The sequence below is a fragment of the Esox lucius genome, chromosome 3 (genome assembly GCF_011004845.1).
Source record: "Esox lucius isolate fEsoLuc1 chromosome 3, fEsoLuc1.pri, whole genome shotgun sequence".
In the NCBI taxonomy this organism is placed as follows: Eukaryota; Metazoa; Chordata; class Actinopteri; order Esociformes; family Esocidae; genus Esox; species Esox lucius.
This window is the reverse complement of record NC_047571.1, coordinates 34,247,315-34,497,911: the sequence shown is the minus strand read 5'-3', so window position 1 is coordinate 34,497,911 and position 250,597 is coordinate 34,247,315. Positions and strand designations below refer to the sequence as shown.

The 250,597-nt window shown below is 44.5% G+C and overlaps 17 protein-coding genes and 1 non-coding gene across 38 annotated transcripts in view; 9 read left to right on the top strand and 9 right to left on the bottom strand.

Moving 5' to 3' along the window:
* The window catches only part of ak5 (adenylate kinase 5), a 78,564-nt gene extending 75,943 nt beyond the window's left edge, over positions 1–2,621 (top strand). Inside the window, exons 12-14 of the mRNA XM_034290812.1 lie at positions 409–525; positions 1,887–2,102; positions 2,289–2,621. Coding sequence (XP_034146703.1) covers positions 409–525; positions 1,887–2,102; positions 2,289–2,354 — 399 coding nt within the window. The 3' untranslated portion in view covers positions 2,355–2,621. The remainder of the gene's footprint in view (positions 1–408; positions 526–1,886; positions 2,103–2,288) is intronic.
* Positions 2,622–8,122: 5,501 nt separating this feature from the next.
* Positions 8,123–28,535, bottom strand: zzz3 (zinc finger, ZZ-type containing 3). 2 transcript variants are annotated; one of them, XM_034290753.1, is made up of 12 exons: positions 28,350–28,535; positions 20,269–22,096; positions 18,680–18,818; positions 17,825–17,972; positions 17,477–17,592; positions 15,827–15,898; positions 15,423–15,524; positions 15,198–15,293; positions 14,911–15,057; positions 13,100–13,234; positions 11,428–11,528; positions 8,123–10,318 (listed from the first exon to the last, which is right to left on the bottom strand). In XM_034290753.1, exons 2-12 carry the CDS (start codon positions 22,032–22,034, stop codon positions 10,177–10,179), a joined length of 2,964 nt encoding a protein of 987 aa, XP_034146644.1. In that variant the 5' UTR covers positions 22,035–22,096; positions 28,350–28,535; the 3' UTR covers positions 8,123–10,176. The 2 variants fall into 2 exon arrangements, with proteins under 2 accessions (XP_034146644.1, XP_028974422.2); XM_029118589.2 differs by lacking the exon at positions 28,350–28,535 and adding an exon at positions 27,271–27,862.
* Positions 28,536–28,894: 359 nt separating this feature from the next.
* usp33 (ubiquitin specific peptidase 33) lies at positions 28,895–60,296 on the bottom strand. Of its 2 annotated transcripts, none has more exons than XM_013133405.3 (23): positions 60,137–60,296; positions 53,938–54,101; positions 51,079–51,132; positions 50,864–50,926; positions 50,548–50,688; positions 49,682–49,787; positions 49,266–49,335; positions 44,699–44,812; positions 44,088–44,166; positions 43,559–43,985; positions 43,152–43,295; positions 42,221–42,333; positions 38,655–38,827; positions 37,195–37,299; positions 37,041–37,086; positions 36,443–36,623; positions 36,093–36,219; positions 35,114–35,283; positions 34,840–34,921; positions 34,172–34,280; positions 31,650–31,752; positions 30,747–30,815; positions 28,895–30,576 (listed from the first exon to the last, which is right to left on the bottom strand). In XM_013133405.3, exons 2-23 carry the CDS (start codon positions 54,019–54,021, stop codon positions 30,416–30,418), a joined length of 2,721 nt encoding a protein of 906 aa, XP_012988859.1. In that variant the 5' UTR covers positions 54,022–54,101; positions 60,137–60,296; the 3' UTR covers positions 28,895–30,415. The 2 variants fall into 2 exon arrangements, with proteins under 2 accessions (XP_012988859.1, XP_019901131.1); XM_020045572.2 differs by having other exon boundaries at positions 53,938–54,033.
* Positions 60,297–62,147: 1,851 nt separating this feature from the next.
* Positions 62,148–72,269, top strand: miga1 (mitoguardin 1). 4 transcript variants are annotated; one of them, XM_010905543.4, is made up of 17 exons: positions 62,149–62,296; positions 62,700–62,737; positions 64,870–65,071; positions 65,683–65,863; positions 66,086–66,201; positions 66,593–66,725; positions 66,815–66,954; positions 67,508–67,640; positions 68,192–68,295; positions 69,289–69,404; positions 69,926–69,998; positions 70,203–70,289; positions 70,419–70,517; positions 70,624–70,758; positions 70,851–70,904; positions 71,023–71,139; positions 71,468–72,269. In XM_010905543.4, exons 3-17 carry the CDS (start codon positions 64,979–64,981, stop codon positions 71,672–71,674), a joined length of 1,788 nt encoding a protein of 595 aa, XP_010903845.2. In that variant the 5' UTR covers positions 62,149–62,296; positions 62,700–62,737; positions 64,870–64,978; the 3' UTR covers positions 71,675–72,269. The 4 variants fall into 4 exon arrangements, with proteins under 4 accessions (XP_010903846.2, XP_010903845.2, XP_019897129.2 ...); XM_010905544.4 differs by lacking the exon at positions 62,700–62,737 and having other exon boundaries at positions 62,148–62,296; XM_020041570.3 differs by lacking the exons at positions 62,149–62,296; positions 62,700–62,737 and adding an exon at positions 64,309–64,335.
* Positions 63,606–64,742, bottom strand: LOC117594269 (repetitive proline-rich cell wall protein 1-like). Its single transcript, XM_034291563.1, has 2 exons — positions 64,661–64,742; positions 63,606–64,300 (listed from the first exon to the last, which is right to left on the bottom strand). The coding sequence occupies exons 1-2, from the start codon at positions 64,740–64,742 to the stop codon at positions 63,606–63,608; spliced, it is 777 nt and encodes a 258-aa protein (XP_034147454.1).
* Positions 72,270–77,769: 5,500 nt separating the features above from the next.
* On the bottom strand, positions 77,770–88,961 carry fubp1 (far upstream element (FUSE) binding protein 1). Of its 4 annotated transcripts, XM_020045377.2 has the most exons (19): positions 88,787–88,961; positions 87,664–87,757; positions 86,819–86,881; positions 86,308–86,343; positions 85,411–85,497; positions 84,840–84,911; positions 84,651–84,708; positions 84,133–84,406; positions 83,940–84,044; positions 83,586–83,688; positions 82,960–83,208; positions 81,973–82,133; positions 81,608–81,756; positions 81,291–81,367; positions 81,016–81,141; positions 80,598–80,672; positions 80,161–80,220; positions 78,216–78,379; positions 77,770–77,847 (listed from the first exon to the last, which is right to left on the bottom strand). In XM_020045377.2, exons 1-19 carry the CDS (start codon positions 88,874–88,876, stop codon positions 77,839–77,841), a joined length of 2,052 nt encoding a protein of 683 aa, XP_019900936.1. In that variant the 5' UTR covers positions 88,877–88,961; the 3' UTR covers positions 77,770–77,838. The 4 variants fall into 4 exon arrangements, with proteins under 4 accessions (XP_019900936.1, XP_010903847.1, XP_019900937.1 ...); XM_010905545.3 differs by lacking the exon at positions 80,598–80,672 and having other exon boundaries at positions 88,787–88,960; XM_020045378.2 differs by lacking the exon at positions 86,819–86,881 and having other exon boundaries at positions 88,787–88,960.
* LOC114838869 lies at positions 83,447–83,511 on the bottom strand. Its single transcript, XR_003781675.1, has one exon. It is a non-coding gene; the product is annotated as a small nucleolar RNA SNORD37 (small nucleolar RNA).
* Positions 88,962–89,254: 293 nt separating the features above from the next.
* Positions 89,255–97,904, bottom strand: slc25a24l (solute carrier family 25 member 24, like). Its single transcript, XM_013133399.4, has 12 exons — positions 97,720–97,904; positions 97,272–97,444; positions 96,964–97,055; positions 96,686–96,812; positions 95,776–95,863; positions 94,506–94,617; positions 92,664–92,825; positions 92,376–92,513; positions 91,004–91,114; positions 90,422–90,586; positions 90,082–90,220; positions 89,255–89,680 (listed from the first exon to the last, which is right to left on the bottom strand). Exons 1-12 carry the CDS (start codon positions 97,722–97,724, stop codon positions 89,511–89,513), a joined length of 1,482 nt encoding a protein of 493 aa, XP_012988853.2. The 5' UTR covers positions 97,725–97,904; the 3' UTR covers positions 89,255–89,510.
* A 588-nt stretch (positions 97,905–98,492) lies between these two features.
* Positions 98,493–103,921, top strand: dnajb4 (DnaJ heat shock protein family (Hsp40) member B4). The gene is made up of 3 exons (XM_010905547.3): positions 98,493–98,958; positions 101,492–102,090; positions 102,986–103,921. The coding sequence occupies exons 1-3, from the start codon at positions 98,748–98,750 to the stop codon at positions 103,217–103,219; spliced, it is 1,044 nt and encodes a 347-aa protein (XP_010903849.1). The 5' UTR covers positions 98,493–98,747; the 3' UTR covers positions 103,220–103,921.
* A 1,629-nt stretch (positions 103,922–105,550) lies between these two features.
* On the top strand, positions 105,551–129,861 carry gipc2 (GIPC PDZ domain containing family, member 2). Of its 2 annotated transcripts, none has more exons than XM_010905548.5 (6): positions 105,551–106,203; positions 122,732–122,917; positions 125,974–126,154; positions 126,382–126,494; positions 127,209–127,290; positions 128,354–129,861. In XM_010905548.5, exons 1-6 carry the CDS (start codon positions 105,931–105,933, stop codon positions 128,503–128,505), a joined length of 987 nt encoding a protein of 328 aa, XP_010903850.2. In that variant the 5' UTR covers positions 105,551–105,930; the 3' UTR covers positions 128,506–129,861. The 2 variants fall into 2 exon arrangements, with proteins under 2 accessions (XP_010903850.2, XP_012988856.2); XM_013133402.4 differs by lacking the exon at positions 105,551–106,203 and adding an exon at positions 119,604–120,543.
* Positions 129,862–130,736: 875 nt separating this feature from the next.
* On the bottom strand, positions 130,737–136,286 carry txndc12 (thioredoxin domain containing 12 (endoplasmic reticulum)). 2 transcript variants are annotated; one of them, XM_010905550.5, is made up of 8 exons: positions 136,258–136,286; positions 133,846–133,988; positions 133,125–133,185; positions 132,755–132,807; positions 132,565–132,638; positions 132,403–132,472; positions 132,226–132,309; positions 130,737–132,129 (listed from the first exon to the last, which is right to left on the bottom strand). In XM_010905550.5, exons 1-8 carry the CDS (start codon positions 136,269–136,271, stop codon positions 132,053–132,055), a joined length of 576 nt encoding a protein of 191 aa, XP_010903852.2. In that variant the 5' UTR covers positions 136,272–136,286; the 3' UTR covers positions 130,737–132,052. The 2 variants fall into 2 exon arrangements, with proteins under 2 accessions (XP_010903852.2, XP_034146761.1); XM_034290870.1 differs by lacking the exon at positions 136,258–136,286 and having other exon boundaries at positions 133,846–134,059.
* On the top strand, positions 134,591–137,604 carry LOC105031233 (transcription factor BTF3 homolog 4). Of its 2 annotated transcripts, XM_010905551.5 has the most exons (6): positions 134,611–134,743; positions 135,492–135,553; positions 136,520–136,633; positions 136,779–136,980; positions 137,167–137,229; positions 137,520–137,604. In XM_010905551.5, exons 2-6 carry the CDS (start codon positions 135,500–135,502, stop codon positions 137,564–137,566), a joined length of 480 nt encoding a protein of 159 aa, XP_010903853.1. In that variant the 5' UTR covers positions 134,611–134,743; positions 135,492–135,499; the 3' UTR covers positions 137,567–137,604. The 2 variants fall into 2 exon arrangements, with proteins under 2 accessions (XP_010903854.1, XP_010903853.1); XM_010905552.5 differs by lacking the exon at positions 135,492–135,553 and having other exon boundaries at positions 134,591–134,743.
* A 3,042-nt stretch (positions 137,605–140,646) lies between these two features.
* On the top strand, positions 140,647–174,632 carry zfyve9a (zinc finger, FYVE domain containing 9a). 6 transcript variants are annotated; one of them, XM_029118869.2, is made up of 19 exons: positions 140,647–140,881; positions 150,248–150,354; positions 151,177–151,284; positions 155,531–157,194; positions 158,294–158,393; positions 159,991–160,143; positions 160,553–160,725; positions 161,367–161,499; positions 162,221–162,343; positions 163,090–163,245; positions 164,668–164,892; positions 165,911–165,993; positions 166,102–166,206; positions 167,179–167,329; positions 167,704–167,784; positions 169,634–169,796; positions 169,976–170,081; positions 170,307–170,489; positions 170,916–174,632. In XM_029118869.2, the coding sequence occupies exons 3-19, from the start codon at positions 151,215–151,217 to the stop codon at positions 171,075–171,077; spliced, it is 3,831 nt and encodes a 1,276-aa protein (XP_028974702.1). In that variant the 5' UTR covers positions 140,647–140,881; positions 150,248–150,354; positions 151,177–151,214; the 3' UTR covers positions 171,078–174,632. The 6 variants fall into 6 exon arrangements, with proteins under 6 accessions (XP_028974702.1, XP_028974701.1, XP_028974704.1 ...); XM_029118868.2 differs by having other exon boundaries at positions 140,870–140,950; XM_029118870.2 differs by lacking the exon at positions 140,647–140,881 and adding an exon at positions 141,780–142,228 and having other exon boundaries at positions 161,367–161,478.
* On the bottom strand, positions 174,526–193,210 carry cc2d1b (coiled-coil and C2 domain containing 1B). 3 transcript variants are annotated; one of them, XM_029118872.2, is made up of 24 exons: positions 192,979–193,210; positions 192,357–192,471; positions 191,989–192,133; positions 191,418–191,524; positions 191,191–191,292; positions 190,119–190,259; positions 188,069–188,414; positions 187,711–187,829; positions 186,477–186,555; positions 185,903–185,989; positions 185,186–185,340; positions 184,962–185,034; positions 184,178–184,308; positions 183,158–183,287; positions 182,801–182,973; positions 181,928–182,053; positions 181,205–181,263; positions 180,050–180,166; positions 178,909–178,982; positions 178,547–178,605; positions 178,279–178,430; positions 177,372–177,579; positions 177,043–177,089; positions 174,526–176,644 (listed from the first exon to the last, which is right to left on the bottom strand). In XM_029118872.2, exons 2-23 carry the CDS (start codon positions 192,417–192,419, stop codon positions 177,081–177,083), a joined length of 2,655 nt encoding a protein of 884 aa, XP_028974705.2. In that variant the 5' UTR covers positions 192,420–192,471; positions 192,979–193,210; the 3' UTR covers positions 174,526–176,644; positions 177,043–177,080. The 3 variants fall into 3 exon arrangements, with proteins under 3 accessions (XP_028974705.2, XP_028974707.2, XP_028974706.2); XM_029118874.2 differs by having other exon boundaries at positions 187,711–187,826; XM_029118873.2 differs by having other exon boundaries at positions 193,035–193,210.
* A 2,433-nt stretch (positions 193,211–195,643) lies between these two features.
* LOC105031235 (protein FAM111A) lies at positions 195,644–202,186 on the top strand. The gene is made up of 5 exons (XM_020042379.2): positions 195,644–195,801; positions 198,156–198,219; positions 198,308–198,376; positions 199,406–199,477; positions 199,878–202,186. Exons 2-5 carry the CDS (start codon positions 198,160–198,162, stop codon positions 201,807–201,809), a joined length of 2,133 nt encoding a protein of 710 aa, XP_019897938.1. The 5' UTR covers positions 195,644–195,801; positions 198,156–198,159; the 3' UTR covers positions 201,810–202,186.
* Positions 202,187–203,496: 1,310 nt separating this feature from the next.
* Positions 203,497–212,428, bottom strand: LOC105031237 (poly(U)-specific endoribonuclease-C). 3 transcript variants are annotated; one of them, XM_013133389.3, is made up of 9 exons: positions 212,151–212,428; positions 211,870–212,023; positions 209,921–210,020; positions 209,117–209,228; positions 207,526–207,647; positions 207,084–207,196; positions 206,796–206,949; positions 204,971–205,111; positions 203,497–203,932 (listed from the first exon to the last, which is right to left on the bottom strand). In XM_013133389.3, exons 2-9 carry the CDS (start codon positions 211,878–211,880, stop codon positions 203,813–203,815), a joined length of 873 nt encoding a protein of 290 aa, XP_012988843.2. In that variant the 5' UTR covers positions 211,881–212,023; positions 212,151–212,428; the 3' UTR covers positions 203,497–203,812. The 3 variants fall into 3 exon arrangements, with proteins under 3 accessions (XP_012988843.2, XP_019897209.2, XP_028971186.2); XM_020041650.2 differs by having other exon boundaries at positions 212,177–212,428; XM_029115353.2 differs by having other exon boundaries at positions 211,870–212,428.
* Positions 212,429–215,388: 2,960 nt separating this feature from the next.
* On the top strand, positions 215,389–219,140 carry pak1ip1 (PAK1 interacting protein 1). Its single transcript, XM_010905560.3, has 10 exons — positions 215,389–215,710; positions 216,137–216,299; positions 216,542–216,662; positions 216,851–216,925; positions 217,050–217,102; positions 217,253–217,398; positions 217,641–217,738; positions 218,049–218,145; positions 218,647–218,776; positions 218,994–219,140. Exons 1-10 carry the CDS (start codon positions 215,633–215,635, stop codon positions 219,119–219,121), a joined length of 1,089 nt encoding a protein of 362 aa, XP_010903862.1. The 5' UTR covers positions 215,389–215,632; the 3' UTR covers positions 219,122–219,140.
* A 2,512-nt stretch (positions 219,141–221,652) lies between these two features.
* On the top strand, positions 221,653–225,054 carry LOC105031239 (transmembrane protein 14C). The gene is made up of 4 exons (XM_010905561.4): positions 221,653–221,874; positions 222,148–222,249; positions 223,408–223,495; positions 224,065–225,054. The coding sequence occupies exons 1-4, from the start codon at positions 221,799–221,801 to the stop codon at positions 224,120–224,122; spliced, it is 324 nt and encodes a 107-aa protein (XP_010903863.1). The 5' UTR covers positions 221,653–221,798; the 3' UTR covers positions 224,123–225,054.
* The last annotated feature ends 25,543 nt before the right edge of the window (positions 225,055–250,597 follow it).

Sequence of the window (250,597 nt, the reverse complement as noted above, 5' to 3'; positions counted from 1 at the left end):
ACGACACACCTCATCCAGTCTGACAAAGCTTGACAGGATCAATGAGTATCCAGGTGTGCAAACCTAGTGGAGGCCAAAAAGACGTTAACCCTGTGACTGCTGGCAAAGGCACTTCTACAGAGTACTGAATAAAGCATCTGAATACTTCAGTTTTATCAATAAATTGGTGCACATTTCTAAAACCTTTTTTAAGCTTTGCCACACACATATACAGGTACACAAACACTACACTTACATCCCAAGTACACACGCTCACACACACACGCATGCAGATACACACATAAAAACACAAACACAAAACAAGGATGTTGACTTGATCAAATGTTACAGAACAGTTGCCTAGCAACACAGTGCTAGCTACCTGAAAACTCTGAACTACTAAGACAACTGACTTGAGTGTTTTTCCAGGACACACTGCTGGAGCTGTTATGTGAGTCTGTTGTGTTATCTCTGCAACATGGGAGGGGCGTGCTGGTCATCAACTTCCCCCGGGACATAAGGCAAGCTGAGGAGTACGAAGCCAAGGTACTGGGGGGGGAGGGAGGGAGATGGTGAGAGGCGGAGGAGGGAGAGGGAAGGAGATGGTGAGGGAGGGAGAGGCGGAGGAGGGAGAGGGAAAGAGGAAGGAGAGAGATGGAGGAGTGTATAGGGTACCTGCTAGCCTAGTGATTATAACGTGTCCAAAAGGATACTAAGTTGAATCCCTGAGCAGTCAGAAAATGATACTAGGTTGAATCCCTGAGCAGTCAGAAAAGGATACTAGGTTGAATCCCTGAGCAGTCAGAAAAGGATACTAGGTTGAATCCCTGAGCAGTCAGAAAAGGATACTAGGTTGAATCCCTGAGCAGTCAGAAAAGGATACTAGGTTGAATCCCTGAGCAGTCAGAAAATGATCCTAGGTTGAATCCCTGAGCAGTCAGAAAAGGATACTAGGTTGAATCCCTGAGCAGTCAGAAAAGGATACCTGGTTGAATCCCTGAGCAGTCAGAAAATGATCCTAGGTTGAATCCCTGAGCAGTCAGAAAAGGATACTAGGTTGAATCCCTGAGCAGTCAGAAAAGGATACTAGGTTGAATCCCTGAGCAGTCAGAAAAGGATACTAGGTTGAATCCCTGAGCAGTCAGAAAAGGATACTAGGTTGAATCCCTGAGCAGTCAGAAAAGGATACTAGGTTGAATCCCTGAGCAGTCAGAAAAGGATACTAGGTTGAATCCCTGAGCAGTCAGAAAAGGATACTAGGTTGAATCCCTGAGCAGTCAGAACTATTCTTGCTCCAGTTTGAAGGGGTTTGAAGTTTTAGGCAGAAGTAACATCTTGGCTGGACGTTGTGTGCAATCAATGACTTGTAATGTAATCAAAAGGAATTGTAATAATGACCAAAGTTTTCTATAATGTATTATGTTGAAATGTAGATGGGCATAGTACAGGATGGAGGGGTGAGGGATGGAGGGATAGAGGAATGGAGGGATGGGGGATGGAGGGGTGAGGGATGGAGGGATGGGGATGGAGGGATGGGGGATGGAGGGATGGAGGGATGGAGGGATGGGGGATGGAGGGATGGGGGGATGGGGGATGGAGGGATGGAGGGATGGAGGGATAGAGGAATGGAGGGATGGAGGGAGGAGGGATGGAGGGATAGAGGAATGGAGGGATGGGGGATGGAGGGATAGAGGAATGGAGGAATGGAGGGATGGGGGATGGAGGGAGGAGGGATGGAGGGATGGGGGATGGAGGGAGGAGTGGTGACGAGTAGAGGGGGAGAAGGAGAGAGGGGGGAGAGTGAGGAGAGGTCAGGGGCAGGATGTGCAGAGAGGATGAAGCATCATGTACTGACAGCAGTTCCGTCTGTGTGTGTGTCTGTGTGTGTCTGTGTGTGTGTGTGTCAGATGGGGCAGCCCAGTGCTGTGGTGATGTTAGACTGTTCCCCTGACACCATGTCCCTGAGGCTGCAGAGTCGAGCGCTGTCTCGCCCCGCCCCCCACGGCACTGCAGCTGCTCCACCCCCAGACCTGGACAGCGCATCCTACAGGAGGGTGGAGGATTTTTCCAGTGTCTGCCATGCGGTGACATCTCACTATGAGCGCAGGAGGCTCCTCCACAAGGTGAGACGATTGACTCTGCGTGTGCAGGGTTTCGTTCCAGCCCTGCTTATACAGGCATCCATGACTAAGCCATTGCCAGCTGCATCCACAGCCGTTCTCCACCAGGTGTGTAGGGCCAGCAGACGTAGCTGAGCTGGGGGTGTTCTCTGCATCCTGTAGTTAGTGACAACGCTTTGTTTCCCCCAGATCGATGCTGAGACGTCTCCTGAAGAGGTGTTCGCTCAGATCTGCAGGGTCATGGACTCCTGTTAGAGGAACTCACCAACTCCAGAACTACAACTACTGCTATGCTACTACTATTACTACTACTGCTACTATTACTACTACTATTACTACTAATACTTCTGCTATGCTACTAATACTACTACTAATACTACCACCCTGTAGTTCCAAAGGGGCACTGAACTATCTGCACCTCGAATATTCTCTATATAGTACACTACTTTAAACCAGAGACCTATTCCCTGTATAATACACTACTTTATATCAGACCTATTCCCTATATAGTACACTACTTTAGACCAGAGACCTATTCCATATATAGTACACTACTTTACACCAAATGCCTATTCCTTATATAGTACACTACTTTAGACCAGAGACCTATTCCCTATACAGTACACTACTTTAAACCAGAAACCTATTCCCTATATAATACACTACTTTAGACCAGAGATATATTCCCTTTAAAGTACACTACTTTATACCAGAGACTTATTCCCTTTATAGTACACTACTTTATACCAGAGACCTATTCCCTTTATAGTACACTACTTTAAACCAGAAACCTATTCCCTATATAATACACTACTTTAGACCAGAGATATATTCCCTTTAAAGTACACTACTTTATACCAGAGACTTATTCCCTTTATAGTACACTACTTTAGACCAGAGATCTATTCCCTTTATAGTACACTAATTTAGACCAGAGCCCCTATTCCCTTTATAGTACACTACTTCAGGATAGGGTGCTATTTGAGATTCCTATGAAGAGACCTGGTCACAAGACCCCCACTAGTTCATAGCTGCCATCACCGTGTCCGTGGTCCTGACGTTCTCCTGATCTCCATCTCCTTCACCGTGTCCTTGGTCCTGACGTTCTCCTGATCTCCATCACTGTGTCCTTGGTCCTGACGTTCTCCTGATCTCCATCACTGTGTCCTTGGTCCTGACGTTCTCCTGATCTCCATCACCGTGTCCTTGGTCCTGACGTTCTCCTGATCTCCATCACTGTGTCCTTGGTCCTGACGTTCTCCTGATCTCCATCACCGTGTCCTTGGTCCTGATGTTCTCCTGATCTCCATCACTGTGTCCTTGGTCCTGACGTTCTCCTGATCTCCATCTCCATCACCTTGTCCTTGGTCCTGATGTTCTCCTGATCTCCATCACTGTGTCCTTGGTCCTGACGTTCTCCTGATCTTGACCTATGCTGGTTTACACTGTTTACAGTTTGATAACAAGACGCATCTTTTAATTGTCTTCAAATGAGAACACAGGCAGAATGCGTCTTAGATCAGGACAAGGCTGTCGGCCAGATATGAACAAGGCTTCTGCCACTGACACACAGACTCGTGAACACACACACTTAGAGAAATATCATACAATCGCATGTTTTAGTCAATGTCTTTACTATTCTGCAATAGGTAGCTACTCGTCCTTGTAATCAGTGATAAAGTGGTGAAAATAAATGCTAATCGCTGTTGACAGTAAATGAAATAACCCCGCCTATATTTTAAATGCATTCTTCCTGGATTAGTGGGTAAATGCTTTGCTCCAAAATAAAAGTGGTGCGTTAATGACATTGACATGCATTTTACCGTCCAGCTTGTCTGTCTCCACGGAGGTTGTTATGGTAACGCACGCCAAAGTTTCAGTGTATTATGGTTCACTACCTACTCTGACCAGCTGTATAGACCCTGTCACACTCCCTACATGTCTGTATAGACCCTGTCACACTCCCTACATGTCTGTATAGACCCTGTCACACTCCCTACATGTCTATATAGACCCTGTCACACTCCCTACATGTCTATATAGACCCTGTCACACTCCCTACATGTCTGTATAGACCCTGTCACACTCCCTACATGTCTGTATAGACCCTGTCACACTCCCTACATGTCTGTATAGACCCTGTCACACTCCCTACATGTCTATATAGACCCTGTCACACTCCCTACATGTCTATATAGACCCTGTCACACTCCCTACATGTCTATGTAGACCCTGTCACACTCCTTACATGTCTATATAGACTCTGTCACACTCCCTACATGTCTGTATAGACCCTGTCACACTCCCTACATGTCTATATAGACCCTGTCACACTCCCTACATGTCTATATAGACCCTGTCACACTCCCTACATGTCTATATAGACCCTGTCACACTCCCTACATGTCTGTATAGACCCTGTCACACTCCCTACATGTCTGTATAGACCCTGTCACACTCCCTACATGTCTATATAGACCCTGTCACACTCCCTACATGTCTATATAGACCCTGTCACACTCCCTACATGTCTATATAGACCCTGTCACACTCCTTACATGTCTATATAGACTCTGTCACACTCCCTACATGTCTGTATAGACCCTGTCACACTCCCTACATGTCTGTATAGACCCTGTCACACTCCCTACATGTCTGTATAGACCCTGTCACACTACCTACATGTCTATATAGACTCTGTCACACTCCCTACATGTCTGTATAGACCCTGTCACACTCCCTACATGTCTATATAGACCCTGTCACACTCCCTACATGTCTGTATAGACCCTGTCACACTCCCTACATGTCTATATAGACCCTGTCACACTCCCTACATGTCTATATAGACCCTGTCACACTCCTTACATGTCTATATAGACCCTGTCACACTCCCTACATGTCTGTATAGACCCTGTCACACTCCCTACATGTCTGTATAGACCCTGTCACACTCCCTACATGTCTGTATAGACCCTGTCACACTCCCTACATGTCTGTATAGACCCTGTCACACTCCCTACATGTCTATATAGACCCTGTCACACTCCCTACATGTCTGTATAGACCCTGTCACACTCCCTACATGTCTATATAGACCCTGTCACACTCCCTACATGTCTATATAGACCCTGTCACACTCCCTACATGTCTGTATAGACCCTGTCACACTCCCTACATGTCTATATAGACCCTGTCACACTCCCTACATGTCTGTATAGACCCTGTCACACTCCCTACATGTCTATATAGACCCTGTCACACTCCCTACATGTCTATATAGACCCTGTCACACTCCCTACATGTCTATATAGACCCTGTCACACTCCCTACATGTCTATATAGACCCTGTCACACTCCCTACATGTCTATATAGACCCTGTCACACTCCCTACATGTCTATATAGACCCTGTCACACTCCCTACATGTCTATATAGACCCTGTCACACTCCCTACATGTCTGTATAGACCCTGTCACACTCCCTACATGTCTATATAGACCCTGTCACACTCCCTACATGTCTGTATAGACCCTGTCACACTCCCTACATGTCTGTATAGACCCTGTCACACTCCCTACATGTCTATATAGACCCTGTCACACTCCCTACATGTCTGTATAGACCCTGTCACACTCCCTACATGTCTATATAGACCCTGTCACACTCCCTACATGTCTATATAGACCCTGTCACACTCCCTACATGTCTGTATAGACCCTGTCACACTCCCTACATGTCTATATAGACCCTGTCACACTCCCTACATGTCTATATAGACCCTGTCACACTCCCTACATGTCTATATAGACCCTGTCACACTCCCTACATGTCTATATAGACCCTGTCACACTCCCTACATGTTTATATAGACCCTGTCACACTCCCTACATGTCTATATAGACCCTGTCACACTCCCTACATGTCTGTATAGACCCTGTCACACTCCCTACATGTCTGTATAGACCCTGTCACACTCCCTACATGTGTGTCTTTGTGTGTGTGTCTGTGTGTGTGTGTCTGTCTGCGCGTGTGTGTCTGTGTGTGTGTGTCTGTCTGCGTGTGTGTGTCTGTGTGTGCTGTACCCATGGAGAGAGAGAATTTCAGAAGGTTCATCCTCTGTTGTGCGTGTAGATGTGTGTTTTCTCCACTCGGGTCCTGCAGGGTGTGGTAGTGTGTTTCTGTTTGTCTGTGTGTGTGTGTGTGTGTGTGTGTGTGTGTGTGTGTGGCAGGCACGTGGCGGACGTCCTCCTAAGTTCAGTAACCCACAGCAAATCTACCAAATGAGAGGACATTTTGTCAGTCCTCACTAGTAAAAATATAGCCCTAATTAGGCACGGTGTTAAGGCTAGGTTTTGGGCTATAATTAGGTTTAGGGCAAGAGTTAGGGTTAGGGCTGGGAATTAGTGGTTGGGTTAGGTTTAGGTTTTGGGGTTAGTTTTAGGGGTAGGCAGTAGGTACAATACCATTTTTAATGGGAGTATATTTTGGTGCCAAAAAACTATAGTAGTGTGGTCCACGTTAATGTGTATATTCTGACTAGGGTTAGGCATTGGGGCTGGGTCAAGTTCTGGGTCAGGGTTAGGCATTGGGGCTGGGTTAAGTTCTGGGTCAGGGTTAGGCATTGGGGCTGGATTAAGTTCTGGGTCAGGGTTAGGCATTGGGGCTGGGTTAAGTTCTGGGTCAGGGTTAGGCATTGGGGCTGGGTTAAGTTCTGGGTCAGGGTTAGGCATTGGGGCTGGGTTAAGTTCTGGGTCAGGGTTAGGCATTGGGGCTGGGTTAAGTTCTGGGTCAGGGTTAGGCATTGGGGCTGGGTTAAGTTCTGGGTCAGGGTTAGGTCTCAAGTCTCCACAAGGACACAAAGACAAATGTGAGTGTGTGTGTGTGTACAAATGAATGTGTGTGTACGTGTGTGTACTCTAAGTAGTCAGCAATGATCAGAACTTTAGCTTATTGCTTTTTGTGTATTAAATGACAGAAAACACAAAAAACTAGTATTGTATACATTTTCTGTAAGGCTGTTTGCAGGCTTCTTCTCACAAGAGACAATGTCACAGCTCGTGCTTGTTGAGCCAAATCTAATAAAAACAAATAATTTGCTAAACCTGGACTCATGAAATTATTGTTTTGCCCTTCGATCTTTTCTATAAAACTTCAACCTGCAGTGTGTAGACCAGGCAGTAAACATTGTACATGCAGATCCAACATGCCAACCAGTCAAAGCCAAAACCACAGCGCCACCTGCTGGTGGATAACATTAAACACGGTACACACCATAGAGAATGATAGAGAACACAGTTTTAGCCACCATGGAGGACCATAGACAGGGAAGAAAGAGCTCCTCAGGACATCCATAGTGTCTTCTATCATCGACAGTCATATGAGGTCCATTTATCAAGCCACCCATTTTAGTGTATTATCTATTACAGTAAACATGGAGCTGTGCCTTCATACCCGTTCAAACACCACAATAAATATCTAACTTTATATCTGTTTAAGCGCTTTACAACACAGTAACAGATCGTTAAGTCCTTTCTCTATGACACAGTAGCAGATCATTAAGTCCTTTCTCTGACACAGTAGCAGATCATTAAGTCCTTTCTCTGACACAGTAGCAGATCATTAAGTCCTTTCTCTGACACAGTAGCAGATCATTAAGTCATTTCTCTATGACACAGTAGCAGATCATTAAGGCCTTTATGTTTTCCCAAATGGTCTTCCATGGAAACTGAATCCACAACCATTGGTATTTATGAGCCCTAAGCTCTCATCTAGTGAGTTACAGGTAACTCAAGGTGAGATGACCACATCACAAGGATATTTGTTTTCAGCTAGTCACCCCACCTAATGTATTCCAACCTACCTGACTAATGTATTCCCATGTAGTCACTCCACCTGACCAACTAATAATGTCCCAGCTATTCAGTGTAGCGTCATCTGTTTGTTAATGACTGGGTCATAAAGGCCTTGATGGTGAATACCCAAGCACTGATACCGCAAATAATGAAACAAGACTCAGGATGTAGAAATACTATTTTCACAGACTTTTATTTCCATTGATTTCCTGTAGCACTTAAACATTATTTAAGAACATACTGTTATACACAGATTAAAGCAGGGAAGTGTGGGGAGGGGCAACAAAACATCATCCTTACAAAATGGGGTCTACTCATCAAGCACAACAAAACCTATGTTTATAAAATAACTTGGTGGGTGGAGGGTTCCACTGAGGCAACATCAATTATTCACCTCTTCCGTGATTGTTCTCTGGTTCTGTTTTTAAATAGATTAATAAAAATATAATCTTTTAATGGACCTTTAAGCAGATGGGCTAAATTATAGAACCGGACCCTAGAGGCTTGACGACGATCGGGCAGTTTCATAGAGGTCAGAGGTTAGGGATTAAAGGTTTCTATAGGTCAAGTTTCGAGGCCAAAAGGTTCAGAGGTGGAATTCTCCAAACAAAAAATGTCACACAGACTAGGTGTCTAACTTCAGGTTTTCCTTGTGTTACCACTGGGCTACTGTTCACTATCAGTGTGTTTCTGTTTATATGGTCACACAACAGCATCAAACACATCCAGAAGAAAAACTATCAACAATGTCTACAACCGTTCATTTTAAACGTTTACATTTCACAAGTCTTCCTGTCTTATGTGCTCTGTGCTGTAGTGCTTCTCGTTTGGAAACTGAACGGATTTTAAAACAGAGAGCGAGGCGGTGACCGGATGACTGACAGTGTTATCTCCGTGGAGATGTGAGGAGCTTTATCAGGTGTCTGTTACCATAGAGATGTGAGCCTGGGGTTTATCAGGAGTCTGTTAGCATGGCTTTATTCAACAACACCCCAGTGTCAGTTACATCAGCAAGATTCTATCCCTTGATTGGTTTAAAAACCTGACTGAAATCAAAGACAGGCCTCTCATCTGCACCAAGATCCTCCCCCAATCCACAACAGGCTCCACCCACTGGTAGATGCTTGGTTCGTTCTAAATACTAAACTACAGACAGGCTCCACCCATAACAACAGGCCCCATCCACTGGCATGTGATTGGTTCATCCTAAACACTAAACTACAGACAACAGGTACCACCCAAAAAACAGGCTCCACCCACTGGAAGATGATTGGTTCATCCTAATATACCGAAGTCCAAGTAGTAGCATTCTCAACCTCTTTCAACCCACTACATTCAACACATCCCTCAGCACTCAGGGCCATATTCATTAGAGCAAAACGTCACAAAACCTTCCTGTTTCGGTCAGTTTTTTTCACTTGTCACCTAATGAACGCCACTCTGAGGATGAACACCACCAACTTTGCCACAACGTTTATACTATCAAGCTTCCGCCATCTTTAGGGACTGGAGCTGCTTCACCCCAGGCTAGAAAGCGGCACATGGAGGTATGGAGTAGAGGAAGAGGAGAGATGAAGGAGTGGTCCTTTGGCCGGTCTTTTGGCGTTCGGGGAATGTCGGTGTGCTGTTTCTCGTTTTCCGTGTGTCAGTTTAAAATAGTGTTTCTCTTTTTGTATTGCAAAGACCATCATGTTCTGTGTGTAGTGAGCCCGCCCTAGTCTGCACCTCCACCCACCACACTCTGAGCCCTGATGACTGTCAGTCTGCTGGGGGGGGTGGGGCAGGCTTGGGGTGTGGGGTGGGGGATGTGGGGTGAGTTGGGGGTGTGGGGTGGGCTGGGCGGGGGGTGTGAGGTGGGTAGCCAGTCGCCGTCTGGAGATCTGACAGATGGAGTAATGAACACATGGCAACCAGCCCGAGGGGGGCTCTACTCTCAGGGGGCCCAGCCTGCGCTAAACCAAGGCAGCGGGGGCTGTTCCTGGATGACTGGAGCCCCTGGTGATGCTGGGCTGGACCCGGAGGCAGGCGGAGACTTGGTTGCTAGGCTCATAAACCTAGAGGCCCCTGGGTTGTGCTGAACCTGCAGCCCCTGGTGGTGCACTGGGCTGGACTGGAGCTGGGAGCCACTGGGTGTAGCTGAAGGTGTGGCCCCGGATGCTAGGGGTGTGTAGCTGTGATCCTGGAGACTGGGTCTAGGGGCGCTGGAGGTCCCGGGGCCCCTGTCATCTGTTAGCGGGGTAATAGTTGGGGTCCAGGTAGTTGTACCCCGGGGTCTGGGCCAGGCAGTAGTCCTTGTCCAGGAAGGTGTGGTGGTAGACGGGCTCCAGATGGTGGCTGGGATGGTGCCTCTCGGTCTGGAACAGGCTGGTGAGGAGCAACACATGTCAGCATGGTGCAACGGGTGGAGAACACCACTTATTAGGTTTTTAAATGTCAACGGGTGGAGAACACCACTTATTAGGTTTTAAAATGTCAACGGGTGGAGAACACCACTTATTAGGTTTTAAAATGTCAACGGGTGGAGAACACCACTTATTAGGTTTTAAAATGTCAACGGGTGGAGAACACCACTTATTAGGTTTTAAAATGTCAACGGGTGGAGAACACCACTTATTAAGGCTTTAAATGTCAACGGGTGGAGAACACCACTTATTAGGTTTTAAAATGTCAACGGGTGGAGAACACCACTTATTAGGTTTTTAAATGTCAACGGGTGGAGAACACCACTTATTAGGTTTTAAAATGTCAACGGGTGGAGAACACCACTTATTAAGGCTTTAAATGTCTGCCAAAAGAGACTTGAAGCTCAGTCATGGAGTGAAATATCAAGCTCAACATCTGATAACCAGCCCGTAGCGTTTAGGAAAAGGGCATCAGAACCAGGTTAGCCTACCGAGAAGATCCCCAGACAAAAGAAAAGCATGTTAACTCCTCGACCAGGGCCGGTTAAACAAAGCAACAAGCAGGGACCTGAGGGGTCAAAAGCACAAAGCACTCTGCGGGGTTCAGCACAGTTTGTAATTGAGACCTAAATTGCCCAGTAAAGGGAGTTCATAATTAACCAGTGGGTAATACAATAAAAAGGGGCAAAAAATTATCAATGTAGGTCACTGGTTAATTACAAAATCTTTTTATCAGGTCATTTCAGTCTTAATTGAGAACTTAAAACTGGTGAATACAACCACATAATTTTACTTTGTACTTTTACATCTCTGGGCCCCAGACAGGCAGCACTCACATGAAGGTTTGAACCCGTTTTCAGAGCCCCAGACAGGCAGCACTCACATGAAGGTTTGAACCCGTTTTCAGAGCCCCAGACAGGCAGCACTCACATGAAGGTTTGAACCCGTTTTCAGAGCCCCAGACAGGCAGCACTCACATGAAGGTTTGAACCCGTTTTCAGAGCCCCAGACAGGCAGCACTCACATGAAGGTTTGAACCCGTTTTCAGAGCCCCAGACAGGCAGCACTCACCAGTCGGAGCAGTTCGAGCAGAAGTCCACAGCGTTGTCTGACGGACAGTCCTGGCAGTGCCAACGCACCCCCTGGATGGGCTCCACGCCACAAACATCACACTGGGGGGGATAATAAACCATGGCTGATATTAACACTGTAGTCCTTCTGGGGGGGTAGATAATAAACCATGTTTGATATTAACACTGTAATCCTTCTGGGGGGGGGGGTAGATAATAAACCATGGCTGATATTAACACTGTAATCCTTCTGGGGGGGGTAGATAATAAACCATGTTTGATATTAACACTGTAATCCTTCTGGGGGGGGGGGGTAGATAATAAACCATGTTTGATATTAACACTGTAATCCTTCTGGGGGGGGTAGATAATAAACCATGTTTGATATTAACACTGTAATCCTTCTGGGGGGGGGGGTAGATAATAAACCATGTTTGATATTAACACTGTAATCCTTCTGGGGGGGGTAGATAATAAACCATGTTTGATATTAACACTGTAATCCTTCTGGGGGGGGGTAGATAATAAACCATGTTTGATATTAACACTGTAATCCTTCTGGGGGGGGGAAAATAAATAAACCATGTTTGATATTAACACTGTAGTCCTTCTGGGGGGGTAGATAATAAACCATGTTTGATATTAACACTGTAATCCTTCTGGGGGGGGTAGATAATAAACCATGTTTGATATTAACACTGTAATCCTTCTGGGGGGGGTAGATAATAAACCATGTTTGATATTAACACTGTAGTCCTTCTGGGGGGGTAGCTAAATAAACCATGTTTGATATTAACACTGTAGTCCTTCTGGGGGGGTAGATAATAAACCATGTTTGATATTAACACTGTAATCCTTCTGGGGGGGGGTAGATAATAAACCATGTTTGATATTAACACTGTAATCCTTCTGGGGGGGTAGATAATAAACCATGTTTGATATTAACACTGTAATCCTTCTGGGGGGGGTAGATAATAAACCATGTTTGATATTAACACTGTAATCCTTCTGGGGGGGGTAGATAATAAACCATGTTTGATATTAACACTGTAATCCTTCTGGGGGGGGGTAGATAATAAACCATGTTTGATATTAACACTGTAATCCTTCTGGGGGGGGGGGTAGATAATAAACCATGTTTGATATTAACACTGTAATCCTTCTGGGGGGGTAGATAATAAACCATGTTTGATATTAACACTGTAATCCTTCTGGGGGGGGGGTAGATAATAAACCATGTTTGATATTAACACTGTAGTCCTTCTGGGGGGGGTAGCTAAATAAACCATGTTTGATATTAACACTGTAATCCTTCTGGGGGGGTAGATAATAAACCATGTTTGATATTAACACTGTAATCCTTCTGGGGGGGGGGGGTAGATAATAAACCATGTTTGATATTAACACTGTAGTCCTTCTGGGGGGGGTAGCTAAATAAACCATGTTTGATATTAACACTGTAGTCCTTCTGGGGGGGTAGATAATAAACCATGTTTGATATTAACACTGTAATCCTTCTGGGGGGGGTAGATAATAAACCATGTTTGATATTAACACTGTAATCCTTCTGGGGGGGGTAGATAATAAACCATGTTTGATATTAACACTGTAATCCTTCTGGGGGGGTAGATAATAAACATGGTTCTTAATAACACTGTGTGAACATGTCTTACCTTGTATCCATGGTGAATGGTCGTGCTGCTCTCTGACTGTATTTCCTGTAGCTTGTGTTTCTTCATCCTCTTCAGCTCCAGCAGCTCCTTGTACTCTGGCAGGTGTCTCAATTCCAATGGTACACCCTCCTCATCCTACAGACACGCCCCCACAGACACGCCCGCACCCCTTAGTTTCTCAGACCAGGAATAACAGTTACACTGAGGGTTTTGACATGCAGACCCTTCGCAGAGTTTCTACCATCTTTACAACTATAACAGTGTGTTTGGTGGGTTGAGGTCACTCCTGGGGTATCAGAGTTTCTACCATCTTTACAACTATAACAGTGTGTTTGGTGGGTTGAGTTCACTCCTGGGGTATCAGAGTTTCTACCATCTTTACAACTATAACAGTGTGTTTGGTGGGTTGAGTTCACTCCTGGGGTATCAGAGTTTCTACCATCTTTACAACTATAACAGTGTGTTTGGTGGGTTGAGTTCACTCCTGGGGTATCAGAGTTTCTACCATCTTTACAACTATAACAGTGTGTTTGGTGGGTTGAGTTCACTCCTGGGGTATCAGAGTTTCTACCATCTTTACAACTATAACAGTGTGTTTGGTGGGTTGAGTTCACTCCTGGGGTATCAGAGTTTCTACCATCTTTACAACTATAACAGTGTGTTTGGTGGGTTGAGTTCACTCCTGGGGTATCAGAGTTTCTACCATCTTTACAACTATAACAGTGTGTTTGGTGGGTTGAGTTCACTCCTGGGGTATCAGAGTTTCTGGACGCCCGTCAGCAGGGAAATGTGACTCTTCAAAGGTTACCCACATCTGAAGCTGAGGTAAAGGTCAGTATTATATAAACTGTGTGTGCATGTTCTTTAATGCACATCTGTGTGTGTGTGGGTGTGTGGTACTGAGTCGTCTCCACTCGGGTCCTGCAGGGTGTGGTAGTGTGTGTGTGTGTGTGTGTGGTAGTGTGTGTGTGAGGTACCGAGTCGTCTCCACTCGGGTCCTGCAGGGTGTGGTAGTGTGTGTGTGTGTGGTAGTGTGTTTGTGTGTGTGGTAGTGTGTGTGTGTGTGGTAGTGTGTTTGTGTGTGTGGTAGTGTGTGTGTGTGAGGTACCGAGTCGTCTCCACTCGGGTCCTGCAGGGTGTGGTAGTGTGTGTGTGTGTGTGTGGTAGTGTGTGTGTGTGTGATAGTGTGTGTGTGTGTGTGGTAGTGTGTTTGTGTGTGGTAGTGTGTTTGTGTGTGGTAGTGTGTTTGTGTGTGGTAGTGTGTTTGTGTGTGTGTGTTAGTGTGTTTGTGTGTTTGTGTGTGTGGTAGTGTGTGTGAGGTACCGAGTCGTCTCCACTCGGGTCCTGCAGGGTGTGGTAGTGTGTGTGTGGTAGTGTGTTTGTGTGTGTGGTAGTGTGTGTGAGGTACAGAGTCATCTCCACTCGGGTCCTGCAGGGTGTGGTAGTGTGTTTGTGTGTGTGGTAGTGTGTTTGTGTGTGTGGTAGTGTGTGTGTGTGTGTGTGTGAGGTACCGAGTCGTCTCCACTCGGGTCCTGCAGGGTGTGGTAGTGTGTTTGTGTGTGTGGTAGTGTGTGTGTGTGAGGTACCGAGTCGTCTCCACTCGGGTCCTGCAGGGTGTGGTAGTGTGTTTGTGTGTGTGGTAGTGTGTGTGTGTGAGGTACCGAGTCGTCTCCACTCGGGTCCTGCAGGGTGTGGTAGTGTGTGTGTGTGTGTGGTAGTGTGTGTGTGTGAGGTACCGAGTCGTCTCCACTCGGGTCCTGCAGGGTGTGGTAGTGTGTGTGTGTGTGTGGTAGTGTGTGTGTGTGAGGTACCGAGTCGTCTCCACTCGGGTCCTGCAGGGTATGGTAGTGGGCCGCTCTCTCATCCTCCTCCATGTAGACTGGAGGCTCATAGGATGTCAGGAAGGTGGAGGGACGATACAGATGTTTGTTGAGGTGGTGCTGCTTCTTATTGGACACCTGAAGACAGACAGACAGACAGGCAGGTTTCCCTTAACACAGTTTTTAGATCTTTTAGGGAAACAATTGATGACATGAGAAACAACTAGAAACAGTTGTGTTGGTGTCTGTAGTATTAGACTGAATAGAGAGTTAGGTACCTTCTTGCTGTACATGCACATGTTTGGAGTCCTTCCAGGAACAGGAATTCCAGCCTTGGTCAGTTTTATGAAGTACTTCTGAACACGACTGGCCACCTAGAGACGCATCGATGGAAAACAGACTTTTACTTCAAATACAATCCATTGTTTTGTATGGATGGGTACTTGCTTGTACAACTGTGCGTGTGTGTGCGTGAGTGTGTGTGCGTGCGTGCGTGAGTGCACCTGTTTAGCGGTCCTGTTGCCCAGGGCATCAGCTATCTTCTGCCAGCGTTTGGACTCCACCTCCTCAGGAGGAAACTTCAGCAACAGCTGCTCGAGCTTTTTCTAGACCCCAAAATGATTGACAGACAGATCGGTTGTGATTCTGTTTAATTACATGGAGTAATGATTGACAGACAGATGGGTTGTGATTCTGTCTAATTACATGGAGTAATGATTGACAGACAGATCGGTTGTGATTCTGTTTAATTACATGGAGTAATGATTGACAGACAGATCGGTTGTGATTCTGTTTAATTACATGGAGTAATGATTGACAGACAGATGGGTTGTGATTCTGTCTAATTACATGGAGTAATGATTGACAGACAGATGACGTACACAAATACACACAAATGCTCCATTACCTGCTCTTCCACGGTCCAGAGCTGGTTGAACGTGTCAGGTTTGTTCTGGTGACACAGCCTTCCACGGATCATCTGGACAGAAAGGCAGGCCCGGTTAGAGAAAGGCAGGCCCGGTTAGAGAAAGGCAGGCCCGGTTAGAGAAAGGCAGGCCCGGTTAGAGAAAGGCAGGCCCGGTGTCTTTTCCAGTGTGTGGTTTGCTTGTTTTTGCAACCTAGATCTTAACTAAAGTAACTCTATACATACAGTGGATATCATACATCTACAGAACCTTATTCAAAATGCAGCTTTTGGTTCCATAAAGGCTGAAATCAAGAAAAATCATGTCAGCCTTTGTTCACACTTAATACAATCTTGCAATCAAAATGGTAAAAAAAGACAAATAGATATATTTCAGTTTTTTTATACTTATTTCTCTTTTTTAAAGAGAAATAAGTCATATTTATAAAAACAATATGAAAGCTTTCTTTCCTTTTTTCCTCTGACTGATAAAGCCTCAAACCAGATTCCCTGGCCGGCCGGTCAGGAATTGACTGGTGCATTGAGCTTGTCAAGTAAAATGAAAACAATGCTTGAAAGACAAAGCACACGAAGCAGCCTGTTAATAAATGCTTTCTGTCCGTCAGAACCCATCCATCCATCTAGACTGACGGGTCTTTTGTAACCAACTGACATGGCTGCTTTATCAAGGAAAACGCCATCTTCTTAGACACTGGTAGGGCTGCCTCTACAAGCTATCTGAAGACGTCTTCACAATGACTAAATCATTATTAAATCCTTTGATTTAATCCTTTTTAACGACATGTAGATGTGAGGATGTGGAAATTAAAGACAAAAAAGGGACTGCTGCGATGGATTTTCAGACGTCGAACGAAATCAGAGAACAAAGCTGTTTTACCAAAGAAAATACTAGAAATTATGAATACATCTATGGATATACTGTTATAATAACTTATAACTTCATTTACCAAGTGCCTTTCTACAAAATGAGGAATGGTCATGGCACTGCAAATGGTAACACGGAAACTCTTTGTTTTAAAAGTCCCACCAAAAATCAGCTACATGGTGGAGAGGAGAGGAGGGATGGATGACATTTAGGAATAAGGTGGATGATTAGGAGGCCATGAAGGGAACAGAGCCAGGTTTGGAATGTGGCCAGCGTTTGGTCTCCCCTCCAGGGACTGACCAGGACCAATCCTGCCCCTCTTCAGGACTCTTCAGGGTGTTATGTTGTCAATAAATGCTGCCTGTCTATCATGAGAGATGTTCACAAAATACAAATAAACAGTGTGGTGGGAGGTGTGTCTGTGTGGTGGGAGGTGTGTCTGTGTGGTGGGAGGTGTGTCTGTGTGGTGTTTGTGTGGTGGGAGGTGTGTCTGTGTGGTGTCTGTGTGGTGGGAGGTGTGTCTGTGTGGTGTTTGTGTGGTGTGGTGTGTCTGTGTGGTGTTTGTGTGGTGTGGTGTGTCTGTGTGGTGTTTGTGTGGTGTGGTGTGTCTGTGTGGTGGGAGGTGTGTCTGTGTGGTGTTTGTGTGGTGTGGTGTGTCTGTGTGGTGTTTGTGTGGTGTGGTGTGTCTGTGTGGTGTTTGTGTGGTGTGGTGTGTCTGTGTGGTGTTTGTGTGGTGTGGTGTGTGTTTGTGTTGGCAGGGCGTCCACCTGTGAGCTGCTGTTGTTCTCTGGAGCGTCACTAGAGGGCAGAGCAGAATACAGGGTTGACGACTCCCCCTCCTTCTTGGGTTCCACAGGGCTTTTGGGTCCAGCTGGTAACCCCACTATTGGACAATAGGTTACAATATACACAATGGATATAATATTCTGACTTAACAGTAATGACAATAAAAATGATAAAGCATTTCCAAAACATGATTCCAACTTTATTCAACTTCAATAAAAGTTGTGTTTTAGTTATATATCACACTTTGTAATTTAGTTTTTCCATGGATAAGCATATCCCATTTGTCTATTAAATTAATGATCCATTAATGTTCGTAACCTCTGACACACCTTTGTCAAATATGAGTTTGAGCCTCCTCGTTTTGCGTTTCTTGTCACAGAACTCCCGTTCAAAGTCACCCAGTCCTGAGGTGTACTGGTCCCACGAGATCCCGGGAAGCTGAACCACTCTCTGGGGTCGCGGCAGGCCCAACTCCACCTGGAGGTCACAAGGGTCAGGGGTCACATGTCAGACACATTGTGCTGAAAATGCTGGTAAAAAAAATGACATACATGTCCGGCAAGAACATGCATCCTAACATTGCTGCTTCCAATCCTCTCAACACAACATTTTAAGACTGCAAATGTCCACATGGGGGAAACTGAGGTCCAAGGTCAACTGAAAGAGACCTCATGAAATTAAGATCATCACAAATGTAGCTGGAAGCTAGTCTTTGTCAGATCACATCAAGGCTTAGAGTCAAGAGGAGCAGATGAACCCGTTCAGAACAGCAGAGGAGGGACAGAAAGCAGCACCACCCCCGCAACTGAATGCAATGTTGGTTTATTAATTACACACAATTTACTTGTAACCATTACATAATATTTATAATTACTTCCACTTCATTGTTAAGTAAACCCTGTAGCTGAACGTAGGACAGTGTACCCTAATCAGAAGATAATTTTAATTGTTATGTTGTGTTAATTTTATTCTCAAAGTGTAATGATAGGAATTACTTTGATTGATAGTTTGATTTGGAAGGAAGGCTTAAATAAAGTAATACAGACACAACCATGATTCTGACATCAGCCCTGTGTTGTACTGGATAAATGCAGAGAGGGGGAGACACAGATGATCACCACGCCATACAGGTTATAAGGCAACATATACCAGTCATAAGAGCGTATAACCAGAAAGCGTTGTACCTGTTTCTGTAGCTGCTCCACAAATGTGATAGGGTCTTGGAGAGCTTCTCTCTGCTGTCTGGCAAGCTGCTCCAGGTCCAGAATAGCCTGGATCCTCTGAGCCTCCAACACTCCTATGGTCTGCAGCAACCTCTGGTAACTGGTGGAGGTGGTGGAGATGGAGGAGAACGGGGGAGGAGAACGAGAGAGGTAGAGAGGTACAGCAGCGAGGACACAAAGGGAGGAGGAGAGTGCATGATTATGGGGAGAGGTGACAGGGAAGAACATGCATCATTCAGTTAGACGGGATCCATGGACCAACCCCCAGAACCCAGACCATTCACAATGAATCAGAACCAGCAGTGTTCGCACAGCCTACATCCCAAACCGGCCTGGTGTTCGCACAGCCTACATCCCAAACCGGCCTGGTGTTCGCACAGCCTACATCCCAAACCGGCCTGGTGTTCGCACAGCCTACATCCCAAACCGGCCTGGTGTTCGCACAGCCTACATCCCAAACCGGCCTGGTGTTCGCACAGCCTACATCCCAAACCGGCCTGGTGTTCGCACAGCCTACATCCCAAACCGGCCTGGTGTTCGCACAGCCTACATCCCAAACCGGCCTGGTGTTCGCACAGCCTACATCCCAAACCGGCCTGGTGTTCGCACAGCCTACATCCCAAACCGGCCTGGTGTTCGCACAGCCTACATCCCAAACCGGCCTGGTGTTCGCACAGCCTACATCCCAAACCGGCCTGGTGTTCGCACAGCCTACATCCCAAACCGGCCTGGTGTTCACACAGCCTACATCCCAAACCGGCCTGGTGTTCACACAGCCTACATCCCAAACCGGCCTGGTGTTCACACAGCCTACATCCCAAACTGTCAAGTCTACTAACATACCAGCGTCACGTCAACTAAATCCAGGTAGTCTTTGATATATAATCTATATGCAATCCCAGGTAGTCTTTGATATATAATCTATATGCAATCCCAGGTAGTCTTTGATATATAATCTATATGCAATCCCAGGTAGTCTTTGATATATAATCTATATGCAATCCCAGGTAGTCTTTGATATATACTCTGTATGCAATCCCAGGTAGTCTTTGATATATAATCTATATGCAATCCCAGGTAGTCTTTGATATATAATCTATATGCAATCCCAGGTAGTCTTTGATATATAATCTATATGCAATCCCAGGTAGTCTTTGATATATAATCTATATGCAATCCCAGGTAGTCTTTGATATATAATCTATATGCAATCCCAGGTAGTCTTTGATATATAATCTATATGCAATCCCAGGTAGTCTTTGATATATAATCTATATGCAATCCCAGGTAGTCTTTGATATATAATCTATATGCAATCCCAGGTAGTCTTTGATATATAATCTATATGCAATCCCAGGTAGTCTTTGATATATACTCTGTATGCAATCCCAGGTAGTCTTTGATATATAATCTATATGCAATCCCAGGTAGTCTTTGATATATAATCTGTATGCAATCCCAGGTAGTCTTTGATATATAATCTGTATGCAATCCCAGGTAGTCTTTGATATATAATCTGTATGTAATCTCAGGTTCTCTTGTATACGTACTCTTTGTTGTGTTTAAGTGTCAGGTGGTCTGACTCAAAGTAATACACATCTGGTTCTTCCTCCTCCTCGTCTTCATCATCCAACTGGCTTCCTCCTACCAGCACCTCCTTACCAGCTTTACTAACCGCGGTGTCCGGGAGGTCCCCGAGACCCCTCCCACCCACCATGTCCCCACTGGCCCCAGTGTTTCCATGTTCCGTGGTGGCCGAGGGGGGGGGGGGCCCTGTGACCAGGGTACTGGAGGGCCCGTCGCAGCCTGAGGAGGGGGTAGGAGCAGGCGGCGCAGCGTCCAGATCCAGTCTCCGACAGGCTGAATCCAGCGCCTCCCTACCTGCCTCCCTCAGAGGGCCGTTGTCCAGAGGAACTTCCCGGGGAGGGGAGCCGGGCTCTGGGGAGGAGGGGGCCCCAGCCAGCCCCCCACCACAAGTCGCCCTCCGGGGCGAGGTCCTCAGGGTGTACCTGTGTTCGTAGGGCTCTGTGAAGGAGGGGGGAGAGGGGGTGCTGAACGGTTCGGAGGCGAGGTTAGATGGGGTGGGAGGGGCCAGCGGGGGCGGAGATTCTCCTGAGAGGCTGTTTACACTGTTGATGATGTTGTTGATGCTGGTGGCCACGGAGTCCTGTCCGTTACCCCCAGGACCACTGATCTCCTCCTCCTCCTCTTCTGTTGCCGTAACCTCTTCCTCCCGACAGACCTCCTCCCCCACTACATCCAGCACCTCCTCCTCCACCTCCTCCTCTCTAACAGACAGGTGGGGGGTGGATGAGTCTTCCTCAAAGGGGACCAGAGGAGGAGCAAGACACTCTAATTCCTGCTCCTCCCCCTGTTCCATCCCCTGCTCCTCCCCTTGCCCAGGGTCAAAGTTTCTAGAAGGCACTATGGGGTCAGGGGTCGAAGGGCAAGGAGACGCTGTTTGGTTGCCGTTGAGCAGCGCTGTAACCGGACCAGGGCATTGGGTGTTGGCGGAAGCAGGAGGCTCCAGGACCAGTGTGTCTGTCTCAGCTTCCTGCCCGAGTCCGTTAGAGGATTTGTGGGAGTTGGAGTTCAGGGACTGGGCAGTGGGATTGTGGGAATTAGAGTTCATGGTCTGCTCAACCTGGCCGTCGCCCTGAACACGGTCAACGACGTCCTCGTCATCCTTCTCTCCTCCCTCCTCGTTGAGGTTGGGCGAAAGAGGAGAAAAGGAGGAAGATGAGACAGCGGTGGAGTTTTGTCTGAGCGGGTCAGCCCGTTCACTGATCTCCTTGGTAGTCACTAAGAGGGCGCCGCCCGAACAGGCGCTGGGGGGTTCAGGAGGAGCAGGTGGGGGCTCATCCTCAGATACCTGGGACTCCTCAGAGCGTGAAAACCGCTTGGCCCTTTTGAGGAGTGGAGAGGCTTCCCTCCCTGCCCCCGTCTTTCCCCTCCCCTCACAGTTCTCAGCCTTCTCCGAGCCCCCGCCAGCCCCATCCGAGCAGGACAGGCCTCTTTTCCGGGGGCTCCTGGGACACGCCCACGTTTCCCCATCTGTCGAGGAGGCCTTGTGTTCAGCCGCCTTCCCCGGGTGACCCCCAGGCTTCTCCGAGGCCTGCTGGACCTGGCCCCCAAGCTGACCGTCCTGTCTCTTCTTGGGGGATCGGGGAGCCCTGCTGCCGGGGAGAGGGGAACTTTGACCCTCCTCCGGCTGAGCAATACTGCGGTTTCGGAGGGTTCGGCCACAGAAGTTCTCGTCCAGTCCATTGAGTCCCACCGATGACCTCGTGACGCGCGAGGAACGAGACGCCGCCATGCTACGGGGAGCTACAGGCGTCTCATCCTGCAGCTCGCTCCTCTTCGGCAGAATGGGGGCAGCTGGGGGCATAGAGCACAGAGAGAAGTTATAGTGCTTCGTAAAGGACACGTTAGGATTCATGAAACAACACAGAGGCAAACGTTTTTCAGTTTAGATTGTGGGGTTTGCAATGCTGCGGTCGTGAGGTTGTGGGCTCCATTCCTAGAGGGGCCTGGATCCGACTGAGTCCATGGGAGGTTCTGCTGAGCAAACAAACCTGTGGTACAACATGGTGCACTATATAAGTTATAGGTGGCCATTTGGTATAAACACCTCTGGACAGAGAACCCTGGTCTGGACAGAGAACCCTGAATACTGGTCTGGACAGAGATCCCTGGCCTGGACAGAGGACCCTGGTCTGGACAGAGGAACCCGGTCTAGACAAAGAACCCTGAATACTGGTCTGGACAGAGAACCCTGGTCTGGACAGACGACAGAGAACCCTGATCTGGAGAAAGGACAGAGAACCCTGGTCTGGACAGAGAACCCCGGTCTAGACAAAGAACCCTGAATACTGGTCTGGACAGAGAACCCTGATCTGGAGAAAGGACAGAGAACCCTGATCTGGAGAAAGGACAGAGAACCCTGATCTGGAGAAAGGACAGAGAACCCTGATCTGGAGAAAGGACAGAGAACCCTGATCTGGAGAAAGGACAGAGAACCCTGATCTGGAGAAAGGACAGAGAACCCTGATCTGGAGAAAGGACAGAGAACCCTGATCTGGAGAAAGGACAGAGAACCCTGATCTGGAGAAAGGACAGAGAACCCTGGTCTAGACAGATAGAACTGGGGGATGAGCTATCTTGCCATGAGTCAACAGTATTTAGGGAATGAGATGTCTTTCAGCCCAAGGAGAATGTGTTTTACTCCCCTCTCTGAAAAACAGATGTTGTTCTGGCTCCCTGATTGCAGCTCTTATCAGAAATAGCCTCTCCCTGGAGGGACATGAAGCCAGGCCTGGCAAATGTAAGGGCCTATAAAATCTAAAAACATTTTTATTTTTCCACCTGATTCCACTCCGTTTCTCCAGTGTTTTCACATAAAATTAACATACATACACTACCAATCAAGTTAGGGGTCACTTAGGAACTTCATTTAAAAGGCAAAGTGATCATTAGAAACCCTTTTGCAATTATGTAACCACAGCTGAAAACTGTTGTGCTGATAAAAGAAGCAATAAAACTAGCCTTCTTTAGACTCATTGAGTAACTGGAGCATCAGCAATTGTGGGTATGATTACAGGCTCAGAAAATGTTCAGAAACAAAGAACATTCTTCTGAAAGACTATTCTTGTTCTGAGAAATTAAGGCTATTCCATGTGAGAAACTGCCAAGAAACTGGAGATCTCATTCAACGATGTGTAGTACTCCATTCACAGAACAGCACAAACTGGCTCCAACCAGAACAGAAAGAGGAGTGGGAGGCCCTGGTGCACAAACTGAACAAGAGGACAAATACATTAGTGTCTAGTTTGAGAAACAGACACCTCACAGGTCCTCAACTGGCAGCTTCATTAAATATACCCACAAAAAAAAACTGTCTCAATGCCAACAGTTGCAAAGAAAAATGGCCATTAAAAAAAAAAGATTAAGATGGGCAAAAGAACAACACAGACACTGGTTAGAGGAAGATTGGAAAAGTGTTAAGGACAGAAATCTAATCACAAAGAACATAAGTGAGACGCAAACTAAATGAAAAGATGCGGGAGGAGTGATTGGAGAACCTAATCCAGGTCAGAAGCATGACCAGATGGACAAGGACAGGGACAACCGGGTGGAGGAGGGGCGGTGATCAGACTGGCAGCTAGAATCGTCAGGTATCGTCTTGATCTGCAACACAACCAGGAGGACTTCATGTCGTTAACTCCTGCCGAGCAGCAAAAGTCCTAAACATGAACAGTTACTCCTGGCAGTTTCAGCAATGTGAGGATAATTGGCAGGTTTAGGCTGAGGGGTTAGGTTTAGGGATGTATGTCACCAGAGCAGACGTCTCACAAGGCATTGTTATTAGAATCCTTCCTTCAGGGTACGGCATAATTCCGTTAAATTAAATTCTAATGTATTTAGCCATTATGACTGACCTAACTAAACTTAATCTGCGAACTGACTAAAGTGTCTCATAAATAATTAGAGGAAGCGCTGTAGACAAATCTATCAGCAAAGTGCTGTTGGTTGCAATGAAGCAGGACAGGGTGAGTTTGGACAATAACTGACATAGAGCTACCAGGTTCCCAAAGGAACCCCATTCCCTATAAAGTACACTACATTTAACCAGGGCCATCAGGATAGCGCTTTACTTACTAGGGGGCCCCTATGAAAATGTCTGCACTCACTGCTGTAAGTCACTCTGGATGAATGACTTCAATATAAACATGTAATACTAACTAGGGATACCAGGGTTAGTCATTCACTTTCAACAAGGGGCCAAAGCCTGTATGGCTCTGCCTGCACGGAACCATTCTGACATCTTTGTAGGAACATTTTGGATAATAACTACAGTTTCTTTGCCACAGACATTTAAATGAGTAATTGACATATGGAGCGAGAGATCAAGGGTATAACAGGAACACTGTTTCCTCCCGGCTTTGAGAGTAGCTTATGCCGAAAAAGTACTTTGTCCCCTATTGTGATTCATTTCAAGGTTTCTACTGTGTTCTACTGTGGTAGAGAGACTCCTCCCATTCCGTGAAGGCACCCCATTTCCTGTTTGGTCTTATTTATTAGCGCTGGTCAAAGGGAGTGCATGGTTCCTAATAATACTTCAAACCCAGGTGTGTGCTTACAAGACAGTCAAATATGAATCCCCTACTACTGGCCTCTGAACTAATACCGGTCTATTAGTTAACTGGGTAAACCAGGTAGACTGTGTTCCGTGGAGTCCAAGAACAGCCATACCCATGATGTGTCAGCCATATACCACACCCACCTAGGACTTACTGTTGAAATAACCTGGACGCAATGTACACACTACACACACACAATCTAGAGCCCCACACACACACACACACACACACACACACACACACACACACCTAGGACTGTGAGCTGATGTGACCATGCAGAAAATATGGGAGGGAACAACAACACAGATCAGACACACAGAGAGTAATATGGAGGTAGTGAAACAGAGAGAGACAGACATGACAGATGCAGAGAGATAGACAGAACAGTGACAGACAGGACCCAGGGGGTAGTGCATCGTTGATCTTGGTTACATCTATTAACAGTCTGATACAAACCACTCATCACCTCAACAACCGTTTCATAAAGTATCACCTCAACAACCGTTTAATACAGTATCACCTTTATCACCTCAACAACTGTTTCATAAAGTATCACCTCAACAACCGTTTAATACAGTATCACCTTTATCACCTCAACAACTGTTTCATAAAGTATCACCTCAACAACCGTTTAATACAGTATCACCTTTATCACCTCAACAACCGTTTCATACAGTATCACCTTTATCACCTCAACAACTGTTTCATAAAGTATCACCTCAACAACCGTTTCATACAGTATCACCTCAACAACCGTTTCATACAGTATCACCTCAACAACCGTTTCATACAGTATCACCTTTATCACCTCAACAACTGTTTCATAAAGTAGCACCTCAACAACCGTTTAATACAGTATCACCTTTATCACCTCAACAACCGTTTCATACAGTATCACCTTTATCACCTCAACAACTGTTTCATAAAGTATCACCTCAACAACCGTTTAATACAGTATCACCTTTATCACCTCAACAACTGTTTCATACAGTATCACCTCAACAACCGTTTCATACAGTATCACCTTCATCACCTCAAAAAACGTTTAATACAGTATCACCTTCATCACCTGAACAACCGTTTAATACAGTATCACCTCAACAACCGTTTCATACAGTATCACCTTTATCACCTCAACAACCGTTTCATACAGTATCACCCTTATCACCTCTACAACCGTTTCATACAGTATCACCTCTACAACCGTTTCATACAGTATCACCTTTATCACCTTCATCACCTCTACAACCGTTTCATACAGTATCACCTTCATCACCTCTACAACCGTTTCATACAGTATCACCTACATCACCTCTACAACCGTTTCATACAGTATCACCTTCATCACCTCTACAACCGTTTCATACAGTATCACCTTCATCACCTCTACAACCGTTTCTATACAGTATCACCTTTATCACCTCTACAACCGTTTCATACACAACGCCCTGGGGCTGGCTGTTAGTAGAGGGACCAGCTCATGTCCGGGACCTGAGCATAAATAATGTTTACAGATGCAACAGAACAGTGTTTCATAATTTCTGAGAGAAAACAGTGTTTCCTCTTTATTCCTTCCCATGGGGAAAAAGTGGGGTGTTTCCTTTGATCCTATTTTCTGATATCAGCAGAGGGTCTTGAATTCTCTCAAACCACTCGGCTGGGCCCCCTGGCCTTTCGTGTATTTGATCTTTTCCCGAGCTTATAGAACACCTGATTTGACTTGTCAACCAATCATGTGTGTCAAATGAACACACAGCAGATCCCAGTACTGGAGCTGAGATTTGACTTGATGCAAGGTTGCATAACATCCCTCACTGCAGTTGGCCAGTTTGGCTGTGCCTGTAATGACAGCATATTTACTGTACCAGGCACTTGTTTTGACCCAGGCCTAAATGCCTACTTTAATGTGAAATGTCCTGTGGTTGGAATTCAGAAACAGACTCATGTTGGCCAAGTTCATCTGGCCTACGTAACGGTCTGGCGACATGTAAACATTACAGGCACCGTCAAGAAAACAACTGGACAAAGGCTACCCAATTTCAGCAAGACTGAAAGTGCTGTTCAACATGTGAAACATAAGTTACTTCCTGGCTGTGGCGCGTGTTCGTTGCATGATATGAACTTTAAATTGACACGTGCTTACGATAGCTAAGCAAGAACTGCTTCATCCTTCCCATCTAGGTGCTTGACAGTGACGACTGTTCTATGTGATAAATACTGGCAGTGTTTTAAAACGTGTAGACAAATGAAATCAATTAAAAAAGTACACCGATAGTGAAACGAACGGGGATAGTGCCCCGGTAGTTAGCTAGCTAGGTTAATTAGAAACTGCGTTGTAGCAAGCACATATGCGACCAAACTTCACAAAATGAAAGAGTAAACATTGAGTATTTGTTTAGATTGTGTTCTCACCCTCCTCGTCACCAAATAACTCCATTCAGTGGGCCTCAGACTACACCAAATCCGCGGATTGGCATGACACTTAAGCCGATAGACAGGAGACACAGTTCAATCCTACTAGTCTGGTAACAAGCGGAGCCCAAAGTTGCAAAAGCAGTCCAACAATCTAGTGCACGTTCAAAAATACGTTAGGCTGCAATAGTGGTTAACCACTATTCCATACTAGTAATGTGTTTACATTATACCACTAGTGCAAGCGAGCTAGCGTTAACTGGCTAATATAAGCTTGTGCGTATAGCCACTGTCGTTAGCCTACATGCTAATCAACCCATAAAAAGGCTGCGCAAAGCGGACAATATGTGCAAGCTTGGTCGCACCCTAGCTATTGCATTATATACTACAAATTGTTCGCTGTTCTTAACTCTCTCATTATTATCTGTTTAAGTTGCAAAGTTTACAAGTTGCCAAGAAACGAAACCCTTAAGCCAACCATTTTAACTAGGTTTGTTTTATTGCATTAAACAAAACTAGCTAAGTTAGCTAGCGAGTGGTTAGCTGCATTGGCGCACCGGATACCTTACTAGCTAACGGACCTATCCTCGCTATCCTGTGCGGGTAGCTATCAAATGTATCAACTAGTTATAATGGTCAAAACTACTAAACGTTAAATAACGGCTACTTACTGAATAATAGTTTGTATGCAAATAAAAGTATATGGCTAGCCAGTCAACAATAAACCAAGACAACGTTAGAATATAAACGGTTAACTAAACCTTACTACTAGTTGACCGACGTTAGCGGTTGGCTAGCAAGTTAGCTGGGGAAGCTTTATACTGTAGTTAGCCAAGTTAGCGGGCTAGCAGGGATAGACACGAAAAGCGAGGTTGCTGCTTGCTAACCGCGGCTAGTAGCCGATTGTTCCATCCAACAACTTTCCCAAAGCTTTCGCATGCATAGCGGCCTTACTCTTTCTCCACTTAATTACAATTCACAGTAGATAGCAAGTTCATGCTTCACATCTGATCACACTTTATGCGACCGATTAATGGTTTATTGAAAAATGGTTTATTAATCTAGAGTATTACACTTACCTCACTTCCGCAAATCGTTAGCTGCACACTCGGCAGCAGCCATATTTTCTATCCAGTCAACTGGTCCGTGTGTGGATGTGTGCGCTCAGGAGTTCCACAACCAACCGCGATCGTGAAAATGCAACATTGTACATTTTTGCTGTAGCATGGACAACCAGAGTGGACATCGGCTGGATGAATGCAAAAGACGTGAAGCTGAAACTCTAACGCCATGTCTAAATTCAGTTTGATTCAGGACAGTAAAATATTGTTGTTACAATTTTGCAATCAGCAAACCAAAAAAGGCCTTCTAATTATATTAGTAGTTTACAAAGATTCATTACTATTTGATAATACATATGTGACAGGAGACACTATACATTTGAAGGTTCAGGTCAATAATCTAAACAATTTCAAATATTTTTAGCAAGTGTTCAGTTATTACAATTAGGTTGGTAGCTAAATACACGGGTGTAGACGCATTATATTTCGGGTGGTTACACTGTTGACCTGTTCTCTTACATCATTATCAGAATCATAGTACTAGAATCATCTCAGCCATCAGATTTGTTTAGTAATCAGGTTGTATTCACCATATGCATCACCTCATGATAAAGTACACATACCAACAGCATTCTTTTACATTGCTTGTTTGGCCTTCAGTGGCCACATATCATAGGCAACATACCCAGTCATACAAGTGAATGCCTTCTTTCATTGGCAAAACTGATCACGATTATTTGACAGCTCACTATGCAATTCTGTACATATACATTTCAAAGATACACAATGAATTGCAAATTCTGTCTAAATATTATGCATTAAGTGAGCAGCTTTTGCAGTTTTACATGCAACTTAATGGTGAGATCAGTGGCCAGTATAGTTTTCGTCAGAGCATGTAAGGGTTCGGGTCTGTTCCATTCCAATTGGATTCCACATTTTTCTCACAGAGAATCATTGAGGAAAATTGGATTTGGAATATCAGTTAAGTGTGAACTGAAATGGGACCGATCCAACCCATGGCTTGTATCAGAGTGGGAGGGGATTCATCTAAAGCATGCAATAACAGACTGAGCCTGGCCACCTCTTATTTTATACAAAAAGTATATTAACATTATAAGCTTACATTCCAAATGGCACCCTATTCACTAGAGTCCTGGCTAAAGTAGTCACTTTATAGGGAATAGGATGCTATTTGGAATGCATAGTTAATCAGTCCCCTGCTCCGGCCAAAGGAAGATAAATAACCAGGAAGTGCTTGGATTCCAGACTCACATTGGTTCTTCTAACAAGGGCTGTATTCATTAGTCCCAGACTGCGGCAAAATGTTTAGCACACAGAATTGTTCATAAGGGAACAAAGACTTTCTATTGGACAGTAGACAGGTTGATCCCTATTTCATTTGCTTCCACCTGGACCGTAATGAAGAGCCCTGAACTGACCAGTACATTCAGACACGGAGCAGACCTTGGCTGAACATGCCCATTATCTCAATGGAATACAGTTCATACAGTGCAAAACATACAAGTCGTTCATGAGACTAGTTCCTGTGGTCTAGTTAGTTACATAGTATCCCTTGTTGATAATCTAAGACTTTTCTTCATCTAAAGAAAATGCTAAGAGCTTGCACTTTTTCTAAACATTCACTTCTTGGACAGTATTTTTTCTTCTTCTTCTTAGGACGTGTTCGAGAACTCTCCGAAGGCCTTCAGAGAGACATGTTGTGATTCATCAGTTCTCTGTCCCACGCAATGTCATGGAGGGATTTCAGCTCAATTTTGGTCAAGACAAAACTAAAACAAACAAGTTTAGCTGCACACTAAATTAATAGATTCTTGGTTCTGGAAACTAAAGTACAGTTTCCATGTATCATTCTACAGTGCTAATAGAATATCATTAGATATTTATACTGCTGTATACAAGTGGTGTCATTTCCAAACATTCCTTCTGCCCACTTGTCAAGGTTGGTCATGTATGGTCTTTAAGGAACAGAAAACCTTGCCTGAATGCTTTTAAATTAAAAAGTCAAGTGCAAAATGAAAGACTTCAGTAGTTTTCCTTATGGGGGTCCTGATAAAGGAATAGTTTTAAAGCGACCGCGTTTCCACCTCAATCTTCTCTTCGGACTGTGAGGAGGCCTCAGGTTCAGCATGAGAAATGTTTGGGCGAACAGTTACAAGCGGACCTCCTCCATGGATGGAGTGGAGGAAGTTCCACGTCTCCTCTGAGATTTGCCCAGAGTCGGCTCCTGCAGGAGGCCAGACAGAGATGGAATAGACAGGATCAATCAAGTTTGTCCACTACAGTTTTTTCAGCCACACACAAATACCAGAAAAATTGTGTACACACTGATGTAACCAGACAGCTTTGATTTATAACAGAGACAGAACAAAGAGTTGACCAGGTCAGTCTTTTAACCTTGTTTGAGTGTTAGATGGCCGTTTTTGTTGACTGCGATCTTGGAGTTATCAATTGTTCCCGGTGGATCTTTAGTGAGAGAGCAAATAAAATATTATTACACATTATATATGTAATATTGCACAATCCATTACCCATACAATAACACAAATGAATGCTGGCAATTATTAATGGTTTCTTCTTTCTAGGACTCAATTAACTCCTTCACTGAAAACGGTTTACCAAACACAACCGAGTTAGGTATACTTACTGCTACTACTGAGTAAGGAATACTTACTGCTACTACTGAGTAAGGAATACTTACTGCTACTACTGAGTAAGGAATACTTACTGCTACTACTGAGTAAGGTATATTTACTACTACTAATACTACTACTAATACTACTACTACTACTGAGTAAGGTATACTTACTACTATGGAGTTGAGTGGTTGTTCCACCCAGCTGTCTTAAAATTCATTCACTATCTCTAAGTTGCTCTGGATAAGAGCATCTGCTAAATGACTAAAATATATAAACATTACATTCATAAAATACAACATTACTTTCCATTTCATTTAATAAAAGCTGAGATTTGATTTGCAATCTGAGAAAAACTTTATGAAAACATCTGAAGAGGAGTTTTTCCTCATAAATGAACTGACTAGCATTAACAGATCTCGTTAGCAACAGAAGCCCACTTCAATGAAGTGAAAGAAAGCACTGACTACTAATCTTCTGAGGTCACTGGGGGCCCCCACTTCTCTACCATTCTCCTTCCCTTTAACTAGTCCCTCCCACTCTCTAAACCAACCACCCACCAATGTCTTTCCCCTTAACTAATCCCTCCCACTCTCTAAACCAACCAATCACCATTGTCCTTCCTCTTAACTAATCCCTCCCACTCTGTAAACCAGCCACTCACCATTGTCCTTCCCCTTGACGAAGGCCTCCCACTCTCTAAACCACTGCATGCTGATGCAGTAAATGACCAGCGGAGACTCCTCCTCCTGGAACGCCTTGTTCAGCTAGCGAGAGAGAGAGAGGGAGGGAGGGAGGGAGGGGGAGGTTTTGTGGAGAAAAAGTGGGAGGGGTAGAGAAAGAATAGGGAGGACGAGGGGGAAGAGAAGACAGGGGGGTAAATGGGGTGTAAGAGAGAAGAGAGGGGGAGGAGTGGAAAAAGGAGAATGAAGGGAGAGGAACAAGAAAGATAGAAGAAAAATACAACATGACAATTACACTTGAGAGCATTCATTTATTCCTTTTCTTCTTTTCACCTGAGTCTCTCTCGGGCTGCCTGTCTCTCTCGGGCTGCCTGTCTCTCTCGGGCTGCCTGTCTCTCTCGGGCTGCCTGTCTCTCTCGGGCTGCCTGTCTCTCTCGGGCTGCCTGTCTCTCTCGGGCTGCCTGTCTCTCTCGGGCTGCCTGTCTCTCTCGGGCTGCCTGTCTCTCTCGGGCTGCCTGTCTCTCTCGGGCTGCCTGTCTCTCTCGGGCTGCCTGTCTCTCTCGGGCTGCCTGTCTTGAGTTTATGTGGGTTGCATTAGCTGACAGCTGGCCTATGTGTGTCCATGCATTAATGATGACCCCCTGTTGTGTCCAACCCAACCCCAGGTCACCAGCAGGAGGTCACAACCCCAGGTCACCAGCAGGAGGTCACAACCCCAGGTCACCAGCAGGAGGTCACAACCCCAGGTCACCAGCAGGAGGTCACAAACCCAGGTCATTCCCCTTGGTCTAACTTCAGCCCAGTGCTAACAGACCGGATTTAGATGATCATGGTTCCTTCAGACTAAAGCTCATGGTTCAGGGGCAGTATCTTTAAGCAATAAGACAAGGCAGTGCGATATATGGCCAATATAACAGGACTAAGAGCTGTTTTTAGACCTGATGCATTGCAGAGGAAGGACAAAATTGTATAAAAGTTGTTCTTAGGCAATGCATTATCCTATTATTCATGAAATATCGGCCAAATAGCACATCCCCTTGTGCCTCACTGCTTTGTGTTAATTTGTATTTATTTTTTACAACATTAATGTTGTAATGTCTTATTTTGAAGTTAAATGCGTTTGACCCAGTCTTGGGTGAAAATTAGAATTGGTTCTCAATCGACTTACAGTTGTTTAAACAACTGTTAATATAAGCCTGAAGAACTGGAACCTCAGTGTCTGTCCCTGGGTTTAGTGTGTCAGTTACAGGCCTTACCCTGACAGACATGTCCCTGGGTTTAGTGTGTCAGTTACAGGCCTTACCCTGACAGACGTCCCTGGGTTTAGACGGGTCAGTTACAGGCCTTACCCTGACAGACGTCCCTGGATTTAGTGTGTCAGTTACAGGCCTTACCCTGACAGACATGTCCCTGGGTTTAGTGTGTCAGTTACAGGCCTTACCCTGACAGACGTCCCTGGGTTTAGACGGGTCAGTTACAGGCCTTACCCTGACAGACGTCCCTGGGTTTAGACGGGTCAGTTACAGGCCTTACCCTGACAGACATGTCCCTGGGTTTAGTGTGTCAGTTACAGGCCTTACCCTGACAGACGTCCCTGGGTTTAGACGGGTCAGTTACAGGCCTTACCCTGACAGACATGTCCCTGGGTTTAGTGTGTCAGTTACAGGCCTTACCCTGACAGACGTCCCTGGGTTTAGACGGGTCAGTTACAGGCCTTACCCTGACAGACATGTCCCTGGGTTTAGTGTGTCAGTTACAGGCCTTACCCTGACAGACGTCCCTGGGTTTAGACGGGTCAGTTACAGGCCTTACCCTGACAGACGTCCCTGGATTTAGTGTGTCAGTTACAGGCCTTACCCTGACAGACATGTCCCTGGGTTTAGTGTGTCAGTTACAGGCCTTACCCTGACAGACGTCCCTGGGTTTAGACGGGTCAGTTACAGGCCTTACCCTGACAGACGTCCCTGGGTTTAGACGGGTCAGTTACAGGCCTTACCCTGACAGACATGTCCCTGGGTTTAGTGTGTCAGTTACAGGCCTTACCCTGACAGACGTCCCTGGGTTTAGACGGGTCAGTTACAGGCCTTACCCTGACAGACGTCCCTGGGTTTAGTGTGTCAGTTACAGGCCTTACCCTGACAGACATGTCCCTGGGTTTAGTGTGTCAGTTACAGGCCTTACCCTGACAGACGTCCCTGGGTTTAGACGGGTCAGTTACAGGCCTTACCCTGACAGACGTCCCTGGGTTTAGTGTGTCAGTTACAGGCCTTACCCTGACAGACATGTCCCTGGGTTTAGTGTGTCAGTTACAGGCCTTACCCTGACAGACGTCCCTGGGTTTAGACGGGTCAGTTACAGGCCTTACCCTGACAGACGTCCCTGGGTTTAGTGTGTCAGTTACAGGCCTTACCCTGACAGACATGTCCCTGGGTTTAGTGTGTCAGTTACAGGCCTTACCCTGACAGACGTCCCTGGGTTTAGACGGGTCAGTTACAGGCCTTACCCTGACAAACATGTCCAGCTCAGTCTTCCGTCTCTTCTCCAGCTTCTCAATTTCCGTCTGGCAGGTGTGACATACATACAGGTGGTTGACAGCAGGCCCGCCTCCATACCTAAACAGACCAATCACAGACTTAGGAACACACCGAAACAGACCAATCAAAGCCTAAGAACACAACTTGACCAAACCAATTACAACTCAGCAACACACTGGGACAAACCATTTGTGTGCTTACTTGGCAAAAATGCAGACACATTTTTATCCCATTCTTTTCAATGTGCACACAGCCCTTGCTTCAGAGGTGGGAGGGGTTTAACATGGTCTTTAATCAACGCAACAAGCTAACTTGCCCATGTCCATTCATGCATGCATTTGCTGCAAACAAACCTATTGGAGAACTTGGTAAATTGAGGACAGGGTCAAACTGGCAGGTTTCATGCTTACAGAAGAATAAAAAGGGTTTAGAAGCAGGAAATTGAAATTGACCACCTAGACCTGGTCAACCCGGCCATGCCCATTCACCACTCCAAAACGTAATGAAAACCCGAGATGTGTCTCTGTTCATTAGAATCCAGCAGCTGACAGCGGGCTCTGAGCTGTCCCTAGAAGGCCATTCTGAAATCAAGGTTGATACCCCAGGTATGGGCCTCCCAGGTGAGAGGAGTGTTTACCTGCTGTAGAGGTGGTCCCAGACGTTCTGAGGAAACATCACTACCAGGTCATCTATGAAGGTTGCCTTGGCAGGAGGGACCCCTGAACACAAGACAGGGAAAAACATAACAGGTCACCACTTCACTCAACTAGAATTATTAAAGACGCCTCAGCATTTTTTCTTTCAGAGCTTAGCAAACCAACAGCAGAAAACAGATTCCTAGACTAACTGACTGATTTATGTTTTTTTGATAAATGAAAAGGAAACGTGACCGACGGTCCAGAGCTCAATACCTCCATGGGAGCAGAGGAAGTCATTGTTGGATATGGGCCCCGGCTCAGCGAAGGTCTTGAACTTATTGAGCCACTGTCGTGACACGTAGAACTGGAGCAGACTGGGCTCCATCATGTTCAACAGACCGCTCACCCTCCTCCGCTCCTTCAACGCCTCCTCGTTACTCTTCCTGTGAGACACACACACACGAAAGAAACAGCGAGTGGATGAAACAACATGGGCGGTAGCTTGGGCCGGGATCACAGCACAGCAACATCCTTTTTAGAGAAAACCAGGTAATCTCCTAAAACCACCAGGTGATAATCTCCTAAAACCACCAGGTGATAATCTCCTAAAACCACCAGGTGATAATCTCCTAAAACCACCAGGTGATAATCTCCTAAAACCACCAGGTGATAATCTCCTAAAACCACCAGGTGATAATCTCCTAAAACCACCAGGTGATAATCTCCTAAAACCACCAGGTGATAATCTCCTAAAACACACAATGACTCCAGAGAGACGCAGGACTTGGCAGATATACATTTACAGGACGTCTGTGAAATGAGGACATCAGGTAATTGCTAGTGTACATGCTTTATGCTGAGATCCAATTCAATACCTGGAAGCAGGTCAGGACATCATATTAAATGTGTAGTGTATCTTGACATCATATTTTTATTGAGGGACACACCTGATTAAAGCACAAATGTATTTGATCAGTTTTCTTTGCTTAGTCTACAACCTGCCAAACTGACACTGCTCTCAAAATACAATGATATTAATTCAGACTGGACTACTATCTCTAGGGGACCTTGAAATAATCTGAACATTTGGGTTTTCCTTCTGGACTAACTAATATTCTATGTTGCAAAAAAACAACCAAAGCTCCCAAAGTAGTGACTGGTACTCGTAATTCCATTTCCTGACTTTCCACATTGAAACAAAAGCAGAAGTGCAAACAGGGCCTGATGTTTGTGGACAAGATGGATGACGTACTTGTAGAAGAGAACATAGGCCTCAGCATTCTGGACACAGGACTCGGACACCTCCATCACGCTCTGGTCATCAAACTCATACCAAAGGTTGTTCAGGTCGTTCCTACAGTAGGCTATGTAGTGACCACCTGGTAGCAGGAGAAGGAGGTGGGGGGAGAGAGGGGAGGAGGAGAGGAAGAGAGAGAGGAGGGAGAAAGAAGAGAGGAGGACAGGAGGGAGAAAGAGGATGGAAGAGAAATGAGGAAGGATAAGAGGTTGAAATAGAGGGGGTTACCCAAGTCCCCAAGCGGCCAGTATGGACCTCAACATGTTAACAGAACGGGGGAGGTGTGGCTCCGAAAAAAGACTCACTGCTGGCAGTGCCATGGTGACAGATGACAGAGAGCAGGTCATATGTGGTGGTGTGGGCGGAGCTATCCTTGGCCAGGAAGGGCTGCAGGTCCAAGCCCTCCAATGGGAAGGAGACGTGAGTCCCGATCTTTGTGGAGAACATCAGCTCATGTCGGAACCGCTTCAGATGGATGCACAGGATCTGGCCAGGGGAGGGGACGAACAAAACGCATTCACAATTATATGGAAGTGGACATTGGATTAAATTTAAGAACACAAACAGTATTTGTGAGAATATGGTATATCCATAAATGAAGGGGCCACTGTGTGACATTATAAAGGTCAACAATTCAAAATGGTTTGACATACACCTCCTTCCAGATCTGTGTGTGTAGTACAAAAACAAAGTTCTAGACATGCAGACAGGAACCGCATAACCAACCAAAATAACTAGAATCTGAATCTACGAGCAAAAATCTGAGCAAAAATAAAAATGTTTTGCCACAGATGGACAAAAGGAAACTGCAAATAATGTAACTGATATAATCATACCGTAATAAGAATAATATTAATTTGATAAAGTAGCTGTGATGTGAACCTCAGGGGACAGACCACTCACCTCCGGAACACTCTGGACTTTGCAGAATTTCACTCCGTTACGTAATCTAGGAAAAATTTAAATAGTGTGCTAATTTAACGAATCAGTAATGTCAGCCACTGAAAGCCTATTGGCTCTGTCAAACACCACTCAATATCCTCGCTGGACAACTTACTTCCTGCATTTCTCACAGCTGTACATGTTGTCCCCCTTGAGCTCGTCCCGCGCGAAGAACGCAGCCAGGCAGTCCTGGAGAGTTACTACTGGACCCCAGAACCAGCTGGGCACAAGGACAATCACAGCTTAGACAGACTGACCAGTAACAGAACAGACTTCACACTCCTCAATGACTGTGCTCCTTTCCATTTCCATCAGAGTCGTTATAGGCAGTGAGACACAATGCTACTTATCTTCACAGCTTTTGATGACAACAGCCAAATGACTGGGACATTTGGTTATTTTAAGATAGAGTCACATGATAAGGTCTTAACGGGTATAGAATACAGTGAGGATGTGTTTTGACCAATCAAATTACCTGTTAAAGAACCAATCAGTAATAATACATAAGAATTGGGCGGCAGACCCAATGTATTGAGAAAGCGTCAGTGTTGGGAGATGCAGCTTTAACCCAGTGTATTGAGAAGGCGTCAGTGTTGGGAGATGCAGCTTTAACCCAGTGTATTGAGAAGGTGTCAGTGTTGGGAGATGCAGCTTTAACCCAGTGTATTGAGAAGGCGTCAGTGTTGGGAGATGCAGCTTTAACCCAGTGTATTGAGAAGGTGTCAGTGTTGGGAGATGCAGCTTTAACCCAGTGTCTTACAGATGCAGTCTGGGACTTCTGCGATTGACAAAACATTTGGTTGATCCTCCCATGTTGGGCCTGGATGTCTAACATGTTATGTAAATAATCTATACGTAGAATCACTACCGTACTTCAGTTAGTCATGAATCTGCCCAGATTAAATTTCTCTGGTATCCATTTTGGCAGCACAACATTTTGTAAAAGTGGCCAAAAATCAGGGACTGCATCTTTAAGGATCTCTAGGGGACTCTGACACAGCCTTGTGACATCCTAGGGACATCCATGGTGTCTGCAGGACCCTGTGACATCCTAGGGACATCCACGGTGTCTGCAGGACCCTGAGACAGCCTTGAGACATCCTGGGGACATCCATGGTGTCTGCAGGACCCTGAGACAGCCTTGAGACATCCTGGGGACATCCATGGTGTCTGCAGGACCCTGAGACAGCCTTGAGACATCCATGGTGTCTGCAGGACCCTGAGACAGCCTTGAGACATCCATGGTGTCTGCAGGACCCTGAGACAGCCTTGAGACATCCTGGGGACATCCATGGTGTCTGCAGGACCCTGAGACAGCCTTGAGACATCCTGGGGACATCCATGGTGTCTGCAGGACCCTGAGACAGCCTTGAGACATCCTGGGGACATCCATGGTGTCTGCAGGACCCTGAGACAGCCTTGAGACATCCTGGGGACATCCATGGTGTCTGCAGGACCCTGAGACAGCCTTGAGACATCCTGGGGACATCCATGGTGTCTGCAGGACCCTGAGACAGCCTTGAGACATCCTGGGGACATCCATGGTGTCTGCAGAGAGAGCAAAGACAGTGGTACCTCTTGATGTACTCCATGACGAAGGCCACCCATCCCTGGGCCGCATAGGCCTCACCACAGGAGCCAGCCTTCACCAGGGACGTCTGGTGAGACGACGAGTGGAGCTTGGCCAGGTCCTCCTTACCGGGGATGGGCAGAGACAGGTCCTGGAAGTTCTCCAGAGTTACTGATACCTGGAGGGAGGACAGAGAGAAAAACAAATACTCAAACAGCAGCTATAGCACTCATTTAATACACAAACACAGCAGCTATAGCACTCATTTAATACACAAACACAGCAGCTATAGCACTCATTTAATACACAAACACAGCAGCTATAGCACTCATTTAATACACAAACACAGCTGCTATAGCACTCATTTAATACACAAACACAGCAGCTATAGCACTCATTTAATACACAAACACAGCTGCTATAGCACTCATTTAATACACAAACACAGCTGCTATAGCACTCATTTAATACACAAACACAGCAGCTATAGCACTCATTTAATACACAAACACAGCTGCTATAGCACTCATTTAATACACAAACACAGCAGCTATAGCACTCGTTTAATACACAAACACAGCAGCTATAGCACTCGTTTAATACACAAACACAGCAGCTATAGCACTCGTTTAATACACAAACACAGCAGCTATAGCACTCGTTTAATACACAAACACAGCTGCTATAGCACTCGTTTAATACACAAACACAGCAGCTATAGCACTCATTTAATACACAAACACAGCAGCTATAGCACTCATTTAATACACAAACACAGCAGCTATAGCACTCATTTAATACACAAACACAGCAGCTATAGCACTCATTTAATACACAAACACAGCTGCTATAGCACTCATTTAATACACAAACACAGCTGCTATAGCACTCATTTAATACACAAACACAGCTGCTATAGCACTCATTTAATACACAAACACAGCAGCTATAGCACTCATTTAATACACAAACACAGCTGCTATAGCACTCATTTAATACACAAACACAGCAGCTATAGCACTCATTTAATACACAAACACAGCAGCTATAGCACTCATTTAATACACAAACACAGCAGCTATAGCACTCATTTAATACACAAACACAGCAGCTATAGCACTCATTTAATACACAAACACAGCTGCTATAGCACTCATTTAATACACAAACACAGCAGCTATAGCACTCATTTAATACACAAACACAGCAGCTATAGCACTCATTTAATACACAAACACAGCTGCAATAGCACTCATTTAATACACAAACACAGCAGCTATAGCACTCATTTAATACACAAACACAGCTGCTATAGCACTCATTTAATACACAAACACAGCTGCTATAGCACTCATTTAATACACAAACACAGCTGCTATAGCACTCATTTAATACACAAACACAGCTGCTATAGCACTCATTTAATACACAAACACAGCTGCTATAGCACTCATTTAATACACAAACACAGCTGCTATAGCACTCACTTAATACACAAACACAGCTGCTATAGCACTCACTTAATACACAAACACAGCTGCTATAGCACTCACTTAATACACAAACACAGCTGCTATAGCACTCATTTAATACACAAACACAGCTGCTATAGCACTCATTTAATACACAAACACAGCAGCTATAGCACTCATTTAATACACAAACACAGCAGCTATAGCACTCATTTAATACACAAACACAGCAGCTATAGCACTCATTTAATACACAAACACAGCAGCTATAGCACTCATTTAATACACAAACACAGCAGCTATAGCACTCATTTAATACACAAACACAGCAGCTATAGCACTCATTTAATACACAAACACAGCAGCTATAGCACTCATTTAATACACAAACACAGCTGCTATAGCACTCATTTAATACACAAACACAGCTGCTATAGCACTCATTTAATACACAAACACAGCAGCTATAGCACTCATTTAATACACAAACACAGCTGCTATAGCACTCATTTGACTGCAGAATGAATCCATCAGGCTGGAGTTCTAAGAATGATTCATGAACCTGAGAGGCTGAAAGCAGTGTGTGGAGTAATCAGAGTCATTAGAATCAGAGTCATTAGAATCAGACATCTCAAGCAATCTTGCTGTAACATGAAGACAGTTAAACATGATTAAACTTGATGCAACAGCCAGTCATAATGAAGACACTGGTCACTCAACCCATCACAGGTCAGACACTGGTCACTCAACCCATCACAGGTCAGACTCTGGCCACTCAACCCATCACAGGTCAGACTCTGGCCACTCAACCCATCACAGGTCAGACTCTGGTCACTCAACCCATCACAGGTCAGACACTGGTCACTCAACCCATCACAGGTCAGACACTGGTCACTCACCCTATCACAGGTCAGACTCTGGTCACTCAACCCATCACAGGTCAGACTCTGGTCACTCAACCCATCACAGGTCAGACTCTGGTCACTCAACCCATCACAGGTCAGACACTGGTCACTCACCCTATCACAGGTCAGACACTGGTCACTCACCCTATCACAGGTCAGACACTGGCCACTCAACCCATCACAGGTCAGACTCTGGCCACTCAACCCATCACAGGTCAGACTCTGGCCACTCAACCCATCACAGGTCAGACTCTGGCCACTCAACCCATCACAGGTCAGACTCTGGCCACTCAACCCATCACAGGTCAGACTCTGGCCACTCAACCCATCACAGGTCAGACTCTGGCCACTCAACCCATCACAGGTCAGACTCTGGCCACTCAACCCATCACAGGTCAGACTCTGGCCACTCAACCCATCACAGGTCAGACTCTGGCCACTCAACCCATCACAGGTCAGACTCTGGCCACTCACCCTATCACAGGTCAGACTCTGGTCACTCAACCCATCACAGGTCAGACTCTGGTCACTCAACCCATCACAGGTCAGACTCTGGTCACTCAACCCATCACAGGTCAGACACTGGTCACTCACCCTATCACAGGTCAGACACTGGCCACTCAACCCATCACAGGTCAGACTCTGGCCACTCAACCCATCACAGGTCAGACTCTGGCCACTCAACCCATCACAGGTCAGACTCTGGCCACTCAACCCATCACAGGTCAGACACTGGCCACTCAACCCATCACAGGTCAGACACTGGCCACTCAACCCATCACAGGTCAGACACTGGCCACTCAACCCATCACAGGTCAGACACTGGCCACTCAACCCATCACAGGTCAGACACTGGCCACTCAACCCATCACAGGTCAGACACTGGCCACTCAACCCATCACAGGTCAGACTCTGGTCACTCAACCCATCACAGGTCAGACTCTGGTCACTCAACCCATCACAGGTCAGACTCTGGTCACTCAACCCATCACAGGTCAGACTCTGGTCACTCAACCCATCACAGGTCAGACTCTGGTCACTCAACCCATCACAGGTCAGACTCTGGTCACTCAACCCATCACAGGTCAGACTCTGGTCACTCACCCTATCACAGGTCAGACACTGGTCACTCAACCCATCACAGGTCAGACACTGGTCACTCACCCTATCACAGGTCAGACACTGGTCACTCACCCTATCACAGGTCAGACACTGCACAGAGCTGATGATGGTCCCATCAAACACGTCTGAAATCACACTGCGGTATTTCTTCTGACTCTTGCTCTTTGGTGGGGAGAATGTCGTCACTGAAGACAGGGAGGCAGAAGACACAGATGAAAAAGAGAATGAGTATAACTTGTAAATCACACATTGTTTTACATGAACAATCTGAAGTCTACCTGGTGTGATCTTGCTGCTAATGGAGTATAACAGAGGGACAGAACACACAAATCTACACAAAATTGACATTATACTGAATGACTGGTGACCATATGATGTGATATAAAGATGAGTATTTAATATGAATGGATTTAAAGCAGAGGTACACATTCACAGTAAAGTAAAATACATCAAGACCCAGGGTTCACAGTTCAGTATTCTACAGCTGTCTAGTTAACAGTTAGGTGTCTTCATGTGGTGAGAAAAATCCCATTAGTCACAGTTACTGAGGGTGACAGCATGCTGGAGTAGAGTAGTTGGTCTTAAATCAGTGCTAGAGTTGTTGGTCTTAAATCAGAGCTAGAGTTGTTGGTCTTAAATCAGAGCTGGAGTAGTTGGTCTTAAATCAGAGCTAGAGTTGTTGGTCTTAAATCAGAGCTAGAGTTGTTGGTCTTAAATCAGAGCTGGAGTAGTTGGTCTTAAATCAGAGCTAGAGTTGTTGGTCTTAAATCAGAGCTGGAGTAGTTGGTCTTAAATCAGAGCTAGAGTTGTTGGTCTTAAATCAGAGCTGGAGTAGTTGGTCTTAAATCAGAGCTGGAGTAGTTGGTCTTAAATCAGAGCTGGAGTAGTTGGTCTTAAATCAGAGCTGGAGTAGTTGGTCTTAAATCAGAGCTGGAGTAGTTGGTCTTAAATCAGAGCTGGAGATTCCAAGGAGAAGTGCTCTATACTAAATAGTATATCATACTTTTCTTATGGTTGGAGGAGATTCCTGGCCAGACAGAGCTGTTCTTGGGGGGACTAGAGGACATCTTGGTGAGGCAGTGTCCCTCCATGGGGACCGGACTCTGGGACCGACTGCTGGAGACAGCCAGCACCTCGGGGGACGAGTCTGGAGCAGGAGAGTAGCAGAGAAGATTTGGGGATGACAAGGAAGGAGGGCAGATTATTCACAACATCCTCCTCGTCAGAACAATCAGGACAAACAACAAGCAAAAACGTGACGCTGAGCATCCTGGGGATCACAGGGTCAGAGGTCAGGTCAGCCTGAAGCCACACTAACAGGCAGGACAGGACCAGACATCACAGCCTCAACTGACTACATTCAATCAGCCCTTGATTCATCCACCCAGTCATCCATTCAGCTGTGCCTACCAGCCGCTCGCCCCTGGATCTGCACCTTCACCGCCCCCTGGCTGCCGACGGTTGCCGCAGTGTCCATGTCTTTATCCAGATCACCCCCCGAGCCCCGGTACAGGTCATTGATCAGATTCTTCTGCCAATCCCGATTGGCCTGGCCGGAGTCGGCCCCGTCAGGGATCAGCATCTCCGCCTCATTAGACTCCTCCCCGGGCGGCGCCGCCCGCCCGCCACCACCCCCGTCCCCGCACCCGTCCCCGCTGCTACCGCACGACTCGCAGGACTGAAAGTCGTTGTCTGACTGGGCAGGGCTGTCGTCGTCAGGGCAGTCGTCCATGGCGATGGCATGGGAGTGCTGGTCGTTGTCGGGCGGTTCGGCCTGCAGCTCCTTCAGCTCCTCGTGGAGTTGGTCCATCAGACAGCGCAGGAACTCCTGAGAGTCCTGCAGGCACAACGCAGGAACAGAGAACGTTTGGGTAACTGGTGGAGCGGAGCGTCTTATAGGGCAGGAGAACGGAGTCATATGAACACACTGAGGAGCTACCTGTTGAGAGTATCCTCTGAACATGGGGTTAACAGCCTTGATGCCCTGGAACAGGTTGGTAGGAACCACATAGGACGGCCTGAAACACCAAAGAACAAAACGGAATAAAATACTTTCTGCTTACTACAAAGACATAACTGTAGACTTCCTGCTTACTACAAAGACATAGCTATAGACTTCCTGCCTACTACAAAGACATAGCTGTAGACTTCCTGCCTACTACAAAGACATAGCTGTAGACCTCCTGCCTACTACAAAGACATAGCTGTAGACTTCCTGCCTACTACAAAGACAGGTAACTGTAGACTTCCTGCCTACTACAAAGACAGGTAACTGTAGACTTCCTGCTTACATCAAAGACACAGCTGTAGACTTCCTGCTTACTTCAAAGACACAGCTGTAGACTTCCTGCTTACTTCAAAGACAGGTAACTGTAGACTTGCTGCTTACTTCAAAGACAGGTAGCTGTAGACTTGCTGCTTACTACAAAGACAGGTAACTGAAGACTTCCTGCTTACTACAAAGACAGGTAACTGTAGACTTCCTGCTTACTACAAAGACAGGTAACTGTAGGCAGTGAAGACAATGATGAACTGACTACAGCACTTTACCTGTTCTTGTGCCAGAGGTCACACACCAGTTTTTGGTAACTTTTACACAGGGCAGGCTTCTTGTCCGTCCTCACCAGACCGCCACACTCCATAAAGAACTGGGTCAGAGGAGGACTGCAGGAGGTGCGGGGGAGGAGGTGGAGGGAGAGCGACAGGGGTTAGCAACCAAACCATTGTTTACATTTACACTGTTGTCTATCGGCAGAGGCTCTGATTCTGGTTGCATATACCATTTCCATAAGTTCTGGTTTGTGAGAATTTGTCCGTAAAGTGAGACTGTGTGTTTGTGCTTGTGTGTATACACAGTTATATATAAGCATTCGGTATACAGCAGACGTATTAAAGGTGTGTAATACCTTAACAATATAACCTCTTGATGAAATAGATAGGGAACTATCTATCAGGGGAATCTGCACTAATGGAAATATTTACCAAAAAACAAATTCATAGAACACATTTCACACAGATTTAGAACAAACAAAGACAGCTCTGCGCGTGTCTGTAGTCAACACAAGCATCTTAATTACAGTAGATAGCATCACTAACAAGTGCTTTAAGACTTCTTTGGGATGCCACAATCCATTTCCATTTTCACAGCACAGTCAATCCAATAATTCAATAATCCAATAATAAGGCTACTCTGAGAGGTTTGAGGCAGAGACCAGAGCATGTTTTCTGGGTTATCATCTGCATATAACATCAGTGTATTTATCATTACCATAGGACATGGACATCTGTAAAATATCCGAACCATATGACATTGTAATTTGGCTAAAGGGAAATTGTGCCAATTTAACAATGTTCTTTCGCCCGGCAGCTACTACACCGCCTGACATCCGGTAGAAGCTTGCATCCGCAACAGGACCATGGCGTTTGCCTTTGGAGCAGCAACAGGACCATGGCGTTTGCCTTTGGAGCAGCAACAGGACCATGGCGTTTGCCTTTGGAGCAGCAACAGGACCATGGCGTTTGCCTTTGGAGCAGCAACAGGACCATGGCGTTTGCCTTTGGAGCAGCGGTGCTTAAACCCCACAACCCTTGCTGTACACTCCGATCTGTCACTTCATGTCTTCTGGCCACTCAACCCTCACGGGTGGGCAGCTCCCGCTCAGCCAAGGCAAGACTCTTCTTTGTCTTGGCACCTCACTGGTGGAACAAACTTTCCCTTGAAGCCAGGACAGCAGAGTCCCTGCCAATCTTCCAAAAACATCATACCCCTCTATGATGAGTATCCCTCAAGACATTTGTCCAGAATCAAATCGGCCCCCTGAGAAGTGTTTCTGAACCACGCCACCCAGTCAGACAATCAGAGTTACATCTGAGAACAACTTCCTCTCCCTCTGAGAAGAACTGTATGAGGGGCTCAGAGCTCAGACACACAATCAGTTCATATAATTGTCAAAATAAATGATCAGAACGACATGCAAATACCTGTGTGTTGAAGTGTAAGTGATGGGATGACCAGTGAGTATTCTGATATTCTTCCATCTTCCATGTACATCTGGTTGACTTGACCAGTGATGTTTCTCTCAGACTGGTTTATAGATGGGGATGATTGGATCCTTCCCATACGTGTCTCCCACAACATCTCTGTCTTATTAGGTTCCTTGTTAAAGCAGGGTAGAACAGCCTCATCTCCTACTGAGTGATGAATATTCAGCCTTTTAATCAGTGCCAATATGTCTTCTGCCATCACCATGTTAGGCTGTAGTTTGCCTTCTTTCATCTGGAGCCACTGGACTCTCACATTGTCACGGCCAACTGCTCCTCCACACTGAAGATCTATTTCTGCTGGACCAGGATACCATTTCCCTGATAACTTTTTGACTGTACAGCAGAGTGAGGAGATGTATTTTTCCCGGATCGCCAACGTGAAAGGCTGTCGTTAACCACTATGCCATGGAGCTGTACATTAGCTGGGTGCCCATCAAAATCCTGTTTTGCCACTGGCCGTTTTAACAGCTAATTGGCCATTCGTGAGTTAAAACTAACGTTTCTTACTAAGTTAACCTCCACCACAAATTGCGGCTATGTATTGCGTTTACCACTGACCGTTTTAACAGCGTATTAACCAGTAATAAGCTTTACCGGTATATAACTTACTGGAAAATTTATTTCATGGCATAAGAAAAAGAAAATCGTTCATGGCAAAACAACATTCTTTTTTCTTTCATTCGTGAATGACATTGATACAATAACTATCAATAAAAGGTGACGATAACTAACTTTTTCATCAAGTGAAAAGACAAAAGAATCGTGGAATCTACCAGAAATAATTAATAAATGTCATTGCTCTCAATAGATTCAAACTCAGGTCTTCCACATGAGAGGCACTGTCTTTAACCACAACGCCACGGCATTACACGGCAGTCCTCCATTTAGGACTGTGTTAAACTGACTAATGTTTCTTATGAAGTTTACCTCCACCACGTCTATGGACTGTATTGCTTTTGCCACTGGCCGTTTTAACAGCTTATTAGCCAGTAATAAGCTTACTAGTATCTACTAACTTCCTAGGAATAATCATAAGAATTGAGCAATTGCTAGCGAGACTGAAGATTAACTATTCCATGCCAGAATCAGTCGCAATATAACTGTATACAGTTTCAGGTTAAAGGCAGTTTTCGTCAATACGGAATAATTCACAATGCGTACTTTGCTTTGCCTGCGAGGAGATGTGAACTCGGGACCTATAGTTCAAAATCCGCTTCTCTAACCACTACGCTATTTAACAAGGGATAGTCAGACACTCAGTCACTCAGTAAGAGACATTCGCTCTTCTTAGCCGGCTACGCTTACGCGGTCCGGCAAAAATGCTTCTGATTAATTTAATATCTTTCTATTTACTTATAGAAAGCTGCATGATATAAAAAATAAAATAAAAAGACATTGAAAATAATCTGTGGAAGGTCAAAAGGCTGATATGCAAGCTGAATAACTGAAGCTAAAATGAGTACCACAGAGTCAACAGTTTTTCACTGCAGGGTTTTTCCTGGCTGAAAATTAATCAAAGGTGGTACCCCCGCTCCCGCTACCCCACACTCTACCCGACACCCCTCTGTGATTTACTTTATATAATACCTGGTCACTTGGAAAAACGATTTTAATGTGAAATCTGCCCTGTTGTCCACTTGAGCAGCTACAATGCAAACAACAATGTCCTCCCTAATAGCAACCAATATACAAACAATAAATCTGCTATTTACATATTAACGTTACAGTTTTTATGTTTTTTTATGTAGAATTTTACCCTCGTGTGTTTTTTTGTTCTCCTCTGCCTCTCCAGGACCAGTAGCTGTAGGCTACTCGGCTTACTTGGCTGTGCTGCTTGCACTCATCTAGCGTCTTCACGGTCATGTCTTTTTATGGTTAGTGACTTAAATATTTTAAATGTATATTTATACACTATATTGCATATAAAATGTTGTTGGGGACAGTAGCCTACATACCCTAATCTATTGTAAAAAAAACTACGATTCTACTAGACATCATCTGAAACGTTAACAAATGTTATGTGGATTGGATGTAGTTTAGGCGTTATTAAGATTTATTTAAATATTTTGACATGCTTGGGTGTGAAAGAAAAAAACAAGCGGAACCAAGTTCCGGTGTAACTAATCCCCACAACGTCAGGGCCGGCAAGGACCTGTATACAAGGTTGCCAGATCATTCACAGTAAACCGTAAAATCCTCACAAATGCTATATCTTCAACCCTTCAACTGTAAATGCTATATCATCAACTGTAAATCGACCCACCCAAGCCCATTAAAAATAGCCCAATTTTGGGGAAACCTACCCATCTGGCAACACCACCAATATGAAAAAAAGTTTCCTCCTAAGGTCACAAGAGGCAGACAAGGATGGAAGACAGGACAAAAGAGAAGAGGAAGACAAGGTTGGAAGAAAGGACAGGACAGAAGAGAAGAAGACGACAGTCTAGTCAGCTCGTGCTGGCATCTAACGCTTAGCGCTTTGTCTTGATGAATCGTTAGACGCCAGCTCTAAGCCAATAAAAAAATAAATAATTTGTAAAACTCAACAAAAGCAAGAAGAGGGTATTTCTTGTGGTGGGCAGAACTGATACGCATCGCTTTATCTAATTAGAACGTTCAGCATTTCCCTAAACCCAGAGTTGGCAGCCCCATTACACACACAAACAATCCAACAAATGACATCCAATCAGTCTGATAGGTGACAGTGACATAACAGCCAGGACAGAGAGAGAAAAAGGAGAGAGAAGTGGAATGAGGAAGGACGGGAATAGAAAAAGAGAAAGATTTAGATTTCCATTAGATCTGAAAGGCCAGGTGGGAAAGGCCCCGTCTCTCTCTAACTCAGTCTCTCTGTCCAGTCCAAGAAGATTCTCTGTAGCACCTCACAGCTCATTCCTTAATTCCCTCCCGCCCTCAATCCCTCCCCTCCACCAGGAAGATGGACATTTCACTGTTAACCAAACCCAGTCAAACAGGAGAAAAGAGAACCTCTAGGTAGACAAGCAGTCCTGTGTAGGCCAGACTCTGTCACATGGGTCATCTTTAGCGTGTGAAGACGATTCAATGTTCTCACCAGTTAGAGAGGGCCTGGAGAGCTGCATTCATGTAGCATGTGTTTCCTATGTTCTTCAGTCCCGTCAAACCTAACAGAGTGACAGATGCACTTATTATTGGGAGAGTTTTGTTGTAGATTATATTGATCATTTAACAAAGTTTTGGTATGACTTTGTAGTTAATTTGATTTAGTTACATGATTATATAACTATAACCACCAAACCAAATATATTATTATTATTAACACAGACACTGGATGCCACCTGTTGACCGGGACATCTACCTCTTGCTCATTTATAATTCTGGAGAAACTAGCCGGAGGCCGGCCTTGGAGAAACAAGCTGGAGGCCGGCCTTGGAGAAACTCAATAATCAATGCCAGGCTATACTGACAGAGCTACAGAGGACCACCATGGAAAATGTAGAGTGCTTGTACCTCTGGCTCGTAGCTCATCCTCCTCCTCTGTTTCCATGCCCAGGTCCTCAGAGCCAGCAGGTGGCAGTCTCAGGGAGGCAGGGCTGCCTGGGGGCCTGCTAGACTCCTGGGGACAGAAAAACATGAACCAATCAAAACTCCCTCCGTATCTCCAGACAATTCACAGGGACTAACGGCTTCACGTTTGTTTGCAGTGTTTTGGGACATCTTTAGGACAAAGCGTTCTGGCTCAACCGATCAGCGACAGGGCACAGTTGTGGTCACTATGTGGCAAGTAACAAGAAGATCACCAACCTAACTGTGCCTCAAAATCCAATAGAGCACTGACTGAAATAGCTGTGATCCATATCTTGCTTCTAAGAATGTTTTGGCAGTACTGCATCCACTGAAATCCTACTGACATACGTTAGTGAGCTCACTAGGTCAACTAGCTAACTCCAGCTCTGACAAATGGCCTGCTTGACTAATATCATTTGTATAAAGCCCCAAAATAAAAACAGCTTATCAGAAATCCATCTGTAGATCTTTCTGTCTCTCGTGTTAGCTAGTTAGGGCTAAATAAACAACAGTAGCTAGCTAGCTATATTTTGGTGAAACATATTCAACTTTCCTATTCTTTACATATAAGGTATGGCTGCCTAGTGTTAGGTTAACTCAGCCTTTAGCTAGCTAGCTAATATTGGAAAGGTGCACGTTTAGTTCTCATCTTGGTCTACTAGCTACGCTAACGCGACCAAACATCGTCTGCCATGACAACAATGACAATATCTCTAACAGCATGGATGTGTATGCCTTCAAAATATAGGTCCCTCTCTGAGATTCAGGCATCAGTTCAGGCCACTCTTGGTCTCGAAGGGCTGCGTTACCTGTGAGTTGGTGGTCGGCGGGCACAGAGCATTCTTGGGACCGGGTGAGCCGAGTTTACGCTCCAGAAACACCTCCTTCCCACAGGCATAACACCACACCCTCAGCGTGGTCAGATTCACCGTCAGGTTGTGACGCGTCACCTGTTATAAAGGGGTTGTACATACGTATGTCAAGACAATCAACGACCAGACAGACAGAGGATATGTAACGCCAACCCCCCCCCCACCGAGAAGAAGAGCTCCCACCAGAACACCTGTGGGAATACTTTAATGATGGATAGATCTCCCCCTCTCTTTTAACCCCCCCATGACAGACCTGTGAGTGAGCAGTGCTGTGATCAGTATGTGACTCTCCACAGCCCACGTAGGCACAGCCGTTCTAAACACACATACAAGGAGAGAAACAAACATTAATCATTACGTGCACATCCCTATTCACTCAAGGGGAGATTACAGTCACATTACATAATGTTTCCCATATTAGCGGCAGCAACAACAAACGGCCCAATCAGAGTGAGAACAGTCACTCACCTCAAGGCAGGCCCAGAGGTTTGGTCCTCCAACATGACAGTCTTGACACTGGCCCTGGGAACAGAAACACACGTTACACACGCTTATTCATGGGGAACACACGTTACACACGCTTATTCAAGGGGAACACGTTACACACGCTTATTCAAGGGGAACACACGTTACACACGCTCATTCAAGGGGAACACACGTTACACACGCTCATTCAAGGGGAACACACGTTACACACGCTCATTCAAGGGGAACACACGTTACACACGCTTATTCAAGGGGAACACACGTTACACACGCTCATTCAAGGGGAACACACGTTACACACGCTCATTCAAGGGGAACACACGTTACACACGCTTATTCAGGGGGAACACACGTTACACACGCTTATTCAGGGGGAACACACGTTACACACGCTCATTCAAGGGGAACACACGTTACACACGCTCATTCAAGGGGAACACACGTTACACACGCTCATTCAAGGGGAACACACGTTACACACGCTCATTCAAGGGGAACACACGTTACACACGCTCATTCAAGGGGAACACACGTTACACACGCTCATTCAAGGGGAACACACGTTACACACGCTTATTCAAGGGGAACACACGTTACACACGGCTATTCAAGTGTGGTTGTCACATTCCGGAACATCTGGACAGATTTATTTTAATTGCGGCGTATTCAAAACCTTTTTGGGACATTTTTGACCCAAAACAACAAAGCAGCATGGCGCTTCATTGTCAAGTTGCAGTTTTTGCACATAATCCACTCACAACCCAAGCATATCGAGAACACGTATTCAGACGAGAGACAATCTGTCTGAGGTAACTGCCATATTAACGCAATTAGCCGATAATGACATGACATGATATATTGATGCATCTCCAGTACAGATGCATGTCATGTCCTGCCTAAGGGACTCTGTTGGCCATCCAGAAGGACGAAGCAGCCGAAGGAACAAAGAAGACTCAGTTTACTGCTGATATACATGCACAGCAACGCAACTCAGGAAGTCCAATTGTTCTGTATGTCAGAGTGGTACGACCTGAGTAGTACACTAGGGGGTTGTGAAGGGTCCCAGCAGTAGACTAGAGGGTTATGAAGGGTCTCAGCAGAAGACTAGAGAGTTATGAAGGGTGTCAGTAGAAGACTAAAGGTTTATGAAGGGTCCCAGCAGCATACTAGAGGGTTATGAAGTGTCTCAGTCAGGGTTTACGTTAGCCGGCGTGAGAGTAAAAAGCTGCACACTCCGGCAGCAACACGACTCTGAAATGTTGAAGGTGAAGCAGACGCCTCGGGGGAATAGAAACACAGCAAGTGATGGTGCAACGGAGGCCAGCAAGACCACAGAAAAGCCTAGTTATTTGAAATAGCCTTCCTAACGTAGTAAAAAGCGTTTCAACATTTAAAATGCAATGGGACAACACATACATACATTTTAATGCACATTATCTAATCAGGAAATATGGTTGGAAATGACACAATTTGACTAACAATATTATACAAAATGCTTAAGCGTTTTTTCCTTTGGTGGATCAGAGTTGCGACAAAAAAGTAACAAACACGTACGTCTATTAAATAATAAATATTGCTAAATTAGGCTACGGTGCATTGCAAAACAATTCTAAACTAGATTTAAACATACTGAAATTGAGAAGCAAACAAGTTTCAGTAAACCATCTATAACTTTCGAAGCTGTCTGACATTCTATGGAAACAGACAGAATTCACGTGGTATTTGTTGAGACGTTTCTAACACTGGCCTCAAAATCCCTTATTCAGTTTGCAAACATGATTTTGGAATCAAAATATTGGTTTATAAAAAACTGGCTCAAATTATTTCGATCAGGCATTTATGTAATAATTGCGACAGCCCTAGTTGTAGCCTATATGCACTGTTGACAAAGATTATGAACAGTTCATTCTGCTGACTAATTTAAATGAAAAACATTTGTTGGATCACAGCGTTTGTGTTTTATTGCTGTTTAAATGTAGGCTATTATATGGCTATTTAAAACATGTCCGGTAGCTGTTCTATATGGACGGATTACTGGAATTTAACCTGTCATATTGGCCATTATAAAAAAAAGTATCGCAAACTCTGGTCTCAGTAGAAGACTAGAGGATTATGAATGGTCTCAGTAGTACAATCAAGGGTTATGAAGGGTCTCAGTAGTACAATAGAGGGTTATGAAGGGTCTCAGTAGTACAATAGAGGGTTATGAAGGGTCTCAGTAGTACAATAGAGGGTTAAGAAGGGTCTCAGTAGTACAATAGAGGGTTAAGAAGGGTCTCAGTAGTACAATAGAAGGTTAGGAAGGGTCTCAGTAGTACAATAGAAGGTTAAGAAGGGTCTCAGTAGTACAATAGAAGGTTAAGAAGGGTCTCAGTAGTACAATAGAAGGTTATGAAGGGTCTCAGTAGTACAATAGAGGGTTAAAGAGGGGTCTCAGTAGTACAATAGAGGGTTAAGAATGGTCTCAGTAGTACAATAGAGGGTTATGAAGGCTCTCAGTAGTACAATAGAGGGTTAAGAATGGTCTCAGTAGTACAATAGAAGGTTATGAAGGCTCTCAGTAGTACAATAGAGGGTTAAGAAGAGTCTCAGTAGTACAATAGAAGGTTATGAAGGCTCTCAGTAGTACAATAGAAGGTTATGAAGGCTCTCAGTAGTACAATAGAGGGTTAAGAAGGGCCTCAGTAGTACAATAGAAGGTTATGAAGGCTCTCAGTAGTACAATAGAAGGTTATGAAGGCTCTCAGTAGTACAATAGAGGGTTAAGAATGGTCTCAGTAGTACAATTGAAGGTTATGAAGGCTCTCAGTAGTACAATAGAGGGTTAAGAAGGGGACTCACATGTGACTTGTGGATGAGCTCTTCCTTTGTAATCTCTCCAACACACTCCAGATCGGGACAGTCACCAGTAGACCGCACAGGCATCGCTCACATCAACTGGAAATTCACCACCCAGTCAGATATGGCACCAGGGGGCAAGCCGAGGAAAGAGTAAACGAGAGAATCTGAGAAAACAAAAACAATCTGACATTTGATGTAGTCATGTTGGAATAACTGACCATACACTAGCACTTTGTGAATTAGTCAAAATACTTCCAGTCCCTAAATTTGAGGACCATTTACAGTTATGACCGGTGCCCCAGTGAACTTCACGAATTGTGATGTTAAGACCAGGTGTAGCCGTGCGCCTGTCAGTTGCTTGGCACATAATCTTTATTTTATTTGGCTTTCAAATCCATTTCATTGTCTTTGGACTCTCTGTCTTTGGTTGTGTTGCAGATCAAGACGATACTTGACGATTTCAGCTGCCACTGTGCTGACACCTCCCCCTCCCCGGTGTTGTCCCTGTCCTTGTCTATCTGGTCATGCTTCTGACCTGGACTAAATTTAAATAGACTCTAGACTCAGCCCACATGCATTTATTAATTATTACAATTGGATTCTTAATATCTCACCCGGGCACAGCCAGAAGAGGACTGGTCACCCCTCTGAGCCTGGGTCCTCTCTAGGTTTCTTCATACATTTCAGCCTTCTTAGGGAGTTTTTCCTAGCCACTGAAATTCAACACTACTATTGTTTGCTCCTTGGGGTTTAAGGCCAGGTCTTTCTGTAAAAGCACTTTGTGACAACCGCTGTTGTAAAATGGGCTTTATAAATACATTTGATTGATTGATTGATTGATTGATCTTACACTGTTGAATAAGAGATGTTGACCCAAAACACCTACGTTCAGAATATTCAAAAACTGTTCAAATAGTGAGCTAAGAGCACCAATAGTAAAGAGAGGAAAAGGAGGGCGCCTGACTCTCTGGTGTCCAGCCTTTAGTTGGGAGTGTGTAATATCCTAGTATTATTATTGGTGATAAGTCTGGCTTTAATAACATTGTGAGACAATGTAAACCAGAGATACAACATTCCAATGTTAGGTGCAGCTTTTGATAACTGAAAGATAAGGTTGAGTGTATTTGTGTGTGTTTGACGACGCAAACAGCACAGAGTAAGGTAACATTTGAATACAGACAGCCTTATGAAATGCTTTAATTAATAAAACTTTTTTAGTTTTTTTACATGACTCCAGTTATCATTTCCTTGCTAGAATACCCTTTTCTTTTCCTTGCACAAGCACATTTGTTATGCCTTTGGTTCTACTGTCAGAACGGCAGAGCATTTAGGCAGTGACTGACTGTGGATCTGAGATGATGAAGAGACCCATATTCATGTCTTTAATTTGCCTCGTCAATATCACCCACAACTACTTACACGCTGTGCATGGATAACTTAGAATAGAACATTCCAAAGGCTTACACCTTTTTAAAATGCGTATTGTTTACTAGGATTTTAGAATTACAATTTTTGTAGATATTATAGCTTTGTTGTTATCCATTTGCATGGTAGCTAACATGCAAATAACGCCCTTTAAATTCAAATAGCATTGATACACAGGAGAGAGACAAAAAGACAGAACCAGAGAGACAGGAATTGAGAGGAGGAGAAAAGAGAGACCAGAGAGGGTGATAGTAGCAGCTACGCTCCAGTTACCTGGAAAGGTGAAAAGTTTTTAGTCTTCCTGGTGGACTGGCATGAGAAAGCAATTGTTTGGTCTATCCCAGCACTTATTCAAAAGGTTTTCTTTATGGGTAGAAGATAAAATCTCTACCTAAAATTGTGTAAAAACAAAACGTGTTGATGACAAAATTGAGATCCTGCTAAGCAATTGGAAATAAGAAGGCTGTAAAAACAACCAAAAATGTGTAAACATTAATTTTCCCTTCGCGTGATGCAGACTCTCACCGAGTCAAGGTTCAGCCCACACACTGATAACAGACACCATTCATCACAGACAACACCAGCAGACATCAATGCATGGATTTACCCTGCTTTACTAAATGTCCACAGATAGATGCACTTGGTGTAGACGTGTGTGTGTGTGTTTTAGGTCTTTCCAAATGTCCACATTTCCACCAGACATCGGATTGGTCCAGAACGACCATAGTTGCTTTGAACTGTAGCATCTCTCTGTCAAACTACCAAAGCAACCCAATCTGACTGTATGTGAGTAGTTTGAACTAATCTCAAAGATAGTTCAGTGTATGTTTTTTTCGGTTGGTGTAGCATACTAACTAGTAAAGTGCATTAAAGTCGCTAAGCGTTGGCTAGTTAAAGCTAGTGCTACTACCAGCTACACTAGTAGGTAACATTAGCTAGCATTAGCTAACAATGTAGAAACCTATACAACCATACACTAAATTGGCTGGATGACAATCACTTAGCCAGTAGCGCTTTGATATGGGGGAAGGCTACATAAAGGTGAGCTCCGTTCTGCACTCCACGTGGATTCATTGCTGTTGGTAACGTCTGAGGCTACGTTGTTGATATAGAGATTTTTTTGTAGAGTTTACAGGCACTTTAGGCAGTGTCTGTCCTAGGACACTGCTTGGGAGACAGACTCTGAATGCCTGTACTGTCTAAGCAGCATTCTGCTGGAAGAGGGGCAGTTGGGTTGCAGAACAGTGCCCAAGACAGTTAAATCCAGCTGTGTGATGATACCATCCCCATCCAAATTTAACCCAAACCGGGATTCTGCTTATCGCCACACCTGTCTGTTTCACACCTGTTAAATCAGCTAGCCAAATCAGCCTGGCCAGCATGCCAATTTAGACGGGAAGTAGAATGGTGGCTCTGTTAGATTTGATAGTGGGTTCTTACAATTGTATTATGATCTTGGACACTGTTGGCCCAGAAAACAACACCCATTTTATGACAAGCTTTTACATAGACAGTGTCCCACCCCAGAAATATGTTGCTGTGACACGAACAAAAAGGAACATAACTACTGAGATTCTGATAGCCAAAGCAATTTGACCATCGTTACATAAATCTAATTCAAAGTTACACTAATTCTTACCTCCAGACAGTTAACAGCATGTTGCTGCCTACAGGCCATTACATTAGGACAGACATACTGTTCATCAGTCCAACAACACATCAGGACAGACATACTGTTCATCAGTCCGACAACACATCAGGACAGACATACTGTTCATCAGTCCGACAACACATCAGGACAGACATACTGTTCATCAGTCCGACAACACATCAGGACAGACATACTGTTCATCAGTCCAACAACACATCAGGACAGACATACTGTTCATCAGTCCGACAACACATCAGGACAGACATACTGTTCATCAGTCCGACAACACATCAGGACAGACATACTGTTCATCAGTCCAACAACACATCAGGACAGACATACTGTTCATCAGTCCGACAACACATCAGGACAGACATACTGTTCATCAGTCCAACAACACATCAGGACAGACATACTGTTCATCAGTCCGACAACACATCAGGACAGACATACTGTTCATCAGTCCAACAACACATCAGGACAGACATACTGTTCATCAGTCCAACAACACATCAGGACAGACATACTGTTCATCAGTCCAACAACACATCAGGACAGACATACTGTTCATCAGTCCGACAACACATCAGGACAGACATACTGTTCATCAGTCCAACAACACATCAGGACAGACTTACTGTTCATCAGTTCAACAGACCAACAACACATCAGGACAGACATACTGTTCATCAGTCCAACAACACATCAGGACAGACATACTGTTCATCAGTCCAACAACACATCAGGACAGACATACTGTTCATCAGTCCAACAGACCAACAACACATCAGGACAGACATACTGTTCATCAGTCCAACAACACATCAGGACAGACATACTGTTCATCAGTCCAACAACACATCAGGACAGACATACTGTTCATCAGTCCAACAACACATCAGGACAGACATACTGTTCATCAGTCCAACAGACCAACAACACATCAGGACAGACATACTGTTCATCAGTCCAACAACACATCAGGACAGACTTACTGTTCATCAGTCCAACAACACATCAGGACAGACATACTGTTCATCAGTCCAACAACACATCAGGACAGACATACTGTTCATCAGTCCGACAACACATCAGGACAGACATACTGTTCATCAGTCCGACAACACATCAGGACAAACATACTGTTCATCAGTCCGACAACACATCAGTCCAACAACACATCAGGACAGACATACTGTTTATCAGTCCAACAGACCAACAACACATCAGGACAGACATACTGTTCATCAGTCCAACAACACATCAGGACAGACATACTGTTCATCAGTCCAACAACACATCAGGACAGACATACTGTTCATCAGTCCAACAACACATCAGGACAGACATACTGTTCATCAGTCCGACAACACATCAGGACAGACATACTGTTCATCAGTCCGACAACACATCAGGACAGACATACTGTTCATCAGTCCAACAGACCAACAACACATCAGGACAGACATACTGTTCATCAGTCCAACAGACCAACAACACATCAGGACAGACATACTGTTCATCAGTCCAACAGACCAACAACACATCAGGACAGACATACTGTTCATCAGTCCAACAGACCAACAACACATCAGGACAGACATACTGTTCATCAGTCCAACAGACCAACAACACATCAGGACAGACATACTGTTCATCAGTCCAACAACACATCAGGACAGACTTACTGTTTATCAGTTCAACAACACATCAGGACAGACATACTGTTCATCAGTCCAACAACACATCAGGACAGACTTACTGTTCATCAGTTCAACAGACCAACAACACATCAGGACAGACTGACTGTTTATCAGTCCAACAGACCAACAACACATCAGAAAATACATTCTGTTCATTAGTCCCACACATCAGGACAGATAAACTGTCCATGAATGAAGCCACTGCCGAAGCAGAAAACTGAAATTACTCAGTCAGTGTGTGGCGTGCACGGCCCTTCCCTAGCCAGAGTACTGGACAGATGTTTAATCGCCCATTCAGCAGTACTAGTCACTGTCTGGGCCTGATCCTTCCAGCCACTGGTGATTTCACTGGAGACTGTAATCACTGTGTCATTTGTTTGTGAAAAAAGATATATCGAGAGGCAGAATATATATATTCAAAAAACCACCACTTCTACTGTTCAGCAGGAGAACCCAATTACAGCCGTGTTATACTAAGCCTATCCTTGGTTTTGGGGCTTCACTGTCAAGCAGGCTGCTACACCCAGGCATTGACTAACTGACATTACATCCTAACGGTCTCAGTGTCACAGCTATGAAAGGGACCTTTTTACTTACCAACTGAAGATAATAGCGAAGTCTATTAGCTATCCCTACTAAACAGGATTATTAACACCTGTTCAAAAATAGATTTACAATCCAGAGTTAACGGACACAGCCAGTCTCCTTCCAACAACCGCAGACAAACATTCTTTCAAAACCCCATTAAAACATCGAGAGAAACGTTAAAATTTGACGTTAAAATACGTAGATTCACTCAAACTCATCCAAACTCCCAAGACTGTCTCAATGCCGTGTCCGGTTTGTTCTTATTTAACCGGGCACTGGACCTCAAGCTGATTCATAACGAAATTAACACCCATTTTAGTCCAGTTAACCTTAAAACTGACATTTCTCTGACTTACTAGCAAAGGTAATAACCAGAATTTTAAATCAGTTGCAAGAAAACGAGAGGCAAAGGGTTACGTTGCGTAACCAGCAAATGGCTATATAACCATCAAAAGGCGCATGGGGCGGACATCGGCTAGCGTTATAAGCTACAGTATATGCAGTTCAGTAAATGTGACAGTGCACTGACAGAGGCTAGCTAGTTATCTACGATAACGCTAATCGCTAAATGCAGTTGGCCCGGTATGCTATAGCTAACATCAGTAACCACCGGTCGAAGTGTTCTGGGTCATATTCAAACCCGATGTGAATCAAGACAATGATTATTAACACGATCCGTGCTAGCTAACAATATCTGCATTGATAGGCGTGGGGAAGATTGACAGGTGGATTGAAATGTCATGGTAGCTAACATTACATTAGCCACCGTTATTAACGTTGGACAACTAACGTCAGCTTAACCACCGACAATAACTAATTTCCTGGCTCTTACCTGCGCGTTTAGAATTTACAGTTGGAAATAACTGCTCCTGCTCTCTTCGAACTCTAAAAAAGCCGTTAAAACATTATTTCCAATGGTGTTTAACAAGAATACGTTAGTCTGCAACGCGCAACTTCCAGGTTGTAGATACGCCTTCTAACAAAACGGTGGTCTTCCGGTTGTCTGGGAACGAGTTTCGCGGTGCCACCTGACGGTGACCAGTGGGATAAAAACGAGCCACAATCCCAGCCCAAGCGCCCCCTAGTGATAAGTAAAGGCAGTGGCGGACTCAGGTTGTCTGAGGGGCAGTGGCGAAAAAATTCAACGGGCACCATCTGCATGTGGTGGGGCACCAACACGCAGAAATGTGTGATGCATTTATGGTGAAACAGTTCCAAACCCTGGTTAAGATTACAATTGAGAATGAGCTGTACAGTTGAAGTCAGACGTTTATATACACTTAGGTTGAAGTTATTGAAACTAATTTTTCAACCATTCCACATATTTCATGTTAACAAACTATAGTTTTGGCAAGTCGGTTAGGACATCTACTTTGAGCATGACCCAAGTAATTTTTGCAACAATTGTTTACAGACAATTAAAATTCACTATATCACAATTCCAGTGGGTCAGAAATGTACATACACTATGTTGACTATGCGTTAGGTTAATTGACATAATTTGAGTCAACTGGAGGTGTACCTTTGGATGTATTTCAAGGCCTACATTCAAACTCAGTGCCTCTTTGCTTGACATCAAGAGAAAATCAAAAGAAATCAGTCAAGACCTCAGAAAAGAAATTGTAGACCTCCACAAGTCTGGTTCATCCTTGGGAGCCATTTCAAAACGCCTGAAGGTACAACGATCATCTGTACAAACCAGAGTACACAAGTATAAACACCATGGGACCATGCAGTCGTTATACCGCTTGGGAAGGAGACGCGTTCTGTCTCCTAGAGATAAACATACTTTGGTGGGAAAAGTGCAAATGAATCCCAGAAGAACAGCAATGGACCTTGTGAAGATGCTGGAGGAAACAGACACAAAAGTATCTGTATCCACAGTAAAATGAGTCCTATATCGACATAACCAGAAAGTCTGCTCAGCAAGGAAGAAGTTGCTGCTCCAAAACCGCAATAAAAAAGCCAGACTGCGGGTTACAACTACACATGTGGACAAAGATCATACTACATGTCTGATGTAACAAAAATGTAACTGTTTGGCCATAATGACCATCGTTATTATGGGAAGGCTTGCAAGCCTAAGAGACAAATGGGGAGGCTTGCAAGCCTAAGATCACCATCCCAAGCATGAAACACAAGGGGTGGCAGCATCATGTTGTGGGGGTGCTGTGATGCAGGAGGAACTGATGCACTCCACAAAATAGATGGCAACATGAGTAAGGAAAATTGTGTGGATATTTCGAAGCAACATCTCAAGACATCCGTCAGGAAGTTAAAGCTTGGTTGCAAATGGGTTTTCCAAATGGACAATGACCCATACCTTCAAAGTTATGTTAAAATGGCTTAAGGACAAAAAAGTCAAGGTATTGGAGTGGCCATCACAAAGCCCTGACCTCAATCCTATAGAACATTTTTGGACAGAACTGAACAGTCGGTTACATCAGTTCTGTCACGATTAGGCCAAAAATCACTCAATTTATTGTGGGAAGCTTGTAGAAGGTTACCTGAAAGGTTTGACCCAAGTTAAACAATTTAAAGGCAATGCTATCAAATACTAATTGAGAGTATGTAGACTTCTGACCCACTGGGAATGGAATGAAATACAATATAAGCTGAAATAAATAATTCTCTCTACCATTATTCTGACATTACGCATTCTTAAAATAAAGTGGTAATCATAATTGACAGGGACATTTTACTAGGAACAATACCAAATACAACAAATGACACATTTAGGATGATATTAGGTTTCAAAAATAATCTCACTCAACATAATTCCAACTTCCCAAACGTCCCATTTGACTTTTATTTTTAAGGAAGCCCCAGTTGCGCCACCGGAACTGCGAGGTTCGTAATCTAATTGTAGCGAATTGAAGATCGTATGTTCATTTTTGTTTTAACCACTGCACGCGCCAGCTGTCGGCAGGGTGCGTGAGCTGCATCTTGGTCAACGAGAGGCTGGTGTAGAGAAACACCAAACATACCACAGGTAACGACTACGAATTTTCCTATATTTGTCAAGGTCTTCGCAGAGCCTTAACTGTATCCACGTGGCTAGAAATGTGTTGTGTGCGTTCTGCTCTTTTACGCATGCAGTGTGTGTGTACATTAGCTAACGATAGCTATCTAGCTAGTTAGTGAATTTCGCTAACTAGAACCCTAGCAATGCATGGTTCTTCGTATATGGCCAGCATCTGGTAGTGTCCACTGCTCTAACTAGAATACCCTCTTAACATTCAACGTTCTGTGTCAATTAACCAATGATATAATCTCCTTGGTTTGACATTGTACCTAAACATTACATTTCCAATAATATCAGTTGTTATGATATTCACATCTTCCAGTCATTTTTCCGATTAATTCATCCAGAGTTATGTTCTGTTCCTTGGTAGGTCTTACTACAACGTCCAGCAGCCGTTTTTTATTGTCGGTAAGTTTCTGTGTAGATGAATTGTCAAAATCAACCTGCTATTTACAGTGACTGACCGTTACTTATTACTTAATTCAACCACAGACCACAAATCATTTGACTGATTGGTCACTCATTTTTTTTCTCCAGTTTTTGGTCTGGGCATCATTTACCTGGACAAACATCTGCATTTTGCATCCAAAGCAACAGCACTGTGTAATTTTATTTTGTTCTCTGTTTGTAAGACATCAGTGGTACCCAGTGCTGTTGTTCAGGTTGTTTGTTAAAATACTACTCTTAATGTTGTGGTTCTCCTCATTGGTAGTCAGATGTTTACATTTGCAAGACCTTGTGAATCCAAAGTTATCCAATTTTCCACTGTAGGCTGGAGAATAAAGATAAAGGAGCTAAAGTAAAGTAACCTCCACTTCATCCAAGAGTGGAGATGTCTTAAAGATGTGGGATGTGTAGTTTTTCTATCCCAGTGAAGTGGGGGAGTAGAACATATGGTGGGATAACCAATTAGGCCACAAGGAGGAGCGAAAGGCCCATGTATGGTTGTCTGGCTGGACTAATTGCATGTTGCGTGTTCTCCCAGGTGCTGCTGAGAGAGTAGTCACGACCCAGTCTGGCCCAGAAATAACAGTGGCCCAAATGGAACCCTACTCTAGTGAATTAGCCACCAGGCTGTGGTCAAAAGTAGTGTGCATGTTATATAATGAACAGGGTGTCGTTGGATTGCTACCAACTAGCCACTGAGAGTAAACCCTCTGATAATGTGGCAACGTGACTGACAAGGAAACTAAAGATAGGACCTCTCCTTTGATTCAGGACAAAGAGGGAGGACGGATTAGAGCACCATTCAGTGTTTACTGTTCATTACCTCCAGTTACTTTATAAGAGGAGGGCGACAGACGTTCTGTTTCCTGAGAGGAGGGCGACAGACGTTCTGTTTCCTGAGAGGAGGGCGACAGACGTTCTGTTTCCTGAGAGGAGGCGGACAGACGTTCTGTTTCCTGAGAGGAGGGCGACAGACGTTCTGCTTCCTGAGAGGAGGGCGACAGACGTTCTGTTTCCTGAGAGGAGGGCGACAGACGTTCTGTTTCCTGAGAGGAGGGCGACAGACGTTCTGTTTCCTGAGAGGAGGGCGACAGACGTTCTGTTTCCTGAGAGGAGGCGGACAGACGTTCTGTTTCCTGAGAGGAGGGCGACAGACGTTCTGTTTCCTGAGAGGAGGCGGACAGACGTTCTGCTTCCTGAGAGGAGGGCGACAGACGTTCTGCTTCCTGAGAGGAGGGCGACAGACGTTCTGCTTCCTGAGAGGAGGGCGACAGACGTTCTGCTTCCTGAGAGGAGGGCGACAGACGTTCTGTTTCCTGAGAGGAGGCGACAGACGTTCTGTTTCCTGAGAGGAGGGCGACAGACGTTCTGCTTCCTGAGAGGAGGGCGACAGACGTTCTGTTTCCTGAGAGGAGGGCGACAGACGTTCTGTTTCCTGAGAGGAGGGCGACAGACGTTCTGTTTCCTGAGAGGAGGGCGACAGACGTTCTGTTTCCTGAGAGGAGGCGACAGACGTTCTGTTTCCTGAGAGGAGGCGGACAGACGTTCTGTTTCATACAGTAAGACAGAGGTGTCAAACCGGTTCCACGGAGGGCCGAGTGTCTGCAGGTTTTTGCTCTCTCCTTGTACTTGATTGGTTAATTAGGTCACTGATTGGTTAGTTTCTACCCTCACCTGGTTGTGTAGGTCTGAACTGGGAACCAATTTAAAGGAAAAACCAAAAACCTGCAGACACTCGGCCCTTTGTGGAACCGGTTTGACACCTGTGCAGTAAGACAACAATGCCCTGAGCATAGTAATGTCAGGTTCATCATATATTTATTATCTGACAAGTTAATTCCACCAACGGCTTTTACTGCCTAGTCTGACGTTAGGCGACACTACTCAGGATGAGGTTTGATGTCATCCTGTCTGGGCTGTTGTTAATGATGGGCTCATCTAGTTGCTGTAGTTTTTGTATGGACATGGTACTGGGGATCTGTTCAATGGGCGTGACAGCCTAATGCAAGGTGCCTGTGTGTTTGTCTGTCCATGTTGGTCCAAAGTTACTCCCAAGTTGAGATTCTCGTTTTATGATGTCTCCTCTTCCACAGCCCAAGGCTCCTCCCACAGATGTGATGTCATCAGGAACAGGGTAGGAGAGAGCTCAGCGGTCCCTACAGGGGGGCGATGGATGGATACGTCAGCCAATAGGAAGCCACCATGACAGACAAAACCCTCACTAGAACCTCCTCCCAGGTCGCGGCCCTGTGTGTGGTTGACCTGCCCCATGCCCTCTACAACTCCCTCTTACAGGTGAAAACTCATTGCCTGGTAGGCTCTGCCCACCCACCTGTCTCATCCTATCACCTGCTGTCTGGAAGGCTCCACCCCCTGCTTCTCCCTGGGGATTATCAGAAAATGTAGCGACAGACACTGGACACAGAGGCAGACAGGAGAAAGGCAGAGCGACATTATGCTGCAGAAAGGGACTGGAAGGGAATGGCACCCAACACTATGTAGTAAGACAGTGAAGAGGTTGCTTTGTTGTGGCAGAAGCTGTATAGACTGGAAGGGAATGGCACCCAACACTGTGTAGTAAGACAGTGAAGAGGTTGCTTTGTTGTGGCAGAAGCTGTATAGACTGGAAGGGAATGGCACCCAACACTGCACTGTAAGACAAACCACTGGTGTGGTGTTGCTGTACCTATTTTAACACCAACCACGCCCCTGGGTCATGATCATTTAGGCCAGTTGTGGAAAATTATTGGTAAGTAGAAAACATAGAGGGATTTCCTGGTTCAATACAAAACCTGTCTCTCCATTTTCTTTCTGTTTGGTACCTGATGAATCTTTGGGCAATTTGTAACCATCTGTTTCTCACGGTCTTTCTCCTTTTTTCATTCTGTCACTCATCCCGCCCCCAGGTGAATGTCAGTACAGGCACTAAGAAGTTAGTGGCGGCTGCGGCCATGGGGGGGGTGTCTCTCCTCCTCTTGGCCCGTCACTTCCAGAGGAGGAGAGGCAAGAAGAAGGGAGGCCAGTCCCCACAGTGGGAGCAGATGGGGGCGTTTGAGTTCTCCGTGCTCCCGGTACTCCAGGGCAAAGGTAAAGATCCAGGCTGCCTCCCAGACAGGTCCAGCTGAGTCCGTTAATAAGATCACTGGTTTTTCAAGCCAGACCTGAAGACTTCCAGATGTTCAGTGAAGTTACCGGTTCTCCAACTGGCACTCCTTAAAACAGTGCTTTGGACGTTCCTGTGGGCATTAGGCAGTGTGTGGTCCGTTCTGTGTGTTCAGTGTGTCTTTGTGTGTTTCTGTTTGTGTGCAGACGCTTTCAGACACCAGACTCTCAGTCCGTCTCTCAACTCCCACAAGGCCGATGGGCCTCTGTCCTGTGGAGGAACTGATTACAGGATGTCTGGCTCTCTACAGAGTCTGACCTCGGTGAGGACATGCAGACACGCACGTGGAGACACAGGCAGGACCAGTCAGTGTAAACTGTCTTGCTCAAGGGCAGGACAACAGATTATCCAGGTCCTGGGACTTTATCTGACAACCTTTCGGTTGCTGGTCAATGCTCTAACCTTTTGGTCTATGCTAAATTATAATTATTTCTATGTAATAAGAAACAATAGTGGCACATATTTAAAATACATTGACAACAAAATACTTGTCAATGTGGTTAATGGATTTTTACAAATTACTTGGTACGTTCCCCTGTGTCAAGGTTTGAACTTGTGGTGGTAAAGAACTAGATGTCCTGTACCTGTAGGTCAATGAGAGAGTTGTAAACCAGGTTTATGTAGTGGTCAACCAGGTGTTTTCTTTACCTCAGGTGAAAAGCATCAACTCGTCATTATCCTGCACCTGTGCCATTGACTCCAGCTGCTGGGACCGACCTGGAGATGAAGACCTGTGTGGTGTTGTCAATATCCCCGTCACCACGCCGGAAAACCTGTACCTCATGGGTGAGAACACGTGACGTTCATGTAACATGTTTTCTAGCCATTATTAGCCATTGTTAAGTGTGTGTGCCTGTGTTTGTGTGGTCCTGTAGGGATGGAGCTTTTTGAAGAGGCGCTGAGGCGCTGGGAGCAGGCCCTGACCTTCAGAGGCCGAACAGGGGACGAGGAGGAGGCCCAGTGGACTTCGGTTAAACTGGGTGCTGGAGACGCCATCGCAGAGGAGGTTGTGGAGGTGAAAACACCCTGGCCTACGCTTCCACACGCTACACCACACCCTGGCCTACGCTTCCACACGCTACACCACACCACACCCTGGCCTACGCTTCCACACGCTACACCACACCACACCCTGGCCTACGCTTCCACACACTACACCACACCACACCCTGGCCTACGCTTCCACACGCTACACCACACCCTGGCCTACGCTTCCACACGCTACACGACACCCTGGCCTACGCTTCCACACGCTACACCACACCCTGGCCTACGCTTCCACACGCTACACCACACCCTGGCCTACACTTCCACACGCTACACCACACCCTGGCCTACGCTTCCACACGCTACACCACACCCTGGCCTACGCTTCCACACGCTACACCACACCCTGGCCTACGCTTCCACACGCTACACCACACCCTGGCCTACGCTTCCACACGCTACACCACACCCTGGCCTACGCTTCCACACTGAAGACAGGGTGTATTCTAATAACACAAGCCAGATATTATCTGCTATATAAACAATATATCAGAATTGTGAGTGTGTCTGTCTGCCTCTAGGACTTGATCAGTCCAGACTTTGTCCATAAGCTGGAGGGTCTTCTCCAGAGGGCGTACCGTCTGCAGGAGGAGTTTGAAGGAGCTCTAGGGATACCTGGGCCTTCTTCTCACAGCAATAGTCTCGGCAGCCATGGTGAGACATCACACCCCCACACTTTGTACTTGTGAGGACTTGTTTGTTACAAATATTTTAAATACTTCTTAAATTTATGACAACATCAATACATTGATAAACATAACACGTGTATTTATGACATAACGTTGATTTTACTACACACTTAAATATTCACATAACAGCAAAAGAAGTAAAAACATTTGCTTTGGAGTTGGTGTTACATTCCACACATCCTGTGAGCCTTGCTGTGTCCATTGATAGTTGAAAAGGCACAGTGCAACAATTTAGTAAATGTATTTTAGTCTGATTTGGTTTGCCGTTTGAATCTTACCATGTTATGTATTCAAGTGTCGGTAAGAAAGACAGACGCAAAAGACAATCGTTAGTGGAACAAACTGGCACAAAGAATTGGGCCTAATGAGTTCATTTGGGGCATGTTGGGCCTCTGAGTGACCTCTGGACCGACTCGTCAGGTTTGAGCTGGAACACACCAGGCCGGGGACAGGGTTGTGTCTCCTAGTGATGATGATGATGATGATTGTGTGTGTGTGTGTGTGTGTGTGTTATAGACCAGGCTTCTGTGATGTGTGGAGATGATCTGGAAGAAGAGGTGTCCTGTCCCAGAGATTCCATGAGCATCGCCTCCAACGACTCATTCGTGTCCGCTGCAGAGGTACAGGGTTTCTAGACTGTATTAAAGGCAGAGGTACAGGGTTTCTGGACCGTATTAAAGGCAGAGGTACCGGGTTTCTAGACTGTATTAAAGAAAGAGGTACAGGGTTTCTAGACTGTATTAAAGGCAGAGGTACAGGGTTTCTGGACTGTATTAAAGGCAGAGGTACCGGGTTTCTAGACTGTATTAAAGGCAGAGGTACCGGGTTTCTAGACTGTATTAAAGGCAGAGGTACCGGGTTTCTAGACTGTATTAAAGGCAGAGGTACCGGGTTTCTAGACTGTATTAAAGGCAGAGGTACCGGGTTTCTAGACTGTATTAAAGGCAGAGGTACCGGGTTTCTAGACTGTATTAAAGGCAGAGGTACCGGGTTTCTAGACTGTATTAAAGGCAGAGGTACAGGGTTTCTAGACTGTATTAAAGGCAGAGGTACAGGGTTTCTAGACTGTATTAAAAGCAGAGGTACAGGGTTTCTGGACTGTATTAAAGGCAGAGGTACAGGGTTTCTAGACCGTGTTAAAGGCAGAGGTACCGGGTTTCTGGACCGTATTAAAGGCAGAGGTACCGGGTTTCTGGACCGTGTTAAAGGCAGAGGTACCGGGTTTCTGGACCGTGTTAAAGGCAGAGGTACCGGGTTTCTGGACCGTGTTAAAGGCAGAGGTACCGGGTTTCTGGACCGTGTTAAAGGCAGAGGTACCGGGTTTCTGGACCGTGTTAAAGGCTGAGGTACCGGGTTTCTGGACTGTGTTAAAGGCAGAGGTACCGGGTTTCTGGACCGTGTTAAAGGCGGAGTGCTTTTAAAAAAATATAATAATAATGTTTTCCCAAACAGGGGGAATTGGAAACCCAGAATGCAAAAAACTGTATTAGACCTAAAACAAAAGGCCTGATTAAGAGAAAATGTTGCTTTTACAAGTGTCGGGTCAGTAAGCTGAATGTTGGGAGGTTTCAGCACCTGGTGTGATGGTCTGTGTTGGATTGTCCCCTTGGCAGTTGGCAGAGCAGCACAGAGACCAGAGTCACATCCAGTCTTCTTTGTGCCGCCACTCGTTCTATGACGAGGCCCTGCGCCTGGCTGAGGAAGGTCAGGTCTCATGCAGAGTTCCTAGGTGAGGCCAACTACACTGAAGTTAAAACACATGGGGGGGTGGGGGACTGAATGTGGCAGTGGCTGTTATGTATGAGGAAAAGCCTGAGAGCAGTCCTTAGCTGTGCGATATTGGTCGTATACCACAAACACTAAATGTGTCTGGCTGCTTTTATAACCTTGTTACTGACATGACTGTAGTTCTAAATCACTATTGTAGCATATATTAAACAAGGTCAAAGCAGGTGTGGTTATAACAAATAATTGTCTACACTGCCTTGAAGATTATTTCCCATTTTGCCATATCTGTACCTTAGTTTCACACAGTTAAATAAGGTATCTACATTACACTGGACATTTAAGATGATTTTTGTCATAACAATATTCTATTTAGAAAACAGATAAAACTGAATCACACCTGAATAAGTTTCCACCCTTATTTGTAATGGCAGTACAAAATGAGTTTAGGTCTTACCCCTCACCTTCACACACCCGTTCCCTGGTCTCCATCTGTATGAAACCAGAGGTTGGTTTCTTCTTCAGGACAGAGCTGTTGGAGTGTCTTGGAGACACCGACTTCCTGGCCAAACTGCACTGCGTTCGACAAGCCTGTCAGGTACGTGTTGAAATGTGTGTGAGCGAAACACAGCGTGGCCCTTTTAACGTGTTTGGCAAACCCTCTGTGACGTGTGGCCCTCTGTGACGTGTGGCCCTCTGTGACGTGTGGCCCTCTGTGACGTGTGGCCCTCTGTGACGTGTGGCCCTCTGTGACGTGTGGCCCTCTGTGACGTGTGGCCCTCTGTGACGTGTAATTTGGCAGCTGATTTTGTGCGAGACGACAACGAGAAAGTTTCTGGCCGAAACGGGAAAGAAAGTCCTGTCTTCCATCATCCTGAAAGCGTGCAAGGTAGGACGGCGTCATTCAGACCCACCATGCACTGCAGAACCCACAGAGCTCTTCTGTCATTGGTTGGATTGCCTGGTGATAGTCACATGGGTTTTATCAGCTGATCGGGGCACTGTGATTGGTCGACAGAGCCCGAAAAGGTTTGAGGAGGTGTTTGAGGAGATGATCGTCTTCCTGGAGCACCAGGAGCATTGGCAGAACACTGAGGTCGAGCTGGCCACCAGAGGGGTGAGATGGTCTTACGACCAGATGTTTGTGCGAAGGTCTTCACAGTTAATATTATAGTAGTAATAAGACAGAGTCTCAACTTCGTTGTTTCGCCTTCTTGTTTCAGGTGAAACACCTGAACTTCTATGACATTGTGTTGGACTTCATCCTGATGGACTCGTTTGAGGACCTGGAAAATCCTCCCATGTCCATCCAGAACGTTGTCAACAACCGCTGGCTGAACGCCTCCTTCAAGGAGACCGTGAGTCTACATCTCCACCAAGCGGCTGAGATATGCTGGGGACGTCACTGACCAGGTCAGAGATGTAACGGCTGTGTGTGTTGTGTTGTCAGGCCGTGGCCTCCAGCTGTTGGTCTGTGCTGAAGCAGAAGAGGCAACACGTGAAGGTACACAAATGTCTGGAAACTATGTCATTCAGCACCATACATCACTGACTACCTGCCATTCTGTGGGCTTCTGCTCTGGTTAGCCTGCATCTTACCCCCGTCCTCGGTCTCCCTCAAGGTGCCTGATGGGTTCATAGCTCACTTCTACTCCATCTGTGAGCAGATCAGCCCTGTGTTGGCCTGGGGCTTTCTTGGACCAAAGACCTCCTTGCACGACTTCTGCTGCTTCTTCAAGGTAATAATCCGACCACTTTCTACAGGGCTACTATTACTCTGATCTATGCACAGGCCTTGTGAGGGCGTAGTGCAACAGGGATTGGTCTCCTCGTCTCATATCTCCATGAGGGGAGGATCCCCAGGGTCAGGTCCCCTCTGACCTTGTTTGGTTTTTGAGGCCAATGACTGCCAGTGGTGTTAGTTCTGAGTGTGTTGACCTAGTGTGAGCTGGGTCACATGAGCCTAAACTAAATATGCAGTCATGCTCTTATTGGACAAATTTAGATGGCGTTTTCTCATTTGAACCCTGGCCCCTTTATCTGATGCTGGTACCGTGTCTTCTGCAGGACCAGGTTCTGTCCTTCCTGAAGGACATCTTTCACCTGGAGAAGGTGTGTTACTACAGTGTGGAGACTCTGGCCGAGGACATACTCCGCCTCCTCCACCACCGCTCTGAGCTGATGCTGGCCTATCTGGGAGCCGACTCCCCCTGCGACGCCTCTCCTCCCTACAGCCTGACTCCCCCTGCGACACCTCTCCTCCCTACAGCCTGACTCCCCCTGCGACGCCTCCCCTCCCTACAGCCTGACTCCCCCTGCGACGCCTCTCCTCCCTACAGCCTGACTCCCCCTGCGACGCCTCCCCTCCCTACAGCCTGACTCCCCCTGCGACACCTCCCCTTCCTACAGCCTGATTCCCCCTGCGACACCTCCCCTACCTACAGCCGGATTCCTCCCGTGGTCATCACCATGGCCCTATCACCTCCCTGAACCTCCCTTCTCAGTTAGACCTCTGCCACCCTGATGGAGGTACACATGCACTGATCCTCCCCGTTTTGAACCTCCGGTCCTAGCCTGCTTATGTTGACCAATCTGGAGTGACCCCACCTCTCTGATCCGATAGGTCTCAGCAACCAGTATCTAGGGGGTGGTTTGTGATTGGACAAGAGACTCCAAGCTAGAGGCGGAGTAATATGACAATGATAGGTGCCTCCTGTGGCCAAAAGGCCATTTGAACAGATGGCACCGTTGGGGTCCTTCATTTTAATGTCAACTGTGTGAGGCTGACAAATGTATTGCCTGTTACTTCCTTGTGACATGATTAGTGGTGTCCAACCAAGTCATTTGCTATTAAATTATCATTGAAGGATATGGAGGCGCTATATACCGAGAAATATACAGGAAGACCTTTGCCATCTCTCGACTCATCCTTAGAGCACCTGGAAAATGTCAGCACTTCCTGTCTTAAATAAACCACACCCCTGCTGCCGTGTCTGTGCCCATGGTTACATCGTTTCCTGGTACGGTGTTATTGTTGAAGGAGCCTTGAATGTTGTTTTGAATTCATTTTTGCTATAAATTCACACAGTACTTGAAACAAACACAAGTAGGGTTAACCACACTGTCCAGGTTGGACTGTAAAGTTGGAAGAGAAAAACAGAATGGCTCAAAGTTACCAGACCTTTGCACCACCAGACAATGGCGAGTTTAGTGAGCTTTAGCAGTTTATATTAGAATGCTATTTTATTGTACTAAAATGACTATGTTGGGTTGAAATATACACGACTGCCAACGTCCTAGAGGGGGAGATCTCTAGTATGTTAATTCACGTTCCTACCGCAACATTTACATGTCTTTTATGGTTCCCAAATGGCACCGTTCGCTATGGTCTAAATCATAAACCAAGTCATCCTGTGTAATGAGCGCTGCAAACAATTACATTTTCTCAGGAAAACTACTGAAAGTGACACCTTGGCAGTAATGAAAAATCCCCCCCAAAAAAATCTAAAGTAACTGTAGAATCCCACTAAGCTCACAGTGTCACAGTGAAACATTTGAAGCCAGTTTCCCTGACACAAAATCGCTGACACTAGAGACATTTTTAAATGCTACCCCACTGAGACCAACTAGACAGTCAGGGAAACTAGAGGAGCTCGAAGATCTCAGGAAACAACTTCATCCACCTGCAGCCTGTCATCCACAACTTCTTTCTGACCTGCATTCTGGTGAGAAGTTGAAGAGGGGAAATTCATCACAAATACCCATGTTGGGTGCTGAGACCCACATTCCTTCATACATGGTAGAGAAGCCTCTCCCCTCTCCACCACTGACAGTACAGTTCCAATGAGGTCTGGTGACCGCGGGTTCTGTTTTGCCTCAGCGAACTGCAACCCCACATGTTGCTGCCCCAAGTCACCTACTGCAATGAAAAGGAGTAGGACTGGCTTCAAGGCCAATATAACATTAGATATGAAGTAGGTAAAATGTTAAGCATTAATAAATACAAACAAGGTTTCACAAAAAAACAGGTCAGAAACAACTGGTCCAATTTTATACAATTTTATTACTGGACATGGCAACAAAGATGCAGAAGTCAAAAACAGTAATTTCAAAAAACTGGAAAAACAAAAATATACATTTGATAATCTGAACAAACATCCAGTAAAACCGTTGTTTACCTAAGGCTCAATATTCCTCCCTCCTGTTTCTCTTTAACACCCCAAAACCCAGCTTTTGACCTCTTCTACACCTCCCCCCCACCACCTTTGACCTCTGCCATGAAACACCTCACTTTTCAAAGGAGAGCACATCACACCCCCCATGAAGAGAAAATTGAAGAATAGCTAGCAAGGTTTTAATACATAGCTTCTGATTAATTAAGAAAGGGGGGAAAGTAGCAAACTCCCATTTCTACTGGTGAAAGAGCCTGATATTTCAAAGTCAGAGTCCCTGGATACTTCACCACAACCTCAAGCATTGGTGGTTCAGGACAACGTACGCAGCAACAACACGCCCTAATTATCACGACAGTCTCCGCGTCTCAAATGGGACTCTATTCCCTACCTAGTGCGCTACTTCCTTTGAGCACGGGGTGTGGCGCTCTGGCTGAAGTGCACTAGGCTGGGAGCAGAGTGCCGTTTCAGTGGCGGCGGGGGGGGGGGGGGGGGGGGGCAAATGAAGGCATTCAAGAGCATCATCATGAGAAGTGTGGGGGTACACAACAAGCCATATCTTCGGTCACAAGACAACTAGCAGAAGAAAAAAAAAAACTACGGCATTTCATTTTCACTTAAAAAGTATTGAAAGAGAGAGACACGAGAAATCCTGTGCTGAAGAACACATCCCTAACTAGCAAATCACAGAATCTGCATTTCATTGCTTTTAAGTTGTTTACCTTATCGGGATCTTGAACGACTGTCACCTACATCACCGGGATCTGCGGCCCCACCAGACCGAGCGGTGTGGCGGCCCGCGGCAGTCTCCATTACGGGAGGGACAAACTACAACAGCCAGCCTTTGGACATGTTCCATTTCCTGACTAGGACCTACTAGATCTAGAATGTGGAACCAGATCTAGAATGTGGAACCAGATCTAGAACGCGGAACCTCATCCAGCGGCATCTGAGTGGGGGGCGGAGGGAGGCAGCAGGAGTTTACATGAGAACACTGTAACAGGCAGTGCAAGCATTGTGGCAGGGGCAGTGTAGAAGATATTCACAGCTTTGCATCACACCAACGATCAGGTCACCAACAGCATCATCATCATTTGGTAGGGTCATAGGGCATTGTGTACTTGCATAACGTTTGTGGTCTCATTAGCATGTAGGCATGAATGCACATAGGACTGACTGTCTAAGAACAGGCTGTTGAACTGCATGCATTTGGTTTCGTGGCATCATGTTTAAGTACAGGGGCTACAGCTCTATGCAGGACTAGTCACACTGGAGAGACTTACCAGGAGCGTTACATTGGTGGGTGGGACTAAGCACTTGGGGCCATTTTCAGACACGAGATACACAGATTTAACGTGCAGTTCCTCGTCTGACTGAAGTCTGTTAGGTCAGCTTATCTCACATCTGAACAGGGCCCCACACTGGTCAACAATAACAAGATCACCTCTGAGAAAGGTCATTACTGTGGATGAAGACTGCCTTCTGCAAACTGTACTACGGTAAGTCAGGAAAGAGAACCAAGACAAACTGCTGGTGCTAAACAAAATGATGTACCATGCAAAAATCATTCATCACCGTCAGTCAGAACAGTACTTAATCTACATATCAACTGGCTGGTGATTACCTACCTAGACATGGCTCAGTAAAAATCCTAGGCACAGCTAACTGGAGCATTTTACTTAACAGCAAAGGTGGTAGGGTACATTTAGGGCATGAATTAATCACACGTGGCTCGTTACAAACCATAGCTATATAATGTCAGAACACAGGTGTTTCTCAGGTGTGCTTACCTGTGTGACTGCCAGCTGAACCTAAAGGTCAAGGTCTGGGATTACAGTGAAACTGCAAAGATCACAGGTATCATAGCACACTGTTTGCCATCACTTCACTCAATTGGGCTCAGTTAAAAAACAGCCGTGGTTCAGACAGTACAAGAACAGTGCTCAATATCAGGAGAATGACATGTCAGAGATAATGGAATTATCTGCTTGCTTTTAAAATCAGAAGCACTTCTAGAACATTCTACTGGGAAACAACCCAACATGCTGATGATTAGAGACATCAATGAACAGCATAGAAACACCTTCAACATGCTACCATGGGGGAAACGAGAACATTTCAGAGACTGAATCACACCATTACTAGTCACAATAGTTTTCTAACAGCAACTTAAATTCATGTACTATCAAATAGCATTTAATCAAATAATGCATCAGTAAATCAATAATTAGTTCCCATGTTATGGCTTATAAATGGCACTTCAGAAGTCACCTAATCAAAAACGTTCTAACATTAGCTGATTGCTTTATGCAGCGCCTAATTGATCTAGTACTTACACTGCAGTTCAGAGTTCTAACAGAACAGTCCGACTGGTTTTGTGTAACTTCCTACCTACAAAACAGAGCTCAGAGTAGAACACAAACTACAATGCAATATTCAGCGTATGATACAATGTCTAAATGCACAGTCATGGATTTATTGCAGGGGAAATCGTCAAAATTGGCAAAAAAAATGTTTTACGTTTGTTCAGGATATACTGTACTTCAGTTTCAAAAGTTGAGATACTTACCCAGTAGTTTTTTTTTAAGGGGAAATAAAACGTGCAATCTGACATACTTTATCAATCATCGGTCAAAGAAATACATTGACAGCGAGACAGTAACTGGGTTTCTTATATAGTCATTGCAGTATTGCATGTACTGACAGAAACTGGGTTTGTTATATATAGTCATTGCAGTAATGTACTTACAGAGTAGGAGGTCAAAGGTCAAATCTGTTGGCTGTTGATACCGCTCAGACCACCCTCGACCCTACAAACAACCTACGTCCTGAAGCCGGTCAGACCACGAGCAGAACAGTGCATGGGCAGAGCAAAAATAAAAATACCACTTTTGCATTTCACGGTTTTTATAGTATCAAAATTGTTTGTATCTTTTAGAAAAAGGCCAGCAAATACATTTTAGGTTGGGGAGAGAACAAACGTTTGAATGCAATGCAATGTGTTTCAATACATCAGGACATAACGCCACTTTACCTGCCCTGGAAGACAGAGGGAGCAGCAAAACAATACACTAATTATAACCAATGCAACATTCTGCAGTGAGAGGAACATTCTGTATTTTAAAAATTATAGTCATCATTTATATATATATATATATACTTGCTCCGCTTACCGCTTGTCTAAAGCTCAGCTGTGAGGGAGAAAGTTGCTCTCATTATATAAAACAGTGCAGCACTCTAAGTTACCTCAGAATCAGTTTGACGTCTCGAAACGACACCCCATTCCCGACGAGGCTTTTGGGCCGAGCCCCGGGGGCACCGCGCAGGGGACGGGGCGTCGTTTGGGACAAAGCCAGTCCGCCCACCCATATCGGATCAGTTAACGGTCCGAGAGATGCCACAACAGAATACTGCAGGTAATGCATGAGGCCCATCAGAAGTACTACCAACCCCTTGGAAAAAGGCATCTGTCTATTCCTACAGTATCGTATTCACAGCGACGGTATCAAGAGATGTAAAAACAAGGGCCATTATATAAACAAGAATCAAGACAGGAGAATAATTAAACAGTGGTTCTAGAACAGAACCGAGTAAAACCAGAAACATGACCTCGGTCAAAAGAGGCAGAGCACATTGTCTAAATAAAACACTACTAAATTACAAGAAGCTGTGTAGACAGTTGAAGACAGGACAGAGCACCTTTCTGGCCATCAGTAAAATCATTTGGACAGTCAAAGAGAAAGATGAGAGAAGGGGGGGGGGCTTCATTTCCTAACGAGTTTCCATTGCAGGGAAATTAAAAGGGTACATGATTTTAAGTTTATATTGTCATCTATTACCATCCCAACTTACCAACACAGGTTTCACTTTGTTTTATTGCAAAACACAACAGGCATTTTTTATTTTAAAACGGAGATGATGGTTTTACATGGTAAACGACTAGCTAAAGTGAATATAAACATGAGCGCTAACCACATAGCATGGAGACTGACTAGACAGGGCTGGAATGACCATATCATTACCTCAATAAAAACACACAAACCTTTCATTTACAAGGAAAAAAACAACAAGAAAAACAAAAATAGAGATCGCAATGGACGTTGTGTGTGGTGTCTCCCGGTAGGACTGCTGCCATCACAGCTATTGTGAAACACCTTTCAAATCAACCAACCCACCAAGGAGGAAATTAAGATCTTCAAGGCGTCTGCATCCAACACATTTAACAAAGGCTTTTGTTTCATACACTTTATGTCTGTCCACGTCACATTACTGGCCCTGTGCAGAAGAAATACATAAAACATACGTGGCGTGTTAACAGCCGAGTACACTGACGCAACTTCTCCACACAAATATATAATCAACCCTGTTTCAGAGAGACCGAAGGGGGTTAGTTTCTGCCCACGGCTTTCACTCCACCTAAAACACCTGACGGGAGGAAGGGGTTAGGGCAACAGATGAGACCGACGGGAGCCATTTTAATAACACGGGGAGTTGAAATGAGGGGTTAACAGTCACAGCAAAACAACACCACTTTTATTTTAAAAAAGACTGACAATACAGGAAACAAAACAGTGGAGTGGAGAGGGGCGGTCTCGGAATGGGGCGTACGGGGGGGGCCGGTGGAGGTCTTATTGGGGGTGTACCTGGGGTGCTTGTGGCTGTCCTCCCATGCCCTGGGGGTTGCCCTGGCCATAGTATGCAGCCTGCTGTCGGTAGTACTCGGCCCAGGCGGCGCTGTAGTCAGGCTGCCCGCCGGGCTGGGTGGCTGCTGCTGCCGGCGCTGCACCCGCCTGGGGGGCCGCTTGACCTGGGGAACGGAGAGCGGTCAGTCAGACGGGACGGCCAGATAAACACCCACATCCAGTGACAAGGTCCACCAGCACCGTGGCCCACGACGACGCCCGTGACTGTCTTTGTAGACCGCCCGTCGACCAGTCCAATGACCACAGTGGCAGTAAGTTGTTCCGACAGCAAAACAACCAACCAATATTGGCGATTCATTATGAAGCGAGACGCTGAGTCCAGTCAGGTTTGTTGGACTACTTCCGGAAGTACATTCAGTACAGAGAATTCATGCCTCAAAAACCATTTCGCAAAAATAACATTAATTCCGTAATAAAATTGACCCGCGACAAAATTACATTCCAAGATGAAGACTAAGGTTTAGTCACAGTTATGATCAGGCCATAGAAACTAAATGCATCCTCAGTCAACCTTAACACATTGAATTACAGGGATGGTCTGTCTACTACAGGCTTTAGGACATCTTTTAAAGCTGCCAACGCATCGAGATGTGAGAAGGGGAACGAACCCACCACAGGTACTTCAGGTGGCGGGACAGAAACCCTCTGCCTTTCTCTGGGACATACGTAGTTTCAGACCCTCTATCACAGAGAGAGCTGAGAGGAGGCACAGACGTCCCACACTGGCCAGCAGCCACGGTCAACCCTTTCAGTCAGGGTCCAGGGGTCCCCCTTCCATGAATACGCTTTTGATTTTGCCCAGACGGCACAATAACTTGAGTGTAATTGTAGCCGAAGTCCAGCTACAAATGATTGTTGGTTTTTGATTCCAATTTGATCTTGTGGAAAATGTGTTTAAAATCCTTATTTATCCATTATTCTGCAAATCAGCTGTAATAAATGGACTGCTAGACTGGGCCTGAATTTGCTTTAGACTGTTAATGGTTGCCATGGACAGAAGACCTAGGTCAGCACGCCCTGTTCTGAGAAGGGATTATGGCCACAACCGAAGGCGCAGGGCCTCAAAAACCTCTTATCTATGTCCCAGTACAGCTGGCTCCAAGGTGAATTTGTCAGTGTCTCTTCTGTTTCTACCATTTGGGCAGGACAGACTAGGGGTAGCTCAGATCAGGAGGTCTGTTAACTCTGACCTAGAACTATTGGTTGCCATGACAGTGTAGGGTTCTATCTTGTTTTCCTATTAGTATGACGACTTGTTCTGTATGTGTCTTATAGCATTAGAGATAATATTTTTGGGAGCTGACAAGGAGGAGTATAAAGAGGTGAAAGCAATAATGTATGAGCAGAACAATTGTTATGATACTACTCAACTTGTACTCAGTCTCTGTTGTACTCAGTCATTGTTCCCATGGATCCACGTAATTAAACTGAAATATGAACGACTGTTGAGTCTCTTCATAATAAACTGCAAAAAAAAAATTGTTTGTATCTTTTAGAAAAAGGCCAGCAAATACATTTTAGGTTGGGGAGAGAACAAACGGCAGGTCTAATAATTTTGAAGGCAGGTGTGGTACGAGCAGGTTCTCAAGCTGCTCAACAGTTTTCAGGGAGCTCATTACCATCTGAATTACAGGCTACTTTCCGCATGCGCCGTTAAACCGGGGCTCTCGGATGTTTTGCAAATTAAACAAAACGTTTCATCTGTACATGGATATTCCTTCTAGATGACATCTGGAGAAAAAATACCTGGACCCCTGGCTTAAAGCTTCAAACATGTTTCATTGATACACAAGGTGTCCGCAAAGAAAACAGATTGTGTTTGGTCGGCTCAGAGAGCATTTTGGTCGGGGTGTAATTCAGAGGGTTGACCTGTAGGTGGCGTTACCTTGTTTCTTGTAGTACTCCTCCCATGCCTTGGTGTAGTCCTGTGGCTGTTGGCCTTGACCTGGAAACAAAACCACACACACGTCAAATACACCAGCGATGTCAGGGTTAACAGCCTCTACGTAACTCAGTATTACACATCATATGCAGGCGAATGTTAGACAACCCAACAGGCTGGCAGATACCCAAGGTAAGAGATAAAACACTATCCTCTCTTCTGTTCCTTGGCTAGTGGCTACTCTGAACTTGTCCCAGGAAAAAATAAATATATATAGGATAAAAATATAAAAACAAGTGCCAGTCTAAACAGCATGGGCTCAAAAAGCAACCAGCCATCAGAAGGCAATCACACCTCCAACACCCCAGGAAAACCACTGAGACTGAAGGCCCATGCCTGTTCAGACTGATTCTCAGAGAAGATAGACTTTATGTTTATACCCATTTTCTTGTAATATTCCTCCCAGGCTTTGGAGTAATCTCCCTGTCCACTGTGACCTGGTCCCTTGGGATCACCTGTCAAAACGGTACAGTACAGCGTTGACAACCTTTCTAGAAATGTCTGGCTGTATGTAACCAGCCCTCCACACCACTAGGCGGTGCTCTCGTCTCAAGACAAGCGCTGCTAAGTCAAGGCTACGCTTCAGTTGGAAGGCTGTTAGGCTAATCAACAGCACGATTACCCGAAGGCACAGATCTAGGATCAGTTCCAAATGTAGCCATTAAGAGGGGAAAGGGCCAAACTGCCCCAAGATCAGCGTCTATGAACAAGCCCTCTACGCAGCTCAGAAGGCTGGCGTGTTTACAGGGGAACCAGAGGCTCCCAGAGAGGCGTGGAGAAACCTGGTTGCCGGGTTACCTTGCCCGTTGGCCTGTGGGGTTCCTGGGGCTCCTCCGGCTGGGGCCATTGGGGCTTGAGGCTGCTGTTGGTACTGAGCGTAATACGCTGCCCAGGCAGCCGCGTTGGCATCGGCTGCTGCTTTACCTGCACGCACACACACACACACACACACACACGTTAGAAACAACCTGCTTTAACACGTTAGCAGCAAGAGCAACAAACCTGACCTAGTGCCAGTTCAGAGCAAACACACCAACTAAAGCCTGAAACAAGTCACCCAGTGAATGTCTTACCAGGATCCGGTTGTCCCTGCTGCCAGTGGGGGAATCCGTTCCCCCAACCCTGAGGCTGGTAGGGGGCAGGGGGGCCACTGAGGAGAGACCAGACACGTCACAAACCGTCCCAGTAACAAAACACAGACCGCACGGTTCTGTCCTGCTGTATTCAATCCAATCTAACTGTATTTATAAAGCACATTTAAAAACAACCAGGTTGAACAAAGTGCTGTATGTTCACACGCAAAAAAAATTATTCTACTAACTAAATGAAATGAGAACCAGACTAAACCAGATCTGATCAGAACTGGGAAAGAGCGGTTAGGTGGTCTTACTGAGGGCCGGGGGGTCCCGGGGTGTAAGGGCCAGGGTTGTAGGGACCCATCTGGGCAGGGGGTCCAGGAGGACCAGGGGGCCCGTGGGGAGAGGGGCCCCCATGAGGCCCTGGAGGGCCGTGAGGACCACCCATCGGACTGACTGGACCCTGGGGAGACGGACAGTACGGGTGTCATAGAAATACAACAGAATGGACCTGGAATACTGGTGCCTTACTGTAGACCTGGTTATCAAGGAAATTCGGCCGGGTTCTGTAATCCAGCTCTATACGCCACTAATTTTTGGCCAATCAGCATTCAAACCCGATTTAGACTGTACCATCTGAGGTTCTTCAACAGAGACGTGATCTCTAGAATCCACTTACCCCGATCTTCTCCTCCACCAGCTGCCTCGCGTAGTCGATCTGTTGGTGGGACCCCCGGACAGTGAACATCTTGATGTTGGGGTCGGCGTTGGGGGGTGGGTTCCTCTGCAGCTCGATACGAGCCCCCGACTGCTGGCTGATGCCCTTAATGGTCTCCCCACCTGAACACAGTGGAGAACGGGACTGCAGTTAGGACTAATGGGTGGTCAGGACCGAGAGGAAAAACAGGCACGTGTGCTTGGATGCTCCAGTCAGGCCCAAGGAACCCAACTCAGGGTGACGGAAATAGACTGCCTGTCATATTCTACTGCTATCTACATAACTGATGACCGGTCTGGACTGAGTCCAAACACGACTGGTTTCAGATGACCCCACTGACTCCAACCCCATTTCAGATGACCCCACTGACTCCAACCCCATTTCAGATTACATCACCATGGATGTGAGAAGGGGAACGAACCCACCACAGGTACTTCAGGTGGCGGGACAGAAACCCTCTGCCTTTCTCTGGGAACGATGTGGCTTCAGACCCTCTATCACAGAGAGAGCTGAGAGGAGGCACAGACGTCCCACACCGACTACTCATCATGAGCAAGAAAAAAAAGCACCTTCACTCAACCATGGTTTGTAGTAGACCCCTAGTTCTAGACTCCCCGTACCTTTGGTTTGTAGTAGACCCCTAGTTCTAGACTCCCCGTACCTTTGGTTTGTAGTAGACCCCTAGTTCTAGACTCCCCGTACCTTTGGTTTGTAGTAGACCCCTAGTTCTAGACTCCCCGTACCTTTGGTTTGTAGTAGACCCCTAGTTCTAGACTCCCCGTACCTTTGGTTTGTAGTAGACCCCTAGTTCTAGACTCCCCGTACCTTTGGTTTGTAGTAGACCCCTAGTTCTAGACTCCCCGTACCTTTGGTTTGTAGTAGACCCCTAGTTCTAGACTCCCCGTACCTTTGGTTTGTAGTAGATCCCTAGTTCTAGACTCCCCGTACCTTTGCCGATGATGAGGCCGGTCTTCATGGTGGGGACGGTGAAGGTGAACTCCTGCAATCCTCCAGGGGGACCCATGTTCCAGTTTCCCCCATTACCTCCCCGGCCGCGACCCCTGCCTCCGCCGTTAGGCCCCCCCGGACCCCCCTGCTGGACACTCCGGAGGAGGTCTGAGATGATCTCGGCTGCATGCTGGGACTGGTCTGGAGGACCCATGATCTGGGCTATCCTCTCTGGCGTGCTCCCATCATCTGTGTAAGTTAAGAAGAACGAGACGGAGGAGGGAAGGAGGAGGGGCGGGGTTAGGTTGGACGTCAGCATTTTGCCCCCCACCTAAAGGAGTGGTTTTAGATGCTGGCAGTTCAAACCTGGCAGCTCCCTCCAGCCACGTTAAACATGTTATTAAAGTGCACTGGGTGTCATTCCTAAGGCAGAAATGAAACTTGGGCTGGTGGTCCAGTGAACACCCAGGTCACTGTAAGGTCAGGGTGTCAGACTCAAGCTTATCACCACTTCACAATCAGGTCAAAGTGAAGAACGTTAGTCATCACTCACGTTGACGGAGCCGTTACAACGAGCTGTTTCACAGGTACGACAGGAAACGGACAGCGTTTAAACTGGACCTCACCTGGTTTAAACTGGATCCTGACCCCAGTGTCGCTCTGGATCTTCTTAATCATCTCTCCGTTTCGACCAATCACAATGCCCACCGCAAACCTGGGGACAGGGACCTAAGAGGACAGAGGTCAACACAGTCAGTGGGAGGTCAAACCATGCCATTAAAAAGCCTGCGCCCCAACCAGGTGAGCGCTCCATCAGTACGCGCTGGTCTCACTTCTCCATCTGGCCCAATGAAAGTGGAGGTTCCTTAAGGAAGCGGTTAAAAGCAGCAGCCCATACAACTTGCATTCTAAGTTCTGGCTCGGTGTTAGGACACCCGTAAAATCTAGCATCACGTTCTGGGTTCAGCAAGAAGACTTACGTCAAGACCTTCTCCGCCTCCGCCGCCCATCCTGGACCCATACTCGCCCCTCTGTTCCCGGAAGCCCTGCTCCCTGATCAGCTCCATCACCATCTCCTTGGCTTGCTGTGAGGAACACAGACCGGCCAACATTACAGACTACCGACCAACATCACCTCGTTCCCCAGCAAACACACACCGGTCCACCCCTCACCTGGACTTTGAAGGGTTCTCCAGAGATGCGGAGAGGCTTGTCAGCGCCGGTGTTCTGAGGGCCTTCCTGGATCATCACCATCTTCACCCCGGCCCGTTCCTGGAGCTGTTTGATGGTTTCTCCTCCCTTTCCAATGACCAGCCCGGCCTTGGAGGCCGGCACCAGAATCTCCTGCACAGACATCCCCGGGCCTCCCTCGTTACTGCTGTTGTGGTGGAAGGCAGGTGTGGGCCGGCCCTTCTCCACTATCTCCGTCAGCAGCCTCTTGGCGGTCCTGGTTTGGGGCAGGTACAGAGGCCGTTAGACAGCATGGTACTGGGGGAGATCCTGAACATGACCAAACCCACTGGAGGAAGAGGTCAGAGGGAGGGACCTCTGGCTTTTAATATGATGAGGACCAGCACTCCCAGAGAATAGACAAAGCTTCAAGGCAGCCCTGGAAGTCCTACTTGTGATGACCTCTTATAGGGAGGGCAGAACTACATCTGTGGGACGACCGACCAAAGGAGAAGACTTACTGTATTGCGTCTGGGGACCCTGTCAAAGTGACTGAGCGATCGGGCATTCCTCCACTGTCTGAAACAGACAGGACGACAACAGTTTACCGCCAACCACCAGGACAGAGGTTGTCTTAGTTACAGAATGAAGAATCAACAACAATGATACACTTCAGACACCATGTTGGATCTGCATGGAGCTAATCTTACCGGGGGCGATCTGTATTTTACAGCCTGACTCCTGCTGCATTCGGGATATCTGCTCCCCACCTCTTCCAATAACTGGGACAGAAAGAGTTCACAATCAACACCCAAAACACCCAGTGTGTCCACGTACTGAATCCCACCACCCCATCAGGACAGAAAGAGAGACAGAGATCCTAATAGAGACAGAGATCCTAATAGAGACAGAGATCCTAATAGAGACAGAGATCCTAATAGAGACAGAGATCCTAATAGAGACAGAGATCCTAATAGAGACAGAGATCCTAATAGAGACAGAGATCCTAATAGAGACAGAGATCCTAATAGAGACAGAGATCCTAATAGAGACAGAGATCCTAATAGAGACAGAGATCCTAATAGAGACAGAGATCCTAATAGAGACAGAGATCCTAATAGAGACAGAGATCCTAATAGAGACAGAGATCCTAATGGATCGGTGTGAAACTTATAGGTAACTAAAGATCACAAAACAGCTGCTGTCTTTATCCTCGTTCCTGCTCTGAGCTGTCGTTCTTTCTCTCTGTGTGTGTGTCTGTGTGTGCGCGTGTACACTCACTGAAGCCCACCATCCCATCTGGGACCTTGAACTCTTCCGATGATGAGCGCGCTCCACCTCCCATCCCTCCCATGGCTGCGGAGAACGCTGTGAGGAGACGACGGGACAATCAGATCCATGGGGTCCAGTAAGTCTGAATCACCCCCCCTCCCCCCTCGTTGTACAGGGTCACATCTGAGCATGCCTGAGTGCACTCTGCCAGGCGAGGGAGAGTTATAACCAGTAATTGACGCACCTCACGAGGACTCTGATCAATGAGGATTGAGTCAGACAAATTATGTTGTGAGGATTAAATGTTCAACTTCCTTCCAACCTGAGTGAGACACGCGACTACAGTTTGCAATGAATTGTGAGCGATTCCCACCCTGCAGGTGAGCAGAGCTGCTCACTCATCCCCTGAAGATAAATCAAGGGCTGACATGTCAGCATTTGTAAATTCGACATGCACTTCAAACAGCATCCAGTTATGGTGTTTCGAGGCGGTCGACTGTCCAACGGTAGGAGAGGTACTGCACTCACCCCACAGACACGCTGGGGAAATCTGCACACCGATTCCCACTAATCCCACTACACCCTACATGTGGAAATACATGCTGACTGGCGACATACTTATGGAGACGTTATGGAGATACTTATGGAGACGTTACGTCTCCATAAGCAGAGTTAAGTTTAAAATGTCTCCCTGCCTAAATAAGAGGTAAAAGTAAGAGGCTCTGAATATTTCCTCTATGCTACACAGCTCTGACCAGAGGCACTGAAAGGGAAGTGTCATTGAGAGACACTTCTAGAGCCACTTACAAGCTTAATGTGGGTTAATTAGATTGCTTAAGAACAGAACAGACCAGACTCTCATATGGGGCGACACATTTCCCAGAACAACAAGCTTAATATACTTACGATCATTAGGCGCCATCTTTTTAGTCTCTGGTTGGTCTGTAAAGAGAAGAGACAGACATTAGACAAGCTGACTTTTCAAAAACACTGGTATACAAATACATCTGAAATAAACAGTCAACAAGCATGGGTTTATGGTTAGGCTACCCCCAACCTGCGAGCTGCAACAGGCACGGCTCTAAACAGACTGTTTCATTAGATAACAGATGACAAAAGATGTTATGCTGGCTACAAGCATTTTAATTCAAGTCTATAAACAGCACTGAGCTAATAAAGGTATATTTTAATAAACAATCAGGAATTCCTTTCTAAATGCACCAACCACACTAAGCTAGATCAGACAGTTGAGCGTCTGTGCTGTAGCCCACTATACAGATACGACTAACGTGGAAGGTTCAGACAGTTCAGCTGCATTTGCAAAGAAGCCACGTTCAATTCCCCCACAACGGGGAGAACGAGACCCTGGCGGCCTGTGAAAATGCAGCTGAATGGTTATTGATCAAAGGGGCCATGCCTGAAAAAGGAGAGGTCATCCCCTCCAGACGAGTTCTATCGTTCATACTTGTCCAACAGTCATCTACGCAGAATGAACAGATAGAACCAAGACAGTCATACACAACACTGCAACAGCCCTGCACTGGCAAAAACACTGCAACTCTGCACTGGCAAAAACACTGCACTAGCAGCCATACACATCTATGTAACATACATTTTTTATTATTAAGAAGAATTTGGCTGTGCAGTGCGATTTACTATTGGTTTCTTTAAACATTTATTCATTCCCTCTTAATCATTTTTACTAATCTTAACCTTTGGTTTTGCCATCCAAAACAGATGCCACCCATTTAGCAGTTACTGTTATTGTCAACATGTCTTCTAAAATCAACATGAATATACTTTTTCCCAAGCAGTTGCCTGTTATTGTTTGAATACATTTTGTACATTTAACTCCTGTCAAGGCAACAGGGCACACATGGGTGATAATAGGTCAAGAAACAACCACCTACAAATCGATGCTTACATACGAAACATGCAAAATCATCACAACAACAGAGCACAGATCAGTAGCTTTGATATGTCCAGTTAGTTCCTGTCATCCTGTTAACAGAACTACTGCCTGACAATGATGCGGCCATAACTGGAGTAAACAAGCGCAACAAACTATCAAAAGCACTTTTGGTACTGAGATGCTTCATTTTTAAAGAAAATGTGACTTCTGAGGTTCAGTATGCATTTACACGGTACCCCTCATCTCAGCCTAAAAGGGGGGCCCAGACAGGCCAGTCAATCTATCTGCACAGGTGGAAGATTAATCCAGGACAATACAGTGGCCTGGCATGGGTAGCCTATGGGACTCACCGGCATCTTCCAGGGGCCGTTTCTGGCCTCCGTAGCCAAACTCGTTACTGGAGGGCGCGGAGGGTACGCCATCACCCCCAATCTTAGCAGCAATCTGTAACAAAAGTGAGATCCAGTGAAAACTAAACATCGTTTTCCCCCAGTTACTGTATTGGCAGAGATCGGATACAGAGCATATTTAATGAATTGTCTTCAACCTTGGCTCCAGGATTTCTGCAGTGTAGGCTATTGCTGATTAAGACCAAACACTGGAATGAATTACGCTCAATAACATGACTTTCTCCAGACAACAATAACTTGGATAATAAAGATTGCTATTATTTTGTTAACTCCAAGTACAACCCCCTTCAGACAGCTACAAAGCTGCCTTACCTACAACGCATTCCGGGCTGTAAAGTATGAATCGGTCAGATTTTAACACTTTAGTAAATAGTTTTTCTAAAATAAAAACGGTTAGTAGATGTGTATTCAGTAAACCAAACAATATATTTGCGAAACTAAGGAGTTTCCATTTGAACCTTTGCAGTTTGTTCAGTATGACGAGTTTGAGCTCGATGTAACGTACGCCTTTTTGTTCAGCAGAATAAAAACACCCGTAGTTACATTACATCCAAAAAGGCAGGTAGCTAAATATTGAAGATGAGTACTTACGTTTTATAAACACTGGATTAGATTGAGTTTATTTTTATAATACAGACATTGGTAGGGTGCGTTATGGATGTTCCCAACTTACAGAACGCAACGTCTGAACAATGCTGGTTGAGACTCAAGACAGAAGGCCACTACCGAGGCCTAACGAAGTGGATTGGCTAACGTTACCGTTTTAGAATCTAGAAAACATTACGTAAACCACAACTGAATCTAACCCCAGTAAATACATTTACCAGCGATCGAAACACCAGCCACACAGCAAATGTTATAGTTTATAAATTTACTGACTGGGGAGTTAATGCAGATAGCAACAGTAGCTAGCTACATTCCTTTGTTGGACACCCAACTTCCATAGGCCGCAAATCGGCACGACCTTGCTTAGGCGAGTTCTCGAACTGAGTTCGGACTAGATTTGGTTGCATGTACACTGTAAATTACGACGCTTGATTTTAACTTATTTTATTTGTCTTACCTGTCTAGCACGCTGAAGGGCGTCTTTAAAAGCGTCGTTCATTCCTGCGCCATTTCCCGACGGCGGAGCCACGTTCGAGTAGTCAGCCATATCTGTTGCAACACTTCCTCTCAAGAACGAATAGAGAAGATGGCCGTCCTCACGGAAAAGGGTTCTCGCGCAGTGAATGCTGCTGGCTGCGACACACTAGAAAAGGCCATACCAATCTCGCGATTCCAGACTGAACACCTATCGGCTTTCTGATACGTCTATCAAAGACGTAGGCGGGATTTGGTTTGTACCACCCAATTGTTGGCCTTACAGTATTACTTCTCACGTCGTTAAAACGCGTATTCAGAGTAATAAAAGACAAATAATATAGTGGCTACCATATGACGTAATCCAATCCAATGTGTAATTGTAGGCTAAAGTGTACTAAAACCCTTTTTTTTAACTGAAGTATAAAAAAAGACAAGGAAAACGTATTAATAAAGCAACGCCCTTTTAATGACAAGAGGGTTTAACAAAGGTTTAGTCTGACTGTAGGTTGGGTCCCACGCCTTTCTCTTTTTGAAAATAAAATGCTATCTATTGTTAGGTATTCAGGGACTGGCACTGAAGGACATTGGTGCAATTAGCATTAGAAGACTATGGCAATGCTACAGTATTTTCAGAAGTATACAGTAGTTGTCATCTTATTTTAAATTTGAAAAAACCTAAATGTGTCCGAACTATTAGAAGTGACTCAGCTGAGTGTTGTCTCTAGTTTCTTCATCAAGCTGTAATTTAACAAAGAACATGGAATTGCTCTGGCGAAACTAGCCCCCATGCCATTGTAGTAGCCACGTAATCCATGCCTCTTGTAGATGCCTGTAAATCCCCGGAGGACACTTGTGGGTGAAGTTGAAATGAAAGCTGAAAGATGGAAATAACATGAGCCTTCACTTTATAGGATGTTGTACATCTAATTTCCATAGAAAGCAGCGCTTTGTAAACCTCAAAGAAAATACAACACACAAATGTTTGATAATTTGTTTGTAAATTATCTGACCAAACCAACCATTGACCATTACAACTGTCACTATGAATGGATCCAAAACATTCTGTAAAACTACATGTCTCATATTAAATGGAGGTTTCATATAAATTATAGAGTATTTGGTTGCAGAATCACATTTTGGGAAATCAGGCATATAATTATTATTACTAAATATCCTAACTAACAGATCTCAATAGTGTTGTTAACAAAAATCGCTGATACTTAGCTTAAAAAACAATAACCCAACACAATAACCCAAACCTATTGTTACAATCACCTTGAGCTTGCTGCTGAGTCCTGATCACAGCCAGGGGATAACTGGTCATCTGGCCAGCAGAGAAGGCCATGAAACTAAAGAAGAAGAGCTGCCAGTCATTGTTGTAGTCCGGGTGGGTCTTAGCCCAACTCATGATAGACTGTGAGAGAGAGGGAAGAGAGACAATGAGGTTCATAAACCTGTCCCAGATGGCCCCTTACATTTTAAATTCCACAGTGGGAAATGAACCCAGCGTTGCAAGCCTTACGTTCTACTAACTTAGCTACAGAGAATGTTGTTGGGAGAGTGTTATAAACACCCCAGCCAATCTGGGTGTGGATGGGTTGGAGAGGGTTGTCACCTGGTGAACGGCACACTCCACCCCCGCATACGGAATCATGCAGAGGATGCTGGGTTTGAAGCCCCTGTAGAAGGAGGCCGCTGATTCCTTCTTGTAGATGGACCGGGCACACTCCATCATGCCACTGTAGGTCCCCGCCCACAGGTTCAGCCTCACCTTCAGGACCTGGTGGAGATAGAGCGAGGTCATCTTAAAGGGACCAAAGTGGCCTTTAAAAGCACTCAAAACAAAAGTAAATGGTCTGTATGAAGTATTGTACTGAAATTGGATTTTTGAACAATGACTGGAGTTCGATAGATATTAGTAATCAGAGAGATCTAAGTTCCCCCAACCATCATGCCCTATAGGACCAATCAGTCTAATTTTGCAAATGCTGGATGTCTATGAAAAGACGGATAATTTACCCAAATTTGGTCAAACCTGTGCCAGAAGAGGCGCATATACTGTGTGGCCACAAAGCCATCACATGAATAGATATGGCGCCACCATGTGCATTTATTTGCCAGACGACTCATTTAAGTTGGCTTCCATCAACACACAAGTCATACTGGGTATGAAGAGGTCCCCTGTCATAGCTGGTACCTCTAGAGGATAGAAGACAGCGTGAGCTGCTGCCCCGGACAGACAGCCCAAACCAAACCTTTGTGGTACTGACACATTCTCCTTCTGCTCGTCCTGGGTGTACCACTTCAACTGGGGAGAGTGAGAGAGTGAGAGAGTGAGAAAAAGAGAGAAAGGGGAAAGTGGGAGAGAAAAGGGAAAGATGGGTGGAGAGAGGCAGGGGGGTTGGGAAGGTGGGAGGGTAGATGGGACAAAAGGATAAAAACAAAGAGGGATGAGAGAAAGCAAGTGTAAAGTGTCTGTATCCTAACTTTATCAGTCTTATCTCAGATCAGATAGTTACCTCAGAATAGAGCAGACACTGTTACCTCAGAATAGATCAGACACTGTTACCTCAGAATAGATCAGACACTGTTACCTCATTATAGATCAGACACTGTTACCTCAGTATAGATCAGACACTGTTACCTCATTATAGATCAGACACTGTTACCTCATTATAGATCAGACACTGTTACCTCAGTATAGATCAGACACTGTTACCTCAGAATAGATCAGACACTGTTACCTCAGAATAGATCAGACACTGTTACCTCAGTGTAGATCAGACAGCGTTACCTCAGAATAGATAAGACACTGTTACCTCAGAATAGATCAGACACTGTTACCTCAGAATAGATCAGACACTGTTACCTCAGAATAGATCAGACACTGTTACCTCTGAATAGATCAGAAACTGTTACCTCATTATAGATCAGACACTGTTACCTCAGAATAGATCAGACACTGTTACCTCAGTATAGATCAGACACTGTTACCTCATTATAGATCAGACACTGTTACCTCATTATAGATCAGACACTGTTACCTCAGTATAGATCAGACACTGTTACCTCAGAATAGATCAGACACTGTTACCTCAGAATAGATCAGACACTGTTACCTCAGTATAGATCAGACAGCGTTACCTCAGAATAGATAAGACACTGTTACCTCAGAATAGATCAGACACTGTTACCTCAGAATAGATCAGACACTGTTACCTCAGAATAGATCAGACACTGTTACCTCTGAATAGATCAGAAACTGTTACCTCATTATAGATCAGACACTGTTACCTCATTATAGATCAGACACTGTTACCTCAGTATAGATCAGACACTGTTACCTCAGTATAGATCAGACACTGTTACCTCAGTATAGATCAGACACTGTTACCTCATTATAGATCAGACACTGTTACCTCATTATAGATCAGACACTGTTACCTCAGTATAGATCAGACACTGTTACCTCATTATAGATCAGACACTGTTACCTCAGAATAGATCAGACACTGTTACCTCAGTATAGATCAGACACTGTTACCTCATTATAGATCAGACACTGTTACCTCAGTATAGATCAGACACTGTAGAGTTGTCTGGGGGGTTCCCTTCAGCACATTGACAGCGTTCCCCTGCCACATGGACTTCACGCCCCCTGCTGTCAGCTCCCTAATGCCCTGAGAGAATGGCCTGGGTCCATACACCTACACACAGTTTTTACATACAGACACAAATGCAAACACACACCATTCACATTGAAATAATTTACACAAATACATACACATCTGGTAAGAAAGCTTGGTCTGCAGTCCACAAATTCATAGTTTATAGGTCTTAGGGCCATTGTAGTGTACCTGTAGCTGTGTTTTAAAGCGGTCGATGGGAGCAGTCAGGGTTCTGGACACAGCGTCAGCCAGCCCGGCAGCCAGGACAAATCTTCTCCACACCCCTGAGCCAGCGGAGACATCCTGGGGGAGTTCCAGGGCCATCGTGCGACTTTCACCCACGTCAAACACCTGGAGTACGATAGACAGACAGACCTCCATAAGGAGACCAGACCCTCCATAAGGAGACCAGACCCTACGCAATGAGACCAGTTGTTCCATAATGAAACCAGCTCCTCAGTAATGAGACCAGATCCCCAGTAATGAGACCAGCTCCTCAGTAATGAGACCAGATCCTCCATAATGAGATCAGTTCTTCCATAATGAGACCAGCTCCTCTGTAATGAGATCAGCTCCTCTATAATGAGATCAGCTCCTCCATAATGAGACCAGCTCCTCCGTAATGAGACCAGCTCCTCCGTAATGAGACCAGCTCCTCAGTAATGAGACCAGCTCCTCAGTAATGAGACCAGATCCTCCGTAATGAGACCAGCTCCTCTGTAATGAAATCAGCTCCTCCATTATGAGACCAGCTCCTCCATAATGAGACCAGACCCTCCATAAGGAGACCAGACCCTACGCAATGAGACCAGCTCTTCCATAATGAAACCAGCTCCTCGATAATGAGACCAGCTCCTCAATAATGAGACCAGCTCCTCCGTAATGAAACCAGCTCCTCGGTAATGAGACCAGCTCCTCAGTAATGAGACCAGTTCTTCCATAATGAGAACAGCTCCTCTGAAATTAGATCAGCTCCTCAGTAATGAAACCAGATCCTCAGTAATGAGACCAGCTCCTCAGTAATGAGACCAGTTCTTCCATAACGAGAACAGCTCCTCTGAAATTAGATCAGCTCCTCAGTAATGAGACCAGATCCTCAGTAATGAGACCAGCTCCTCAGTAATGAGACCAGTTCTTCCATAATGAGAACAGCTCCTCTGTAGAGATCAGCTCCTCCATAATGAGATCAGCTCCTCAGTAATGAGACCAGCTCCTCAGTAATGAGACCAGCTCCTCAGTAATGAGATCAGTTTTTCCATAATGAGACCAGCTCCTCAGTAATGAGATCAGCTCCTCTGTAATGAGATCAGCTCCTCCATATTGAGACCAGCTCCTCCGTAATGAGACCAGCTCCTCCGTAATGAGACCAGCTCCTCAGTAATGAGACCAGTTCTTCCATAATGAGAACAGCTCCTCTGTAGAGATCAGCTCCTCCATAATGAGATCAGCTCCTCAGTAATGAGACCAGCTCCTCAGTAATGAGACCAGCTCCTCAGTAATGAGATCAGTTTTTCCATAATGAGACCAGCTCCTCAGTAATGAGATCAGCTCCTCTGTAATGAGATCAGCTCCTCCATAATGAGATCAGCTCCTCCGTAATGAGACCAGCTCCTCCGTAATGAGACCAGATCCTCAGTAATGAGACCAGTTCTTCCATAATGAGAACAGCTCCTCTGTAATGAGATCAGCTCCTCCATAATGAGACCAGCTCCTCCGTAATGAGACCAGATCCTCCATAATGAGATCAGTTCTTCCATAATGAGACCAGCTCCTCTGTAATGAGATCAGCTCCTCAATAATGAGATCAGCTCCTCCATAATGAGATCAGCTCCTCCGTAATGAGATCAGCTCCTCAGTAATGAGACCAGCTCCTCAGTAATGAGACCAGCTCCTCAGTAATGAGACCAGATCCTCTGTAATGAGACCAGCTCCTCCGTAATGAGACCAGATCCTCCATAATTAGATCAGCTCCTCCACAATGAGACCAGATTTTCCATAATGAGACCAGATCCTCCCTAATGAGGTTCTCACCAGAGTGTGTTTCCATGATGAGACCAGCTCTCCCAGGTTCTCTGCTGGGTTGAGGATGACATGCTGAAGGAACTCTCCCCAGTCCACCGTCATACTACTGTCCTCATCCATCCTGTCAACAACAACAAAAACAACATCAACAACATAACCAACAACATCCATAAGCACCAAAATATTGATAGTTGGAAAGAACATATTGAGGAGTTTCAGGAGTTCAGGAGTTTCAAACATCCAACATGGGTAACTAATCAATTCAAGTTATTGGGTAAGTATATCAAACTTGTGACTGATCCTGTATAGAGGACAATTTTAGACATTTTGTGTTTTCAGTGTACTCTTACAGAACTCATTGAACACTCAATGTGGCCCTCTGGACCTGGTTGAAGGCCCAACATGGCTCATGGACAAAAAACCTTGTTTGACACCCCTGATCTTAAATTCCATTGCAGTAGTTTTTCACTGAAGTATGCATTGTGTAGATTTGTGGACAAAATAATAAGTGAAATGTGTTATTAATGTTTAAGTAAACATTAAAGGTGCACTCCAGGACAGTTGAACAAGTATAACAATGTTGTGACATTTAACACAAAATAAACAATTTAGTACACAACTGTGCCATGCCATAATTTAGTTGGTCACCATTGTAGATATTTACTGATCTGACTGCTAATATAAAGTCAAACTACAAACATACAACATTTGATTGGTTGAAACACATTAAAGAACCTGTTTGGGCCTAAGAACAACCTTCTAACTACTGGCTGAAATTATACAAAACCTCTGGAGTGCATCTTTTAGTACAACACAGTCTCAGTGTGAAGTCATGCAAAAACAGGGAAACCCCAATGCTTCCGAGTTCAAAATGGAGAAAGGCATGAGATATTTTGGATTTCTGACCTTAATCCTAATCCTAACCTTAATCCTAACCTTAATCATAACCTTAATCATAACCTTACCCCTAACATGAATACTAACCTAAATCCTAACCCTAATCCTAACCTTAATCACAGAGGAGTAGTTATCTAACATTAACCCTTTTGTTGTTTAACCCCTAATCTGCGTTTTGTTGTCTACAACCTTTTACCTGAGTTCTATAAACCGCAGCGATTCCCTCCAGTGTATACATCTGAATTGGGAGTCCCAATAACAATTGACATTACTTTTCAAAAAATGTTGTGCAACTTCACTGTGAGACTGTATTGTCTAGTTTGTCAATACATGCAATTATCTTGTTATTCCATCAAAATAGAGGGCTCAAAGGCAGTCTTACATTTGTATTATTCTTTTTGCATTCTGCTTTGATATGTTCACTCCTAACTCCTTAAACAAGTCTACGATATCCTCCTGGTCAATGACCCCTAGTCAGAGAAGACATCCAGGGTCAAAACACCACACGCACAACCTGGATTGGGGTTAATTCCACTTAAATAACAGTCAACTTTCCTAAATTAGCCTCAAGTTTGGGACGCCAAGTAACACAATGGTTTTGTTTCCGTGGCATTAATGTGGCCAGGTGATCGATGTGGTCTCCTCTGGTGCATTTGTGCCAGCGAGAACTTCTTGTTGTGATAAGAAGCATAACAGATTGGCAAAATGGTCATTGGAGGACACACTTCTTACCTGCAGTGTGTTTGATAATTTAAGGTATTGTCCATTAGGATTTCATCAAATTTGCATGGGAGAAATACTGATCAAATATTAATTTCAACTCTCTTTAATGTTTTTCAATTACTGCATTTTATTTAATTTTTCTTCTAAATATACCAATTTAAATGGAATTGACCCCAGTCCTCCTTATGACATGGAACATCTTGTTTAGGGAACCAAAACCGTTCATGAAGTTTCTCAGAGGAGGACTGCTGATGTATGAGCAGGCAATTACGCAATGTAATCAAAATAATGCATGCAAACCTCCATCAGACTTATTCAAATGAATAAGGCCTTCATGCATAACATAGCATTAATAGGGTTTTGCTTTTGATGAATACAAGTTCAATAAATCAACACTGACTATGCTAGGGTAATTTCCAAACAAAACCCTATTAATGCTATGTTATGCATGAAGGCCTGTGGTTCTGAGCAAAAGAAAGACAAAAGTATGTTCAGGGTGTCCCCTGTCACTGAAGCCCCAAAGACAAGGGCCCTATAGAAGGGACAGACTGTGCCCAAGCACCACTTACCGCTGCTATTCCTGTCAAGAGCTTGAAACTGAATTCTCCATTTCTTCTCTCGGTCCCTCATATAGGTTAGGAATTCGTCATAATCCAAACGCCCGTCCTTGTTTCGGTCATATTTATCTACGATAACCTGCGATGAAAGTTCAAAGGCGTTAATCTGTCCGCACAGCACGAATAGACAAATGACACGTTATACTCTTCACCAGTTATGCGGATTGTTCGGTAAATTTGAACAATCCTCACATCTTATTTTATTTATCAATTTATTACATAATAAATACCTGTGCTTTTTTATTCGCGGACGGAATGATGCCAATTTTTTTCATCTCATTATGAAGTTCATCCACAGAAATGGACCCGTCCTTATTCTTGTCTAGTTTCATAAACAAACCACGAAACTGGTCCATGATTATATGTAGCAAAAAATGTAATGATGGCAAGGAATAATAAAATGCATATAATTGCACAAATGCTCTTCTTTATTAGCGTTACAATAACTGCTAAAAGGTAATGCGCTTTTTTGTTGCGTGAACGCTGAGTCATAAGCAGAGGCTACACTTCAATGCGGTAGATGCTCCTCTGCGCTCACATATTTGATGATGAATCGATCGCCTGCTGTGTAGTCGTGTGTAATCCACGAAACATCCGCATACATTTCCACCACTGTCCAACAGATGGCGCCGTGGCTGCGCCGAAGAGACCACGCCAGTGTGATGCCCGATGCTGCCGCGTGTTTCCCTCTTACCTATTTCCAGGGGAGGGCTGTCAGAATCAGGCGCAAATAAAAATAGAACATGACTACTGGTCCCATGACAAAAAAATAACATTTGAATACCCGGTGTATATATCTCTGTTAGGTAATGTTGGCTAGGTAGGTCTTTATATATCCTAATTCAAATCTTTCTGTAAGGTCAGAGGTCAAGCATATTGTTTCAGAACACTGACCTGCTGGAATGGTCCAGAGGTGGGGAGAATATGGGGGGGGGGGGGGGCAGAGGTCAATGTCTGGGGATCAGAGTTAATCTGGATATATCTACCTCATAGCCACAGGGAGAATGTCAATGTTATTTCCTTGTTTTCTTTTCTCCTGACCTCCTGGGCTCCATCTCAGGTCACTCCTCCCTGCTGATCTCAACCAATGAGCTTTGAAGTTAAGGTGAGAGGAAAGAAGGCAGGGGATGAAACACCATATTTGAGAGACGCCCCAGCAGATCTGTCTGGGTTCCCTGTCCCACTATGACCTAAACTGAAAGACAACAGATGTGGGAGAATTCTTAATTAAAGTGACCATCTCACTGTCTTGTCCTCATCAAATCCAAGTCACAGGTCTGTAATTACTGAACGGGTGATCAGTGGCATTGTCGGCCCGGGAAAAAGGGGTAGTAAGTGTGTAGGGGTCTAACGTGTAGAGGGGCCCTCGAAAATGTCTGAATCTTGAATAAAGAGGGGAGGGGCCCTCAGAGATCGCCTAGGTACTGGGCCCACAATTTTGTGCTACTTCAATGTTCTGCAAGGCTGCAAGGCACCATGTTCTTTTCAGTCGCATGTCGCCCACTCATGTGTGCGGGTGTTAAAACCGGCGTGGGAGAAAACTGATTACACATTAACAGATGAATCGAAAAAAAATTGACCAATATGGGAAATGACGTGCTTCAGCAGCATTTAGATTCTAGAAAGAACCGTGGATTCCAGCGAGCGGAGAGAGCGGCCCGGTTGGGTCAGACGCAAGGGGGGGTGCCTGCTATTAAAAGGGGGTCTACCCGGTGGGAGGGGGCGGGCGATAAATATCACAGGGTCCACAGCGCTGAGTAACCACTCTCTAAACGTCGCTATATCATCACTCTAGCGGTTCACTGCTCAACTGTCTGGGTCTCCGTGTCTGGCGTTTCGGTGATAATTGTGGCTGAGAGCTGAGGTTTAGGTTTTCCTCTTGCCGCTATATCGGAGGACACTTTCTCTGGTCCCTTGTTTTTTGTTGGATATATTTTCCTAGCGGACTGACAGGCAGCGTCAGTCGAACAGCGGGTTTATTTTCTCTTCAGCCCGGGGCCGCATCGAGGGAACTATGGGGAAAGACTATTATAAAATCCTGGGTATAGCGAAAGGAGCGGCCGAGGAGGATATCAAAAAAGCTTACCGAAAACAGGCTCTGAAATGGCACCCGGATAAAAATAAGGGAGCCAACGCGGAGGAGAAATTTAAAGAGATTGCAGAGGCATATGAAGTTCTCAGTGATCCGAAGAAAAGAGAGATATATGACCAATATGGCGAGGAAGGTAAGCAAATATTAAGCTACATACTCCACGTTCAGTGTTGTCACCTTATTCTAGTGCAGGTTTGTAAAAACAAGTCCAGAAATTTAGGTTTGTATGTAGCCCAATTTTATCAATCCGGTCGTTGAGATTTTTTGTCATTTCATCCACCCTACCGTGGAGATTATTTTCTATTTTGTTCTCCCGTGTTGAGATTTTTCTGCTCAGTTGATAACATTTTATATCAGTGTAGCCACCCAATCCATGAAAAGGATCAAAAACCTTATCCACCAGTGGTTATATGCACGCACATTAAGGTTGGTGTAATTAAAATATAATTGGCGATGATCCAAGCCATACGGCCCTTAGTCTTTATTAACCACATCTATTAAAGAAGGCCACTGCCTTTCACCATTATCTTACGCATCTATAACTGCTAATAAATGCATAATATTAATAAGCTAATATGCAGTAATTTCGACGTTGCCATGGTATCATATATGTCAGCACATAATAGGGAGAGATGAATCCTGGTTGGTTGGTATAAAAAAAAAAAAAAGATATACATAATATATATACCCAGACAAAAATAATATGAAAATGGTTGTGCTAATGTCAGACTACTGTGCAGTAGTTAATGCTGACCATGTCAGTGAAGGCCGTTTGCAGCTCAGGGCAGTTTAACCATTATAGTTGACGCTGGAAGAAGCAGATCGTCTCTGTGCCGTAGACACGGGGTTTCTGTAGGGTACACCTCGATCCAGGCCGTTAAGCCTCTGTCTTAAACTTGGCTTTGGTTTAGTTTGTTTGGTTGGTGAGGCTATTTAGCAATTAGCGCTGATAGCATTTCAATCGGTCAGGTCACTCAGTCTGAGACCCTGAAATCCTTGTTCCCCTTGCCTCATAAGGGCCTTCGAGGGGCATTGGTAACGATGCTTTTTCAGGTGAAAGTTGCCAGTGTTCAGAGGAATGTTGGTTCGAGGCCCGAGTGGGGCTGTCGCATATCAGAAGGAAGCAAAGCAGTTACATTTGAACTAGGGCCGCCTGATATTGGAAATAACTGGCATTGCCATGTTTTGTTATTCTGCTATATATATTGAGATTTGAAAAAATACAGGATGTCTTCAGAAAGAGCTTTGGCTATCAACATGACAGTATGTATCCTTCATTCTTACACAGCCCCATCCTCTACAATTAAAATTTATGAAACTCATGAAAATGTATATATTTCAGAACAGGTTGCTAGGTAATAATATGTAACAGTAATAATATAGCAATAGCAACAGTAGTAAAATAGAATGCGCAATTGGGCATAACTTACCAACAGTCTCTGGCCAAAGTACTGCAATCTGGTCCACTTGTTCAGGTGCAGCCTTCACCATGTTCACGACATTGTCTGTTGTAATACAGACTAGACGACTCTCATCTAGGCCCCAGTCAGCTAAAGCTTCTCTCATCCCTGTTGCCATGTTCTCACTTGTATGATCCTCTGGGAAAAATGCAGTTTGCAAACAGCAACTTTTCAGGTGGAAGTCCTCATTAATAAAATGTATGGTCAGACTTGTAGGCCTCTGTTGTCCGGCTGGACCACAAGTCTGTTGTTGCTGCATAATATTCCACTTGTGACAGCTCTGTTTCAACTTGCATTCCTCGTACAGCTCTGGGATGACAACGTGAGAAAAAGAGTTGCGTGACGGCATTACGTACCGCTTGTCAAGCGACCAAATAATGTTTTTAAAACCCTCTTTGGTAACCGTGTTAAATCTGTGATTTGGGTTTTAGGCCGGGTGTTTTGTAAAAGCACTTTGTGACAACTGCTGTTGTAAAAAGGGCTTTATAAATAAATTTGATTGATTGATTTATTTGTCTCTGCCGTTTGGAACCTTTCTCATACTGTGTAATAGTGGCAAAGGCATCCAAAAAGATTTTTGCTTTGGACGGCATTGAGATGCTTTGCACTCGTCATACGAAGATTTGTGGTGCCGCCTTAAATGATCAAACTAATTGGTCGAGTTGTGGCAACAGTTGCTAGGCACTCTCGACAAAGTACCTGTTTTTGGTCAACATCATCCTGTCTGTAGCCGAATTATTTCCATGTAAATGACAATGACTTTTTGCAACCAGATTTTTGCCTGTTCCTCGCTCGTCATTTCGTCACGCGCAAGCAGTGCCTGCATGTCAACGAAGTGCAGCAACGAACCGTGTTTAAAACAATAATAATAATAGACTGTGTATCCAATAACCCATAAATCAGAGTAAATGACCTTATATCAGACAGATAGAATGCTAGTTTTCCATTTGAAAACAATAAATATTGTAGACTGATATATGTTTACCGTACTAAATCATACGTTCTGCGATGTGACTATTGTGGATGCGTACATCGCAATGTCGATGCTGAAACGATATAAAGGTGCAGCCCTACTTTACACCTTTGGGACTCTTTGCTCGCTTCTATTGTAGGCTAATGATCCAAGCCCAACCAGAGAAAGCATGTGCATAATGGTCTATGTACATAATCTGAATGGTTGACAACCTGCATGTCATTTCCTGTCAGGTCTCAAAGGGGGCGGCGGCCCCGGAGGCGGACCAGAAGGCCACGGCAGCAACTTCACCTACACTTTCCACGGTGATCCACATGCCACCTTCGCCACCTTCTTTGGCGGCGCCAACCCCTTCGAGATGTTCTTCGGCCGCAAGGCAAACGGGCGCGGCCCGGGCGGTGACGACGAGGACATGGAGGTGGACGGCAACGACCCATTCGGCTCGTTCACCTCGTTCAATCTGAACGGGTTCCCACGGGAACGTCACGTGGGGGTCGGAGGTCAGCCGAGGAAGAAGCAGGACCCCGCCATTCACCACGAGCTGCGGGTGTCGCTGGAGGAAGTGTTTCACGGCTGCACCAAGCGGATGAAGATCAGCCGCAAGCGGATGAACCCTGACGGCAGAACCATGAGAACCGAGGATAAGATACTGACCATAGAGATCAAACGAGGATGGAAGGAGGGCACCAAGATCACGTTTCCCAGGGAGGGGGACGAGTCGCCGAGCACCATCCCAGCTGACATTGTGTTTGTCATCAAGGACAAGCCACACCCACACTTTAGGAGGGAGGGGTCTGACATCGTGTACCCAGTGAAAGTTAGTCTACGCCAGGTGGGTGGGGTTTCCGCTCCGTGGGTCTTGGCGACTGGCCGACATCTCGATATGAGAAGGCTGTTATATCATATAATTCACAATGAGGAGGAAGAAACAGGAGAGGAAGAGTAGAGGAGTGTGGAGAGACTGGAGGCTTGTAGCCCACGCACCGAATGTGTAGAAACTGCTTATATGGTTGGCTCTCTCCTCCAAACACTCCACCTCTGTCTTTGTGACTTTGACTCAGTTCCGTTTCAATATTTTGAGAGGGAAGACAAAAAGTGTCTGTAATGGGCTCTCCCAAATGGCCCCTATTCACTATTTGGTGCACTACTTTGGTACACTACCCTGTATGGGTCTAGTCTGAAGTAGTGGACAATGAAGGGAGTAGGGTGCCATTTGGACAGAGCCTGAATGTGGTCGTCATTATTCAGACCTCAGTGACGTTTAATCCAACAGTCATTATAATGTGTTAAGGAGATAACCAATGTGTTAAGGAGATCTAACCATGAAGTGTTAAGGAGATAACCAATGTGTTAAGGAGATCTAACCATGAAGCTGACAGAGATTCAGACCGATAATAGTTAGATAGTGGTGTGTCTGTGTGAGCGCACGTGTGCGTGTCTGTGTGTGTGTGCGTGTGTGTGTGTGCGTGTTTTCTGTCAACATGGGAAGATGTAAACATGCACATCCAACTCGTCCGCTGCAGGATAAACAATATTAGTAAAGATATTCCACAAAAATGAAATATAATAAACCTGACAGATTAAGATCCGTTTGAGATCGAAACGTTTGTCAATCTGTGCGTTTTATTATATTTCATTTTTGATGGAGCATTATCAGAGTTGCGGACTCTCTTCTATCTTTTCTGTCAACATGTCATTGACTCTCTCTCTCTCCTGTCTGGTTGCAGTCATTGTGTGGTTGCTCAGTGACCGTCTCTACAATAGATGGGAAGACGTGCAACATGAAGATCACGGACGTAATCAAGCCAGGGACGAGGCAGACTGTGGCAGGGCAAGGCCTCCCCCTCCCCAAAAACCCCGAGCAGAGAGGGGACCTGGTGGTGGAGTTTGACGTCAACTTCCCTGAGAGTCTCCCCACCAATGCCAAGGATGTCCTCAAAAGGCATTTACCTGCCTCCTAAAAGAACAAGCTGAACACGCGGAGAGACAAAGACCAGAGTGACGGGCGTGAAGACACACACACACACACACATGCACGAAGACACGCACACACACACATGCACAGAGACACACACACACACACACAGACATCACTGACAGCTCAGATGGAGCCCCTTTCTATAGAATGTGAATTTATATTTTTTATGTATTTGGTGTTTTTTTTTATAAATACCATTGCATGCTGCGAAGTTGATAGAAGTGCCAGTAAATGTGTTGACGAGTAAACTCTTAAATGTGGGTTCTGCCCACACTCACCTTACGCTCCTGTTTTCTCAATCAAACTGCTCCCTCACTTATGTTATACTATTATTACTGTGTCGAACAGTGAGGCCAGTGAGTAGGTATATGGCCAATATACCGTGGCTATGGGCTGTTGTTCCTAGGCACAATTTACTGGCATACTGTACAGTACTGTTCATTTAGCCAATGAAATGCCTCGTTGCAATTATAAACTGGTGACCAAGGTATGTGCCACATCGTTCAACCAGTCAGCATTCAGGACCCAAACCCAAAGGCTTATAATCTATGATAGTATGTATGTTCTCTCCAGACACAAGTAATGGCCTTGATTAGGCTGTGATCCACATCGTATTTCCTGAGCCAAGATTGTTACCAGCAAGGCACTGAACATATTTTCATAATAAACTACGGTATGATCTTTTTTTGAAAGGCTCTTTTACGTTGATTCTCTGAAGTGACAACACAACCCTGTATGGAAAAGTATGAAAAAAGGAATGAGTGAAGAAAATATAGTCAGTATTGGTGTGTTTGTGAGTGTGTGTGTGTGTGTCCACAGCTGCTACACCTGACTGAGTGTTACCAACAAAACAATGTGAATTAGCACTGGGGCTATCCATCACTGTTCCACCAGGGGGCGCCACATGACTCAACAACAGAACCACTCCCAGTATGAGGTCCTGTGAACTGGGCAGGAGCCCAAAATGGCTGTGCGTTCCCCAGATAGAGCAGGCCGTTTCCTAAAGAGTGTGGTCAATAGTAGTGAAATTGTGATATCAGGGAGGCCTCTTCTGGGCGGATCTCCTTGATGTAGTTTATGGATGTGGTCACGACATAACCCTAACCCTAAATCTATTCACTGATGTTTTGATTGCAGTTACGAGGTATATTCATACAAGCCCGGAAAAAAATTATCTCTAGTCTGTTGGCTCAAAGAGGAAATGACAACCACCACGGCATTCAGATGTAATTACATTGGGATGTATAATTTAATAGGCAAACATGTATGTTGACCCTAAAGGAAAACTGACCAATAAGTTAACAGCACCATTAGAATGCAATTATATGCTGTTTAAGTAACAGGTTTTTGTGAAACACTGTCCTTCACTATTTAATATATAGCCTCATAAACCGGGTTTGAATTCTGAATGCTGATTGTCTAATAGCCGTGATGTATAAGGCTGTTTGCCATGGGTATGACATCACATCACTTAGTGTTCAATTTGATTTTGTAACCGGTTTGTAAGAGCAGTAAAGCATCTTGGGGGTTTGTGATATATTGCCAGTCAGAGGCGTCGCTAGGATCACAATTCATTCGGGCTTAGACCACCCCCCCGCCCCGCCCGGGACAGAAAGTACAGGGTTTTGACTGTACATGCGGAAAATGTTGATGTACACGCTAGCGGCCTACAAGTCTACATTGTCATAATGCACGATTGGAATTATAGATTAATAGATCCGTGGCTATTCATAAAAGATCCGTGGCTATAGCCCAGGACGCCTAGGGCTAACGACGCCACTGTTGCCAGTATACAATGGCTAAGCGTTGTGTCCAGGCCCTCAACATTGCGTTGTGCCTAAGACCAGCCCATAAGCGGCATATTGGCCATATACCAAACCCTCTCGTGCATAATTGCTTATATAACTCATATATAGCCGTAACTCTGTCATTTAAAGCCATATATATGATTACATTTCCAAAACGAAAAGTTTTTTTTTAATTAACTTTCAGTTGTTGCAACAATACATATGTTTGTATGTCTCTGTTGTATTATTTTAAACAATTTTTTAATTCAAATAATATAACAGAAAACATATTTTCTTTAGATGACATTATATTCTCTATGCCTATAAATACATGCGCTTATATAAACACACACCGAAAGAAGTAGCCGTAACAATTGTAAGTAGACTTCAAAAATAACAAAATGTGTTGGCAAAATGGTATGGAATTAGTTATTTTGTCAAAACTGGGACAGCGACCAGAGTCAACGACAGGTGTATGGGTCTGGATTGGTCGCATATCATTCGTCCATCTCCATGAGTCCTACCACCATTGCGCCTGCGTTCCCGCAAAGCGTTTAAACAGACACGCTATTGTTCACCTAGGACCGGCCAGTAGCCGCTAGACTGAGTTTAATCATCTACAATTGCCCGGGAACGAGGACGAAATTGCACGTTCACCACCTACCTGTTGAATACTACCACCGTTTCATTTGCTGCTCCAGGGTTGGGTTGACGAGTCACACTGTCGAAGAACAAGGTCGAACCTGGAAAAGGGGTTGTCAGCTGCGTGCGGGCAGGGTTTCGAGGTAAAGACGGAAGGAAGTAAGATTTGTGCGACAGGTAGGTTGAGCAAAACCACTCCGATGTTCTAGCCGGACGGACAGACCAACATATCAACCGACAGATTTTTTTTTGACGCAACGTTACAATGCCTTTGGGACTAAGGAAAAAGAAAAACAAGTCAAGGGAAAGCTCGAATCTGGTGGAGAATGAAGAGATCGGTGGACACGCAGGTGGAAGTTCTGTTAAGTCGACGGTGAACGGAGCGGGACTCCCGCCTCCACCTGCCAACCTGCGGCCCAAACTAGTGTTCCACACGCAGCTAGCCCACGGCAGCCCCACGGGAAGGATCGAGGGATTTACAAACGTCAAAGAACTCTACGGGAAAATAGCCGATACATTCGATTTAAGTCCCCCAGAGGTATGAATTTTTGTAGTTCTAGACAAACAGATAAAACAATTTAAAAAATGTTTTATCCGAATGCCACACCAAAGCTGTCTGAGAAAATTAAGTTTGTACGCGGTGCAAAGGAGGTGTAATTTCCCATTTAGTGAAGTGAGGATAAGCGCCAAGTTGTATAATGCAGGCTACAACAGACCTCACCTGATTTCACAGGTAGCCTGTTCAATAACAAGTTTCTGTGGCATTGGGCGAAGGCGATTGCAAATAGGAAAATAAATGAAATATTATTTATCAGGCAAGTCTTTGAATTACTAATTCATATTCAAAGTGAATAAATACATATACAAATAGACGTAAATAAATCCCTTAAAAGAAAAATAACTAGGCCACATTAACTGTGTTCCTATAGGCGTGCACAGGACGGGCAGCTGTGATTACATCGGTCCTCAGTGTCTTTGAAGCGGAAAGTGAATAACTCTTTGAGCTCAGTTTACAATGTTACATTGCATTCTCAACAGACTGACACCGAAGTTCTCTTCCACACAGACACTTGTGCAAACTGTGCCCTTATCCAAACTCAGGGAAAAGAAACGCCAAGTCTAAGTAAACAACATGGCCCTGTTCACAGCCCTGTGGCCCTCATCTTGGGAATAACCAGGCCAGGCAGGGCTACCAGGGCACACGTTCCACATGGTACCCTATTCCCTTTCACAAGGGACCCTATTCCTTATTAGCCTTCATCAAAAGGAGTGCACTATATAGGGAATAGGTGGGCATTTGCAAGACAGCCAAAGTCTTTGTGCTGTGTCTTTGTTAATGGAGTCTGTGAGTGACAGGTCTGTCTTTTGTCTCAGCTGGACCAGATAGGCTGGCCTGCCTGCTTCTGCTATCACACAGGGACACGTTTAAGCTGGTGCCATGATCGCACAAACACACAGACACACACCCCATCAACTATTGTGTAGATAATCACATAGTCACAAAAAGAGGCAAAGAAAGAGAGAGACTATGAGAGGCAGAGAGGAGACAGAGGAAGACAGAGTGAGACTGAGACAGAGACAGACCAAGAGAGCGAACCTTCTGAGAGAAGAAAGAAACTCTTAGAAACCAGTCCAACCAGACAGATAAACGAACTACAATATGAGAAAGAAACATCATGACACAAGCATGAGGTCTTCTGTCATGTGGCCTGTTCTGAACAGAGATTGGGCCATTTTCCCCAGTGTTTTTATGTGTGCTAAAACACAGACCGTAGTTTGCTGAAACATGAACCTTAGTGTTCTGAAATATGGGCCTTATTGTTCTGAAACGTAGACCTTAGTGTTCTGAAACATGGACCTTATTGTTCTGAAACATTAATCTTAGTGTTCTGAAACATGGACCTTTGGGTTCTGAAACATGGACCTTATTGTTCTGAAACATTAATCTTAGTGTTCTGAAACATGGACCTTTGTGTTCTGAAACATTAATCGTAGTGTTCTGAAACATGAAACTTAGTGTTCTGAAACATGGACCTTAGTGTTCTGAAACATGGACCTTATTGTTCTGAAACATTAATCTTAGTGTTCTGAAACATGGACCTTTGTGTTCTGAAACATGAACCTTAGTGTTCTGAAACATGAACCTTATTGTTCTGTACTGTATGTCAATCTACTGAAACAGGAAAAAGTGTGGCATCATGAAATAAGGGGGAATTCAGGGTTTTCTGGTAGTTGCTATCTCTAGAGGAAGTCCCTCACGTCCTGTTCCATGGGCACAGCCCTTTAAACCACCCTGATAAAAACCTGTCACACACACACAGATAGACCTCACAGATCCCTCACTGTAACAAGCCATACTTTCCTTGTGTAAACTTGGCAGAAAGGTAATATGTCATTTGGTGAGACAGGTAGAGTAAGGGCTGTTGCCAGACCAACGTCCTGAAATAGACCAGGCCAAGGCAGGGGAGCCCGTGTTGGAGATGGGGCGAGAGTGATAGTTCCCCCTTTGAGCTCTGCGTCATCAGGCTGAGGATGATTTCACATGGAGTCTGTTGGAACGCTTGTCACAGGCGTGGCAGAAGGTCAAAGTCTACAGCTGGTTTCTTATTACAGGACTGGTATGACTGGCAGGCAGCTTGACCTGAGACATGTTTGTCCACCTGTGATATCTGACCACCTAGTTGTACTATTAGTTAACTAGGACTGTGGTATCTGAACACCTAGTTGTACTATTAGTTAACTAGGACTGTGGTATCTGAACACCTAGGACTGTTGTACCTGAACACCTTGTTGTTTATTACTAGTTAACTAGGACTGTGGTATCTGAACACCTAGTTGTTTATTACTAGTTAACTAGGACTGTGGTATCTGAACACCTAGTTGTTTATTACTAGTTAACCAGGACTGTGGTATCTGAACACCTAGTTGTTTATTACTAGTTAACTAGGACTGTGGTATCTGAACACCTAGTTGTTTATTACTAGTTAACCAGGACTGTGGTATCTGAACACCTAGTTGTTTATTACTAGTTAACTAGGACTGTGGTTTCTGAACACCTAGTTGTTTATTACTAGTTAACCAGGACTGTGGTTTCTGAACACCTAGTTGTTTATTACTAGTTAACCAGGACTGTGGTATCTGAACACCTAGTTGTTTATTACTAGTTAACCAGGACTGTGGTATCTGAACACCTAGTTGTACTGCTAGTTAACTAGGACATTGGTATTTCCATTTAATTTTGTACTCACCAAATAATTTGGTTACAGTTTGAATACTCCAACTGCCATGCCTTCTTTGGATTGGTGACCAGACCACCATATTGGCTCAAGTGTAGAAGCCTTGGGATAAGTCTGAATCTGACTATGATTATGACAGGGAGATATGGCTGTATATGACAGGGAGTTATGGCTGTATATGACAGGGAGTTATGTATGCAGTAAGGCACTTGGGAGTGTGGTGTGGTATATGGCCAATATATCACGGCTATGAGCTGTGCTATGTCATGGTATATTGGTAATGCATCACAAGATGCCTTTTTAGCGCTTATAACTGGTAACCAATGTTATTAGAGTAGTAAAAAGTGATGGGATATCATACCCTTGGTATACTGTTTCTCATAATCTGGGTGATTTGAATCCTGAATGCTGATTGGCTGATAAGTGTGGTGCACGAGTATGTATAACACAGGTATGACATCACATTACGTCTTACTGCTTTAATTGCATTGGTTTTTAAGCATTGATAACTGGTTTGCAATAAATATTGCCAATATACCATGGCAAAGATCGGTGTCCATCTACTTTGCGGTACGTTGTGCCTAAGAACAGCTCTTAGCCTTGGTGTATTGGCCATATACCACACCCCTGCTTACATAAAACATAGCTATCAGCCAATCAGCTTTCTGGATTCAAACCACCCTGTTTATTAGATTATAAACTGGTTGTGGTTTGAGCCTCCAATGTTGATTGGCTAAAATCTGGGGTATATGACATAAAGAGTTTGATTACATTTTTACAGTTCTAATGGCTTTGGTGAGAGTTATTTTATTGCAGTAAGACCCCTCGTGGATTTGTGATACATGACCACACCTGAAGGGTGTCCAGATAATCTGCTCTGTACTGAAGCCAGTAGACCTCAACATTTAGATGTCAACTTCTAATTCTAGATCCATTTTAAAGAGTGTTGTGGTCCGTGCTGTGTAAGATTTGTTCAAAAGTCATTACTTTCCAGGTCCGGGAAGATACTGCCTTAGGCCCAAATGCCAGTATGTTTAAGTGTGTGCCTTTCCAGAGAACCCAACAAGTCTGTACAGACATCAGTAAAATGTACTGCTCCGTTTGAACGTTTGAACAGACAGACAGGTATTTAGATGTTATTAAAAAGAGTCAGACATAGTTATTCAAAAAGACATCTAGACATTCAGATTGACAGACAGACAGGTAGACAGACAGATAGGTAGATAGACAGGTGTTCAGATGGGTTTAAATAGATATACAGACACTTAGAGATTTCATGTATGGCTCTTTGTTTTATCTAAGATAAGGAGTAAAATGTCCCTTCTCAGCATGTGTTTCTATGTCGGCCCGGAATGATTACAGTGAAAGGGATTCAGTTGTATAAGTTGGTTGTTTACCAACTGAGGGGATAGAAGGGTTGCCATGGTCACAACAGCGCTGTCACAGGAGGTTGAGATGTAAACAAGGGTTGAGATGGTGTGTTTCCATTGGCTGCTGCGAGGTTGGTGTGTGATGTCACAGACAGGAAGGAACATGTTGAAGAGATACTGTTGCAGCCATAGATAACAGTAGATGGGCTGTTGTCATAAAGCCCCTGTAAATCAGAATGGAGCAATTAGACAGCCATCTTACCTGGGACCTTTTTAAAACAATCTACAATACAAACAGAGTTGGGGAGTAACGGATTACAAGTTAAAAAAACAGTAACTGTAGTCAATACTGTAATCGGATTACAGATACTTTGGAAAAAGATTATGATTACTTTTGGATTACTTCAATTGAAAAAGAATAGGTGCGCGAAATAATTATGACACATTGTATGTTTGAGTTTATTATTTAATGTTATAAAAACATCATTATTTGAACCAAAATATGAATTGCGCACCTCAGTGGACAAGCATAATGTCATCTGCGTACACAGGAATAGTTTCATAGATTAGGAAACTATTTGTTAGATAGCTGTAAAATGGCGCTGCTTTCAAGATAAAGCATTATATGGAATTTACCACGACATTTGAGAAGAAAAGGCGTGTTGGGAAGCGGGTTACGATCGCATGGGTAAATCTTATTTCTAGGCGGGTGTTCACGATTGCAAACGTGCTTTTACGTGCCGGGGGTTTCTGCAATATTTTGACAATGTTGTTTGTGGAGCAAATCAGACTACTGCAGATTTTGTTTATGTGGCAATAAAATGCAAATTAATTATTTAAAAATCGTACAATGTGATTATCAAAAATCACCCCCTCTCCATCCTATCGGCCCACCACTCATGGGAGGAACCGCTGGGCTCGGGTGCGCTGCCATATGGGTGGCAGTGAAGGCCAGGGGCCTCGACGGACCAGACCCGGGCGGCAAAGGCTGGCTCTGGGGACGTGGAACGTCACCTCTCTGTGGGGTAAGGAGCCGGAACTTGTGAGGGAGGTGGAGCGCTATCAGTTAGATCTGGAGGGGCTTACATCCACTCACAGTCTCGGTTCTGGAACCGTACTCCTGGATAGGGGATGGACTTTATTCTTCTCTGGAGTTGCCCAGGGTGAGAGGCGCCGGGCAGGGTTTGGGATACTCACAAGCCCCCGGCTGAGTGCCGCTATGTTGGAGTTTACCCCAGTGGATGAGAGGGTCGCCTCCCTACGCCTACGGGTTGTGGGGGGGGGATCTCTGACTGTTGTTTGTGCATATGCCTCAAACAGCAGTTCAGAGTATTTGGTGTTCTTGGAGACCCTGAATAGAGTCCTGTATGGGGCTCCAGTAGGGGACTCCATAATTCTGCTGGGGGACTTCAACGCACATGTGGGCAATGATGGAGACACCTGGAGAGGTGTGATAGGGAGGAACGGCCTCCCTGATCTTAACTCGAGTGGTCGTTTGTTGTTAGAGTTCTGTGCAAGTCATGGATTATCTATAACGAACACCATGTTCGAACATAAGGATGCTCATAAGTGTACGTGGTACCAGAGCACCCTAGGCCGAAGGTGGATGATTGATTTTGTGATCGTGTCATCGGACCTGAGACCGCATGTTTTGGACACTCGGGTAAAGAGAGGGGCAGAGCTGTCAACCGATCACCATCTGGTGGTGAGTTGGGTCAGGGGGTGGGGGAAGACTCTGGACAGACTGGGAAAACCCAAATGGGTAGTGTGGGTGAACTGGGAACGTCTGGAGGAGGCCCCTGTCCGAAAGATCTTCAACTCACACCTCTGGCGGAGCTTTTCTGGCATCCCTGTGGAGGTTGGGGGCATTGAACCTGAGTGGTCGATGTTCAAAACCTCCATTGCCGAAGCTGCGGCGGGGAGCTGTGGTCTAAAGGTCTTAGGTGCATCAAGGGGCGGTAACCCTTGAACACCCTGGTGGACACCGGTGGTCAGGGAAGCCGTCTGACTGAAGAAGGAGGCCTTCCGGGATATATTATCCCGGAGGACTCCGGAGACGGTTGCAGTGTACCGACAGACCCGAAGGGCTGCGACCTCTGCTGTGAATGGGGCAAAACAGCGGGTGTGGGAGGAGTTTGGGGAAGCCATGGAGAAGGACTTTCGGTCGGCACCAAGGTGTTTCTGGAAAACCGTCCGCCACCTCAGGAGGGGAAAACGGGGAACTATCCAAGCTGTGTACAGTAAGGATGGGACACTGTTGACCTCAACTGAGGAGGTAATTGGGCGATGGAAGGAACACTTTGAGGAACTCCTAAGTCCCACTAACACACCCTCTTTAGTGGAGGCAGAGCTGGAGGCTGTCAATCTCCATGGCAGAAGTCACTGAGGTAGTCAAACAACTCCACAGTGGCAAAGCTCCGGGGATTGACGGGATCCGTCCCGAAATGTTGAAAGCTTTGGGTGTGGAGGGGATGTCTTGGATGAAACGCCTCTTCAACATTGCGTGGGAGTCGGGGAAAGTGCCTAAGGAGTGGCGGACCGGGGTGGTGGTTCCCCTGTTCAAAAAGGGGGACCAGATGGTGTGTGCCAATTACAGGGGTATCACACTTCTCAGCCTCCCTGGGAAAGTCTACTCAAAGGTACTGGAAAGGAGGGTTCGGCAGATAGTCGAACCTCAGATTGAAGAGGAACAATGCAGATTCCATCCTGGTCGCAGAACAACCGACCAGCTCTTTACTCTTGCAAGGATCCTGGAGGGGTCCTGGGAATATGCCCATCCAGTCTACATGTGTTTTGTGGATCTGGAGAAGGCGTATGACCGGGTCCCCCGGGAGATACTGTGGGAAGTGCTGCGGGAGTATGGGGTGAGGAGGTCCCTTTTGCGAAGCGGTTTGGATGAGGATTAGCACAAGCGGCTGAAATGGGTTTTCTCAGAAGGGTGGCTGGCTTCTCCCTTAGGGATAGGGTGAGAAGCTCAGCCATCCGTGAGGAACTCGGAGTAGAGCCGCTGCTCCTTTGCGTCGAAAGGAGCCAGTTGAGGTGGTTCGGGCATCTGGTAAGGATGCCCCCAGGACGTCTAGGGAGATGTTCCAGGCACGTCCAGCTGGGAGGAGACATCGGGGTAGGCCCAGGACCAGGTGGAGAGATTATATTTCGACACTGGCCTGGGAACGCCTCGGGATCCCCCAGTCAGAGCTGGCAAATGTGGCTCAGGAAAGGGAAGTTTGGGGTCCCCTGCTGGAGCTGCTGCCCCCGCGACCCGATTCGGATAAACGGATGAAGATGAGATGAGAGATGACAATGTGATTTTCTGAATTTTTGTTTTAGATTCTGTCACTCACAGTTGAAGAGTATCTATGAGAAAAATGATAGCCAGCTACATGCTTTGTAAGTGGGAAAACCTGCAAAATCGGCAGTGTATCAAATACTTGTTCTCCCCACTGTAGCTAAACAGCTACATTTAGGCTGGATTAGCTTTCTCGTTCACTCATTAAAAACATGTCATATATATTTTATGTATGTTATCATACATTTATAGATTATTACTGATGCATGAACAATGTTTCCCACCTCCTTTATATCGTTTATCCTTTTTATGGACCAAATTACTGCTGCACAATACCACCATGACTAGTATTAAGTGGCTTTACTTTTCCAAACTGGTCCCCGGTAGGATGGCAGAGCTATTGAGACATCAGATAGAACTAAATGTCCCAACTGTGCTTTATATGCATAGTTGTATCTGCTTAGAAACTAAATACAAAATTACAAAGAAATACTTTTGAGCAAGTGATGAAAACAATTGGGGGGGGGCATTTTAGGTGAAGGACACAATCTCACCCACACACACACAAGCGCTAGTTTTACTATTCTTGTGAGCACTATTTTGGGATCACAATTGATATCTGTTAACATTTGATCCTTTCTAACCCCTAACCTTAACCACTAATCTTAACCACTGAATCCCAGTATAACCCTAAACTGAACTCCAAGCCCAGAAAAGCAATTGATGTAAGTGAGGGCTGGCAAAAATGAACTCACTAGTCGTGATTTGCCATGGTTTACTATAATAGTGAAGATATTTGAACTTCACGAGTAGTAGCAATATAGTAGTACTATATTAGTACATGTGTATAGACCTGGATCACACATACACGTGTATTACTATAATTTTGTGGAAGTTTTAGGGCCCATAAATGTATTCCCATTAAGAATATTTATCCTATCTATTTATTTCGTCCATTAGCATTAACATATGATAATTGCGATAAAACTTGTGAATTTCCTAAAGAAACGCAAGCATTTCACTTGTGTAAATGACTATCTACAAGTCTATTGAAAACCACAATGTGGGAGGAGCCACAATATCCAGCGATTCCAAACGATTTTATAGCATTCCCGGCTACTACAGTAAAACCTACTTACACACCCACACACGCACAGACTCACACACACCCGGGTCCTCACCCAGTTAATCTAGGTCAATGATAAACAGTGCTGACAGGCAGTATTCTCCGTTGGGAATTTGATCTACATGGACCAGAACAGGTTTTCCTTGTCATACTTGCCGAGTCAGACAGTTATTCAATGATCACCTGAATTTCCGATCGGTCTTCTGCTTGGCTGGGCAGGTAAACTTAGCATGTCCCGAGGTCAGGTTTCAAGGTACTTCTCTAGTTTAGCTATTGGAATAAATTCCAGTTTTCTACTTGAAACAACGAAGTTATTTTGTAGTAAATGTGTAACACAAATTTAACAGTCATCAGTTTGGTTTCCTTTGGCCTACAGCTTTTAATGGTTGTTGTTAGGGGTGTGACTGTATTGGAATTTCAGGTGGCAGTGATTATCCGGGTCAATGAGCTCCATTACCGAGATAACCGCGTGTTGGATGAGTAAAATTTACCTAACAACTCCGTTGACATCCCAGCAATATACACATAGGCCTACACTTGATTCCCGAAATGTTTTTTTTATTATGGTATAAATTCACAAACCAGCGCTGGCCAAACGCCTTTACATCTCACGAAACTTCGTGAAATAAGCACTCGAGTACATTTCTGCATATCTCAATAGCACCACGCTGGTTTCCTGAGCGCGACGCACCTGTTCCAGCAGCCTAAATCAGGAAGGAAGCACATCTTTTGCGCGTTTAGCATGTGGACAGTACAAAGCAATTCAAAACAGTTTCCCCATACACACTTTATCGTTATAGAAGACATGAGACCAGGTTATCACGTTACCATCCTGTTAGCCAGACCCGAGAACTGGCTTGTGTTGCTTTTGTACTTGTGATTTAGATTAGGTCACATGTAGTTTATGTTATTTTAGCCTAGCACGGACCGTTCTGACCTCGCACATTAACGTGCATACTGCTTTCTTATGAGCAGTGGAATGAGAGAGCAGCTGTCAAAATTACAAGACTGGTGTTTCAGGCTGGTTTCGAAATGGAGATCTACAGACTGACCTGCGAGAGTATCACGTTTAAACACTTCTGTGTCCTTCTGTTTTAACACCCCTCATTTGCTCAAGCCTGAAAGAGAGGAGGATGTAGGAGGAGTAAATGGAGGAGTTGAATGTCTCTTTGTGATAAGGAGAATCAGGATGGTGAAGATGTTAGCTGGAGTGTCTGAGAAAGGGAGAGGGAGAGAGAGAAGGAGAGATGGACAAACAGACATGACATGAGAGGGAGAGAGCATGAAGGTTTTGATGTCATTGGAAAGCTTTGGTAAGTAACTGTGTAGGAAGTGTATGCACCACTCCTCCCTCCCACGGCCTTCTGGGTAATGGTCTGGCAGGTTTATTTATATAGCACAATTCATACATCGAAGCAATTCACTGTGCTTCACAAAGCAAAATATATGAAAGTACAATAACATAAAAACAAATACTCAAATGATAACATCAAAGCAAATGAAAACATAATAAGAAAAAATACAATAAGAAAACATATAAAGATAAAAAATGGGATAAAAACATAGGAAGCTATAAGGCTAAACAGTGTGGTTAAGTTTACGTGCTCATTCATAGGCACTTGAGAAGAGAAGTGTTTTTAACCTGGATTTTTAAATGGATACGTTTGGGGCACATCTAAGATCTTCTGGTAGTTTATTCCAGTTGTGTACAGCATAAGTGCTAAACGCAGCTTCTCCATGTTTAGTTTGGACTCTGGGCTCTATTAGCTGGCCTGTGTTCATGGATCTAAGAGCCCTGCTCAGTTTATATTCTGCAAACATATCAGAAATGTATTCGGGTCCTAAACCATTTAGAGATTTATAACCTAAAAGCACCTCTTTGAAATCTATTCTGTAACTGACTGGAAGCCAGTGCAAAGATTTAAGATCTGGAGTGATGTGCTCTGTTCTCTTGGTCCTAACATTCTGAATAAGCTGCAGCTGTTTTACAGTCCAGTTAAGAGGCCATTACAGTAGTCAACCCTACTAGAGATTAAAGCATGGATGAGCTTCTCTTGGTCTTTTAGATGATAGAATGCTGTTTTGGTGACCGGTTTAATATGACTGTTAAATGTGAGGTCTAAGTCTATCAGAACACCAAGATTACGCACTTGATCCCTGGTTGTAAGGGCCCGAGAATCCAGCTCTTTACTAATACTTGTTCTTTTATTTTTGTTGCCAAACACAATAATCTCAGTTTTATCTTGGTTTAATTGTAGACAATCTTGGTTCATCCAGGCATTTATTAAGTGGTCTATACAGTGACACAGAGAGTCTATTGAGCTGTTGTCACACGGTTCGAGAGCCATATATATTAGAGTATCATGGGCATAGTTGTGGTAGTTATTGTTGTTCTGTAGAATATGGCCCAGAGGTAGCATATAGAGATTGAACAGAAGCGATCCGAGAACTGATCCCTGTGGAACTTCATATGCCATAGCCACCCTATCAGATTCATGATTATCAATGGTGACAAAGTAACTCCGGCCATCTAGATAAGATCTGAACCAATCAAGGACTGTCCTGGAGGGTCCTACTCAATTTTCCAGCCTGTCTATGAGTGTTCCATGATCTACAGTGTAAAATGCTGCTAATAGAATCAGAACTATTATTTTATCAGAATCAGTATTCAGCCGTATATCATTTCAAACTTTAATTAGGGCCATTTCAGTACTGTTGTGAGGTCAGAGCCTGACTGTTATTTGTCTCAGAGACCGTTTGAGGTCACAAAATTGCTGAGTTGATTGAAGACAACCTTCTCAATGATCTTGGCTATAAAAGGGAGATTTGATACAGTTCTATAGTTGTTCATTATAGATGCATCCAGTGTTCTCTTTTTTAATAGGGGCTTAATGGCAGCTGTTTTTAGAGATGTTGGGAAAATGCCTGATTGCAGAGAGCTATTAACTATTTGCTGTAGGTCCGTTGTTATTGAGTTGAAAAAAAAAAAGTAAAGTCTGATGGCAGTGTGTCGAGACAGCAAGTGGAAGCTTTGAGATGTCGAACCGTTTCTTTTTTTTTATCAATTGTATTAAAATGTGACATAATAACAAAGTTATGTCTTGGTGGTCGTGGTGTGTAGTTCTGAAGTTCCGTCTAATAATTTTTTCACTAATGAAACACTCAAATTCATTACATTTCACAGTGGACATGAGTTCTGATGTTATCTGCTTTATTGGGTTTGTAAGGTTGTCAACCATGACAAATATAGTGCGGGTATTGTTGATTTTCTCGTTAATCATTTCCGATAAATGTTGCTGTCTGGCCCTGCGTTACTCATTGTTGAAGCTACCAAGGCTTTGTTTATAGATGTCATAGTGGATTTGAAGTTTACTTTTCCTCCATTTATGTTCTGCTTTCCTACATTCTCTTTACAGGGTTCTTACCATCATGGTGGTTCTCCATGGTGTTTTCTGTTTGCTCATAGTTTTCTTTACCTTTTTCTTTACCATGACATTCAATATTTTGGCATTAAAATTATCAGCTGACTCAGCACTTATTGTTGGAGATATAGCTATTGCTTCCATAAACTGAGCATTGGTCCTCTCATTAATGTACATTTTCTTAACAGAAAGACTCAGAAAGTAACAGAAGAGTTTACTGGAACATTCGGGGTGATTCAAAAAAGACAGAAATGATCAGACAGGGCCAAGTCTTTAACCATGACAGAGGAAATATCCAGACCTTTAGAGATAACCAGATCTAGAATACGGCCTTGAGTGTGTGTACGCTCTTTCACATGTTGAGTGAAATCAAAAGTAGTGTCAAGTAGTGCAAAAAGTTATTTGGCATTATTGTCTGTACTTTTATCTATGTGGACTGATTTGTATCCTGACTCACTGTTTCCTGACTGACTGTGTCCTGACTGACTGTCCTGACTGACTGTGTCCTGACTGAATGTGTCCTGACTGATTTGTATCCTGACTGACTGTACTGACTGATTGTGGCCTGGGTGACTGTGTCCTGATTGACTGTGTCCTGACTGACTGTGTCCTGACTGATTGTGTCCTGACTGATTTGTATCCTGACTGACTGTACTGACTGATTGTGGCCTGGGTGACTGTGTCCTGATTGACTGTGTCCTGACTGACTGTGTCCTGACTGATTGTGTCCTGACTGATTTGTATCCTGACTGACTGTACTGACTGATTGTGGCCTGGGTGACTGTGTCCTGACTGACTGTGTCCTGACTGACTGTGTCCTGACTGATTGTGTCCTGACTGATTTGTATCCTGACTGACTGTACTGACTGATTGTGGCCTGGGTGACTGTGTCCTGATTGACTGTGTCCTGACTGACTGTGTCCTGACTGATTGTGTCCTGACTGATTTGTATCCTGACTGACTGTACTGACTGATTGTGGCCTGGGTGACTGTGTCCTGACTGACTGTGTCCTGACTGACTGTGTCCTGACTGATTGTGTCCTGACTGATTTGTATCCTGACTGACTGTACTGACTGATTGTGGCCTGGGTGACTGTGTTCTGACTGACTGTGTCCTGACTGACTGTGTCCTGACTGATTGTGTCCTGACTGATTTGTATCCTGACTGACTGTACTGACTGATTGTGGCCTGGGTGACTGTGTTCTGACTGACTGTTTCCTGACCGTGTGGTGGTGGTAGAAGATGGCAGCTTAACCAGATAGAACATCCGCCTCACCCCCACCCACCCACCCACCCACTAGCTCAGTTCCCTTCCCCTCTCCCTCTTTGTCTTGTTCACTCACTCCCACGCTCTCCCTCTCTCTCTGTCCTGTGTTTCACTGACACCCCCTCTCTTTCTCTCTTTTTGTGACACGCTCTCCCTCTCTCTCTGTCCTGTGTTTCACTGACACCCCCTCTCTTTCTCTCTTTTTGTGACACGCTCTCCCTCTCTCTCTGTCCTGTGTTTCACTGACACCACTCTCTTTCTCTCTTTCTGTGACATGCTCTCCCTCTACTTTTCCACCTCTCATTTTGCCTCTCTCTCTCGTGTATTTCATTTTCCCTCTCTGCCACCTCGACCACACCCCTTTCCTAATCCTGTTCCTTCACACTCTGGTCACCAGGAAGTTGTGTCAGTGAGTGTCAGCTGATGTGGTGTCATGTGACCCAGTGTGTTAACTGCCTGTTGGTACACAAAGCAACCAAAGTGTTCTAAAAAGGAAGCCAGTGGTCATTTCTATGCCGACCTGACCAAGCTGTGATCCGACTGGTGTTTATTACCTGTACGTGCCCCAATGAGCTGTGGTCCAACTGGTGTTTATTCCCTGTACGTTCCCCAATGAGCTGTGGTCCATCTGGTGTTTATTACCTGTACGTTCCCCAATGAGCTGTGGTCCAACTGGTGTTTATTCCCTGTACGTTCCCCAATGAGCTGTGGTCCATCTGGTGTTTATTACCTGTACGTTCCCCAATAAGCTCTGGTCTAAAGCCTTGTAATATAAAGGCACTACTAGGGCATCATGTTGAACACAGACAAGATCAAAGCAGTGTAACAAAGGTCAGTCTGGTGACCCCATAGAGTATTTTATTCTGCAGCCCAGCAGTGAGACGGGTCAGTACACTAATGGATCTGACAGGCTCAAAAACACCAAGGTCTGAATGTTTAAACTCATAATTATATTTTAACTGACACAAAGGAGTATTACTAAGGGCTTGTTTACAGTATTAGAGAGAATAAAACACTAGATAGACATCTCTTAGTTTGCATAATCATTTCCATAACGTTTGAATTTGCACCAGCATGTGTGAGACCCGATACGGATAAGCGGATGAAGTTGAGATGAGATGTGTGAGACGTAACACGTAGGACTGTGACCATCCATCGTGGGAGAATCAGGTGACATGCATTTGCACTGCGTAGAACTTAATGCCTTTCCCACAGAATCTTCATGCTTCAAAACTCCCAAGGTCTCCATGGAAATTGTTACATGCTCCCTCGGAAGGTGTGGTCTGGAGCCATTAATATCTGCATGTTTTCACAACAGAACAATGTAGTGTCTCAAGTCTTCTTCCATATGTCTCAAAAAAGTAGCGTAATGTAAACAAGCCCAACAAGTGCCAATTTGTGTGTTGAAGGTGGATGAGAGGTTGAGAAGGAAACACAATAATTTGAATAGGATAGGATGAAATATGCCTAACTTTATCCATGGGTTCTCTTGGGTCCTATTCCCTTTGTAATCCACTACTCCAGTGGGTCTCAACCACACCCTATTCCCTTTGTAATCCACTACTCCAGTGGGTCTCAACCACACCCTGTTCCCTTTGTAATCCACTACTCCAGTGGGTCTCAACCACACCCTATTCCCTTTGTAATCCACTACTCCTGTGGGTCTCAACCACACCCTGTTCCCTTTGTAATGCACTACTCCTAGGGGTCTTGCTCCATCGTAGTGTGCACTATACCAAAATAGGGATCAGGGCCATACTGCATTACTGGTAGGATGGTCACTGTTCTGACGGCTCTAAGACATGACAGGACACACACTCCTAATTTAACAGACACTGTTATCTGGAGGGACTTACTGTAGAGGACACACACTCCTAATTTAACAGACACTGTTATCTGGAGAGACTTACTGTAGAGGACACACACTCCTAATTTAACAGACACTGTTATCTGGAGAGACTTACTGTAGAGGACACACACTCCTAATTTAACAGACACTGTTATCTGGAGAGACTTACTGTAGAGGACACACACTCCTAATTTAACAGACACTGTTATCTGGAGAGACTTACTGTAGAGGACACACACTCCTAATTTAACAGACACTGTTATCTGGAGGGACTTACTGTAGAGGACACACACTCCTAATTTAACAGACACTGTTATCTGGAGAGACTTACTGTAGAGGACACACACTCCTAATTTAACAGACACTGTTATCTGGAGGGACTTACTGTAGAGGACACACACTCCTAATTTAACAGACACTGTTATCTGGAGAGACTTACTGTAGAGGACACACACTCCTAATTTAACAGACACTGTTATCTGGAGAGACTTACTGTAGAGGACACACACTCCTAATTTAACAGACACTGTTATCTGGAGAGACTTACTGTAGAGGACACACACTCCTAATTTAACAGACACTGTTATCTGGAGAGACTTACTGTAGAGGACACACTCCTAATTTAACAGACACTGTTATCTGGAGAGACTTACTGTAGAGGACACACACTCCTAATTTAACAGACACTGTTATCTGGAGAGACTTACTGTAGAGGACACACACTCCTAATTTAACAGACACTGTTATCTGGAGAGACTTACTGTAGAGGACACACACTCCTAATTTAACAGACACTGTTATCTGGAGAGACTTACTGTAGAGGACACACACTCCTAATTTAACAGACACTGTTATCTGGAGAGACTTACTGTAGAGGACACACACTCCTAATTTAACAGACACTGTTATCTGGAGAGACTTACTGTAGAGGACACACACTCCTAATTTAACAGACACTGTTATCTGGAGAGACTTACTGTAGAGGACACACACTCCTAATTTAACAGACACTGTTATCTGGAGAGACTTACTGTAGAGGACACACACTCCTAATTTAACAGACAATGTTATCTGGAGAGACTTACTGTAGAGGACACACACTCCTAATTTAACAGACACTGCTATCTGGAGAGACTTACTGTAAAGGACACACACTCCTAATTTAACAGACACTGTTATCTGGAGAGACTTACTGTAGAGGACACACACTCCTAATTTAACAGACACTGTTATCTGGAGAGACTTACTGTAGAGGACACACATTTTCATTTTGGTTAGCTAACTTCCTTTTAACTGGACACAGAGTCTTAAATAGATGAATGGCTTAATTGCTAAAATATTTAACTATTCCTTTAGTATTCACTTCATAATGAATCTCACCAATATTAATGTGGTTGTTTTTTCCCCATTACGAAGATCATCTGTATGTTAAACTCCCTTAAGGTAGAGATGCAGAATTTATAATACAATATAATAACGAAATGATGTTGAATCTCTCTGTGTCTCCAGATCCTGTTCTGTACATTGAACACCCATAAGATAGACATGGAGAAGTTGTTGGGTGGTCAGATCGGACTGGAAGATTTTATATTTGCCCATATTAAAGGTCTGAAGAAGGAGGTGGAGGTCTTCAAGGCGGAGGACGCCCTCGGCCTCACCATCACCGACAACGGGGCTGGCTACGCCTTCATCAAGGTGGGGAGGATTCAACAAGCTCTCACTCTCCCTCATCTCTATCTGTATGTCTCTCTATCTGTATGTCTCTCTGTCTGTATGTCTATCTGACTGTATGTCTCTCTATCTGTCTCTTAGTCTCTCTGTCTGTATGTCTCTCTGTCTGTAAGTCTCTATATCTGTATGTCTTTCTGTCTGTCTCTTAGTCTCTCTATCTGTATGTCTCTCTGTCTGTATGTCTCTCTATCTGTCTCCTAATCTCTCTGTCTGTCTCTTAATCTCTCTTAGTCTCTCTGTTTCAGACATATTTTTCATCTGTCTGTATGTCTCTCTTCTCTTCTCTCTCCTTTTTTTATGTGTGTTTCTGTTTGTCTTCATCATCTCTGTCTGTATGTGTCTGTTTGTCTCAGTCTTTCTGTCATATCTCGCTTTATCATGTTACTGTGGCTGGGCCAGCTACAGCCACATTTTCCACTAACAACCTTTGTTGAGTGTGGAATGGTGAGCGTGTTACTCACAGACACCACCTTCTGTTGCTGGAGAGCATTGTGCCATGATCTCTTCAGAATTTGGGATTAGAAGACTAGAATAGATATGTGATCAGTTAGAATATCAGCCACACTAGTCAGTATGGAGACCACACCAGGACGTTGATATAAAACAATGAACTTAAAACGTAGTGTACAGAAATAATCTGCACTCTACGTTTGTTGGACAGACAGTTTCATAGGAATGATTCCAGATTTTTTTTCTAATTAAGTGCCAATATGCCAACATTCCATTCAAACATTCCTGATGTCAGATCAGTTGATGTCAGGACCACGTTTGAAATGGACGTTTCATGTTGTAGCAAACACAGATTTCTAAGAAAAATTATGGTGCCATGTCTTGTCTGTTTATTTATTTGTCTGAGGCTATTTTTACAGACCATTAATACATTTGTGTATACACGTTTTTTAAGTATAAGACCATATTTTAGGTAATTTTCATTAGAGAAAGTTAGCGGTGGGGCGGGTCTGCAGAATGGCAGCTGAAATCATCAGGTATCGTCTTGATCTGCAACACAACCAGGAGGACTTTGGACAGGGACAGCAACAAGTCTTTCAAGCCTGGTACTCCAGAGTTGTGAGCCAAGACCTCATGTCCTCCTGAGTTTAAACAGGGCAGGAGACAGGGAAAATGTATAAGGTGCATTCCATACATCTACAAGGATTTACAGTGGAGAAGGAGAACTGACCCTACTCCCCCGGCACAATAGTATAGCAGCGTAACACCTTGGAACTGAGACGGGGGGGTCCGGTGACACTGTGGCCCTACCCGGGGAGGCCCCAGACAGGGCCCAACAGGCAGGAAGTCAATCCACCCACATTGCCAAGCATCAACCAAAGGGACACCCACCAACCGCAACCCCCCCGGAAATAAGGGAGGAGAATTGCCAGCAGAGTTCAACCCAAGTTGCACGATGGGCACAACAGGAAGACAACAACAAGCCAGTGACTCCACCCCCTGAATGGCATTGGAGGGAGGGTATCAAATCAAATGGTCCAGTACAGACATTCAATCAGGAAATGGACCAGTACTGACATTCAATCAGGAAATGGACCAGTACTGACATTCAATCAGGAAATGGACCGGTACTGACATTCAATCATCAAATGGTCCACTACTGACATTCAATCAGGAAATGGACCAGTACTGACATTCAGTCATCAAATGGTCCAGTGCTGACATTCAATCATCAAATGGTCCATTACAGATATTCGTTAAGGAAATGGACCAGTACTGACATTCATTGGATTTGTCCCTGCCAGAAATTTTTGCAGCTCCCATTCTGGAACTCTGAGAGATTCAGACATAGCCCCTGCTGAAATTAAATTGGGCCTGTATGTTCAAAGCATAACATACCAGATGTTTATAGTGTGTTGATAAGGCACCTGACTGGAAAGATTAGACCAGCCCAGTCCAACTGATAGCCGACAAGATGATTCATGGAGTCATGGTATTTGTCTTACAGGAAATGTTTTTCCACTCCTCAGTTGTCTTGTTTTGATGATCTCATGCCCAGGCCGCAAGTTAGCTTGAACGATTCTTGTCCTTCTCCTTTGACATCTTTTGTCAATATTCAGTTTTTTCACACCAATCTTGGTAAAGACGCTGTCATGGGTATCTGACAGAATGTACCCGGCTGACCTCGGCTGACCCCAGCCACCACACCAAGACCCAACTGTTTCTGCCCATCCTGACGTTCAGTCTAACAGTACTGGACTTCCCCGATGTCTGTCGGCCGGTTTTAGAAGTCAAACCCCCTCCACTTGACTCGTTGTCCATAGGAGTTGAACATCTTGGCGAATCTGGTGGTGTTGCTGATAAATCAGCCACTCAGTGTATTTTGTACATACTTTAAACAGTTGATCTGTTATCACTTTAAATGGGTGATCTGTTATCATACTTTACACAGGTGATTCTTCAATTTCTGTTATCTGAGATTCTGTTAATGTTTTTGGCACTGTTTCACCTGGTGGAAGTGTTTTTCTGAAGTCTGTAGAATGATAAAATCGATTTTGACTGTTGTAGTTCAGTGAAACTGGTTCTTGTCGAGTCTTCACACAGCAGCCAGAACCCATCAAGCAAGGAGTTGGCACTTCTGAAGTAAATCTGCAATGCAGAACTAGTTCTTTAATCAAAAACATATTAAAAGTTCTTCCAATCCAATGCTTCAGCCTTTTATAAATCTTTTTTGGGCATGTTTTTTTGCTTAAAATCTTTATTGGGACCAATTAAAGAAATATAAGATCAGTAAGTTATTAAATCATTATTCGTTTGTTGAAACTGATTGTGGTTCTAAATGAAATGTTTTTGTTGTCTTGTATTGTCTCTGCTGGTTCATATTTACCAAGCTCACCATGGAAGCTCACCTCAGCTCTCCAACTCAGAGGGTTTGGGTGAAATGCGGAAGCCAAATCTCAGACTGTGTAAGCTAACAAATAACTCCTTTTTCCTCTCTCTCTCTCTCTCTCTCTCTCTCTCCATCTCTCCATCTCTCCAATATGTATCTCGCCGCTCCTTCCCCTGTGCAGCGTATCAAAGAAGGCAGTGTGGCGGACAGCGTCAAGGTGATCTGTGTTGGTGACCATATAGAGTGTATCAATAGGAAGAACATTGTGGGAATCCGTCACTATGAGGTAGCCCGCATGCTGAAGGAGCTCCCCAAAGACCACAAGTTCACCCTCAAACTGGTGGAGCCCATGAAGGCCTTTGGTGAGTGAACAGGGGTATGTGCAAGGGTTTGGCTCCAACCCAGTAATAACAAACCTCATCATTCTAATGTTATGTGACTAGGGTAGGGGCCTCCAAAACGTCCAGCTGTACGGTGTGCAGGCTTTTTCCTTACCCTCTATCGATGTTATGTCACGTCCTCCTGCTTAAATAACACGTATGTGGAGATTCCGTGGCTCCATTAATGACTTGACCTCTGACCTGAGCAGAGATGCTGGAGCCAAGGTCAAAGGGAGCCAAGCCTGCCAGTGAGAACAAGATCGGAACGGGGAGAGGCACTCTGAGGCTGCGCTCCAAGGGAACTGCTACTGTAGAGGAAGTGGTGAGTCTCAATGTCCCCTTCCCAACCTCCCAGTAATGCCCAAATGTGTCCCAGTTGGTTCACATGCCTCCCCGGGCGATGGTTTGGAAACGTCTTTACCCTGTCATGAAGAGGACTCTTGACCCATAACTTGTTACTGACCTTGACCCTGACCTTAAGATGTCAACTAAAGTTGGAGAGCTTCAAAGTAAGGATGTCCTCAGGAGTCTTGTTTAGAGGATTCCTTTTGAACGCACTGCTGTGGATGGGTCTACGCTAACTGTGTGGATTGTGCTAACTGTGTGGATTGTGCTAACTGTGTGGATTGTGCTAACTGTGTGGATTGTGCTAACTGTGTGGATTGTGCTAACTGTGTGGATTGTGCTAACTGTGATGATTGTGCTAACTGTGATGAATGTGCTAACTGTGATGAATGTGCTAACTGTGTTGATTGTGTTAACTGTGATGAATGTGCTAACTGTGTTGATTGTGCCAACATGTGATGAATGTGCTAACTGTGTTGATTGTGCTAACTGTGTTGATTGTGCTAACTGTGATGAATGTGCTATCTGTGATGAATGTGCTATCTGTGATGAATGTGCTATCTGTGATGAATGTGCTATCTGTGATGAATGTGCTAACTGTGTTGATTGTGCCAACATGTGATGAATGTGCTAACTGTGTTGATTGTGCTATCTGTGATGAATGTGCTAACTGTGCTCTATTCTGTTCCAGCCCACAGAGTTTGAGGAGATAGCAGTGAAGAAGGTGGATGATCTGTTGGAGAGTTACATGGGCATCAGGGATACAGAACTGGGTGAGCGAACACTGTCCAGGATATTTCCAGTGAAAGAAATGTCTCTGAGTCAATGATTCTTTAATTCTGAGCTCAGGGGGAAAGCAGTTATGAGCGTGATGTGATCTCTCTGAATTCACTTCCTTCTGATAGCAGATATACAGCTCCGGAGAAAATTAAGAAACCACTGCACCTTTTTCTTTCCTTTCCAAAAAAGTCGAAAAGGAAGGTTTTGAGTGAGGAACAGAAGGGTTAAAATTACGAGACCACTGCAAATTGAACGCTTCTGTTCCTCACAAAACTTTCCTTTTCAACTTTTTTGGAAAGGAAAGAAAAAGGTGCAGTGGTCTCTTAATTTTCTCCGGAGCTTTATACTGTATATAGTCCTCTAACATAGCAAGGTTAGTAGATAAAATCTCTTCCTGCAAAAAAGGTGACCTGTTTTGACAAAGACAAATGGAAATGTACTCTACATAAGATATATAAATTATCTGTTACTTATTGCACATCTGTTTTTCATCTTCCTTTAGATATAAGAAACAATAATTGCATCCATTTCTCCTCTCAGATAAAAGTCATTTTAACAGAAACTTGTACACAGCATAGATTCTGGAGTTTTCCATCACAACACATCCACAGAGTGACACAGACACACACAGACACACACAGACACACACATCCACGGAGAGACACACATGTCCATGGAGAGACAGACACACACACACACATCCACGGAGACACACAGAGACACAGACACATCCACGGAAACACACAGACACACACACACATCCACGGAAACACACAGACACACACAGACAGACACACAGTCCTAGACAGACAGACAGAGACAGACACAGACAGTCCTAGACAGACACACACAGACACAGAGACACAAATGTATTTCATTGAATTTCTATAAATCTGGGATATCTCCTCTAGCTAACTCTCCTCCTCCTCTATCCTCAGCTGCCACCATGGTGGAGGTGGGCTGTCTCTAGTTAACTCTCCTCCTCTCTCCCCAGCCACCATGGTGGAGGTGGGCTGTCTCCTCTACCTAACTAACCTCCTCTCCTCCTTTCTCCAGCTGCCACCATGGTAGAGGTGGGCCGTGACAAGAAGAACCCAGATGAGTTTGCCATGGCTCTGGACGAGGCTCTTGGAGACTTTGCCTTCCCCGATGAGTTTGTGTTTGACGTCTGGGGCGCCATCGGAGACGCCAAACAAGGACGCTTTTAAAATTTTACCTGATTCCCCAGATTCCCTAGTCTTGTCCTTGATCTCTTTACATGTGCAAATGCAGCACAAACAGGTGTTGTACCAGGCTAGCTGAGCTCCGCAGTCTCACCCAGCCAACTGTACACCTCTGCTTCTAAGGACACAGGGAAGGTCGGTTTTAAAATGCCACACCTTTTGTAGTGTTGCCTCTAATAGATGCCTCCCAAATGACACGCAATTTCCTATATAGTACACCACTTCTGTACAGAACCTACAGGCTGGGCCGTCCCACATGACACCCAAGAGTATGTCCACGGTTGTTGTCCAAATTCCTGTGGTCAATTAAAATGTCCTGATTATCACTGGGACATTGAACTTTTTTTATGGGCTTTTTATCTTTGTCTTTAACGTGCTTCTGAGGAGCTTGAACAGCAGAACGTGTATTTAGAATATAATTATAGTGATTTAATATAGAAACACTACAACACTCATGACCTCAGATCCCCAACAGCAAAGCTGCTGATCCTCAACACTGTGGAGGAAACCTTCAAATAAAGAGGCCTTGGACCATAAACACCAGCATGTGTCCCAACTTGTGCCCTATTTCCTAATTATAGTGCCGTACTTTAGACCAGAGCCCTTTGGTTCCCCCTGGAATACCTGAGGGCATATTTAAAGGACATCATCTGGACCAAAACTCAAGCCACATTTGATTTAACACCAGCTGTTCCTTGTCCCCTTCAGGAACTAACACGGGTGGTTTCCTTAACACTGGTGGTTTCCTTAACACGGGTTAAGCCTGGACTTACCCCAATTATCTCAATTTCTTTCCAGAACTAGGTTTAATCTCTGTTCAGAAACAGACCCAAGATATAAGGGCTTAACCTGGATCTGTAACGTGACAAAAATACATATTACAGGCTTCAGAAGAATTTAATGATTTCTGTTTTTTTTTTTGTCAATGAGAGGTAACACTCAACATTCCATCTTTATTTGTACAGGCTGCTTCGTTTGTAATTAAACTTAATACCTAATTTTGTTTAATTTATTTGTTAAATTTGATATTGGACATGTTTTTATATGACATCCTATCCGGTCTCCTCCAGCAATCAGAAATCCAATTTGAATTTGACATCTTCAAAGGATGTCAAGCTGGTCAGTTGCAATTCAAAATGTCTTCCGCTGTTGAAACTACTATACCATGAATTGAAATCAACACTTGGCATTTGACTAGTAATTTCTACGGTATGTTGTTTCCATAAATGCTCGACTTCAGAATAGTAGATACAGCGTCATATAGCATGTTTTATGAGCCAGAAGGGATCCTTATTATGTTTGTTAGATGGAAATAAAAATAATGTATTATTTGATAGCAGAGTCTTGTGTCTTGTCCTCTTTTCTGGAAGCAAACACTAACATGCCCTGGTACTACTTCTCTATCCACATTCATAGAAGAGCAGCAAAACACTGCACAGGACAGAATTGAAATACATTTTTTTTTAAAAACTGAATAGCAGTCAGTGCACATGGCTCAGTTGATTTGGATGAAAGCGTCTGTAAAACACATGGTGCAACTTCAGATAAAACGTGTGTTGGAACAGAGTCTTATTAGGATGTAGACAAGCAGTAAACCACTCCCAAGTTTTTAATTTGACCAGGTCAGCAGGCTCTCTTGTCTAGAGTAACCTTTTGACCCATTGGGGTTTAATGCCTGGTTGAGAGCACAACAATTGATCATTCCATACAACAAACTTTAGTGTGACACTTGGCTGAGCAAAAACAAACAAACCACAGCACTGCAACCCATTCCTGGGTTTACCAATCCCTCTTCACAGAACACAGTGTGGCACAAAAACAACAAGCCTGTTGATGTTCTCCACAAGTGGCAAAACACATCAGTGTAAAATCATTTTTAGAAATACAGACATTTTGACAATTAAAATACCACAGAACATGCCAACAGAATTACATTTCTTAATATACTGATTTGACAGGAACCCTCCCGTCCAGAAAAGCAGGCTGATAAAGGCACAATGCCACCTGTTTAAATGGCCAGATTGATAATAATAATTATCCGTAGTGGTGTTGGAAGCACATGAACGTAGATGTCTTCTCTGATGCATCGTTCCCCAGACTCCTAAACATCAGTGGGGAAAATACTGATCCTGGATCAGTTTTAGGTGAGTCTACACTACAACTCACTGGTGGTGCTCTGTCATGGACCAAGATGTTTTATTTAACCACCAATATAGTCTACATGGCCTTTATTCAAGTACAATTAAACTGGGAATGGTGGACATCACAGGTAACACCGAAAGTCGGCAACGTCCATAATAACAATGAGAAACAGGTTGCATGGTTGGGGTGACGGTTGGGAGCAGCGATAATGTGTCAAATGGAGTGTTTGCTTTGGTCAACACCAAGACATGTTCAGTCAGGCCACAGTGAGGGGTCACAGTCTCAGGTGCAGATCTGGAATCAGCTTGCTTCCCAAAATCCTGACCCTATTTCTCAGACTGGCCCGAGATCCTGTTAATTGGACCGATTCACACTTCTCCCAACACACACCCACACAAACAGAACATAATACGAACTGACAGGTTATGAGGTAACAGAACAAAAAGTCTAACTATTAGTAGTAAGTTTATGGACAGGTGACAGAACCCCTCCAGGGTCGGGAGTTGGGGAACGAGGAACAGTGGACAGAACCCCTCCAGGGTCGGGAGTTGGGGAACGAGGAACAGTGGACAGAACCCCTCCAGGGCCAGGAGTTGGGGAACGAGGAACAGTGGACAGAACTCCTCCAGGGTCGGGAGTTGGGGAACGAGGAACAGTGGACAGAACCCCTCCAGGGCCAGGAGTTGGGGAACGAGGAACAGTGGACAGAACCCCTCCAGGGTCGGGAGTTGGGGAACGAGGAACAGTGGACAGAACCCCTCCAGGGCCAGGAGTTGGGGAACGAGGAACAGTGGACAGAACCCCTCCAGGGTCGGGAGTTGGGGAACGAGGAACAGTGGACAGAACCCCTCCAGGGTCGGGAGTTGGGGAACGAGGAACAGTGGACAGAACCCCTCCAGGGCCAGGAGTTGGGGAACGAGGAACAGTGGACAGAACCCCTCCAGGGTCGGGAGTTGGGGAACGAGGAACAGTGGACAGAACCCCTCCAGGGCCAGGAGTTGGGGAACGAGGAACAGTGGACAGAACCCCTCCAGGGTCGGGAGTTGGGGAACGAGGAACAGTGGACAGAACCCCTCCAGGGCCAGGAGTTGGGGAACGAGGAACAGTGGACAGAACCCCTCCAGGGTCGGGAGTTGGGGAACGAGGAACAGTGGACAGAACCCCTCCAGGGCCGGGAGTTGGGGAGCGGTGGTAGGCTGCCACTGGGGGCACTGACAGAAAGATAGCCCTTGAATATGTTCCAAATCCTTACCCTTCTCCCTGAAGTGTGCACTTGCTCACTCCTCCATATGTATTTAAAAGCTCTGGGTGTAGAGAAGTGGTGTGAACCAGTGGACACTTCAGGCATGAGGGTAGTGGATAGAACCATCCAGCCCCTCCCTCCTCTTCCTCACAGCTCATCTTCAATGTGAGTCCTGAAAGCGTCCCCGGTCAGCTTCTCCTGGGCCTCCTTCATCACAGACACGACTGTGGAGGGAGACGGGACAGAACCAAGCAGTGTGAGCTCGCTTCCCAAATGGCATCCTATCCAGGTCTAGTTCCCTACATCCCATGGAGTCTTACCTTGGTCTGCGTTGCTGTAGAAATACTTGTAGTTGGGGTTTCCATTTCTGTTAGTGATCTCCGGGTGGACTTTTCCACTCGGGTCTGATGGGAAAAGGAGAAAAAAGACAACGCTGGAATTGTCGGGGCGGGTTGAGAACTAAGGAACCGGACTGTTTGGTTTTATTTCGGTCTTACCTAGGAAGAGTATTCTGGGGATGTATCCACCATCAGGGCTGTAGGTCTCATCTTTAGGTTCCTCCTCATCCTGAGTACATTAAGGGAGGTCAGCATGATTACAGAGGCATCTACAGAGGTTAAGTTGAGGCACTTGGTAAAAAGCCCATTCATCGTCCTCACCTCCAGGTTGACCATTACGAAGTTATGGGCCAGTTCAGAAATCTCCTTGGACTCAGAAAACTTGGGCTTCAGAGCTGGAAGAAGGATAACAGATTGAACACCATGATGACGAGGGCTTGAAACTTCCTCCTCATATTGTGACAGCGTAAACAGCTACAGAGGAACTGGGAAGCTATGACAGGAAAGTTACCTTTGCATGCACCACACCAAGTCTTGTGGATGATGACCATCAATGGCAGTCCACTGAAACAGACAGCGTTAAACTGCAGGACCTTCTAAACAACAGCGTTAAACTGCAGGACCTTCTAAACAACAGCGTTAAACTGCAGGACCTTCTAAACAACAGCGTTAAACTGCAGGACCTTCTAAACAACAGCGTTAAACTGCAGGACCTTCTAAACAACAGCGTTAAACAACAGGACCTTCTAAACAACAGTGTTAAACTGCAGGACCTTCTAAACAACAGTGATAAACTGCAGGACTTTCTAAACAGTGTTAAACTACAGATCACTAATGAAGCATGATGGATCCAACAGGATAGCGGACTTGTATGATCTAACCTGGCCTCAGCTTCCTTCTTGCCATCATCCAGACTCCTCCAGTGGATGTTTTCCCCAAACCCTGAGGGGAAGAGTCACAGCACATAGAGTCCAGGTTGAACTGATTTATTATACTACCAGAAGAGCAGTGGGGAAATCATGAAATGGTATCAAACAGAAAGCATTTCACATAAAAAGAAAAAAAAGGTTACCAGTGGACTAAGTCCAGGTGGTCCCTCACTATCGGGCAAGATTCCGATAGAATAAATGTTTGAGTCTCTTAGGAGAATCATATCACAGTGTGAGACTTCATGTAGCTAGTCTCTGGGTTCCCCAAATGTATATTGCTCCATGTAAATTGATGATTTCACAAAGCAAATATTCTTTGTAATTCGTGTAAAGTACCTTCTGGGGAGATCTTAAGATGGGTCTCCCATTGTTCTTATTCAAATTAATTCTGTATTCAGAGGTTTCCAATTTAAGTGGCCGCGTCAAGAACCACTGAGATATTAGGTTGCGTTTCAGTTTACATGGGGCAACTGGTACCTGCGTACTGAGTTCGTGTCTTTCTTTTGATGTATATTTTTTTAAGAGGTGAGAGGACTGCCGCTGTGTTATATTATAGCCAGCTAGATTCGCGTTACCTCGATCTGACGGTGTTGCAACAATGATTTGTCGTTGCTATGCTAACGTTGACATACTACATTTCAGTGCTCATCCAAACAAGGCTTGACTCGCTTACCTCTTGAATTCCCTTCAGCTGAAACCTTCTGAATATGAGTCACAGAAAGCAGAATATACGAGGAAAGAAAAGCAATATTCAAGAGAGGGGACCGCATCTTGGTGTCTGGGTCGGCCGTTCTTCCAAAAAACGAGTGCACCGCTCTGAAAAAAACACCGGACGTGATGTTCAGTAGGACCGGAAAAAAAACGAACATCCAAAAAGTGACTGTTCCCAGAACGGAGGTTCCCACTTCACATTCTGCGTTTCAAGACATTGACTTGACTAGAATACTTTAACGGGAGAAATTGTTATATTGGTACGGGCAACACAGATGAGCCCTACTTCCTTCCCTATGTTTCAAACCTTATAAAACATAACACATAAAGTGCACATATCGTTGGATTTCTACGGATTGTTGATTTAAAACAATTGTGTGTGGATCTCAACAAGAGAAATCCACACACAAATGTATCATAGGCAAATTGTTACTGACTGACTGACATTTATATATATACATTTAAAAGCATTAAAACAATACATAATAAGCAAAATGTAACATTTGACTTACTGATCTACAAATAACTGAGTTGCAAGACAATTCGTGTTTCATTAGTCCCCTCCCCCCTCGGTCTCTTGGCTAAATTAACCTTATAATCTTTCATTGCAATGATGCTGTGTCTATACAATGTGTAGATGTTACATAAAATAGAATGATTACTTAGTCGGTTATAAAAAACACTAAAACGTCACGCCAAAGAAACTGCCTTCTAGCGGTGAGAAAAGTCATTTTGGATTCGCCATCATAACTAACCGCGTGCTTCCCACTGCTGCGTTTCCAGTATATGTGCTGCTGTCAACCTATGTGGATACAAGTGGTGCTGTTGTCGATCCATTTACCGACGCTGTCTTTACACAGGTAAATTATCATTTATCCGCAACAACTATGGACAGTATGACAGACAAGTGCCTTAAAACATTAACAGTTTCTTTCGTTGAGCGTACTATTGTTTTATTTACCATGCCAGTTAGCCAACTTTAGCTTCCTTAGCTAGCTTAGCTCATGTAGTAGCCACCAGGAAGCTAGTTAGTTAGCTAACCAGCTAGTAGCGTAGCTCGGTACGAAAAAGCTAAGGTGTTTTTCCTTCAAGGAATATATTTAACAAAGGGAACATTTGTATACTAGCTACATGACTAGCCGTTGACTAGCTTGCAAGATAGGTTATGGCTGTTGTGACCAATATTTGCTTGTGAGCTAGTAGCTAATTAGCAATGTTGGCTAGGTAGCTTTGTTGATGGCATGCTTCGGGGGGTCACTAACAGTCTGTGCTGGCTTGTACTTATATCACATATGTAAGGCCATTTTAGAGTGAGTAATAGGGAATGGAGCACCTAAGGATTCGCGTGGTCCCAACTTTGATTGTAAAAAGCTCTAGGTAGCTATTTTATCTGGGTTAATTACTGGTTAGAATCTAAATGGCTACCTCACCTGTCAGCTTAACGTAACTCACTTAGATTGCAGTTAGGTCAACTCAAAGCGCTGTTTCAGACAGGATAAACTTGTTTTGAGGTGGTAGAATCAGTCTCCAAAATAGATGATATTATTTCAGTAGATTACATGGGCCTCAGCTGACTAACAACTCTTCCATTGACTTCATCTGTTATAGATAAAGCCATGAATCAAGAGAAACTCGCCAAACTCCAGGCCCAGGTCCGAATAGGTGGAAAGGTAACTGATCCCTGTACTCTTGACTACCAGGACCGCTGAGACTAGTCCCTCTATAACTAGGTTTGTGATGTCTGGTCAATCAGTCAGGGCTGTAGGCAAATAGGTCGTTTTAATGTCCTCACTGCCTGGCTGCATCGGGGTCATTGCTAATTGAGGAAGTGATTTAGATGTTAAAAAAAAATACGTTACTTGACTTGTCATTAACAAGTTGTAGAAAATACTCTTTTTTGTTTTAGAATTTGAATGTCAGGGCACTTTAGTCAGTCAATCACATTTGTTTTATAAAGCCCTTTTTATATCAGCAGTTGTCACAGTGCTTGTACCTATACCTGCCTGAAACCCCAAAGAGTAAGCAACAAGAGTTCATGTAGTAGCCTTCCATTCAAACAGACCTCCGCCCTACTGCCTGACCTAAAGAGTTAGATGTCAAAGAGCAGCTGCCAGTGCGTTTTCCCCTGAGCTCAGCAGGCCTTTTATGGGCAGATGCTTTGGCCTATTCAAACAGGCCAGACTAGGGGGCCCAAAGGGCTTTGTCTCCATTACTGCTCATTGGGTTTTCTGATGGGGCTATCTCCCCTGTCCACCACCAGGTGGCACCCTCTGCAATCAGGAGATTACTAACCTGTTAGTGTGAGGGGTTCCTCAAAAGTCCTGGGCGTTTTTATGATTTTAAGTCTGGTTCCTTACCTCACCTTTTTACCTACTTAAAACAAAACATCCAGTCCTATGAGTCTAATTCTGTGTTGTGGGCTCTGCATCAGACCTCTCCATTCCCCTTCATTACTGCACTGATTCTCTCTGCTCTAAGGCCCTTTTGTACCATTTCCCTGTGTGATGTCACAACCACATGTTGCTTTTGTTGCCAGGGAACCGCATTTCCCTGTGTAATTTCACAACCACATGTTGTTGTTGCCAGGGAACCGCATTTCCCTGTGTGATGTCACAACCACCTGTTGTTGTTGCCAGGGAACCGCTCGCAGGAAGAAGAAGGTGGTCCACAGAACAGCCACAGCTGACGACAAGAAACTGCAGAGTTCCTTGAAGAAACTGTCAGTGAATAACATTGCTGGAATTGAGGAAGTAAGGAATTGTCCCTATGTTTGGGGTGTTTAACAAAAGTCACATGATGGCTTGATTAGAAGTTTTGACCTCTGTTTAGTCACCTACTGAATAATGCTACGCGCCCCATTGACCGAATGGCTTTCCCACGCGTCTTCCTCTCCAGGTGAACATGATAAAGGACGACGGCTCAGTGATCCACTTCAACAACCCCAAGGTGCAGGCGTCCCTCTCTGCCAACACGTTTGCCATCACGGGCCACGCTGAGAACAAACAGCTGACTGAGATGCTTCCTGGTATCCTGAGTCAACTGGGGGCCGACAGTCTCACCAGCCTCCGCAAGTTGGCCGAACAGTTCCCACGCCAAGGTGGGTGAAATGAAAACACACACACACCGACACCTCTGACTGCACAGAGGCCAACAGGTTTGGTTGTGTGTGTGGCTGGTTCAGATCAGCTGACCAGGAAATGTGTCTCTCGGTTAGAAACTGCAGGGTCAGGTTGTATGATAACGTACCTCATTTGACGGTTGTTTCCTTCCTTCCCGATGGCAGTGCTGGACAACAAAGCAATCAGTAAACCAGAAGATATTGAGGAGGAGGAGGATGATGTCCCAGGTATGGTTTTGTAAAAACAATGGCTGAACTTTTGCTTTGTTGTTTGGCAGTTTCCGGTGACTTGGTGGTTTGGTGACTTGACCCTCTCCAGTGTGAGGCGGTGCCAGTAGCGACGTATCGGCCTGTTTAAATATAATCATCACTGCTCTGACAAACAGTGACATTACAGTGCTGAATTAGCCAGTTTAACTGTTTAAGGAAGGTTCTCTCAGTCAGGTTTCTAGTTCCTTACAGTCTGTTTAATTACCACTACAGCTGTCCCAAAGTAACACAATGTTTCCTCTCCACAGACCTCGTAGAAAACTTTGATGAGGCATCCAAGGACGAAGCCAACTAGTGAATCCACCTCCAACACCCCCCCCCCCCCCCCCCCCCAAGAACCCAACCGGCGACCCCCCCCCCCAAACCCCCCCCACCCCCGTCATGTGGACTCAAACGGGCCTGTTCAGTATTTGCGGAATGTTCGGACAGAAATGTATCAAGTAGAACAGACACCAGTGTCTGTAAGATAGAAACAGTCGGAATCTTTCGCATCGTTACTGAATTGGCCTCAGACTTCAGGGCCGCGGCCCAAACAGCACCGTGTCCTCTACGTGGTTCTCTTCTCACGAGGCCCGCGAGGCTGGTTTAAGGGGTGCTACGTAGGGAACAAGGTGTGATTTGTGGAGGCGAAGACCCCCCCCCCCCCCCCCCACGGTGGATCTGTTGTTTCAGGAACCATGACATCGTCCAGTATTTTAACCTCAGAACTCAACCGTGGGTTCCGCCCGGGTGGCTCCCCAATTCGCCCAAGTTCTGCACTTCTCTTGACCCGGGTCCTTTGGGATTTTGTAAGACATAGTGCCCTATCTGCGGGGAAAAGGGAGCCATGTGGGACCCCATCCTAGTGTACCGACTGACAGCCACCCTTTAATACGTGTCTGTGATATTTTAACAGGCTGCCTCGTTCAGGGCCACATCGCCTAATGGGGCCATGGCACGCATGTCCTAAATGGCCCCTTGTCTCCTTTAAAGTGCAGCCCTTCTAAACAGGGACCATGGAGGTGTAGTCGTGAGTGGTGCACTTCACAGACCCACCGGGGCTATTTGGGACGTCACCATTTCAGCAGTCAGACAGTATGTGAAGGCCTAACTCGCCCCCTACGATGGGAGGTTTGACGCGGTCCAACACAGCGCTGTCAGACGTCACTATTCATATTACATTTTTTATTTTGCTGTTTATTAAAAATTAAATGTGATTCATGAATCGTGTTTTGTTGTTATTAGATGCGTTAGGAATCGTTCAATCTTTTGCATCTGAAGTGCCAACCTATTCCTTATTTAGTACAGTAATTTATACCAGAGACCTATTCCCTATTTCGTACACTACTCTAGAACAGAGACATATTCCCTATATTGTACAGTACTTTAGACCAGAACCGTATTTCCTTTGTAGTACACTATAGACCAGAGACCTATTCCTTAAACAGGACTGTGGACGTTTTGCTTATGCTGTTTGGTCTTTTATTTCCCCTGATGTTCAGAAGCGGTAAGCTTCATCCATCTGGATAGAAAGCGACATTTTTCTAGGGTCTTGCTTTAAAGTGCTTAATTTATATTTAGAAAATAAGGGCTTAAGCTCATTCCAAGCCTGGCAATGTGCGTGCGTGTCTGGTAAATGTTAGGGTTGTTTAGAATTCAACCCTATTCATTATATGATGCACTATATCACACCAAGGCAGTGAGCATAAGCATCTTATGTACCAAGGTTTCACAGGATCAATTATATTTATCTTTGAAGGGTAACAGGGCTGACCCAGCTACAGGGCCCTGTGTCCTTAAGACATTTAATTCATGCATTTAGGTTTAGTTTTGCTAGTCTCATCATGGCAAAACATTGACTGGCAGTTGACCTCTAGGGGGGACTTCCACACTGACTTTAAGCCAGTCTTACTCTGATATGGGATCAACACTATATTTACAATAGAGTCATTAGCAGACGCGCCAGGGTTTCTTTAACCCATACAACCCAGTAATACTGCGCCACTGAGTAGAATCAGCTATCAGCAAAGTTGGATGAAAGACGACAAAAACAGTTCAAACTGTTTTTGGAAATTATTCCTTTTTAGCTTTCAAGGCAAGATTGTTCCAGCGCTGGTGGCAGGAGAGGGCTAAGTGGGGAGGGCTACCCTGTAAAGGTGTTAGAAACCAGGTGAACTAGAGGTTAGATGTAAGGCTTTAGCTTGGCCTGAACATTAGCACCATGATCTTCTAGTCAGTCAAATGTATTTTATAAAGCCCTTTTTACATCTGCTGTTTTTACAGGCACCCAGCCTGAAACCCCAAAGAGCAAACGACAACCAGAGTTGAAAAACATCCTAATATGGTCAAAACCTAGAGAGGAACCAGACTCTGAGGGGTGGCCTGACTCTGAGGGGTGGCCAGACTCTGAGGGGTGGCCTGACTCTGAGGGGTGGCCAGACTCTGAGGGGTGGCCTGACTCTGAGGGGTGGCCAGACTCTGAGGGGTGGCCAGACTCTGAGGGGTGGCCTGACTCTGAGGGGTGGCCTGACTCTGAGGGGTGGCCTGACTCTGAGGGGTGGCCTGACTCTGAGGGGTGGCCAGACTCTGAGGGGTGGCCTGACTCTGAGGGGTGGCCAGACTCTGAGGGGTGGCCAGACTCTGAGGGGTGGCCTGACTCTGAGGGGTGGCCTGACTCTGAGGGGTGGCCAGACTCTGAGGGGTGGCCTGCCTGTCGGGTGGAGATCATGTTTTTTGGTGAATGCCAGCTTCAATTAGAAGATTGTGGCATAATGGGTGACGAGAACTTTAGAAATCTGAATATCAGGTGTGCTGTAGCAGTCCAAATAAGTTGCAGGGTGTTTGACAGGACAGGTAGGGAACTCCAGCAATTATAGGAGAGATCATGTGAAGATATTATGGAGCCAAGTTTCTTGGTATACAGTGATCCTCTCCCAGTCGCATGCCAGCATGGCCGTCGCAAATGCTTGGTGGCCCATAAATGGAGGGGGGGCCCACTGACCGTAATAATATCAATGCCATCGATAAGTGAGGGGGCCCCAGCATATTTCTTTTCATGGGTTTCCCGGCACCGGCCCTGCCTGGTGGGAGCGGCCAGTAGGATGCAAGCCAAGTGTGTGAAGAGCCTGAGACACCCAGCCCTGAGGGGGTGGAGGATCGGATGCAGAGATGACACCTGGGTGTCACTAGGGTGAAGGAGAAAAATGGTTGTGTCATCCGCATAGCAATGACAGGAGAGACCACGTGATGAGGACAGTGAGATGCGTAGGACTTGAAAGGACATGAGACTAGGGGGGTGGAAGAGGCGGACTCAGGAGACAGATGGGGGAAGGATTTAGGAGATCGGAGAGATGATTGGATAGAGGGGGAGAGATGATTGATTACTGCTGCGGCACATGGACTGAGTGTGGGCTAATAGTGTTGGCACAGAGACAAGGAGACAGGAGTGATCAGAGACCTTGAGGGGTAGCAGGAAGTTAAGCTGAGAGACAGCATTTAGTAAAGATGAGATCAAGCGCATTGGCTGCCCTGTGAGTAGGGGTTCACTGGGGGAGGGGGAGATCCAAAGAGGAAAGGAGTCGAAAGAAACTAATCAAAGGCAGACGTCGGAAGACATTGAATAATATGAGTGGTGAGCCATCATCTGGGACCAAACTAATCAGCACGTTGTGCTCCTTGAGGAAGTCTCTAAGACAACCAGGTAGATGGGAGATGACAACAGTGTTGAACTCACATGGATAGGTCACATTGACTTCACGGAATTCACAAGAGGAAGCAGACAGTTGAGAGAGACGGTAGAGGAATCTCCATGAACTGCTAAATATGTCTTCTTACAAATGTTTGTCCTGCTGATGTGTGACCACTTCAGTTACTCTCGTTGGATTCTTAGCAGCAGGGAGTTGTTTGTGTATACCAGGCATGTCCTGTGGCATGTGAGTGCAGGGGGTAAATTACTGATGCACATTGTCAAGTATTTCCTTCCTACCCAACGAGGGCTGGAGTCTGCTGGTTTTCTGTTGTAACTCATCTTATATTGCACACACCTGCTGTCCTAGGTCTAAATCAGTCCCTGTGTGCTTAGAGGGTTGCAAGGAAAACATTAGGTGGAACTTGTTTCAAGGTCCAAATTTCAATACCACTGCTCGAGGATATAGGAATGACACTTCAACCCCTTGATCTTTATGATTTCTTTTTTGCTAGATTGCCTTTTACAATTACTTTTTAGGAAACACAGCTTCAGTTCAGTGAGCTTGCAGTGAGTAACTTAGAGTAGGAGGGGAACATGTAGAAGCCATTGCAAAATAGTAATTTCATACTTAAAAAAAAAACCCAGTACCCGAATGCAAAATGTGCAGAATAGCAGGAAATTAACCTGATTAAACCTGAAAAACATCCCCGCTTTCAAAGAGGGCCCAAAAGTGTTTTTCCAAAAAATGGGCCCCCTAATCAAATCTTTCTCAGCCCCCCCAAAAATGTGCAGGCTCTGAGAAAGGGGTGCCATTTGGGTTGTAACCGACCCTGCCTGACCATTGAGCTGCATTTCCTCTAGATCAAAGTGCACTGTGTGACTGTGCACGGCTTGCTGTGCTGTTGACTGGAAAAGCCATCTCACAAGGTTATAAAACAAATGCCATCTTGGTTCAACCGAGGAGCGCGTTGTCAGCAGTCACAGGTTGGACGGTTTGAGCCAAGATGTCGCCGCTTCGCTGCTGCAGCTTCTGTAACCTTTCCCCATGTTAAACCTTGGGGTAGGAGGAGGAGGGATTCTTGAGTGCTGTCGCACAACTATTACTTTCCGACTTCTGCTGTTCGAGTCTGGCAACAGCTGAAGTGTGCCTGGTGTTCTTCACATACCAGGGGAGACTTCTAAAATAACATTTCACAGACGATTTTTGTAGTAGCCGATTGTGACTGAGAGAATGACGGATCCTAACGGAATGATTTCGTGGCACTACGCGTGAAGATGGGGATTCCACCAGTGAGTATAAGTAGCCTGGCTAATGCCATCAATTTGTTTTCCATGTAATCTTAGGTCTGGTAGTGGACGCAGGCACTCTACGGCCATCGTGTTGGGTCCGAACCCCTGCATTTGTGTGGATTATTCATTGCACTCTGGAGCTCCGCTTATGTATGGAATCTTTCAGGAGCAATCTGAAGATGGTGCATTTGGCCATTTGTAGCGTATCCCTACTTTAAACTGGGCTCTAGTAACTGATACAGTACACAGTAGCTCCGACGCTGTGTAGCTCACACAAACAACATTAGCCAAACAAGCTAACTGGCGGTATTGCCGTTAGTTTATCGCTTGTCGTTTTCTCGCAGCGGAAAACAAGTTTTGTCTGTCAACTTGTTTGAAGAGAAATTGTGTACGGCTGGCCTTTTGCCTCCATAAACAACACTGGTGTTTTACTATGCATGCCCGTGATTGCAATAACAGTGCAGCGAAACGCTGCTACTAGCCTAGACTTGCTGCGCTATTACCCGCAATATTACGCCGGTGTTTTATCAGCGACAACGGATCCATTGTCCAAAACAGCTACTTGTAAACATTAGTGCGCCGTGTCCCTCTGTTGCCGTTGTTTTGCAACATTATCCGTTATAAGCTATTGCGACCTTTGTTTATTCTCTGGATGGATTGTAACTTATGCGCGGCCTCCCAAATCGGATTGTGCGATACCTTTAGGCTTTAGCTACTACCGCAGCGGCAAGAACCGAGGCACATAGCAACACTGTCGTCACCAACAACAAACTACCACAAAACAGGTGAATATGATTATCACATTTAACAACATAGGCCTACTATTGTGGACAGACGGCTGAGTATGAATGCGGCATTGCCGACTCCGAGGTCTACCTTTTTTGTTTGCTGCTGATCCAATTTGATGGAACTTAAGTTTAGCTGGCTAACAGGTTATAACTAGTATTGGGAATTAAAGCTGACGTACCGCCGGCTAACAAGTTATAACTAGAATTGGGTATTATAACTGAGAAGCTTGATAGATCCGGACCCAGATATTAGTCTCCAACAAGGCTACATGCGAGTGGCTGTTGTGTATTGATAATGGAAACTGCCCTGTATTCACACAGACAGTCTCACAATGTCATTAAACTGGCAGATGTTCACCTTGAACTGGACTGGTGAGATCTCTTGGATGGAGGGTAGATATGGTCCTGGAACTGGAGGTATATATTGTTAGAGCTTCTTGGGTACAGTGATTCCATATGAGTTGGATTCTTACGTATAGGAAGTGTACTACAGATGTATAGGAAGTGTACTACAGATGTAAAGGGAGTGCACTACAGATGTATAGGAAGTGCACTACAGATGTAAAGGGAGTGCACTACAGATGTATAGGAAGTGTACTACAGATGTATAGGAAGTGCACTACAGATGTATAGGAAGTGCACTGCAGATGTATAGGAAGTGCACTGCAGATGTATAGGAAGTGCACTGCAGATGTATAGGAAGTGTACTACAGATGTATAGGAAGTGCACTGCAGATGTATAGGAAGTGCACTGCAGATGTATAGGAAGTGCACTGCAGATGTATAGGAAGTGCACTGCAGATGTATAGGAAGTGCACTGCAGATGTATAGGAAGTGCACTGCAGATGTATAGGAAGTGTACTACAGATGTATAGGAAGTGCACTACAGATGTATAGGAAGTGCACTACAGATGTATAGGAAGTGCACTGCAGATGTATAGGAAGTGTACTACATTGGGAGTCGTGGGCCATAATGTACAGAAGGAGGTGATGTTAAGGAGCTCTGTTGCCAGTAGAAAGTGTGGGTGGGTGTGTTTGAATGTGTTACTTGTAAGATGTGGATTACTCTGCTCCTATGACACCAGACCAACAGGCAGCTCAACTGGGGTTGTCCCTGGGGGTGTGTCCTGACCAACAGGCAGCTCTCCTGGGGGTGTGTCCTGACCAACAGGCAGCTCTCCTGGGGGTGTGTCCTGACCAACAGGCAGCTCTCCTGGCGGTGTGTCCTGACCAACAGGCAGCTCTCCTGGGGGTGTTTCCTGACCAACAGGCAGCTCTCCTGGGGGTGTGTCCTGACCAACAGGCAGCTCTCCTGGGGGTGTGTCCTGACCAACAGGCAGCTCTACTGGGATTGTCCCTGGGGGTGTGTCCTAAATGACACCATATTTCCTTTGCAGGGCCAATAGGACTGTTGTTAAGAGCTTAGGGAATAGGGTGTCATTTACAAACACACTTGGCGTTTGAATAGAGAGGCAGAGAGGACTAGAGGGGAAATCTGGTAATAGCTGTTGATGTCTGAGATGAAGGAGACTAAAAGACACTTTCTGTGACAGTCTGACAGTCTCCTCTGTGTTTAAATCCCAGAGGCTTTAGAGGGAGGGAGACAGAGGTAGTCAGTGCTTAAGAGGATCCTCATAATGGAAGTTTATTATGTACCTGAAGTCATTCTTCTAAATCGGACTCATATTCGTTGTGAATTCTTACATTTTAGTATCATAATGACATGGACTTAATCATAGTGGCCAACACACATATGAAATGTTTAGTGCCAGGAAGGCTCGGTTGTGGTCGCCCGCTAACCTTTACATGACATCTGCCTGTGACACAGGTCAGATGGACATACAGGCCTGTGCAAAAGTCCTAGGCCTTCTGAGAGATTTGTTTAAAGCTAAACCAAAGACTGCAAACACAATTAACGTGTTGGGTACATAAAGGCCTTTGGTTGCGTTCAGACGTGAGAGCAGTTGGCGCCTCATCCCTGTTAGCGATTGCCTGAACAAGACAACGCTAGGTGCTGGACTGTAGCTGTGGGTGGTCATTAAAACACAGCATGAGGTGATTTAGCGATCAGAGGTGTGACGAGACGCCAAGGTCTAAGATTCCAGCTGTGTTCCGCGGCCGTACGACCTTCTGAATGGCTGCTGATGGAACGCCACAGTTTTGGATTGGCCACCTCAGAGCCCCGATTTGAAGAATAAGAATAAAAGGCCAAACAAAAAGCTGCCAATGTCAAAAGAACGGTTAGGGCAAATCCTGCAAGAAGCTTGGCAAATTCACCACGGAAATATTTGAAAACAAATGACACAACATTTTACCAAAGCCAATTGCTTCAGTTTTGCATTCTAAGGATCGCCACAAAAATATTGACTTATTTTATAAACAGTACAGTTTTGTTACTTCTGTTGTATTCTCTTTGTGTTTACTTCAGTAGTGGGCAATATATAAACACTTAATGCTCAGATAAATGTATTTAAAGTTGTTTCTCAAGTGGCCCAAAAATTTTGCCCTGTAAGGATGGGACGATTCAGAGCTCATGGTATTGTTCAGTCACAGTTAGGTTTAAAAAAGTTTGTTAATCACAACAACAGAGTATGACTGTGCAAAATGATGTTTATTTTAACCAACTCTTGGAAATCCTTAACATTGTAGTACTGAAAACAAATGCATTATATTGCACTAAAGACAAAAAAAGTTTATATAATGTTTTCAAAAAATGTAATAAAAAGAACATTGACCAAGCAAAGATTTTTGTTGTGGTGGCCATGTAATAGGGAACTGTTGATTTACGTAACTTTCAAATGGTTTTAGGCTTGTTGACAACCCAATCATCTTTTTCTGTTTACTGGAAAACCGAAGTATTGCCACGCATGTGATTTAAATGTGGTCGTTGCATCCTCAATTCTTATGTTGTACTGCATCATGACTTGAAACTAGCCTTGTACTGTCGCCTGGTCGCCTGCTAAGTTGGCTTACATTTGGAGGCGGCTACCGTGTAATCGGACAAATCACCGCGCGTTCATGAATGTTGGGTCTAGGTGATGACTAATTAATTTCTTTCATTTTCCTTTTTTTCTTTCTTGTTAATCCGCTATACTTGCTTGTTGGACTGATGTACAGTACTGTTTGTTGTTGTAAATTATGGGGCTTTGATACTACCGTCAAGTACATTGGTTTGGTTAGTTGAAGGTCAATTCATTCGCATTCGAGTATAACTTTTCTCTACACCAATTGTAAATGCCCCATGCCAGAACGGTTGAAATCCTCGCCCGATCAGACTGATATCTGTGTAGCGTTTAAATATTAGCTTGCGGGATAACCCCGTTAAAACGTATGCGGCGTGCAGTTCTTGAAAGTGGAGGTGCTCCATTGGTAGCCATTCAAAAGTAGCGGGAAGCGGCGTAGGCCTTAGCGGAACGGCTGACGGGGAAAAAATAGAGCACAGTGGAAAACTTGTACTACAAACCTGTTTAGTCCATAACTTAACCAACGCGTCGGACAGACAGATAATTTCACTAGTTACAACACAAGGAGTTGTATAACATCACCCTCAAGGTCTATCGAGATATTATAAGAAAAAATATAAAGCGTCATCAAAGTTTCCCTCGATCTGGTAATACGTTTTTAGTAGTGCTAGCTTTTGCTGTCAACTACTTGCCAGCTGGTTTTTAAAAACAAAGGGCATGCACCCATTTTCGTTAATGAACCGTTTCTGTGTGGGCTGACACGGTTCTATGTCAGGGTTGTCGTCCTCACTGCCAGGAAGCTAGCAGAGAAATCCGCAGAAATCCCGTGTTGTCTGGTTTACTGAGTTTCATTTGAGCAATGAACGGCGATTGCTTTACTACTCTGTTTTGTTAATGCAGGGTGCCTTTTTCCCCTGAATGCAATAGGCTACTTTTCCCAGCTGTGGGTTGTGGTCGAGATGGCGCGCGTGTTATTACCCACTAAAGGATCTTAATTCTCCATTCTGGATTATTAGGTATGGGAGAGTCAACATGACCCTTCACCTCCAGGAGCCCAATCCATTGTAAGAAAGACTTCCTACCTAAAAGTGAGTGAAGTCAGGACGCCATTCTCAGAGAGAGGAAGCAGGTTTCCTGTGACCGCCCCTCACCATCACAGCGTTATTACACTGGCCGATAGACTGCACATCTCAAACCGCACCCTATTCCCCAGAGGCCCTGGTCAAAGGGAGTGTACTATATACGGTATAGGGTGCCATTTTGGGTGCTTCCAGAGACCAGGAGGAGTGGAGCAACAACAGGAAACTAGAGGACGACAGACAGTTCCAATTCACTCACTTCCCCTTGGCCCTGACCCTGAAGTGTGTGTGTGTGTGCGTGAGAGAACTGGGTGGTTCAAACCCTGAATGCCGATTGGCTGAAAGCTTTGCTATATAAGACCATATACCATGGCTTTGAACAATCAACTTGCTATTGAAGTGCTTAGTCACAATAAGTTCCTGAATTGTTTGACTTTTTACCACCTGATATTTAATTGCCTCCCAATTGCACTTTCCTCCAACACCTCCTCCTGTCCTCCTCTGATCTGTTTAACTCTCCTCATGTCCTCCTCTGATCTGTTTAACCCTCCATGTCCTCCTCTGTCCAGTTGAACCCTCCTCCTGTCCTCCTCTGTCCAGTTTAACCCTCCTCCTGTCCTCCTCTGTCCAGTTTAACCCTCCTCATGTCCTCCTCTGTCCTGTTTACTAAGAAAACTAGTCAGGTACAAATGTATAATTGTTAATTGTTGAACATAAAACAACAAACTTAAATTGGTCTAGCAGACAGCTGACTGAAGAGGGGACAGTCCTTTGTGTTGTTCCCTCTGTTTTGTCAGTTCATGCCCCTAAATTGAACTGTTTAAACATGATTAAACTGAATTGCTCTTTGGTGAAACAAAGCAAAACGCTCCTTTGGTTGCTTAGGCAGCGCAGCCCTCCCAATGGGACAGGTCAAATTGTAATCCCAGCGGGAGGGTTAAAATAAAGTGATATACGGCCCCACCCCTGTGACACGCGGCCCCACCCCTGTGACACGCGGCCCCACCCCTGTGACACACGGCCCCACCCCTGTGACACACGGCCCCACCCCTGTGATATAAGGTCCCACCCCTGTGACACGCGGCCCCACCCCGTGATATACGGCCCCACCCCTCTGTGTCAGATTAAGATTTAATTATTCTGTAGAGTGTCTGAATTATACATTCTTATCATGCTGAAGAGCTGTTTTTAGAGCTGCTGTAAACTCACATTAAGTTCATTGTGTAGTGTGTGTGTCAGTGTCAGGGTGTGTGTGTCAGTGTCAGGGTGTGTGTGTAGTGTGTGTGTCAGTGTCAGGGTGTGTGTGTCAGTGTCAGGGTGTGTGTGTAGTGTGTGTGTCAGTGTCAGGGTGTGTCAGTGTAGTGTGTGTGTCAGTGTCAGTGTCAGGGTGTGTGTGTAGTGTGTGTGTCAGTGTCAGGGTGTGTGTGTCAGTGTCAGGGTGTGTGTGTAGTGTGTGTGTCAGTGTCAGGGTGTGTGTGTCTCAGTGTCAGGGTGTGTGTGTAGTGTGTGTGTCAGGGTGTGTGTGTCTCAGTGTCAGGGTGTGTGTGTAGTGTGTTTGTCAGTGTCAGGGTGTGTGTGTCAGTGTCAGGGTGTGTGTGTAGTGTGTGTGTCAGTGTCAGGGTGTGTGTGTGTAGTGTGTGTGTCAGTGTCAGGGTGTGTGTGTCTCAGTGTCAGGGTGTGTGTGTAGTGTGTGTGTCAGGGTGTGTGTGTAGTGTGTGTGTCAGTGTCAGGGTGTGTGTGTAGTGTGTGTGTCAGTGTCAGGGTGAGTGTGTGTCGGTGTGCCAGGGGGTGTGTGTGTGCCAGGGTGTGTGTGTGTGTGCCAGGGTGTGTGTGTGTGTGTCAGGGTGTGTGTGTGTGTCAGGGTGTCTCAGTTGTCAGGTCCCAAAGGTTATTTTTGGTTGTCAGATGACCTTAGTTTTGACTTATGGTTTCTAATCAGAACTTGATATCAAGCATTAAAGCCTCAGGGACTCAATCCTTTCTGGGCCGGCCTCAGGGACTCAAGCCTTCTGGACCGGCCTCAGGGACTCAATCCTTTCTGGACCGGCCTCAGGGACTCAATCCTTTCTGGACCGGCCTCAGGGACTCAATCCTTTCTGGACCGGCCTCAGGGACTCAAGCCTTCTGAACAGGGGGCCTGTCCCAGGGACTGGAACGTCAGGCTCTGCAATTAAACCATCCTGTCTTAGTGTTTACTTTTATAATTCATGTTGGCCCATAAAATTCAATTAAAAGGCACATTAAGGGACTGTTCCAGTTTTCTGACATCTGGGTGGTTTGTTTGGATAGCAACAGCCCTCGACTGAAATAGGTGACGATGCCATTTGGGTCCTGGAGCTCCACAACACTGTTGGGATGAAATCCTCTGAGAGGAATGAAGCTGGCGCAGAAGAACATTTGAGGTGCCACTGCTCTGTTCCGGGGAGCTCTTGCTCCAGTCAAACAATAGTCATGATGATAATTACATGTGAGTCATTTAACAGACTTATCCAGAATGAATGCATTCATCGTAAGATGGCAATCACATCTGTGACTCCTGTCACTGGTTATACACCCGTCCACCTTACTGCATTTCTGCTGCTCCGAATCAGACGAGCCAACCTCACAACCAAACAACCTCACAACCAAACAACCTCACAACCAGACAACCTCACAACCAACCAACCTCACAACCAAACAACCAATTTCCGTGAATGTGTTTTCCATCCTGGATTACTAATCTAACCCCCAACCTGGTTTTGCTCCTCTGAAACATGGGAAGGTCTTTAGTCCCTCTGGTGTGTGTGTGTGTGTGTTTTAAACTAAGCAGAAAATGTGTTGAGTCGGCTTCTTTCTAAAGCTGTCACTCTGCAGAATATCAGATCCCGGGGGTAAAACCTCCCTGCTCAGGAAGACACAAATGGTGGGTAGATGTGTGGAAGATTCCTTGCGGTATTTTCAGGCAGTTGGTACATAGTTCAAAATCCACAACAGACAAGACGTCACATGTATTTTCAGTTCCCAAGTCCAAAACAGAAGCTGGGAGGTGGTCACTGCTTAGAGCCTGCTGGTGTTGTCTCATGAATTTCATTGTTCTGTTCATGTCGGCTGATTCGATTATACCTTTCACTTTTGTTATCGTACCCCTATTTATTATGTGGCAATCTCACCTCTCAGTTCAGATTCAGAGTGTTGCTGTTGTCCCTACAGGGATGGGCGCTTGGCGCTGGACAGACTGGATGAAGAGAGGCTGAGAAAGAGAGAGAGACATTATACCTGGCTACCGGGGCCTGCTGCTGGGGAGGACCTCTGGACAGGTGGGTTTGAAGGAGGAGGTATTTGGGTTGAAGGAGGTGTTGAGGGAGGAGGAGGTGACGGTTGGGTGTGTGAGAAGGAGGCGATGGGGGAGGAGGAGGCAGTGAGGTTGACGGGAAGGAGGGAGCGATGATTCGCTGCAGAGGGTCACTTCAGCTGCTGGATCACCGACCCTCATCCTCAGAACCAAGTGTGACCCCTCATCCTTAGAACCACTTGTGACCCCTCATCCTTAGAACCACGTGTGACCCCTCATCCTCAGAACCAAGTGTGACCCCTCATCCTCAGAACCAAGTGTGACCCCTCATCCTCAGAACCAAGTGTGACCCCTCATCCTCAGAACCAAGTGTGACCCCTCATCCTTAGAACCACTTGTGACCCCTCATCCTTAGAACCACGTGTGACCCCTCATCCTTAGAACCACGTGTGACCCCTCATCCTTAGAACCACGTGTGACCCCTCATCCTTAGAACCACGTGTGACCCCTCATCCTTAGAACCACGTGTGACCCCTCATCCTCAGAACCACGTGTGACCTCTCATCCTTAGAACCACGTGTGACCTCTCATCCTTAGAACCACGTGTGACCCCTCATCCTCAGAACCACGTGTGACCCCTCATCCTCAGAACCACATGTGACCCCTCATCCTCAGAACCACGTGTGACCCCTCATCCTCAGAACCACGGGTGACCCCTCATCCTCAGAACCACGGGTGACCCCTCATCCCCAGAACCATGTACGACCCCTCATCCTCAGAACCATGTACAACTCCTCATCCTCAGCGAGGAAGTGATGTTTCATCCATGTGAACTCTGTGTTTTCAGGTTCCTTCAGCTCTAGTCAAGGTGGAGGCACCTGACCCATGGAGAACTACTTCCAGGCAGAGGCCTTTAACTTGGACAAGGTGCTGGACGACTTCGAACAGAACCAAGGTAAGACCCATTAACCACTTGACCTTCTGATTAGTCAAGCACTTGCCGAAGACCATGTGCCGTCTCTGGGCTGCAGTCAGGTTCTCCAGGGTGGGTCCCTGGATGGGATGTGGTTGGAAGTGGTATTGGCGGGCCAGTAGGGGCACTTTTTGCCCCAGGGTAGTAAAGGGGCGATTGCTCTGTGTTGGGTCCTGTCTTTTGGACAAAATATCTCATGGCTCTTATTGTAAGATTGGAGGTATAACCACGGAGTATCTTATTGTAAGAGTGGAGGTGTAACCACAGAGTATCTTATTGTAAGAGTGGAGGTTTAACCACGGAGTATTTTATTGTAAGAAAGGAGGTGTAACCACGGAGTATCTTATTGTAAGAGTGGAGGTGTAACCACGGAGTATCTTATTGTAAGATTGGAGGTGTAACCACGGAGTATCTTATTGTAAGATTGGAGGTGTAACCACGGAGTATCTCTGTTGTTAGGAAACTATTTAAATCCACTTCATCACCCTCATCGTCATTAAAAGACTCCCACACCAAGAGACTGGTAACACGAGGAGAGGGAATACAGTTAATAGGATCAGCCTCCCCCTCAGGATTGTGGGTAATTGGTGTCATATATATATATATTTGGTTGAGGTTTGTGTGCGCTGGTGTCCTTGTGTGACATTGACAGGGTTAGTAACTCAGTCTGACGGGACGTGTTCATGTTCTACTGTAGATGCTTCCCATAGACCCAACTTACTGTGTACTGTTTGTTTCTGTCTTATTGACTGTTTCTATTTCAGGCTATTGCTGTGTTCAGCAGTGTAGATGTGAGGCAGGGCTGTGGTGAGGCAGTATAGGGTGAGGCAGGGCTGTGGTGAGGCAGTATAGGGTGAGGCAGGGCTGGGGTGAGGCAGTATAGGGTGAGTCAGGGCTGGGGTGAGGCAGTGTAGGGTGAGTCAGGGCTGGGGTGAGGCAGTATAGGGTGAGTCAGTGCTGGGGCAATGAAGAGATTTATTTTATCCTCAGCGTTACTCAAAGGTGACTGAGGAATGAGTCTCACACTTCTCTCTCTCTCACACACACACACACACACACACACACACACACACACACACACACACACACGGTCGTTTGAGCGTACCTTCCATGACTAGGGAGTGCAGTGTGTTCGGAGTGATTATCTCAGTCCTCTGACTGTGATCCAGCTTTTGAGATTTAGTGTGTATTGGGTGTGTATCTTTTTGTATTGTGCGTGCGTGCGTGCGTGCGTGCGTGTGTGCGTGCGTGCGTGTGTGCCTGTTGGGTGTTTGGGTGAGGAGGAAATCTACCGTGTTTGTGCGTTAACAGTTTGGTGTGAACTCCATTGTGAGGACAAGGGGTGTGTGTTCTGTCTGTGTTATGTAAGAGAGTGTTCAGGAATGTTGACTCCTGACAGGATTCATGTGACTGATGGGACTCAGGAGAAAAGAGGGGGGATGGATTCAAGGAAAAACAAAAAGAGAGGGGAGAGATTGAGGGGGGAGAAATAGAAGGGGGAAGATGGGAGAGGAGGATAAGGGGTAATGAGGAAGAGGTGAGGGGTAGTGAGGAAGAGGAGATGGGTATTGAGGAAGGAGAGAATAGTCATGTCTTTGACTTAACTCGTCAGGTATTTGAATGACCTGGGAAAGACTGGTCTTATCTGCGGTCTCTGCTGCACATTGACCAGTTATTTGTTTACAGATAGAAGCTGATTTGAGGGGCATTTTTCAGGCAGTGGCGCGGCCGCCCATATTCCAGCTGGTCTTCCCTTGGGGAGTCTGTAAAGACCTCCTCTTGACTAACGGGTCGATATCATTATTGGTGATCACAAAGAATTCCGCTACATTCTCAACTATCATTTCTATTCTCAAGAGCATCTGACCAGGAAATCAAATTGCTTTCAATGATCTGCAAAATCCAGCATTACTTGCACTAGCCCTGTTGACATTGTATCCATATATATATGATTGTGGCCTACCTATTGGCCCATTAAACAGTGTCCCGCCTTCAGAGATTGACTGACAGGGCCGTAGAACATGAAAATGCAATCGCGTTGCAATGTCCTTTTCATGAAGTTAGGAAAAAGGCGTGTGGAAATTCAATTGCAGAGGGTGGCGCTGTTACTCACTTCTCACATTTTAATTAACATTTTAATTTTGTTAACCGCAAAGAAGATGTGCATACCAGTACATGAAAATTCTAATCATATTTTTGCATTTCCATTTTCATATTGACTGAAATAATGCAGGCAAAAGTGGAAAATAAAAATGCTATTGTGGGATTGTGTTTTCATTTTTCAATTTGCATTAACATTTACGTTAACCACTAAGCGGGGCCTGACTTAGAAAATGGAATGCCAAATGGCTTTTCATTAACATTTTAATATTGACAGCGATTGTTCATACCACTACATGAAAATTCAAATCACATGATTGCATAATGTAGATTGCATTAACATGTAAGTATACGCTTCAATCTATCTGTCAGTCAAGGTTTTGAGGGAGGAACAGAAGGGTTACAATTAAGAGACCACTGCAAAATATACATGTACATACATACATTTTTGCAGGTTTTCCCCACTTAAAAAGCATGTAGAAGTCTGTAATTTTTTATCATAGGTACTCTTCAACTGTGAGTGACGGAATCTAAAAATCCAGAAAATCACATTTTATGATTTTTAAGTTATTCATTTGCATTTTATTGCAAGTATTTGATACATCAGAAAAGCAGAACTTAATATTTGGTACAGAAACGTTTGCAATTACAGAGATCATAAGTTTCCTATAGTTCTTGACCAGGTTTGCACACACTGCAGCAGGGATTTTGGCCCACTCCTCCATACAGACCTTCACCAGATCCTTCATGTTTCGGGGTTGTTGCTGGGCAATACAGACTTTCAGCTCCCTCCAAAGATGTTTTATTGGGTTCAGGTCTGGACAATGGCTAGGCCACTCCAGGACCTTGAGATGCTTCTTACAGAGCCACTCCTTAGTTGCCCTGGATGTGTGTTTCGGGTCATTGTCATGCTGGAAGACCCAGCCACGACCCATCTTCAATGCTCTTACTGAGGGAAGGAGGTTGTTGGCCAAGATCTCGCGATACATGGCCCCATCCATCCTCTCCTCAAGACGGTGCAGTCGTCCTGTCTCCTTTGCAGAAAAGCATCCCCAAAGAATGTTTCCACCTCCATGCTTCACGGTTGGGATGGTGTTCTTGGGGTTGTACACATCCTTCTTCTTCCTCCAAACACGGCGAGTGGTGTTTAGACCAAAAAGCTCTATTTCTGTCTCATCAGACCACATGACCTTCTCCCATTCCTCCTCTGGATCATCCAGATGGTCATTGGCAAACTTCAGACGGGCCTGGATATGCGCTGGCTTGAGCAGGGGGACCTTACGTGCGCTGCAGGATTTTAATCCATGACGGCGTAGTGTGTTACTAATGGTTTTCTTTGGGACTTTGGTCCCAGCTCTCTTCAGGTTATTGACCAGGTCCTGCCGTGTAGTTCTGGGCTGATCCCTCACCTTCCTCATGATCATTGATGCCCCACAAGGAGAGATTGACCGTCATCTTGAACTTCTTCCATTTTCTAATAATTGCGCCAACAGTTGTTGTCTTCTCACCAAGCTGCTTGCATATTTTCCTGTAGCCCATTGCAGCCTTGTGCAGGTCTACAATTTTATCCCTGATGTGCTTACACAGCTCTCTGGTCTTGGCCATTGTGGAGAGGTTGGAGTCTTGATTGAGTGTGTGGTCAGGTGTCTTTTATACAGGTAATGAGTTCAAACAGGTGCAGTTAATACAGGTAATGAGTGGAGAACAGGAGGGCTTCTTAAAGAAAAACTAACAGGTCTGTGAGAGCTGGAATTCTTACTGGTTGGTAGGTGATCAAATACTTATGTCATGCAATAAAATGCAAATTAATTATTTAAAATTCATACAATGTGATTTTCTGGATTTTTGTTTTAGATTCCTTCTCTCACAGTTGAAGTGTACCTATGATAAACATTACAGACTTCTACATGCTTTGTAAGTGGGAAAACCTGCAAAATCGGCAGTGTATCAAATACTTGTTCTTCCCACTGTATATATACATACATACATACATACATCTAGTGGAAATCAAGTTCATCCAGAAAAACAAACTGCATTTTTTGTGTAACAGTTTTCCCCTGTTTTGTTTTATATAGCATGGACTCCTCTATTTCCTGTTTAGTGACTCAATGTGCTCCTCCCTTTCCAGATGATGACACAGACAGTCCTACTCTGTCTGATGCTAAGTGGAGTCAGATCCTGGCTCCTCCCACCCACCTCCTTTCTCTAAACCCCGCCCTGGCTTTGTCCCCTGACCTTAGCCCCACCCCCAGGGACAGCCCCCTCTCCTTTAAAACTTTTGTGGCCCCTGAGCCGCCCTCCAACGGCTCCTTGGGGCCCGACGCCAAACGTCACCTTGCCGCAGAGCCTCCACCCTGGGGAGAGGAGCGACCAGACCACCCTCAGGACGTCCACAGCCCTTTGCTCCCCCAGGCCAACATTGGTAAGCTGGTGGGGGGTGAGGAGGGCTCATCACCTCCTGTGTCTGCCTCCTCCAGCCCCCCTCCCTACCACCAGCAACACCTCCTGGCCCTGAAGAACGGCTGCACCTCCAGAGCCCCTCCTAACTCAGGCAGGCCGGCCCTCAACGGGCACAGTGGAGCACCCTGTGGGGAGAACCAGGGGTCCTCTGGTAACGCAACGGATGACCCAGATGACCCTCTGGATGAGGACAGGTCAGGAGGGGACGAGGTAGCCCAGGTGCCTGGCCCATCCACAGAGATGGAGCGGGGAGATCCACAGGGCAAGCCAGAGGTGGAGCGGGGAGTTCCACAGGGCAGGCCAGAGGTGGAGGGGGGAGATCCACAGGGCAGGCCAGAGGTGGAGCAGGGAGATCCACAGGACAGGCCAGAGGTGGAGGGGGGAGATTCACAGGGCAGGCCAGAGGTGGAGCAGGGAGATCCACAAGATAGAGAAAGAGGCCAAGCCCAGATGACTGGGTCACTTGCGCTGGACAATGGGGAGCGAGGAAGATTGGAGAAAGAGGAAATGAGCGAAAATGGATCCCACCAAAAGGGAAGGATGATTGAGGGACTGAGAGAAGGGAAAGGGGAGTCTAGGAACACTTCTCAGAAGGAGAACTGGCTTAAAGGAGAGGAGGAGAAACGGGGCAGGCAATGTCATGGAGGAAATATAGCTCTCTCTAACGGTCTCAGTACTGCTTGGGAGGAGGAGAAGGTAAGCCAAGAGGAGGTGGTGAAGGAGGAGGAAGATGGCCAGTCTCTCACCCCTCCTTTCTCTAAGGAGGACTCTGTGACCGAGGAGAAGGAAATAGAGGAGAGCAAGCAGGAGAATGAAGGAGGAGGAGCAGAGAGAGCAGGTCCTGACAGTGCTCCTTCCAAACTGAACAATCGTCTCCAGCCAGTAAGCGTTCCGTTCGGGGGGGCGCGACCCAAACAGCCGGTCGGCCTGAAACTCCACACCCCCAGAACCCTCAGTGGACAGGTCCACAACCAGCTAGAGCCCCCCGCCCCCCCCGGAGGCAAGAATAAGAACCTGGACGCCCAGTGCCGCGTAACCACGGATACGGCCACCATGGTTGCGGGAGGCGACCCTGGCGTGTTTGTGAACGGGGAGCTGCTGAACCGGGGTTCCTCCTCATCGTCAGGGGTGACGGGGGAGGCAGAGAGCAGCCCGGATAATGACCTCCAGGCAGGCCAGCACCACCAGGGGGCGCTGCCCAGGAAACAGCTCTCCACCCTGGGGGACGTGGCTCCGGTGTGGGTCCCCGACTCCCAGGCACCGTCATGCATGAAGTGTGAGGCGCGCTTCACCTTCACCAAGAGAAGACATCACTGCAGGGCATGTGGAAAGGTGAGTGCATCACTGCAGGGCATGCGGTAAGGTGAGTGCATCACTGCAGGGCATGCGGTAAGGTGAGTGCATCACTGCAGGGCATGCGGTAAGGTGAGTGCATCACTGCAGGGCATGCGGTAAGGTGAGTGCATCACTGCAGGGCATGCGGTAAGGTGAGTGCATCACTGCAGGGCATGCGGTAAGGTGAGTGCATCACTGCAGGGCATGCGGTAAGGTGAGTGCATCACTGCAGGGCATGCGGTAAGGTGAGTGCATCACTGCAGGGCATGCGGTAAGGTGAGTGCATCACTGCAGGGCATGCGGTAAGGTGAGTGCATCACTGCAGGGCATGCGGTAAGGTAAGTGCATCACTGCAGGGCATACCGTAAGGTAAGTGCATTACTGCAGGGCATACCGTAAGGTGAGTGCATTACTGCAGGGCATGCGGTGAGTGCATTACTGCAGGGCATGCGGTGAGTGCATTACTGCAGGGCATTAATTAACCTGGGAGTGCAGCGTCGAGGGGTTGACCTGGGAGTGCCGAGTATTTTCATTTAAAGGGAAGTTACTTGGCTGTATGTGGAAATGCAGTATTAGACCTGAACTGGACTGACCCTGCACTGGGGTATAGCCAATCTCTCCTCCTGTATAAAAACATTTGCTTAATTCTCCAAGGTGGTACACACACACACACACACACACACACACTTTCTATGACAGCAGTGAGAGGAGCTGCTGCCGTAATAACCGTGACAGAAGCAGTAAACCAGAAACTGAAAGGTTATATCTGAGGGAGAGTGTTTGTGTGAAACGGCGTTATTGTGAAAATGTGCTAGTGTTAGATTTTGGGTGTGTCTGTCCAGGTGTTCGTTTTGATGCAATTTTCTGAGTGTGTATAGGTGTTCTGTTGTGACGTAATTTTCTGTTGTGACGTAATGTTCTGGTGTCTCTAGGGGTTCTCTTCTGTTGTGAAATAATGTTCTGGTGTCTCTAGGGGTTCTCTTCTGTTGTGAAATAATGTTCTGGTGTCTCCAGGTGTTCTGTTCTGTTGTGACGTAATGTTCTGGTGTCTCTAGGGGTTCTGTTCTGCTGTGACGTAATGTTCTGGTGTCTCTAGGTGTTCTGTGCTGTGTGCTGCAGTCTGAAGAGCAGGTTGGGCTACATGGACAGGAAGGAGGCCAGAGTGTGTGTAACCTGTCACTCTACACTACTGACTGGTGAGTCACCAATACCAGCACAGATCCAGGACCAGTTCACCTCATCCCATTCAGAACCTCTACCATTAACCACATTTCACCTCATCCCATTCAGAACCTCTACCATTAACCACATTTTACCTCATCCCATTCAGAACCTCTACCATTAACCACAGGTCACCTCATCCCATTCAGAACATCAACCATTAACCACAGTTCAAGGACTAATTTAGTGAACTATAAAATACTGACTTAACCACAGATCAAATTAACAAATCTCATTCATAACCTTAGTCCAGTTTACTGGTTAGTAACAGGCCTGGAAGCAGAAGGTTGTTGGATTGAATCCCTGATGTGGGAACGTGAAACAACCTATATGACAGCCCCCTCATCCCTATATGACGGCCCCCTCATCCCTATATGACAGCCCCCTCATCCCTATATGACGGCCCCCTCATCCCTATATGACGGCCCCCTCATCCCTATATGACAGCCCCCTCACCCTATATGACAGCCCCCTCATCCTTATATGACAGCCCCCTCATCCCTATATGACGGCCCCCTCATCCCTATATGACGGCCCCCTCATCCCTATATGACAGCCCCCTCACCCTATATGACAGCCCCCTCATCCCTATATGACGGCCCCCTCATCCCTATATGACGGCCCCCTCATCCCTATATGACGGCCCCCTCACCCTATATGACAGCCCCCTCATCCCTATATGACGGCCCCCTCGTCCCTATATGACGGCCCCCTCGTCCCTATATGACGGCCCCCTCGTCCCTATATGACGGCCCCCTCGTCCCTATATGACGGCCCCCTCGTCCCTATATGACGGCCCCCTCGTCCCTATATGACGGCCCCCTCGTCCCTATATGACGGCCCCCTCGTCCCTATATGACAGCCCCCTCGTCCCTATATGACAGCCCCCTCGTCCCTATATGACAGCTCCCTCGTCCCTATATGACAGCTCCCTCGTCCCAATGTGACGACCTCTCATCCCAAAACGACATCTCATGACAGGTCACATTTCTGTTGGACCTTTTGTTAAATCGAAGTATACATTCATTTCCTCTTGATCTTACTGTGTTAGAGTCAGTTCTAGATCATCTCTGACCAGGAAACCCCGTCACATTCAGGTCCCAGATCAGCCCCCAGCGGTCTGTAGTCATTGATTAAGGATCAGTCCATAACCCAAGTGATGTTAACGCAGTAATGATACTAGATCCGCCTCAGGATTCCATTTCACCGTCACATTCGTGCTGTCCCCTTGGTCTGGTTGGGGTTTGGTCTGGTTGGGGTTTGTTCTGGTTGGGGTTTGGTCTGGTGGCGTCTTCACAGCCTTAGTGTTCTGCTGTCAGTTGATGTCTCCTACTCTTAATCCTCTATATATAAAGAAGATCCTGTACTATATCTTACTATATCAACCTTAATCATATGTATTGTTCATCAGACATGTCTTTATACTGATCCTATATTAACCCTTTATATCCAGCATTTGTTTCCCAATTTGATCCTTTATCTCTTCATATCAAAAACAATCCTATTGCCATTGTATCGATCCTATATCACCCCATGTGGTCCTTGATCCTATAAATGTCCGTGTGCCCTCAGCTCATTCATGGGAGGGTGGCGTGTCGAGTCCCAACCCCAACAACCCAGCCGATTACTGCAGCACCGTCCCGCCCCTTCTGCAAGCCTCCGCCCCCTCCACTCCGCCCACTGTCATGGTGCCCGTGGGTGTCCTGAACCCCCCCGCCTCAGAGGGTACAGAGGCCCCTTCATACATCTCACTGTGTGTGTGTGTGTGTGTGTGTGTGTGTGCGCTATACTGTGCGTTATCTGTGAAAAACAGATCAGGGAAAGTGAGAATTTTCCAGCAAAATGTATATTTCCAGCTTGGGGTTTAGGTTAGGGTAAGGGTTATTGCTGAGTTTAGGTTTTGGCACGATGGTTAGGTTATTTAGGTTAGGTTAAGGTTTTGTTTGTAGTTTTCCGTTGCACAGGGTCCTATATTGGGCTGACGGTTGAACGTGTCCCTGTGTAGCTGACATCTTTCATATCTGTCGGTTTCCTCTAAACGCCATTTCAACTCTCCTCAGCTGGTCGCGGGAAGCCCCCCTGGACGCTAGCTGCTATCTCATAATGGTTTCCCTTGCATGTTTCTCTCTCACAGGGTCAACAGGTTCCCTTTCACGGGAGCAGAGGAGGGTTTGGTTTGCAGACGGGATCCTGCCCAATGGGGAAGCAGCGGAATCCCTGAAGGCCCCTGACACCAGCCCCGCCCCCTCACTCCCACTGGCTGTCTCGCAGTGCTCAGACAAATCCTCCACTGCTGATTCGTCTGAGGTACGGTTGGCAACTAAGGCCAAAGGGTCACATCATTCAGTTTGTTGAATAGGAATTTGAACAAACATTTAGTAGTTAAACTGCAACACATCCGATACATACAATGGTATCGGATGTGTTGCAGTGTATCGGATGTGTTGCAGTGTATCGGATGTGTTGCAGTGTATCGGATGTGTTGCAGTGTATCGGATGTGTTGCAGTGTATCGGATGTGTTGAGATGAATTTTTGGTCCTGAAAAGAGGAAGCAGGGATTTGGTCTTTACAGTAATCCAGACCAGGGGTTCCCGACAGCCTGGACCAGTTTAGTTGTTGTTGTGGGTCTGGACTGAACATGACCAGTAAGGTCCCAGTAACAGACTGGAAGATGACTCATTACTCATCTGGACTGTTGAGCAGAATCACAGTTTAAACCTTTAATGTACAGCTGGATCACAGTTTAAACCTTTAATGTACAGCTGGATCACAGTTTAAACCTTTAGTATCTCAATGACTCATCCAATGACTGGCTGTAAACACACACTCTCACTGGGCTGTCGTTGTATTTACCACCATTCACTGCGCTCAAGTCTCCACTGTACCAGTCTGCTTGCATTTCACCACAGCTGCTTCGTCCTCCACCTCTCCCTCGTCCACTCCACAGGCGTCGTCATCCGCCCCTGTGGCCCAGGTGGGGAGCCCAGTAGGCAGCTCCGTCAGCCTGATCCCGGAGGACGGCCTTCCTCCCATCCTCATCTCCACCCAAGTTAAAGGAGGTACGGGAGACCACAGCACAGGTGCCTGACTCCACCCATCCGCACCTGTCCTCACACACCTGTCCTCACACACCTGTCAATCACACACCTGTCCTCACACACCTGTCAATCACACACCTGTCAATCACACACCTGTCAATCACACACCTGTCCTCACACACCTGTCCTCACACACCTGTCCTCACACACCTGTCAATCACACACCTGTCAATCACACACCTGTCAATCACACACCTGTCAATCACACACCTGTCAATCACACACCTGTCCTCACACACCTGTCAATCACACACCTGTCCTCACACACCTGTCAATCACACACCTGTCAATCACACACCTGTCCTCACACACCTGTCCTCACACACCTGTCAATCACACTGTTGTGTGAGTCTGTGTCTGTCTGTGTGTCTGTGTCTGTCTGTTTGTGTCTGTCTGTGTGTCTGTGACCTGATCCTCATCTCATTGTCTGTTACTGTTTTCATAATGCCTCTGTCTTTCCATTAAAAGAGGGGAGTCTTCTTCCTGTACAACCATGTCAGTCCAGGAGGTTGGAGAAGCAGGGAGCACTGGGTGTCTGTGTGGTCACATAATGACCCGGTTGTCTCCATGGTCCAGATCTGTGTGGTCACATAATGACCCGGTTGTCTCCATGGACCAGATCTGTGTGGTCACCATAATGACCCTGTTGTCTCCATGGACCAGATCTGTGTGGTCACCATAATGACCCGGTCTTCTCTTGCAGACTACGCGGTGGAGGAACATCCATCAGAGATTGTTCTGATGCAGCACCTGGAGGGGGGAGGTCCTGACCCCCTGGTCTTTGTCCTCAACGCTAACCTGCTGGCCATGGTCAAACTGGTGAACTGTGAGTATCCTAGCCTGAACTTTAACCCCTAACTAACCACCTGGACAAGGTCAAACATGTCAACTGGTTACCCTAACCCCTGACCCTTAATCCCTAATGAACCAGATGGTCATGGTCAACTGGTTACACTAACCCCTGACCATTAATCCCTAATGAACCAGATGGTCATGGTCAACTAGTTACACTAACTCCTGACCCTTAATCCTTAATGAACCAGATGGTCATGATCAACTGGTTACCCTAACCTCTGACCATTTATCCCTAATGAACCAGATTGTCATGGTCAACTGGTTACCCTAACCCCTGACCATTTATCCCTAATGAACCAGATGGTCATGGTCAACTGGTTACCCTAACCTCTGACCATTTATCCCTAATGAACCAGATGGTCATGGTCAACTGGTTACACTAACCTCTGACCATTTATCCCTAATGAACCAGATGGTCATGGTCAACTGGTTACACTAACCCTACATCTGTGTTTCATTATTAAAATATAACAAAATAATATAATAGTAACATACCTGAAGTCTGTCAGTTAGAACTGGATGGTCCTGCTAAAAGATACATGATCTAACCCAGTCTGTCTCCCTCTGTCTGCCTGCCTGCCTCTCTCTCTCTGTGTCTGTCTGTCTGTCTGTCTGTCTGCCTGCCTCTCTCTCTCTCTCTCTGTCTGTCTGTCTGTCTTCCTGCCTGCCTCTTTCTCTCTCTGCCTGTCTGCCCCTCTCTCTGCCTCTCTTCTCTAGACGTCAACAGGAAGTGTTGGTATGTCTCCAGTAAGGGGATGCATGCAGTAGGTCAGGTGGAGGTGGTGGTTCTGCTGCAGTGTTTACCAGATGAGAAGAGCATCCCCAAAGACATCTTCAGCCACTTTGTACAGCTCTACCAGGAGGCCCTCTCAGGTTGGTGTGTTATACCTCCACCCATGAGGCCTACTAAAATACTATACAGCTCCACCAGGAGGCCCTCTCAGGTTGGTGTGTTATACCTCCACCCATGAGGCCTACTAAAATACTATACAGCTCCACCAGGAGGCCCTCTCAGGTTGGTGTGTTATACCTCCACCCATGAGGCCTACTAAAATACTATACAGCTCCACCAGGAGGCCCTCTCAGGTTGGTGTGTTATACCTCCACCCATGAGGCCTACTAAAATACTATACAGCTCCACCAGGAGGCCCTCTCAGGTTGGTGTGTTATACCTCCACCCATGAGGCCTACTAAAATACTATACAGCTCCACCAGGAGGCCCTCTCAGGTTGGTGTGTTATACCTCCACCCATGAGGCCTACTAAAATACTATACAGCTCCACCAGGAGGCCCTCTCAGGTTGGTGATAATCCCGCATCAGCCTCTGCTGCCTCTCTCCAGGCTGCCTCCCTCCAGGCTGCCTCCCTCCAGGCTGCCTCAGCCAAGCATCTGTCCCACCGTATGCTGGGTAAAAGCCGCTGATATCTGACAGCCCTGTCCCTCCGGCTGCGGTGGTCAGAGATTCGCTGTAACAGCAGGGAGAGTTGGCATGCCGGGGTGGGGGGGCCGTAGCGTCTGCGGCTCGCTGGGCCATTTGACAAAATGCCTCATCATCATTCTCTCGTCTTCGGCCTTTGCCGTAGTGGTTCTGTTGTTTTGTGGCCGAAGCAGGGCTCCCCAAACCTCTTAGTGGTTTGTGTAGTTTTCACGTCCAGCGGTAATTTAATGTACCAGATTTAGATATTTACTGTTGGTGCTGGTGGTGACATTGGATTGCATTTATCTGCCTGTGCTAAGCAGAGTCCTCTCTGCTATATGCCTGTGCTAAGCGGAGTCCTCTCTGCTATATGCCTGTGCTAAGCGGAGTCCTCTCTGCTATATGCCTGTGCTAAGCGGAGTCCTCTCTGCTATATGCCTGTGCTAAGCGGAGTCCTCTCTGCTATATGCCTGTGCTAAGCGGAGTCCTCTCTGCTATATGCCTGTGCTAAGCCCTGTGGATTTAATTCTGAGAACATGCTTAAAACCTCAACCTGTCAAATCTATTGCTGCCTGCAGGGGATTAAAAATAACTTAACAATTTCTCTCTCGTTCTAACAACTCTCCTTCCAGTCTCCTCAAACTCTCCTCTACCATTTCTCTAATACTCTCTTCTCCCCATCCTCTTCCTCTTCTCCCCATCCTCTTTCTCTTCTCCCCATCCCCCCATCTCCTTTTCTTCCCATACTTCATGAACAGAATTCTTCCCATTCACTAACGGAGGTGTCTTCTGACAATAGGGGTTAAAACTCACTGTCCTAACCAGCCGTGCTGCTCTCCCCTTCCTCCTCCAGATGACATTCTCCTCTCTCCCTGCAGGTAATGTCCTGACCCATCTGGGCCATTCTTTCTTCACCCAGAGTTTCCTGGGCAGCCGGGAGCATGGTGGCTTCCTCTACATTTCCCCGTCCTTCCAGTCCCTGCAGGACCTGATGCTCCCCAACCCCCCCTACCTGTTTGGAGTGTTACTGCAGAAATGGGAGACTCCATGGGCCAAGGTGTTCCCAATCAGACTCATGCTGAGGTTGGGTGCAGAGTACAGATGTGAGTACAGAACGGTGGATGGTGGTGTTTTTTGAATGATTTATTGATTTCAACTGTTTAAATTGCTGATGTGTAAAATGTCTTGAGGATGCATTCATGCAGGCAGTTTCACTAATTTGACTTTTGACCTGATCAGATCTGAATGGGGTTGGTCCAATTAGTGGAAACTGTCATAATTGGTCTGCCTGTATGAATTCACTGAAACATGCCATAGCAGTACTAGTCTTGTGGGATAGGAAAGTAGGCTGGGTTTAGGGTTTGGCTATGTTGTGGTATGGATTGGGTTTAGGGTTTGATTCTGTTGTGGTTTGGGTTAGGTTTTTGGGTTTGATTAGGTTTTGGTATGGGTTGGGTTTAGGGCTTGGCTATGTTGGGGTATGATTTGGGTTTAGGGTTTGGTTCTGTTGTGGTTTGGTTTGGTTTAGGTTAGATTTTTGGGTTAGGTTAGGTTGTGGTATGGGTTAGTTTTAGAGTATGGTTAGGTTGTGGTATTGGTTGAGTTTAGGGTTTGGTTAGGTTGTGATATTGGTTGAGTTTAGGGTTTGGTTAGGTTGTGGTATTGGTTAGGTTTAGTGTTTGGGTTAGGGTTAATTATCTGTAGTAAGGAACACACTTTAGTAGGACAGAACATACACTCCGCTATCAGGAGCAGGAGTAGAGAAGAGAACACTGTTGTTGTTTGGGGTTTCATGTTCAGTGACGCACTGGAATATGCCGTACGGGGCATTCAGCTGTTCATGGAACTGCAGTTCACTGACCTTCTGACCTTCTGACCTGCCCTCCGGGGAAAAGCTGCGGCACCAGCAGGAAGCACAGGAATGGTTTGTCAGCCCCGGCCATAGAGGTCAGCTGGGCCTTGACCTTCTGCCCCTGAAATGGACAGGAGTGGATGGGGGTCAGTGACCTCTCCCGGGGTCAGGGAGGGTCTCTGTGGGTTAGGCTAAAGGGTCTTTTGAAGTGTCCAGGCTGGTCCCTGGTTGGCTGCTTCATGTCCTGCTGGTGGTTGTGTGTTTTGCAGTCTACCCCTGCCCCCTGTTCAGTGTCCGCTTCAGGAGGCCCCTCTTCGGAGAGACCGGACACACCATCATGAACCTGCTGGCCGTAAGCACCGCCTCGCTACCTTCTGTGTCAGGTTTTATTTCAAGTCCTGTAGCTTATTTTGGCTTGACACCGCATTCATTTTACTGATTGGCTGCGATCGTTCTCCAGGACTTCCGTAACTACCAGTACACCCTGCCCAGTGTGAAGGGCCTGGTGGTGGACATGGAGGTGAAGAAGACCTGCATCAAGATCCCCAGCAACAGATACGATGAGGTGAAACTCAGCGAATAGTATTGCTTTCCTGTGGGGCTTGGCCAATTGGATCCCGTCTCAGTGGGGCTCAGCCAACCAGATTCCTCTGTAGTTATTGTCCTAGCCAATCAGAAATCTCCAGTTATGGTCCCAACCGGTCACTAGTCAACACACTACCTGAACCAAAACAAAAACCCCTCTGAATATCATTCTGTTTGACTTCACTGATTCGGCCGAGACCAGGCTACAAAGCAAACGTCTGTGATTTTAGTGAGCTATGGAGAGCGTTAGAGTTGTGTGCTCTCTCTGCTTGGCTACTTGCCCACTAACAGATGGGATCCGGTGAAATGGACTGTGGACATTTGACAAAGCTTGCCTGGGAGCTCTTTTCACAGTCAGTGGCTAAAACACTCCGATTGACGTTTTATGTCTTCCCTGGCTTTGAAGAGAGATATGGATCTGGTCAGACGAAGAGACCAAGACTACCTTCTACTATGATTTCCTCTATATCACAAACTACAAATTAAAATAAAATAACTAATATTAGTCTCCCTCATGGAAACGAAATCTACTAATTACTGTTAGTCGTAAGAGCCTGGTGTTTACATCAGCAATCTGTTTGTCACAAAGAACCAAAACTGGTACATTTTGTTAATGAAACGTCAACTTTTTTTCAAAGTCATAGTACTCTGTAAAAACTCTGTACGTGTGTGAGAGACTGTTACCGAAAGTTTTTTACCACATAGTCGATATTGTCTCTCTGGCGAAGGCTGTAAGCAGAGTGTAAGTACAGGTTATGAACCAGATAAGTACAGGTTATGAACCAGATAAGTACAGGTTATGAACCAGATAAGTACAGGCTATGAACCAGATAAGTACAGGTTATGAACCAGATAAGTACAGGCTATGAACCAGATAAGTACAGGTTATGAACCAGATAAGTACAGGCTATGAACAGGTCCCAAACAGGTTGTTGTGTGTTCCGCCCCCCAGCTGATGAAGGCGATGAACAAGTCTAATGAGCACGTGCTGGCCATGGGGGCGTGCTTCAACGAGCAGGCCGACTCCCACCTGGTGTGTGTTCAGAATGATGATGGGAACTACCAGACACAGGCCATCAGTATCCACCACCAGCCACGCAAAGGTACACACACACACACACACACACACACACGCTCTTCAAGATTCAGTCCGGAATTATGCTACTAACAAAACCCTTGGTTTCAATTCCAATTCTGGGCTGGATGTGTAACATTTTGCTTATGTGCAAACCTCAGAGACCCATGAATTCCAAATTTAGAGGTGAGTGGTTTTGACGACAAATTGGCAGATACATTTGCCGGGACCTGTGTTGGCTCGACATGTCCCTTTTACAACCAGAGAATGACTGCATCTTTAACGTCTGAATCTGAGTGTGAATCTGTAAAAGCAAACTATCATTGTTGAAGCTTGAATGGCTTCAGATCTGACGTTTGAGAGTCTATGATTAAATTCCCTGTTTAATATATTTTCTTCTAGTCACTGGCGCCTGCTTCTTTGTGTTCAGTGGTGCTCTGAAAGCTGCCTCTGGGTATCTGGCCAAGACCAGCATAGTGGAAGGTAAAAACATCAACAGAGCTCTGACCTCAATTACTGATTTCATTCATGTTTCCTACCTTTTTTTCAACAAAGTGTCTTTTGAAAGGCCTTATACTTTTGATGTTCCTTTTCCACTAAAATACTTTTAGCGTATGCATTTAATAAAGCTTCTTAGCTGCAACTAGTTTTCTTTTTTATTATTTGCTTTATTAATGTGTTACTGAGCTATTGCTCTCTCTCGACTTACTATCGATCTTTTTGACCGATCAGATTGTTTCTTAAAAAGCTCAATGGAATACAGGTTCTGGTCATATAATTAGAATATCATCAAAAGGTTGATTTATTTCAGTAATTCCCTTCAAAAGTGAAACTTGTATACATTCATTCCACACAAACTGATATATTTCAAATGTTTATTTCTTTTAATTGTGATGATTATAACTGACAACTAATGAAAACCCCAAATTCAGTATCTCCAAAAATTTGAATATTACGTAAGACCAATACAAAAAAATATTTTTAGAACATGAAAAGCATTAGCATGTACAGCACTCAATACTTAGTTGGGGCTCCTTTTGCCTGAATTACTGCAGCAATGCGCCATGGCATGGAGTCGATCAGTCTGTGGCACTGCTCAGGTGTTATGAGAGCCCAGGTTGCTCTGATAGTGGCCTTCAGCTCTTCAGCTCTGCATTGATGGGTCTGGCGTATTGCATCTTCCTCTTCACAATACCCCATAGATTTTCTGTAGGGTTAAGGTCAGGCGAGTTTGCTGGCCAATTAAGAATAGGGATACCATGATCCTTAAACCAGGTACTGGTAGCTTTGGCACTGTGTGCAGGTGCCGAGTCCTGTTGGAAAAAGAAATCTGCATCTCCATAAAGCATGAAGTGCTCTAAAACCTCCTGGTAGACGGCTGCGTTGACCAGTGGAAAACACAGTGGACCAACACCAGTAGATGACATGGCACCCCAAACCATCACTGACTGGGGAAACTTTACACTGGACTTCAAGCAACGTGGATTCTGTGCCTCTCCTCTCTTCCTCCTGACTCTGGGACCTTGATTTCCAAAGGAAATGCAAAATTTACTTTCATCAGAGAACATGACTTTGGACCACTCCGCAGCAGTCCAGTCCTATTTGTCTTTAGCCCAGGCGAGACGCTTCTGACGCTGTGTCTTGTTCAGGAGTGGCTTGACAAGGAATGCGACAGCTGAAACCCATGTCTTGCATACGTCTGTGCGTGGTGGTTCTTGAAACACTGACTCCAGCTGCAGTCCATCTCATCTCTTTGTGAATCTCCCCCACATTTTTGAATGGGTTTTGTTTCACAATCCTCTCCAGGGTGCGGTTATCCCTATTGCTTGTATACTTTTTTCTACCACATCTTTTCCTTCCCTTCGCCTCTCTATTAATGTGCTTGGACACAGAGCTCTGTGAACAGCCAGCCTCTTGTGTCTTGCCCTCCTTGTGCAAGGTGTCAATGGTCGTCTTTTGGACAGCTGTCAAGTCAGCAGTCTTCCCCATGAGTGTGTAGCCTACAGAACTAGACTGAGAGACCATTTAAAGGCCTTTGCAGGTGTTTTGAGTAAATTAGCTGATTAGAGTGTGGCACCAGGTGTCTTCAATATTTAACCTTTTCACAATATTCTAAATATCTGAGGTACTGAATTTGGGGTTTTCATTAGTTGTCAGTTATAATCATCGAAATTAAAATAAATAAACACTTGAAATATATCAGTCTGTGTGGAATGAATGTATACATTATACAAGTTTCCCTTTTTGAATGGAATTACTGAAATAAATCAACTTTTTGATGATATTCTAATTATATGACCAGCACTGATGGATTGTGTGTCCTCTCCTGTAGATGGTGTCATGGTCCAGATCACTGGAGAGACCATGGAGGCTCTACGGCAAGCCCTGAGGGACATGAAGGGCTTCAGCATCACCTGTGGCCGGGCCGACCAGGAGGACACACAGGAACACGTGCACATACAGTGGATTGATGATGACCACAGCTTCAATAAGGGGTGAGAAGGAAAATATGCTTTTTATTAATTAATTATTCATAAATAAACAGATTAATGAATACATGATTAAATGACTGTGTGAGAGAATTAAGGAATATGGGAGTTTACGAGGGAGACATGAATGGTACTTGCCAACTACAGACAGTTGGTTTATTTAGGTCCATCTTTGTGTCCTTCAGAGTGATCAGTCCCATCGATGGGAAGTCCATGGAGTCCATTAGCAGTGTGAAGATCTTTCAGGGGTCAGAGTTCAAGGCCAGCGGGAAGGTCATTCGCTGGACAGAGGTAGGTGATGTGAGGTTGAGTGATTACAGAAGAAGACATTTAGATGATGAGGCTGTGTCCGATCTGGTTTTACTGATCCTGAAGTGTATCTCGGCTCGCGACACCGTTTAGTGTCTGATATTTCATGAACACCTTGTGTTTACTCTCCTTACTCCCCTGGACGTGGAGCACTGCTCCATGTTCCGGTTCCTCGGTTTTCTCTAAGCGATTCTCCGTCCTGTCAAGGTGTTCTTCCTGCAGAGCGATGACCAGGACCGGCCCAGCGGGCTGAGCGACCCGGCCGACCACAGCCGTCTGACGGAGAACGTGGCCAAGGCCTTCTGTGTGGCTCTGTGTCCGCATCTCAAAATGCTGAAAGAGGACGGCATGGCCAAGCTGGGTCTGCGGGTCACACTGGACTATGACCGGGTAGGAGCCCATTTAAATAGGTGTCTAGTTCCCCTGAAGGGTTGCCACCACAGAACTAGGTACTGACACAATTCAGTGTCTGTGTGTGTGTCTGTGTGTGTGTCTGTGTGTGTGTCTGTGTGTGTGTCTGTGTGTGTGTCTGTGTGTGTGTCTGTGTGTGTCTGTGTGTGTGTCTGTGTGTGTGTGTGTGTGTGTCTGTGTGTGTGTCTGTGTGTGTGTGTGTGTGTGTGTGTCTGTGTGTGTGTGTGTGTGTGTGTGTGTGTGTGTGTCTGTGTCTGTGTGTGTGTGTTTGTGTGTGTTCTTGAGCTTACACTGGTTTTATTTTAGCTGAATCAGGAGGATGGTAAAACCATGAAAACAGTGAGGCCCCTGGTTGAATAAACTGCATTTTGAATAGAGAACCAAGGCAGCTGTGTTGTTTTCCAGGTTGGTTACCTGGCGGGCAGCAACGGCCAGGCTCTTCCCCCTCAGTACCTGGGTGACCTGGACACTGCCCTCATCCCCGTCATCCATGCCGGGGCCTGTCAGCTCAACGAGGGCCCTGTCGTCATGGAGCTGGTCTTCTACATTCTGGAGATTATCTCCTAGGAGACTGACGCACTGCCTAGCAACAGCTCCGTCTCCGATCCACTGGTTCCGCTCCTCTCTGGCTCCTTTATCTCTCTCTCTCTGTTCTTCCTCCCATCATGCCTCATATTTTTTCCCTTGGCCGAATGCCGTGCGGTGCAGCTATACCCGTCCACCCCATAGACAGCCAGCTGTGCAGGACAGCCACCAGCCTGCGCCTCTCCAGTCCACCTATGCACCATCTACACTCTGCCACCAGAGCCAGGTCACATGATCCAGGAAGTCCAGTCTGCTTCAAGAGCAACCTCCCTGTCTCAGCTCCGTCCCTTGTCCCTGAACATTTAATTTCCACTGTGGTAGCTAGCTCAACCAGAGGACAAAGCAGAAGCACTGCACTCTGGGAAACGTTGTTTCTGAAGGCCTTGTTGTAGCAGCATGGGTGCTTTAGGGACCCAGGGAGAGGTGTCCGGAGCTCTGCCTGATGGGCCAACGCTTCTCACCACCGTTGGGGACTTGCTGAGCCGGGACAAGATGAGAGGAGAGACACTAGAACAGAAGAGGGAAGGAGAGAGATGAAGCATCCTCCTGGTGATGCTTTAGTTCTGCGCCTTGGTGCTCTTAGCGCCCTCTACGAAGAAAGGACAGACGGACTGACAGACTGTCCTCGTCTTCAGTCTTGCCTCTAGCTTTATCCAATGATCACCAGATGCTTTACTTCCGGACCAGGGTGGACTAGTTAGTTCACCTGTTGTGTTTAAACTACCGTTGACCTGTTCTGTTGGTATGTCATTATTTAGGCAGCACCACACCTGGTTCCATTGTCCCACTCCTGTAGCGTGCATCTGTGTGTCCTGCTCTGTATGTGATGAGGTTCTGGTCAGAAGTAGTGTGGGGAATCGTGTGCCATCTGGGATCCAGGCTGGACTCCTTAACAGTTGTAGACCAACCAACAGTTTCCAAAGTCACATGGACTTCGAGGTCAGAGGGATGTCAGGGCTGAAGTGGTACGATAAGCAATGCTACAGGCTATCAAGCTTCTCGTCCCTTAATAACCACCTTGTCAAATGACACCCTTCTATCTCTGAACAGACAGGATGTCAGTTAAAACAATGTCCACCAGAGTATTGTATAATAGGCAGAACTAACCATTAGTGAAATTATCTGGCCTCCTGTTGGTCACTAGGAGAACTGGTTAGTCCCAGGAGTCCCTCACACCTGACATGTTGGGTAAGCCCAAATGACAGCCTATCTCCCAGATAACAACTGGGCATTCTTCTCCTCCATCCACAGACCTTCACAGCATCAGCTGGGTACCTGTTTTGTGTTCAATGGTGGTTTCCAAAGAACTTAACCACCAAACAGATTTTGATGTGTCATCATTATACGAAGCCGAAGAAAACCTTTCTTCTGCAGAAGCTGTTAAGAGATGCAGTACACTGGATTCTAAGCCATCTACAGGGGAGAGGGACGTTCTGGGACCTTGTAGGACGTTCTGGGACGTTGTATGTCGTTCTGGAACGTTCTGAGGCAGAGGGCAGACAGTGAACAAAGGAATACCGGTTGAGACAGCAAAATAGTAGAGACCTTGCTCAAAGACAGGGCTGAGTCCTGATTCTCCTGCCCTTTCTTTCTGTGCATGTCTTTGTCTAATGGACTCTACATCGTCGAAACTGCATCTATATGTGTGTAAATATGACTGAAGGACCTCTGGCCTCTGCTGTTACGTCCATGACCTGGGGTGCGTACGGGACCTTTGGCCTCGGCTGTTACGTCCGTGACCTGGGGTGTGTACGGGACCTTTGGCCTCGGCTGTTACGTCCGTGACCTGGGGTGCGTACGGGACCTTTGGCCTCGGCTGTTACGTCCATGACCTGGGGGGTGTATGGGACCTCTGGCAGTGGGGTCGCGTCCCAAGTGGAACCCTATAACTAGCAGGCCCTGTTCAGCAGTAGAGGGCTGCCTAGGGGACAGGGTGTGATTTGGGAAGCACTGCCCTCTCCTGTGCGGAAACGATGGAACAGAAACCGATTGGTCAGATGAATGTAGTTCTGCCGTCCCCGTTAAGAAAAACTGTACTGAAATTAATTTTATTTTGAATTATCTGTCAATATTCATGTCATTAAATTGGACGGGTTGGCAGAAAATACTCTGTAATAAAACAGTATTCTATCATAGATTGTAGACATCATTCGGACATTCGTAAGTATTTTAATTATGCACTGCAAAATCTGATGAAAAAGTGGCTAATTACACTATATGCTTGAAACATCGCAATAGTGATCATTTCATAAAATGATATCAAACAATATGACTACCAATTGATATGACAGTCTCATCTTTAACCCCCATACAGACAATCAACACATTAATATCCGCAAACTCTAGAACAAGACTCTTCAATACGAGTCCTGAAAGGCCAAAACTCGTTTTCAGTTTTTTCCCAGTAGGTAATTAAACTCGGCTTGGTGTCCCAAATTTAGGAGCTAGTGAAAACCAGGATTGTCTGGGCCATCCAGGACCGGAGTTGAATAGCACTGGATTAAGGTTGATATACTGCACGAATGAACACTCATTCTGTACAAGGTCAGTGTGGTCGGAGACATTTTTGAGAAGGACCTGTGTGTTACTATGACTTCAATGAGCAGTAAGGGACATTAACATAATTCCACCAGCACGTAAGATGACAGTGGTTACTGGAAGGTGTCCTCCTTCCTGGGTCCTGTTCATTGGTCTGAAACTGTCCAATAACGAATGCTTGTTCTCTAGCGTGACATAAGTGTGTTATGAATACATCCAGGATGTACATTGCCCTGGGTTCATCTGTTTACATCAGGGCTGCGTTCATTCGGCACTAAACAGCACACAGACTAGTGAAGCAGTTTTGGTTTTCTTCTGCTAAGTGTTGTTATGGTTCCCCACTGAACAGGACTTCACTGGAGAGCATTCATCATTCACGTGGTTTAAAGCCCCAGTTCTCTCTTGATTCATCCACCTTTTCACATAGGTCTTGTAGAAGCCTGGTTTATTGTGATCAGATCTTCATACCGACAGGACCTGGACAAAGGACGCATGTTAGAAAACAACGAGGAATCCTTGAAGTTGTGCAGCTTCAAGGGACGTAGCTTTTGACCCGTTCACATCGTTTCAGTTTTATCGTCATGACTTTGGCATTATTTCAGGTGTGCAATATCCTATATCCAACAGGTGCGTTTGTTTGTTTCGTTGATGGTAGCATTTATTTCATTCTATTCATTTAAACGGACTTATGCTACTGCATGCGTACAAACACTAATCAAGCTTGCAATGGAGACGAGCAAAACCACTTAGTCTGCAGACGAAGGTTTGCCGCTGTGCAGATCAAACGTCAACTCACTCATGCAATCTGTCCAGGAAATGACTGGGTTTTGGCAAAATCCTGTTTGTAACATTGACATTAATAATTCAAAAGAAATATGTATGAAAAGCCAAAAACCATGTACATCTTGTTTTCTTTATTGTACACTACAAATGTCAATAAAAGCAGTCTTTATCAAAAGCTGTAGTATATGTATAATAAAAACTTATAGAAAAGTGAAATGTATGCTTTATTTTTTGATCCCAGTTACACGTTTCGGTGTCGATTCAGATTGGAACTGACACCAAGTCCCATACAGTTTGAAGTGTTTGAAGTATCATAAAGGTGCCAAAATACCAAAGGGGGAAAAAAAGCAGAGCAAAGAAATGATAATGATTAAATAAAAACAACAGAAAGACTTTGCCAGTGCAGTGTTTTAAAAGCATTCATGCACGGTATTATAAAACAGTTGATTTTCTGAAAGTTAGATGAGATTCACACGGTGAGTACATGTTGCTTTATTACGGCAGGTAACGGGGATTGTTGGCTCAGTTTGTGAGACAGTTTTCCAGACAGACGTTGTCCTGGAATACAAGTTGCTCCAGATAGAGGTTTATTTCTCCTGAAATAAACTCAGTCCAGTAAGGCCTGATCTGTGTCTGGGAAACCTGACCAATATGGCTTAACTGTCAAACATTTTCTACTTCCTCCCACTCATCATATATAACTTTGATTTGCACACGAACAATATAAACGTACATGCTAAAAGCTGCAGCCCACTCCCCGGGGAGGATTTCTGTGCAACTAGCTGATCAGGCATTAGAAACGTGACCACAGTGTCCCTGTTCAGTCTCTAGAACTCGAAGAAAAACAACTCTTCCTAACAATGTGCAGTGAAACATCCACACATCACAGGGAGCTGATATTAGAATGTAACGTTGTGACACATGGAACTTCAACCTGTTTAGTAACCAGTGCCTCAGTCAGAAGACGTTTGGAGGACTTACATAGCCTCTTACAACGATTATAATAAACGTACAGAGTACCTATAACATGCTCATGTCAGCTGAGTAATGGCTTCTGAGTGTCTGGTTCTAGCCAAGACCTCTATTCAGCCAGGTCATTTTGACTGAGGGCGCTCCCATTAGCGTAGGGGACCAATCTTAATGCATTGGTCAAAACTTTTAAAGCTCGAATCCTTATTCACTCCATCCCCTTCTGGAGATTTATATACCTGATATACATCCATTAATTAACTTGTAGATGCCTCAAAAGCTTGATCATACCCTTTTGGCACCCATGATATTGGCTTGCTTTACGCCAATGTCTGTCAACGGAATAACTGTAGACCAACACTGCTTCTAGCTTGTGAACGCGGTCAGATATTGTGGACGTTCGGCTCTGACATCCACGGGTCTCAAGCTCCGTGGTGGTTTTCCCAACGTTTCATCCAATCTGAGGTGCTGCAACACTTAGTTTTATTTCAGGATTCCAGCTTCAAAAGAAATGTTCTCAAGTTCCCAGAGAAGGCATGCTAAATAAAACCGCCCTGTGCAGATCTAAGGCAGCCCGGATGGAACCAAGGGCCCACCAATGTCCGGGAGCAGGAAGAACAGACTAACGGTTTATAGAAAATTACAACCTACAAAATAATTCCAACTTCTCTCAAATCACTCACATGTTATTGTAATGTTTAACAAGCCCAGCAGCTATTCAAGGCGATTCAAATATGAAGGATCGTACAGCAACAGTGATTACTTTGGTGGTATTAGTGCATAGGTGGACAGATCTATATATCTATATATCTATATTGTAGAAACAAACTACCTAGCATGTGTACCAGTGGAGGGCGGCAGGTGAAGGCCAGAGGACAGGATTCAATCTAAGGGGCCTCATTTAAACACTCACTGCACAGTCCACCATGTGCCTTCCCAAAGGCTATTTCCCTGAATTTGATGGGGCCTGCGCTCCTTGTAAACCCTGTGAATGTCGGCCCAAGTCCAACCCTGCCTTTAAAAGTAAAAGGGGGGGGCAGTGCGCCTTGGATTGAATCCCGCCCGAATGTTAGCTCAATGTGAAGTCAGTTTATCAGTCACCTCCTGCCTGCCCTCCCTACTGGAGCTCTCAGTGTGCAAAACTTCTAGAAGATAAAGATCCGCGTTGGAACCGTGGAAGACTCAAAAGGCGGTGACGATACACCCTCATCTTCCTCATCATCATTCCCTACTTCTCAGGCGATGACGGGAGAGCTCATCTGCAGGATGGAGAGGTTCAGATAAAATTGTGTTTAGATACAACAGGTGTTTTGAATAAAAACACATTAGCCTTTCTATACCCCAAAAAACAGTTAACACATTAGCCTTTCTATACCCCAAAAACAGTAAACACATTAGCCTTTCTACACCCCAAAAAACAGTAAACACATTAGCCTTTCTACACCCCAAAAACAGTAAACACATTAGGCTTTCTACACCCCAAAAACAGTAAACAGATTAGCCTTTCTACACTCCAAAAAACTGTAAACACATTAGCCTTTCTACACTCCAAAAAACTGTAAACACATGATACTTTCTATTCCCCGGAAAAACAATAAAAACATTGTATTTAGGTTAGTGGGTCCCAAGGCGGGTTGGGAACAGGATGTTCAGGTACCTTGAGGAGGTCCCGGAGGTCCCAACCGGCAGCAGCAGTTAAATAATCTGTGGACAACCAAGGCAGATCACGTTAATCAAACCCATTTTATAAATTTTATCAGTGAAGGTGAAGACTAACATTGACTGATCTATGGGGACCAATTAGTTCTGAATGAAATAGAAGTGCATCTAAAAAAAACCTTAAGGAAGAAATGAATGGTGTAGTAACAGAAATATATTTTAAAAGTTCTGCCGCTAAGTTTAATGGGTATTATGAACATTGCAGACCCTAATTATATTAACACCAAAAAACATTATATTAATAACACTACTGTCTGTCTGTGTTACCTGGTCAAGGACTAGCCAGCGTTCTGTGGTGTTCTGAAGGTCCTGTCCACTAAGAGGTTCTCTCAGACGAACCCTGACCTCCACACGACCTCCAGTTGGCTTCCGACCATCCATGACCTCCACTATCTCGCGTACTTCACTCTCTTTTTCCAGTTTCTCCAGTTTGATTTGAGCTGTCCCAATGGGCTTGTCGCTCCGCAGAAAACCCCTGGAACAAAAAGAGAAGCACCTAACCCCTGGGACACGGAGAGAAGCACCTAACCCCTGGGACACGGAGAGAAGCACCTAACCCCTGGGACATGGAGAGAAGCACCTAACCCCTGGAACAAAAAGAGAAGCACCTAACCCCTGGAACAAAAAGAGAAGCACCTAACCCCTGGGACACGGAGAGAAGCACCTAACCCCTGGGACACGGAGAGAAGCACCTAACCCCTGGGACACGGAGAGAAGCACCTAACCCCTGGGACACGGAGAGAAGCACCTAACCCCTGGGACACGGAGAGAAGCACCTAACCCCTGGGACACGGAGAGAAGCACCTAACCCCTGGGACACGGAGAGAAGCACCTAACCCCTGGGACACAGAGAGAAGCACCTAACCCCTGGGACATGGAGAGAAGCACCTAACCCCTGGGACACGGAGAGAAGCACCTAACCCCTGGGACACGGAGAGAAGCACCTAACCCCTGGGACACGGAGAGAAGCACCTAACCCCTGGGACATGGAGAGAAGCACCTAACCCCTGGGACATGGAGAGAAGCACCTAACCCCTGGGACACGGAGAGAAGCACCTAACCCCTGGGACACGGAGAGAAGCACCTAACCCCTGGGACACGGAGAGGTGTCTGGTAATGTAGAGGGAGTCGATGTGTCAGACCACGGCTGTCTCGAAAACCCAACCAGACTCACCCTTTGTGCAGCAGTTCCAGTTTGATTCCTTTGGACTGAATCAGCCTCCTGAAGCCTCTGTGGTTCCGGTTAATGGACAGAGTGAAGTTCTGGTTGAACTCGGGGGAGTTGGAGTTCTTTATAACTTGAGTTCTGTGTTTCTGGGCTTGCTCCTGGGATCAAACCAGAGGAGAGGACACTGGTTAGCTCCGGAGGTCACGGTATGTCCAACAATCAGCTGACGTGCACAGACTGTGGTTCTTTAGGAACCAGTTGGGGAACCACTCACCGTACTGGGGTATGGAAAGTCAAACTTGACATAGGCATCCAGGTCATTGGTGGCTACACCTGGGGGTGCAGGGGGCAGAGGTGAAAGTTTAGAGGACCACTGGGTTCACTGAATAACTGTCTTAAACCTAAAATAATATCATCTTTTCAAAACATTAATCTGAAAGTGGCCTGCCAGGACTGGTTGGACAAACCCTACTAACGTTTTGCTCAGTATATTGATTAGAAAAAGCAAAGGTTGTGTGTTTGACTGCGTTTTAAAGAGGACTGGCTGATGGATGCTGCAGTCGGAAACGTCTCACAACAACGTACAGAATGTTTGACTTCCTGTACTCCACAGCCCCGCCCCCCACCCCCCGTTACCTGACGGAGCAGGTAGGTTCATCCCTTTCACTATGACCACCACCATCTCTGTACTGCTGAGATCTGGGAAGATCCTGGACAACGGAGAGAGAGAGGAAGGAAACATAGAGCTGTTTATTAGGGTCCATGCCTCAGGACAGAAAGAGATTAGAAAGACTCCCTATTTTAAAGAGATAGAGACCTGACGGTGTGGTAGAGACAGACAGACAGATAGACCTGACGGTGTGGTAGAGACAGACAGACAGATAGACCTGACGGTGCGGTAGACAGGCGGACAGACAGACAGACCTGACGGTGCGGTAGACAGGCAGACAGACAGACCTGACGGTGCGGTAGAGACAGACAGACAGACCTGACGGTGCGGTAGACAGACAGACAGACAGATAGATAGACCTGACGGTGCGGTAGACAGGCAGACAGACAGACCTGACGGTGCGGTAGAGACAGACAGACAGACCTGACGGTGCGGTAGAGACAGACAGACAGACCTGACGGTGCGGTAGACAGACAGACAGACAGACAGACCTGACGGTGCGGTAGACAGACAGACAGACAGACAGACCTGACGGTGCGGTAGACAGACAGACAGACAGACAGACCTGACGGTGCGGTAGACAGACAGACAGACCGACCTGACGGTGTGGTAGACAGACAGACAGACAGACCTGACGGTGTGGTAGAAAGACAGACAGACCGACCTGACGGTGTGGTAGACAGACAGACCGACCTGACGGTGTGGTAGACAGACAGACAGACAGACAGACCTGACGGTGCGGTAGACAGACAGACAGACAGACAGACCTGACGGTGCGGTAGACAGACAGACAGACAGATAGACCTGACGGTGTGGTAGAGACAGACAGACAGACCTGACGGTGTGGTAGAAAGACAGACAGACCGACCTGACGGTGTGGTAGACAGACAGACAGACAGATAGACCTGACGGTGTGGTAGACAGGCAGACAGATAGACCTGACGGTGTGGTAGACAGGCAGACAGACAGATAGATCTGACGGTGTGGTAGACAGACAGACAGACAGATAGACCTGACGGTGTGGTAGACAGACAGACAGACAGACCTGACGGTGTGGTAGAGACAGACAGACAGACCTGACGGTGTGGTAGAGACAGACAGACAGACCTGACGGTGTGGTAGGTTCTCTCCTCAAAGTGATGTTTGGGAGGCTCCAGGCCTTTTGACTGAGACAGCTTCAGTATCTCCAGACTCTTCTTACAGCTCTCAGCCATCTTCTCAAACCTACAGACACCCAGAAGAAAAACATTAGTCCTGACATCTCACCCCAAAACCACACAGCTATTTCTGTTGTTACAATAGTTAGTCTCTATTAGCTGGTTTTGACTCTCAAGTCTATATTAATTTGGGGTGATCCCTACAGCAGGCTGGATGTGTTAGATGGGGGTGGTCTCTACAGCAGGCTGGATGTGTTAGATGGGGGTGGTCTCTACAGAAGGCTGGATGTGTTAGATGGGGGTGGTCCCTACAGCAGGCTGGATGTGTTAAATGGGGGTGGTCTCTACAGCAGGCTGGATGTGTTAGGTGGGGGTGGTCTCTACAGCAGGCTGGATGTGTTAGGTGGGGGTGGTCTCTACAGCAGGCTGGATGTGTTAGGTGGGGGTGGTCTCTACAGCAGGCTGGATGTGTTAGATGGGGGTGGTCTCTACAGCAGGCTGGATGTGTTAGGTGGGGGTGGTCTCTACAGCAGGCTGGATGTGTTAGGTGGGGGTGGTCTCTACAGCAGGCTGGATGTGTTAGATGGGGGTGGTCTCTACAGCAGGCTGGATGTGTTAGGTGGGGGTGGTCTCTACAGCAGGCTGGATGTGTTAGATGGGGGTGGTCTCTACAGCAGGCTGGATGTGTTAGATGGGGGTGGTCTCTACAGCAGGCTGGATGTGTTAGATGGGGGTGGTCTCTACAGCAGGCTGGATGTGTTAGATGGGGGTGGTCTCTACAGCAGGCTGGATGTGTTAGATGGGGGTGGTCTCTACAGCAGGCTGGATGTGTTAGATGGGGGTGGTCTCTACAGCAGGCTGGATGTGTTAGATGGGGGTGGTCTCTACAGCAGGCTGGATGTGTTAGATGGGGGTGGTCTCTACAGCAGGCTGGATGTGTTAGATGGGGGTGGTCTCTACAGCAGGCTGGATGTGTTAGATGGGGGTGGTCTCTACAGCAGGCTGGATGTGTTAGATGGGGGTGGTCTCTACAGAAGGCTGGATGTGTTAGATGGGGGTGGTCTCTACAGCAGGATGGATGTGTTAGATGGGGGTGTTCTCTTACTTGGTGGTTTCAGTGATGTTACCCAGGTGTGTAAACTGTTTGGAGAAATTCATGCACTTCTACAAGAGACAGAGAACAAATATAATACAGTAGTCATATTATTGTAGCTTACTGTTCCTAAAAATGTTCTGTGAGTGTGAAATATTTTGCAAATGTGGGTCCTTATGTTCTGCTCCATCAGTGTTTAGTACCTGGTACTGCTCCTTCAGTGTTTAGTACCTAGTACTGCTCCTTCAGTGTTTAGTACCTCGTACTGCTCCATCAGCGTTTAGTACCTAGTACTGCTCCTTCAGTGTTTAGTACCTCGTACTGCTCCATCAGCGTTTAGTACCTCGTACTGCTCCTTCAGTGTTTAGTACCTCGTACTGCTCCTTCAGTGTTTAGTACCTCGTACTGCTCCTTCAGCGTTTAGTACCTAGTACTGCTCCTTCAGTGTTTAGTACCTAGTACTGCTCCTTCAGTGTTTAGTACCTTGTACTGCTCCATCAGCGTTTAGTACCTTGTACTGCTCCATCAGTGTTTAGTACCTTGTACTGCTCCATCAGTGTTTAGTACCTTGTACTGCTCCATCAGTGTTTAGTACCTAGTACTGCTCCTTCAGTGTTTAGTACCTAGTACTGCTCCTTCAGTGTTTAGTACCTCGTACTGCTCCTTCAGTGTTTAGTACCTCGTACTGCTCCTTCAATGTTTAGTACCTCGTACTGCTCCTTCAGTGTTTAGTACCTCGTACTGCTCCTTCAGTATCTTGGCCAGCTGTGAGTAGACTTGCTCTCCCCTCTCTGAGACCTGGACATCGCTGTGGTGCACCAGGATGAAGTCCTCATCCTCGTCACCAGGGGGCGATGGCACCTGCAGCCCAACAAGGACAGTTGACAATTTAAGAACAAACAAAAAACATGCAGATATTTTGGGTTCTGATTGGATGTGGCAGTTAAAGGAAACTCCTGAGGCAATAAAATGGGTTTTATATTCTCAAAAAAAATCAGTGGATATCATTAGTTTACATTAGTCAAATGACTAATTAGTCATTTAATTGACACCCTCATACAGCGACTTACAATTGTGAGTGCATACATTTCCTAACTGGTCCCCCGTGAGAATTGAACCCACAACCTCTGGAGTTGCAAGCACCATGCTCTACCAATTGAGCTACACAGGACAGTTGATAGCTCCCACCTTCAGACTGCCCCTTTAATACTGCAGAATATCAATATGGAGGCCATCTTTATACCGACCAATAGTCAAACTAATTTCCTGTCTCCGTGTTTCCTGTCTCCGTGTTTCCTGTCTCCGTGTGGTGTTTAGAGATGCCTGAATTTAGCACACAGTTGACCTGGCAGCGTACATTCAGACCAGCCCCCTCCAGCGGTCCTGACCTGGCAGCCTACATTCACACCAGCCCCCTCCAGCGGTCCTGACAGCCTACATTCACACCAGCCCCCTCCAGCGGTCCTGACCTGACAGCGTACATTCACACCAGCCCCCTCCAGCAGTCCTGACAGCCTACATTCAAACCAGCCCCCTCCAGCAGTCCTGACCTGGCAGCGAACATTCAGACCAGCGGTCCTGACCTGGCAGCGTCCATTCACACCTCACCTTGCTGATGTCCACGTGTTTGCCTGCCTTGGCGGCCTCTATAAGTGTCTCCAGACCCTTGGCGGTGCGCAGCATGGTTCTGGCCGTGTCCAGATCGTTCTTCTGCTTAGCCTGCAGCGCTGCTTTCATGTACTGACTCCTGCGCCCCTCCATAAAGTCCAGCTGCTGCAACGCTACGCGCCAGAACAGAGGACGAACAGAAGAGCCACACCGGAGTCAATATCGCTAAGTCTCAAACAAAGGAACACCGAACAGCAGCTGAAACAATCAGCCTCCACCCTAATGACTGGACTTACCTTGCCCGTCCTGTATTTGGTGAGGGTTTTACGGGTTAAGCATTAGGGACTAGGTTCTTACCTGCAGCTGACACGCCCTCCCTCTGTTTGGTTTTGTCCGGGGAGAGAGAGGGGCTCTTCTTGGGCCCCTGGGTCATGGGAGGAACAGCCAACACTGGCTTCTTGAGCTTCTCTGGAACAGCAGGTCGGCTCTGGAAGACAGTTAACACTGTAATATCTACTACAGGAACACCCTAATAAACACATGACCGTTTCCAAATGGCTCCCTACACCCTATATAGTACACTACTATAGACCAGATCTATTCTCTATATAGTACACTACTATAGACCAGATCTATTCTCTATATAGTACACTACTATAGACCAGATCTATTCCCTATATAGTACACTACCATAGACCAGATCTATTCTCTATATAGTACACTACCATAGACCAGATCTATTCCCTATATAGTACACTACTATAGACCAGATCTATTCCCTATATAGTACACTACTATTGACCAGATCTATTCCCTATATAGTACACTACCATAGACCAGATCTATTCTCTATATAGTACACTACTATAGACCAGATCTATTCTCTATATAGTACACTACTATAGACCAGATCTATTCCCTATATAGTACACTACCATAGACCAGATCTATTCTCTATATAGTACACTACTATAGACCAGATCTATTCCCTATATAGTACACTACTATAGACCAGATCTATTCCCTATATAGTACACTACTATTGACCAGATCTATTCCCTATATAGTACACTACCATAGACCAGATCTATTCTCTATATAGTACACTACTATAGACCAGATCTATTCTCTATATAGTACACTACTATAGACCAGATCTATTCCCTATATAGTACACTACCATAGACCAGATCTATTCTCTATATAGTACACTACCATAGACCAGATCTATTCCCTATATAGTACACTACTATAGACCAGATCTATTCCCTATATAGTACACTACTATTGACCAGATCTATTCTCTATATAGTACACTACATAGGTCAAAGGCAGTGCTCTCTATAGGGAATAGGCAGCCATTTTGAGATAGCTTACCTCCTCATTCTCTCCATCCTCATCCCCTGGTTCAACAGGTTCCTCAGTCGCCAGCTTATTGGCTGCCTCCAGCACAACAGCAAATCCCTGTTCAGCTCCCGCCCCCTCCTGGCCAGGGATTGGAGGAAACCCTGTTGAGAGCAGACATTGAGTCATACTGATTGGATCACACAAACCATCAGAATGTGACATTATCAAAGGCCAACTGTACAACAGCACTGTGATGTTGTACACTAGTTACCACACTAGCCCCCCGACCCTCTCACCAGCAGGGATAGGTAGCTCCTCCCCCGACCCTCTCACCTGGAGGGACAGGTAGCTCCTCCCCCGACCCTCTCACCTGGAGGGACAGGTAGCTCCTCCCCCGACCCTCTCACCTGGAGGGACAGGTAGCTCCTCCCCCGACCCTCTCACCTGGAGGGACAGGTAGCTCCTCCCCCGACCCTCTCACCTGGAGGGACAGGTAGCTCCTCCCCCGACCCTCTCACCTGGAGGGACAGGTAGCTCCTCCCCCGACCCTCTCACCTGGAGGGACAGGTAGCTCCTCCCCCGACCCTCTCACCTGGAGGGACAGGTAGCTCCTCCCCCGACCCTCTCACCTGGAGGGACAGGTAGCTCCTCCCCCGACCCTCTCACCTGGAGGGACAGGTAGCTCCTCCCCCGACCCTCTCACCTGGAGGGACAGGTAGCTCCTCCCCTGAACCTCTCACCTGGAGGGACAGGTAGCTCCTCCCCTGAACCTCTCACCTGGAGGGATAGGTAGCTCCTCCCCTGAACCTCTCACCTGGAGGGACAGGTAGCTCCTCGTAGTTGACGGGTCGTCCTGCTTTGTGTGCTCGGATGGCACTCTGGTATTGCTGTGGGAACAGGTCAAAGGTCATCAAACAACCAGATGTCAAAGCTGGCCAGGGTTCAGGCCTGGATGGTTTAAGCTTTTTAAAACGCACCCAATGCATGCCCCGGTTGGTGTAGGTGTCTGTTGCCAGGCAACCGTTGAGTAGACGTTACCTTGGCGATGCGTTCGTGCATACGGGCCTTGCGTTCGTCTCCGCTGGCCTTGGCTTGAGCACACGCCTCCTGGTATCGGTCTCTCCGCTGCTCCAGGGCCTCCAGCACGTCTCTGGGCTGGGAGGGGGGCGCGGGGGCAGCAGAGGAGGCGGGGCCTGGTGGGAGAGGTGAAGAGGGTCAAGAAATTCCTTGCTGACTCCCCTAAAAGTCAGGACTTCCCTAAAAGTCAGGACTTCCCTAAAAGTCAGGACTTCCCTAAAAGTCAGGACTTCCCTAAAAGTTCCCTGGAAATCTACTGACATCAAGTCAAGTCAAAGTTAATTTATCAAATGCACCGAATAACTCAAGAATGTTGTTGTGCAGGATGGTGCAGGGACATGGCCCCCGACATCTATGCAGTAGGAATTAAGAAATATATAAAGCAAAAAAATACATAATGTAAACTATCAGCAATTAAAAAAAAGAAACAGGATGGGGAACATGAACAATATGGGTAGAAGTATTAAATATTATAGATATAGCAAGTACAGCAACATGATTACGCGCAGTCGAGAGAGAGAAATTTTATTTCACTTCCACTATTTATTCATTTTGAGTCATAATAATATTTTAGTATAAGTTAATGTTGTCTAATATGTAAGAACAATAAAAATAAGAAGCACAATCCTGTTGGTGAACGTGTTTATTTGGTTAAGGGTCTGTGAGGCAGTGCGGTACCTGGAGGTGAGGAGGCAGGGCGGCCGGGGCTCACCGTCGGTCCAGGAACAGGATCCCTTTCTGGGTCAGACGAGGCCGACACGACCCCTGAACAGACACATGGATCTAAGTACCTAACCATATATATTTCACAGTGATTTAAAGGGTAGAAATCCAACAGCAATGGATTAATGACTAGCAGTATCGATCTGATAGTTGGTCCTCATTCTGTACACAACTTCTGATCGAGCACAGAATTAGTAGTCGGCCACATGAGAGACTCGCCAGTCGGCCACATGAGAGACTCGCCAGTCGGCCACATGAGAGACTCGCCAGTCGGCCACATGAGAGACTCGCCAGTCGGCCACATGAGAGACTCGCCAGTCGGCCACATGAGAGACTCGCCAGTCGGCCACATGAGAGACTCGCCAGTCGGCCACATGAGAGACTCGCCAGTCGGCCACATGAGAGACTCGCCAGTCGGCCACATGAGAGACTCGCCAGTCGGCCACATAAGAGACTCGCCAGTCGGCCACATAAGACTCGGTACTGTACCATATAAGGAAATGGGTGTCATTCCCAGGTCAGCACTTACCGGCTGATAGTGGGGGGGGCAGGCTACTCAGGTCCACCTCGTGTCCCGTCTCCAGCGCCTCCATCGCAGTGTCAAACTTCTGCAGCCATAAACAGACAAGGACAACATTACAATGGCTGTTTTGTTTACTTCCTGCATGTCTTATACGCCTCAGATAGTTTCAGAACATACTGGAACAAAATGGCCAGATAGATAAAACAGCCTCCTCTTTCACATTCCTCTGCTCACTGAGATCTCTTCTCCATGTCCGTGGTTACAGGACAGGAACTAGGCTGCAGTGTCCGTGGTTACAGGACAGGAACTAGGCTGCAGTGTCCGTGGTTACAAGACAGGAACTAGGCTGCAGTGTCCGTGGTTACAAGACAGGAACTAGGCTGCAGTGTCCGTGGTTACAGGACAGGAACTAGGCTACTGTTTGTGTAATACTATAGGTTGTCCATGGAGCACAAGACAGTGTTCCTGTTTCAAAGGGAATTTCCATATATAAAAGCCAAGCCACGAGAATGTTAAACAAACCAGCCAAACGACACGGCTGCATGACCATCCCCTATTTATCTCCCTGTACATACACTGTTTAATATGAACACACACACTTAGCAGTTCCTGTTTATCACTCATCATACCTACCTACATGTACTTCAACATAAATAGCCTGTGTCTGTACCTACAACTCCGGACCACCCTGTCAACAGTTACTCATTATTTAACATTTACTAATCTTTCTTGAAGAACTGTGCTGAAGCTAATAGTTCATAGATGCTATTTGTGGTGGAGGTAAACTTAGTAAGAAACGTTAGTCAGTTTAACTGTATAAATGTCATTTATAAATGGCCAATTAGTTGTTAAAACGGCCAGTGGCAAAAGAGGATTTGCTCCGGATAAACACAAGAGGCTACACTGACACCCACTGAACGTTGAGCTCTGTGGTGCAGTGGTTAGTGACACAGCCTTACATCTGGGAGATCTGGGTTCAAATCTCAAGAGGGTAATACTATCCATTGCGGTCTGGCTGAACTAGGCTTGCCTGGTTTCTTGTTTATATGAACCTCAGTCTGCGTCTTTGGAGAATTTCACCTATACACACACCACAGTTCACCCCAAGCATCGGATCATTTTTTATTGACAATAATTTCCTATTTACGTAAAAGCCCAAGTTCTATTCTTTAAATATGGTCAAAATGTCAAAACGTGAAAACATCTTGAACCCCTGAAGCAGGTGTGTGATGGGTTTTACCTTGCTGCTCCTGTAGTAGAGCTTGGCTTGTTCCAGGTCTCCCTGCTGCTTGGCCTTTATGGCGGCCATTTTATACTCTCTCTGTCTGTCACAGAGCATCGCTTTGGTGGCCCCGCCTACTGCCGGAACACACGGACACAGACACACAAGCTGATTCTTGTTAACTCTGTCATTTCCTTTAGCTGCGGTATGCTGTGCGTGCCTTCTGGATAAACATCAGTTCAACCAGTTTCACAGAATATTTTGATCCCATTCACTCCAAACTGCACCGTTGCCACCTGTGCATCACTGACAGATGTGTAAACCACAACATTAAGACAACTGACTGGTTAATTGGTTAACGGACTTCTCGCCTGACCTGTGTTAGCGTGTCCAGCCTCCTCCCGGTCACTGATTGGCTGGGACGACACCTCAGCACTGCCAGGTAACGCTGCCTCAGGGGACACGTCAGTTTCCACAGGAGCAGCCTCCGGCTCCCCCTGCTGGTCTGGAGGGGTCTGCGCGTGTTCAGCCTGAGCAGTAGTGGGCCGTGGGGGCGGTGGGGGAGGAGGGCGTCGAGGGGGGGCGGTGGGAGCGGTCGGGGGGGCGGTCGTGGGGGAGGTCATGGGTGCGGTCGGGGGGGCTCCGGTCGCAACAGGCGGAGGGATATCAGCCTCATCCACCTTCCTCCCATTCTTCAATGACACGAGCATGGCCTCCAGGGTCTGGGGAGGAGGACGGAGGTGAGGATCATGGCCATGCTGAAGAGCATCATGGGTAAATTGTGACTGACTGATCTTGGAACCTATAATGAGAGATTATTTGCTAATACTTCTCAACTGACTTTGAAAATGTACCTCAAAATCCAACACGGTTAGTCTCAGATGATGGTTTAACCATCATCTGAGACTAACAGTTTTTGGGGCCTTCAGTCTTAGGTAGGGGGCCTTCAGTCTTAGGTAGGGGGGCCTTCAGTCTTAGGTAGGGGGGCCTTCAGTCTTAGGTAGGGGGGCCTTCAGTCTTAGGTAGGGGGGCCTTCAGTCTTAGGTAGGGGGGCCTTCAGTCTTAGGTAGGGGGGCCTTCAGTCTTAGGTAAGGGGGCCTTCAGTCTTAGGTAAGGGGGCCTTCAGTCTTAGGTAAGGGGGCCTTCAGTCTTAGGTAGGGGGCCTTCCCATACAGTTTTGGGGGTAATGTGTTACTAAGTGTTACTAAGTAACACATTACAGTAGTCAGACTACTTCTTAAAGGGAACGAGTAATGTGATTCGTTAGCTATTTAAGTAATCCTTAACTAGTTATTTTTTCTAATAAATAACACGTTACTCAATTTCCTTCAGTGCAACCTACGTAGCTTTTATCTTCTCTAGTAGCAAGTGGCAACAAAGGACGCCAAGATGGTATCACCAGTTTGTATCATGCCAGATAAAGGGCGTGAAACACCAAAGCCACGCACACAACCCACATTCACTTATGTAGCGTCAACTAGCCATTTGTGCAGCGGAAGGCTGAGCTCGGGTGGACTTCACGATTCAATGATGGGAAGCAGTTTTTCAGTAGATCTGTATAACCCTTTGGTATCTATCTGTTGATTGTCCAGACATTGTGACTCCCCAGGAGCTGAGAAGGTTACCCATGTGGGGGAGGCTGGCCTGTCCCTTGTGTGAAGCCCAGAACATGTGATAGAAGAAAGGGAATGTGTTTTATTGACATGGGACAGATGGGCAACAACGTACCACACCCCTTTTAACTGTAATAAATACTGTTGACTGACCTGTATTGAGTTAGAGATTCCTCGGACGATTATGTTTGTAAGCGGTTGACACGTCTCTCTTATTTGCAAATAATTAATACAACTGTTAAATTGTGCTAAGAGAATTTCGTCTCCGCATTTCCTCCTTTAAGAGTGTCGATCAAGGGCATTGCCATTACAGCCCGCATTGTATTTGTATATGTGAGGTGTTAATAATTCACCTCTGAATAAAGTCATGAAACATTAGTGGATTATGCACATTTTTCAAAGATTTCAAATTGCAGTTTTCTTTTTGAGGAGGTATCAGTGTACAAGGCCACAGTTGTTATTTTGTTCTTCATCGTTCATCAGAATGGATCTAGCTAGTATTCAAGTCTGTACACAGACAGGCTGTATAATAAGCCTGGCCTGAAAATGTGGAGGCACTTGCAATACAAAATAATTTATTGATTTAAGAGATTATTGATTAAAGAGCTAAATGCAAATATGATTTACTTTATGGGAAATCTAACTGTAATTAGTTACTTTTAAAAGTTCCCCAACACTGTTCCCAAAGCCCACCTTGACCCCAACACTGTTCCCAAAGCCCACCTTGACCCCAACACTGTTCCCAAAGCCCACCTTGACCCCAACACTGTTCCCAAACCCCACCTTGACCCCAACACTGTTCCCAAAGCCCACCTTGAGGCCTCTGTCGTATCTCCGTGCTTTTGAGGACTCCCCGGAGGTCTTGGCGAGTGCTGCTGCCGTCCGGTACATGGCCAGTCTCTCCTCCACCGTGTGCTGCAGACTGCCTGGGACGGCTGCTGGAGCCCTGGACACCTGGTGGAAACCACCACAACACAGGTTACCGACACCCTGCCCTGGACACCTGGTGGAAACCACCACAACACAGGTTACCGACACCCTGCCCTGGACACCTGGTGGAAACCACCACAACACAGGTTACTGACACCCTGCCCTGGACACCTGGTGGAAACCACCACAACACAGGTTACTGACACCCTGCCCTGGACACCTGGTGGAAACCACCACAACACAGGTTACTGAGCCTGACGTAACAACCTGATGTAACAACCACCAACCTCAACACTAACTCACAGAAACTGTCCCTTCATGTGGTTCTACTACACATTGACAACTCCAGTACGAATCTGATGGGAATCAAAGCATTCTGTTTCCACAACGATGATGACAGAGCTGTTAACTGTGTTCCGGTAAATTCTGTACTTGTTGCTCCCATTGCTTTATCAGAGCATCATCAGACTCCTGGAAACCAAATGCTTTCACTTTCGATTCTCACCAGGCTCTGGCAAGCAGATGGATTCCCATTTTATAATGCATGTTATTTGCAGTCTTATGACACTGTAGTGACCCTATGGGATCCTGTCACTATAGTAACACCACACGATTATATCACTATAGTAACATCACACAAATATCTATAATACAACAGACACTCCAGTACCACAGAGTGCCTCTTATCACTCTATTGAAGCAAAAAGAGCATGAGGGCCTTTTAAAGTGAAATTACTTTAACGCTGTTTTATATTCATATAGTCAGATTTCTGAAAGCAAATGTGACTCACAGACTAAGACAGTTGTACCAGAAATCCCTGTATGGGACATTTGACCTTGTGGCACATGTTGTGAGTCTCCATGTGGAAGACAATTCCAGGCTCAGGAGTTAAGTGGAGAGTACAGTTGGAGGTTTGGGGGTAGAGAGATTCCGAAGTGTGTGTGTGTGTGTTACCTGTGGTGTAGAATGTGGTGTCTCTGATGGTGTAGACGTAGATGTGTCTGTCATGGCATTATCCTCCGTTTCCTCTCCACCCACTACTTCCTGCAGCTCAGCCTGGCCACCAAAACAGAACAGCTCATATATATATATATATATATATATATACACACACACACACACATACACACATACCACTTTAACCAAAATGAGATAGAACCACACCCTCAAAATTCATTTACCAGTAAGTCTTCATCATGTTCCAGGCTTTCATCGTCTTCTTCATCATCATCCTCCTCCTTCATACACTCTTCTGCCATTCTGGCGATATCCTCCATCGGTAAGGGGGCTGAAACGCAGAAACAAATGGGGGGGTGTATTCTATCTCTCAGAATTAACATGGGGAAAATGTATCTCTGTCAAACAAATAGAAGATTTCTGATATACCCTCAGTGGCCAGTTTATCGGGGATTCCACTCGGCTCATGAAAATGCATCACTCCTGCAGACAGTGAGTTTCGTGGCTTTGCTTTTTAAATAACTGATCGGTCTTTAAAAATGTTACTTGTTACACAATTTTATCGAAATTATGTACATCTGCTTAGAAAGGCCAACTTCTTATGCCATATCTTATCAAACATTAACATGCCTCAAAGAATCACTCAAGCAGTTAGAGCTTCTGACCAGCACTTGAGAGGTTTCTAGACAAAACACCTGCGCCTGCAAAGTGAAAAATCTGTTTTTCTGTCCCTGAGTTAACCCTAAGCACTCCCAGATGGTGACTGAAGATGGAACTTCAATGGTGTGCTCGGACCTTTGCCCTTCGGTTTGGCCCCCCCTCCAGCAGGCCTGCCCCCAGTAAGGGCTGACAGCTCCGCCTCTAGATCAGCATCACCAGCAGTCTGATCATCCATGTCCTGCATCATCTCCTCCGGGTTGAAGTCTACCAACAACCCCATCTGGAACCGCACACATAGACATCCAGTCATTACAACAATCACAGGACATCCGGGCTCACCAACTCCATCCCAAAACAGTTATCTCCCTAATTGTTAATTAATCTATACTGGTGTCCCCAGGTGTTAATCTGACCGACTAGGACAAGTGTTTTGACCGCGAGGTGCCGGAGTTGAATCGCCCTGCACTAAATTGTGTTATCACAGGTGACGCCGTTTTCCTCACCTGTTTGGCCGCAGCGGCTCCCAGGCCCTTGGGCTGTGGGGTCCTCTTCTTCTTTCCGAACATGCTGCTTGTGTCAAACAGCACGAGTCGGAGGAATTAAGAACCAGGAAGACAACTGAGGACGAACGACCAACGTTAGTTAGTCACGGCAACAACTCCCAGGGATTATAGCGCACTAGCTACTGTACGTAACTGGGTTCGCTAGCAAACATTAGTGAGTTGGTAGCTAGTCAGTCGGCGGTAAACACAGGTCATGTGAGCAGCGGTTACCGCCCAAGCAATACTGTAGCTAGTTGGCTGGCTAGCTAGCTAACTTTGAGTCTTACGCTGCTAACGTAGCGATGCTTCCTACGTTTTACAAAGACAATGTGTAGCTTATGACACAACCACCTCGTGAAAAGATCACCTGCAACCAAACCAACCTCCCACTACCGAAGTTAGGCATTTGCTAGCTAACAGCAAATAGCTAATGCTCAAGCAATGTAAGCTTTGGTGTTTAGTCAGCTAACCAACTAGCCAGTGAACTATATATATATTTATATATGTACAAATAAGAGCTAACATTAGTATAACTCTGCTCTTAGTACATGCTCATACAGCACAAATCAAGGTAGCCTTTTACCTTCAGGATAAAAGTAACATTTCAATCCAGCAAACAGCAGCGGTTTTCAGACTTACTTTAGTGTTTGCTAGCTAACTAGCAATGTTTTGACATTCTGTCCCGGGGTTCCTTCTCAAATTAACTACGCAGATTGTCACTGGGTGCGTTCCTGATGCATACAAACAACTGCTCACACTGTAGGTAATTTAATGCAGATTTGCTAACCGAAAATTACAGTTGACGTGCGTTACAAAACATTAAATTAAATTTAAAGCATAGAGTATATTTTTTAGTTTTCGAAAACTGTAAAAATTGTTGCAGTGTTGGATCTAGAACACAATTTGATCAACCAATACACGTTATCCTTTGTAATTCCGATATAAATAATATAAATGATATAAATAATCGCTGCAACAAATTAAAAAAAATCTGAATCTTTCAGGCTTTTGTTTGGTAAGAGGTAGACTACAACTAAATAATATTTAGTAGTGTTGAATTTAGATAATCACTGAACTGAATGATTTGCCCAGTTGGTCAATTATGGTGTCTAGTTGATACAAAATCCAGTAGTCTGACCTAAATTCTGCACTCCATGAATTTGGTTTATGATGTTGTAGCTTGTGGTCCCATTCATGAGTAGCTCCAAAAAACTATTCTGAAGGTAGTTTCGAAGTGTTCCACTGAAAGGCCCATTTCAACATATTCGTCAGCCTCTGGTCTTGAGACCTCGGTCTTTAAATCAGAATTTGCTCCCGTGCCACATCCCCACACAACACGGTCGCAGAGGACGGCCCTATCAGACATAAAATGACATGTCTAACAGCATTTCATCAATTTCAACTCTGTTAACCATCAGCGCAACAACTAAAAGATTAACAAAAAAATCTAACAAATGTATTGTTATATTATCAGTGATACAGGGCACACAAAGGCAAAGGACTCTATGCCAAAATGTCCCTGTCAGCAGCAAAGACAATTTGGGCTGAAATGAGACCTAAATATTATTTGGGTGCATTCAGCATGTTTTTTGTAGCATTATGTTCTGGATTATTTTTAGTCTGAATATTTGAATTATTTTCACTATGTCATTATTAGGTGATAAAGACACAACAATGTGTGCACAATTATTAGGCAAGTGAGTATTCAATATATATTATTTATATATATATATATATAGTATATCAATATTTCTATGCATATTTTCCAACTCCAAACCATATAAACTTGAATGCTCATTGGATTTAATCATTTTCAGGTGATATGTATTGGTGTAATGAGGGAGGGTGTGACAACAGTGAATAACACCTGATATCAAGGTGTGCAGAATTATTAGGCAGCTTCATGACCTCAGGTAAAATGGGCCAAAAAAGAGATTTAACTGACACTGAAGTCATAAATTGTAAAATGCCTTTCAGATGGATGAAACACTCTTGAAATAGTTAAACTATTAAAGCGTGACGACCGGACACTCAAAGGTTTTGTTGTGAATAGACAACTGGGTTGCAAAAAATGCATGGAGAAGAAAAGACGCAAATGAACAGTAAAAGATTTGAAGAGAATTAAACGTGAAGCTACTAGGAACCCATTTTCCTCCTGTGCCACCATATTCCAGAACTGTAACCTACCTGGAGTGTCCAGAAGTACAAGATGTCAAGTTCTCAGAGACATGGCCAAGGTCAAGAAGGCTGAAACACGACCACCACTGAATAAGATTTGAAATGTACTGTATAGATTGGGCAAAGAAATACCTGAAGACAGATTTTTCAAAGGTTTTATGGACAGATGAAATGAGAGTGACTCTTGATGGAACAGATGGATGGGGTCATGGCTGGATCACTAATGGACACAGGGCACCACTTCAGTCAGGCGCCAGCCAGGTGGAGGAGGGGTACTGGTATGGGCTGCTATCATTAATGATGAGGTAATTGGACCTTTTCAGGTTGAAGATGGACCGAAACGCAACTCCTAAACCTACTGCTGGTTGCTGGAAGATACTTTCTTCAAACAGTGGTACAGGAAGAAGTCCTCAGCATTCAAGAAGCCATGTTCTTCATGCAGGACAATGCTCCATTACATGCATCCAAGTACTCCACTGCTTGGCTAGCAAGCAAGGGCCTAAGATGCACAAATGATGACCTGGCCTCCTTCCTCTCCTGACTGTGGGCCTTTATCAAACTTGAGATTTATAGTCAGGGAAAACAATACACCTCTTTGAACTGCATTTGTGAGGCTGTGGTTGCTGCTTCAGCAAAAGTTGATCATGAACAGATCAAGAAACTGACAGACTCCATAGATGGAAGGCTCATGACAGTTATTGAAAAGAAGGGTGTTGATATTGGTCACTGAATATTTTAGAAAGGACAAACATATTAATTATCATTTTGTGTTACTTATTTGTTTCACTTACTTAAAAAATTGAGAATAAACACGTGAGTTGGGACAAAGTATGCACTCTTATGTATTCCCCTGAGAAAGATCAAAACTCACGTTTCCTTAGTTAAACATTCAGGTAATAATTTGGATTCTCTGTGAAGGAGGCTGCTAAGACTTGAAAACAGGTGCAAGACTCCGCCCCAGTCGTGCCCGTGCGCGTGAATTTAGTTAGACACGTAATTTGAGGTCAGTTTAACCAACCAATCGCCGTCCGTTTTGAGTGAAATTTGATACTTCCTGATATACGCGGGACTATTTGAATAACTGCGCGCACAATCCGCGAAAATAAATTATTTAGCTTTCTGCCTGAGAAGTTTGGGTCTTCCCCAGTGTGGTTGCAAATATTTCACTTGGAAATAGTTTATTCTTCAGGTTTAACGTCGATTGTCGTGTTGTAAGAACCAACTTGAGGTAAGTATCAACTGATGTAGAAGTAAATCTCTACCTCTGAACAGTTTCATCGTTAGGTCAGGGCACTAGCATCGGGTGTTGTTGGAGTTGACACGGATGTTTTGATCCGATTTCCATTAAAAAAATGTATTTGTAATTATTTTCTGACTGATGAGTTTACACAACCGCTCGCATAACTTGCGCGGTTGCATACAGAGGTTTTTGTTTGTGAGTCAACGTTGCTTCGTTCTCGTCATTATTTTCAGGCTTATTTTGGCGCGCAAAACCCCTTATAGGTCCTCCATATTAAACCTCCTGTGATCTCACATCTGTGCCAATGGCTGTATTACGTCAGCCAATAGAAATTAACTTCATCTTTCTGCAACTTTCTAATCTTTTATTTAATATAATCTTCTAATGCACGATTCTCTAATCTAATTTTGGGAGCCTGTCCTAGACTTTATTTACATTTTTTGTTCAAGAAATGTAATGTAATTTTCGAGAATGTTTCTCGACTGTAGGAAAATCGTATAATTGTAGATTGGCCTTGGGGTTCATCCGATCGCTGTGTTTACCCCTGATGGGGTTCATCTAAACATCATGGGAATGCCGGCTGCTTGGTGCCAACATGAGTCACGCTCTTGGAATGCCATTCCCAAACAAGATAAGCATGAAGAACAGTACTCATAGGCAGAGTATCCACCCCTCCTCACCTGACCCTCTGACTAAAAACCCCCAATGCTTCCAGAAGTTTTCCTTGTCCCAAACGGGGGCAAAACAATTAATCCGGAATGATCAACCAGAATATCAACAATACCTGCACTATTTGCCATGGTCGACAAGCGTGCATCCCCCCTAAAGCATCAGAACTACACAGTCAAACAATGACACTGTACCGTAACTACGACCACCAAGACTTGTTTATTATGTCGCAATTGAATATAATTGATCAAAAATCCCCATAAGAAACAGTTCCACATCTTAAAGCTTTCACATGTTGTCTTGACACGCTGTCATCAGATGTTAACATATTTTTTTTTAACTCTGTAAAAATGGATAATCGTTCTCTGCAATCAGGCATTTTCCCAACGTCTCTAAAAACAGCAGCCATTAATCTCCCTTTTATAGCCAATATCATTGAGAAGGTTGTCTTCAATCAACTCAGCAATTTTGTGAGCTCAAGCAGTCTCTTAGACAAATTTCAGTCAGGCTCTGACCTCACCACAGTACTGAAACAGCCCTGATTAAAGTTTTAAATGATATACGGCTGAATACTGATTCTGATAAAATAACAGTTCTGGTTCTATGAGATCTCAATGCAGCATTTGACACTGTTGATCATAGAACACTTCCTAAATTGCGTAGGACTCTCCAGGACTTAATTGGTTCAGATCTTATCTAGATGGCTGGAGTTACTTTGTCACCACTGGTAATCATCAATCTGATAGGGTGGCTATGACATGCCATGCAGATGATACTCAACTACCATAGCCATGCAGATGATACTCAACTACCATAGCCATGCAGATGATACTCAACTACCATAGCCATGCAGATGATACTCAACTACCATAGCCATGCAGATGATACTCAACTACCATAGCCATGCAGATGATACTCAACTACCATAGCCATGCAGATGATACTCAACTACCATAGCCATGCAGATGATACTCAACTACCATAGCCATGCAGATGATACTCAACTACCATAGCCATGCAGATGATACTCAACTACCATAGCCATGCAGATGATACTCAACTACCATAGCCATGCAGATGATACTCCAATATATGGCTTTTGAATCGTATGACAACACCTCAATAGACTCTCTGTATGGAACAGTTTGTCTACACTCAAACTGAGATAAACTAAGAGATTATTGTGTTTGGCTACAAAAATATAAGAACTAGTATTAGTACAAATATAGCCAGAATCAAGGGCTTTTTGTCCCAGAAAGACCAAGAGAAGCTCAGTTTATAAATCACTAAATTTATATTAATTTTAGGCCCCAGATACATTTCTGATATCATGGTAGAATATCAACCGAGCAGGGCTCTTAGATCAATGAACGCAGGTCAGCTAGTAGAGCCCAAACTAAACATGGTCAATCTGCGTTTAGCACTTATGTTGCACACAACTGGAATAATATGTCGCCATTGAATATTGGTTGTTTTGCAGCGCTCTAGTGACTCCTTCAGTCATGGTTGTTAGCTGGAAAACTGGATTTCTCCAGCTTCATTGTCTAGTTCAGTGGTTCCCAACCCTGGACATCTGTGACAGAGGACCATAATCACAAATTGGACACCAGAAAAGATTGGGGGAGGAATGTGGTAGAACATGGAAAAGTAAATCATGTTGTTTCTTGTTGTAGGACAATGGCGTGTCCTGCTGAGACAAGAAAAAGGCACATTAGCGATTTCTTTTCTCCAGCCAAGGTATTTTGGATACCAAAACAACTTTGTAATAGTCCCCAAAAGTCTTAGTAGGTTTTATATTTATATTTATGTATTTTCTATATTACAGAGGAGTTCAGCTAACCTTTCAGACAACCTGCCAGAAACTCCTAGCACTTCTCCAGAACCTGATACCAAGGTAACACACGCACACCTTTTTATTTAATTTTTTTATATATCCTGGAACAACTGAGGTCCATGATACCGGACCCTAAACCCAAGGGTTTACCTGACCTGGCTAGGGATGAGACGATGTGAGCCAGTGTTTCCTCTTGTGGCGATCTCGACTCTCCTGAGTCCGCGGGGACTGTTGTAGCAGTGGGAGTCGTAAAGTGGGATTGGGAGAAAAAGGTGTAAAATTGAAAAACTTTACGGATGCTTATTGGTTATTTTTGCTTGTAGTACATTATTAACCCTTTAATCTCCAGTATCTCACAAACGTGAGTACACCCCTCACATTTTTGTAAGTATTTTTCATTATATCTTTTCATGTGACAACACTGAAGAAATGACACTTTGCTACAATGTAAAGTAGTGAGTGTACAGCTTGTATAACAGTGTAAATTTGCTGTCCCCTCAAAATAACTCAACACACAGCCATTAATGTCTAAACTGCTGGCAACAAAAGTGAAAATGTCCAAATTGGGCACAAAGTGTCAATATTTTGTGTGGCACCATTATTTTCCAGCACTGCCTTAACCCTCTTGGGCATGGAGTTCACCAGAGCTTCACAGGTTGCCACTGGAGTCCTCTTCCACTCCTCCATGACGACATCACAGAGTTGGTGGATGTTAGAGACCTTGCGCTCCTCCACCTTCCGTTTGAGGATGCCCCACAGATGCTCAATAGGGTTTAGGTCTGGATACATGCTTGGCCAGTCCATCACCTTTACCCTCAGCTTCTTTAGCAAAGCAGTGGTTGTCTTGGAGGTGTGTTTGGGGTCTTTATCATGTTGGATAAAGTGGTTTAGACATTAATGGCTGTGTGTTGTGTTATTTTGAGGGGACAGCCAATTTACACTGTTATACAAGCTGTACACTACTTTACATTGTAGCAAAGTGTCATTTCTTCAGTGTTGTTACATGAAAAGATATAATCAAATATTTACAAAAATGTGAGGGGTGTAATCACTTTTGTGAGATACTGTAAATGAACATGTGTATTACAGACTTTGCCTGAGAATATATCTTCAGGCATTAAACCAGGAACGTCCAAGCATTCCCAGGATCCAGATGTCAAGGTGAGAAACACATCTGCCAAAATCCTCCGTTGATGAATTTTGTAAAGCAGTTTTTATTTTTCCAATGCATTAGCTTTGTTAATGTTTATACTCAACAATTAAGTTGTGTTTGTCTTTAACATTTATAATTATCCATTGTGAGTGGGCTATATCTTTTGCTATGTTGGTTAAGTTCCAGCCTGAATGTCTTGGAGCTTTGGATTTGAAATTATACAGTTACTGTGGTGTTGGTATTTGGTCATGGAAAATGGGGAACTATGTACAAAATGTGCTGTAATTTCAAAATCCTATATGGAAAACACTGTTCAATGTAAGCTGAAAGTCTGCACTTTAGCCTAAATAAAGTTTCATCACTGTCTAATTATTTTGTCAGTTCACAAAAAATCACTTCTTTCCACAGAGAGAATCACATGATGAAAGCCACACCTTTCAGTACAATTATGGAGGCAAGAAATACACAGTTTTATGCCATTCTCACGGAACCGTACTGGATGCACTGAGAACCAGTGATGAGTTTAAGAACCTGGTTAAGAAGAATTTGCACAAGGAAGTTGTCATCCAAAGAGGAACACCCCCGAAGGCAGCTGTCTGCACTCATTTCCCATGTCATTTAATTGATAACAAAGAAGAGTTGAAAATCCACTTCATCCAGGGTCTGCAACAGGGTAATTCTTCAAAGGCCAAATGCCGCTCCAAACAGAGAAACCAGAATCAAATGCCAGCTACAGAGTTGATCACATTCTGTGTCGCAAAAACAGGTGGAGAAAATATAGAAGCAAAAGTAATAAAAAACCCAAAGCTAAGAAAGAAGGTTGACTTTGTTTGTGTGTACGCATACAGAAACGAAACAGTGAAGGAAGCCCTGAGGAGAGATGGCAGATTTCATAGCTACATCTTCAGAACATGCTGCGCTCTTTCTGAGACAATAAATGGAGACTCCAATACAGAGTTCTCCCAGCTGGTTGATGGTTGCGATGGGAAAATATATAATGTGAAGCGCATCAGTAATGTTTCTGTACCAGATAGTCAGGAGGACTGTGACAACACACCAACTGAAGAGCAGCGTGACCCCCCTGGTGAACAACCAGAAGCAGGGCCGTCTGCCCAGAGCTCTACCCCACCAGAAACGGGAAACGCACGTTCACAGAGAAAGGAGGTGGAAAAAGATGGCGGAGGTTTACTGGTGAAGCAAACAAGGCATGAGATTTCGAACTCTAAAGAGATCCTAGCAATCCTGCGTTCCCAGTTTGCTGTCCTGGTAAAGAAGCTGAAAGAGAGAGAGAAGCTGAAAAATAAGTCAGATGTGCAGCAATTCTTTAGAAAAGAGTTTGGAAAGAAAACTGAATGCTTCCAAAAGATGAAAACTCTAAAGTGTCTGATTAAGCTAAGTGATTCTGTTTGTCAGGTGAGAATTGAAGGGGAAGCTGTAGGAACAGGATTCCTTCTGTTTGATAAGTTCGTGCTTACAAACGGCCATGTTGTTGAGCCCATCTATGACCCAATCACAAACAAGTTGGTACAATCAGTAGTCGTAACATTTGACTTTAACGACCTGACTCGTTGTCATGAAAGGCGTGTGGAAGCGGGGGTTGTTGTCTATGAGAAACACATGGATGAAGCAGGCCGTTATGTTGACTTTGCTTTGCTGGAACTTAGCCCAGACCATGAAACTGGCTTCCCTGCAGGCTTGCTCAGCAACTTCAACTTTCCCACTTCGGAGGGTGGAGTCGCTCTGATTGGTCACCCTGATGGTGGGGTGAAGAAGATGGATCACTGCTTCATAACTGAATATGAGGGTCGTATAGAAGCTGTACACAAAAAGATGAAAGAGAATTTTAAATACATGCAGTTGATAAACAATAATTTTCTAAATTGGGACAAGCAGAGTATAGTAACAGATACAAATAAGCTTACTTATGACACCTGTTTCTTCGAAGGAGCCTCTGGCTCCCCAGCCTTCAACGAGCACTGTGACGTGGTTGGTATGCACACAGGAGGCTACTACTACAAGGATAAGACAGGCAATCTCCACAGAGCCATAGAGTTTGCCATTCCTTTATCAATCATACTTGAGAATCTCCTCATCCAGGCGGTCAAGAGGAAAAGAGTTGATGTGCTGGAAGGATTCCTGATCCATGCGAGGCAAAGTGTGAAGTTGAATGTCGTGATGAACAGGGTTGAGGAGAGGTCTCATAACGCCAGCCTGGTCCAGGCATTCAATGAGATCCTGGTGTCCAACAGTAACACCTCCAAACAGGAAGAGCCGAGGACCTTTTACCAGTTGCTCTTTGAGAAAGTCCCGGGAGTTGAACCCATGGATGTGGATCAATAATTAAAATAATGACTGTGCTTGACTTCCACACGTGCGCTTGAGTTTCCGCACATCGTGTCAACAATAACACCCCTAAAGTTCCTGCTCTTTAAAATGTGAATTTCACTGAATAGTGATGACATGTTTTATCAGTGGGTTCAAGTTTTTATTATAGTTTCTTTACACATTAACACAATGTGCCGGCATACTGTAAAAGGTCATCAGTTCTCTTAACTAGATCACTTGTTATTGAAAGTCAATTTTGATATTTTTATAATCGCTAATTAAGCCTCAGCAATGCAAACAGTTTATTACTACAGCTGTGTTCAAAAGTTTGCATACCCTTGGAGAATTGGTCATATCTGTACCATTTGTAAAGTAAACATGAGTGAGCAGGCAAAACATGTCTAATTTATTTTGGATTTAAATTCAGCTGTAGGTCATAACAGAATGGCACAATCATAAAACAAAACATGGAAACAAAGCAAAAAATGAACTGACCCCTGTTCAAAAGTCTGCATACCCTTAGTTCTTAATACTGTGTATTGCCCACTTTAGTATCAATGACAGCATGTAGTCTTTTGTAATAGTTGTATATGAGGCCCTGAATTCTTGCAGGTGGTATAGCTGCCCATTCCTCTTGGAAATGTAAAGTCCTTGGTTGTCTTGCATGAACTGCACGTTTTAGATCTCCCTAGAGTGGCTCGATGATATTAAGGTCAAGAGACCGTGATGGCCACTCCAGAACCTTCACCTTTTTCTGCTGTAACCACTGGAGGGTCAACTTGGCCTTGTGCTTAGGGTCATTGTCATGCTGGAATGTCCAAGAGTGTCCCATGCGCAGCTTTCGTGCAGAATAATGCAAATTGTCTTCTACTATTTTCTGATAACATGCTGCATTCATCTTGCCATATATTGTCAAAAGATTCCCTGTGCCTTTAGTGCCCAGCCTTTAGCTGTTGCGTTCTGTTACTAATGTTAATTAACCGGTCATTATAACTTTTAATTCACATTAGCTTTTGTTATTGAATGAATGTTCCTACATACTTTGTACTGGTTTCTGATGTAATAACATGTAATGAACTATGGCTTGCTTTGTTCTGCTGTCACTAGAACTACCCTGAAGCATGTAACCTTCAGAAAGTATTCAGACCTTCAGTTTTCCATTTTCAATAAATTGCCACAAATGTCTAAAAACATGTTTTTAACTGTTACTCCGGAAAATTGCTTATATTAACTGTTGTTGTGTATTCCCGTAACCTATTGTTGTGTATTCACGTAACCTATTGTTGTGTATTCACGTAACTTGTTTTGTTTGTTTTTTTGGGGGCAGTATAACTGTGTACCAGTAGTCCAGCATACAGGAATCTAACGTATTGTAATGGTTTCTGCTGGGAAGACTTGTAATGTAAAATAACCATGATTTGCCTTCTGCTGACTGATATTACATCCAAATATATTCACAATAAAGGTACAGAAGCCAAGGACTGTATTTGAAAGACCTGTTTCATTTCCTTTCAAGCAGAAACTGAAATTGATAAATGCTGAATTGTTTTCATTGAAGCACTTCTCGCCAAGCAAATCCTCATGGTTGGTGTTGGAGGGCACGTCTCCCGCTCATCGACTCTCACAAACACGCCGTCAAATCGATGCAAATTTGGTCGTCAATGAAGGAGAAGGAAAAATGGGAAAACCAGGAAAAATAATATGAAGCCATTCTGAGTAATTTTTATTTCATAGCTTCTAACACAAAGAACAAAAATGGCACCACATTTTCTGCTGCAACAGTGAGTCTGCTGGCCCTGTATGCTGTTGTCATATCCTGTCACAGATCATTAAATTAGACAAAGATAAATCACATGCTGAATAAATTAATCAGCTTTGTACTCTTTTTGGACAGATACTTAATGTTCCCCTTAGGGATCCCTTGGGACAGAGTTTTGGGAAACTTTACTTTAGACCAGAGCCCTCTGGGCTGTACAGGATGCAGCCTTTGACTTCATCAGGATACCCAGAATTCCACCCTACAGGTCCCTGTTGTTGCTGCTGAGTAGCTTGGGGTAAGAGGTCCCGATGGCGCGCCCGTGTCGACACACCACCACCTCCAGGAGATACTCATCCACCTTCACTTTCACCGTGGTTACCTTTAAACAAACAACAACGCTAACGTTATCCTATACATCATTCACCTTTAAACAAACAACAACGCTAACTTTATCCTATACATCATTCACCTTCAAACAAACAACAACGCTAACATTAGCCTATACATCATTCACCTTCAAACAAACAACAACGCTAACTTTATCCTATACATCATTCACCTTCAAACAAACAACAACGCTAACATTAGCCTATACATCATTCACCTTTAAACAAACAACAGCGCTAACATTAGCCTATACATCATTCACCTTTAAACAAAAAACAATGCTAACGTTATCCTATACATCATTCACCTTTAAACAAAAAACAATGCTAACGTTATCCTATACATCATTCACCTTTAAACAGAAAAACAATGCTAACGTTATCCTATACATCATTCACCTTTAAACAAACAACAATGCTAACGTTATCCTATACATCATTCACCTTTAAACAAAAAACAATGCTAACGTTATCCTATACATCATTCACCTTTAAACAAAAAACAATGCTAACGTTATCCTATACATCATTCACCTTTAAACAGAAAAACAATGCTAACGTTATCCTATACATCATTCACCTTTAAACAAACAACAATGCTAACATTAGCCTATACATCATACACCTTTAAACAAACAACAATGCTAACGTTATCCTATACATCATTCACCTTTAAACAAAAAACAATGCTAACGTTATCCTATACATCATTCACCTTTAAACAAAAAACAATGCTAACGTTATCCTATACATCATTCACCTTTAAACAAACAACAATGCTAACATTAGCCTATACATCACTCACCTTTGAGCTGCACTCTAATTTGCACCTGACCTTTACAAAATGTCAGTGATTTAAAAGGGATCAGTTCAATCAGGGTCAGGTTTCAATCAGAATATAAATATTGCATTTTGGTAGAAGGATCATGTTCCTATGATTCGGTAGAATACTTAAGAACTAGTAAGAATTTGTAAGCAATAACATGGAATGCTAATATGTAATTCTAGGGGTCACACATTCAGCCTCTCACCTTCTCAGTGGACCTGAGGAAGATGATTGTGAAGAGGGCAACTTCAAACTCTGGGCTGACCCCGATGAAAGAGCTTCCCACAGGCTTAACAAACCCCTTCCAGCTGAACTGAAGGTTCAGAATGTGGTCATCCTCATCTGGCTGCAAGGGGAGGTTATTAGAGGTAATAACTAGACAAAGTTTATAACCTCAGGCAGTTATAAGCCAAAGTGTTTATAAGGTGACTTGAATATATTTACAGAGTGGTTATAAGTGATACAATGTGAATTTAAGGTGGTTGTAAAGTAATGGTGTGTATGTAATAAACATGTTGAATTAAGTAAATATATGGCTAAATGTACTGTGTTTGCTCAAAAAGTTATGTGGTAGAGTGAATACATACAATGGTTGAATCTCAAATTGCATACTTGTATACTATATAGTATGCCAGATTAGTATGCGAGAAGATTAGTATGTCTCAAACCATGGTACACAAATAGTATGCCAAAAGTTCTCGGATGGTCTACTATTTCTGGTGGATTTTCATCGTATGCGTCCATGTTTTTGGGGTAATATAGAAAACAACCGCTTGTGCAGAGTAAAAGAGGAGTTGTCATGGAATTTCTTGAAACAATGTACATTTTAGTATTGTCTGCTTTTCTATTGCCTGGTATGTAACTCTGGTCTTTCTTTGTGACATGTCTGAATGAAATCATTAGATCATTGGGTTCTCTGACCCTCTGTTAATCTGCCTGAACCAATAAGGGTATTTGTTCTTCTGGATTGTGACCAGCTGTCTGAGTCTTTTATGATATTCCCGTTGCCCCATTAGAGTTAACACCCAGGACAGGATAGAAGAAGACACAGGAGTAGGCAGGAAGTTAACACCCAGGACAGGATAGAAGAAGACACAGGAGGAGGCAGGAAGTTAACAACCAGGACAGGATAGAAGAAGACACAGGAGGAGGCAGGAAGTTAACACCCAGGACAGGATAGAAGAAGACACAGGAGGAGGCAGGAAGTTAACAACCAGGACAGGATAGAAGAAGACACAGGAGGAGGCAGGAAGGGATAAGGGAACAAATGTTGTCTTTAGAGAATGAATGAGCAGTCTTACCACACCCCTTTTACCTGAATAAATACTGTGACTGTTCTGCTTTCCTTAGAGATTCCTCACAGGTTTATTTAGTAGGCTTTTGAGGCACCTCTCCTTGCAAGTAATAAACCATAGATTTGTGGTGGAAGTAAACTTAATAAGAAACGTTAATTCATTTAACACAATGCTCAATGGTGTCTAGCTAAATATTCTAACTTGCCATGATGTTAATGCAACACAAATCATCTAATATTGAGAGGGAATTTAATGACGAGGGTGTATGTCCCAAACGGTCCCAATGCTGGCATACTAACTTCCTATCTACTCAACAGTACGTACTTCATCATCATCTGCGAAGTACGTACTTATAGTATGCGATTGGAGATTCAGCCAATGTCTTGAAGTTGGCAACCTTTTATAAAAAAATACTACTTCTTTACCAGTGCTTAGGCCTGTGACAGGTACTTCTACTTGTATACAGTAAAGTTACATGAAGTTATTATTGTCTCTGCGTTCAGCATAAGGGAAGTTAGAGGTAGTTTTAATGGCCAAGCTAACTAGCACTACCGCTAGGTGATGAGTAGAATTAGTATCAGCTAACAAACCAACGTCTAACCTGGACGCAGAGATGTTATGAAGTATACCTATGACTTCATCTGAATAAATAAAGGGCTTCATTCTGGAATCATCCCTCAAAGAGGAAAGAAGAGGTTTTCCTTAATCATCACATGGGGTTTGATGCCATCTTACAGTGCTCTTCTCTTCCTGGGCCTTGTAGCCCTTGTAGTCCACTTGACCCTGCTTCTCCTGCAGGTAGAACTGAACCCAGTTGTGGAAACCGATGATCTCCTTCCCATATTTGGTCTCGCCAACAAACACATGTTCAAACCCACACGAATCCTCGCTGTTAGAGATAGTGAGAGAATGTGGAATACTGGAATCAGCCTCTCTCTTACACACACACACACACACACACACACACTAGATCATTTTCACAAAACACACTCACAAGATAAAATTCACAAAACACACACACACCCTCCACTCCTGTCCCGATGGTAGAGTTTAAACCAGATGTCGTACAGTTGTTTCTTAAACTGCAGCTGGTCTGATGGGGACTGACCTTTACTCACCAGGTACCCGTGAGCACACTGAGACACACACACACACACACACACACACCACACACCACACACACACCACACACACACCACACACACACACACACACACACACACACACACATACACACTTCTGAACATCAGTTTTTCATTAGCTGTATTAAAGGTACATTTTCCATACGCACAAAAAAGCTTACTTCCCTGTACATGTTCTGAACACATTTTCTCATGTCCCTATTAGTGAGCATTTCGCCTTAGAACTTTATCTCTGTATAATATTATATACTGTTTTGTGATGAGTTCATATTTTAGTACAGTGTGTAATCAATTTGCCCCCTTTCAACTATGAGTGTCGACACCTTCATGAGTTCCGTCTCCAAAACAGCGTTGAGGAACAGTTGGTTCTCCATCAGTTCCTCCGTGGTCTCGGTCTCCGACACGCCGGTAGATGGTTCATAGTTGTCCAGGAGACTCATGAACACTGAAACCAAAAGGAGATACTGGATTACTCTGAAGACAGTGTTAATAAAATACACCCTGTGGAGCAGTACATCTGAAGACAGTGTTAATAAAATACAGACTGTGTAGTAGTACATCTGAAGACAGTGTTAATAAAATACAGACTGTGTAGTAGTACATCTGAAGACAGTGTTAATAAAATACAGACTGTGTAGTAGTACATCTGAAGACAGTGTTAATAAAATACAGACTGTGTAGTAGTACATCTGAAGACAGTGTTAATAAAATACAGACTGTGTAGTAGTACATCTGAAGACAGTGTTAATAAAATACATACTGTGTAGCAGTAAATCTGAAGACAGTGTTAATAAAATATAGATTGTGGAGCAATACAGCTGAAGACAGTGTTAATAAAATATAGACTGTGGAGCAGTACATCTGAAGACAGTGTTAATAAAAAATAGACTGTGGAGCAATACAGCTGAAGACAATGTTAATAAAAAATAGACTGTGGAGCAGTACATCTGAAGACAGTGTTAATTAAATATAGACTGTGGAGCAGTACATCTGAAGACAGTGTTAATAAAATATAGACTGTGGAGCAGTACATCTGAAGACAGTGTTAATAAAATATAGACTGTGTAGTAGTACATCTGAAGACAGTGTTAATAAAATACAGACTGTGGAGCAGTACATGGCACTAATTTTGTCTGGAGCCCACTGGGCTCATAATGGTGTCTGGAATAGAGTGAACGGAATGACAAACACGTGGAAACTATGAGTATTCATTCTTGACCAATTCCGAGTAATGTCCTTGACTTGTCAAATCAACTTCCATTGGCTTTGGGAATGTCTTAAAATGGGACGTGTCCCCCAAACCACACTGCAGTACCAGGATCTAAACTAAAACCAATGTCCTTAGAGGACAGCACTCCTATGGCTAACTACCACAATCGAGCTTGCAGCCCCTCAACTGACCACAAGGGGTCACTAGACCAAAAGTATCAAGGAAATGGTTGTAATCTGCCTTAGAGATGTTACTAAAATACTATTCAAATAGTTAGCAGTATTATATCATGAGCGATGGTGCTTCTAGCTAGCCATAGCGGTCAGAATTTACTAGCAACTTCTGTGAAATGTTACAGCACTGACATCATTTAGGTATTCCCTTTCATTCATTACTATGAGCTTGTCCTCCCTAATTAAGGTGCCACCAGCTGCCTGTGTTGGAGAAATAATAATATTAATAATGAGTTTGGTTGCCAGCAAACCTCGAGCCAGGAGGTCGAGAGGAGTTACAGAGCAGGTAGAGAGGAACAGTTAGAGAGGAGGAGGTAATGTAGAGGAGGCAGTGAGGAGTTACAGAGAATTAGGTAGAGTTAGAGAATGAGGTACAGAGAAAGCGGAGTTACAGAGGAGGTAGAGAGCAGTATATAGAGAGGAGGAGAAATAAGGAGGAAACAGGAGAGCAGGAAGAGAGGAGAAACTTACAGGAATAGGTCTTGATGCTTTTCAGTTTATTTTCGTTAACGTAAGAAAACAGAGGAGCTCTGGCGTTGTCTCTGGCCTGGTTACTGCCCTTGGCCACATAACCGGCCTTACCCTGGAGAGACAAACATAGTTAGTGCCTCAGGAGACAGACAGACAGGTAAATAGTTAGTGCCTCAGGAGACAGACAGACAGGTAAATAGTTACTGCCTCAGGAGACAGACAGACAGGTAAATAGTTACTGCCTCAGGAGACAGACAGACAGGTAAATAGTTACTGCCTCAGGAGACAGACAGACAGGTAAATAGTTACTGCCTCAGGAGACAGACAGACAGGTAAATAGTTACTGCCTCAGGAGACAGACAGACAGGTAAATAGTTACTGCCTCAGGAGACAGACAGACAGGTAAATAGTTACTGCCTCAGGAGACAGACAGACAGGTAAATAGGCTCTGCCTCAGGAGACAGACAGACAGGTAAATAGGCTCTGCCTCAGGAGACAGACAGACAGGTAAATAGTTACTGCCTCAGGAGACAGACAGACAGGTAAATAGTTACTGCCTCAGGAGACAGACAGACAGGTAAATAGTTACTGCCTAAGGAGACAGACAGACAGGTAAATAGTTACTGCCTAAGGAGACAGACAGACGGTCTGTATCTTACGAAATAACATTATCTAAAAATATATAAATATAATATTAATTAAATTGTTATCCAGAAATCATGCATATGAATAGCAGAATATCAGCTGTATTTGTGCCTTTAATAAGCCAACTGGCTGTTGGTATGGTAACCATGACAGCCGTACCTGCAGAGCGATGGTGTAGTCAGTTCCAGGTTTCAGACGGTTGGTGTCCAGACTCCACAGCTGGTTCAGGACCACAGTGAGCTCCTGGTTCACACCTTCACTACAGAATGGAAATACAGAGAGATCCACATCAAGAAGCAAGACGACAGCACATGACCATGAAATGTAACAATATAAACCAGTTTGGGTGGTGGACAAAAGCAAATGTATATTTTATTCATATTTTTTCATATGATTTTTGTTTCAGTCACCGAGCAAACACTCTAATCCAGAGCAATTTACAGCTACTGCATTCATCTTAGCAGAGACAGTAGCTGTAAGTCCTGAACATTAACAAAGAGATTAGTAGCAAAATATGTACATATAGAAGTTTTCCCTCACTGCTCTTTATTGAAAAAGATATCCCCAGGCAAAAAGCTACACCCTTTTCCAGTTACCTCCGCTTTCAATTAACAGCTGAAATATTAAGCTACAATCTTACGGAGTTACACAACCCTCACATAACACACCTGAAATATATAGACACCTGGGATCCTTTCGAGTCATCATTTATTCTCACGCTGAAAACTGCAGTGACCGAGAGTTTGATTTTGGCAAAATAACAATGTAAAATAATTTCTCTGCGTGAAAAACGAAACAGACTGATTTCCTGTTTGAGTTCAGTTTGGCGAGCTATTGAATGCCAGGCCTCCATTCACCTTCACGCCCACAGAATTTACTGTGGTGGTTTTATCTTTGGCCTTGCTGAAAAAGCTCCCTGACACAATCAAACCCCTCTTCTGAATGTTCAGGAGGAGGCATTACACCAAAACAAATGAAGATATTAACATTTCTGTTTACAGTCTTTTCTAAAGCACTGGCTGAAGTCTCAGTTCAATGTGATATTTGGGACAGCTACTGTTTGTAGAGGGAGTCCAGCATGTTTCTGTGGTCTAAAAAACTGAAAGAACCTGTCAGGCTGGTTGTTATGAACATGGGAGAATTACACAAACACATCCAGTAGGTAGACCTGCCCAGAGGAAACACTGGTGCGACTGGTTGACTCGAAGGTTATTTGGACCAGAGTTAGGGTTGTTCATACTCTAAACCCTAGCTGTAGTGATTACTCATAACCCAAACTGTAACCAATTAAAATGTTAACTTACACTAACCCTAACAATGGAAAGTTTATTTAGTAATGCCCAATACATTTTTAATACCATCAAACTAGATGAAAATGTCAGGTGTCTTGGATTTTTTTTAAATTGCATGCCTGGATTAAAGCAAATTATGTTTTAGCCAGCGGTGGCAAAAGTTGTTGTTGAAAGCAAACAGAATGGAATATAGTTTCTCTTAACCCCTAGACCTCTTTCAGGATGAAGAACCATAACATCAAGTGAAAAAGGAGTGAAATTCTCCTTTAAATTCACTTACGGAGAGGTGCAAAGCCTTGGTTCTAGAATCACCACCTCCTATAAGGTCCTCATAGGCATTAAACGTACATTTCAAACGCTTCATGGTACATGCACGGTTTTAGAGCAAAACAGGAAATGCTCTGGTAGCTACGGATGACAGATCCCTTCAAACACAAGTCATAAAGTTATTACTTTTAGCCATTTGCTTTGGGATCTCACATCATATGGCTTTGAGTAATAACATTATCGAGAAGCCTAGTATTGTGAAAACCATTCAACAAAACAGGGCAATGATGTTAAATAATATTCTATAACAAATAATTCTACCAAATAATGCACCTATTTGCGTAATTAATCTATAACTGCATTGCTTTTTTTTATACAAGGCATTAAAATGAACAAATATTAAACATCCAAAAAGACCAACAGGTACCGTTATTTGTCAAAACAAATGAGTCGTCAACACGCACTAAAATTATACTAATTATAGTCTGCATAATGCACTGCACTAATTGCTACAAGATCTGCAGGGAGAATGTAACATACGAATCTCACCTTCTCGCCATGGCTAAAGTACTTATTCAAAGAACAAACTGACATCCCACAGATCCGGTCTTCCGCGACAAACGGTTGCTACACCATTCAGGAAGACGGAGGTTGTAGTGTTTCAATTAGGGAATTTGCTTCAGCTAGCCCTGAATATACCGGTCTATGACCAAACGCAGGAAGTGAAACAGAAAACGTGTTAGTTTGCAGAAATGGTCCAACCGATACTTGGCTTCCGTATTTATGACCCATCAGAGACATTAAAGAAACTGAAGATGCTGATGGTTTACCGCCTCACTCAGTGTTCATTAACCACCTTCTGGTTATTTGAATATCTCTTATCAGCACGGCTGATGTTCTCAACAAGGCAGCATGGTGCGTCTTTCAGGAACACTCAATAAGATATATTAATGCACGTGCTAGTACTTCGGGCTTCTCCGTTGACTTTTCCTGGGTTCTGCGCCACTAACAACATTCAGTAAGCCGAAACAAGTGAATGAACTGTTCAAATGCGGGGATGGTTGCATCATTGTTTCGGGAACATTCATAAAAATCCCTAACAAAACGCTTGACCTCCGCCCTCAGTGTGTTGTGCACTCCTGCGCGCCTCCCTAATTTGCATATGAATCCCAAACCTGTAGGGGAGAAAATTGCGGGTATAGGAACAAAATCTTCGGCAACCTGTTCTATCAGTGTACAAGGTACCACGTTATTTAACTGAAAATGGATAGTAGATATTTTTGTATGACATGTGCATTTGTTTTTGTCTGATTCCACACATAGCATATGCGTAAGATTTGGTTTTCTACAACGACAGGAAGGATGGGTGCATTCATTTGAATGTCATGCTTGTGTTATTTAGAAGTGGAAAAGTGAATGGCATGTAATGTGTATAAGTCCCGAATATTTTTTTGAATGCTAAAATTAATTAAAAAACAAGAATTGGGTTTGCAGATGTCCAGTGTCCAGAGGGGGTGCACGTTTTCAAATTAAATTGACTTATCTGACCAATGGTATTGATTGTAGCAATGCCAATGTAACTGATTGGTCAAAAGTAGAAGGCCTACCCCTCTCTAGTTTACAGAATACATTTTCACTTAAAAACCTTTACGAAACTGCCAGAAGAATTGTTCGGGATAGAAAGAAAAACCCACAGGTAACCTCAGGAGAAATACAGGCTGCTCTGGAAAAAGAAGGTGTGGTTGTTTCAAGGAGCACAATACGACGATACTTGAACAAAAATGAGCTGCATTGTTGAGATGCCAGAAAGAAGCCTTTACTGCACCAATGCCACTCAAAGAGTCTGACTGCACGCTGTCATTGATGCTAAAGGGGGCAATACACAGTATTAAGAACTAAGGGTATGCAGACCTTTAAACAGGGGTAATTGAATTTTATTCTTTTTTGCCATGTTTTGTTTTATGATTGTGCCATTCTGTTATGACCTATTATTGAATGTGAATCCCATAAGAAATAAAATACATGTGTTTTGCCTGCTCATTCAAGTTTTCTTTATAAATGGTACATATATTACCAATTCTCCAAGGGTATGCAAACTTTTGGGCACAACTGTATATTACTGACATACTTGCCATATATGTAATATTCCGTACCACTACCAATACTGCTGCTAGTTTTACAGTACTCCTTTTAAACTGCTGCTAATATACAGTGTTATTGTCACGTTTCAATGGAGGGAAACAGAGGCAGGCTCAGAGATTTGAGGCGTCTTTTAATAAATACAAAGGCAAAGAAAACAAAACGGCGTGCCGGGCACTACAAAATAGTCTCAGGAGTCAGGACCACCGAAACATGACACACAGACACGCACAATGACCGACAAGAACAGGGAGAAAATGGCTGAACTAAATACACAGACAAACAAGGAGAACAGAAACAGGTGGGGGATAAACACAGGTAAAAGGAATAGACTGATTAACTGAAACAAGAACAGGAAAGACCATACAAGTACAAGACAAGGACAAACAGAAAACAAGGTCGGAACAGGACCGTTACAGTTATGTATAGTATTGCTTTTTCCTCTTGCTATATTTCTGCTGTGTATTTATTTACTTTTCTTCTTCATTCTCACTACGTAGTTGTAGTGTGCTGTGCCACCATTCATAAGCTTATTACTGTGGCTTATTATTTGTTTATAATATTCAAAATTCTACCAAATTGCTGCTAGTTTACGTTGTTATGTACACCAATTAGCCATAACATTATGACCACTGAGAGGTGAAGTGAATAACACTCATAATCTCGTTATCATGGCACCTGTCAGTGGGTGGGATATATTAGGCAGCAAGTGAACATTCTGTCCTCAAAGTTGATGTGTTAGAAGCAGGAAAAATTAGCAAGCATAAGGATCTGAGCGACTTTGACAAGGGCCAAATTGTGATGGATAGACGACTGGGTCAGAGCATCTCCAAAACTGCAGCCCTTGTGTGGTGTTCACAGTCTGCAGTGGTCAGTACCTTTAAAAATTGGTCCAAGGAAGGAAAAGCAGTGAACTGGCGACAGGGTCATGGGTGGCCAAGGCTCTTTGATGCACATGGGGAGCGAAGGCTGGCCCGTGTGGTCTGATCCAACAGAACGAGTTACTGTAGCTCGAATTTCTGAAAAAATGAATTCTGGTACTGATAGAAAGGACACAGAACACACAGTGTATCACAATTTGTTGAGCATACACACCAGTCAGGGTGCCCATGCTGACCCCTGTCCACTGCCGAAAAAGTGCCTACAATGAGCAAGTGAGGATCAGAACTGGACCACGGAGCAATGGAAGAAGGTGGCCTGGTCTAATGAATCATGTTTCCTTTTACATCATGTGGATGACCGGGTGTGTGTGCCTCGCTTACCTGGAGAACACATGGCACCAGGATGCTCTATGGGAAGAAGGCAAACCAGCGCAGGCAGTGTGTTGCTTTGGGCAATGTTCTGCTGGGAAATCTTGGGTCCTGCCATGCATGTGGATGTTACTTTGACACGTACCACCTACCGGAGCATTGTTGGAGATCATTCATTTTGCAGGATGACGCTGTGTTGTTCAGTGCATTTGACAAAAAAAACTTTATTTTATATTTTGGTTTTCTATGTGTTTATCACAGTCATACGTCGGCTGAGGTTACTCTACATTAGGATCCGCTTTACATCCGTATAGCGAATCGGAATATTTCGTCCGGTGGGGTTGGGTCTTGCATCCCGGGCCGGCGTAATGACGGTAAGCCCGTGGTTGTCTGATATATTATCTGTTGTCGTTCCTTTTCCATAACACCTGCACATGATATTTATTTTTGGACATGGCAAACATTTATTGGTTGTTATATTGAGTGTTATCAGTACTGATGCAAAATCACGATGATTTGTGAAATGTTACTTAATATGTAATTAAGATATATACATATATTGATATGAATATGATCAATTTTCGGTTTATTACAGAAAAAGACTGATATCCACGTAGCGTTCATTGTAAGATCGCGGGATCAGACTACAGTGCGAGGCTATGGAGGAACCGGACGTAGACTTTAGTATTAGTTTCACGCATGCGTAAATATTGGCCATGCGTATGAGCAAGAAACCAATGCGCTGTATTCAATTTATGTTGAATTATCTCAGTTAGCTCATGATTTGCACGTACACTACAGTTACCTTTGATCATTTTTATGTCTCTCATGGCCCAGTGTGGATAACCTCAGCAGACACGTAAGAAAATAACGTTTGTGTGTTAGACTTTTAGGTTGACTAGCCTTCTCGCCTCGACAAAAACATGGGGCCCGTAGTGGAACTCATCGCTGGAAGTTACGAGCAGATCACCTTTGGTTACCGGTTGTGCACTAGTGAAGAGGTAATATTACTTCAGTGTCTGATAATTATTTTAATTCCTGATTCCCCTGGGTATCCGTCATGTTATAGGTTACATTTATCGGCCATTTTTTAATCAGTTAGTTGGCTAACTTGCTGTTATTGTCTATTATGTGTACTGATTGTAGTGATTGCAACGACACATTTGAGATGTACGTACGTTATTTAGCTATCAGGCCCTCTTAAGCAGGACGAGTTCATGCAGTAGTGGCTGTATACATTATTCTTGGATACCTTTTACAACATATTGTGTACTATGCCAAACCGCCAGTAAACAGTAACCTTGTTTGGGAAGATTATCTGTTTTATTTGTATATTTTACCATGTGTTTATCAGACATGTCAGTCAAGAACCAATTCACATTTGTGGCGTCCTGGTCAGTTCTCACGCAGTGTTGTCAATTCTGCAGGAGTGGACAGCCACTGCAGACTTCACCCACCATGCCCACACCGCCTCGGTTTCTGCCGTGGCCACCAGCGAGAGGTACATCGCCACAGGCAGCCGAGATGAGACCATCCAGATCTACGACATGAAGAAGAAAATAGAACACGGAGCGCTGCTGCATCACGACGGTGAGAAAGAGGGCAGGATGCATTCTGGGAGAGGGCTGTATTCGTTAGTAGCCAACAGTTTGTAGTGGAGGGAGGACGGGATGTGGTGTGATGCCTCACTGACAGTGAGTCGGGGAAAACCCACCCGTTTGGAGATCTCACCTAATCCCATCCCAGTCAAAGAATCTTGGAAGACAAATTAGGGGAAATTCTCCATTTACCCATAATCCTCTCTAATGAGGCACTTGTTGATTGTTGTTCAGGTACCATTTCCTGTCTGGAGTTCTATGGCTCCTCCCACCTCCTGAGCGGAGGTCAGGACGGGCTGCTGTGTGTCTGGAGCACCAAGAACTGGGAGTGTCTCAAGTCGATCAGAGCTCACAAGTAAGATCTCACTGGCATACTTTCCCTAAATGCCTTGGTTTTCCTGAAATCATGGTAGTAGGTTGGGAGTTGCCTCTTCAGATTCTAGGATTCTTTTAGGCTCTCCTACTCTGGTCTTGGAGAGCTGCTGGCTTGCTGTTTTCTGTTCCACCACACCACTAACCCACCTGTTTGATTTGTTTCTTCAGAGGTCAGGTGACGTCACTCTCCGTCCACCCGTCCGGGAAACTGGCCTTGACTGTCGGCACAGACAAGACCCTTCGGTGAGCTTTTATTCTAGAATGGAGTCAACGCTCTATGTACTCTGACTTGTCTTGTGAGTTTTGTTTGTAGGTGGAGAAACATTCTCCTGGAGATATTTGAATAAAACCCTGTTGTTGGTTACAGAACCTGGAATCTAATCGATGGCAGATCAGCTTTCATCAAAAACATTAAACAGAGTAAGTGGGCGCCAGGTCATTAAACACGATCATTCTAACCAGGTAACAATAAACAGTGTTTATTCCGTCTGACTCTGTGCCATTAAAGTAGCTCCTGCATTTACACAAGGGACATTTTAGTTTTTTAAATAACGTCTCCCTGTCCCCCAGATGCGTTGTTAGTGAAGTGGTCGCCGCCGGGAGATAAATATGTGTTAGTGGTCAATGATCATGTGGATGTGTACGACCTGGAGACAGCCACTGTCACGTCGACCATCATCAACCCCAAGAGGATTTCATCCATCAAGTTCCTCAACGTAAGCTCAGCAGGGTTGGGGTCATTTCAATTTGATGATTTATTCAGGAAATTATTTTAATGAAATTTTTTGTCAAGTTATTTCCAGGTGTTGCAATTTTCCCAATAATTTTAAATATCTCTTATCCAGAGTGTTCACTAAATAACTTTTTTTTAATTTGTTTTTTTTACAATGAAGTAATCTTTGCTTTCCTCCTAATCTGTTCTTTTATTGGAATAATGAATGTTTGTTTTTGTCATCAGAACTCTGTCCTGGCCATAGCAGGGGACGATCAGACTGTCCGGCTTTTTGACATCAACACTCAGAAGTTACTCTGTGAGTTTGAGGCTCATGAAACCAGGTACATACATCAGTAGAATATATGGACAGATAACATATGCATACAATTAAAATCTGTCTTTCCATGTAATACCATCTTTTCGTTTGGTAACGTCTCTCAGTAGTGTCTCATTCCCTTCTATAAGCAGGATCTCTGTTGTATGAAAACATACATTGTGTGTGTTGATTGAGTTGCGTAAAGAGCCCTGGGTTGGATTCAAACCCATGTGGCGTTAGATGAGCTACACTTGAGCCATTCGTGTATATTTCTTACTGTTGGTTTTGTGGAAGAGTGTTGGCAGAATATTAACAAACCTATCTTTCTGTCCCAGGGTGAAATCGGTGGACAGTTTCACCATGGAAGATCTCTGCGTTGTGGTAACGGCATCGAATGACGGCTTCATCAAATTGTGGAAACTTAACCTCGAGGTACGTGTCACCTGTCTGCCCACAGCACTGCATCCCTCGAGTCGATATCGGCTGGCCCATTTTTAAATGAGTCAACTCCAGTTTGGGACACAGTCTTCTAACAGCACTAGTGATATGGATGTGAAAATTACAGCATCAATGATTGAGCTGTGTGGTTTTCTTATCAGCCTGGGCTTCTCTCACTAACAAGCTCATTTTTGTCTGGTTTCCAGTTTTAAAATATGCCCTAATTTATATCATTTGTTGTAATAAAATGTTTGGACAAATGTCTCCAGTTATGTAAATTTTTAAGAGTCACATGGAATGCCATTATAAAAGGCCTATTTTATGGAACTTGAAAACATTTTCCCAGCATGCATGGCACTCTACACTCACATCCTTTCACTGCATGGTTTTCCACATGAACGTATGTGGACTAGTGGGACCGTGTAAGTAAAGGTCTGTCTGTGTTTCCTAGGCGATTTTAAGTGTTGCTGATCTCTAGTCTATTTTGTTTTCCAGACGTTGGGGTCCCCACAGCTGCTGGGGAAGGTGAATACGACAGCCAGGCTCACCTGTCTGTCTGTGTGGCAGCCCACCTCTCTCCAGGAGAGCCCCCCGGAGATCAAAACCGAGCCTGCAACCTCTCAAGGTACTGACCTGAACCGTCCAGTATTGGACTGGGTGGGACCGGATTGTTCAACCCTGGGAGATGCAAACTGCATGTTCAAGTTTTTTTATGTGATTATTCTGGTTCTGACGGCAGATTCCACCCTAATGCAGAACTGAGGGTTTTAAAATTTGGGGTCAATTAACATTTGTGGAAAATGTGTGTATTTGGGTCATTAAGACGATATGTCATCCAACAGACACAAAGGATGTTGGGGATGAAGTTTCGAAGAAGCGAGTCCGGATCTCGACTGTGGAAGTGGTCATAGAGGAAAGCAGTTCACCCAAGAAGAAAAAGGATGGGGGGAAAAAGAAGCAGAAAACCTAATAAATTATTTTTTACTTTGTGGTTTTGTGCATGTACATTTTATAGTGGTCTTATTTTGTATAAGTCATAACGAAACTTGCCACAAGAGGGCTGTACTAGGACGGGAATTGAACCTACTCAGACTTAACTCAGGGTTATCAAGGAAAGTCAGGGTTGACGAACTTTGACTATTTAAATTGATGTTAAACGGTACGACGGTGATGAAGATGGTGGTTGGTTTGAGTTAATTCATTTGGAGTTTGTGTGCGTTTGGCAGCGTAAGATGAGTTTTTGCATAATCGCTTGTGCTCCATATTTTTCAACAGAGGAATGCACGTTTATGTCAGGATGTGAGGAGCTTAGAGAAATGTTAACGGTTAAATCTAACAATGTGACGACCAGCAATGTTGGCAGGGCGATGCCCACAGTGTTCTTGTTATATGGTATCTATTCTGTCTCACAGATTCTTCTTTTGTTTATTTTAGCCTAATATGTATTTACAAAAATAGTCTACATATGTGAAACAATTAGGGGAATTCAATTATAGCCCACACATGGGCTACATCTCTGAAATTGAACCATTACTCACTGTTAATGAATTAATGTCTGCTCCCTAGGCTGTAGGACTACCTGAATGAATGTAATGCTGTTGTGTTGAGAATAACTTCATTTTTTCATCGTCACATATGCCTAGGGTGCCCGAGAATAACTTCATTCTAACAATAATGTAAGATGCAACCCCAGAGGAAAGCGCACCTGGCAACAAGTCAGAATGAAATATAGAAATATTCTAGTGGTGTGTATTAATAGTTACCATTAATACACAGGTCAGATGTGTGTAGCCTACATTCATAACCGCCTACTTATGTTTACAGCCTTTATGTACAGGGTCATATATCAACTGTTTTGATTGGCCAGTTTTAAATATGTGTATGCAGTTCACAGTCCTGTCTTATGTACAGTTTGAGGGGGATAGTACTGAAAAAAGCGTGAATCATGAACCAACTCAGGCCTCCTGGCCTCCATTAAATGATCATCTGTCATCTGAAAAAGGATTTCAGGCAATTTTAACATTACCATTATAAGAAAATCACCACCTAATGTGTCTTCAATTGTCTTGAATTTATTTAGAAGATTTAAGGCCGAATAATGTAGGCTAGCCTATGTCAGTCTTGGCGGATCAAACACAAATATCTGAACAACTATGCTTAAAATGACTTCCTGTTCACATCAGCCTATATACAGAAAAATGTGTTCTATAGACCCAGCCTATTTGTATTAAAAAAATATTTAGATTTTGCGAATTAGCTGTTATCAAATAAAAAGCATCTTTGATCTTGATAAATGGTCCGGGAACAATAAATTCATCCAGCAGTTTAGAGAGCGAGTAAAAACTAGAGTATTCTGATCAGATGTTCAGCGGCATCGATGGAATTGGTCTAGATCAGGGGTGTCAAACCGGTTCCACGGAGGGCCGAGTGTCTGCAGGTCTTTGGGTTTTCCTTTAAATTGGTTCCCAGGTCAGACCTGAACAACCAGGTGGGGATAGAAATTAACCAATTAGTGAACTAATTAATCAATCAAGTACAAGGTGAGAGCGAAAACCTGCAGACACTCGGCCCTCCGTGGAACCGGTTTGACACCTGTGGTCTAGATGAAATGTCTGCTGGTAAAATATTGCAAAACAAGGCGCACTTGTCTGTTCTAAAGTGGGGGCATTACTCCGGCGAGTGGCATTGGAGACGTCTGGCCTTAGAAGCCGGCAAAAATACTGAATTAACTCAGATGTAAATCGATATCTTTATTACAGGACATCATCAGCGTAAATAGAGGAGCCACACGGCTTCTAAAGATGAGACCCTCGGTCTCTAACGATTGTGAACGGAGGGGCGGTGCTTATGTAGGTTAACATCGAGTTAACCGGAAAATAACCTGCCCCAAGCAGGTGAGAGAAGCAGTGTAAATTGCCATGACAGCATACCTCTGGTAACCTATTTGTCTTTCGTATTACGGGTTAATCGGAAAGTTACACCCGACGTCACAAAGTTACTCGCTTCGTTGTACAACCCTCTGGTCAAATAATAGTAATAATAAAACAGTAAACCAAGAAACAATATGTTGTGTAAAGTTAAAACATTTTTTAAATAAAAATGAATAGTTGTCTGGAAATATTCAAATTAGGTACTATATTTGTTGCCTTACATCATTAATTCACAAACGTTTTTAAACAATATCCCAGAATGCATCAAAAACACTGCATATGGATTTAAAAAATCCAACATCTGTTGAGAACTACTTCGACTGATACTGTTTGACTTTGAGTTATAATCAAAATAATATTTGTAATGCAGTGTATTAGTATTTGGTCCATCGGGTCTACTTTATTGTTTTCATTTGCGTAATGGTCTTATTTTATGACATTATCAGTGAAACAGTCCCAATGGTAATTTGCTATTATATTCATCCCATTGTCCAATCAAAGCATTAAAACGATCACTTTTTGTTAAATAGGTTAATTGGTGAACATTTTACACAAGAACGGTTGGAGACTTTTATTTTGAAATGCTGAACAAGTCCGGATATGGATAAGGAAAATTCGTTTTTTCACATTCCATTGCGGAATTTGTAACTAGTTGAATAATCTCTGAAAATATCAAACGTTTTTTTCATACATTTGTTTTAGACTTGAGACGTGAGAATGTCCATAGATTGGATTGGTTACAGCTATGCTGCCTTGGTCTCAATAGGAGGAATCATAGGTTTTGTCAAAGCAGGTACGCATGTAGCAGGCTATACTCAACTTTACTGTACTGATTTTCAGGTGTGTATACATGTGGGCTATTAATTAAGTGCTGAAAAATGTTTTCTAAACAAAAGGCGAAATCCGTCTCTTTTTTAAGTGGACGTGGATTTTAGTGGACTCCACAAGTGTTTGTTGACATTTCAACGCAGTTAGTCAGCTGTCATTTATATATATATTATAGAATAAAATAAATATTTACACTACAACATGCAATTTCAACGTGTCATTTTTGTTCCCGCGCTAGGAAGTGTAACTTCCCTGGTTGCAGGGCTTTTCTTTGGGGCTCTGGCTGGCATTGGTGCCTATCTGACGTCACGCAGTCCTAAGAATGTCTGGCTTTCCCTGGGTGAGTGAAAATAGCTGTTAATTGGATATAAATTGATAATAATGAGAAATGCCAGTGATCACACCATGTTATCATAATACATAGGCTGATATGGTATTGACAGGATTCTTATCTAGGCTAGTTACTATTTAATACATTTATACCTTGATCATTTAACTGAAACTTTTATTCAGGATGAATTACACACATTGTTGATTGTCATCTTTTACATATAACATGTTAGAATGGTTTCGGTTGAGCCAATTACAGGGCCTCAGGAAATCTGTCCCATTCATAGTCCTGGGTCATTGGGATCTTTAGTGACCACAGAGTCTCACAAAATATGTCCCCTTCGCTGTCCTGGGTCATTGGGATCTCTAGTGGCCACAGAGTCTCAGAAAATCTGTCCCATTCACAGTCCTGGGTCATTGGGATTTGATCTTTAGACCTGATGGAAGAGTGCCCCCTGCAGGGTGTCCAACACCAGTTCCAGAGTCGATCCTGAGTAGGTTCAGAGATTAGGCAGGTAGGACGCTGTGGGATGTCCCAAACAGAGACTAGCCAGCAGGACGCTGTGGGATGTCCCAAACAGAGACTAGCCAGCAGGACGCTGTGGGATGTCCCAAACAGAGACTAGCCAGCAGGACGCTGTGGGATGTCCCAAACAGAGACTAGCCAGCAGGACGCTAGGGGATGTCCCAAACAGAGACTAGCCAACAGGGTGCTAGGGGATGTCCCAAACAGAGACTAGCCAGCAGGATGCTAGGGGATGTCCCAAACAGAGACTAGCCAGCAGGATGCTAGGGGATGTCCCAAACAGAGACTAGCCAGCAGGATGCTAGGGGATGTCCCAAACTGACTCTGCCTTCTGAAAATTGACCAGAGGGAGTTGAACGTTTTGATCAGTCTGCATCGAAAACACGTCGGCCCAAAATGGGTGAAGAACTGATGGGATGCTGTCAAAACTATGTCACCGTAATAATATCTGATTTGTTCTTTGTTAGTGATGTTGGGGGTCAATATTCACAGATCTAGGATCAGCTTATTCCCCCTAAATCCTGACCTTTTCCATGAGTGGGGAATATGCTAAACTGACCCGGGATCAGCGTCCAGGGGAATCCATTACAAGAGGGCCGTTACAGAGCTGCTGCAGTAACATCTCTTCTGTTTGTATGACAGGTACCTCAGGAACGTTGGCGCTTGTCATGGGAATGAGGTTTCTAAACTCCTGGAAGTTCATGCCCGCAGGACTGATGACTGTTGCCAGGTAACAGGATCTCTCCCTAATGTCAATGAACTGCGGCTACCCTTCCTGGGGGTCCAAACAGGATTTGAAATACCACGCAAATGAAACTACATATAGAATAGATTAAATGCGTATACATTTCGAATTTACTCAAATAGCCGATGATCCTGTCCAGAGACCACAACTGGCACATACATCCCAAGACGAGATGAGAAGGCCACATTAAGTACATCACATCTGTATCAATCACATCACTTATCACCACATAACAATCAGCACCCAATGCCTACTGGACATATTTAAATGTTTGTGCCACTTAGCCTCAGAATAACTCTGGTTTGGGTTAATCTAGTTGTGTTACTAGTTGGTTAAAACAGAAGGTCTGGACCTAAACCAACCCCTGTGTGAATAAAACGGCCGGGTCACCTGTGTGGAAATGGCACCGTGATACAGGAAGCAGTTAAAAGCCCAAAGGTGGTGGTACTGGTCATTGACCTGACTCTACCTCTGGGAAATGTCCTCTAGCAAAAACATGAAATGCAGATCTATTTCACCATTAATCCTAAAATCCCATGTCCCTATCTTTCTAGTTTACTGATGCTGGGAAAGACTGCTGCGGGAACGTTCAAGAATCCACATAACTCATGAGTGTGTTTCACAGTTTCGTATTGACTGGGGATTATATGGCGTTACACAATAATATATCTGAATATACATTATCATCATTGTAGAGACATTTATGTTAGGAAACTCTGTTGGGGGGGGAGGGTGTAGGTATAGAAATAGTGTTACTTTTGTTTGTCGGAATTATTGTCATTGTCAATAAAAAAGAAATAATGTTCTTGCTTTGATTTGCACAATGATTTGCACATTGATTTGCACAATGATTTGCACATTGATTTGCACATTGATTTGCACAATGATTTGCACATTGATTTGCACATTGATTTGCACATGCAACGGAGTGCACACTAGTGACACCTGCCGGTAAAAATACTTTTTTGCACACCCAAAACATTTGCACATGCACCCTGATGTGGTGCATTACTGTTTCAACTAACATTTTTCCCATGTCATCACTTAATAATATTAGCAAAATATGTTTAAAATAATGTTGTAGTTACCACTGGGCTAGGTGTGTTCTAACTATTTATTAAGAAAATAAATTATACAACGTATTCAGTTGGGGAATAAGTGTTTATTTATCTGGGGACTGAGATTTCTCCTGTAACTTCCCAACAACCAACTATGACAACTGACGACAACCCACAAAATAGAGTTTTGCTTCTATAAATCTATGACCGAATCTCAAAGAAAACCTCTCTAGTGGTTCCACAATGAACAATGTCTCATCCATCATGTGCTTCTCTTTAAAATAAACTGGCTTTACTTCTCAACACAGTCCTTCAAGCCTTGTATCAAGCGTAACATCACATGAGGCAGTTAGTTCAAAAGTGGTAAAATATGTGGTGTCTAAATTGCAGGAGCATGTAGATGCAGATTAGACTTTATTGTCCCCCTGAGGGAAATTTGTTTTCACAGCACTGTACATTACAATCAACATTATACCCAACACATATCATTACCCAGCATTATACCCAACACATATCATTACCCAACATTATACCCAACACATATCATTACCCAACGTTATACCCAACACATATCATTACCCAACATTATACCCAACACATATCATTACCCAACATTATACCCAACACATATCATTACCCAACGTTATACTCCACACATATCAATACCCAACATTATACTCAACCCATTTCATTACCCAACATTATACTCCACACATATCATTACCCAACATTATACTCCACACATGTCATTGCCAACATTATACTCCACACATGTCATTACCCAACATTATACTCCACACATATCATTACCCAACAAATGACAGCCAGGAATACATGGAGTACAACACATACAGCACACAACAATGACAAACAGGACGAGTGAAGGCAGGACTCAGTTCCCTCAGCGAGACACCTTGTTTAGGGCTGTTCTGGCTGTGGGTACCAGGCTTTTGTCAAAACGAGCCCTTTTGCAGTTCAGAGACCTGTACCTGACCCCAGAGGGCAGTAGAGTGAAGTGGCCATTTAGTGGGTGTGTGATGTCCTGTGCTATTGTACTTACGTGTGATGGCTTTACAATTGAGCTCTGAGAGGTGTGTGTGGGCAGACCTATTTTTTTGGCAGCTGTATTGGTTATGCATGTAAGTTAGAGCCAACTTGTAACAGAGAGCATGTTGAAGAAACAGGTGGAGCAATGGAGCAGGATGGGTTGAACAACATTCTGGTACAACAGTTGGAGGAGAAGGGATTCGACAGAGTCCTTTGAGTTTACGGATGGCTGGAAATCTTTGCTGGCTCCTTTTTTGAATGTCAATCAATCAATCAATCAATCAATCAAATGTATTTATAAAGCCCTTTTTACATCAGCAGTTGTCACAAAGTGCTTTTAAAAAACACTCTGCCTTAAACCCCAAGAAGCAAACAACAGTAGTGTTGAATTTCAGTGGCCAGGAAAAACTCTTAAGTGGAGCCTTACAGTGATCCCCCTCCCCCAGCAGAATAATACAGCAGCGTGAGACCTACAAAGATCTCCTTTGAATGCTGCTCGAAGCTGAGTTTATTGTCCAGTGTGAGTCTGAGATATTTGAAGCTGTCAACCATTTCAGCTGTGTGGTTATTGAGGAGGATGGGGTTCTGGAGTAACGGGGAACCTGTTAGTATTTATTTTGTTTACCTGATATGAATTAAGATGAAGGTGGTTACACTCACAACACCATTGGGTGTGCAACAGTGTTGTGAGAGTCCAGGACAGAGTGGTTCTTTGAGATAAGGGCTGGTGCATTGATTGGTGTAACAGTGTATAAAGAAACGGGCTCAGGAGGTTTTCTCTCACTACGTTTGCTCGCGGCAGTAACTGTCGTATGCCCAGCCTCCCGCACGGTACGGCGCTGGCTGGCAAACAAGATCTTTTTTTTTGTACTTCGGTGGCGTATGGTCGTAAGTCCTTGCATAGGACGTAAGTTGGTCGTAGGTCGCCTAAGTCCACGACTACCTGTATGAGTCATTTTTCATCCTATTTCCTACGTCTGGACAGGTTTACGTTTGGAGAAACCCAAATGATGCCTTCAGTCCACAATGCCTGCTGCCAGCTGTTAAACATGGTGAGGACATTTTACCGGGCCTCATCATGTTCCAGTATTCCAGGATAATAAATGCCCCCATACACACTGGTAAAGGAATTCAGCCCTGGTTATAACACCAGGAGGATGTCTAACAGCTTCCAAGGCCTCCCCACGTATCAGATCGGAAACCTTGATCATTGAACCTTGATGGGGAGTTCTGGAGCGCAAAGAACTGAAACCCTTTCTTGAAGAATGGTGCAATATTCCACTGCACACAGTTCAGGACTTGTATGACAGCATTCCAAGTCTAACTCTAACCCTGCTCCTGTTTGGACCTTGATCTTAATATTTTGTATTATATATGACAGAATGATGAGAGCTGACATAACAGTTTATAAATGGCAGAATGATGAGATCTGACACAATAGTTTATTGATGGCAGAATTATGAGAGCTCACATAACAGTTTATATATGGCAGAATGATGAGCGCTCACATAACAGTTTATATATGGCAGAATGATGAGCGCTCACATAACAGTTTATATATGGCAGAATGATGAGCGCTCACATAACAGTTTACATATGGCAGAATGATGAGCGCTCACATAGCAGTTTATATATGGCAGAATGATGAGCGCTCACATAGCAGTTTATATATGGCAGAATGATGAGCGCTCACATAGCAGTTTATATATGGCAGAATGATGAGCGCTCACATAACAGTTTATATATGGCAGAATGATGAGCGCTCACATAGCAGTTTATATATGGCAGAATGATGAGCGCTCACATAACAGTTTATATATGGCAGAATGATGAGCGTTCACATAACAGTTTATATATGGCAGAATGATGAGCGCTCACATAGCAGTTTATATATGGCAGAATGATGAGCGCTCACATAACAGTTTATATATGGCAGAATGATGAGCGTTCACATAACAGTTTATATATGGCAGAATGATGAGCGCTCACATAGCAGTTTATATATGACAGAATGATGAGCGCTCACATAACAGTTTATATATGGCAGAATGATGAGCGCTCACATAGCAGTTTATATATGGCAGAATGATGAGCGTTCACATAACAGTTTATATATGGCAGAATGATGAGCGCTCACATAACAGTTTATATATGGCAGAATGATGAGCGCTCACATAACAGTTTACATATGGCAGAATGATGAGCGCTCACATAGCAGTTTATATATGGCAGAATGATGAGAGCTGACATAACAGTTTATAAATGGCAGAATGATGAGATCTGACACAATAGTTTATTGATGGCAGAATTATGAGAGCTCACATAACAGTTTATATATGGCAGAATGATGAGCGCTCACATAACAGTTTATATATGGCAGAATGATGAGCGCTCACATAACAGTTTATATATGGCAGAATGATGAGCGCTCACATAACAGTTTACATATGGCAGAATGATGAGCGCTCACATAGCAGTTTATATATGGCAGAATGATGAGCGCTCACATAGCAGTTTATATATGGCAGAATGATGAGAGCTCACATAGCAGTTTATATATGGCAGAATGATGAGCGCTCACATAACAGTTTATATATGGCAGAATGATGAGCGCTCACATAGCAGTTTATATATGGCAGAATGATGAGCGCTCACATAACAGTTTATATATGGCAGAATGATGAGCGTTCACATAACAGTTTATATATGGCAGAATGATGAGCGCTCACATAGCAGTTTATATATGGCAGAATGATGAGCGCTCACATAACAGTTTATATATGGCAGAATGATGAGCGTTCACATAACAGTTTATATATGGCAGAATGATGAGCGCTCACATAGCAGTTTATATATGGCAGAATGATGAGCGCTCACATAACAGTTTATATATGGCAGAATGATGAGCGCTCACATAGCAGTTTATATATGGCAGAATGATGAGCGTTCACATAACAGTTTATATATGGCAGAATGATGAGCGCTCACATAACAGTTTATATATGGCAGAATGATGAGCGCTCACATAACAGTTTACATATGGCAGAATGATGAGCGCTCACATAGCAGTTTATATATGGCAGAATGATGAGCGCTCACATAGCAGTTTATATATGGCAGAATGATGAGAGCTCACATAGCAGTTTATATATGGCAGAATGATGAGCGCTCACATAACAGTTTATATATGGCAGAATGATGAGCGCTCACATAGCAGTTTATATATGGCAGAATGATGAGCGCTCACATTACAGTTTATATATGGCAGAATGATGAGCGCTCACATAACAGTTTATATATGGCAGAATGATGAGCGCTCTCATAGCAGTTTATATATGGCAGAATGATGAGCGCTCACATAACAGTTTATATATGGCAGAATGATGAGCGTTCACATAACAGTTTATATATGGCAGAATGATGAGCGCTCACATAGCAGTTTATATATGGCAGAATGATGAGCGCTCACATAACAGTTTATATATGGCAGAATGATGAGCGCTCACATAGCAGTTTATATATGGCAGAATGATGAGCGTTCACATAACAGTTTATATATGGCAGAATGATGAGCGCTCACATAACAGTTTATATATGGCAGAATGATGAGCGCTCACATAACAGTTTATATATGGCAGAATGATGAGCGTTCACATAACAGTTTATATATGGCAGAATGATGAGCGCTCACATAGCAGTTTATATATGGCAGAATGATGAGCGCTCACATAGCAGTTTATATATGGCAGAATGATGAGCGCTCACATAACAGTTTATATATGGCAGAATGATGAGCGTTCACATAACAGTTTATATATGGCAGAATGATGAGCGCTCACATAGCAGTTTATATATGGCAGAATGATGAGCGCTCACATAACAGTTTATATATGGCAGAATGATGAGCGCTCACATAGCAGTTTATATATGGCAGAATGATGAGCGTTCACATAACAGTTTATATATGGCAGAATGATGAGCGCTCACATAACAGTTTATATATGGCAGAATGATGAGCGTTCACATAACAGTTTATATATGGCAGAATGATGAGCGTTCACATAACAGTTTATATATGGCAGAATGATGAGCGCTCACATAGCAGTTTATATATGGCAGAATGATGAGCGCTCACATAGCAGTTTATATATGGCAGAATGATGAGCGTTCACATAACAGTTTATATATGGCAGAATGATGAGCGCTCACATAACAGTTTATATATGGCAGAATGATGAGCGCTCACATAGCAGTTTATATATGGCAGAATGATGAGCGCTCACATAGCAGTTTAGAATGATGAGAGCTGACATGAAAACCGATGACATGGCGGAACGGTCTGTTGTAGAATGTGGAATTGTGGCACTGTACGCCGAAAACAATCCCTCTTCTCTTTAGCTGTAGTTTAAATAGCTGGAAATAGCCTTTTTTGAATAATAGGCTGATTTGATTGAAAGGGTATTCTTGATTATATTAGGCCCCAGGCCTCAAACTATCCAACAGTTCGTAGATGTTAGTTTTGGTGGAGGTAAACTTAATAAGGAACATTTATCATTTTATTACAATGCTCAATAGTGTTTAGCGACTAGTGAAATGCGTAATGCTGTGTCTTTGTGGTTAAAGACAGTGCCTCTCCCGTGGAAGACTCAAGTTTGAATCTATTGTGAACAACAACATTTATTTATTTTATTTCCACGATTCTCTTGTTTTTTCACTTGATGAAAAAGTTAGTTATCGTCGGCTTTATTGATAGTTATTGTATCAATGTCATTCACAAATGAAAGTAAAAAGTATGTTTTTATGCCATGAAAAAAAAAAATTATGTAATAATTTCAGGAAATGAAAAAGCTTTGGCAGACTCGCTTGCAATTGCTCAATTCCTATGACTAGTCCAGTGAGTAGATACTGGTAAAGCTTATTACTGGCTAATATTGCTGTTAAAACAGCCTTGTGGCAAAAACGAAGTTATAGTCATAGACGCTATTTGTGGTGGAGGAAAACTTAGTAAGAAACGTTAGTCAGTTTAACTATCAATTTAATTCACTAATGTCCAATCAGCTTTTAAAACAGCCAGTGGCAAAAGAGGATTTGTACAGGATAGATACGAGAGGCTTTACTGACACCCCTCAAACGTAGAGCTCTGTGGTGTAGTGGTTAACGACACAGCATTTCACATGGGTGACCCGGGTTCAAATCTCAAGAGGGCAACACTTTATTGCGGGCAGGCTGAACTAGGCATGCCTGGTTTCTTGTTTTTAAGTCGGTACACTCACCTAAAGGATTATTAGGAACACCATACTAATACTGTGTTTGACCCCCTTTCGCCTTCAGAACTGCCTTAATTCTACGTGGCATTGATTCAACAAGGTGCTGAAAGCATTCTTTAGAAATGTTGGCCCATATTGATAGGATAGCATCTTGCAGTTGATGGAGATTTGTGGGATGCACATCCAGGGCATGAAGCTCCCGTTCCACCACATCCCAAAGATGCTCTATTGGGTTGAGATCTGGTGCCTGTGGGGGCCATTTCATTACAGTGAACTCATTGTCATGTTCAAGAAACCAATTTGAAATGATTCAAGCTTTGTGACATGGTGCATTATCCTGCTGGAAGTAGCCATCAGAGGATGGGTACATGGTGGTCATAAAGGGATGGACATGGTCAGAAAAAATGCTCAGGTAGGCCGTGGCATTTAAACGATGCCCAATTGGCACTAAGGGGCCTAAAGTGTGCCAAGAAAACAGGCATGATGGATCCATGTTCTCATTCTGTTTACGCCAAATTCTGACTCTACCATCTGAATGTCTCAACAGAAATCGAGACTCATCAGACCAGGCAACATTCTTCCAGTCTTCAACTGTCCAATTTTGGTGAGCTCGTGCAAATTTGTAGTGGAGATGAGTGGTACCCGGTGGGGTCTTCTGCTGTAGTAGCCCATCCGCCTCAAGGTTGTGCGTGTTGTGGCTTCACAAATGCTTTGCTGCACTCGGTTGTAACAAGTGGTTATTTCAGTTAAAGTTACTCTTCTATCAGCTTGAATCAGTCGGCCCATTCTCCTCTGACCTCTAGCATCAACAAGGCATTTTCGCCCACAGGACTGCCGCATACTGGATGTTTTTCCCTTTTCACACTATTTGTAAACCCTAGAATGGTTGTGCGTGAAAATCCCAGTAACTGAGCAGATTGTGAAATACTCAGACCGGCCCGTCTGGCACCAACAACCATGCCACGCTCAAAATTGCTTAAATCAACTTTCTTTCCCATTCTGACATTCAGTTTGGAGTTCAGGAGATTGTCTTGACCAGGACCACACCCCTAAATGCATTGAAGCAACTGCCATGTGATTGGTTGATTAGATAATTGCATTAATGAGAAATTGAACAGGTTTTCCTAATTATCCTTTAGGTGAGTATATGTTTTCCAGCGTTTGCAAGTGGAGATACCCATGAGGACTCTGATTGGCTCCACATTGCTTTTCTGACCATTGAATTGAGTAAATGTTTAGTTGATTCTGGAACCCAAGTGTTTTAACTCATCGTGATGTATTGCAGAGGAGGAAAAACAGGTTTCAGCATTGTCAGCTTCTCCAAGCCGCTCGTACCTCTGTTGTTGATACTATACCAAACCTTTTATCAAGTTCGTTCGACGTGACAATGCATTTGAAAAGTACGAAAAACTGGTTTGAATGAAAACAATATAAATGCTATTGGAATAATACCGTGCTAAATTACTACATTGGAAAAAAATATTAGCTAGGAATTGACATGGCTGTAGTTACCATTTTGCATGATTTTTAATGCTGAAACTGTACCCTGTTCCTTCGAGCAGAAATGTCCATAAAGTAAAAGAAAAATTTAGTCTGAACCTTTTGCCAGTGATGACAGATTAAACCCTAGCAGATTAAACAAATGTGTTGAACAAATGCAAACACATTAAATGATGAACAAAAAATACAAATTAGCATGTGAACCATATTAAACTGGTATGTATACGCCCAAACCAGTCTAATACAAAACATGCTAAGTGATTTTATGTTATTGTCGTGGTAAACATCCATTTCAAAGGCAAAACAGTAAATTCCTAGTTGCTAGATTTACATTTGAGTAATTTAGCTAGTAGACTCCAGTAAAACTTTGTGCATTGATCTAACTAGGTGTAAAATCATCTAAAATGTTTGTTCATCCCATCAGAAATTGAGATATGAGAAGCAGGTTGTTCCAGAATCTACTCAGGGTTAAAAAGTGAAAACTTGTTGCGTTCACGATGCATTCAGTTCATTGGTGAGAAAAAGCTATGACCTGCCAATCAGGGTCCTTATTGGTATCTCCGGGTGAAAATGATGTGAAACGTACTACCGTAGACTGTGATTTACAAATAAAAAATTTTATTCACAAAACTCTGAGTGTCCATATTTTACATCATGAGTTGCATGATTCCAAATATCAAGTTAGTTATGCAAAGTTTGCAAAAAGTTTTTACAACTACAAAAGTAATTCCAAGCTGGCAAAACGTATGTCGCTCTTTTACCTTCATAGCCAGTCCATGTGTTTGTATGGGTGTGTGGGTGAGGGAGTCAGTCCATGTGTTTGTATGGGTGTGTGGGTGAGGGAGTCAGTCCATGTGTTTGTATGGGTGTGTGGGTGAGGGAGTCAGTCCATGTGTTTGTATGGGTGTGTGGGTGAGGGAGTCAGTCCATGTGTTTGTATGGGTGTGTGGGTGAGGGAGTCAGTCCATGTGTTTGTATGGGTGTGTGGGTGAGGGAGTCAGTCCATGTGTTTGTATGGGTGTGTGGGTGAGGGAGTCAGTCCATGTGTTTGTATGGGTGTGTGGGTGAGGGAGTCAGTCCATGTGTTTGTATGGGTGTGTGGGTGAGGGAGTAAGTCCATGTGTTTGTATGGGTGTGTGGGGGAGGGAGTCAGTCCATGTGTTTGTATGGGTGTGTGGGTGAGGGAGTCAGTCCATTTTGAGTCAGTGTAGGTGGTCAGACCAGGTCAAACATTCAGTGTTAGAAGTGGTTTTGGATCCAAAATGGACAATAGGAAACAAAGTTAACAGAAATACTAGAATATGTACAGAACATATCTAAAGTGTAGCTGTTAGCAACAACGTTTGTATGTTAACTTTAACTGAGGTACATCTTCCTTTCTATCTCTTATTCATTCACTCTTTTGTCATCACTCTCTTCTCTCTTGTTCTTCACTTTCTTCACTCCTCCATCAGTCTATTCTCTGTCCCCCTCATCACTCTCTTCTCTCCTCCTCCACTCTGCTGCTCCTCTGTGTCTGTGTCTGTGCTGCAGTCCTCCTGGTCTTCAGGGAAACCTGGTTTCTTCTCCTGGTCTTCAGGTTCACAGTGATCAGAACACAGACCATCCCCAGCAGAGCACAGGTCATCAGTGAAGAGTAAACTCTGTAAAATGTGGAGTTGATGCCAAAGGGGTCCCTCTTCAGCAGGACAATCTTGGTTAAAGAGACACATTCCTGACCACTAAAAACAGAACACCAGTATTCTCCAATGTCCTCCAGTCTCAGGTTAGAGAGGACCAGAAAAGAGGGAGAGAGTGACAGATTTATTCTCCCAACCAAATTCTCAGTTATTGGGAAAATCTCACCAAAAAGTGTGTCCAGAATGACATCGGCCCCCTGACCAGTGTTCCTGTACCAAACCACCAGGTCAGACTCAGCAAGATCATACTTACATCTGAGAACAACTTCCTCTCCCTCTGAGAAAAACTCTGTGAGGGTGTCAGACGTCGGACACACAATCAGTTGATATAATTCCAAATCTGTACCATCATAATCTTGACATTTGTAAATCCCTGTGTGTTGAAGTGTAAGTGATGGGATGACCAGTGAGTAATTCCCTGATATTCTTCCATCTTCCATGTACATCTGGTTGACTTGACCAGTGATGATTCTCTCAGGCTGGTTTATAGATGGAGATGGTTGGATCCTTCCCATAGGTGTGTTCCACCACATCTCTGTCTGATTAGGATCCTTGTTAATCCTTGGTAGTACAGCCTCATCTCCTACTGAACCAGGAATAAATAGAGTCAAAATCACTACCAACATCCATTCACCGTAAACACAACTCTGTCCCTCCAGTACCAGGCATTTGTACCAACCCTCGTTCCTCCTGGTTAAATTAATGTGTAGAGAGGAGATGTCTTCTGTCGGTGCTCTAACTGATTGGACCAATATTACAGGTTGCATTTCGCCCCTCAGTGTTTGGTAGAACCATTGGACCTCCACATCTTCACGACCAACTGCTCCTCCACACTGAAGTTCTATTTCTCTTGGACCAAGATACCGTTTTCTCCTATCTTTTACCGTACTGCAGACTATGAGGATGTGTTGTTCCTGGTATGAAACCTTCTCATCTCTCCAGCACTCAACCTTGTACTGACCAGAGTCTGACTGAGTAACATTATAGATCCTCAAATATGGCCGTTCCAGATCCAGTCGATCCCTTAATCCTCCAGGCAGGGTGAATATCTCTGGTGAAGGGTTATAAGTGTTCCACAGAAGGAGGTTCTCCTCAGAGGAGGATCTGAAGTACAGACAGTAGTCGTTAAATGAATTGATTTTGTTGGTTGAAATATATGTTTCCCCTTCTTTTAAAACATGATATATATATTCTTGTCCAGCCGGGTTGGCATTGATGAGAACAGCCAGTAGAAAGCTCAGCATGGTGACACAATCCATTCTGTTAGAGGGAATCTGTCTGACTGCTGGTTAAACACTTAGTCTCTGTCTCAGTGGTTCTGTAGTGGAATCATTGATATCTGTCATGTATCTGACAGTGTGACGTACCAACGCTGCCAACATAATGGCGTTCAGCTTCATATCAACTCATCTGTTCTCTGAATTGCATCATAACTGACACTTATCCATCTGTCTTTCCTACCAATCTCTGTTTAGGTTAAATTCCAGCTTCCAATAAACTTCCAACAACAACTCAGTTTCTTTGCCCTTAATATGCAATTTGAAGCTAATAACATATCTGTTTTTCCTTTATATGCATTCTCCAAAAAATGTGGGTTGACTCATAACCTAGAAGTCCTGCAATTACAGGGTCATTAAATATATTGTTGATGAAATACGGTCAGGTTGAATGACAATTAATTTCTGACGATATGTTACTTAGAACCAGGCACAACCACCTACATTTATTGACCTGCTAGTCATCTAAACATGCAAAAACAATGATGTGGCCCAAAAAGGTAATGTACCTTATAACGTCACCTGGCACAGTCAGAAGAGGACTGGCTACCCCTCAGAGTCTGGTTCCCCTCCTGGTTTCTTCCTAGATTTTGACAACAGGGTGTTTTACAAGCCACTGTGGATCTACTCACGTTGTTGCTTGCTCTTTGGGCATTCTGGGCTGGGTTTCTATACAAGCACTTTGTGACAATTGCTGATGTAAAAAGTAACTTTGATCAGTAAAACACAATGCTACATGATAGACAGAGTCCAGAGTTTTCAAAACAGATGCTGAAGCATTGACATAGCATTTTAAAATAGTTTCTTAAATACATCATGCAACGTTCCTAAACATGATGTGTTGCTGGAAGTTCCCATTTCTAGGCATTTGTCACAATGCAGAGTTGGCAGGACACGAGGAGCAGGGCTCAAGTAGGGAAACACCCCTTCAATCATCTTCACAACCAACAGAAAACAAAAAACGGAGTGCAAACTGTAACACAAACAATGAACCACAACACAAAAACCAAGAAGGACAACTTAAACAGGGTCCCGAATCAGAGGCAACGCAAGGTAGCTGCTTCTAATGGAGGACAATCAGAAGAGCAGCGCAAAGATGCCTAGAGGCCCCCAGCCAGGACCGGACACGTCAGAATCACTTTTATTTAGTATTAGAATTGAGACATAAAAAGCAGTCACAGGAAAGGAAGATGGATAAGTGTCAGTTCCGTGCCTGCATTACGATGGACCTCTGCGATTTGGTGGAGAACAGATGAGTAGATAAGAAGCTAAATACCAAGTTAAGTGTTGTCACGACAAGCTGTCAGATAAGAGACAGGGAACTGATCTGAAGCCAGTGGTTTGAATGAACTACAGAACAAATGCAAATCAGCATTTAACCAGCAGTCAGTCAGATTCCCTTGAAGTTCCTTTTGAATACAAAATAAAAATATAACAGCAACTCCTACATTACTTTTCTTCATCCAGTTTTGCGCCCTAATTTGTGAAAAGCACAGAAATACACTGCATGTTCAAGTGTAACTATTTGGCATGGTAATTAAACATGGTGGGATCTGTAACGGTATGGGCTGTCATCTGTTAAACATGGTGGGGATCTGTAATGGTATGGACAGTCATCTGTTAAACATGGTGGGTTATATGTAATGGTATGGGCTGTCATCTGTTAAACATGGTGGGGGATCTGTAATGGTATGGGCAGTCATCTGTTAAACATGGAGGGGATCTGTAATGGTATGGGCTGTCATCTGTTAAACATGGTGGGGATCTGTAATGGTATGGGCTGTCATCTGTTACACATGGTGGGTTATCTGTAATGGTATGGGCAGTCATCTGTTAAACATGGTGGGTTATCTGTAATGGTATGGGCTGTCATCTGTTAAACATGGTGGGTTATCTGTAGAGTTTAACAGATGTAGAGTTTTACTTGAGACTGAGTCACAGAGGTCAATTTTGTGGTCATTTTTGACACTGTGTTTTTGGGGCATTGAGCAACTGTCCTGTTAAATGTCCATCTATCCCTGACATTGAGCTTCTCTTTGCCCATGCAATGTCCATGTTCAGCATATACATGCATTTCGAGATTGTTCCCCTTGACTCATTGAATAATTTGGCAATTGTTTGTCTGATGGACCTGCTATGTAGGCACAGACTATTTGGCTGCTTTGGGACTCTGTTAGTTGCCTGATGTAGCATTTTTTTTAAATCAATGCTTGATGTAAGACTTTTTTTTATAGCTGAAACATATGAGCTGTTAATTGGCAATCAACCAAACATGACCTCTGCTGCTGTATTTTCGTAACTGTAATTTCGTGACTTTAAATTAACAGTTCTTTTCCATGTGTTGTTTATGTTATTTTGTCCACAACAGGTTAAACCACTTAACTCTGTGATTCTGTAGTTGTGACAGATTCAAGACACCAGCTTCATATCTATTGATTATCACATATCTTACAGCTTGACGTAGCAACGCTGCAGACTTGGTCGTGTTCAGCTTCATATCTAGTCATCTGTTCTTCTCTGAACTGCTAAGAGTCATCATATTGCACTCACCAAACCAAGTCTTTCCTGCAAACAGCTTCTGTATAGATTCAAGTGGATTCCAGTAAACGTCAATTAACAATTCAAAGAATTGTTTCCCTCTTTGCCCTTCATTTGTGAATTGAAGCTACTAACATTTGGAATTGTTTTAAAATGAGGATTAGAATGTATGTAGCTTTTCCTAAAAAGATTAGAACATAATTATTAGAAGTGACAGTGAATTTGGGCATTGTACAGAAAATCACAATCTAAAACAGATGTAACGTAGCTAAACAGACCAACCTTATTGGTTTTTAGGAATTGGTTTTCCAGTGTATTTTAAAAAGGTGTTACCCCTTTTCTGTCATCGTTATTTTTACTACAATGGTAAAAAAATGACAAGCCACCCCAAGAGAACAAATAGTTTTTGGAAGAATACATGGCTATTTTGAAATTGGACGCCAGCAACATGTTTTAAAGAAGTTGGGACAGGGGCATGTTAACCACTGTGTTGCATAACCTCTTCTTTTAATTATAATCTGTAAGCATTTGGGAACTGAGGAAACCTATTGCTCTAATTTTGAAAGTGCAATGTTTTCACAATGCTGCTTATATTGATCCTACTAAACAGCTATTTCAATTAGGGTACAATTATTTAGCAATCAATTATTCATTTATTCATCATTGGAAAAAATGTTTGCACTCTGTCAACAATTATTAAATGATCAATATGTTTTGATTTTAAATGTAGTTTAACTCAAACCAGGCTTGAACAAGCATGTATTGTGTACACGCATGGAGTACATAAGCAGCCCATAATAAGCGATCATCGAAATGCAGATAGTATGTCGCAAAAAAAGAGCAGTGATCTTCTCAACAGCAAAACAAACCCTGCTGAAGGGACTTAATGAAGAATTTAAACGAGTCATCACCAAAAAGGGCAACAATGCAGTAAATGACAAGCCGAGGGAAATGGCTTTGCAAAAAAAGTGCTTAAGTCATACTAGCTTACTTACTGTTTAATTTTTAATAAATGAACATTCAGATTTCTAGAAAACTAAGACTGGCCATATTATCAGGCTAGATGATATCAGAATTATATTCATAATTTTTTTTAACAACTACAATGCATTTACTGTTAATTAGCCTAATTCAGTGAGGCTTGAAGCCTTTCTGACCTAGTAACCCTTGGCCTATGTTTATTCTCAGCGGTTACATCTCAACAGAGGCCAACTGAATAGCCAACAAGGAATGTGGCAACAGCTTTGATATAAGATATCAGGGAACTTCCATCACACATTATCTAACATCACAAAGGGTGACCAATGATGTGGCACAACATTGCTTGGCAGAGCATTCATTTTACATTGCTCAGCATGACTAAGAAAAGATGATGCAGTGGTGTCTTTCAAAATGTAAATTCCAATTCTGAATTATCTCAACATTGCTCACTTTCCAGAATAATATTTGTAACTTTGGGTCGGACATTGTGTGAGGTTTCAAATCTGTTTTTTCATAGGCCTTCTGCAGCTACATGTTAGTGCTATGACATACTTGGTTAAGAAATAAAATATTTGATTCCGTATTGATCTGTGCTGATAAGGGAAAGTAAAACATTTATCTCTGTACAGTACGGTGACTACCTTGTGTGAGGCAGACACTGAAAGTGACATTTCTGTGGACAACTGCCTGGGTAAGCGTTTACATCTACATTTATTTGATCTATTTTCACAGATGTGCACATTTCATCCCAATTCAATTGCTACTATTCAGCCTGACAGTGTGTGGACAGATGCCCCCAGTAGATGCCGGTACGTTTGGGTTATGGAAAGATTTCCGATTGACACAGTCTGCATCCACAGGTCCAGATGGGAACTGGCATGCACAAGGGTACAGTCTATTGTGCCTATAACATTGGGGAAGCCTGAAAAAGAGGATTAAGTTAATACAGAGGCTTGTCAACCTGTAGGCTACTTTACCTTTATTTTAAATGTCACATACTGGCAATTGAATAAAAGGCCTGTGTTTCAAGATGACCAGGGAAAGTGATGGAAATATTTAGGTACAGCTTTAGAGCAAGGCATACCCTTATTTCCCAGCATGCAATTGCCTTTGCAAGACCTTCTGCATGACAAATTTCATGTGCCACATGCAAAGAAATGCAGAGCTATGCAGACAGACTGAACAGTGGTCAAATCTAGGCTACATTGAGTGTGCTTCCTGATGTGTGGTTCCAGCAGACTGCATAGGTAAACTGTGCAGGGCCTACTGAACCTGTACCTCTCCTGCAGATAGTTATCAGGAAAGCCCAGTGGAGAACTTCTGTCTCTGAAGACCCTTGGGGCTGGTGGTATAAACGCTTTGTGTAGAATCTGAGCACCTTCATCCACAGGATTGTTGAGGAATGGACGTGCCATATTTTGTTGCACCACCAGGGGGTCGTCTGCGAACCTGACAATGGTGTTGGAACTGTGTACAGGAACGCAGTCGTGGGTGAGGAGGGAATACAGGAGGGGGCTTTTGGAGTTCATGTATGGACTGTCGGAACATACCTTATTTCTATATCTTTTCCATTGGGTATTCGATCAGTCCCTCTTTATGCTTGGCGAATCCAGATTGTGGATATAGCGCAATAGTGGAAAAAAGGCCTGAAAAAGCTGAAAAATAAAACCTTCACGTCGTCACAAAATCATGGAGGGAACGCAATCATGAACTATATTGTCTTCTCAAGATGTTGGGAGATTCTTTGCAGTCTCTGTTTGCTGTAGATTGAAATATTCAAAGGACATTCAAAGTGGAAGGGAGATGTTCTGTTGGGGGGAAAAGTGAGTGGAATGAATCATGTGTTGGAGAGGTTGCTGCTACCGAATGTAGAGAACAGTCCATGTGGATGGTTATACTATCAGTATGAATGTAGAGAACAGTCCACGTGGATGGTTATACTATCAGTATGAATGTAGAGAACAGTCCATGTGGATGGTTATACTATCAGTATGAATTTAGAGAACAGTCCATGTGGATGGTTATACTATCAGTATGAATGGAGAGAACAGTCCATGTGGATGGTTATACTATCAGTATGAATGTAGAGAACAGTCCATGTGGATGGTTATACTATCAGTATGAATTTAGAGAACAGTCCATGTGGATGGTTATACTATCAGTATGAATGGAGAGAACAGTCCATGTGGATGGTTAGACCATCAGTATGAATGTAGAGAACAGTCCATGTGGATGGTTATACTATCAGTATGAATGGAGAGAACAGTCCATGTGGATGGTTAGACTATCAGTATGAATGTAGAGAACAGTCCATGTGGATGGTTAGACCATCAGTATGAATGTAGAGAACAGTCCATGTGGATGGTTAGACTATCAGTATGAATGTAGAGAACAGTCCATGTGGATGGTTAGACTATCAGTATGAATGTAGAGAACAGTCCATGTGGATGGTTAGACTATCAGTATGAATGGAGAGAACAGTCCATGTGGATGGTTAGACTATCAGTATGAATGTAGAGAACAGTCCATGTGGATGGTTAGACTATCAGTATGAATGGAGAGAACAGTCCATGTGGATGGTTAGACTATCATTGTCTAATAGTTTTCCTCTTTTTTCCAACATCATGTAGAAAAGGAATTGTTTCAGTATTGGATGTGAACGGCGGTTATGGCATTCCTGTTTTAATATACAGATGATTTTCAGGGACAAGGCTTGTTCTCAACAATGACACTGTGTCAATGAAAAACGTATTGCTTTGTGTAGTTGAAAAAGACGACAAAGAAGTTGACAAGGGAATAGAAGAGTCACAACTTGTACATCAGGTTGTTGACTTCATTGTAAATGAGTGTAATAGAAAGGTCACCACAGCCTTGCTCTGCACAGACAAAATCACGCTCAGAACAGTTTCAGCAAGCTACGCCGAAATCCTACCCGTGATAAAAGGGGTTGAGTGATCTTGAGGAAAGGCTAGTAGCATGAAGGCCAGCTGAAGACATTGTGACCCAGAGGTAGGGAGTTCATTCTCAGGTAGCCATCTCAGGTAGTTTCTGTGTGTCATACAACTTTAGGACAAATAATATTGTAAATTTTTTACATTTTTAATTTCTGTCATTTAGCAGAGGCTCTTATCCAGAGCGACTTACAGTAAATGATTTCCTCTTACTTTGTATTGGTGAGAGTGGGGGGTGCACAAGTTTATTAAGAAACTCATCAAAGAGGATTTTCAGCCGTTTTCGGAGCATTGGCAGGAACTCTGCCGACTTGGCTTCAAGGGGAAGTTTGTTCCACTATTGATGTGCCAAGACAGAGTAGACAAACACCATGGTCCTGTTGATGCTCCAAAGACAAACACCATGGTCCTGTTGATGCTCCAAAGACAAACACCATGGTCCTGTTGATGCTCCAAAGACAAACACCATGGTCCTGTTGATGCTCCAAAGACAAACACCATGGTCCTGTTGCTGCTCCAAAGACAAACACCATGGTCCTGTTGATGCTCCAAAGACAAACACCATGGTCCTGTTGCTGCTCCAAAGACAAACACCATGGTCCTGTTGATGCTCCAAAGACAAACACCATGGTCCTGTTGCTGCTCAATAGACATACACCATGGTCCTGTTGCTGCTCCAAAGACAAACACCATGGTCCTGTTGCTGCTCCAAAGACAAACACCATGGTCCTGCAGTGTTCTGGATAAGTTGCAGGGGCTTGATGGCACAAGCGGGGAGCCCAGCCAACAGTGCTTTGCAATAGTCCAGACGGGAGATGACAAGTGAATGGATCAGAACCTGAGCTGCTTCCTATGTAAGGTAGGGTTGTATTTTGCAGATGTTGTAAAGCATGAATCCACAAGAGCGAGTCACTGCTTTGATGTTTGCAGAGAATAACTACACTGGGCCATTTTAACACTGGGCCATTTTAACACACAAAACAATATAAGGTATGAAAAAACTATATAGTACTGTTCCTAAATGAGCCGACAACAAAAATCTGTAATAGTTTAAATGTGTAGTTTATTTAATAAGATAAACAAGACAACAACATTGTTACCAAATCAAAATCAAATCAAAATTTATTTATAAAGCGCTTTTTACAACAGCAGTTGTCACAAAGTGCTTTACAGAGACACCCGGCCTTAAACCCCAAGGAGCAAACAACAGTAGTGTTGAATTTCAGTGGCTAGGAAAAACTCCCTAAGAAGGTCGAATTTTAGGAAGAAACCTAGAGAGGACCCAGGCTCAGAGGGGTGACCAGTCCTCTTCTGGCTGTGCCGGGTGAGATATTAAGAGTCCAATTGGAATAATAAATAAATTTCTCTTGGCTAAATCCAGAGTCTATTTGATTTTAGACTAGGTCAGAAGTATGACCAGGTGGACAAGGACAGGAACAGCAACGGTCCCCCCAAACCAGGTAATCCGCAGGTGTGGACCAGGACCTCATCTCCTTCTAAAATTTAAAATTGGAGGAAACTGAGAAAAGTTAGTAGTACATCCCTCATGTCCCCCAGCACAATAATATAGCAGCGTAACACCTTGGAAACTGAGACGGGGGGGTCCGGTGACACTGTGGCCCTGTCCGGGGGAGGCCCCGGACAGGGCCCAACAGGCAGGAAATCAATCCAACCACATTGCCAGGCATCAACCAAAGGGACACCCACCAACCGCAACCCCCCTGAATGAGGGCCGAGTATTGCTAGTAGCGTACAGCCCAACTGCACAAGTGCGCAATAGAGAATCAACAACAAGCCAGTGACTCTTCCCCCGAAGGGCATTGGAGGGAGGGCATCCCAGTGGCGACGAGAGCCCACCTGGCAAGACAGCAAGGGTGGACAGTATCAAGCCTACTGGTCACCTTCACGCCCCCGGGCCAGGCTACACCTAATTATAAACCGTGCTGTAGAGATGAGTTTTTAGTAGACACTTGAAAGTTTGCACTGAGTTTGCATTTCTAACCTTAATTGGCAGATCATTCCACAGGAGTGGAGCTCTATGAGAAAAGGCCCTGCCGCCAATTGTTTGTTTAGAAATTCTAGGTACAATTAAAAGGCCTGCGTCTTGCGATCTAAGGTTACGTGTAGGTATATATGGCTGGATCATTTCAGCAAGGTAAGTAGGAGCAAGTCCATGTATTGATTTATAGGTTAAGAGTAAAACCTTAAAATCAGCCCTAACCTACCAGCAGGTTCCTACGCAACATCACTAGAAAAAGATACAAAATAGTTAAAATACCAATTACTTTTTCATCAGTATTTACACCTTTGGGTTTCTATGGGTGAGGGAGTCAGTCCATGTGTTTGTATGGGTGTGTGGGTGAGGGAGTCAGTCCATGTGTTTGTATGGGTGTGTGGGGGAGGGAGTCAGTCCATGTGTTTATATGGGTGTGTGGGTGAGGGAGTCAGTCCATGTGTTTGTATGGGTGTGTGGGGGAGGGAGTCAGTCCATGTGTTTGTATGGGTGTGTGGGTGAGGGAGTCAGTTCATGTGTTTATATGGGTGTGTGGGTGAGGGAGTCATGTCCAGTATGAGAAGTGGTTTTAGAACCAAAATAGTCAGTATGAAACAAATTCAACTACTAGAATATGTACAGAATATACACTACTGTTCAAATATTTGGGGTCGCTTAGAAATGTCCTTGTTTTCCATAAAACATGTATAGGAAATATAGTCATTGAAAAGGTTTGAAATATATTTTCTTTATTGAAATAATAGTTTAAGGCCTTCAAAACATTGCTTTTGTTGCAGACCTTTGGCATTCTAATTTTTATTTAGTTTATTTAATAAGATAAACAAGACAACAACATTGTTACCAGCAGGTTCCTACGCAACATCACTAGAAAAAGATACAAAATAGTTAAAATACCAATAACTTTTACATCAGTATTTTCACCTTTGGGTTTGTATGGGTGAGGGAGTCAGTCCATGTGTTTGTATGGGTGTGTGGGGGAGGGAGTCAGTCCATGTGTTTGTATGGGTGTGTGGGGGAGGGAGTCAGTCCATGTGTTTGTATGGGTGTGTGGGGGAGGGAGTCAGTCCATGTGTTTGTATGGGTGTGTGGGTGAGGGAGTCAGTCCATGTGTTTGTATGGGTGTGTGGGTGAGGGAGTCAGTCCATGTGTTTGTATGGGTGTGTGGGTGAGGGAGTCAGTCCATGTGTTTGTATGGGTGTGTGGGTGAGGGAGTCAGTCCATGTGTTTGTATGGGTGTGTGGGTGAGGGAGTTAGTCCATGTGTTTGTATGGGTGTGTGGGGGAGGGAGTCAGTCCATGTGTTTGTATGGGTGTGTGGGGGAGGGAGTCAGTCCATGTGTTTGTATGGGTGTGTGGGTGAGGGAGTCAGTCCATGTGTTTGTATGGGTGTGTGGGGGAGGGAGTCAGTCCATGTGTTTGTATGGGTGTGTGGGTGAGGGAGTCAGTCCATGTGTTTGTATGGGTGTGTGGGTGAGGGAGTCAGTCCATGTGTTTGTATGGGTGTGTGGGTGAGGGAGTCAGTCCATGTGTTTGTATGGGTGTGTGGGTGAGGGAGTCAGTTCATGTGTTTATATGGGTGTGTGGGTGAGGGAGTCATGTCCAGTATGAGAAGTGGTTTTAGAACCAAAATAGTCAATATGAAACAAATTCAACTACTAGAATATGTACAGAATATACACTACTGTTCAAATATTTGGGGTCGCTTAGAAATGTCTTTGTTTTCCATAAAACAAATAAGTTATACGTATGTATAGGAAATATAGTCATTGAAAAGGTTAGAAATATATTTTCTTTATTGAAATAATAGTTTTAGGCCTTCAAAACATTGCTTTTGTTGCAGACCTTTGACATTCTAATTGTTAATGTGTTGATGTAATCTGAAGAGATTTCAACCCATGCTTCCTGTACTGCCCACAATTTGCATTGGCTTGATGGGCACTTCTTATGTACCATTTGGTCTAGCTGCTCCCACAAAAATAGACTTGAGACTTGACAACGCTGGCCACTCCATTATAGACAGAATACCAGATGACTGCTTCTTCCCAAAATAACTATTGCATAGTTCGGAGCTGTGCTTTGGGTATTGACCTTTTGTAGGAGGAAATTGGCTCCAATCATGCGCCATACACAGGGTATGGCATGGTGTTGCAAAATGGAATGATAGCCTTCCTTTTTCAAGATCCCTTGTACCCTGTACAAATCTTACACTTTACCACCACCAAAGCACCCCCAGACCATCACATTGCCTCTACCATGCTTGAAAGATGGCATCAAGCACTCCTCCAGCATATTTTCAATTGATTTGTGTCTCACAAATGTTCTTCTTTGTGATATGAACACCTCAAATTTAGATACGTCTGTCCATAACACTTTTTTCCAATTCCAATCACTGTCTGTTTTTGTCACGGGGGGAGCTGCGAGTGGGCCCAAGCGCACAACACCAGACACAATCAGGGAAATGAAAAGGGTGTTTAATGGTGGCTGGGATGGAAGGACTGAGGCCAGGCTGGAGGGGTGGGGGCTGGGCAGGGTGGGCGAGGCAGACAGGACAGCGGGTAGGCAGAGCAGGTGGCTGACAGGCGGGCAGGTGGAGGTGTTTGGATGCTGGGTAAGGTGGGTCTTGGTAACGGGGAACAAACAGGGTTAGTAGGAAGGAACAACTGGGAGCGGCCGGGAACGTTACTACCTAGTAGTGAATAACAACGATCTAGCGCCGGACAGACGGAAACCAGGGTATATACAGGCAGTCTGATGAGGGAATGATTAGCAGGTGGAAACCAGGGTATATACAGGCAGGCTGATGAGGGAATGAATAGCAGGTGGAAACCAGGGTATATACAGGCAGTCTGATGAGGGAATGATTAGCAGGTGGAAACCAGGGTATATACAGGCAGGCTGATGAGGGAATGAATAGCAGGTGGAAACCAGGGTATATATAGGCAGGCTGATGAGGGAATGAATAGCAGGTGGAAACCAGGGTATATATAGGCAGGCTGATGAGGGAATTAATAGCAGACTTGAGGGACAGTGGGGAAAGTCCCACATACATGGACAGACAGGAGAGAGAGAAAGTCTGGCCCGGACTAAGAGGAGTTGGATCCGGAGGGCGTGACAGTTTTCTTTTGTCCATTTTAATCTTTATTTTATTGGCCAGTTTGAGATGTTTTTTTCTTTGTAACTCTGCTTTGTAGGCCAAAATCCTGTCTTTTCTCTGTTGACTTAGAGACTGATGTTTTGCTGGTAATATTTAATGAAGCTGCCAGTAGAGGACCTGTGAGGCATCTGGTTCTCAATCTAGACACTAAAGGCGCTTTTCCACTGCATGGTACCGGCTCGACTCTACTTGCCTCGACTCTATTTGCTTTTAATGTATTTGTCCTTTTGCTCAGTTGTGCACCAGGGCCTTCCAACTCTCTTTCTGTTCTGGTTAGAGCCTGTTTACACTGTTCTGGGAAGGGACTAGTACGAGAACTAGTACGAGATTTTTTGGCACTTTCTTGCATGGAATAGCCTTCATTTCTCAGAACTAGACTGACAGAAGAAAGTTATTTGTTTGTGGACATTTTGAGCCTGTAATCAAACCCACAACTGCTGATGCTTCAGACACTCAACTAGTCTAAAGAAGGCCTGTATAATTGCTTCTTTAATCAGCAGTATTCAGTGGTGCAAACATTTTTGCAAAAGGGTTTTCTAATGATCAGTTAGACTTTTAAAATGATAAACTTGGATTAGCAAACGCAATGTGCCATTGGAACACAGTACTGATGGTTGCTGATAATGGGCCTCTGTACGCCTATGTAGATATTCCATAAAGAATCTGTGGTTTCCAGCTACAACAGTCATTTACAACATAAACAATGTCTACACTGTATTTCTGATTGTATTTCAGTTTTAAGTTATTTTAATTGACAAAGTAATTGCTTTTCTTTAGAAAACTGGGGCATTTCTAAGTGACCTCGAACTTTTGAACAGTAGGTAAGCAAAAGTAAGCAAAAGTTTTTTATGTTCACTTGAAATTGATGTACATCACCCTCTTCTATTCAATAACTTTATTTTCCCACCTCATTGTCTTCCTCCACTCTCTTCTTGTCATCACAATCTTCTCTCTATCCTCTCTTCCTTCTTTACTCTCTTCTCTCTTCATCACTCTCTTCTCTCCTCCTCCACTCTGCTGCTCCTCTCTCTCTGTGTCTGGGCTGCAGTCCTCCTGGTCTTCAGGGAAGTCTGGTTTCTTCTCCTGGTCTTCAGGTTCACAGTGATCAGAACACAGACCATCCCCAGCAGAGCACAGGCCATCAGTGAAGAGTAAACTCTGTAGAACATGGAGTTGATGCCAAAGGGGTCCCTCTTCAGCAGGATGGTCTTGGTCAAAGAGACACACTGCCGATTATTTGTGTTAACCACAAAGCACCAGTACTCCCCAATGTCCTCCAGTCTCAGGTGAGAGAGGACCAGAAAAGAGACACGTGACACATTTATTCTCCCAAACAAATCCTCTGGTAGTGGGACAGTCATATGGGAATTTGTGGCCAGAATGATATCAGTCCCCTGAGAAGTGTTTCTGTACCACACGACCCGCTCAGTCAAATTTAAGTTACATCTGAGAACAACCTCCTCTCCCTCTGAGAAGAACTCTGTGTATTGATCTGACCTCGGACACACAAACAGTTCAATCATTTCCAAATGTTTTGCATCATAATCCTGACATGAGTAAGACCCTGTGTGTTCAAGGGTAAGTGATGGGATGACCAGTGAGTAATTCCCTGATATTCTTCCATCTTCCATGTACATCTGGTTGACTTGACCAGTGATGTTTCTCTCAGACTGGTTTATAGATGGGGATGGTTGGATGCGTCTTTCATCTTTTTCCCACCATATCTCTGTCTGATCAGGATCCTTGTTAAAGCAGGGTAGTACAGCCTCATCTCCTACTGAACCAGGAATTAATGGCCACCTAATTACTACCATCATCCATTCACCGTAAACACAACTCTGTCCCTCCAGTACCAGGCATTTGTACCAACCCTCGTTCTTCCTGGTTAAATTAAGGTGTAGAGAGGAGATGTCTTCTGTCGGTGCTCTAACTGATTGGTCCAATATTACAGGTTGTATTTCGCCCCTCAGTCTTTGGTAGATCCATTTGACTTCCACTTCATCACGACCAACTCGTCCTCCACACTGAAGTTCTATCTCAGCTGGACCAGGATACCTTTTCATTGAAGGCTCTTTTACTGTACTGCAGACTGAGAGGATGTATTGTTCCTGGTATGAAACTTTCTCATCTCTCCAGCACTCTAACTTGTACTGACCAGAGTCTGACTGAGTAACATTGTAGATCTTCAGATATGGCCATTTCAGATCCAGTCGATCCCTTAATCCTCCAGGCAGGGTGAATATCTCAGATGAAGTTTTGGAAGTGTTCCACAGCAGGCGATCTTCCTCAGGCGTGTATCTGAAGAGCAGACAATAGGTGGACTTATTGCTTCTGTCGATTAATAAATAAAAGGCTCGACCTTCTTGAATAATTTTGTATTCTTGTCCAGCCTGGTTGGTTGTGATGAGAACAGCCAGTAGAAAGCTCAGCATGGTGATACAATCCATTCTGTTAGAGGGAATCTGTCTGACTGCTGGTTAAACACTTAGTCTCTTTCTCAGTGGTTCTGTAGTCATGGAACATTAAAGACACTGGCTTTACTGTATGTCTGTTCCCTTTCAATTATCTGACAGCTTGAGGTGGCTATGTCTTCAACTTGGTGTTCAGCTCTGTATTTCTGTATCTACTCATCAGTTTCCATGACACTTATCCATCCATCTTTCTTTTCTGCTAATACTTTTGTTAAGCCTCAATTCTAATGCATTAAACTTTCAAAAACATTCAAAAACAATATTTACTAAAGTTGCATGAATTATTTAAGAAACAATCTTAGGATGTACAATCAATAGGTTGAAAAGTAATCTGATATAATTGAAGAGATACTGGCTAGAATTTCTTTTCTCATCTAGGATATCACCAAATTATCCCCAAAAGACTTGAAACAGACAAACTCAGATATCTGATTGCTTTTTAAAAGACACCCTGATGCATGTTGTTATGGACATTTTTATTCCTGTGCTCTATTGTTAATAAATGTATTAGTTGAAAGATAGTTATTAGGACATACAGTGGATATAAAAACCTACACACCCCTGTTAAAATGCCAGGTTCTTGTGATGTAAAAGAATGAGACAAAGATAAATCGTGTCAGAACTTTTTCCACCTTTAATGTGACCTATAACTTGAACAATTCAATTGAAAAACAAACTGAAATCTTTGAGGTGGAAAAATAAAAAATAAAAAACTCACAATAACCTGGTTGCATAAGTGTGCACACCCTCTTATAACTGGGGATGTGGCTGTGATCAGAATTAACCAATCACATTCAAACTCATGTTAACTAGAAGTCACCCTCTGCCTCATCCCCCACCATCTTTCCTGTCTGCAGAAGACGTTGTCATCAAGTTTCAAAAGAAGGTTGACATTCTCTGTACATCCTTGACTCAGTCTTGTGGGCCTACTGGTCGCTAACACACCAAACTTGGCCACATATTGACCGTCTTTTCCCTGATCCTCCCAGATGATGTTCAGCAGCAACCCTCTTGAACCCTCTATTCCCTCCTCCCTTCTCCAGACCATCTCAGGAGACCTTCTCCCTTTCCTCACCTTCCTCTTCAAATCTTCCCTAAACTCTGTGTTCCAGCAGACTTCAAGATGGCCAGAGTAGCTCCCCTATTAAAGA

What these genes read in the sequence shown, in the direction of transcription:
- miga1 (XM_010905544.4), top strand. Translation starts at nt 64,979, where the DNA reads ATGACAGACAAAACCCTCACTAGAACCTCCTCCCAGGTCGCGGCCCTG. An exon ending in CCCGGTACTCCAGGGCAAAG is followed by an intron (nt 65,864 to 66,085) that starts GTAAAGATCCAG and finishes GTTTGTGTGCAG; the next exon opens with ACGCTTTCAGACACCAGACT. An exon ending in AGAAGAGGCAACACGTGAAG is followed by an intron (nt 70,905 to 71,022) that starts GTACACAAATGT and finishes GTCTCCCTCAAG; the next exon opens with GTGCCTGATGGGTTCATAGC.
- LOC117594269 (XM_034291563.1), bottom strand. Translation starts at nt 64,742, where the DNA reads ATGTCCATACAAAAACTACAGCAACTAGATGAGCCCATCATTAACAAC. An exon ending in GACATCAAACCTCATCCTGA is followed by an intron (nt 64,301 to 64,660) that starts GTAGTGTCGCCT and finishes GCCTCCTCTCAG; the next exon opens with GAAACAGAACGTCTGTCGCC.
- LOC105031237 (XM_029115353.2), bottom strand. An exon ending in ACTACACCATCGCTCTGCAG is followed by an intron (nt 209,229 to 209,920) that starts GTACGGCTGTCA and finishes TTGTCTCTCCAG; the next exon opens with GGTAAGGCCGGTTATGTGGC. An exon ending in CATCGGGACAGGAGTGGAGG is followed by an intron (nt 206,950 to 207,083) that starts GTGTGTGTGTGT and finishes TATCTCTAACAG; the next exon opens with CGAGGATTCGTGTGGGTTTG.
- LOC105031239 (XM_010905561.4), top strand. Translation starts at nt 221,799, where the DNA reads ATGTCCATAGATTGGATTGGTTACAGCTATGCTGCCTTGGTCTCAATA. An exon ending in CATAGGTTTTGTCAAAGCAG is followed by an intron (nt 221,875 to 222,147) that starts GTACGCATGTAG and finishes TTCCCGCGCTAG; the next exon opens with GAAGTGTAACTTCCCTGGTT. An exon ending in GGACTGATGACTGTTGCCAG is followed by an intron (nt 223,496 to 224,064) that starts GTAACAGGATCT and finishes CTATCTTTCTAG; the next exon opens with TTTACTGATGCTGGGAAAGA.
- dnajb4 (XM_010905547.3), top strand. Translation starts at nt 98,748, where the DNA reads ATGGGGAAAGACTATTATAAAATCCTGGGTATAGCGAAAGGAGCGGCC. An exon ending in TGACCAATATGGCGAGGAAG is followed by an intron (nt 98,959 to 101,491) that starts GTAAGCAAATAT and finishes ATTTCCTGTCAG; the next exon opens with GTCTCAAAGGGGGCGGCGGC. An exon ending in TGAAAGTTAGTCTACGCCAG is followed by an intron (nt 102,091 to 102,985) that starts GTGGGTGGGGTT and finishes GTCTGGTTGCAG; the next exon opens with TCATTGTGTGGTTGCTCAGT.
- LOC105031235 (XM_020042379.2), top strand. Translation starts at nt 198,160, where the DNA reads ATGGCGTGTCCTGCTGAGACAAGAAAAAGGCACATTAGCGATTTCTTT. An exon ending in CTCCAGAACCTGATACCAAG is followed by an intron (nt 198,377 to 199,405) that starts GTAACACACGCA and finishes TGTGTATTACAG; the next exon opens with ACTTTGCCTGAGAATATATC. An exon ending in CCCAGGATCCAGATGTCAAG is followed by an intron (nt 199,478 to 199,877) that starts GTGAGAAACACA and finishes TTCTTTCCACAG; the next exon opens with AGAGAATCACATGATGAAAG.
- fubp1 (XM_020045377.2), bottom strand. Translation starts at nt 88,876, where the DNA reads ATGGCTGACTACTCGAACGTGGCTCCGCCGTCGGGAAATGGCGCAGGA. An exon ending in CGGCCTCATCATCGGCAAAG is followed by an intron (nt 82,134 to 82,959) that starts GTACGGGGAGTC and finishes CACTGTGTTCAG; the next exon opens with GTGGGGAGACCATTAAGGGC. An exon ending in CCCACAGGCCAACGGGCAAG is followed by an intron (nt 80,673 to 81,015) that starts GTAACCCGGCAA and finishes CCGTTTTGACAG; the next exon opens with GTGATCCCAAGGGACCAGGT.
- gipc2 (XM_010905548.5), top strand. Translation starts at nt 105,931, where the DNA reads ATGCCTTTGGGACTAAGGAAAAAGAAAAACAAGTCAAGGGAAAGCTCG. An exon ending in TCGATTTAAGTCCCCCAGAG is followed by an intron (nt 106,204 to 122,731) that starts GTATGAATTTTT and finishes CTGTGTCTCCAG; the next exon opens with ATCCTGTTCTGTACATTGAA. An exon ending in CTGCTACTGTAGAGGAAGTG is followed by an intron (nt 126,495 to 127,208) that starts GTGAGTCTCAAT and finishes ATTCTGTTCCAG; the next exon opens with CCCACAGAGTTTGAGGAGAT.
- usp33 (XM_013133405.3), bottom strand. Translation starts at nt 54,021, where the DNA reads ATGCCTGTGCGGTCTACTGGTGACTGTCCCGATCTGGAGTGTGTTGGA. An exon ending in ACCTCTGGGCCTGCCTTGAG is followed by an intron (nt 50,927 to 51,078) that starts GTGAGTGACTGT and finishes ATGTGTGTTTAG; the next exon opens with AACGGCTGTGCCTACGTGGG. An exon ending in AAGTCCAGAGTGTTCCGGAG is followed by an intron (nt 36,624 to 37,040) that starts GTGAGTGGTCTG and finishes TCCCCTGGCCAG; the next exon opens with ATCCTGTGCATCCATCTGAA.
- pak1ip1 (XM_010905560.3), top strand. Translation starts at nt 215,633, where the DNA reads ATGGGGCCCGTAGTGGAACTCATCGCTGGAAGTTACGAGCAGATCACC. An exon ending in TGTGGAAACTTAACCTCGAG is followed by an intron (nt 218,146 to 218,646) that starts GTACGTGTCACC and finishes TTTGTTTTCCAG; the next exon opens with ACGTTGGGGTCCCCACAGCT. An exon ending in CGAGCCTGCAACCTCTCAAG is followed by an intron (nt 218,777 to 218,993) that starts GTACTGACCTGA and finishes GTCATCCAACAG; the next exon opens with ACACAAAGGATGTTGGGGAT.
- txndc12 (XM_034290870.1), bottom strand. Translation starts at nt 134,041, where the DNA reads ATGTTCGTTTTTTTTCCGGTCCTACTGAACATCACGTCCGGTGTTTTT. An exon ending in AGCTGAAGGGAATTCAAGAG is followed by an intron (nt 133,186 to 133,845) that starts GTAAGCGAGTCA and finishes TCTTCCCCTCAG; the next exon opens with GGTTTGGGGAAAACATCCAC. An exon ending in CTACAGCAACGCAGACCAAG is followed by an intron (nt 132,130 to 132,225) that starts GTAAGACTCCAT and finishes CTCCCTCCACAG; the next exon opens with TCGTGTCTGTGATGAAGGAG.
- zzz3 (XM_029118589.2), bottom strand. Translation starts at nt 27,295, where the DNA reads ATGGAGTTATTTGGTGACGAGGAGG. An exon ending in CAAACTCATATTTGACAAAG is followed by an intron (nt 17,593 to 17,824) that starts GTGTGTCAGAGG and finishes ATTGTCCAATAG; the next exon opens with TGGGGTTACCAGCTGGACCC. An exon ending in AGAACAACAGCAGCTCACAG is followed by an intron (nt 15,899 to 17,476) that starts GTGGACGCCCTG and finishes CTTTCTGTCCAG; the next exon opens with ATGATCCGTGGAAGGCTGTG.
- LOC105031233 (XM_010905551.5), top strand. Translation starts at nt 135,500, where the DNA reads ATGAATCAAGAGAAACTCGCCAAACTCCAGGCCCAGGTCCGAATAGGT. An exon ending in CGAACAGTTCCCACGCCAAG is followed by an intron (nt 136,981 to 137,166) that starts GTGGGTGAAATG and finishes TCCCGATGGCAG; the next exon opens with TGCTGGACAACAAAGCAATC. An exon ending in GGAGGAGGATGATGTCCCAG is followed by an intron (nt 137,230 to 137,519) that starts GTATGGTTTTGT and finishes TCCTCTCCACAG; the next exon opens with ACCTCGTAGAAAACTTTGAT.
- cc2d1b (XM_029118872.2), bottom strand. Translation starts at nt 192,419, where the DNA reads ATGTTCGGAAAGAAGAAGAGGACCCCACAGCCCAAGGGCCTGGGAGCC. An exon ending in AACATGATGAAGACTTACTG is followed by an intron (nt 191,293 to 191,417) that starts GTAAATGAATTT and finishes TTTGGTGGCCAG; the next exon opens with GCTGAGCTGCAGGAAGTAGT. An exon ending in CTGGAACTGCTGCACAAAGG is followed by an intron (nt 177,580 to 178,278) that starts GTGAGTCTGGTT and finishes TTTTTGTTCCAG; the next exon opens with GGGTTTTCTGCGGAGCGACA.
- slc25a24l (XM_013133399.4), bottom strand. An exon ending in ATCGATTCATCATCAAATAT is followed by an intron (nt 97,056 to 97,271) that starts GTGAGCGCAGAG and finishes TTATGAAACTAG; the next exon opens with ACAAGAATAAGGACGGGTCC. An exon ending in AGTGTCTGATCTATACTGAG is followed by an intron (nt 91,115 to 92,375) that starts GTAACAGTGTCT and finishes CACTCTCCCCAG; the next exon opens with TTGAAGTGGTACACCCAGGA.
- zfyve9a (XM_029118869.2), top strand. Translation starts at nt 151,215, where the DNA reads ATGGAGAACTACTTCCAGGCAGAGGCCTTTAACTTGGACAAGGTGCTG. An exon ending in CATGGTCAAACTGGTGAACT is followed by an intron (nt 162,344 to 163,089) that starts GTGAGTATCCTA and finishes TCTCTTCTCTAG; the next exon opens with ACGTCAACAGGAAGTGTTGG. An exon ending in CCACCACCAGCCACGCAAAG is followed by an intron (nt 167,330 to 167,703) that starts GTACACACACAC and finishes ATTTTCTTCTAG; the next exon opens with TCACTGGCGCCTGCTTCTTT.